The sequence below is a fragment of the Leuresthes tenuis genome, unplaced genomic scaffold, assembly GCF_036924035.1.
Source record: "Leuresthes tenuis unplaced genomic scaffold, fLeuTen1.0.hap1 SCAF_4, whole genome shotgun sequence".
NCBI classification, from domain to species: domain Eukaryota; kingdom Metazoa; phylum Chordata; class Actinopteri; order Atheriniformes; family Atherinopsidae; genus Leuresthes; species Leuresthes tenuis.
Genome location: NW_027325358.1, coordinates 18,528,279 through 18,816,636, shown reverse-complemented (window position 1 = coordinate 18,816,636; position 288,358 = coordinate 18,528,279). Strand labels below are relative to the sequence as shown.

Below are 288,358 nucleotides of genomic sequence, written 5' to 3'. Positions count from 1 at the left end.
AAAAAGAAAATCCATTTCCTAAAAGGATCACTCTGGCAGGCAAATATGTTGACAAAGCACATGAAACAGAAGTTGGACGACAAGTTTTACCTTTGTAGTGCTGAATCAGAGCCCGTTGGACCGTTGAGTCTACCAGACCTTCTGGCAGATCTCTGAGGTACCGTTTGAGCAAGCTGGCCACGGTACACAGATCTGATTCGGAGAGAAGGTCCACATCATCACCACTCTCCAGCCGCTGTTTTAGCGTCTCCACAGCACGAACGTTGCCATTTACCCTGAACAGACCCTCTTGATGCAGTGCTGGAGGACAGGCACAAATACTGCAGTTAATGTGAACTTGTGTGGTACTAGGTGCACAATTGTAGCTTACTTGTGGCTAATTGGACTCTTAGAGTGAATTTATTCTCATTTTTGTGATCAGGGAGGCACATTTTATTAATCCTAAATATCAGACTTGTTATTTAGTAGACTCTATATGTGTATGATAAAGTTTGGGTCAGATTACTTTGAAATGCAGTTGGGTTTTGAATACAAATGATAATTTGTATTGATAATTGAGGGAAAAACATAAATGATGGAGCCCTGAAAACAAGGAGACCACACAGATTTCCTGTGGGTAATGTGTTTTTTCCATATTTCTTTGTTTAAATTGAATTCTAGTGTGGAGTATAAACCACTGCAGTGGCCTTGATGGTTGATTACTGAACTGCCAACAATGTGAAAGGGTGTAGTAGTCGTATGATTCACGCTATTCATCCATAAGCTTTCCAAGGGCTGGCCTAAAGATAAAATAAACTATATCAACTGATTACAGCGGCCATTAGTCACAATAGCCATAAGGACTTTGTTCTACTCTCCTGTATGGACATCTGGTGGTCAAATAGAAGCACTACAGGAAGCATAAAAGTGTGTTAGTGGAGAATAAAGAGAGTTTCCAGCCTACATATCTCTGCTAATTCTTTTAAGTTCATGCTGTGCGGTTTTTCTACCATTAGAGATTGGCCTCCATACATTTATGGATAAAATTAAAATGTGAGTTTCTCAGGGAAACATCTCTGTCTTAGGTGGTTGAAGGGATTTGAGATGACATTTGTTATTGATCGTTAAGAATAAAAATGAATAAAAAATATTACACTTTATTCATCGACTTTCCTTCGCTGTTTTTGTTTTGTTTGCCTTCTGTTTTTTTTTCAGTTACTGGTCTTCATAGTCTCATTGTTGAACATCAATAGAACATTTGCAAGTAATTGAAAATGTGATTATTGTTGGTTGTGTGGTGATGTAATGGAAATAAGTGAAGACTGAAGAGAAAAGCATACAATGCCTTACCTCTAAAACTGAAGCAAGTTTTAAATAGTGCACAAATGTAGTAGTTATGATGTCACGTTAAATCCCCTTAAACCCCTTGCTGCACAATCACATAGATTATTCAAGCCCATAGCTGCTGTGAAAGCAAACAAACAGTGCAAGTCTGTTTCATTCTGTTCTAATATCCTTTTTTTAAAATTGATTTTTGCCTTACCATACTTGCAGAGGTGCTCCACCATCCTCCGCACCACCAGGGGCACTCCATCCTCCATCAGGCCCTGCTCTCGCAGCTCAAACAGGGAGGCTCCAAACAGCTTGGTGTGCTTGGCTGCCACTGTTCTGGATCTCAGGATTGGTATCTGGACCATCTTCTTCATGTCCTCTTTAACCAGCACTGCTGTCTTGTTGTGCTGCAGGGAGAGCAGAGAGCTGATGTCAACCACTGACCATCAGAGCACGGAGGGCAGCTGCGTAGCCAGCATCAGGTTTTTGTTTGGTGATGGTGACTCTGTGGACTAAATCCACACGCACCTCTTACACTCTTGCTGTCATGCTCTTAGAGAACAGTGTGTGCCAAGAGCTGGAGGGAAGGGAGACGGGAGGACAGACTGTGCATGTGTTGCTACCACAAAATTCAGGTTACTAAGCAACACCTTTGGTTAAAGCCAATGTCAGAGAAACATAGACACTCAGAGTATACTACACATATGAATGTATTTTTAGACTGACACATGTTAAGGAGGGGTGAAATACATTCAGCATCAACATTAATATGAATACATTAACAGATCAGTTAGGGGTGGCAAGAGCTGGAAGCGTCATTTGTTCAAAACCTGCATTTGGACATTTAAAACTGAGTTTAAAATGTAATTGTAGATGTTGGTTCATCACTACTTTTTGTGTTTTTAAGTACTGATCCATATTTCAGTTTATTATGCCAATTTTCCACATTAAATTCAAGTCTCTAATGGTTCATTAGATGTTGGAAAGTAAAAGCACATATCCCTGTAAAGTGTAGCAGAGTTGATATGACAATACTCAAAGAACGAGTAATTAAAAAATGCTTTACTTTGTTACATACTAGTAGAAATGTGCTCATATTCTCCTAAGTGTAGAGCACAACCTAAGCTTTGTACTAATTAGCCAGCTATCTTATCTAATAACTTATGAAAGCAAACCATGCCACACGGTCTTTATCTCTGCGTATAGATAACAAAACTGTACCGTCATATTGTCTTCCTCTGAGGGTAAACACACAGCAGAACCGCACAGTTTCTGCACAAACATCATCTTCCTTTGGCATTTGGCATGTTTAGCTGCAGCATAATGTCTCTCTGCTTATTCGGTGCTAGGATCAAGATCGGTAAGATACACAAATGGAGGCAGGTTTCTGTTCCTGCGAGCAGGAGGTAAAGACTTCCTGCACTGCCGAGAACTGCAGATTGGAAATGAGATTGATAGTCATGTTGTAGCCTTAGCTACCAGCACGCCATGTGATATGTCAGTCCAGAGTTCACTTAAAGCAGGTGAAGTGACAAATACAGTAAAATGACTAACTCTGCTCTAATTATGCAGAAGTTTAGTCTATAGAAGATTTGCTGGGCTAAAATGACAGATGCAGGGGATGAAAAGCAGGGCCATTTGATTTATTTGTCTTGTAAGTTCAATTCAATTCAATTCAATTGTATTTATATAGCGCCAGATTACAACAATTGTCATCTCAAGGCACTTAAATAATATAGTCCAATTCAAGCCAATTGGAATTCAATTCATTGTAATCATAATCCGATTCATTCATATAGAGCCAATTCAAAAAGTAATATCCTAGCTAAGGAAACCAACAGATTGCATCGAAACTAAGTGAATGGGTGCAGTTATGTGTCGCAGTCAGGTCAGCTGATTAAAACCCTCCTCAATTATGGTACCGAGCCTTTAATAAGACAGACGGTCTGATACTGCTGATATAACATGAATTTACACTCATGTAAGCGTCTGAGGAGCCTTTACAGGCAGGGTGATACATGCAAACAGGGCTCAGCTGGCATAAATATAATCAACAGCGCCTACCTGGTGAATTTGAAATGGTTATTTAGTACGCTTAAATGTTTAATCTGGCTTCTTTATGCGCTGATGGCTGCTTGTGGTGTAACTGTTTTTAATAAGCAAAACTGGCACAGAGATACTTTCATGAATGCAACAGACTTGCCTTCGAGGCCGAGAAGATTTTTAGTCATAAAGAGAAATCGTCCCAATCTACTTCTCAAGCCTGACTTGCTTTTCTTCTTAAGATGATATATTTTGGTTAAATTATGCTAATATGAACTTTTTAAAAAACCTTTTCAAAGTCACCAGTGTTTTCAATTTTTCTTGTTAACCCTCAGATTTCCTATTAGTACTGTTCATGGTATATTGAACGCACACAGCTCTCCTCTCTCAGTTATAATATTGACAGCACTGCTTTGTGAGTTAAAAATAATGGTAGTAGTCAGGTTTTGTCTAAGTTCACACTTTACAAGAATGTGTGAAAACTGAAAAAGTTTGTGTTTACAGTTCACGGTTTGAAATTTTTAACTACAAGTTCACAGATCTAGTGATCTAGTTCGTGCTCTTTGAATGACCTGAGTTTCCCCCCCCCCGAAATGGTACATAATATTATATTACAAAATCAAACTGGGATAAAGAAAACATCTGTTCAGTGCATAGCCTACTTTATTTGATCAACGCTTCAGTCTCACAATTATCATCACAACCAGTAAAAGTAACTTGAGCAGAGGGTGATAAAAATGTAACTACAGAACAAGCAGCACCTAAATAAAAGGTCATATACCTCACTCTAAAAAAGCAAAGAAACTATGAAAATCAGCTATGTGACTAATTCTGGTGTGGGAGTGTTGCAACGGATAAAATCATACTCTGTGGCAGTGTGTGACACACATGAGGACAGTCCGTGAACCCTCAGCTGTCAGCTCCAAGGCTAAAGCTAAGTTCAACTTACATTACAGAAGCACTCCTCAGGCTTTCTGCTGTTCAGTGTAATTTATTACATCCACAGATTCAGCTGGCAGGCCATACTCTTCCTTTACTTCTTTAAAACTCTCTATTTGAAACCTCCTTTAGTTTAGGTACACCACTTTTGGTCATTTTCAGTCCTGCTGTCCTGCTGCGGGAATGTTGCTGTCCACTTCTATAGATGTCTACACTGTGACTACGCATGTCTGTAATTGTTCTAACACAGTAACATTAGTTGTATAAAGAGTCTTTATGGCTGTGACTGGAGCAGAAATCATTACAAGGTGTGTGGCCTTTGCCAGAGTGTGCACCTCTGGGCTTCTGAGGGCTCATTTCAGCATGAGACAGTCACTGTTGACGTCACTCAATGCCACAAGAGAACGCCTGAGCTCCTTTAACATTCGTCAGTTAAAAAACTGCCACGTTTAGTTAAAAATTCCTGGAAAATGTGAACACCCCTTATGAATGCTCCCATTTGAATGTGTTCATACACAGCCCTGGCTGTTTTTCGTGAACTTTCTGGGTAGCAGATTAGCTTCTCATTGTATTACAGCTGTATTACAGCTTTAAGTTTTAAGGGCAAGGATGCACAGATATATCAGAGTAACTCAGACTATATCCAGCAGGTTGACTGCGATCAGCTGATCAGCAAATAGGATAACATTAACTGATGACTTGTTTTATTTGCGTTACATCATGATGAGGCACTTAAGCACTGACAAGTCTTCTGAGTTGGCAGTAGTTTAGCAGGCTAAAAGTTATTTAATGCGTTCGTATGAAAGAATTTGTTTCTTCAAAGTGTGATGAAGGGTTGAAACACAAAGCATGTTTAATTCTTTCCCTGGCATTAAAAGGAGGGAAAAAGACTAAAACAAATGGTATTAGCTATCAGCCATTAGCCAAATTACTGTCCGTAGCAGCCCAGAATTTCAAAGCCTTTGCATCCAGATCAGAGCTAAGCTGGTCTGATCTAAGTCTGACTGTGATAAGACATAATGAACAGATGCTTACTAAATCCGTCTTTACTATCATCAACACACACATGCACCATAACCTCGCACATGTTGTCTCTGGTTGTATATAGACACGACCTAAAGCAACAGCAACATGTGGTCAGTAGTTGGAATACAGTCACAACAAAAAGCACAAGCGAAATGGTCAACTACATGCAATTTGCGGGATTAATGGGGGAAAAAAAATTTTAAGTGACAAAATTCACTGGTAAACAATATCTGTAGAAAATATGATTGTGATCAAAATAGATACATTAATACTCCAGTTAACACCCACAACGCAAAAGAAGCTCAATTTTCCAACATGTGTAATTGAAAAGCATCTACAGAAACCTCATAGGCTCGTAGAAAACCTTAAATGATAAATGTTTAAATGCTTCCTGAGGTTGGGCGCTGGTGATTCGGTATGTTCAGTGAGAAGTCGATTAATCTCTCATTAAGGTTTGGTCAGCGGTCAGCAGATAAAACTTCTGAGCACTGAGCCCTGAGCTGTAGTATTTAGGCATGAAAGATGCAGCATCCGCTGAAAACACATTCCAGTGTTCAGCTTAGTGTTAGCTTTGACGTTAGCTGTAATGTTATATCCAAATTTGTGAATTGCTTTGGATAAAAGCGTCTGCCAAATGCATAAACATAAACATTTTGTTACTATTTTGGTGCAAAAGTAACTGTCAACAGTATTTATTAAAAAACATTTTTTAAAAACTTCTCATTTCAATCTCATTACAGGTTTTGTGTGACTGTCTAAGCAATGGTTTTGTTGTCACTGGTTTTAAACTTGCTGTTGGGCCAATGTGAACCAAAGCAGCCAGGAACAAGGGATAACTCTTACTCCAAGCACTCAGTTTTCTCTATTGTTTACCAAGACAGTCTGCTGTGAGTCACCCACTCTAATAATGCTCATCCTCTTCTCCCCTCCCCCAGATTTAAGACTTTTTCACACTACAACTTCCGACATTACCAAAGGACTGAGGCTTACGGCAGTTTTCTTGTCTTGTCAAATATTTCAAACATTTCCTCAAACTTATATCTTGTCAGGAAACTGCAATTTTTAACAGCTATGGGACTAATATCTTATTTGGGGAAAAAAAGACTTCCTCATGAAGGGGATGGCAGGTCCCAGCATGTGCCGTCCTGTCTCTACCCTCCACCCCCCTTCAGTCCCTTGTCTAAGCCTCCCATCAGTATGTGGGTGGCCACTGGAGCAACTGGTAGCAAAAGCTCCACAGGCATCTGAAGCGACAGCTGCTAAACTCAAAGAGAACTAGGCTTAAGAATGGATGTTAAAATGTACCTAAAACCAGACTTTTAAATGACTCTTTAACAGTGTTTCCAGTAAGGAAATTTTCATTCAAGTGACCTCATAGTGCGGTTAGATCATTGACAGGAAAAACATGTTGCAAGGAAAACATGAAGCCAACAGTTTGTTTTGTCGAAAAGAAGTTCGACTAAGATTAGTGCAGAGGGATGAGGGAGTTTTTGGCCATATTAGAAGTAGGAAATATGTTTATTATGACAAGATCAGCCATGCATTTGTCGAGCAAAGTTACCTTTATCAAGAAGGAAAGTTTGTTTTACTGCAGGAAAAGGGGATTGCTCTCCCCTTGACATTTTAAAAAGCCACTTGGTCACCATCACAAAAGAGTGTGTAGACTGACAGTGAGCAGCACATTCTCATTACACATTCTTCAGCACTTAATCACTGGTTGAATGGAAAGCCTTAAAGGCGACTCCGACATCGTTGCTTTTACTCACACAGATGGTCATAGCTCCTGCCCCCATTCTTCCACAGCAGAAAAAAAATGCCTGCAGAGGCTAAAAGATGTGGGGGGAAAAACTGCTTCTGTCCTCTTCTCACTCTGTTCCACGACACACTCTTGAACTGTGCCCAGTGGTGGGACTCTCTGTAGTCTTAATGTGTGCCATTTGAAAACTCCAAAACTACAACAAAGATAATCCAGGCAAGGAGAAAGAGCAAAGAAGTGTTGTCACTACCAGCAGACTGTCCTGCCCATGAGCACAGATTATTACTTCTCTCTTCCTCCCTCTTTATTCCCCTCTGTTCTCCTGGGCTGAAACCTGAGCCGAGCTCTCCCATTGGCTTGGTGGACTGGTCATGTGACCAGGGGACTTAAAACCCCAAACTTGAAAATGCCCAGCAGGATTCATCTGCTACCAAATGAGGTTGAAAGGCAGGACAGAGTCTAACAGCACGGAGGCCTGGAAGGCTGATCTGAAGAGAATTGGATTCTGCTTTTTCACTTATGATTTTGTGTTAATCAGAACCTTAAGACTTAATAATCAAGAAAACATCTGAAAAGGTTCGATTTGAACCTTTTCTTATCATCATAAGAGGTTATAAAGGTTATCTTATAACACATTCAGAATCTTATAAAGTCATAATAAAGATGAATAATCTCTTTAAAATTATTTTATTTATAGGAAATTACACAACAGGTTAGAGAAAAAAATTATGGTTTAGTGGTTTACTCAAAGATACATATTCAAAATGTATATTTTTTTCTTACATATTAGGCGATAAACCTGTTCTTTGAATAAAATATAGTCCACAATAAATGCAGTTTTTTATAAAAATTTTGCACAATTTCTTTGTTGATTTGTTAAAGATCTAATGGACTTTTACAGGATGAAAAGCAGCCTAAAATACAACAAAAATGAGCAACAATCCCTGAGAAAATCTTTGTTTTAAGGTTTCAGTTTTAGACGGTTTTGCCACTCTTATACATAAACTTCTTGATGTTGCCATTGATCCAGTCACTGAAGGCAGAGACCCGGGTGAACACTGAAGGTTTCTTGTCTCTGATGCAGCCTTGTTGTCCTAAGCTGACAACACCGTGCACCTCCCAGGCTGCGTTTGTTCCCGCTGCTGTGCAGGCAAAAGGACCCCCTGAGTCACCCTACAGGAGAGCAGGACAAGGAAATCAGCAAAGATTAATCATGTTCTGCACTGCTCAAATCTTGCAGATGCTATAAGTTATTACTGGTGATCTAGAATCAGTAAAGGACAGTCTCCTGTTAAACCTGACAATAATATTTAGAGCTTTTTACAGCACCATCTTTTTAATCATCCCACGTCCCTGCTTGTGTTGGGATGCCCATTAGCAAACAAATAACGTTCCATTGTGCTTTTGACTAATTATGCCCGGAAACTGGGCAGCAACTATTTCGAGTCAAGGCTGAATGACCACAAACAAAACGGTTTGCAGGGTGTTACATAAAAAGGAAGCTCAATCATTAGAGGCCACTGCTGTTATATAACATTTGTAAGCTGAAGAGGCGATAGTACTTAGTGGATGAAATTCATCTACAGCTATTTTCAGTGCAGAATTTATTTTGTTTTTTTTCTAACCTGGCAGGCTGACTTAAGTTCATCCGGGGACTTGAAGCCAGCGCAGATCATGGAGGGCCGGAGGGTGTCCCACCAATATGCAGGCTTACTGCAGGTCTGGAAGTCGATAACAGGGAGGGCTGCCTGGTTAAGCTTTTCAGCCACTTTGGGGAGCAGGTTACCTGAGAGAGCAATGAAAAGTATAATGCTATCATGTAATTCTCCTCATCTTTTCTAACGGAGCCAAGGCCACAGCAAATTGAATAGAAATGTAACCTGCAAAGATTGAATGCAACCTATAAACGTTTTGTATCAATAAATCAAAGACCCCCACTGCTGCTGGGGTCTTATTTTTGTTCTCATGGCAGTATCAGATAGCTCCTTTACAGCAAAGTAAAACGTGTGACTGCTCCAACCTTTCTCATCTCCCCAGCTGGTGACAAAGCACAGTGTCCCCGCAGGCATCAGGGCCCCCGGTTTTGGCAGACATACGGGGCTGATCTCCCTCGTCATACTGACGGGTTTGGTCAAATGCACCAGAGCAATGTCGTTGGTGACGTCATTGTGACCCTGCTCGTAGGCGAACCCCTCATGAAGGACGATCCCATCCACCTTGTAGCACACCTCAGCTGAGGGAACGTCATTGGAGGAGTTCATGTGGTGCTTGCCAAGACACATACGCCAGTAGGATGGTTCATTCAGTGGGCTGCAGAGCAGATGGGAGATAAATGTTTGGAGGATAATAAGGACTTCCTTATGACTCGTTTATGACTTGTTCATTGTTTGAGAGCTGCTGGGGCAGCACAGACAAGATAATTGCCGTGAAATTTTATGAGCATCCTTATTTTTTTCTTCAAATATTTGAACCCTCTCGCTGTGAGGCGACGGTGCTAAACACCACATTAGAGCCCTGCGCGGGACTGTTTTCTTCATCTCGCTCCCGCTGAATTTCTGACCATTACCGGCCGCACTCGCAACGTGTTTGTAACACTCCCGCCCGCATCCGCAAAACTTTGAGAATTTATGCCCGCACTATAATAGAAATGCATTGATGTTGTATCTTCTCTCGTCCCGCAGGAGAAAACACGTAATTGTATAAGCTATTAATAAAGAGATTCATGGACAACTGAGAAACTTCTCCAAATGTCAGACTTGCCTTGCTTTGTCTTTGTGCTGTAAAGACCTTCTTTGAGTTTCCTTTCCACATCATTTATTGACATCCTGTCGCTAGGCTACATCCCGATCCCGCAGTGTTTTTTTGTTTTTTTTTGCCGCCCGCTCCCGCCCTCAGCAAAGTTCACATCGCCCGCTCCCGCGAGATTTGAGTTGAGACCCGGCGGGACCCAATCTCAATGCAGCCCTCTACACCACACCACCGTGCAGCCCGTGTACAGTGCTTTAAGCAACCCTATGTGAACACTGAGAATGTACAACAATGATGTTAACAGTTGTTGTAATTGGCTTTGTTCTTAAACATTATGTATTCATATTCTGTGTTAAATAACCTGTGTTCCTAGTTTGTACTTTTCCACTGCTCATACAACCAGTGTATGTCCTTGAATGGTCCAAGACTTTAAGATGACATAACGGGACAAAACAACTGGGTCAGATAAAGTGTCTCTATTAGGTCACATAGGTCTGGTACATTAGATACACACCTAAAACAACCCTCACACACACACGCACACACACAGGTTGTTTATCACATCCAAAGAACAAGACGAAGATGGTGGTCGGCCTGCTCATGTCCCTAAAAACTGGCCAAATATACTCTGTCGAGTGTAAGTACAACCTCTGTGAGATAAAAGTGAACGTAAATATGAAATGTTTCCGGATATAGGAGCTCGGGCTGATTCCTTGCGGGAGCTCTGTCACAGTCCAGCGCTGCCATACTTTACCTGTGACCAATAATAAATACTTTGTTTAACTTATGATTTCTCCAGCTTGTTCTTGGGCTTCCAATGAAAGAATCGGGCAAACACAGTTAAATAGTGAGATGACACTAAAGAGGGCAAGTGATAAATCCTTCAAACGGCTGCATTGTTATTTCAAATGCATCAGTTTTTATCACATTAAAAACGTGTTTGAATTGAATGTAACACAGGCAGTTGTAATTCTTACGCCATGAAACAGTGAGCAGCAGTTAAGATCCATTCCTCGTGAATCAAAGAGCCTCCACAACGATGCGTATAAGGGGTGGAAAACATTGGTGAAGCCTGGGAAGAGAGGATTTTTTTTAATTCAAAATGAAAACACTTCAATCACTGAAACCAGGAACACAGAAATGCAGGAGTTAATTGTACCTGCATGGAGACTTGCCACGGCCATGAGTGGGGGGTCGCCTCTTCCCCATTAACCACCTTTGGAGTGGCTTTTTTTGGTTTTACTGCTGGGTTTCCACAACTTGTTGGCCAATCTGAGAGAAGAAAGTATATTCGATTAAATATTTTACAATCAGAACAATAACAAAGACACATGCTAAATGTATATATACTAAACCCATTGAGCCTCCTTATAAAACCACATCAGAGTTGCAGGGCTGCTACATATAGATCTTTCTCTGCACTCACTGATGGTGATTTTGTCCCATGGATTTGGAAGAAGGGAAGGTAAAGTTGGGATGACACTGGCATCAGTGGTCCAGTAACCACGGAAGCCTTTCTCTTGATTAGCTCCATTACTAAGAAAGCGAATGACAGCTGTGTTGCTGGGGATGGTGAAGTTTGGTGGTGAGGCAAAGCCACAGAACCGACCTGCAAAACAGACAAAAAGTTACAACTTTCCCCACAGCTGTGAGTAGTAAACTGTACAGGCTAATGTAGAACACAAAGTGGACAGAGAAACATTCGTGGAATGCAAACTAACCTAGTGATGCCATGCTTTCTCCATTAAAGATCTCCACATAGTCCACACAGTTCCCCTGCATGTTAACAGCTTGCAGTTCAAAGTGAGTGAAGGCTATATGGATACTTTTTGATGAGGGAATGCTGATACGCCATGTGCACACAGTCTGGCCTTGGTAGTCATTGGGCCAGTTTGGAGAAGTGATTTCACCCTTTTCACTGCTGAAACTTCCTCCACAAGGAGCTGTAATGGAACAGGTGAAGATGGAAGCAAATAGAAGAGGGAATGCACGAAAATGAGACATTTTCATTTTGTCTTCATTTATTTATTTATTTTTTCCCTGTCTTACCCTCTGAAGGGTCCACTGCTCTCCAGGTGGCAGAGAAGCCTGTGTCCACCACCTTGTCATTGGAGGAGAAGCTGATGCTGAGTGTATTTCCATCACTTACCACATCGGCAGGGGGGGAATGACTGCAGTAGGTGCCTGAAGTAAATGTGAAGAAGTCTTAGCCTGGATTTTTTCCAATGTTTACATGCATGACACATTCATTGTATGCATGTTACATTAAAAGTTGACATAATTTGCCTGTTTTTCCTCAGTCCATCATAATTTCCTGAGGTCCTATTAAAATGTATGTGACACACTTTGATTCAAATAACAGATACAGTACATCAGCTCATTCTTCTTCCATTAATTTACACCTATTGTAGGTCATTTAGTGACCCACTCAGCTTAGCTCTGCCCCTCACTTCCTCAGGGTCTGCATCTTTTCAAATGTATCGCATTTATAAAACTTTTGAACATGTAATTACAGTATTAGGGAACAAATGGTAAATAGCTTGAGAGATTAGATCACACACAGAACTGACAGGAAAATACTTGACTAGCAAATTGTTTTCCTCAGATACAGACATTTCCCTCATCTGCAGTTTGACCATGGACAGCTGGTAGGCTACTGATTCCTCTTTTAGGCACAATGTCAGCACAAGTCATGTGTTAAATGGCTCTAGTTCTTAAAAGACACTGTGCAACATTTAATGGGCACTGGCCAGTTTATAACATCACTGAGAACACACATCCTTCGCTCCATAAACTCTGGACTTCACTGTTGCTCCATTCCTCTGAGTTTAAAGTTAAGTTTTAAGTGGCGAACATTAACTGTTGTGATGATTCATTCAAAGGTACATGGGAATTAGGATTGACAATTAGAAACATTAGAATATTAAACAAAGTATTGGTAGAGAATATGTAGCTCATATCTTTCTTTGCTTAAGTGAGCGATAGAACTTGAGATGAGATGTGGTGTTAATGACAAAGTAAAAAGCAAGAGCAAAGGAGTTTTTAAGGCTGGATAAGATAACCTTGTAGAGTGATGTAGGTTTACTCACCAAATATGAGCGGTTCACTAAATGACACATTTTCAGAGTTTTTTAAGTTTTTAAGTTGGGACTTCAAATACCCAAATAAATGCTCTCAAGCACAGTAAAAAGTTTTTAAGACTAAGACATTAGAGACAAGTGGCACAGCTGCAGGCTCAGACGGATAATGGGACAACTACTCTCCTATAAAATGTTTAAACAATTCAACTACTTTCAAGGCAATCACTTTATCTCTGTCTTATTATGTGTTGAGATTGAACATGTCTGTCTGTCTGTCTATCACATTTATTTGACAGACTTTTACATATTAGATTATAATGTTGTTGAAATTGTATTTTTGTTTTGTGTGGATTCTTTTCCCAAGATATTTTCATTGTTTCCTCTAGTTTAATTTTATTAAACTTATTTTGCCAGACAGGTAACTTTTGAAGAACGACTTTAGAACATACCGAGATTTCCCACTTTGTCTGTGAGGCTGACTTTGTCGTTCATACACATTTGACTCTCCTCCAGGGAGAAGCTGTTGAAATGGAGATGGACCAGTTTGCCTGCAGGCACTCGGATGTTCCACTGGCAGTGGGCTTTGTTGCTGTAGCTGCCAGGATAACCCATAGAGGATATGGTACCTCCTGTGCCAGTCAGGTCCTTTGGCCCTCCACAACCAGATGCTACAAACGAAGGACAGACGGTGAAAACAAGCAATACACTCTGAATTTGTCACATGTTGACTTTGGGAGCAAAGTGTCAGTTTAGGCAGCTGGATGCATACTGTGCTCAGTGTAAATGTCTCTGCGGATGACGTTTGCGATCCAGGGGAGGTAGGCAGAGGAGCGGGTGAACACGGAGGGCTTCTTATCCATAATGCATCCAATTGGGCCAAAGCTGGTTATACCATGAACCTCCCAGGGGCCTCCAGGGGTATCCTGACAAACCAGTGGACCACCTGAATCTCCCTGTCAAAGTCACTCATAGCTATTAAAACACAGTGGCATGAAAAAAAAAGAAGTAATTTCATTGTTTGTCAGCACATTGTAGCACTTCCTGAATTACTTATTTTACCTGACAGACAGACTGTAGCTCATCAGGCAGCGTGTAACCACAGCAGATCATGGAGGGCTTGACCTGGAACCACCAGTAATCCATCCTTTTGCAGGTGGCATATGGCACCACAGGCAGAGCGACCTGGTTGAGGGTCTCTGAAGCTTTAGCATTAAGTGAATCACCTGATAAAGCACACCAAAACAGAAGGTATTTGCACATCAAGTCCAGCAGATGGCATGCAAACTATGCAGCGATTCTTTAGCAGAGTCCTGTTGGGTTACAGGTTTTTTTTTTTTTTTACTATCATATCACTTTAAAGCAGCACCTAAAGTTAAGGACTTCTGTTGACTATATCAGCATAAATATGCAAACGTTAAAAAGTGAAGCAGAAATGACACCTGTCTCATCTCCCCAGCCGGTGGCGTAGCACTTCTTTCCTTCAGGTAGGACCTCCTCCTCAGAGGGAAGGCAGGCATATGATATCTCATCACTGGGTGTCACCTCCTCCTGTAGCCTGAGCAGAGCTATGTCAAATTCCACCGTTGGCACGGTGGGATACTTGAAGCCTTCATGGCGATAGATCCCAGATATGTTGATGCAGCGTTCACTCGGCTCTGTGTAGGTCAGGTTGTGTTTGCCGAGGCACATGCGCCAGCGTTGCAGCTCATCTGCATATCTGGATAGGAAATTAATCAGATGGTATACTCCATGGGGTACGGTAAACACACAGTACATATATCACTGTCAGCAAATCTACAGAGATATGAGAAATACATTTGTTGCAGTGCTAGAATGCATGTTTTACAAAAAAGAAAACGACACTGTAGCCCATTAGCCAAGGTGTTGAGGCACCTCTAACAAGGCACAGCTCTTACACTGTAATAAGCCCAGGGTTAAAGCTCAGACACAGATAACTGCCTACTGAAATTACACAAATAGGCTTCCAGGAAGCTTGAGGAGAACTCTGAAAAAAAAAAAAGGGGTTGGGGGCATTAAAAACCTGAATTACTTCTCTCCAGTTTAGCTTTCTCTGGAACATTTCTAAAATACCATTTTCATTCAGTTAATTACCTTATGAAGCAGTGGGCTGCTGTAAGTACCCAGTTCTTGTGAATTAGAGTTCCACCACAGATATGGGAGAAAGTGGGTTCTGACTGACTAGTTGGCCAGACCTGAATCAAACACACACCAACAAGCAGAGAAGAAAACCAGTTTGTATTTTTTATCCATGCAGTAAGTCATTGGATTAACACGAGATATAGGGACAAAACTGAAAAAAGGAAAAAATAGATTGTGATTCAATGAGGAAATTGTAACTGATCAGGTGACTTCTAAGGTTGTATCCATCGGTGGATTTTCCTACATTTATTAGAGGAGATTCTCACCTGCATGGACACTTGCCAGGGCCAGGAGTGCGGTATGGCTGCCTCTCCGTTTACAATGCGTGACACAACTGCAGGAGGAATGGCTGGTTTCCCACATGCACTGGGCCAATCTACAAGTAGTTTGCTTGTGTATGAATAAAGCCAGAGTACACAGCACAAAACTGCTTCTGACAGATTAACCTCTTTGCTGCAGGACAGTGCTTCTCTATCACTGGGTATAGAAACAATTTTCCAGAAACACAGAGCTGACATTGCTGTTTGTCCCTCTGGGTTTGGTCTCCCTGAGCTATTTGTCTGCAGTAATGTCTTCAGTGCATCTTTATATCTACATGCAAACATAATATCACGACCCTGCTGTCACAACCTGATTTTATGTTGAGCTGTAAATTTATTTTGGTCACCCAAAGAGTAAATTATTCCTGTCACACTCATCTCATATTTTCTCCCTTGGTCACTTTTTACCTCTGTCACCTCACAAATAGTGCAACTCTTTCACTGCTTGGGTTTTAAAAAAAAATCCTACACACAGCTGAGTCCATCTATAAAACACCATTTCAGCAATTGGTTTGGCAGCTGCTTGGGCCACCTGGGGCTCATCCCTGGGTGACGAATGGAAATCAAGTGACAACCAGAAAGGAAGGAAAGTGAAGCACTAGGTCACCTCACTTTGTGATCCCAGCACACCAAATCACCTTGGTTAACTGCACATCTGGGAGATGGGAGGAAGGGAAGGGTGTGAGAGGGAGCATGAATCCGACGAATAGCTGGAAGGTGTGTGTGTGCATCCTCAAAGCTGTTTGAAACTCTTGCCAGTTTTGAAAAAATGACTCTTTTAACCTGAGTACAGTGCATACTGTAATAAAACCGGACAGAGTTGTAAATACATATTTAATGCAATACTTTATGATACATGTCATAGAATAGTATAGACATTTATGGCTGTTTTTTAAAAGTATATTTATGTTGTTTCTAAAGAGATGCTGTTGTACACTGAAACTGGTACATTAAGGGCTGAAGCTAACCACTGTTTTCAGTATCAGTAAGCTGTGTATTAAATGAGACTGTTTCCTCCTAAATATCTCATTTTATCCATCCACCCATTTTCTATACCTACTTAATCCAATTCAGGATCTCAGGGGGGAATGGGGCCTATCTCGGCTACCGTAGGGCAAGAGGTGGGGTACACTGTGGACAGGTCGCCAGTTATCTCAATTTCCTTAAAACCTTAGGCCATATCTTATAATTGACCATTGTGTCCAGACATAAGAAAAAGGATGAAAGCATTCATTTTATGATGATTAGATAATAAAAAGCAGCACACCCTCATGTTTAAAGCCTGGATTATCATTATCCATTTTGCTTTTTTATCTTTATAACTATATAGAAAACTGTTCTCGAATGAAGAGAAGTGTTAAGGGTTTGGGTAGATATGATGGCTTTTTCTCCCTCTATTTTATACAAAGTTGGTGGTTTGGCGCCCGGTGACGACTGGCCCCCTGAACCCTTCTGCCAGCCTCCAGCAAGAGCCCATTGGACAGTGTCACAGCCTTCTGCACCAACTGCAACAGCTGCCAGCACACACCTCTCGCTTAAAATGCTCCTGGAAACCTTCACTAGGTGGCAGCTGTGGCTCTGAGAACAGCTGGTCATTCCATGGTTTAGACATATTGTAGTTTATTTCGTGTGGCTGCGTATTTGAAGTTTAAACTACTTTCTGGTGATGGGTGAGGTGTTGGTTTGTTTATCTTCACACACCTTGGTATATTCTATTGCTCTGAAATATGCCAGGTCGGGAGGTGCTTCTCTTTGATGCATTTTAGTTTGGTTTGGTGTAGTTACTGAGGTGTTTTTGGTTGTTCCTTTCGTAAGTAATTGGTCTTAAATCGGAGTCTTTTATAGTTTGATTATTTATTGATTTGAGTAGCACCTTCCTCCCTAAGTTCCTCTGTTTATGTCCCCTGTTGACTTCCTTTTCCACAGAACACCTCATCTAACTCTACTTTAACATCTCTGCATCTTTTATGTCACCTTCTGCTGTCCCTAGCAGAGCTGAGTCGTGACATAAAATGTTTGCTCAAATTGCTGAGCGACACTTGCAGCAAATGTTGTGGCAGCACAGATACTCAACCTATGGTGATGTTGTCCCAGGGGTTGGGCAGCACAGGTGGCTCAGTGGGAGCAGGCAGACTGGGGTTTGTAGTCCAGTAGGCTCTGAAGCCTTTTCCCTCAGTAAACAAGTCCGTATGAAAACGAATCATCAGCCTGTTGCCTTTTGTCTGGATGGTGCTTGGTAGTTTTGTTCCACAAAATGGACCTAAATGGATTGAAAGAGTAATTTGTAGAATGTAGATAAAAAAATGAATAAGCTCCAGAACTCGCAGGCGCACTCATCTGCACTTTACCAGCATACGTGCCCAGTTTTACTCAGTAAAAATAAGCAGAGTTAATCAAATAATTGCTGATGATTTGATTTCAATGTAGTAAATATTATACTTGAAAAATGTTTTGGGGAAAGTAAAAAGTGTAATAAACCTCCTCACCGTGTTTTTGAATGAGAGCATTAGTGACATTATTGATGTCATACAGCATTATGTTATCATAGCACTTGGATGTTAGGAAATCTTGGGCTTCTAGGTCAAAGTGAGTGAATATCAGTGTAATTTTTTTCTTTATCGGCAAAGCGATGTTCCACATGCACTCGGTGTTAGCCTTGTAGTTCATAGGCCAGTTGTGGGACTTGATAACCCCACTTTCCTCTTTGGAAGAAAAGCCACAACCCTGGATTTCTGAAACATAAAGAAGAAATTAAAGAAACTGTATGAGATGCACGATTTGAGAAATGAAGAGAAGCTGCATTATGCATACAAGAGTGTCTTGAGGAATAGATCCAAAACCTAATCGTGGGAAAAAGTAAAATACAACAACTTGATCAGTCAGATTAGTATTTTGTTCCATTTTGTGAATCGATGTTAGCTCGCTGAAAAGCTGAATTAATAGAAACATTACATCTATTGTAAGTAATGTAAAGAATTCAGATAGTTGTATATTGATTGAGAAACATTACTATTGCTGGTTTAGAATCACTTATAACACGCATGGGGTTTTAATTCTCTTTCTGACCGGATAGTTGTGATGAAGTTTTATTCATCTCTTTCTGCTGAACACTGTACTTTGGGCTGTGGTTTGACAGACCTCACGTTGCTTATATTATGTCATTTCAGCAACATGCGAGTGTGTTCCTGCGTGTGTCTGCTGTACTCCTGTAAGAGTCCTTGGTACCTGCGATATCCTCAGGATACACGGCCTCCCACTTAGCAGAGAATCCTCGGTCTGTGAGGCGGCTGTCAGACTGGAAGGTGACAAATATTGTGTCGCTGGCGCTGACCACCAGCGGGGGAAGGACGAAGCCACAGTGTGTACCTGAGAATGAGGGAGAGAAAGAACAGAAGCAAAAGAGGAAAGTAAATAGAGAGATTAAAGCCAGGAATTGGGAAAGATTGTAGGAGGAACAGTGGAGGATAAGCATTTTTTAACCAGTACAGTATTGGGTGCAAGTACATGTGTGATTGAAGATACTGCATTGACTGAATGCTATATACTAATCCTTCATAGCACGTCTTATTTTATTAGCTCCTATGCTGCCTGATTTATATACTATCTGACTAAATTACATATACATATAAATTACATATACAGTTGCGCTAGTTGAGTATGAGCTGAAACCTCAGTGTGCAATATGCAGGATATCTTGTCATCATGTTGGCGTTTGCTACTTTGTACTCTAGTCATATTCTAGTGACTTTACACTTACACAGGTATTCCATGTGAAGCAGATTATCTGAACAGACGTGTGAACATATTACAGCATTTATTCATCCATAAAGGAGAAAATGGAAAAAAAAAGCTTTTCCCACTGTGGCCACAAGTTATTATGGGCCACAATAAAGTCAAGGCTAATATATCTCAGAATATCAGTCCAATATGTTATTTCTTCTTTATTGATGACAAAGTCCTGCTTTAAAAGATATCTTTTTGGTTTTCAAAACAGACCTTTTAGTGTTTCCTCTTGTTTCTGCTTTTGTACGAGCACACTCAGCTAAAACACTCTCATCGCCTTGCTGTGAATGTACTTGCACCACACTGTTTTAGTCCTTGAGAAGTCAGCAATAGATAAAGCTGTATCAGCCTCACTGCAGCCACTGAAGTGAATAATGAGAGGTAATTTATAGTTTGCTAGGCCCTTTGCAAAGAAGATCCTGATGAACAGTTTCACAGCACAAGGGCAGCACTTTAGCAATACTGTAATAACAGAAGTGTTAACCTAACAAGCTGCACCAAACACAATCCAAGGATGAACATACATAGATGCATATTAGCCTTTAGTTGTTTAGTCAGGAGTCAAACACTAAGTTAAAAGCACACAAATAAGCACAAGATGCAAGGTATTAAACTTAACTTCAAAAATATGTCTCAAACAGGTCAGTGAAGCTGATAAATTGTATTAAATAAGAATGAAGTTATGGCTCACCAAGGATGCTGTAGTTATCTGAGATGATCAGTTTGTCCTCTTTGCATTGTCCAGTCTCTCCAGTGATGGCCAAGTCAGTGATCTGCAGTTTAACCAGGAATCCTTTGGACACAGTTATCTTCCAGGAACAATTTGAATGAGCTGGATATGAATTTGGGAAACCTGGGGACTGGATTACACCTTTTCGCCCCTTAATGATTACCGGACTGCCACTACCTGTGGTGGAAACAATAATTGATCAGATTCACTCAATATATTAATTGTTTTTTAGAAGAATTGAAACCGAATCAAAAGCTGGATTTTTCCCTGTGACCGACAGCCATTTGATCTAGTTTATTGTAATTCTTATTAGTAGCTGATGAGAACCAGCTTACTGTGACACAAAACTGCCCCATGAACAGGTTCAATATAAACTACTATAATTGGCCACTGAAGAAAACCTCTCTGTGTTCCTGCAGTTTAGATACAATGATAAACAGATAGAGCTCAGGGAGATCTCCCCTACTCCTACTCGGAGAGCTGGTGAATCACGTGAATTACACTGTGTTTGTGCACAGGGAACTGCATGTAGAGCAATACAGTCATCAAAGGTGTATCGTCAAACTGATCGAGCAGAATTTATATGATGATATTAGTGTTCATTACACATCAGATTTAACATTTAGCTGATTGCAGTCGGGCAGATAGATGGATAAAATTGCTCTGCAGCTTTCACTAGAGGCTCCTCAGGGTCATTTCATGTCTGCCACCTCCAGTTTTTGATTTGCATCGCATGGTGAAGGTAAATCCATGAAGAAAAACCAAATGTTAAAGCTGAAGGGGGATTGTGCTTAAATTTACAGCCATGGTAGTTAGATTCTAACTGTTTTGTCAGACACTGAGCAAGTTTAAATGTTGCAGGTATGTTGATGAAACATTCTCTCAACTGTCACTGCCATTAATCTGTTTAAGTGTAATGTTAATTTATCATCATCATCTGTTGAATCATACAGTACACGAATCACTTTAAAATAAAAGCTTGAAATCATGCTTTATGTGTTGCTCTTTTTTTAAAAAAAAGACAGTTTCAATCTTTAAACAATGCCAGTAGAGAGAGTGACTCTCTCAAGTGATAAGCACTTTGCATTAAAAGCCACAGGATGCACCTCCATCCAGAAAATTGTGGAAAATGTTAAATTTTGAACCCGATATAATGTGTTTTTTCTAAATTTACCCAAAGTAGTTTTTATGTTTACCAAAGAATTGTCCTGTTACATGTCGGCTGATACTTGGGTCTTTTGTCCTTCTCTGTTCCTGAAATCTCAGCACGTCTCTGCTTTAATAACTGGCAAAAATAAACAGAACGGAAACTGACAAAACCATCTCTTCATATTCCCTGTCTGGAAGTTGGAAGCTTCTTTTTTTCCCTAGACCCGTCTTCGGATGTGTCAATGTGGGATTAAGTTTGAATCCCTCTTCAATCCAACAGAGTCAGTGCACAGAGTTTAAAATACATCTTCATGGAATGGAAAAAACACATATTCTTCATCTCTGCCTTAACAAACAGAGTTTCCACAAAGCCCTGTTTCTGGAACACATTCGTTGTTCCTTTTAAGTAAAACAAAAGTGGAGGAGGAGTGCTGCCAGGTTTGGAGAGCATACTCACCAGAAGTTGTGGAAGGTGGAGGGTTTTGTGTGGTAGGTCTGGGTGTGACTGTGGTACTTGTGGTAGGAATAACAACCGGTGGAAGGCTGGACTTTGTGTAAGTTGCACTGAATCCTTTTGATGTCAGTCCATTGTCAGATTTGAAACGGACCACCATTGTGTTACCACTGGACTCTAGTGGCTTTGGCATTTGTCCTCCACATAATTTACCTAAAAAAAAAGATGAACAGTCTCAGAAGCCTGCACAATAATGGCAACATTCCCAAATTTCTGTTTTGACATTTGTAAATCACCAGTGTTGCTTTCACACAGAAGTCTATGCAGGCAGATTTAAAGTCATTAGCTTTTGAATAGAATCCCTATCCAATGCTTTAAACTTGAAATTAAGCTAATCTTTTATTCATGGAAACATAGCTGTTGATGCTGAACAAAAATCCCAGTATTTTCTTAAGTTCTGTCTCATTCCTTACACAAATCCAGCTTTGAAAAGAGTGTATTATGTATAACACATCTCTCTTCAATGCGTGGGTCAGCTGGAATTAATTTGAAACTAGTGTAACTGCATTCTGGATGTGTGTTATGTGATACTTACCCAGTATCGCAGAGCCAGCCTTGTGGCCATCATACACCTCGACAAAGTCTGCACAGACTACAGGAATGAGGTCAAAGGAGGTAAATGTCAGTCGGACCCTCTCGCCTTCAGGCACTGTGATTCGCCACTGATTAAACAAACGAACACACAACAGTCATTTGTAATGCACCGTGAGACTCTTGTGCGAGTTCCAGTTGATTTTAAGGATGGAAAAAAAACACACGGCGAAAGACTGCAGGCATTATTCATGAAAATACAAAGATCAAATCTGCGATTAATGCAGTGAACAGCTATAGGCGCCATGTTTTTTCTAGTCTTATTGCAACAACTTGAGCTGCGTTTCGACATACTGTAACGCATGAATAATTCCATCACAGTCTGCCTCTGCCCAGACACATGTGATCTGTCAAGCTAAAGCACAGCTGCAAGCAAAGATGCAGATGGTAACACCACACAACCGTGCATACAAGGCCAGCCCGCAAACACTTGCATCATACCTGACTTTGATTTACTGTAGTCAAATGCATTTATTACTGATCAAAACCACAAACGCTGTCAAGATGATTCTGTTGAAATCCAAAGCTAATGGATTTTCTTTGCGATGAAAATCTGAAATCTCTAGTCTTGTCGAGCACTTCATACAAATCAATGGAAACACACTGCATAAAACACTGTGATCTGTGTATTCAGGACGTTTTCCAAGTAATCAGCTGAAGTTAATTTGCACAATCTATAAAACTAAACCCTCTCTAACTCCATCTCACATTGAAAAAGAGCCAACTTAAATAAATTGCTTCAATTTGTGATAATAAATTAAGTTAAATCAAAATGACAAAGTGCCCATTTCAAGTTGAACGAAGCCATGTAAGTGCACTGCATAACAAAATCAGAAAACTATGAATATAAATCAGGATTAAAGTGAAAATGGACTTTTTAAAAAATCTTCTTTTGTGCAAAAAAGGCACAATGTTATATGACCTGTAAAGGTGGTTTGAATCTGGATTCAGATCATCATTCATGATCAGAGGTACAATTCAAACTGCAAACTGCATTAAAAATCAAATCTAATAACCTGTGAGCACTTTGACTGACTGAATTAAATATGTAATAATGTGTTCAGAAAGAGTAAATAACAACTCCCGTTGTACAGTCAAATGTACATTTAAGCATCAAATTTGATGATTAACAATCGAGTTTGACGAGTTTTCTCCATTGTTTCAGATTTATCTTAAAATTGGTGCAGTTTTCTCTGTTTTTAATCTGTCTGCAGTTCTCCACTATGATAAAACAACATTTCCTTTATTGTATTTTCTATTTTGATCATTTCCTGTTTATGCTTTCATAAAAGTATACACTACTTGCATCACTGGTCCTTAAGATGTTTCTGTCCCTTGGGTGGAGTCCACAATTCACAAGGCAACATCAATAAGGTACAAACCTTATCAAGGTCTCCGCATTGATGTAGTAAGTCAGGGTGAAAAAAAAAAGCCTTGAGGTGGATAAAATTGTATGTAATGTGCCCAAAATCAAAGCAGCCTTCATCTTTCTAGTTGACCAAAACGAAAAGTGGCTCGAAGCAATCAGGGCTAATTCGTGGTAATACCAGTTTTATGAATACCTACATGGTTACCCTTTAGGAAGAAATCAGGGGAGGATTTTTTATTTTTATTTTTTTAAAACAAGACACGCATGTAGAGGCAAGTGGAGCCCTGTGAGAGACAGCTGCTACCCCCTCCTGTCCTCACTACAGTTATGAGGTGTGAGACATCCATGTGTACATCACTGCGTTGGTTAGCCACCAGGACATTGGGAAGACGGAGCCTGACACGGTCATGGAAGTGGTGGAACCCAGACAAAGACACTTGTTGTCTTGCTGTTCACTCTGTGTCACCGTATTGGTCTGTACAATGTTTGGGAAGAGTTTCACAGCCACAAAGAAAACAGCCAAGAAACTAAAGTTTGCTGCCACAGGTATTACATGACTGAGCCCTTATGTAACAGATTATGCTGAATAACTTTGTTACAGTCCCATGTTCAGTCTCTTTAGTTTTGTAAAAACAATCTATAACCTTTTACTTGATATTCTTTACATGGTGTTGTGTGTTTGCATGTAGTTTGAGAGAGTAAGGTAATTTAATTATGTCATTAATTTGTTTTGGTGCCTGAAAGTACAGTATCGAGGGTTTAATACAGCTCTCAAAGCAAAGGTCTCGCAACTCTGAAGCAGACGAAGCCAACAGAATGCCGTCCGTATTGGGAATTTTATTGTCACATTTGCAGAATATCTCTGAATATCCCAGACTTCACGGGGCACAGCCTCACAATGACCATAAGTTGTCCGGTTATAAACTGTTGTTTTCACCTTGTCTTGTTGCTTTGTCGATGTCAGCAATTATCTGTAGGTTAGAGGCTCTCATGGCAGACCTTCAGCATCTGTTTAGAATCAGCTTGAACTCAGTGATCTTATATTTGAGTTAGTTGAGTTAATTGGCTCTTCCGTTCATAGTCATTTTTGCATTTCTTGTTTTTTTTTTTTTTTTCTATTTCTGACTGTTGTAGTTTGATTTACTGAGCAGGTAGAAAAGTTACCAATCACTTCAAACTGAAGCCCAGGATGGGGGATTTAAGATCCTCTTCATTGTCGGGCCTGTGTAATCGTTTCATGGCTTAACATTGACAGTGCAATCAAGGGTAATAATGTGCCAGCTGTGCCTCCTGTTATCATGACTTTGAAGTTTTCATTTCAAGATGATCAGTTTAGTCGCCGTGCTTTTCCTTCAATGTAAAGAAGTATGACCTGATACATACAAAGTCATGTATAGCTCATTTGCATACACCTAAAAGTTTATTGTATGCTAGTACAGAATTTTGATGAGCTGCAGCTGCCTTTGAAATTCAGCTTCATACCTGTGGTTATATGATCTTCTTTAATATAAAAATATCCGTTACAGCAACGTCAGTATAAATATTTCTGAACCGTAGTGGACACAAATAATCATTCAAAAAGAAGGTGTGTTGAAGTAAGATGTGTCATCAGTCTGCGTTCGATGTGCCACAACTATACACCCTCAGATGTAGCTGTCACATTTGACCTGTGGTTGTCCATGTGTGTGGCTGTACCTGGTATAACGCTGCATTCATGTAGTTCTGCTTCGGAAAGCCCGGGGTCATCAGATTCCCCTGATCACCGTGGAGGAAACCGCCAGCTCCGGCTATTTCTGGCAGCAGGAACGAAGGACACTTCAGCTGCACTGACAACTGAAGGATACTCAGAGTACAACCCTCCTCCTCCTCCTACCCCGCTCCTGTCAGAGCTGATACAGGTTCCTATAGCTGAAGTAGATTTCCTCTCATAATCTTACCTGATGCGAGCTCTGGAGCCACAGCTCTGTAATGAGCTTTGAATCCTCGGTCGGTTTTTCTTTCATTGGAGATGAAGTTGATCATCAGTAAGTTGGAAAGTATCACCATCGGCTTTGGTTTGATGTAACCACAGTATTTGCCTAAAGAGTCACACAACACATTTAGAATAAAGTTGTAAAAAATTGAATAAGTGTCACAGTTTTTCGGTCTTTTAATGTGCGTCTTGCTCTTCTGCAGATCCACCAGCTGAGTGTGGCCACGGATAGATGGATCCCCTTTGACAACTAGATAGGTACCCGTCTATCTAAAATAGAACAGTTAACATTTTTTGCATGATTTTTTTCCTCCCATAGATAGCAAAAGTATTTACCAATGCTTCCCAATGTGTCCCGCAGAGTCAAGAAGTCTGTTGAACAAAGATCTGAGTCCTCCAAAGCAAACTCCTCAAACCACAGATGAATCACCTGCAGCAGAAACATGCAGAGGCACTTCATCTTTCCGTTTACATCTGAGAAGTTGATGAAAAAAAGAGCGGCTACTGACAGGAAGTGCAGGGGCAAGTCCTCAGTGTGAAAAGTGCTGTATGTTTTTGTGCGAGAGAACGTCTGTCCGTGTCTTTGTTGTGTATGTTTATGTGTGAAAAAAATATATAGCTGCTGAAACAGGGAAAGAAAGCAGCTGCTGAGAGAGGCATGCAAGGACAGCAGCCGTGTTGGCAGAAAGGGAAGGATCGAGGATTTTATTTAGTCCTGTAGGTCTGGGAAGGAAAGCGGAGGAAAATGATGGAGACAAGGCAGCCATCTGTTCTTGCTGCTGCCGCTGCATTCGTGCCAGATGTCCTGTACTGCTTGGCCCGACATTAGACAGCTTCCATAACAGTAACTTGACAAACTCATGATTAAAAATCAGACCAACAGTGTTTGAACTGTTTTGATCTGCACAGTCCTGTAAAGTTCAGAAAAGATCAGATGTTGACATTGATTTTAAAAAAGAAAAATAACTTTGTACAGTACGCATTACAGACCAAAAAAAGATGAAGATGAAAATTGAAAAGCTTGAGTCTTCATTTTTGTATCATTGTCACTTATCAGAGGTGGCATTGCATTCACTCCTTGTTGCATATGGTATATTCAAATACTATCCACTATGGCTGTAAGTGTTACGAAAGAAGCTACTTTTCTCTGACATCAACTGAAGCCTTTATTAAACATTTTTATAGCTCTACATGAAGGATGGGAAACTTCAAAAGGGATTTTATCTAAGAGCAGGGATCCTGATTTCTGTCACCTTGTCAGGGTCCACAGTGATGGTCCATGAGCAGATGTTGCCACTGTCGTAGCTGCTGGGGTAGTTCCCGCTGGTGAAGGTGCCTGACCCCCCAGTCATCTCCTGAGGACCGCCACACCCTGGAAATGAAAGACAGACGTTGTCACTGAGCTATGTTTTTGGAAATCATGACAACATAGTCCCTGTTTGGAGAGTAGCCATATTACTAACTGCAGTAGTACTCTCTCTTTGACGCATCCTCGTTCATTTTTGGATAACAACAAGCCCGTGAGCCTCAGAGCTGACTTAGCAAATGATTTGCTGTGTATTCAGTGACTGCCAGCTCAGGCTTGGGATCCTGAAAAAGCTTCAGTATTTCAATTCATTTCTTACATTAAAGAGATTGTATTCTTGTAACCTGAAAACAAGATTAAGTGAGGGAATCGTAATGTCATCCTCAGGGAGCGATGGATGTTTGTACCAAGCTGCTCCTTTCAGGTGTTAAAATGCTTTTGCCTGGACCAAAATATTGAGCCAACCAACTAGAGACCAACTATGACTAAAAACAATTCAGTGATATTGAATTGTTACTTGACTAACAGAAACATTGCATGAGCTGAATGACAACATATATCATGAAATCCTAATGATTAAAAAGAACCTCATAGTATTTGCTGTAGTATATCAAAATCCACTGATGAGCCTTGATTATACATTTTGCGTCATCCACACCAGCAGCATGCTTTCCCCTGTGGCTGGAGCAGCTTCTATCAGGGAGTCTGGAGTGCAGCTGTGCTTAAATATAACAGAGTGGATAGGTTTTCTTTTAGGCAGAACATTATTATAAACATGGTCACATCTTGAGTAAAACAAGCCGTCTCAATTTTGGGACATGGATACTTTTAATATCTCTTAATTTATTTTCAATGTGACGAAATCCATGTGACAGCAGTCAACAAGTTTGTAACTTTATATAGCTTGTTCTATAAGCAACACACTTGTTTGACAGGTTTGTACCCAAGGGCGCAGATGACCTTTAAGTCTGAAAATTAATCAATTCTACATCTCTCATGCAAATAAACAACGGTCGCACTTCGCACAACCGAAAAGACAAAAGAAGGCATCAGATACGTGTCCACTGCCATTTCAACCTGACTGCACTAGTGTCATCGTAAACTTTGCTGATTTGGAAAATAGAATTTTCTTCGTGAAAAAAAAACAAAAACTAATACAGCAAAGCAAAACGCTACTATAAGTAAAAACAGCCCGACAAATCTCAGTAAAAGTACTTAAGTATGCTGTATTACACCTTCATCTTCATCTTGTTACTAAAGCTGTCAGACAAACGTAGTGGAGTAGAAAGTATTCCAGAAAAGTTGGGAAGTTTTCTAAAGGGCTGCAAAACTCTAAATCTAAAATTTGTAAATTCATTCAAGCCTTTATTTGACAGACAAATAAAGGTAATTGTTTTCAGTGTCCTCACAGACCAACTTAATTGTTTTTAGATAATTAAGAGATCTAGAGTTTGATGCTGGCAACAAACTCAAAAAATTGGGTCACGTCACCCTTCCATTATTAATTGGGAACTGAGAATGCTTATTGTTGCAGGTTTTCTTGTGTGCATTCTTGTTAAACACAAGATTTCTGTGATGATCATTGTTAAATTCTCTTTTCCATGACGCTAAATACATTTTCAATAGAAGACGGTTTGTATAACTTAACAGATCATAGATTTAGGTATATGTTGCATTTCAGAAAATCTCCCAACTTCTGGAAATATAGGTTTACTTCTGGCTGTGTCTATTTTCTTCTGTACAAGACACTGAACCCTGTGTTGCTTCTGATGCATCCATCGATGTGTGTGATAGAGAATAAGCACTGCATAGCTTATAATATTGAGTGTGCTTACTAATGGGTGAATGTGGCCTGTAGTGTAAAGTCCATTGAGCGGTCAACAATACTATGAAAGTACTATACAAGTACAGTCCATGAGCCATTTCCCCATTGTTATTTTTTCTAGTCAAAAATATTGTTGAAATACTTCCTACTGAAAATGTGCAGTAGAGTTCTTTCTTAATGAAAAGACATCTTCTAATTCTTACAACAATAGTAATCATTTGAAGCCCAGGCTCAACATAAGCTTTCAGTGTGGTCTCAGGCACAAAGACCTTAGCCAAAGATCCTGCATGATTTGAAGTGGGGCCACCATGAGTCTGATTGATTCATGGACAGAATATTGATCAGGTTGGCAGTGACATCGAATTACAACATATATCCTAGAGAAAAAAATCAATAAAACAAAACATACACAAAATAAGATAAGCTGTAGAATTGATGTAGCAAAGGACTTAACGGACCTTACCCCCCCCCCCCCCCCCCCCCCCCCCCCATATAAAATACAAAACAGCCATTTAACATGTAAAATGAGCAAAGATATATAACAAGCTAAACTGATTAAGAAAACAACCATGATGAAATATTAAATGACTGAAGAGACAAAGAATACTGTAAAGATCTACTACAATAGACACAAAGCACCCCAAACTGTGGCTACTGTAGCTAAACTGTCGTTTGTGGTTGTTTTGTGTCTCTTTCAGTCTTGAATGAGAGACCGTTTACAAATTTACATCCCAGGGCCCATTTCATTAACTGTTCCGCATATGATTTTTTTTTTCCACAACCTGCAGATGTTTGATTGGACTGACACCTCTGGGATTTGGAGGCCATGTAAACACCTTGCACTCCTTGTTGCATTCATCAGACTTATCTAAAAGTAATTCTTGCACCTTGGCCGGCCACATCTTACACATAGAGACCACTGCTATCAGTAAAGGCTGATAAATATGAAACGGTCTCCTTGATGTGTCACAGCAGCATCCGAATGCTTTCCAAGGATTCCCAGTGGATAACTGCCCAGGGCATCCACTAACTGACACCTACAGACCTACAGCTAAGATTTTATGCCACAGTTGCCCTTCTATGGAGTTGGACCACTTATGATTTCTACTCAGTAAGCATTAGCTGCTCATGACCCTGTTGCTCTTTCCCTTGCTTTGTAAAATGCTAACCTAAACATACCAGAACACACCGCTGCCATCAAAGTCACGATGATCCTTAAGCATTTAAATTTTTCCTACTTCCTACTGCATGAATTTCAAGAGGCGAATGTTTACTTGCTGCCTAATATGTACCACTCCCTGTCGGGTCACATTGTAACAAGATAATCCATGTTTTTCACTCAGTCTGATACTGGTGTTAAAAGTGTAGCTGACTGGGCTATATGTGACTGCCCTTTGAGCTAAATGCTGCTGTCAGCATACTAACATGCTCACATTGTTGACACATGGACAGTTAATGTTTACCATGAAAATCATCCATGATTTAGCTTGTTATCATTTTTAGCATTAGGTTGTTACATCAAACATAAAGTGCTTCTGAAGATTAGGGGAAAGTCAACAGTTCTGCAGGTGTTTGGTCATAAACCAAAACACTGGCCACCTTAAAATGTTCACATGATGGCGACATTGGAGGGAAAAGTAGGGAAACCCTCATGCCATTTGAATTCATCATCTGGTGACCTTGAATGTTATATTTTATGACAGTGTGTTTGGTAGTTGTTGAGTTATTCCAGTGTGGACAAAAGTGGTATAATTTGATTGTTTACTTACTTGATTGTTTGTCCACACTTGGCTAATCAGACTGTCACATCAGTTTTGTGTAATTTCTAATAAATAAATACAGATAAAATGGCAGACATATGGTTAGATGCTTTAAGACTTCAGGTATTGATTTAATAGTCTGCCTCTGTGGCAAAGGCTATCTGTAGGCACCCGTTAAATCAAAAAGTATATGGGGTTGGGCTGGATTAAATTTGCCTTGAAGGCTGGAACTCAAAGCTGGGAATGTGGTCTCACCCAAGAACACAACAATGAGCAAATCCTACTGGGACCACCAATTGTTAACACAGGGGTTAGGGTTAGCTACTATTGGCAATACAAGCTTATGATACTTCACTACACTGTATTTTTCACATATGAACAACACAGTGATGTGTTCACTGATAGAAGTATGGGTACAACTGATTTAAAGAGACACAAACCTAGCATGTTGGAGGTATTTTCCCCCTATTATGTGATCAAAGCTCTGCACGTGTTGCAACTGACCCTAGTATTGTCCTTTTTGGTGAAATTTAACCAAACATTGGAGTGCTCCTGCCTCGACGCCATATTGGAAACATTCTAAGCCAAAATACGAAGCGTGCACATGACGTCATTGCGCAACTGCGTCAGACGTTGGCGGAACCTATAAACAGGATTGTTTAACAGGTGGATTAATGATTCCACGGAATCGAACTACTGGGAGTGGTTGTCGATTCCCATCTCTAATTTTGAGTTTGAAGCTGATGAGGTTCTTCCAACTTTCCCAGTCAAAAATCCTTCTTCTGGGGCGATCCTATTGATTTTCCATCCTGGGAGCTTAGAATTATTGACTTCTGATCTGATCACTTTACCTTTTTTTACTATTCATATGTAGCAACAGGAAGTATAGAGCCAGATCAATTCAATTCAATTCATAGCATATTTTACTGCATCCTGCTTTCAGTTAAGTTTAGCATAAAATACATACATTAAGCCACAAGCAGTACTAATCTGACAGTCTGATCACAAGGAAATCATCCAATCAAGCAGGTTCTGCTGCTGAAACGTCCTTTACGATATTCAAATAGAGGCAGCACACCATCTGAGGACAGCAACTCGCTGCTGTAGAATCAGTGCCGCTGCGTGGTGATTCTGCAGCAGCAGGTGATCCATAAAGTTTTGGCTTGGATATTAGGCTACCATCTGACAGAAACAGCTGGCTACTGCAGAAGTGGTGCACTGTATTGGCAATACAGTAAGAGTGGGATATCACCAGGAGCTATTTGGATCTTGGTATCTCCTACATTATTGGATGTACCACCAGCAAACTCATTCACCTCATTGGCTTATCTCGTTGCATACTTTTGAAAATATGTTTATCTTTTCATACTGATATAATTATATTCTTATGTATTATATTGTATTATATTATATATTTTTCTCTTCTAGGAAGTTTAAACAATGCAGTGTTTCATAATCTGAGGAGGCTCAGCATATGAATTGTTTAAATCAGTTAGTCTAGAATTAAGGCTAAAGATAGCTCTTATACAAGTTATAAATGCAATATATGTAGCAAAACTTTAAAAAGTCAATAAATTCAATAAATGAATGAATTCTTTTGGAATTCTGGTAATTTTAAGTTATAGCCCAGGTTAAAGGATTCCACTGATCACCATGATGACTTTTGCAACATGTGAAGCAATAAGTTTGATTGATGTATACACATAAAAATTATGGTAAGACCTGTGCATAAAAAACAGAACACAATGCATTTTTTTTCAGTATAAACACTCACCTTTTGCATGAGAATAAGAGTCTTTCTTGTCAGTGAAGTAGATGACCACAAGGCCAATACAGACAATGGCCATTGCCACAAAGAGAAACACCAGACATTTTTCCAGGTTGCTCAGACCCTTGGATCGGCGACGACCCTTCTCCACATCCATTTCCCTTTACAGTGGGTGAGTGGTACCAGACTGTGCCTTTTTCAGCAATTCATCAGCTTATTACAAACATCATGATAACCATATCTGAACTTTGATCAGACAGATAAACCCTGAGTTAACTCAGATGTGGTATTGCAGCATCCCAAGCAGGGAGTGGGAAGACTGTAAATCATACAATATCATAGCTGGAGGTTAATGATTGTTAATGCTCCATGTGGCTTAATCAGTGGAACATCTTGGCATCTTTAAAGATAACTGATTTATAATAATAGATAAAAGTCTAACTTTTAATTTGAGGCACAGAAAACCTGGTTGTACAGCTAGCGTGATGACTGAAGAATACTCAGAAATACATTACAAAACATGATTCAGACAACTTCAATGGGATGTAAAATTGACTCGAGCTGAAAATGACTCCAGCAGAACTTTTAGATACAGCTGCAACATAAATGGTACTTTTGACTCCCCATAAAATGAAATTCTTATGTAAAAAACAAAGCGGACATTCAATTATTTGAGTTTTATTAAATAATGTCTTCATATGCATGAGTTTGTCTTGGTCTTTGGAAATCAGACACAGTTCATCACTGCTGTTTAGTACAGCAGATATACTATCTCTTTCATAAACAACTCAGCAGGAAACTTATTGATTGACAATATTTTTAGATTAGCAATTGATGCAGAAGAAATCACTGTCTTGTCCTTAAGTAACTACCTCTAAGAAATTGCAGTTTAACAGTGAACTCACCAAACAAACTGATAGGTTCTACATCATCCTTTAAAGGAGCTTAATTCTCATATAACATGCTTGCAACTATAATACTATTACTTGCATGTTTTGCTGTAATGTTCACCATGATCACACTCTTGGTTAGCTCACATTAGCTAAGTAGCACTAAATGCAAAGGAATGGCTGAGAACGATGGGGAAGTCATTGACAGCAACACTCTAGACAAAGATAACAAAATTTGAACTGATTAGAATAGGGAAGTAAGGACAGTAAAGCTGAACAAATAATTTTTTGAAAAGCGTACTGTAGAAGTGGGTCCCAGATTCTACAACAACTTATTAGCTAATTGATAACTGTCTCTCTTGTTTGTAATTGTCGAGATATTTAAAAAAATAACTCGTTCAGGAAATTTCAGAAAGTCAGCAATAAGGATCTCAAATATCTGTTGTAAATTTCCATTTTTAACCGTCCGATGGCTGTCGGACGTTTCAGTCTAATGCACAAATTGCAATGTCGTCATAGCGTTTAAAGAAAATCTGCATTTTCCAAAGCCTGTAAGTTTTATCGTCAAATTTCAAAACATGCTTAAGGATCATCGTGACTTTGATGGCAGCGGTGTGTTCTGGTATGTTTAGGTTAGCATTTTACAAAGCAAGGGAAAGAGCAACAGGGTCATGAGCAGCTAATGCTTACTGAGTAGAAATCATAACAATCCATTAATCAGAAATGGAAATCCAAAAGTGGATTTCAATCTAGACCAAAGGGCTGGAAAAATCTCTGAAAAGTGGAATCTCTGATGTTTGTCTTGTAAATTATGATCTTATTCAGAAGCACGGTAGTCTGAGGGCACAACCACCCTGTAATCGCCAGGTCTCACTGTATGAAAACAGGAGATTAAAATGATCAGGATACGAAAAAATTACATTTTTTCTTTTTTTATCCAGACAACAATTGAAATCTCATCAAAGTTTCTCTCATAGACTTGACAGATTTCTTTTCTGCACCCCTTCAAATAAAAGAAAGAGCGAGGGGATTAACTTCCTCGGTACAGCAGACACTAAAGTGTGACACAGGCTGTGTATTTGAAGAGAGAGGTAATGAGTTTCACAAGGAGGATCTTCACATTTGAATGAATCTTCATTCAGAGAAGTTCAATTGGGTATTTTCATAATGATCCCCTGGACTCACTTTGGCCATGTAAGAATCTAAAGCACCAATCTGGGCACCAATTATTACATTATCTCTCAAGATGGAGAATTTTAATTCAGTCTTGGAAAAAGCAATGATATAATTAAAGCTGCTTATCTCTCCTTGAAGAGGCTGAGCAGAATGGAAAAGATAACTCTTCAATTTCACTTTCAAAGACAATACATATTGATTCCATAGATGTGTGCCTTTCTGTCTGTCTGTCTGCCTTTCCTCTGTGTTTCACCTTTATCTGTGTTTGTTTGGGATCTTCTTGCTCCGCCATGGGACATGTGATTTATGGGCACATCTGTTAGCCATAATAAAGCTATAATGAAGCCAGCGAAGGTGACCTTTGTGTGTACCGTATGTGTGTATACGTTTTTTTTTTTCACATGCCTTTTTGCACATATGTCCTGTTACAAAGGTTACAAGTGCACACGTTTGTGTGTTGAATGGTAAGCGAGCAATAGTGACATTTAAAATTGCTGGATGCATCCCAAAATACAGACAGAAACACTAAATACATCTGTGACAGGCTGGCATGAAACAGGACAGTGAGTAGCCATAAAATTGTGACAGAGGAGACAAAAGGGCTTTGCTGCAGAAAACTGGAAATCTTTAATGCAAGCACACACTTAGACTGCACTGCAAACAAATGTAGGCCAGATATTCCACTGGGAGCAGAGCGGCCATCATCTTACTACCAGCTATCAGGCTAATACAATATGAGGATGAGAAAGGGAGAGGGAGAGGAACAGAAGAGGATAATTTTGTGGAAAACATTCTGTAGAGGGGAAGCCAGCAGAAGCTTTAATTACCTTACTTTCACTGGCTTAGGATGCTGCATTACGTTTTAATCTGAAGAGAGTAAGGAGTGTCTGGGACAGAGACAAACGGGGAGTGAAAGTTCAAGGAGATGGCACAGCGGCGAAGAAAAGCACAGGGATGAAAACGAAAGTGATCGTTGATGGTGGAAAATACAATGACTGAAAATGGAGATATCCAAACGTAAACTTAAAAAATAAACCACAAATTCTCTGAGTACTTATGGGGCCTGTGCTTTGTAGAAATAAATGTGATCACCAGCTGCCCCTTAATTATCCGTTCCACAATCTCAAAATATGATCTGTAAATATTATTAAAACCCATCCCCATGACAGGGTTGGGTCTAATGTGCCACAACTGAGCTGTGAGTGGATATGTTTTTTCCTTAGGTTGGTCTGGATAATTGCAATGGCTTCTTTCCAAGTACTGTGGCATCCGCAAGAATTCCTATGAGGGTTTTCACATGAACTGAGGAAGCCTGTGTGTTTATGAAGCAAAGTGGGTCACTGCAAGCAGATTTTAAATCCCAATACCACAGCAACTTATCTCTAGGACTTCAATTATAGCACCAAAATAATGCTACTGCTGCTGCTGCCCTCAATTTCTCCGCAACGTCAGGGATGCTGTTACACATGATGGTGTTTACACTTTGAAAAGATGGAAAAATATGGAGGTCAGGGTAAGTAAAATACAGCAAAATAGAGCTGCTCATATTTTGAATAAAATCAACCGACTTTGTACACAACCAGTTTATTCCACATACAGAACAGAAATGCAAAATGATTTTTCTTCTACTAGTGAAGAAACTCTGATAAATATGCAACACAGTTTGTCTTACCTCCTGTCTGCTCAGCCACAGTACTCTTACCATTAGTTTCAGCATGTCAGCATGAGTCGGGGCAGACCCTTGGGCTGTAGCAAGGAGGCTCCTGCTTCCTCTCACGGACCATCAGTCTTTAACTGTAGCTTCTGACACAGCCTGGGATACTCCTTTTTAAGTGGCAAGACTCGAGAGATTATTATTTCCAGCTCATACTGAGTATGAGGGCCTAACTGTTGTTATCGTGTTTCAAAGAAATGCACTTAATCACAATCTAATGTTTTTTTTCAGCGGCACAATGTTACACGTTATGTGTTTGGTCTGTTTCTCACACTGTGATGGACCTGTGACCTGTTCAGACCGTACCCCGTGTCGTTTTGCACTTTAGCCTTAAGTTTTGACAGAAATAATATGCAGTCATTCACTATGGCATTGCTAATATTATCAGATGTCATGGAGCAACTGGAGGTAAGGAGGTAAACTACAGAAACAGTTATTTTAGGGTAACTGAGGCTGGACAAAACAGAAAAAAATGCAAGTAAAACTGCAAATATTTTATATAGAAAACATATTATTACAGCTCTTTCCTCTGAGTGTTCGCCTTTTGCTTCCTGGTCATTTTTGAAAAATATATTTATCTATTTATTGTTTATAGTATTTGAAACGATGTGCCTTTTGACCTTTTTTAAAAAAAAAATGTTTTTTGCCAACATGTCAACACAACCCATGAAAAGGGCAAAGAACAGTGAATGCACATATTAGATGTATAAATCAAGTTTATGTATACAGTAGTTTATTCCACTGTATAATATTCAAAACTATTCAGTTAGCCACACTGATACAGTTTCAATAGTACTGTAATGCTATTTGTTTACTTAGAGTTAACTAATAATTGAATAAATTTGAGTCGTGGGTAATAAAATAGCTTGGGGACCTTCTCAGTGTCAAACATGTGCGTCTTCCTTTATTCTTAGCCTTCCAAGAAAAGATTACAAACACATGGCAACAGTCTTTCCACTAAAACAGTGAGAGGGAATCTTCTGGTGTGAGGCATGTCGCACCGCCTCTGCTGTAAAATAGCTGCAACACAACATAGCTCCCACAGATATGCAACTTGTGTTCCAACATAAGGAAAATTAATCTCATGTTACATAAACACGAACGGATCTCTAGTTTGAGCAATAGATGCTGTTTGATGAGATGTATTTAGACATTTTTCAAAAGTGATTAGATTTTGGTCTGTTTTAAAAAGGTAGCTTGTCAGAGAAGCCTTGAGAGAGGGACATTCAGGCTACATGGTGGTGATCGTAATGATTAACCCAAGAAAGCTGAACCGTTATGTTGTGTTGTATGTAAAATCCTGCAGCCAGAGTTCTGATGAGAACTAACAGGAGAGATCATGTTTCTCCAGTTTTAGCTTCTCTTCATTGGCTCCCTAAATTCACAATAGAATTTAAGATTCTTCTCCTCACATATAAAGCTCTTAATGACCGAGCTCCATCATATCTTAAAGATCTCATTGTAAGGTATTTTCCTAACAGAGCACTTCGCTCCCAAACTGCAGGTTTACTTGTTGTTCCCAGAGTTTCTAAAAGTAGAATGGGAGGCAGAGCCTTCAGTTATCAGGTCCCTCTCCTGTGGAATAAGCTGCCAGTAGATGTCCGGGAAGCAGACACCCTTTCCACTTTCAAGATTAGGCTTAAAACTTTCCTTTTTGATAAAGCTTATAGTTAGGGATGGCTCAGGTAATCCTGAAACATCCCATAGTTAAGCTGCTATAGGCTTAGACTGCTGGGGGACCTCATCTGTCACACCTTTCCTCACTTTGCTCTCTTTTTCCCCCTGTTTAATTTCTCAAATGATTTTATGTGCATGTGACATTATTGTGGTCATTAACTTGTGTTTCCCTGTTCCAACAGGTATCCTTTGAATGGTGTTATGGTGTTTTTTTCCCCCTTCTTTTCCATCTTCTCAAACCCCAGCTGGTCGAGGCGGATGGCCACCCTTCCTGAGTCTGGTTCTGCCAGAGGTTTCTTCCTGTTAAAAGGGAGTCGTTCCTTTCCACAGTTGCCACAGGCACGCTCAGGACGGGAGATTGGACTGAAGACAAGTTTCGGTGCAATCTGTTGGTTTCCTTAGCTAGGATATCATTTTTTAAATTGGCTCTATATGAATAAATTGGATTATGATTACAATGAATTGAATTCCAATTGGCTTGAATTGGACTATATTATTTAAGTGCCTTGAGTTGACAATTGTTGTAATCTGGCGCTATATAAATAAAATTGAATTGAATTTAATTGAATGTGTTCCATCCATTTTTGTTGGTATCAGTTGTATTTAAGGCCTTCAGGTTTATGCTCGTCATGGTTAATAATCGCAGAAACTTGCTGATTTTTGTTGACTGGTGAGTGGTGTGAATCAACAGTTCCTGGTCACATTCAAACCCACAATGTCATGCTGAGTGTCTTTGACCACTAAGTTCACCAAATGCCTCATTCTTAGTTGTTTTTCCTCGACACGTGTGCCTTTGAAATCCCTTGCCAAAGTTCCTTTCCACTGGAATAAATCGTCCCCTGCTCTGACCTCGGCCTATCATAACGACCCAGTGAGTTACGGGCTATTAAAAATTGAAACACGGCTAATTACAGAAAGTGGTGAAGGCATCAGACTTAAGGCTGATGACTGGGACAACAGAAAAGAACAAATCAGATTTGAAAAGTAGAAACTGACCTCAATAGGAAGCAGAGGACGAGGCATGTTAATCTATCCTAGGTTGAATTTGGTGTTTGAGATGACTCCACAGATCCGTAATGTCAGTTTGACAGCCTTCACTCAGCACTTTAACATGAGATCTGTCTTGAACAACACATTTTGTGTGGAAGGAGGCCACTGCTACCACTAGAAAAATTCACAGGCTCTCGATCTAACAGAAATCCAAGCAGGTATATTGAGACAAACATAAGTATAACTTAGTGGCTGCCTGTGTCCTCTGATCTCAGTCTATGAAGAAGAAATAGGCATTGGGATTAGACACTTAAGTCTGCGTTATTTGTTACACGTTGTGACATTTCACAGCACCGCTACAGACACAGAGGACTTTTTCATCCCTGCTATCACGTCCTGACATTAACATGAAGCGACATGCTTGTTAAAACAGCAACAGCAGTCTCCTAGAATCAGTGTTAAACATGTAAAGACAGTACATTCACACTGAAAGGAGGCGTTGTAGCGTATGCGAAGGCTTGTGACAGCAAAGTACTTGAAAAAAATACAACACTTAACAACGAAGAAACATTCCATGATCATAATTCACTCAGATCACCAGTATCACACTGATGTCTCTAAGACTTTTTTCTTTCTTTTTGTCCAGTCCAAATTCTTGCAAGATGAGGGATTGGTGAATCATATGTGTGAATATTCAGCAGTCATTAAGTAGTAGGCATAGTCTAGTGGATAACTACAAGACTAGGATCAGGTAACTGCACTTTAAATGTCAAATTGCACATGCAGTAGCAAAAGCAATTTGGAGTCAGGCAAAACAAAAGCAGCTCATGTCAGCTGACAGAGCAAAAGCATAAAAAAAGAGAGCACAAAAGAGAAATGGGAAAATAAAAGAAACTGAGAGATAACAATGGTAAAGCAATTATGAAAAGCTAAAAGCAAAGCAAAGAAACTGCACAGCAAACAATAATTATAAAAGGCAGAGGCAGTTTGGAACTGAATGAAGCAAATAAAAGGATAGAAATAAGTCAAACAATTTTCAAAAACTACATAAAAAGATATATATCCATATTTATAAATTAATCTTTATATTTCCTCAGTAATCTCTTAGTTTTATCATTTTACAATTTTTTTTTCTCATTCTAAAAATCTAACAACATGATGAAAAAGCTACAGATTTCAAAGATCTGTTTGTTGCCCTTGAATTATATGGTTGATATGGGTATTTTTCTAAAACGAAAAACTTGGTCTTCAGTCTCAGAAACTTTCCCTGACATTCTTTTTATCTTAATCTTTTTACAGGCCTTGCTTCCTCCCTCTACTGTTACTCTACTGTTGTGGGTAATGCTCATCTCACTCCTTCAATAGTAAAAACTCTAATATGTTGTTTCCTTGATTTGACTATCGGTTTGTATAATTCTTTTTTCATTATTGATTAATCTGACCTTTTTTTAAATGCAATTACTAATTATTGCAGAGTCTGTAAGACATGATAAAGTACATCAATGACAATTGATTAATCCATAACTCAAACAGTATTTCACTATCATGTAATACAAACAAGCAGTAAAGCAGCTCCCAAACAAGAGAATACCAGAAAATACTCAAATAAGTCAATCAATCAGATGAATATTCATGTCACATTGCCAATCAACCTCCTGATAACAGTGTGACTGATATTGATAGATTAACAAATTGTTGCAGCTCTAGTGTTACCACAACTTCAATGTTGACATGAACGTTATTTACAAGTTAAAACCTCAAGATTTTAAAGGATAAGCTCCAGTGGACAGGAATGTGATTTAATTGACCCCAGTAACTACAAAGACCTGCACGTACATGCTCCTGGCCTGAAAGATCTGAAGAAAAGTATACAGAGCTCTGTAGAACTGTGGAGTTTGAGATCAGAAATGACAGACGGTGGCGCAAAGAGGAATCTCTAACATTGCTGTGACACCTCAAACCATCAATATTTATATTAGTGGCTACTATCATATGGTCCATTTGACGGATCGTCAGGTATAGCAGCTGTGCTATTTTCTCTCTAAAGGCTTCAAAAATCATAAAATAAAATGCAGTTATGTCACTTTCCTTGTCTGTTAGCATCATAACAATAAGCCAAATCACAACCAACTATACAATTAAACAATAGGTTCAATTCCTGTCCAGTTTTCATTGTCAGTCAGATAGAAGAGCCGTTATGCAGACTGCAGCTTGTGCTCGGAACAGTTTGATTTAGAAGTCGGTTCCTCTTTGGGAATGTAGCCCCATACTGATTGTGAATTTGTTTGCCTTCTACGCTGACTGGATTATTCTTAACTGAGGCCCAGATTAATTTAAGTTTAATTAATGTAAATTACATTAGTCTTTCTTTTATCTAACTTCAATAGCCAGGTTAGTTTGAGAAATGATATGGTATAATTTTTTTAATCTATTTTAACAGCATTTTTCTGTTAGAATTTCACAACATTTTCTGGCATATTGTTAATTTATTACAAAGTGAATAATTTACTATTTATTTTCTATTGATTTTAGTTTAGACAGTAAACTGTCATTGGGTTATAATGTGTAACTCCTTGGGGTTTGCTGTTTTATTGCTGTTTTAAAAGGGCGCATCTGATTTCAAGCAACAGAGTTATAGTGTTTTAAACTCATTTAACGTTTCTTGCTTAAAATCAGAGATGCAGAGGGTCAGTCTACCTTTAATCAGGTTTTCTCAGCAAGTTATTTTGTGCCTCTTAACCTGGCATCTCAAAGGGAGCAGAGTACCATTTTCCACATGCCCACCTATGCTGTAATGGTTCATCACAGGTCCAGAAGCACTCTGCACTCATGCTGTCAGTGGGTGCCGGTACCTGAGAGGGGTACCTGAGAGAAAAATACTGTTTTAATGCTGTTTAAACCATTTTCTACTTTTACTGGTTAGCCAACCACGTACAAGTGAAGCATTAGTAATAAGCTGGAATCTAAGTCAATTATGATATACTGTACAGCAAGATACTGTTGTGAATCTACCAGCCTTATAACAATAGACACGCATGGGAGCTTAATAGTTTTTAACAGAATCTGGTCTGATGCTGTGGACTATGTGAGAAAATGTTCAAGATATTCTGTTGCTTATGACTTTCTCTGTAGATCATTCATGCACGCAAGTTTAGCTGAATTCACTGCACAGACGTAGTCTTTAACTTACTTGAATGGTGATTTGTCAGATGATGCTGTGGTTATGAAATCAGGATCTTATTAGAGCAGAGTGATAGTTTGGAAATGCTTTAAGTGACTAAGAGTTGACACGTAGTCTGAATGAGCTGCTTTTTGCTCACAAATGTTGACAGATTTAGCTGTCTGACAAAAGAAACTGAAAAATATGCAAAAAAGAGAAGGGAATTCAAGTGTATTGGTATAGACTTATACTGTTTGTATATTAAAAAGGGTCAAATTTGGAGCAGGTACAGAGCATCTTGACCCATTTGAATCTAGCTGAGCTGACCTGCCGAGTGATTCAAGCCCCAACTGCAGCATTTTGTTGTGATAGTCCTTCTTTTCATTCAGTCAGACAAAAAATATTTAAATTCATTTTAAAAGTCAGTTTTTGAGCAGACTAACATGACAATTCTCTTGTTTCTATCGTCATGGAAACATGCTGAGAGTAAAAACAAAAAGCGACTGAATCAAATTATAATTTGAAATCTTTGGTGTATGAGACAGGAGCCCTTCAATGTGGATTTTATGGCCTTTTAAAAATGATGCAACCGTCACTGTGTGACTATTTCAATAAATTAAATGACGCTGTTTTCCTCTGTGAAGTCTTTCTGTGTCCAGTAGCATGAAAAATCTGCAGAAATTGTATCTGTGGACATGAATCAATAGATTATGTTTTCATGACTATTTCACATTTTGCTGTGAGACAGAGTTTCGTTCAGGTTATTATTCTGTCCTAAAATGTATTACTGGCAGCACATATTTTACTTCTTGACTTCGGAATGAAAAGTTGAGATTGGCATCTCTAACAGAAAGGCGTGAGGGACATTGGCTCTAATTTATTCATAAAGCCTATAAAAAATTGCCAGTGCACATCGCTTCCCCAATTAACTGGTCCCATGAGCCTTATTTGACTCGTTCAAGTGGTCTGCTTCTGCTTGAGGTCCCACGCGGTAAACACTGATCGTGGGAAAACTGCTTTTAGTTTCCGTGCTGCACACATAAACACCACATTAATACCTGTACCTTTAGTTCAGTTTAAAACAGGATTACAAACTACTCTGCTCTGGATTACAGCTGTTTTAACTGGGTTCACGTTGTCTTTAACCACATTTTTACTGTTTGTTGTTTCCTTTCGGGGTTTTACTATGTTATTTTCAAGTTGGATGATTCTTTTTCATGAACTTAATCAGCCTTTTTGGCTTAAGCTTAAACACAATTACTAGAACAATGACTTTATACCTGCCTAAATTCAAACATCAGAAATGAAGAATGTGTGAAATTCAGCAATAGTTTTTTCTTATTTTAATTAAAAAAACAAAGAGTAACAGAGATTAGACAGCGCATTTACCTGTGCACACAGTCCCTTTTTTTAAACCACGGAAAATGAATTAATGCATGACAAAAAAAAACGGCAATCTTAAACAGCAATAAATAAGTGCCAAAAACACTTTGAAAACTCATACCAAATGCACCAAAAATAATGAGATGCCAGCTTGAATGTTTTTGCACAATGTTCTGACAATAGACGATATGTCTACCTCATGATTAGCTCCTTTCACAATGACAGCCTGGAGTTTAAGTCATACAACAGTCTTTGAAACTAGGATACATGCGTTTTACCATTATTGCCTTTATCATAAACAGTTTTCTCTCTTTTTACAACATATATTTCTAGAAAATAAGTCTTGAAGTGTTCATTTTATGCTTCTCTATTCTACCGTTTCTGATCACAAAAATCACAAATAATTTGACTCTTTATGCTACAACATTCCAATATACTTACTTACAGGGATCGACGTCCCTTTATTGTTTCACTTGGCATTGCAGTCATGATGAGGGGAGGACAAACATTGCGACCTCTAGGAAAAGGGAGGAGTCTGTCATTGGCTACCTCTGTACTGTGCTACTCGAGGACAGAGGAGGGAGGGGGACGTACACAGCAGTTGGGCCGCCTGACATTTTGCAGCATTGACCTGAAAATGTTCTGCTGCCTTCTTTTGTTCTTTTTGCCATGTAGTGGCGAATCAACAGTAGAGATTGACTTTCTGAAGGAGGTCTGGGCTATTAGTTTCCTCTCTTGCTCCTTGATTTTAGTCTGCAAGTGACTCTGAATGGCAAAGCCAAGGGATTCTGGGTCCACAGAAGCCCCGTAGACCTCCCACGTCATCCCTTGTTCATCCCAGACAACATCATGAACACTTTTCCCTTTCGGATTCCCTGACTGGTCATCCTCCTCGTCGTTTCTCTCAGGTTTTATCTTGTGATCAGAATTTGTCTCCTTCACCAAAGCTTTATCTTTAGTTAGATCTGATTTGGCTGCAGCGTTTGCTGTTGTTGTAGGCAGGGCCTGCTTGGCCTTGGCTGTAACAGCAGCCTGTGACGGCGTAGCATTGTTTCTGTCAGCAGTTCCACTCTCGGAAGCACCGGCTGTCCCTGGGGGTGTCCCTGCTTTGAAAGAAGGAGCTGTTTTTTCCACAGATGCCTGAATTACACTTTTATTTTGGGAGTCACTTGCATCCCCTTGATTCTTGTGGTTGCTATGTTCAATGCTGATTTGATAAACTGGTTGAATGTTGCACAGGGCTGATCCTGGTTCTTTAGGCTTGGCTCCCAGCCTGGAGTCAGGCTGTTGGGGCAAAGTTTCTGAATTGAAAGCAACGTTTTGTTTGGGGCACATCTCTGCCTCAACTGTGAATCTCTCTGACATCTGATCAGTGGTGGCAGATAGGGAAGTTGTGTACATCTGATGGAGACCCACACCGTCATTAACCTGATAGACTACAGCCAGGCTCTGCGCCTCATCCCAAGGGGCAGCACCACAGCTCGGTCTCCGAGTTGCAGCAAAGGGCAAAAGACTCGGACTTGTGGCTACAGCCTTACTGGATGTGTTAGCTACAGCCTGTACCTCCATATCATGACACTGCTTGACTGGGGCTGTTGATGGGGATGAGGTCATAGTCGAAGCCTCCCTGTAGAGCTTGTCGCGCTTCTGTCCTGCAAAGACAACTGTGGCAGTGTGGCTGGTGGTCTCAGCCACCTGCCCACATATTGGCATGTTTTGTGTAGCCTGGGGCGAAGTGGAGGAGTCCTGTGAACACACAGGATTATGTTTATCTGAAGAGACTTGTGATCTCTTTACTGATGGAATTTGTTTCTCTGGCTGTGTTGAACACAAATTCTCATTTGTAGGCCTAGCCTCTGCTTCTTTACTTGTAGATGAAGGTTTAGTGGAGGTAAGGGGAGGTAAAGTCTCCACGCTTTGTTTAGATTTTGGTGTAACAGAGCTTGCTGAACAGCTTTGTAAGTGATCAGACTCTTCAGTGTTCTGTGACACAGCAGTATCCATAATTGGAGCTGAAATACTCCCTTTGATATCTTGATGAGATTCAGATGCTGCACTCCTTGATTCACTGACAGTGTTAAGGTTTTTATGTTTATCACCGATCTCTCGTGCAGTGGCTTTGGCTGAGGATTTCAGCTGTGTGTGCTCCTCGTCTGGCCCACTTGGCCCTTTTATTCTGCAGTCATTGCTATGCGTGTCGACCTTCGACGCTGTAACAGCAGTCAACAAACTGGCCTCACACACATCTTTTTCACTTGCCGGGCTTAACATTTTCAAATTGGCATTAGAATCCCTCTGGTCTACTCCTGTCTCACCCACACCTTGGCTCGTTCGTGACAGGTTCGGCAAGGGCTGCTCTCTTCCTGTCACAAGCTCAGACTTTGTCTGGTTTCCATTGCTTGGTAGTGGATTATCAGACACAGTGCTGCTAACTGGTTCACCTCCCTTGGCAGCGGTTTTCTGGGTATGCTGGATGATGTTGGCAGGAGCAGTTGTAGAAGATAGGCTATCCTGTTGGTCAGGAGACGTGGGGGAGGACTTTGGAGAAACCTGAGAGACTTTGAGGTGGGGCTCATTGCCCCAGTTGGCATTGGACTCCTTATTTCCAAGCGAGTCTACCACAGCCAGCTGAGGCACCATCTGGACTGTCACTGTCCTTTTTGGGTTAGTTCCCATGCCGAATTCACGGTTTCTGTCTTTTAATGAAGTCGTAATCCAAAGATGGACACAGATGCACAATCAGCTGCTTTATGCACTCCTTAAGGGAAGAAAGAAGAAATAGGTTAAATTTGTTTTTAATGATTAAACTTATCATAGTATTAATGAGATGAATATGCACAAAACATTCTTTAAAAATCGATGGCCAAGCATCAGAGTAATCGGTTACCTGTATCGGCTTGATGTAAGTGTATGTGTTTATGATGCTTTGATTAAAAACTAACTTATGTCATTGCAATGATCAAATGAATCATTTAAATGATTTGTAGTGATGCTGACTTTATGCATTTAAAATGTTATTCAAATAGACATGGTCTTTGTACAATGATTGATGAATGAATATTCTTATATAAGACTGAAAAAAAATCTACTTTTTTTTCCTGTTGCTTTTTTGCTCGATAAACATTATCAGATATTTTATAAAAAATGTTATCCAGTTGGATCATACTGTAAAAATCTAAATAACACAGGAAAAGCTATGAAAATCCTTAGAGAGGATTGAAAATACTGTGTCACGCAAAATCAAAACAAAGTTTACCAACCTATGAGTAAAATGAGCAAAGTACAGCGCGTCGGCATAAATAAAGCCTGAACGTGCAAGTGATGAGGGATATTTTTGATAAGAAACTGTATTCTTGTCTCCTTTAGTGGTGTTGCATTAAACCCTTAAACGATCTTCATCCAATCCACTCCACCTAGCAGCATATCATTCATTCACACAGTGGTAGAGTATCATTCTTGGTGTTGTAAATATGTAAAATAATCAGTTGTACATTTACTGAAAAAAAGTTGACCGATAAAACCCACTGAGGGGTACGTGTGACTTTAATATTGAGTCAGTTTTGTTCATCACTGTGTTGCATGACAAATGTCAAACTACCCACTTGGCAACATTAGAATTTGCTAGATTTCATTCATCAATATGTAATGTATACCCCCCCTCCTTTTTTTTTTTTTTTTACAAACATATGGTTGTAGAAGATTTTTTTTTAAAGCAGCATTTATTTCTTTTTTACATTTATTCCTGCAAAATGCAGCTCAGTGGAAAGTGCACACTGAAAACAGAACTACTGTTGCTTTGTCCTGTAGCCCTTTCAAAGAAAAAGCAAGATTCAATGTCAAGATGCCTTTAGATCTTCCTGTTCTCAGTAATGAATGTGGTGTAAATTCTAAGCCACGGCCTGCAGTCTCACATATTTTTTCTCTCCGAGGCCTGTTGAAGGACTCAGTCTCTCCTCAACATGTCAAAGCATCTGGCCATTTCTGAAAGTGAGGTGCCATTACTCAGCAGGCCATTGGATGATGATGATCCATTGGAGTCAAACAAAATGAAGTGAGCTGTAGTGAGCTGAAGTGAATGTAATCATACCAAAACAGCGTTTGGGCTTCATTTAAAGAGGATGACGAACCAATGATGACAATTAAAATAATATTAAACTCGTAAACACGTTTTTTTTTCTTTTCTTTTGGTGGTCTGCTTTTCAACAGCAGCATAGTCCATATTGTTCCTTTTTTCAGAGGGAGAGCAACCAATTAAACAGATGTTGTACAGCTGTAGTGTACAGCTGTTGTGAAGCTGTACAGGTCATATATTTGATTATTTTTCGTCACACTTATTCAACAGTGATGATCCGTGAGTTGATGAACACGCATGTTAATAGGACACTTGGTAACCTGTAAGCGTTATTCACAAGTGCGGATGGGATAATTAAATGCTTGGTTACTGGTTTGGGTCATGGGCAGGTTTAGCCCATCTGTATGTACCACTGTGCACCCGCGTGTCTGTCGTGTAAGCGCAAATTTTTATCGAAAGCATATCCTGACTGTCATTTCATATTCGGCATTGGAACGCCTGGTTTGGTTTTTTTTTCTCTGCCTGCAGCGGTTTGGAAATGGCAGAAAGAGGGAAGAGAGTGCATGCACAAAGTAAATTCATGCAAAACGTAGCCTGCGTTCAAGTGATGCACTCAACCTATCCAGGCCAATTAAGATCTATGTCATGCCTGTGGTCTCTTTTCCCAATCAAGTACAAAAAGCACCAGATATGTGCATCTTCGATTTGACCTTGCAGAAGAATGAAACATTTAAAGCACTGAAATCACATTCTGACAAAAAAATAACACGGATGGTTTACCTTGATGTCCCGTGCCGTTGGGTGCCGTTTGCGCGTCAGTGTTTGTGAGATGAGGCAAAACCCTGGAAATGAATATGGAAAATCCAACCCTGTGTCGGTGACACCAGGCCACGCCTTCCACCAGAATATGAGTCTAAGAGATATCGATCCTCCACGACCAAGCGCAAAATTCAAGTCCCCTGATTGACTGACCGTGCGCAATGAGTCACCGCTCACCGACCGATGGATGCTGCCTCTGAACCCTTTGTTGCCGCTGGCTCAAGCTTACGGAAAGAGGACCTTTGATTAAACGGCATGGTTAATACTATCCCAGAGCGACGAGATGGTCCATGCGGGCAGCGAGGTGCTGCAGATGAATGGATGAATGGGAAAGAGGAGGAGAATGGAGGCAGTATTGTGACAGGCGTTCACTGGAGGGTCACTTGCACTTGAAATTGATTACTTTCAGCTCCTGGCTCTGCATCCTAAGAAAAACAATAATTTCACAGGAGAAGGGAGGAGATACTCAGATGTACCCTTTTGTACCTTTCATTGATCAATTTAATATGGAACCTTCTTTCTTTGCGGACGTTTGGAGGGATGCAGGTTCTGTTTCTAAATGACATCATATACTTTTCATTATTACGGCAGTAGACCTTGCGGGGAGGTCTGCTTAATGAATATCTTCATGGGGGCACATACTGAAGGTTAGACTTCTCAAAGATGAGGTTAGGCTGTCTTTCAAGAAATTTCAGACCCGTTCAGAAAAGTTTCATTAAGCAATTTCCATTTTGTTTGAGGTCATATGCTCAAATGATAGATGCTTAATAACGTCAAGGTCTAAGATAAAATAATACTCTGCCCTATAGATGAAAAGCTGCAAATAAGAATGTGATCACAGAGCAAAATAAACCAGCTGTAGAGGAGCAGTAATATGCACTTCCTGCCTTACTACTGACAGATATACTTAAGAAAAAACATGTTCTCCATCACACCGCTGAAAATGTTAGAAAAAAAGGTCTGAATTGCTGTGCTGAACGATGTGGACCAGAAGGCACACACCTGAACAGGATGCCTTATTGTCAATGAGAAAAACTGCAAAGGAGATGCCATGTGATTCACAAACGCTATCAGAATAGAACAGTAGAATCAGGTGAGCATAAAGGTGCTAACTCAGAACAACTTTGCAACGATTTGCAATAACTCTTCCCTTTACTTGGGCTAAAATCATGCTGCACACTTAATTAATTAATTAATTAATTAATGTGAGGGCCAAGGATCCAGGTATTCATTTCAATATGTTGTCCATTGGTTTAAAATAATTATCCATTTATTGAAAAAAAAATATTGTTGTTTGATTTTTATCAGCATATTGCTAAAGTGAAAGGGGCATTGGGTCTCACCATTTTATAAAAGACAATTGCAGATATCCTAATGATTTAAATTGCTCACTTTACCTGAAATATGAATAATAGTTCTTAGGTTTGTATTTGGTTTAAGCTGATTAGAAAAGCTCACAAAATAATGAGGAAATTATTGTCTGAATCACTTTGAGGAGCATTAAAGAATAACTTCTGCTATTTTCTGTTCTCTTATTAGAATCTGAAGCAATTTTTCTTACATAAGACAACCTACTGTATATCTTCAGGCTGTGTTGGTAGAATAAAACAAGCTAAATCAATCCGGTTGCAAAAAATAACTAGCATCTTCAATTCTTTATGTCATTTATACATATAACAAATATTCTATTGAGAAATTTGGTGGCAGATTAATATTAGCAGACTTGGCCTGTCTTCACCAGAGAAAGGAGGTCATGTGTCATATGTACTTAAAAGAACAATCAACACTGTTATATTTTAATTGGCTGCTATGCTCACATCATCAAGGGAAATATTGTAAAGATTAGAAGCTAAAACAGGCAGAACCACTACGCTGTGACACAAGATCAAAGAAGACAAATTGGAGCATTTGTTGAGTTCTTCAGGTATAATAAAAATGCTTGACAAAGGGTTCGACATCATGTCTGTCAGAGGTGTAAGGTAATATTATCATTAAAGGCTACTTCCTGGCTCATCCTCGGCTAATCTCTCAGAATATAATGATAAAGTAAGTGGTTACTGTGGGGATTCAGGTTCCAAATATAGCCTGGGTCGTACACAGGAGTTCCTCTTGGGTTGCAGTAATTGTATGGGATAGACCTCCAGCCTACAAAAGCCCAGAGGGACTGATTAGGTGAAAGGGTAGAGCATGACTTAATTAAAACAGAGTACACCAGTGGTTAGCATCTCAGGATTAGCTGCATACATCACCGATAAAACAGATTGCAGCTGGAGGATGAGGACTTGAGAGCAGAATAACGTGTCGTTACTTGTTTTGTATTGCCACCATTTCAAAAAGTGACTTGACATTAAATGACATAGAATTGAATAAATGCAGGTTTAATACCCAATATTAACAGCATGATATGACCGGTCTATCTTAAATTTGATATAAATTAAATCCAGCACACAGTGTCATGCTGCAAATACAGCATCATCTAGTGGTTAAATTTGGAAAGGCAACAACTTATCTGGGGTTCATTTACTCAATTCTTATGTGGCCAGCAAACAAATTTCAACTAAACTGTATGTAGTTTTGGTTGGCCTGTAATCTGGTAAACTCCCACAATTTATATCTGCCTCACAGCTGCAGTTGAACATATAGGATTGATATTAACTCTATCTACTGATGCAAGGATAATGAAAGTATTGCCCCCTGGGCACAAATGGGTTAAATATACAAGCAGCACACAACGGCCATGAACCACACAAATAATTTGTCATTGACCGATACCTCCAACTGAGTGTGCATCTTCATTTTGCACCATTTCACATGATAATGTGGTAGTTTTATCTGTTTTTATTTTAGTTTCATCCCATTTTTTAAATTTTGTGTCATATTCTGTATACTTCCAATCACCGTTGTTGTTTAGTAGCCTAGTTTTGGCTGTTTTGCTGCAGTGCTATTTATTTTTTATTTTTCACTGTTTTATATCTTAGTGTAACCTTCTCACATTTATTTGATCCTATTCTGTGTGCCTGTTTGTGGCCATTTTGTAGCTTGTCGTTGCTGTTTTGCATCTTGTATTGATCATTTGTGTCTTGTATCATTCTTTCTTGTTCCCCAATTTGGTCTCTATATATCTAATGTGACCAAGTTTTCATCTATCAATGGTGGTCTTCGGTTTTATTGTGGTTGATTTGTATCTAATTTTGGTAATTCTACTGCTCTTTGTAGGCTTTTTTTGTTTGTTCGTTTGTGGTAACTCGGGATATGTTTATGATCGTTTTGCATGTCTCTATTTTCTCTTGTCACTTTACAATTTGAATCTTATTTCGATATTTTACATTGCACTGTGGCCATTTAGTAGCAAAAATGTAGATGTTTTTTTGCCTCTGCTTGTTCTGTGCCATGTCTTCACTCTCAGTATTTAAATGTGTCTCCTCTCAAACTTGCCATTTCTGCATGTTTATGTGGTCGTTTCTTTTAGATTTAGGTTGTTTTGGGTCACAGTCTAGACAGTTTGATCTCTTTATTTTACACATCCTTCTAGCCTCTTATAAGACTACAAAGACTACAACTTGTGTCAAATCTGCCCGTTACTGTACATTGACTGTGAAGCAGCCAGTACAGACAGCAGTGCCTAAACATTAGATGGCGCTGTAACAGCGTGGGTTCAAAACATGGACTGTTGTTTACGTTCAAAGACATCATGTTGTTCAGAATCTCTACTAAACTTAACCTGATTTTCTCGGTGTATGTTCCCATGTTATCAAAGTATACTTTAATCAAATGTTCAAAATAATATCTTTGTAATTAATAAGTCTAAAATTTTCAAAAATCTTTATTTTATGGTGGCTGCCTGGTTTGGGAGTAGCTGGGTTTTGGTCTGAACCTGAATGCATCGGAGCCTGAGCTGTTGTCAAGAGAAACGTTGTTGCTAACCTTTTCCCCACACAGGATAGCTTCAAAGTGGAGGTAAGCATTTTAGTCTGGCACATTTTTTCAGCGATAGAAGCGCGAGATTAACCGCAGCTGCCTTTTTATCATAGATACTATCACTCAATACGTTCACGACGTTGTTTTATCCTAATAAAATCGCTAGCTAGCTAACAGTGAAATGAATAACAACGGCAACCTGTTGTTTGAACTGTCACTCCAGAGTTTTGAAGCTAGTCTATTTAGCCAATTAAAGTCAAGGGGAACTAACCAACAGTTTACTTACATTACTGTGCATTGTTTGCTTAAGTGCTTCTAAACTCGTTGTACATTTGCACTTACACAGAGTGACCACGTCTGAACAGAAGTTAGCATTAGCATTAATGCTAGCCTGCCACCACAGCTGCATTGATTTGGCTTTGGCAGGGTGCAGGCATCTGTGCCCGTTTCACTGAAGGTGGGGTAACGCTGTGATTGCTGGTTGTGTGTTTGTATTCCATCGTGCCCCTTTAGACTCTGACTCGCTCAGACACTCATCGGCGAACACCGTGATTAGGTTTTAATTGCGTCTCAGCTACTTGCAACGGTGGCCATTGTTGCTGTGACTCAAACAGACCAGTGGTGTCAGCAGCACTTGTCCTGCTGCTAACATTACACCAGATCTAACGTTCATGACCCTGTTATACTGTAAGCTTACTAATTTGCATTAGTTTGGTGATAAAACACATTAAGACTCACTTGGAGGAAGACAACATGGGGAAATGTATGTGATATATTATCTATTATGTTTTCATTATCGTAATTATCGGTATTTTTTTGTATTATTTACTTTCCTTTAACTTCAGAAACCATTTGTTTTATTAAATGGCTACTCATGTTAGATCATCTGAATTTATTTTCAGATTTTACTTTTCTGTACGTAGCTTACACCTGCAAAATACAACCTTGTTGCTTCTAAGTGTGCCTTATGAATACATTTGACTTTGACCCGGCTGGTGAAGCTGTGGCGCTGCTGTTTGTGTATGTTGTGCTTCAGTATTGCAGAGCCTTCAATTAAGCTGTAAACGGCAACAGAGCCTAGCATTTGTGATAACCTGTTCTCTGTGATAAGCTATACTCGTTTTTCTCTGTTGACATAGACCCGTGCATGTTTGTCAAAGGCATTGTGTTGACATTTCCAGGAAAGCGCAAAGCGCCTCATTTACCCACATGCTTGTAAATTAGATGTAAAACGATAGGAGTCATTCGCTGGTTCATATTCAACGAAACGGATTGAGGAGAAAATTAGGCGATGTTACATTTGACTGGTTGTTTCCTAAAATATCGGTAAACAGTGTATTTGTTTTCTGCTTGCCTTCCAGAAATGTTTGGGTATATCTGGCAGTATGTCTACACGTCGTTCCTGAGATACTGGCTGAAGTGGCTCATCAGACAGGCAACAGGAAAGTGTGAGCTGCAGAGGATATGCTCCGGATGCAAGCCAGGGGCATCGAGGACAACCAAAGCAGGTGAAGTGTTTCACTTTACCACTATTGTTCTCGGTAAACAGTTACTCCTTTACACTAATCTTACCCATGCTTCCTTTTCTAGAATACTCTCTTCAGTCATCTAAGAACAAGGTAGGAAAATGTTGAAACTGTCAGGTTGGTTTTGTCTCTGATATCGAGGATAAGTCCTGGGTAACTGTTCACTCAGCGACGCTGGTGGATCGGGAACAGCTTTCAGTTGGACCATTTCTCTTATGTTCTTGATACACCCTTTGGAGGACTAATTCATAACCATTTGGGCATAAACCTGCTGATTGACAGCAAGCGACTGATAACTGCAAAGTAACTTTATTAATGATCTTGATCAAGTTATTGCATGGCAAAAAAAGATCAATAATTTGCCGTTACAACAACATTTAGGATTCACTTGCCTTTCTTTGCTTTATTTCAGGAATTAGATTGAGGGATTTTCCTAAATTTGAGGAATTAGAGAATCACATTTGTAATTAATGACCGCTGGGATAGGCTCCAGCCCCCCCCGCGGCCGGACCGACGGATTAAGCGGGTTCAGAAAATGGATGGATGGACATTTGTAATTTAATATCTTGCCACACAAGCAGAATATTTTTTGCTTAATGTAGTTAGTTGTAGATGTGTGAGACTCCTTTGTGCTAACAAACTGCAATGAAACACAAGCGCGGGCAGACAAACTGAAAGGAAATCTAATCATAAGGTGCACTTTTTTAAAAAGAAAATCTAAAAAATGATCGAACTGCAGCCAACTTCAGATTAGAGTGGGCTGTGCTGCTTCACAGACATTGTAAACTGACCTCTTTGTTATCTTTCAGACGGCCGGATGTGTGAACTTAAATATCACATTTTCTGAGCCTAATCAGCCCTTATCTGTCCCCACACTTGCCAAGTTCAGATAAACTTACTCTACATGTCATTTACAATTATAGCTTGATAAGCATTTTGCGATCAAAAGTCCATTCAGTGTTCAGTCCGAGGTGCTGGTTCATCTTGTCCTCTCTGATGAGGTTCATTTTGAAAAACATAGATTTAATAAAAAAAAAAAAAAAAGTCTCTGTCTGTTGATGATCAAGCCAGCGACTGTCTGATGCCTTTCTGCTGAATTGTTTTTCTGTTGCCTCCTACCATGTGTGTTATTCCTCTGCAGGTTTTAAGAGGAGCCTTGGAAACCAGAAAGGATAATTTGGAGCAATGTGTGGATCAAATTATGAAAGAGAAGCACATCAAACCCGAAAAAGATCCCCAGTAAGATTATTTCTCTTACTTTAAAGCTGTTGGTCACCTGCAATATGTTCATCTTTAACTTTGATTTTTGATTAGTCAGTTATTGGTCCTCTCTCCATTTATTTTATTTATTTATTTTTTAAGGTTCAAGGGGAGCCTGCACATCTGTCTGCTGCAGATAACGGGATACAGCAGCTTGTATGTATCTGTAGAAGACTTGAGAAAGGAAGTCTTCAGCTCTGAGGACCCTGAACACGAGGCCATGCTTTTGAAGGTGTGCATTCCTGCTACTGAATCCACACATTGTGTTTTAAAGTTTCTTCATTTAGAAAACCTTGGGCATTTTGGGTTTTCAAAACACTCAAACGCAGACAGTCATATGCAAAAGATCATGAGAGGCTGAATTGTTTGTACTTTCAGCTCTGGGACCTGTTGATGCCAACAGTCAGACTTGAGTCCAGAATAACCAAGCAGTGGGGAGACATTGGATTCCAAGGAGATGACCCCAAGACTGACTTCAGAGGGATGGGCCTGCTGGGTCTAATCAACCTCGTGTGAGTACTTAATGCATAACAGTGAAGCCTTTTATTTATCAACACAAACTCATATGAAAACATCCAGTATGTACATCTTATGAAAAATGTTGGCTTTTATTTTTTTCCACATATTTGGACAGGCAGACATTTGACCTTCTTCAAAATAGTACTTACAGAGATAGGTGGCAGGTCTTTACACAGCTGTACAGCAAATTCCACAAACATTCATACAATACCAATGCTGTACAATTTGATTTCCTTTTGAATATTCTTCCTGATAAAGTGAGCCCACCCCTGGCCTCTATAGGTCACCAGAAACAACTCCTCATTCTGCTTAACTGGCTGCCGTCTGATTACTGACATGTTTGACCAGCCTTCAGTACACAGTTTCTGCAGCTGCATGATCATTATACTCCTTCATTGGTTGTTTAAAGCATAGTCATTGAGCCATATAGTCTCCTTCATTGATTTAGTTTTATGGAATTGTGCCTATAGGTTTATACCTCAGTCATGGTTAAGTACCCTGTATTGTTACCTATCCTTACTTTCTTTACTAACAGAATGTATTGTAATTAAATTGATTTCCTGAGTTTTCATTGTTTAAAAAAACAGAAACAAAGGAAAGCTCTGCAGCTAACACACTCATGGTAAAACAACAGGGCTCACTTGACTCCAGAGGGCCTAAGCTACATATATATCTAGCTTAATCACAAGTGAGCGTGTGTTTTGTTGTTACTGCTGTCTCATCTCTAGAATTAGCTGAACGGGTCGAGGAGTATTTTATGGTGGCCTTTAATGTAACTGCTGTGTTTTTTTTAATTTTTTTATGCTGTCCTCAGCTTTTTCAGTGAAAACTACACAGCAGAGGCTCGTCAGGTGCTGTCTCATGCAAACCATCCGAAACTGGGGTAAGAAACTTCAAGAGTTCGCATTGAAGTTGCGTCAAAGGTTTCATCTCCCTACGATCTCTCTCGGCACGCACTTTATACTCCGTGTGAACTCTATTTATTTCAGGTATTCATACGCCATAGTTGGCATCAACTTGACAGAGATGGCCTACAGCCTGCTGAAGAGTGGTGCTCTGAAAGCACACTTCTACAATACAGTCCAGGGCGCCCCTGAGCTCACACACTTTCATCAGCTATACTGTGAGTTATAGCATCAAACAAAGCATCTTCTGTTCTTCTATGCCTCTTTGTCTCCTCGTGGCATTTTCTACAATGTGTGTGGTTTTCTTCTTCTAGGTTATCTGGCGTATGAGTTTGATAAATTCTGGGTGGCAGAAGAACCAGAGAGCATCATGCAGTTCAATCAGTACAGAGAAAAGTTCCATAACATAGTCAAGACAAATCTGCAGGACCCCGACGTGTCTCTCAGACTGACGACCAGTTCTAATTAACACGTGACCCTTGGCCTCCTCGTCGCATCGATCTGATCGAAGGAAGCAAGACTGTTCAGCAGGAGCAGTGATGAACGTCAACACCATAACAAACAAATGCGTTTTTATTCGGTTTAGTAACTCATGCGTGATGCTCAGTCCACCTTAATACAGTGATAGTGAAGGTTTTCCACATAGAGCACAAGCCTAACTCCCTATACCTCGAAAATAACCATTCCAGTGGGGAAATTGTTTATGACGGAGAAATGAGAGCTGCTGCTGAGGACTGAGGGGGGTGATAATGACTCGCTCAAACTTAATATAAAGAAATGACTTTACCTCTCTGACGCTCCTTTGTGGCGCTCCCTTCTTGTGCTCCAAGCTGTGCATGGTTTAATACGCCTCGACTCATGTCATTAATGTTTTCTTTAATATAAGGGATGTGAAACTCAATATAGTTGTGCCCCCCCCCCCCAGTTTCCATGAATTTGTACGTCTGAAGAGTTTTTATTACTTGTTATTTTTATGCTGTGATATTTACTTGTGATGAAATGGTTCTCACATCTTGCTCAAAGTTATTAAATCAACATTTGATTTGAAATGTTTGTTTTTTTTTGCATGTAAAAAAAAGGGAAAAAGTACACAAACGGACGCAGTATTTGTAAAACAAGTCGCTTATATTTAGGATTTACAGAAACATGTTTTAAACATAATTACGGTTGCAAATGCCATTTTTCAAATGTTCATGTGCATCAGCACTGCTCTGAGCTGCCTGACATGGATAACTGGCTTATTTAGATTTACAGGCTTTAAAGTGCAAATTCAACTTGTATCCAAGTCATTCTCCCCGCACAATGACTGCATTTGGCTCATTGTGATCAGTTATAAATATGGGAGAAACTCTGTGTGTCCTCTTCTACACGTAAAGTTAAACACGATGCTCCGTTTGTGAGGAACAATGGTCTCCTTTGTTGCCACAGGGAAAGAAATTGCTGAAAGCCATAAAGAGAACCGATGTTAAGGTTTTTGTTTTTTTTACAGGGTATTTATAGTCAGACACGAGATTCTCAGTTTGTTGCTTCCATCCTCTTCTTTGTGGCCATCATGGCCCTCTTGATTTGCTCGAATGAGACGAACATCACGACATTCCATGATCCCAATCTCAGAAACGAGGGCACAAATCTACACAAAAGCAGACCAAGAAATCAGGTATAAGATATTCCTAAACGAGCGTTTGAGCTGGGGTCACATGGAAAATCTTACCCTTTGTAGAATGCTGTTGGTCCTTCTTTGGTCATCATGGTCCACGCACAGTTGATGGCGCTCTTGTACTGGCCTGGTGGGGAGTTCATGTATCTTGTTTTCACCACATCTACTGGGGAAGCGATCACCGTCGTAACGAAGCCGGCACCAAATGCAGACACAAAGTGGCACGGCAGGTTGTCTGTTAAGAGAGGAGAGAAAAGAACAGAAACAAAGATGAGTCAGAACAAGGTGCTTCAGCGGGAAATACATGAGCAGATACTACAATCTTGTGAATGGGGCGATATGAAATCATAGTAACTCCAGTATTCACTGTGAGGTGAAATTACATAATGTTCCGTGCTGAGTCGACAGGTTCACTGTTATCAGCTGTCTGATAGGTGGGTTTAGCCCAATCAGCAGCTGTCTCTCTGAGGTGGTGGTGTGCATGAGTGTGTGTCTGCCACACTTACCTGACAGGAGGTTGTGTCTAAGAATGGCCTCCTTGATCAGGTCGTACGTAACCAGCTCTGTGCAGTTGACCAGTGCGTTTCTTGTGATGTTGGGCAGTGTTCCTGGATGACAAATTCATATGGCTCAATATGTTATCGAAAAGGGAGTTCAAGGTCGTGTTCTTTCATGGTGTCTAAGACTCAAACGGCACCTTTCCAGAGCCCACGCAGGCCCTCGGTCTGGAAGATTTGTTTATAGGCTTGCATTGTGCCGTTGTAGCGACGAGCCATGCCATTAAGATTCATCTGGGCTTGGAATCGAACCTTGACCACGTCGGTCGGTTGAGCAAAGGACACTGCCATTGCACCGGTTGTGCAGCCAGCCAGGATCCGTATCAACACATTTGGGTCTGGAGGAACATGTACAGATGTACAATCAGTTTAAACAATCTTATCTTTATACAGACTGCTGCAAAACTGCTGCAATTTTAACACTCAGAGACAGATAAATGTATATTTCAAATCCAGTTTTCTTTCCTTCATCACACTTTGTCTGCATTCAATGATCTGTATCTCATCTACACAATCTATCCTCTTTTGCTCTCCATTTTCCCCTCTTATTTGAGTGGTGGTGAAGCTTTTCCTTATCTGAACTGGCTTTCCAGGAACAGAGTATTTTATGTAAGAGAGATTGTAAAAACCCCTGACAGCTATATCTTATTCTGAGCTATCCAGACATAACTGGCTTGAGCCGACATGCCTCTTTCATCCACATTTTTTTTTTTCTCTGTGACAGTTGGACATTGATATCTATGTGTAACCCATTGCTGTCTGTTTTCTGGACCTCAGCAGTAGCCACTTACTGTCTTTGCCACCAGTGTAGAAGTCTCTGACACTGTCATAGAGGCCTATTCGGATGGAGGCGAAGCACAGCTGTCTCTGCAGTCCAGCCACCAGCCCGTTATACAACGACTTGGGTCCTTCTGTCCGGATCATGGTGCCGATTGTACCGAACACCCCTCTGTAGCGGATGCCTTCCACTGCACTCTTCTCACCCTGAATCTGGGGACAAACATTCAAGGCCAAAACCCATTTGAAATTGTGCTGCCTGCTGCTGCAGAAGGGTCAGTATGCAGAACTGATTCAGAGGTAGCTGAAGGAAACAGTGTTAGAAATCGAGATCGCAATCCCAGTATGATGTCAGATGCATCTCAGCGTACCTGTAGTCTGACTTTGGCCGTGTCCAGTGGAAATGTGATAATATCAGCTACACAGGCTGCTGCCCCAGCGCTCGCCATCTTCACCCCCAGAGGAGGAGGAACATCTGAGGGTTTGAGTCCCACCATGTTTCTTGGCACTGTGCAGAGAGGTGAACACCGACATACAGAGACACACGTGCAATGGAAAATCAGTGTTGGATTCTCTCTCAGAAAACCACTACATAAACATTACCCTCACATACTCGTCATTCATTGTTGTCAGTGAGCCACAGTGAGCTGATAATGATTGAATTGATGACATATAAAACACACTTACATTATTCAGACTAACTCTTGAATGTCCGTCTGTTCCTCAGTTATTTGTTGCGAGGCAGGATTTAAATGGCCAGATAGTAATCCATGAAGGGGCAAGCTGCACAGGAAGGAAAGAAGCATCTTTCGCTCTGTATTTATATATTTTCTGGCTGGCTTCTTTTTTTTTTTTATGACATCCACAGAGAGGCGTTACTGTGTACTTCTGTACACCGGAGTCAAATCAAAGTCCATTGACTGTCAGATAGTCAATGTTCAATTCATCTCCCAGGACTGACACTGTTCAGAAAAACAACCATTTCACTTCCCTATTTGGAGGTAAATCTTCTCATCCAAACTGGTTTCACTTTTACTAATTAACTGTTTTTAGCATTATTTTCTCAACTTCGAATATAATCAACATCATATGCACCTTTGAATAACAGTGCACTAACTAGAACTGTACATCAGATTATCCACATCTTCTCCATCTGTTGGTCTTACTGTAATGAGTAATTTTCTATTACATTAGACCAAGTGTCTTCCATGAAAAACGGTGATAACAGAAGGCATCAGATGATTTCACTGGAGGCTTGTCTGTGCTCTCAGCCAATGACAGCGAGAACAACACTGTGTGGAGCTTAATCACAAACTGTTCTACAGTCTTTATAGCCAAGGCTTCACCACACGTTCACCCTTAAAAGCGAATATATGGTATCATACAATATTTGCTCATTTGTATCTGTGACATTGATCGTGCCCACTTGTTCATTTATATCTGTTCACCTTTCGCTTTTTGTGAAAGTAGAGCTGAAGTGGGACAGCTGTGACGTGAACCGGTGACTGAAGTTCACTGTGAAGCAGATAAGAGCTTTGCATCACACTGTCTTTGGCCTTTCTCAGAAGTCTGACAGTACTTGGGCCTGTTTCATTATATCAAAAGCAGCCTCAAACAGGAATGTGTGGGTAAAAAAGCACGTGGGTCATGAGCTACAGATTCCCCTGATAAATGCAGGATGACTTTGCAAGAACACATATGGTCCAGTGCAACAGCCTGGCATTGGACTCTACCTACATGAAAGGCATTTGTCCAGGTTTTGTTGGATCAGTTTCATTTTGAGGCTGTAGTGTTTTTTTCTTAATACGTTGAGCATATATTCAACTGATGAGCACAATTCCCTCAAAAAATGTCAAATAGACATCCCTCCCCCTCAGTTTTACTCTTGCAGATGGGTTGTGTCAGACTGCATTACATCCCAAAATCTACCACTCTGTGGTTCTGTTTCTGCTCAAAGTATTTCAAGTGCCGTCAACATCTGTATTGCAGAGAGAAATCCTGGAAAGTTGTAATGACGTTTGTAGAGATGATGTAAAAATCAGTTTGAGACGGACAAACTGCATCGAGAGCACCAACCATGTCAGAACAGAAGGTTCTCAGACGTCTTTTTCTATTAGTCTTTCTTCCCTGTTAAAGTTAAATTATAACTCCTGCAGCTCAACACTGATACTATCCTCACACACTCTGACATTTACTTCTTTTATGAAGACCCAAAAGGAGTAGAAACAACATTTAATCTTTTTTGTACAGATTTCTGTACATCATTTCTGATGGCTTAATGATTTATAGCTATGTCGGAGTCTCGTTTTAATCTCCAGGATGATGCACTGTGGTGAGGGCGCTCACTGAGCTGTGATTGGTTAACCTTGGCCACAACCCCAGTGTGTTTGGTCTTTAGAGAAAGTGAGGCGGAGTAAATGTCTGAGGTTTAAGGGGCACCTTGCTGCCGTTGCCGTGGGCAACAGTCCAACAGAGGCATCTCCTCGAGAGCTTCATGCTTTTCCTTCAACATTTTCAAATAACAGCTTTTGAGATACATTTCTATGTAAAGAGGGAAGTTTCATTGATTTATCATTTTTTTATCAAAATTTGTAGATCTCACATTTGGTGTAATTTCTATGTTTGTTTGTTTTTTTTAATTATTCCTTATTTCCACTACTGTTTTCCTTTGTTTTTTTTTTCTCTTAACCTGTTAAGAATATGCTGAATTTGATTTTTTTTTTTTGCTTGAGCCACCTTTACAAGCCAGTTTCTACCAGATTATACCACAAGGGGCCTTGAAACTGCTCAAATAACCATATTTGTTGCAGATTAAGCGAACAAATATTAGAAGCGCTTGTCTTTTACTTTTTGAGCAATTTCATTAGTAAATTAAGAAGAAAAAAACCCAACACTTTTAAAATAGTTTTTTGTATGATTTCTGAGGAACGTTTTCTGATATAATAAAATGCTAAAGTGGACAGGCCTGCAAAGTATATCTCTTATGCTAAATTAAACAATTCCAAGTAGCCTTTTTTTTTTTTTTTTTTTAATCCTAACAATTTTCCTGAAAACTAGATCTGCCCCTCTGACTCTAATATTTGGTAATTCCATGTCACATGGATTCCTGTGAATATGATCAATATCTCCCCAAGGCCACAGCAGTACCCAGAGAAACTGTTTTCATGCAACACAGCCCACTTGCTGCCTCCAGATATGTAATCTGAAACTGTATAACACAGGAGAAAAAAAACACTGATCAACTCTGCAGAGACGCAGTGTACTTCTCTGGACACAAGGTCCTCTAAGACGGACAGAATCAGACATGTTCTATGGTCCGATGAGTCCGTGTTACATCTGCTTTTGAGAATAATTTATGTAGGTTCTTTGTGTGCCAAAGATGAGAGAGAGGCTGTAATGAACAACAGGTGACTTAAAAAAAAAAAAAGACAGCTTCTGTTATGTATGATGGTGCATCTGTATCCGTGGAAGGGGTGATCTGCAGGCACCCCTGATAAGGAGGCATTTATTTGAGTTTCCAAGCTGTATTTTCCTGGGAGGTCTGTGGTGATTTCATCAGGACAAAGTTAGACCTCATTCTGCGCATCTTACAACACAGTAGCTCCATGGACACAGTGCATGTGTGTGTGTGTGTGTGTGTGTGTGATCCGAATCGGACAGAAACGTTGTTGCACCAGAGGATAATTAGAAAACAGCAACCACCACAGACTGTTGAGCAGCTGACATCCCACGTTCAAAAATAATTCCTCCGTGTAAAACAGCAACAGTTTCCTCGGAATCCTCAGTTTTAGGGAAGCCTGGTGTAACACAATAATAAATAAATCTCATCTGCTACTTTTTTGAGTGTGTCGCTGGTATAAAACTTTAGATTTTTATTTCCCAAATACAATGGAGTTGGTAAGGGAAGACGCTGAAAATAATTTCTTTCGGTGTTTAAAAAAAGCTTAAAAAGTTTGAACAGATAATGAAATTACTTCAAATGAAGTACCTTGAGAACGTGTACACCTCAGTTTTGTTAATAACAGATCAACCTAAACCCAAACCAATACACCAGTTGTGCTTCTGTGAAACCACTCACGTTTGGATGGAATGGAGGTAGGTGAGCCGACTTCTCTTCCACCAGGTGGCGGTGACGTACTGTGCGCTCATGATCACACTGTGACTCCATGAATTTGGTGAATAAAAGGCTTGAGGACAACACTGCATCAATGACACTGTGATTTTTAATTAGATGGAGTGATACACTATGCACCAGGATCAAGGGAAGAAACACCTGGACAGTAAAATCCAATGTATTCACATAAAAAAAAAACAAAGAACAAACGTAGAAATATACGAAACATAAATGTTAAAAAAAAAAAATCATTTGGAGTGCGGACATTAAAAGCTTGGTAAAAGGCAAGCAAATGTGTATTAGTGGATCACTTCATGTTGTAAACATAAAGAAAGTGCAGGCTCTGAACAGCATTTTAGTGTAATTTTCTCCTTTTGGCTTCTGAACCAAATCAAACTACTGAGGCATGAATTGTTTTCTTTTGAGAGAACAACATGATCCATATTATTTACCTTGACGTTATTGTATAAATACCTTTTAAACGGATGGCAACGGGAGAAAATGAACTTGAGGGGACCTCAGTTTTGCACCCAGTAGGTCACAGTTACGCGTGAAAAAAAGGATAAGCACATTGTGACACTTTGAATTAAAGTGATCTGTAGCGTTTGCACGACGACACGTTGATTTCAATTTAGCACCGAGTTTCCCCAGCTTTGTTTTGTAGTTGTAGATATGTTCATGAGAAACAAACAAAAAAGTATTAATTAGCAGCAAATGGAATCGTAAAGTAAGGAAGCAACAGATTGACCAGATGTAAAGATAAGCAATCGTATGCACAGTAGACTATCAATATCCCAGTTTGTAACTGCACTGTATCTGTGGACATTTACATCTACATAGCAAGAGTACAGGAGATTAAAAGATTAACACCTATGCTTAATGTCTTATAAAGTACAGCTACTATGTGTACACACTGATTTCATCAGAGCAGATCATAAGTTAATGTCCTGTTCCATCTTCACTGGACAGAATTCACTGATTGCTATAGTAAAAGTCTTTCATTTCTGATAAAATACATTGCTAGAAGCAGTTTTGGTCACATTCTTTCAACTATCATACACTCACATTTTACAATGACCTTCATTCTTCATTCTGGAAAAGACAGCTGACCGATAATCCTTCTCTCCTTTAAAAACAGCTCAAGTCCTTTACCGGAATCTCATCCGGAGAGTGAGATCTCATAGTCACTGGTTGACAGCAGGGTGCGCCCAACTTTACGCACATTCTTTGCGTTAGATATGCGAGCAGCAACCTCCACGGGCTTCTCAAAGTAACGGACCAGAGCCTGCTCAGTGAGGACGGAGGCCAGGAACTGCTCAAAAGTAATGGCCCAGTCTTTGTCTATGCTCGTGCTGTGAGGCAAGCCCCTGTCGTGTTGTCTGCCGCCGTGAGGTCGGCTGCTCCTCTCCCCATTGGAGCAGTCATCGCTGCGCACCAGCACCGTGTCGTCTGCAATGTCCTCGCAGTGCAGCTTTTCATCCAGCTCATGTGAGCCTGCGCTGAGCACAGAGTACGATGACATTGATGTGTCATCTTTGGTTTCATCGTCAGAGATAAGCATGGCGGATGAAGTGCCCGTTTCTTTCGGAGATGAGTCTTCCAGCTTAATGTCTTGCATGGGGGGCAGCGCCTCGCTGCCTTCGCCCCCTTTTCCCTCCTCACCAGGGTGAGGCTTGTTCTCCAGTCCAACAGAGGCAAAGATATCTTCCAAATCCTGACCCTCCTGGGTTGTTTTGAGATCCAAGAAGCCTCTCCGGCACATGCTCGGCTCTGATTTGCCCTCCTGGTTGTGATCCTTTCTGCCTGACGAAGTGAAGAGCTTTCCCACTTCTCCCATTTCCAGCAGCAGACTGGTAACTGTTGCTGTGGCGTGATAGAGCTGTTGTTCTGCAACATCCTCACTGAACATGCTGTAGAGGGTCTTGCAAAGCTCGATGAACTGGCTCTGAAGGACAGAAACACAGAGAATGTTATTCTGTCCGACTCTTACTCTTTACACATATCCACGCAGGAGATTTAAGTCTTACCTGATTCAGCTTTGCAAGATCTTTTGTGTTTTCTCGTTTAGGTTTCGCCTCCTGGCTCCACAGTTTCAAGTAATGACGGTAATCAGGAGTGTTCAGTTTCTTCACTTTAAAATGTACAAAGGACTTTGTTAATAACCATAATATTTCATGAAGCAAGTGAACTCAGAGGAAACAATATCCATGCACCTCCTCAAGCTATTATAATGGAATATACAAAATAAACAGGCTCTGCCAAACATCCATCGTTTGGTAGGGTTCATTTTTCCAACTGTTCAGTCACTACCCATCATCTTTAGTCCATATACAGATAAATAAAGGCTTCTTACCTTTTTCAGTCTTGAATGTAACTCTGACAAAGCCATCGTCTCTCTCGCTTCTGCACTTGGAGTCGTGACCTGAGAGGAGAAGACAGTGGATGTGTTCAGTCACAGACTGTACATTCAGTACCAAGCACTTTGCTGGATCACCTATACATGAAGACGGTGCTATTACTGTGCTCTCACATGCACACTCACACACATTTAGTGTAATGTGGCACATTATAACTACGACACCCTCTGCCCTGACCATCGTAACTGAATGTCATAGGGTAACCAAATTTTAACCTTGACCACAGAACAAATTGGTGTAACTGATCTTTACACTTCTCGGGTTCAGCGTTATGGTTGTCACATTGCCGTCCAACACTGCAGTTAAAAAAACAAAACGAAACAAAACAATGATCTAGTGTATGACTACATCAACATATCCCTATTCAGAATGACAAACTGCGCATTTTATTTATTTTCATAACTTTTTAAAAGGCAGTTTCTCTCCACCTTACATATCCAACATTAGCTGCTCCTGCACGCCCAGTACTAACTTAACCAATGCACACATTTGTAGTCCTACTTGCATTACTGTGTGTGTGCACAATGCAAGCTTCGTGTAGTGTCTGAGGTTCCACGGTCTATACAACCGCATTTCTCCCCTTGCAAATCACAAGACCACAAAATCTGATTTCACTCATGCAAACACCATGATTACAATCTCTAGACCTCATGACTGTAAACAGCGCAGTTTCTCCACATTCAGCCAGCTGACACAGTGCAACACACTGTAAATATGGTGGTGTGTGATTAAAAACTAAAAACACAGAGGGAGGATGGAAGGAGGACTAGTGCTTTGTGATGAGATAATTAACTGCCAGAAACACACTGTGTGAGATGTAACCAGCGAGGTATTTGTTTAAGGTTCCTTTTATGAACATCTTTTTTTTTTTCTACCCCTGGAATCCCAAAATTTTTCTAACTTGTTTCTTTTTCTAATAAGTGGAAATGTTACCATTTCGGGTTACATTCGCTGCAAACATTCAAGGTTTGTATAACAATGCAAATCTGATCCCAACATAAAGACGTTGATCTTACTGATGGATGTTTCTGGAGCAATGTCTTCAAAGAAGTACTGAGTGGCTTCAAAGGCAGAGTCTGGCTCCTCTTGTTCATGAGAGATCTCTGGGAAACACAATTCAAGCTTAACATTTACTTTAGCATATGAAAGTGTCATGTCTGACATCTTATTTTTCATTTTATTCAACTTTTGAAAATTCAGATGTGTTCTAATGTTATCAAAACTTGAACTGTGATAAATAGCCTTTTAAACATGAATGAAAACCGTGTAAAAACAACCTTTCAACCAATATAATCTACTGAAACAACAAATTCTGAAAGTTTAGACCTGCATTTCCAATTGGTTGAGAGTTTAATTGAGATTTAATGAGAGTTTAACCCCAGCAAGGGAAGAAGAAGGCTTCCTGAAATCACTGATGTGCCTCCGAACACACTCACCCGGTAAGACGTGCATCTTGTAGAGGAGCTTCAGCTTCTCAGTGAGGTCCCCATGATACAGAACACCTACAAAACACCTCAAAGCTTTAGATGGTACACAGTGACTACCTGCAAAGGTGAAGCATCAATTTAAATAGGAATAAACACAGCAAAAAAAAAAAAAAAAGAAAAGTTAGCTGTATATTGACCAAAGGTCACAAATACACAACCTTCCCCTGCTTACCCAAGCCACTGATGAACTCGCGGAAGTTGATGAGGGCATCTCCGTTTTCATCAAGAAGTCGGAAGAAGCGTAAAGCCAGCGGGTCTGAGTGGGCTCCGTTGGCCCAGGGGAACAGGAGGCTGAACAGGCCCTTAAACTGCTCAATGTCTATGCGGTACTGCTCTAGGTAGGGCAGGCTGGGGTCGTGACGCTCTGTGGGGTTGCTGCTGCCTCCCCAGTAACAGCTGGTCAGATGCTCTGCCTGAAGAAAGGAACAGTGGGGCATGAAGTGTAAGAGTGAAAGACAAAAATCCCTAAATGTAAGGGTTAAAATACCTGCAGAAGAATGGAACAGAGCGGTCCTATAAAGGTGGATGCAACTAAACTCATAACATAAGTACGGCTACTTTCTGTCAAGTTTATATAGTTCTACAGACACAGAGTGTACAGGTAAAATAATTTCACTTCTATATAATCTGAGTATATAGATTACGTATGCCGTTTGGAATAAATAGTACCGTGGCTTATTTGGAGAAAAACAGCTAAAGCACTAATGCAAAGGCCCCTCTGTCATTAGTTCTATTCTTTGTATACATCTAACATATAACTTACCTTGAAGAGCACATAGAGCTCCTCCAACTCGTCAATACTGAAAGCTGTCTCAGTTACAATAGTTCTGACCTGAAAACAAAAGAGGGGAGACAGTAATGTCAGGTATGGTCATCTGTGCAAAGTAAAGAATGATGTTCAATCTGATTCAAGGCTTAATCTAAATTTGAAGTTTGCGAGTGATTTGAAGTTTCCCATTTACTGTTCTGTTTGACAGAGTTGAGCAACTCTACTCTAGTAACTACACCTTAATGACAACTTGTGCACTTCTACACATCTGCTTAGCTCCGGTGGGTCCTTACCACGTTGCGTTTAGTTGTATCTTCGATGGTTTGAATGACCCTCAGTCTCTGTTTGAAACGCATCTGTTCAATCACATCCGCACGAATTGAGTCAAATTTCTGACACAAAAGCAAAAAGAAACAAAGAGAAATGTAGGTCAGCCTAGACATAATAGTACTCAACTCTCACATCAGAAACAAAACAGATGACTGAAGATGACTGCATGACATTGAGGAGACGGCGGTATCTGTCACGAGGCTTGCTATCTGCCCTGTCAGGCTAAGTGGATCAAAACAAAACACATTTAGCTGCCACTAGACAATTCTATAAATCACTACCATCATATGGAGGCAGAACATACGGTGGTTCTGCGTTTGTGTACGGCATGACATTTTGTTCTTTGAGTCTAATTTCAGTCCCAGACCTCAGAGGCTGAGTTCCTTTAGCCTGCGAGTGAGTTATTAGGGGTCTAGCAGCGAAGCTGCAGAACCCTATTGTTTTAGCTGGTATTCCTATTATTATTGATCTACTTTCCGCTGCAATTGAAGTCTATGGCAGCCCCATTAACGCAATGGTAAAAAGTTGTGAAATTTGGCACATCTAATTAGCACATTCCCATTAGCAAATTCAACAAATTTGGAACCCAAATTCAAAACTCTCTAGCGCCACCAACATGTCAAAGTTTGAAGCACATTCAGCTAAATAACTTTTGACTCGTTGGTCCAAATTTCAAAAACAAGGTATCGTTGGAATCCTTGGATCATGACGAGTTCAACGCACCCTATGACGTCATTTTCCGTCTGACTAGATTTTCCGCCATCTTGGATTTTGTTGAAAACCTTCAAAAGGAAACTTCGTTCACAAATTTTAACCGATTCTCATGAAAATTAGCAGAGAGTATCTTTGGACGAATCCGCACAAAAGTTAGGAAGCGGATTTTTCAATTTCGACTTTGTTCACCCACAATAACCAATCAAAGTTGGCGGCGACTACGCCAAAAAGGACGTGAGGCCATATCTCAGCAACCAATTGGTCTATTGACATCAAACTTATATCACAGACTCATAACTCAATCCCTAACAGGCCCAAGAATTGTGGTTATCTTTGACCTATAGGTGGCGCTATATTTAGCAAAAATGCATTTTTGAGCATATCTTTGGACCCGTTTGTCCAAATTTCACATATGAGGTACCGCTGTAATCCCTGGATATATCCAAGGTCAACCAATCCTATGACGTCATGTGCGCCATCTTTAATTGTCCGCCATTTTGAATTATATCAAAAACCTTCAAAACGCATTACAGGTCACCCAGATTGTCTGATTTCCACGGGACTTGACATATAGAATGTTCAGACTAAGCCTCACATGAGCTTTCAAGTGGTATTTTTTAATTCGCTACCGTTTGCCCGTAGCAGCCAATCAAACTCAGCGATGACGCGCCAAACAGGACGTGAGGCCATATCTCAGCAACCATTTGCTCTTCTGACATCAAACTTATAACACAGACTCATGACCAAGTCTGTAAGAAGCCCAAGAAGTCTGGTGAACGTCCACCCAGTGGGGGCGCTATAAGTACAAAAACTGCATTTTGCTCATAGCTTTGGAGCCGTTGGTTCAAATTGGACAAATGAGGTACCGTTGGAATCCCTGGATGAAGACGAGTTCATTTCAAACACCAAACTTGGTCTATGGACTCATGATGCCTTCCTGAGCAGCCGCAGGCTTACCTGCTATTCTGCTAGACCCCGCCATCGCTGCTTGCAGCTATATTTATATATTATTATGGGATTTATGCACATTCATTGAACATCTGTTTGGAGATACAAAAAAAATGGCCTCACCACATATATTTCTAATAAAGTAAAATCTATTTGTTTAGTCATTCACTGTTTCTAACAAAAATGTTTTCAGTAGGATTTATGAAAATCTACAGAAATACATACTATGGTGAATGCTTACACGTGGGGAGTATTTAGTATTAAGTAGTATTCAAACAGACAAAGGTTTCTAAACATTCAACACAGTTCAAATTTTATACCTCATAGGAGCTGCGGACCAGTTTGAAGATGTCGACCTCCGGGTGTGGTTCTCCGTTATCTGTCAGTAAAGAGTGCAGGTGGGGGATAGGAGGGAGGGTGCTGTCCTTATTGGTCACACTGTCCAGGTACCTGCGATAGAAAAGACATCGTCCCAAAATGATCAGGAAGTCAGCCAGTGATATAAGGGGATCAATAAAACTAAGACTGGTAAGGAAAAAGCACAGAGCAGAAACACTCTGGTTAAGATCCCAAAATAACTTAACAAATTAAATCTTACCTCCCCAGAACAGTCATGGCCTCCCCGTCGTCCTTGCAGCCCAGCAGCTTGTGGATGTTGGCATGCAGGACGGAGAGCGCCAGCTGAAAGATGACTTTGATGCCATCGTAGAAGAAACAGTCCACCACCACCACCGCGCTCTCGAACGGCATGACAGACAGGAAGAGTGTGAGGAACCAGGAGAGTGAAATAGTGGAGATGACCCCGAGGTCCTGCATGCAGTCATACAGCTGGGGAACGTACTCGCGGGCGAGCTCCTCAAACACACCCTGGTCAACAAGGGCTCCTGCAGAGCAGTTACATGAACATTGTGTTTAACTCAAAGAAATCTGAACTCAACATCCAATAACACAAGCGCCTACTAACCTACAACTCTGGTGTTATAATAGTCTGGCAGCATCCTCTCACAGAGGGCCACAAGAAGCCAAAAAGCCTCCTCCTCTTTGGCGTAAAGCAGCAACACAGACGTCACAATATTCATAGCCTGCAGAGTCAAGACAAGGAAAATAAATAAATAAATAATAAAATCAAGTATTGTCAAGGACTGCCAAGCTTCTGCCCGCTCATGTGGAGATAAAAACAAGTGTATGTGCACCTGACAGTATCCAATGTTGGGATTTCTGAACGCGTAGGCGGTGAGGACCCTGCGGAGAGCAGCAATGCCCATCTCGTTCTGGAAGGCCGGGTGCTCAGGCAGAGAGCGGTGCAGGTCCCGCTCAATCTCCTCTGTAGCCAGGTTGTACTTGCCCATTGATTTCTCCACCAGGTCTTCATAGTATCCAGGGTGAGTGGTCATCTCGTTGATCGCCCCTGAGAAAAACAAAAACATGAGATTACGTTGAAGCTGAAAGCTGCTTTTTTGTAAAATGCCTTCGACAAACAACAAAATTGTTGGTATTAGTGATGCGAGCGATAAGATACAAAAAGGTGCCCATAAAGAGTCTTATTGCTCTACATCTAAAATAAGTAATAGGCTTGATTATATCTTGATTATATTTCCATGCAGGAGAATTAAAATACCAAAGAAAAAAAGGTTTTCATTCACTTTGCCACAAACATGCCTTAAGATCGCTGTTCACTTCTAATTTCATCTACATCTGAGTTTTGGTGCAATAACTGGCCCCTTGGGCTATCTGTTCCCAATTTATGATATCACAATGATGCTGTTTACAACAGGGATGTCCAAAGTCGGTCCTCGAGGGCTGCTGTCCTTCAGGTTTTAGAAGTTTCCCTGCTTCAACACACCTGATTCAGATGAAATTAATCTCTTTAAAAGATTGTTAAGTTCTGCACAAGCCTGCAAATGATGCATTGATTGATGCATTTTAATTAGACTCTCACATAGGTTATACGCCTGTTGGCTTAACCTGTTATCTTGGGAACAATGCTTAGAAAAAGTTAATGCAGATCTTTTTCCATCAATGCCAAGATTTTCCGAGCACCAGTCCACTTAATTCACAGCGTTTTTTTCTACCGTATGATCACAGCTCGTTTAAACACTGAGCACAATGAACTCAATGCAGCTGAGAGAACAAGCTGAGTAAACCACAAGTAGGTCGGTTTTGTTTTTAAACTAGCTCCACTCAGGTGAGGATGAGCACAAGCTGCTGCTGGTTGTGTGCAACTTAAAACTGAGCTTGTAAACAGAAACTAGATCATGCGTACACCTGAGTATGTGGCATGTTGAGGCACAGTAAAAGTCAGAAGCCTTCAAACTGCTGGGAGCTGATTTTTTTTTAATTTTAGCTGATGTGGTGAACATGCTAAGAGTTTTGTGATGAAGCACAAAAAAATAATTATAACTTCTGTTGCTCATAAGAAAACAAGTTAAATCTCTTTTTACAAGATTAGTTTTTATTTCCTCCCTGCACAATCACCTCTATGTATCTATGCAAACCAGCTAAGTATGTAACAAGACCTAAAGGCATCACGATGTACATCAACTCACTGTGAATATATATTTTCCACTTTAGTCTGTAGTACAGATATATACTGAAAGGAGTTCAGGTTTCCCTTGAGAAGTAAATGCATTACCCTCTGCCTCTAAAAGTATATATGAGCTGCTGTATGATACTTTGATTCAACAGAATGACAGAATGTTCAAATCTTAGTTTAAAAAGTATAGATACTAAAGATTTTATGAGACTCTAATCACACAATGAAACAGTTTCACATCGAAGCTTTTCATCATTCTAAATGAAGGTTGGCAGGCATAAGTATACGAGTGTTTGGGGAAGTGTTTGCCAACCTGCATTGTTTAAAATCAATGGAAAACCATTAATGTCACCAAATATTTATTTATATATTTCCTTTACAGAAACTTTCCCACAGTAGCTAATAAAATTCTTACCTTGAGTAAACTGAAAAGGATTACACAACATCTGGGTGAAATACGCAACATGTGGTGTTCAGTTCAGGTGAGTGTGTAGCATGAGTGTGAACTATGACTGAATCATTAGTGTGGTGCTCACCAGAGAACAGCAGCCACAGCTCTCCTCTCATGCCCTCAGGAATCCCCTTGAGAACCAGCTCCTTGGTCTTCTCCGTGCGGTACATACACACTCCCTCTCCGTACTCCGTAAAGTGGTTCTTCCACGCCTGCTCCTTCAGGAACTCTTTTGCCTGGGGAAAACAATCGAGAGATAAACAATCACTTGCATAAAGTCTCCTTTCATTTGCATTTCCTGAGCAGTGTAATAGTGTGAAAATGCTAACTATGAAAGGTGAGCGACTTACATTCAAAGATTACAGATGTCCTTTAATGAACAAAGAATGGATCAGAGCAGTGTGAGGTATTACCGTGTCACCAAATGCAATTTAACTCACCAGCTTTGGATTAAACTCCTCAGGTGAACGACGGCGATACATAGTCATGAGGGCTTCTGAAGCTGTGGGCACACTGCTGTCATTCAGATTGAAAGTGCGCTCAACCTCTGAACCCAAACTGTGCTGTGGACTGCTGGAGAGAAGGGACCCATGCTGGGAGTAAACCTGGAAATGCACATCATTAATGTTTATAACTTGGGTATTAAGGTAGCCGTTTGTATAAAGACTCTGTAAAAAGCAGACAGTCCTGAAATTAATGCATTTAATCTCCCTGCTTGAGAAAACTTCAAGCAAATCTAACCTCATCATCTGAGCTGTTAAGGCTGCCATTGAATTCCCTTTCCAGGTAGATCTTGGAGGTGGTCTGCTGCAGGAAGTCAGAGATTCTCTGTACCAGGAAGTCTCGGTCTTTCAGGTTGGCAAACAGAAAGGTCATGCGATTCTTGGTGCTGATAGAGAGCGGGCTGGGCAGCACGTTTGAGCTGTCTGCCTTCTCCACGATGGTCACCTGCAGCACATTAGGAAACATTAACAATCTCAGAGCAATGAAAGGAAAGCGCCTTAGTACCCCAAACTAGATGTTATCACTTGGAACAACCCAGATCTAATTTCTGTCATAAGAAGCTTAAAATAAAATTAGAGACCCAGTCCAGAGATGTCTGTAAGCTGTCTGGTTGATTGATTCAGGATGACAGCTGCATTTTATACGCAAGGGCACCAATAACGACCTTCCTACACACAAGTCAGAAACAAACCTATTCACACATCTTACCCTCAGCGTCTCGCTCGTGACCACTCACCTCACGCAGGGGGATGATGAGGCTACACAGCGTCTCCTCCTTGCTGGTGAAGCAAATGTAGTTGGTGGAAACGAACATCTGTCCAAGGATGTGCATCTTGTTAAAAGGAGTCCACAGAGTGCAGTCTGTGTGTCCATCCAGTTTTTCATCTTTGGGCAGACGGAAGAGCGCCCGGTAACGCTCACTCTTGGCTCTCGCATCCAGATCTCTTGAAAAAAAATGTAATGATGCAAAACTCATATTAGATAACAGATTTGAACATGAAGATATACAGCATAGACGTTTAATTATCTGACGTTATACAACCTGGATGAATTATTTTATTTACATAGTGAAATATTTGTGGTGAAATGTTCAAGAGGAGCCATCAATCACACAGTCCCAGATGTATGCGACACTATGCTGCAGACAAACCAAAACATTTCCTCATACAAGCTACTGAACAAAACGGGGATCTTTAAGTAGTTTTAAGGACTCACAGTGTCCTCGGAGAGTTCAAAATCACAGTGTCCTTTTGTCTCATAACACAGAGGTGTTGTGTTCTTGCAATTAAACCGTAAAACTTGCGTCATCACTTCAGACTTTCACCCTGAATAACTCATGTACTGTGGATTATTGTTCACACTGTTGGCTATTTTTCTTTAATGTTCAGTCATGCACACATTGCAAACAATATTTACTCTTAATGAACATCAGCTCCTACCTCTTTAATGCAGACACCTTCTTGGGCGACTTCTTTTTGAGTTTGGGAAGCGAGCGGTCCTGTTCAAAGCCTTTGTTGTCGAGAAGCTGACGCATGGCGATGTTGGCCAGCTGCTCTGCCAACTTGAAGGTCTCATTGATGTTCAGGAAAACAGAGAAGACATGCTCACTGGCGCGGGTGCTCACCTTAATCACATCAGGCAGTAGGAGGGTGGCACTTTTCTCCAGTTGGGTGATATCTGCCCAGCGCACCACCAGTTTGGCTGAAAATGTGAGAGAATGATACATCAATCATCTGGCGTTTTGGCCCACTTAAGCATACTATCTAAAATATCATCCACTTTTTTGTTTGATCCCTTTGACAAAGAAACAAATTATGTGGAGAACTGTCAAACTAATTTAATTTACTATGTGTAAAATTCAACCAACTCCAAGAATCTCAAAAATCAAAACACTGAAAGAAATACCCAAGCATGGACAGTCAGGAAGAGATAAATAGCTTCGGAGGACTGTCGTAATATTTTAGAAATCCAGACAAAAGCTACCAATATTTTGAGACTCAAAAGTAAAAGTCTGGAAACTTACAATGTTCATATAGTCTGTGTTTGTCCTTGTAAACTATATGAATTACCTGAGCATTACTTCAAGATGAAAGTGTAATCAAAATATTAAGTACTAAAAAATATAGGCCATAAATGTTATGTCTCTGTAAGAGGGCATCTGCTAGATAAATTGCCAGTTTCTACTAAAATGTTTATATTTAAGGGTTAAAGAGTCTTAAGGGTTTCTAATTCCTTTTAACCTAAATTACTTTTAAACTATATTACAGCTTTGACTAAACTAACATGCCTCCATCTGCACACAGCTGATTAACATAAGTAACACTTGGTATGTAACTAAATGACGCAGCATGACATGCATGTACCACAGCAATTTCTTAACCCCTTTTTCTCAACAGACTATATATTTACACACATGCTGTTTACAGCAACACAGAAGGTACCCTTAAAAGAAAGTTAAACAGATGGCAAGTTAAATTGGATGTTTTCACAAAGCTTAGATAACCTAGCATAGGGATCAGTAAGCTACAGTGATGAAGCAATCCCTCCATTTTTCCACTATGGAATCACATAATCCTCCATGTGTCCAATCATCTTCATGCACTTCACCTAACTTTTGCTATCTCTAATTCATACTTACACTTGAACTCATAGCAATATGAGGGCTGCACCGTAGAACACAAAATAAATGTTGATGACGTGGATGTCACAACAATAAGAAGAAGAAGTAAGTGTGTGAGTTAAGAAAAAATAAAAGCGCTCATATGCACCTTCTTTTCCCAGTATATAGGAATAAAAGCAGAGATGGTTGATGCTGAGGTAAAGCCAACCCTGTCGAGGCACCTTCCCCTTCCAGTAACTGCACGAGTAATAGTTGACCAGCTTCTCTTCATCGGGCATCCCGAACAGCTTACGAAACTTAGCGCTAGCCTCCTTGAACTTGTCTGTGTCATCATCTTCTTTGACATCGTGGTTCTTGTTGTACTCTGCGATGATGCCCTGCAACAAAATGAAAAAAGACAGCTTGAGGTAATGAGCTGATGCATTAAAGATTAGGATTGTCAAGGAAGGGCTGGTGTTGGCATATCTGATTGATGTTATCTAACTAAAGATACCTGACTGGTGTTTAAAAATCAAGAGGGCAAATGTCAATTTACCCATTGTTTTATGAGTTATGTAAAAACTCTTCCCTTTATAGGGAACTTAGGAGGCTCTGTCATGTCAGCAGTTTAGCGAAGAAAGAAAGAACCAAGTTTTGATGATGGACCCTGCAAGCCTGGCAACTGTCTGTTTACCAATCAAAATCCACAATAACCACAGCATCTACTCAAACTTTCTTTTTTCACAAGGAACGTTGCATGCCTCTGCATAGACCTTTTCCGTTCTTATTCAACTGAACTGGTCTTTGACATGTGCACACTGTGACAATTTTTTTTTTTCTAATTCTCCCATGCAATTACAGGATGTAAGCTGTATTTTCAGCTAGTTTGTACATCCTCATCTGAAAATTCTATATAAAAAATTCATAGGAAATATTCATTTTTAGTTCCGCTATAAACATTTTTTATAAAAAACGTGCACTTACCTGCACCTTTCCTTTGACAAAAGTGGTAATGTCGTTTTCATTCTCAAAGATGGAGAGAGTCTGCAGCAGGTTGTGTTCCAGCCACTCCCAGTGCTCTGTGATCTCTTTACGGGAGGTTCCTGCAGCGGAGGAAAAAAGGGGGGGGTGTTGAGTGCTCGGGAGAAAGTGACTCCATGACTGTTTCAGAAGTACAGTGGTGGTAGGGTGCCACTGTACCTCATGTAAATTTAAGATATTTTCAAACATCTAAACTGTAGGAAGAAGAGGAGACCCAGAATCACCTTACCTTAAATCTGCAATATTTTTGCTCACTTGTTTTTCAGTGCAGATTTTTAGCACAAAAAAAAGCCTAAAGCATAAAAGACAAATATACTGTATGTGTATTGTTCTAATCTAATGTTTAGCTTGGCAGAGAAAACAAGCAAGTTACAGATATCACCTCGAGCTGAGATATTGCAGCAGACATTTCAAGCCCTAAAGCAGAGCACCGCAGTGAGTTGGGAGATCTTCCTCTAGAATGGAGGAACTGATGACAAAAGTATCACCTCAAGTCATCATCACAAATAAGAATTAAAAGCATACCCTCTGTGTTACCTTTCTGTTTGTTCTGTTTGCTTGTTTTATTTTACAGCAACATTTAGAAGAAAATGTTGTTACCACTGAGCTGTGAGATTAAAACTCATCCTCAGGCCATGGGAGAAACTAAACAGAGCAGTAATGGCTGCCACTGTGGACCATTATCCCTGCATTGAGAGCACATTGACTGCATTAGCTGTATCTGCCAGACTGCTCCACTCTCCTGCCATCACTGGGAGGAGGAATTGATGAGAATGCACTTGGAGCACACTTGATGCTTGATGTAAGTTTTAGAGTGTCAGGGATTATTTTTTTTTATTATTATTGATGAACATGCAATAGTTTCACATCTTCTTAGATAGTTGCATAATTAACTGGTGTTTGTAAATGTGTGGTTTTGGATTATTGGTCAGCTAAAACAAGCAAATTGAGTATGTCGGCTTCATGCAGTCAATAATGCAGTAAATAGCAAAGATATTTGTTAATTAAGTTGACTTTTTTTATTTTCAGGGTAAATTAGTGCAGGTTTACATGCTTTAATGCTCAACAACACATTATCTTTCTCATATCTTACGTTTCTGCAGCACTTTGTCATCCTCCAACTAAATGCTCTGGTTTAGTTCATGTATGTTTAAACAGGAAAAGTGAAGAAAAAGTAAAGAAAGAAAGACTACAAACAAGGTGTTGCAATAAATTGATGAGCTGTGTCTTCTGAATAACGACCTATGGTGTTGACTTTGGACCCTGTAACACCTCAGACATTTTACTTGTAAAGAAAAGCTTTATAACATACTGCAGGAGAGAAAACATCACAGCATAAAATGGCCACTTTAAAAAACTAACACTGAAACTGCTGAGTACTCAGTGCACTTGACTGAAAGGTCAGCAGCTTGATCTTCATTCACAGCTTCTCAAATAGCAAACTGGTATATTTCATGTGGAGTGTCACCTATTTGATTTCCAGCACCCTTCCTTCCCCATATCTGAAATGAATTTGAAGAATCCTCAACTGCAGCATAATGGTAGAATACAGATGACAGAGCAGAAAAGTGTGCTGCTCGTAAGCAATCGGGAGTGTTGCTGCTAATTTGCATGAATTACCATCACAGGCTCTCTATAAAGCACCTTTACTCCCAAAATTAGGAAAGAGCAGTTTAAAGTTGGCAAAGACAAGAACTTGCAGATTTCGCTATTTTGTGAACCAGCTGACGACAAGAGATTGTAATGAAAATACATCAAGTGATTAGCTGAAAAACATTGATTCCTGCACCCACTGCTCTAATCCTGCTCTCTGAAACCACCAGGGCATGATGTAATGCACTCAACATGGTAAAAGGCTGGATGTTAGAGCGTTGTGTCTTGTGTGGAAGCTGGGGGAGGGTTGTGCAGGGGTTAAATTACAGAGGGATCCATACTGGGGTAGCACATACTCGCTGTAATACTAAAAGGTGCAGCACTTGAGGGAGTCAAAGTCAACAAACTGAATTCTGAAAATACTTTCCCTGAATTTTAATGCTTTGCTCTGCATCGTCTACATGTACTTTCTCCGGTGTGGTGCCAAGGGTTAAGATGCACATACCATGAGCAATGATCCAGTACACTAAAGAGTCAGGAGTTTGGTAGAGGATCCTATATGGGGCCATCCGAGCACTGGAATCAAGAACAACATCCAAGGTCCCAACGAGCAAACCTGCGAGAAACAAGGACACTGTTATTAAAGAGAAAAAGCACAGGGAGGAGAGCTGTTGGCTTTAGGCTATCCTATAACTACTGCTCAACAGAGAGACTCCTTGTTTGTCCCAAAACGATAAATAATACTGACTCATGACTAAAAGCTTTTTATAAAGCTGTTGTAAGCAATATTTCCCACCACAGAAAAAGCATGATAAAGTCCAAACATGCTGTAACACACCATTCTGTGATGCCTAAGGGGAAAATGATGAGATCTTGATATTTAAGATTTGAAAAACATCCTCCGGTTTAAGCTCCTCTACATTCTGTGCTTTTGTTTACTTGTCAGGCACATTAGAGCAGTAATCTTCATTTGTGGGGTCTCTTGGCTAGATTTCTATAATTACAACACATAACCATAGTTTTTAAATAAGTCAACCATATAGTAGTCATGAGGTTTATAAATGAGTTCATTATGTATTGATTAACTGACTACCGTTGTAACCCTGTTAGTATGCACCCCCTTGAGTTGTCAGGTTGTATAACATAACTGAGACTGTTATCTATCCTCCTCTGGCTTGGTCTTTTAAGGTTTTAATGCTCCACAAAGTCTAAGTATTCCAGTTGACTTGTGACAACAGATGAACGTTAATACCTTCAAAGTTAACTCGGGGTGGGCTCTTAAAAGCCTGTCATACTGTAAGCTCAACTTACAAACCGAGGAGGTGGGCTTCGCTGCAAACTAAAATGCAGGTTTTCTTGGCCTCTGCTGTGCTGCCTCGGGCCATTTTTTGTGCAAGTACATTTTTTAACAGCTGGAGTATTGTCATTAATCCAACAGGTCACCACCCCCCCGTGATGGAGCATTTTATTTAAAACAGACTGCACAATCAGCAACAGAATCCTGAGTTGGAACGTGCTTGCGCTCATGCACATACGTGCAGAAGCTTATGGACAATACTTTTTCTTGGAACACAATCCTGCCGGTATCCGCACATTGTTCTCATAGAAAAAATTTCTCATAAAGCCAGGAAAGAAGGCCGAAGACTTTTGGTGAAAACTACTGATAGAAAACTTTACTTATCAACAAAAGAACACATTTAACAGCTGTGAGAATTGTTAATTAATGCCTTATAAGGATTTTCATTCGTCTCTATTTGAGATATTACTTTGTTAATGTGTTCATTATGAATATCTTATCAGCAGGACAGATATTTAACCATTTTCTATGGTTAATGAAAGATCTGAGGGCTTCACCAGTGACCCCTGCATTATTGTAAGTTTGACTGTTTACTGTAACTAGTCTCCCTGGTTTGCAGGGATGGTTTGTATGTTCAACTGCAATAAGAGACATGTTATTTTTGTTCTGCAGCTCTTAGCGGCAAACAGTATGAGTCATGCAGAGAGAGAGAAAAGGGGGAGGAGGGGATGGAGGAAAAAAGGGAGGGAAGCTGAAAATCTTTCTTATTTTCAGCATGGTGAGGAAGCACCTCTGTGCAACTTAGGACTCACTAACTCCTCATTTCTAGTTGTTTCATAACAGTAAATTCTTTATTCCAATGAGAGCTTAAGAAAAAAAACAAACAACAAAAAAAATTAAAGGTACATGGGTCTCAATAAATCAGGTTGTGGCTCCTCGACGTCCCTTAAAGTGAGTTTTTTTTAAGTTATGCTTAACTAATGGTGATGTGGTGCTATACCAGATGTTACTGACTGCCTTCAACTCATGTCGCAATGTCCTGATGTATACACAAGTGAATACTACTTGCATCTGAAGGCACTTAACCCTTTTCGCAAGGTTGAGGGTAATATTTTCAAAGGGGTTGACTTGAGTCTTAAACACAACAAAGCTATTGAGAGAAGCTGACACTTGATTTAGTCATTTAAGAAAAACCGACTGATAACTTCCTCTGCCTTAACTGACACTCACACTTTGACCTCACTTTGAAGTGCTGAGAAGTATCTCCTATTCAAAAAAACAAAAAAAAACTTGTGAGAATCTACAGCCTTGTTGACAAGTCTTGTGGTAAAAACATGTGAAAAACAGCTGATTTAGCTGATGGAATGGCTCAGTCTAAGTGTGAACTGAGGTTTAACACAGGAAGCTCAGGTGAGACCACCACTCATTTGCTTGTCAGAGTGCTATAAACCCCAAAACATAAGGAAGTATAGACATTTTTTTGTCAAGTCCCTCCACAGTCTGGTGGTTATGGGAGAGTTCTGGCATCGCCGCAGTCGTTACTTAAAGGTCTCTCCGGTTATGTGCCTGGAGCTTAAAATCAGGTCTCCTCAAACATCCCATGTCTCAGCAGCGATAACTCATCAAAACATGCGGCCACTTGTTAAAACTCCCACCTCTGCCTTTACTGTGGCATTTCTTACCACAATGAATGAGTGGGCCACAGAGACGACACACAATTTCAGAAACAAAGCTGCTGTAATGGTGCACCCTCCTCGTGGCGTCTCTGACTGGAAAAGTTCTCAGAGTGAGCAATCGGCTGCTGAATAGAATGAGCTATAAAATCATGTGACACTTTACTCAGAGACAAGGGCAGAATCAGATGTCCCCATTGTTACAGCAAAACAAATCACATTCTCAGACTCTGATTAGTGTGTTTTCCATGTAGGGGAAGAACAAGAAACAAGACCGTCAGCATTTCAAAGAAAAACAACATTTACATACATCTTTCAGCATTTGCACCCACCAGCACCATTCCTCAGCATTTACAGCTAACATCAAAGACCGGTCTTTAAGGCGCGAGACGACGCCTACAGAACACGTGGATCGCATCAGTCTGACACTTGGTAAATATACAGACTTAATAAGCTGTATTATGAAATGGAGCGTTTTAGTCTGACACATATCATTGTGCAACTGAATGCTCGTAACATCCCTGGTGTCAAGTAATAAGTGAGACGATGGCCTGGAGTTTATTCACCATCTGATGAATAGATGTTTTGTTTGACATTATTCATCCCATAACAACACAATCGTAGAGGCATTTATGAAAAACAAAAAGACTAAAAGAAGCTCCAAGAACTGTGCATCTGCCGTTTCAAACAACATGTTATAAAACACTGGAAGAAGATGAACGTATTCAGTAAAAACTGTTAGAAGTTTCGTGGAAATGACATGCAAAATGGCGTCACATTTGTCACATTTTGCAGACTTACATTTGCAAAAGCAAATTATGACAAACGTTTACAAGAAGCCATCATCAAGGAAAACTCAGGGAGCGTTTGGTTGTGAGGGTATTTTCCCAGGTCCGTAAACATTAGAGCGGGGAATTTTAGTTTGTTTTCATTTATTAATCTCGTGTTTGTGGCTTGGATAAGCGTAACGATAAGGCTCTTATCTGGTCCAATACCTCAAGCGGAATCCTCTGAAAGAGGAGGAAGATGTTATACAGTTATGTTAAATGTGGAACTGAGACGGGGGGGTGTCCAGTCTAAAAATCACAGGTTGAGGTTTCTGGAGGAATTTCCAAACGACGGGCATCCAGTTTCTGTCGTTAAATTACTCAGAACCCTCTCTGAACTGTCAGTTTTCCATGTACTCTGCATAATTCTGCTACTTCCCATCCAGCTGTTGCATTCATGTCTCATTACGCTGTCATCCTCAAGGCAGTGCAATTAGGTGCTGGAGCAATAGGTGTTCAAATTAAACGCGCATTTGCCACTCTCCATAGAACCTCACAGGGCCTCCAACAAGGGAGCACCTGCCCTAATAAGTGGCTGCTTTGAGCCGGGCTCTGTAAAACGCTCCATCCTGGTGCTGATGGTGTTCCCCCCCCCCCCCCCCCATCTCTTGTAAGTGAGGCTTGAGGGCAGCGCCACTGTGCCAGCTGGCACACAAGGCAAGTCAGCAAGCTTTGGTTTTACATAACCATGACATCATCCCTAAAGACCATTTGGCACATATTGCATTGCCAAGCAAGAACTCAGCAGAGACAGGGAGGATGCTGACTGTCTATTCATAGATAGCAAAGGAAGCCTTAACACCAACGTTTTACACCACGTTTGTCACTTACATAGTGTTTTTGGTAGGTATGAATCCATGAACTGGCTTAAGATTTGATGTGAACTGCCTTCCCCCTGCGACAACATCTTACCAGATCTGTGCATCAATGAACACAAAGCATGTTTATAAATGACTGAATCATTTATTGGTTTATTTATCTATTGTTCCATTTCTTTGTCTTTAATCTGGTTTCTCAATCGTGATTTCATATTTGCCTCTGTGACAGTGTCTCCCGTTCTTGCAAGTTCTCCCATGCATGCGTGGGTTCTCTCTAAGTACTCCGGCTTCCTCCCACCATCCAAAAAAAATAAATTATTATTTTAGGCTAATTGGTGATTCTAAATTGAACCTAGAAGTAAGTGTGAATGTGCATCATGTACCCTGCCTCTCACCCAATGACAGCTGGAATAGGCTCTAGGCTCCAGCGTGATATCAGTGCATATTTTTGATAAAATGCATTATCAAAGAAAAGCGCTCTCACCTCTCTAACTCTACCCTCCAACCCTAACCCTACACAACCATTCAGAGAAGTAAGAAGCAGCAGCAGTCACACGCGCTGTGAACCCTCTGGACATCGCTTGCCCTATCCACACTTGTGCTTTATTAGATATAATCTGGACTTTGTGCTTGGGAACTGGGCTCTCACATGCAGCCCTGCTGGGTGATGTCCAACTACTATTTTTAGAGATGATTAAAAAAAAAAAAAAAAAGATAACACTGTCCAACATAAAATAGCGTTTGGTTATGAACATTTCTAAGTTACTTTTACCCTTTGGGATACAGAGCGGAAAAACTATTTTAAACGGAGCTGCTCCAAACATAACCAACGTACTATGGATGCTCATACGAAGGTTGGAGCCTTTACATGGTCGAAGTTGGTCAATTACACGGTGATTGGATTGTTGTATGAAAATAATTCCTCCGTACCGCCCTCTCCTCAGTTGTTTCCTTGGCAGTGAACAGAAACTGAGCTGATTAACCCTGATCCATCCTTGAAGGAGACATCACTTTCCATTTAGTTTAATCAAATACACAATCCCATCCAAAAAGGTTCCAGCTTCAATGTGTCATAGATTGCCTCAAATGTTAACATAAAGACAATCTGCAATATATTTAAAATGATAGAGAGCTATAATCAGGCATATTCTGAATCAAATATTTAGGCAGATTACCACACAGTGACTCTGGAGGATGTGACATTTAATCAGGCTATCACAGCTATCCCAAAACCACTATAAGATAATGGAGAACTTGATTTTAACAGAGATGAACAACTGCGTCTCTCTTCAGTTAAACTTGTGAAAGTAGGACAGGTTGAGATAAACAGCAATCAGCTGAATCCAGGTCAAGATATGATCTAAATTTTAAAAAAATCTTAGAGAAAGTCGGACATCAGGATTTCAAACAGTGAACCTTGGCCACTCATTTCAGTTACCTGTCCCTCCTCCTCTTCATCCTAATGCTGCTGCTTGACCCATTTTGGATGAAGCAAGACCGAGAGAGGAGGAGGAGGAGGGAAGGAGGGAAGGAGGAAAGGAAGAAGGGGAATGATTCAGCATGAACAAGCAAACAGACGGGGTCTCTGGTTGGTGAGCAAACAGATTCACTTTTGTTGAGGCTCCTCGGGCCATTAGTAGCGCCACAAATGAGGACATAGTTTGCACTGTTTGTGCTGCTGTGGCTGAAATCTCATTTTTCTTGCAGGCAGGAATATCAAACATTACTTGATGATAAAGCATTATTTCATCTGTGTGATAGATGCATGGTCACACGTGGATGTGTGCTGCTCTTTGCCCTGTTAGTGTTTGTTTCTAGGATGTCAGCAAACTTGGTCAAACTTTGACAAATCAATTAACAAAGTTATCACTTCTTTGCTGGAGGTGAAAGGCCATCTGGCAGCTGGTGCTCTCATCCATGGGCTTTTCTGAACTCCGACACCAAAACACACTTTGCTTGGTGCACGATGACCTCTGACAATGACCATCGCCTTCACGTCACAACAAATTAAAGAAATAATTGCTTTTTAGTGTAAATTAATCCCGACAGCCTGTATTTAGGACTCACCCGCCAGTCCTCCGCCTCCATCCCCATGGCCTTTCCGTCTCTGGAGGATGAAATATGGGTTCGCTCTCTCGGTGATCCATAACGCGCCCGCCAATAACACATCTTCTGGACTGACCCACATAGTTCTGCTGATTTCTTTAGAGGGTCATTGAACACGGGGCGACTGACGGTGGCCGTCAAACTGGTCCTGCTGGGACTGTCTCTGTGTTCAGAGATGATCGTTATATATCTAGATCTATATATAGATCTAGATATATATCTATATATATATTTTAAAGACGAAGAGGGCCTGGTTATCGCCCCCAACAAATCTAGACCCTCTGATAACGTCTGGTATAAACTAGATGTCCGAGCCGAAGTAGAAACGCGTGCGAGCGTTGCTATAATTAAACGAGCCAGTTACGGATCGGTTTGGTTTGGCCTACAACGCATTTGGTGCATTTAGTCGTACAGTTACTGCACAAGACTCTCGTATGCCTTTAAAAACAAGATATACGTTTGAGGAACCGTCAGCAGCCTGGTTCGGTTTGCTGCAGCACAGAGCTGTGCTGGATCAGTCTTTGTTGTCCATGGTCCGCGGCAGGTGCGATCCGGTCCGTGAACGCTTCTTGGGGTGTCTGTTTAGCAAAGTAACCCAAGATGTAGCCGATTAAAATCAGCAGGGACGGTCTATAGTGTCTTCCAACAGCGACATCCGTCCCTGTGCTAAAGCATAGCGACGACACTTAAACCGAGAGCCGGATAATAAAGCTGCAGTCGTCGTCGTCTCCTCCTCCTCATCAGCTGAAGGGCTGCCGCACGCAAAATAAAGCGCGTCGCATGCGCGACGTCAGAGTGCTGGAGGCGTAGGCGCGCGAGCGAACAGTGAATACATTAGGCTCGTGAAAAACGGAGGTAAACTCAGGATATCTGAGCTCCCTTTATCTTGAGTGTCGTCTCGTCTCGATTTTTTTGCTGTTTGTTTGATGTTTTGATGAATACTGATCGAAGGTCGCGCTGATAATCGACTCTCGCGGAGTCTATGAAAATGCAGCTGGAAGCACGTGCGAGATTGCTTTAAGTACAGATCACACCAGCATCAGGTCAGCTGCAAGGCAATCATAAACGTTTCTATTTACTTATGAAGTTATCTGTCGAGAAATACAAAATCCCACCCTCATGCACATACCGGGTCAGGGCAAAATGTCTTTTCTCGGCCCAGGATCACCCGCCCTGCAGCGACTTCCAACAACAATTTTACCCAAATATGATGAAGATTCCTCCTTTTTCTGTCATATACGTATGATTCAAAAGTCCCAACAACCCTACTATACAGTACATCAAAATATACTATTTGGTTTGTCTCTCTATATAAGTTAGGCCTGGTGCGAGTGGATTTAATGCATTCCACCAAATGTGCACCAAGTTATTGATTCAAACCTTTATCCAGAATGTAGATGCAGTGGAAAATGTAAATAGAAACATTTGGGTTCAGTTTTATTGTTCTTAGTGCCAGTTTGCAAACAAGTAAAGCAAGTCATCTCAGGGCAATTTGCCTTGAGATGGTCACATCAAACTCCCTCTGAGCACAGGCTTGGCGACGTTGGGCTGCAAAATGAATCTTTCCAAAAACCTTTGGAAGAACCAGACCTGTGCAGTCATCTGCTTGCCGAGCTGACAGGACAGGAGGAAAGAAAAGGACAGCAGAAGAAGGAGAGAGAAAAAAAAACCCTCAGCAGAAACTGGTTGGTCAGGCCAGTGGCAGTGGAACAGGAACATGCACCCGTGGAGCCAGACTGACCTGCAGAAAGGTGCGAAACAGGGAGAGACACCGAGCTCATGCAGTAATGGCATAAATATGAATAAAAGAGGGGGAAATGTGGACGGAAGGCGCTCAGTGCATCTTGTTTTTCTCCTGTTTCAAACCTGTGGAAAGATAGCTTACATTAGCTTTAACAAACAGAAAGAAAAAAAAACTTAAAAGTAGAGGACGTGTCTCTACTTTGTTAACCAACAATGGGTTGGTTGGTTGAACAAGATCCTAACCAATCTTGTTTACCCAACACAGTCAGGTACAAGTACCAGAGCCACCTACTGGCTCTTATTATTGCCAGCAGCCTTTGAGTGCCCCTTTCCAAAGGAGCTTGTGCTTTGGGACAGATTCCAATTTCCCCTGGAAGTCCAGCTTTAAGCAAAATTTAAAAATAAATTGAACAAAACAGCGTGATGTATAAAATATAACAGGCGAGAGCAGGAGAAAATGAAAACGAATACCCCAAAACCACAATAACTTTCTGACATCTGTGAGTGGGTTTACTGTTTCCTGTTGTCTGTGGCCTCAAAAACAGGATACAGAACGTGTGGGAGCAGCACTTTATTCACAGGTTGACTTGGGTCTGGTTTCAGGTGGTTGTTTACGAACTTTCCCCTCCTGTAAACCGCGCTGAGTCGACACGCTGCTTTCGGGGCTGACGCTTTCAGGGCTGACGCACCTGATGTGGCTCTCACTGCAAAAGCAGGGGCAGAAATGAGTGATGAACTTTACAGTACCCGACTCTGGTTTTCCCTGAAGACGAAGGTGGGTGGGGACCAACAACAATAACAACAATCCCGGGCATTTTAATACGTAGCGCAGGGAGGTCACACTGGTTTTTCTTACACTCAACTCGTCGTATTGCTCAGCAAACACTGGAGCAAGACATGAAAAATCCCACCGTGAGGCGTCTTCCTTACATTCGAGTGCAGAGCTTAACGGTACATGGAAAGATACAAGACAAGGACTTTGTTCCTAAAGGCAAACATGTAATCGATCACATAAACATAGAAGAATGACTGACATTATGTGTGTGTGTATGTGTGTGTGTGGGTGGGGGTTCCCCCTCCACCATATTCTTTGAAATGCAACCATAAAAAGCTTTCTGCTCATGAAAATAAATAACGACACCATCCCATGTTAGTCTTGCTGCGTTTGTCTCAGACAGTCTGTTCCGCATCTTAGTTCCTGGATCACATCCCCATTCTGTAAATGCAGTTGGTCACTTCTTCCTTTACAAGAAGGGAAGAAAAACCCTGCATGTTTTGTTTTTAAAAATTTTTTTTAGGCCACTGGTTTGTATCATAGTTCACAACATGAAGACGGTGCGTTTGAAGACCTCGACACGTCGGTTTATTTTCTTTCTGTAACAATCATTATGCTGATTAGTAATCGTACACTGAAGATCAGACAAAACTCGAGATGTGACTAAACCGCTGCTGCGGCTAAACAAACAGCCCGTTCATTCAGACATCTTATATAAAACACTTTTACATCCAAATAAATGATTTGGAAGTCTGTTTTTTACATTTACAGGTTTTCGTTTTTAAAAAAAGCACGATTTCTGAAGGCGACATTATCCGAAACAATATGAACTGTATTGCATCAAATAAAATCATACATTTGCAGACTGGAACATGACACTTTACAGTCATCCTTTTGCTTACTCGCCAAAGGACAAATGCTAGAATCGTTTTGACATTTTTACAGGATTCCTATTCATTGACACTACCAAAGAAAGCAAAACCATTAAAACCCCAGTTTTCCATTATTCTTTGGAAATGACCTTCACAGTCTAATGGGAAAACCTAAAATGTTTTTCAGAGTTTCTGACTAAAATGAAAGCTTCCCTTTTTCACCTTGCTGAATGAGTGTACCGCGTGCTGATTTAGTCTCATTTGAACCAAACATCACACACACGCTTGCTGTGCGTTGTCCCTCGTACTGTAGAGACTTCCTCAGAACTTCAGCTTTTTGTTTAAGAAAAATTAAACGGCTGCGTTCATGTCTGTCCAGCAGAGGTCTCCTCCTCATCAACAACAACAGCGTTTGCAAAAGCCCATGTGATCGTTGGACACCTCATTCCCAGACAAGAGGTGTTAATATGTCTCCGACAGCCTGCTCTCTTGTGGGGAAGCCGTTCCACAGCATTTTGGATCCTGGCTGGCTGCAGGGATGCGTCATGAGCCATTTCAAGCATCTCCCGCGAGTTTATTTGATTTCACTCTCGCTCATAGTTTGAGCTGTGCACACCCCCTTTCCAGCGACTTCAAACGCAGCTCCTCTGTAGGTTGCAACGCAGCGAGCGTCTGTGCGCAGGTCAGGCTGAATCAGCTCCCACACCAACTTTTTGGGGTTCAGCTCCTTGTCTGGTACACCTGCGATCGAGGAGGCAGTTTTATGCATTATAATCCTCTCTGTGCTGTAGTCAAGTCTAAACACATGCAGAAGTGATGCTTTTTAAACGAGATAACATGTTCCGATGCGTGTCGTATCGGTGAAACCTTCCCCGAGATCTCAAACATCGTCAGTAAGGCCCAATCCCAATTGCTCCTCTTTGAGCCCATCACTTGGCCCTATCCCTTATTTGAAGACAATCGGATGGCCAGATGACCACCATCCATTAACCCCTATATGAAAAGGGGTAAATTACCACTGCAAAAACTTAGAGTAGGGCCAAGTAATAACATTGCATAACAATGAATATCAAAAACAAAACAAAAAAAGAACACGATCATGAGAACAAGCTGCAGGGATTTGCTCCCACTGAGCCGTAAGAGATCAGAAGACAACGGTGAGGTTTGGCAATAAGGCCTGCTCACAGTGTGAAGCAGAATTCATCTAAAAGGTGTTTGACTGAGTCCTTTGTGGATGTGGATTTGTGCATGATTAACATGTCCAGAGGAAAGGCTGAAGGTCTCTGTCAGTGGAATTATAAGCAACCTATAAACTGTGCAAACTTACAAGAGCACTACATGTGTGCGGGAGGGGTCTGATTAAGCTTTGCTCACATTGTGTGTGCGGGAGGGGTCTGATTAAGCTTTGCTCACATTGTGTGTGCGGGAGGGGTCTGATTAAGCTTTGCTCACATTGTGTGTCAGGTCTATCACAAGAACACTGAAGCATGTCTCACTGTGTGGCGCATGCCTGATGTGCTGCAATGCTATGATGAAAAGAAAAAGCATGTTATCAACACAAGGCACTCTAGTGATCCCTAGTGGTTGACTGGTAGTTGATGCTGACATTTGAACTAATGTTCAGTTTTTTTCAATGTGCCGTAATCAGGGTGCAGTACCTGGGAATCCCTGGAAAGTGATTCTGTCCCCTGGTGCTGCTCCACCTGGAGGGTCGAGGAGCTCCAGCTCGTCCTGTGAGCTGGCGCACATTATCTTCCCCTCGTTTACCACTCCTCCCACCACTGCTGGCTGCACGTTACACAGAACAACTACCGAGCGATTCTGCATCTGTGTGTTGGACAGGGGGTTAAATAGGTTTTAAGAGCCCCTTCTTTCAAGACAACATCAAGCAAATGACATCAAATGTATCAGAAAAATAAATAACCGAGAAGGACAGTTCTAATCAAACGTCTGCACAAGGCAACAATAACTCTCCTTGAGGCATTTTAAGAAAATACAGACTAAACTGGGCTCACTGAAGTTTAGCGTGTGCAGCCGACAGTGTCTGTCGCAGCAAAGCTAGAGGAGACAATCTTAATACCTCAGAGCTCTGACTGTTGCCATGGTAATTCACATCTAAATCAGTATCTGCATGCTATTTTTTCAGCACAGAAACCTTAAACAGCCCGGGAAATAAATAATAATCCCACATTATTCACTCGGGAACTTCATGAATCATTATTACTTATTCTCAGACAGGGACAATTATTCTTTATGTGTCCCAGCTCTAATGCTACCAGCACTGACACAACTAGGACAGAAAGATGGCAAAAATATGTATAGATCAAGCACATGGACACAGTCTATGACCTGGATATTTTTCATACTGATTAACTCAACTACATGAGTCAGTTCTCAGCTTGAATTTTGAGGTTTATGTCATTGTTGAAATTAAATTGTGATCTGATCTTCTTATATTTGGAGCAAAGAAAATATATATAAAAACAAACCGTAGGCAGGTTGTAATAGGCTTTCATCTGAAGCTAAAAAACCCTAAACCACCCCAAACAGACGATACCCTGCCTTGTCATTTCTCTGTATATACTGTTAGCACAAATCAGAGAATCAAATCAGGGAAATAGACGTGGACCGAAAGAGAGAGCAGAGCAGATCAAGGTAGTTTAAACTGAAGTCAGGCAACATGTGTTATTCATGGGATTAAATAATGGATTAACAAACAGCCACTGAAGGCTTGCGAGTGTGTCGCCACTGCAGTGATGAAAGATGGAGGAAACAAACAGCTGTGGCTGATACTGAACTATGAGAAGTGAAAAGCATGTGGTGTTCAGTAATTCACACCTTTCACATTGTTCATAAAGCTCATGCAACGCTCACCACAAGCTTTAACACATCTGGATTCAAAGCTGCAGTCAACACTAACAATGGAAGAGGAGAGAGAGCTCCTCTCATCCCTGTGAATATCTGGGATGGGATATCATATTGGGAAGATGCCATCACACCTCACCTGAGCGAGGGGTACATGCTTAGCCAGTTTGCTGACCACAGTCCTGGGAATAACCTCCCCCAGGTCGATCTGCGCGTAGACGCTGCAAGCGTCCGGGAGCAGCACGGCTGTCACGATACGTCCAACACGCAGGTCCAGGCGAGACACGTCCACTGTGGCGTCTTTTTGGCCGAGGCCTGTCTGCTTCTTTGACGTCTTCTGCCCTGCTGGCATCAAAGTAGGGCGGACAGTGACATATCAGTTGACCAACAATCCCTTTTTTTACAGCAGATTTGCTCTGCGTTTGAAAGTCTGAAAATGGAAAAACTGACATTTCCAGCAATGACAAATCAGTGTAAAGAAGTTTGGCTGAAGCAATGATGGATTAGGAAACAACAGGGCTTAGCTTTGTGAGGCAACCAAAGTCCCACTGAAATTAGTCTGATTAGCTGTTATAGCAAGAGGTTTGGTTCGAGTCTCAGTAACGGGGCCAGATGTAAACACCGCTAATGCTTTGCCAAGGGGGGAGGGGTGCCAATATGAGTGTTGAAGTTGACGTTCATCAGAATTTGCCCAGTTGGGGTCATTCAGGATGTAGGTTAGACTACCATTACATCACTGTATTTTCTTAATGAGTTAATTTAGGGTGGGACGGTGATGTGGTGGTTAGCACTGTCATCTCACAGCAAGATGGCTCTTGCTTCAAATCTCAGCTGGGACCTTTCTGGTCTTTACATGCAAAAAATCATGCATGTTAGGTTAGTTGATAGGTTCTTAATTGACACAAGGAGTGAGAGTGAGCATGAGGTGGTTGTTTGTTTTGGTAGTTTCTGCTGGGTTCCTGTTGTGATGTGTCGGCAACCTGTCCAGGTTGGACCCCGCCTCTGCCAGCTCAGATAGGTTTCAGTATAAAAAAATAACCCTTTTATTTTGTGACTGCATTGAGATGACTGAGTCTTGTCTGGTCTAACCTGGAGCACGACAAATGCTGCAGGAAAAAAACAAAAACAAAACGTGTCAATTGAACTAGTCTGTATTACTTTATAAAGAGACGCCTCTTTACATATAAAAGATGAAATTGGACTAATACTTTCTTTAGTAACTGTTTTACATTTCCCTCTTATTTTTCCAACCAAATACTGGGTTATTATTTAATGTAAAACTTACAGTAGTTGTAGTCAATTACAAACACAACCCCCCCCCCCCCCCCCTTCACTTATCTAAGTTTAATGCCCTATGTTGCCGTGGCCAATATGGCGGACGCATCAACGTACTGCAGCAACAGACAATACGATGCGTCTGCATAGGTGTGTATGTGTGACATTAGAAAAAGGCCAAAATTATTAGGACTCAAATCTCGTCAATGCACCTTTGGGCTTGTCGTTTGATGACACCGGGCCGCGGAAGCCCATGTCGTGTAGCTCCCGGCGGACAGTACTGCAGCTCACATTGGCCCCCGAGGCCGTCTGAAACTCGGTAGCGATTGCTTTGATTGAGGGCAGACACTTTTCCTGCGCTACTTTCTCGAGCAACTGTCGGTGCTCCTCCTTGAGCTTGTGGGGTCGGCCGCTCCGGGGCAGAGCCGTCGTTATCCCTCCGCGTTTCCACCTAAGAATCACGGCGCTCACAGTGGACCGTGGGAGGTTTAACAGGGCAGCAATCTCACGGACAGACTTCTTACACAGGTGACATCCCACGACGTTGCCGCGCTGAAACTCACTGAGCTCCTCGCCGCGACCCATCTTCCCACAACTATCGGCCTGCATTGATGCGTCTCCTTCTCCAATTTTATGGAGCTTTTTTCCCCCTATTTCTTCTTCTGTGACTTCTCTTTTTGCCTTAAATGCCAGTGTAAAAAAACTAACATATATTACTGCCCCCCACAGGATGGAAAACAAATTACAACTGAGGGAGTTCATGAGGATGTTCATTAAACAAAATGATAAACAAATAAGTAAAATAATCCGAAAACCTCTCATCTGTGTAATAATTCCAGTATTAGATATATCTATATATTTGTTTATCAACAAATTAAATATATACAACCCCTTTTTGAAAAAAAGTTGTGACTGTTTGTGACTAAAAATTGAATTCAACAACCAGTAAGATACTTCAGCTTGATATTAAATTGAAAATAGTTAAAAAGAAAAGAATTAACAATTTAAAATGTATTTTTCTTCGTACATTCCTCCAATTTTTCAATTAAATTTAATCACCGCAGTGAGACAGGGGCAAGAAAAAGAAAGAAAAAATTCTCTTTTTTAATAAATTGAAACTTCAATGAAAACTTGTTAACCAGGAACCCATGTGATTGATTTCACATGACAGCTGTAGTAAACGACAGCTGTTCTGCTGTTTTCTGCTGGTCAGCTTCATATTGCTCAGGTACTCTACAGATCAGCTCTTTGAGGTTGTTCTGTATATCTATGATGTGAACTCAAGTGTGTTTAATATGAAACTTAACCTTTGGCCCCAGCAACTTTCCTGTGTGGTAATGTTTGTGCAAAGACACAGATGGGGAGGATTCCACACCAGGAAGAGACAGGCATCACCTTATTTACCACAACGTTTTTTATTTGGAGAGGATTTGGGGGACTCTCTTCCACCAGCCCTGTCCCATGAATTATGAGTAAAGCATTAACGCCCTAATGCCAACTAACCTGAGCAAACAAAGAATCCTTTTAGATGACGATTGGAGAAGCCAGACCAACTGTTGCTTCCTTCTTATTTAGATAATGTAAATCAAAGGTGACATCTGCTTTGAATTTAAAACTGTGTTCAGTGTGTTTTAAGCCTTTGTACAGGTTCTTTAAGGTTTTCAGTGATATCACAATCTGCATTTTGATACATATTTCAAGATCGTACTTGGTATAAAAAGGAAGAAATCATTATTAAGGAAAATTACTAACTTTTCTTTGGAGCCACATTGCCCCCTAGTGGTCTGTAGTATCGAATAGTTAAATCTAAATTAATTCAGCAACTAGGCATTTATATGTTTCTTGATGTTTGTATTCCATGGTTAACACAGGAAAATAACATTGTTTGGTGCTTCATTCATATGTCATAACTTTATAGATATCCTGAATTTGAGAGATATTCAATATCCACAACCGTTATATTTGTTATTTTATGTTGTTTATTTGATGTTTTTTATTTAATGTCCATTTCATGACTTTACCTTCATATCATAACAAGGTATGGTGTTTTCAGAATCTTCTGAACAAATGTGTGTTAAGACAAAATAATGGAGAAACTGAGTTTTCTTCGTTTCATCAAAGCCTTAACACTAGAATTAAAACTTCTACTTTACACGCCCAGGCGAACGCCACAACGGTTTCAGGCATATCATTGGCTGAAAGTGGAGCGTAAGCCTGCGTCAAGCCCCGCCTCCACGAATCAAACTCAGGAAACCTGCGAGACAGATCAGACAGATGAAAAGATGAGAAGGTAATAAGGATAGAAGAAAGATGAAGAAGAAGGAGTATGATGAAAGAAAGAAACAGAAAGAAAGCAGAATTAAGTAATAGAAAGATAGAATGGCTGTGGGAGCTCTGAGGACTCCAAAGACGAAGTTGGTGAGAGGACGATGTTAGTTAAACTAAATCCATCTCATCCCTTACATGTAACTGTCAGGGCCTTCAGCTGTTCGTTCAGTAGAAGACTGCTGCACCTTCAGTGTTGTATAACATACAATCATATATTGAATAAGTGATTTGCATCTTCTGGATATTCATTTGTCACACACCATGTGTGTATGCATCTATATCTACGAACCGTTTGTGTATAGCTTGTATGTAGCTGGTTGGTTTATATATAGAAGTTGGTTTATATATAGAAGACGTAAAACAAACAAGTTAGTAAAAGTCTGATTCAAATTTATTTCAACACACAACCAAAGACATTCAAACACATGCACTGTGTGTGGTACAAGAAAAGGAGTCTCTGCTGGTCACACTTGAGAGTGTTTTCATATAGAAAAATAACAATGTGTTATTTCTGTTGGGTATATAGTTTACAATGTACTGACATCCTCCACCCTACGTACACTTAGTACAGATAAAGTATCACAAAGTTATACAATGTGACAAGTGATTCATGCTGTTTTCAGTTCTATAGCCCTCATTCTTCAAAGCTTGACATAAAAAACACACTTTCATTAAGCTCAGCCTTGCCACCAACTGGATGGTTAAAGTGCAATATAGAAGGGTTAAGACAGCCATACGGAAACACATATAACAACATGACAAAAGGAAACAGGATAGCCCACGTTTATAACAAAGCAGTGCAACTTAAGGCTTTATTTTACAGGTCTAGAATTTCAGGATCATCTAACACTTTCAAAGAATTCTATGGATGGAAAAACAATTAGCAACTATTTCTTGGGAAAATATAGAAGGTGTTTTTATATATTTTTTCATGGTTTATACATTCAGCTTAACCTAACACTTAACTTTAACATGTTAAATTCAACGACATGCAAGCATACAATCAAGCCGTATGTCTAGATAACACATATTGGCTTTTGGTGAACTCTCACAAAAGTATGTAAAATATAGAAGCTGTAACTATATTAAAAAATATTTAGTTTTCCTCTAGTTTTAAACGAGCCTTTTTGATGTGCGGCAGAAAGCTAACAGCTGCCCCCCTTAGGCCAACTCATTGATTCCAGTGAGCACCTTCTTGCCATATAAACTGAAAAAGTGCAATAAAAATACAACCTAATGGAAAAAGCCTTTTTTAAAATTGAGGACATCTGATGCTTTTGGGGTTTTGTTTTTCCTTCACTGCTTTTTGTGCATGTAAAAGGTCTCCAGAGTTACACCACTGCCCCTCGGCTGCCTGACGCTCCTCGTTTCTGGTCCAAAATTGTTTCTCTTAATAATCTTTTACATCTCCTTGAAACATATATGTACAACACCTGCCAAGTGGCTGGTTTTGTCAAACAAAGCCTTTATTGCCTAAACTGCACACATTTGATTTCTTCATATTACGCCTCTCCTTGCATCTTTGCCTCTTGCTTCAGAGCATCATTTTAAACTGACGTCAATAGAATACGATGTGTGACACAGTTGCATCGTCTCAAATAATTTATCTAATTGTTTCTGTCAGATGAGCATTACATCTGGATTGAGGAGTGGGGTGACGAGGAGCCATATTTGACTAAAGAGAGCAGAATGTGCCTTTAAAGAGATAGGATACAGTGACTGCTGAGATGGAGATTCAGAGAGGATTGTTTTGGACAGACATTAAGTACTGTAACCAAGCACAATAGTAGAAAAGTAATGTAAACTTGTAAAGTATAACAATATGGGCTCTTAAAATGAACATGTTCCCAAAAAGTAGCAGCAACAACATACAGAAGATAGTATAGCACTAATTATGTTGCAGGTACTCTCAGGGTCTCTGAGTCTGAAAAATTCATTATTTTACCTCCGACAGAGAGAGTGCGTTGTTACTGAGACAAACCTGACACTTTGATCCCAATTCAATTTGGTCCAGCTATATGACACAGCAAAACAGATGTGCTTTGTTTTCATTTGTCTCTATGCCAACCAGACAAATAGTCCGATGGACCAAATGTTTGGTTTCTGCGTCATATTGAAAAGTAATCTCATGTTTTGTGCTTTCTCGTAATCCAAGTGGGGTGACCAAACATTAGGAGGCTAAAGGTTCAGGTAAGGCAGACTCAAGCATCTGCGTCATTATCAAACTGATAACACTGCCATTCATGATCCATTTTTTCCATGTTTTTCTTGTCTTCTACACAAAGATCGAAAGAAGATAAACTCGACTCAAGAATTAAACTTTTTACCAAGTTGTCATGTAGTATAAGAAAATAAATGCTGGTAAACCCTTTCATAATTTACCCAAACATTTTAGTAATGCTAAAATCACATGCTACATGTTCATGTAGATGTGGTTGTTAAATAGTAATAGTAAAACCCTCTCCTATACTGTTGGCAGTCCATCACAGTGAAACACTGCTGCATTTTTCACTTTATGGACTAATATCACTGGCATGACTTTTCAGCTGTCAAGCCAAAAATATGCATACAGTCACAAAAACGTAAATTAACTTAAAACTTAACCAAATAAAGCTGGTGTGTGTTACATACCAGATTCTTGGGTGGCTGTAAGATTTCTTAGAAACAATGAATAGAACAGAAAACCACCAGCTGAATTCTAGTGATTTACGTGGGCATGGGTCTGTGCTTTTTCACTGATCAGTTCTGCAGGAATGTGAGAAGAAATGGCCCCAATCGAGTGCCAGATTCTGCTGGTCAGGCTGGATGAAACATGACTTTAAAAAAAACATTTAACAGGCTGAGGAACGGGACAAGAAACGGGTGATGAAAAACCAAACAAAAGCACAAAAAGAAAAATGAATAGAAAAATGCGAATTAACAGTGTGCTTCATCATCAGTCTGCTTTCATCCACGCTGGGCTGGCTACAGTTTTTCAGCAACATTCATCAGAGTAGCTTTTCGGTGTAGATTATAAGTGGGGGTAGGAAAAAAAATATCAAGATAGTCAAACCTCAATATTCTTGAAAATATGACAATAACAAGTCTTGTTTTATACGTTTCTGGTCTCAATCATCATCTCGGGGAATTTTTATCTCTTGCTGTTAAAAGCCCCTAACTGCCCCTGTCTATTCCTGGGTTTGGGTCAGTGTGTGTGGGTAGTGTGGAGAACGATAAAACATTCGGTAAGACAATCAAACAACAAGCTGATACTCAATATGAAGCTTTGTGAACCAATATCACATTGTTAGAAAATAAAAAAAGTCAGTTAAAGCCAAATAAAAGTTGATCTGTGATCAGTTAAAGACGGCAGATTGCTCTTAAATCATATAATGTGTGAACACCAGAAAAAAAAAAAAGTATCATATTTGGTTGTTACCAAACGGATGTAAGGGACCAGAGAGTATAGGAGAAGGACTGCAAGGGGATAAAACAGAGGTTAAACCATCTGATTCTCACCAGCGTAACAGACACACATTTATACATTCCTTTGCACGTGCTGGCTGTGATGCACTTTAGATATTTGCATTTTAATGCAAAGATCTTCGTTAAAACTGCCATGTCTGTGAAAACTATCAGGATCGTCGAAAATTAGTCAGCTTAGTGTGGACGAGCTTCACGACTACATTGTACATATTTTCAGTCTGTGACATATTCATTCTATAAAAGATGTGCTCTGGGCATCAAATTTCCCACATGAAACCCTCGCAATGCATAGTTCTCCTTTTTCACCAAACAAAGTCCTTTTTCAAAAGACGCTCACCATTTCACCCTGTGTCTTCCTGTTATTTCTTAGGTTTTATATCATGAAACAGTTGAGTGTTATTCCCGCCTGAGAGGCAGGAAACAAGTGCACATATAAAACAACTATCTTTAAAATACAGCACATAAGCTTGGCACAAAGACTTGTGAATATACAACCCCAATTCCAACCAAGATGGGATGCTGTTAAAATAGTATGAAGATGGGAAAACATTCCTCTCCCAAAAGATCCAGCAGTTCCGAGACGTTTTCAGACTGTTGTTAAAAGAAGAGGGGATGCTACACAAAAGATGGCCACGGACCAACATAAAAAAGTTTTTGCTGCCATCAAATTCAAAATGAGCCAACGTTTTAATGAAATCAGAGAATGTCTCACTTTCAACATTTGATGTTGTGAATAAAATGTTAGTTTTTTTTCAAACCAATATTTTTTCAGATCACCGTATTTTGTTTGACATTTTACACAGCATCCCAACCCAGTTGGAATTGTGGCTGTATTTATAATGGCTGTCGTTACAAGCGTAGGTTTGTCTATAAAGGGGCACACGCTCAGAGAACTCGGTCGTGACAACTGCTATAAGCTGTTGTACTTAGCAGCAGTGTGAACGTGAGCCTTTCATGTGTTGTGCCAGTGTGTGCTGTAGCAATTATCAGCAGTCTCAAGAGGGCAAAGGGTGACATCACTTCAAACTGCTTAAGACAAGCTACGATTGTCAGATGTGAGGATGGAGATGGAACAAGTAGAAGGTTAAAATCCAAGATCCACAAAATTGTAACTGAGGCATTTAGATATATAAACTGAGCGATAACATATCAATGTGTGCTTAGATATTGTAGCTCCTTATTGTGTTGTGACTGCCTGAAATCTCATTTTTAACTTTTCAGGAGATTCCAACACTAAGTCTGAGGACGAGCAATTACTGGTGGGAATTCACACCTGCTGTGCTGGACTTAAAGGAATCTGCGAATATACTCACTGTATGTGCTATGCATTTAACAATCCTATCAGTAAAACCTCTGGATTTGTTGGCAGTGATTTTGTATCGAGAAGTTGAGAAAACCTTTACACATTTTCAAGCTAACTACAGCTGCACCCATGCAATGAGGAGGTCCTGCTGAAACAGCAGGATTGGGTTTGCAATCCCAATCCCTGCTGCAGCCCTCTGTGATGGGCTCCGGCATCTCCACAGTCCCTTTTTGTGCATTTCAGATGCTAGGTTGAGGGCTGTGAAAAGATAACGTGGACAAAAACTGGGCCACCACAGTGTGAGAGCTGTGACAGACGTTCTGGTTGCCATGACTGCTGGGGAATGAGCAAGCAACACGTCTGCAGATGCAGCTACAAATCTGTTTTTAGTCAGTGATGACTGAACTGGGGCTTTTGTGCTGACTTTGGTTGTATTGCTCAGTTTTCCATCTTCCTTGAGGTGACTTACACAAAATTAGCCACAGACATGACTATTCTCTTCGGATGCTCTGCCCTCATCCTTCTACTCCAGGCAGCTTATCTCAGCACCGATTGGCTCTTGACTTGGTCTCGTCACATTCGGGCTCCACGGACACATCTACCTCAGACATGCCTACCTCCACGCTCAGGATGACAGAGGTGTCTGAATCACTGCTGAGTGGAGGCGGATGCTCACCTGTGGGATGAGACGTACAGGTAATTCACTTCTGAACAGGTTACTGTTTGCAATCACATGATTGCATTTGTAGATTCTTCGGTCAAGCTCCTTGAGTTTTGAGTGTTTAATTCTTACTGTCACTGTAAAATTGCAAGAGTCTGCAAGAGACCTGCAGTAAACATTTTTGGCCAATTTGAGGGAGCAGAAACTAAATGTGGACATAACGGACACTTTGAGCTAAAATGGAAAACCTATAATCAAGTCAAGGTTTCATCAAGAGTTACGTTACAAGCACCTGTTAAGTCTAAATCCAACATTTAGACTCTTTTAAATCTATTCTGAAAGAGATTAACATTACTGGCTCTAAGCTGTTAAATGCTGCTTTACTTTCACCAGCAACTTGTGAGCTGTGTATGGCTTTTGGTATCAAGCAGGCAGAACATGCTGTGATTTTAAACATTTCTGAACAGACAACAGCTACAAAAGCTATCTCTGTACAGCTGAGTAATGAGGGGAAGCTCACTATAAAAGTCCACAAAGTATAATAAAGCGACAAATGTAATTCTTTGTAGGTTCATCAATCGCTTTAACTTCCTTCATACTGACACAGTGTGGCAAGTTCTCTTAATGCTTGGGGCATCCTAAGTACATTACAAAGCCTTGCGTGTGTGTGCTTTCTTGTTTTTAGAACAATTTGCATTTCTAAAACAAATACCTGCACAAATCTAAATATGCAAATATAAGTCTGCAGTAAAAAAAAAAGAGAGCTTACAGAACTTAAGGAGCTGCTGCTCCTGGTTGATTACCAGAAAACATGGCCTTCTACGCTTCCAAACTGCAGCTACACAACCCATAATCCTGTCACCGTGTCTCCTTAAGGCAGAAACCTCGTTCAATGTATGGATGTCCACACAAAAGTTTAAACTATTGCCTGAATGTGACTGATAACACTTTTTGGTAAACATTTAGTTGTATAACACAAATTATATTGTGTAGGAGTTAAAGTTAATATTACTGAGTTAAAATCAAAGATAAACGAAGACGGCTTCTTAATATTTTCCTCATCCTCAAAATAAGACCCGAGCTCAACTTCTTTGACGTAGTAAAGTACTTCAGAATCTAAAAGACTAATATTTGCCCATACTTTCACAAACTGCAAGAAGTTGGTGATTGCACGTTAAATATGTGTACGTACTGCTGGCAATGATGTGGCTCTGATCTTCCTGTAGTGCTGCCTCTGCATCCTGATGGAGCTGTTGTACATCTATCTCTCTTCCTGCAGGAGCCAACACCACCAAGCTCTCATTTACAGTAATTTCGCTTGCACCGCTGATTGGATTGGTGTTTGGACCCCCGACAGACGTCTCATAGTCTGGAGGAATCTCATCTGAGCAGTCTGTGTTGAACTGGAAAGCAACAAACACATGCAGGATTGCTGTTGTGTATATATATATATATATAATATATATATTGTGACTTGATATAATTGATGACATAAATTAGTTGCTTGATCAACTTAAAATAAAATAGCAATAACAAATCAAAAGTAGCTTACTGGAATTCCCAGGGCTTTGAGGATGTTCATTTTACACATGGGACACGTTCGGTGATCTTGTAGCCACGGATCTACGCAGTGCTTATGGAAGACATGTCTGACAAAATGACATGAAAGTACATGAATATTTGTTATCCACACAAATGGGTGCTGAAATGTAGTGCTCATGGAAATATCTAAACACTGCTGACTGTGGTGCATGAAATAATGTTTAAGTTGCAGTATCTACAACAACAATCAGGCACACAAATCTCACCTGCATGGCAATATCCTCACAACATCATTGGGTTTATAACATTCAATGCAAACAGCACAGTTGTCAAAGTCCGGTTCAGTTTCCTTAGACACAAACATGACACAAAAAGACAAGATGAATTAAATACCCAATACAACAAGAACAGAATAGTTTAAATAATGTCTTAAAAAGTGGATAGACAGCTTGGGAAATGTAAATATACGGTGATTCCGTGTTAACTCAGTGATGGGTGCTACCTTTTTGTTTTATCAGAGCAGAGTAGAATATCTAACAACGATTAATATGTCAATGGCAATAAAAACCTACTAGCCTTTGCTGAGGACATTTCATTCGCATGACTTCATGGCTCTGGGGTTTATATTATGAAGCAAGCTCAGCATTTCCATGGTATATTTTTGTGAGTTGGCTTATCCAAAAGATACAGAGGTCCACCAAAGACTCTGACTTATGTAAGGCTTAAAATATATATATATATATAATCCAGACCAAAAGCAACATGGCTGTTGAAATGTTGAAAAACAAATATTTATTTTTATGTCCAGGTTTTTTTTCTAAAGTTATTAATATGATTATTTTAAGAAATAAGCTGCATTAGAGAATAGATGCATGCAACCATGTGCTAAGGCTATTTGTTGAAGGCAGTCTGACACTGACTGGTGCTGCTATGACAAAATAACACAACAGCAATTCAATTTTTTTCTTTACTAAAAAAGTTCAATAACTAATGAAGGAATGAAATAGTACATAATGAAGGAAAAAAAATATTTTGAGTACATTTGACCCAAATAGAAAAAATAGATAGATTGACTTGAAACTGACTTGATTTACCTTGTCTCCTTTCTTTATAGTGCGCACTTGAAGCTTACTGATGGCCTTTTTCGCAGCATCCCCCAGACGCCTCTGAAGACAAACAAAAGCATTTTCCTTTAATAGTGACTCGGTGGGTAAATTCAGTAAAAGTCAAAAACAGATATACTTCAGATTATAAATTGTGGAATCAAATATCATAAGTTGCTTTGTTGTTAAAAGTGATGATTCTGTCTGATTCTGCCTGGCCTCTCCCGCTGTGTAAAACCATGAATAACACTAGCACTGAATTCCAGAGAGAGAGAGAAAAAAATCAATAAACCACAATGACAACAAAGAAAAGGCTTATAAAATAAATGTGTATGAAAAATAGAACACTTAAAATACAAAACCAGAGTGTCGGCTATTAATGGTTGTGTAAATGCTGCCAGTCAGCGATGGGACAAAATGTCAGTCATTCATAAAAAGATACAGATTTTATCACAGTTGGGATATTTGTATTTTCATGCATTTTCATGCAAGACACGACACTAAAACGAATAATAAGTTGCCTTTCAGTGGACTTCGGGAATGAGGAATGTGTCTGGGAAACATTTTCATCACTGCAAGATAAGAGCATAGTTCCAGCTCTGCCGCTTTAAACAAACCGGACACGTGTTTTCAGTTAGTAATCAAACATGTCATCATTCCTACTTTGTCTGCTTTACCTTACATGGCTGCTTGGGAAATAAATTTAAAGCAGGACTGATTAGCGCAGCTGAATTGTTAGCTTAACATAAATGAACAAAATTCAAAGTGAAAATGCAAACAAGTGTTGTCACAGCTTCTGCTCTTGTAATTACAGGGGCGGTGATGTATAATCTTTTAGGAAAACATAAGAACATCAGTGGAGACCATTCATAAGAAAGTGATGGCAAAAACAATTATTTGCACAGCTGGCTCAAAGGGCCAGAAAGCAGGGTTGGTTGATGGTTCACTGGGTTGCCATGTTTCTGTTGGACCAGCTGTCAGGCTAATTCTGACCCTCTCTTACAGCCTTACGGGGCTATAACGGAATAGAGGCAGTCATGGGTCAATATTAAGGATGGTAAGAGAGCAGAGCCGCAGTCAGGATCGCTGTCATACCTGGTTGCGGTCCCGTGCATTGGCGTAGCGGAATCTCTGAATGTAGTAGAAGACGAGCCAGGCGAGGGAGATGATCATGAGGACGATGAAGGAGATGGAGACAAACACTACGGACGTTCTGCTCACATACTTCTGTAGGTTTCGGGTTCCTACGGTGATGTGCAGCATGACTGCAATGTTCTGCTCCAGCAGGACCAATATCTCACGACCTTTAGGCTCTGGGATCATGATGGCCACAACGTCGCTTGTATCTACACAACACATGTGGCACAGGAAGCACCTAATTAAGCGTGTAGAAAATTACTGCTGCAGACATCACTGAAGGCACAGACATCACACTATAATATGTGCTTTTGCTTTACAATCTTAAGTTGTTGCAATTTCTTAGCCTTGCTTTTAACTGAAATGTTGCAGAGTAACATGTCAATGTTCCAACCCGTGTAAAAAATAATAAATAAAAAGCTTCTGTTGAACACGGGAGTTGTTAAAACACAGCTGCTCGGACTCAGGTCTGTCCAATAGCGATAAGTAGAGCGGGATATTAACACGGATTTCACATTCCAGTGGTGCAAAGGCCATAGTGAAACTGCAGTGATTACAATTATTTACATGCTCAAAAACATATGAGAACTTGCAGTTACCCTCATAGGATTACGTAACAGTCCAAGATCTTAAGAAAAAAGCCTCTTTTAATCATCCTGTAAACCCAACAGAAGGTTTGTTTGCCTTCTCCATGCTATATACTTATAAAGGATTTCTTTCAGGGATTTAATCAGATTAATAAAAGATTTGGTCTGTCAAATGAAAACAAGTGTACGATGTTACACATTTTCGTGAAGCAATGTAACTAAATTCAATGACGCGCAGACAGATTTATTTTTCTGTTTTACAGTTTATCATATGATACAAGATTTCGTTTGAATCTAACTTTATAAGCTTGATAACGTCTACGTGATGTTCTCCCCCTGTTGAATGTATCCACTTTAAACTTGGTCAGCCAAGGTTTAAGCCATTGATGATGTTTACCAGAAAAAGCTGAGTTTCTGCCTGATGGGGTTGCTCTGGGGGCTTGGTAAATTTCAATGTAATGTCCAGAGAGGAAAAAGTTGTTGTAATTTACAGCTAAGTGCTCATTTCCTCCTAACGAATGCAGCCCTGGTACCGTGCTAGGAATCTTGGACTGGTTGCTTTGAGCTTAGACAGAGCAGATGAACTAAATCCTCTCCATCCGTGTCAAAGATTTCCTGCCAGCAACCATCTGTTGATTTGCTGGTTGTGCACAACGTAGGATTTTATTTTACTGAGTCACCAATAATCCATGTACCTGAAAGTTGTCGAGGAGGAACAATGCAGTCACAGCGTGTCTTTTCTGATCTAATCTGCTGAAGCTGGAGGTCTTCTGGTAAATTAATAAATGAGCTTTTTTTCTTTTCTCACTGATTCGATGTAGGTAGGGCTCAACTAGAAAAAAAAGCCATGTCAGATATTTCCAGGCAGAATCAAGTTTCAGCAACATTTTGATTAAAATATGATGATATTTTATTTATATTCCAGCAATATCAATCAAGTCAAATAAAGAGCAAACAAACTCATATCTGATAAAGCAATCAGTTGAGCTTTTGTATGTCAATCCATTAAAAGAAGTCATACCATTGTCCAAAGCATGACTTCGACTCTTAATTTAGTTATTTCATGTTAGACAAACTACACAAGGTATGAGGATCTCTTAGTAATTGACACAATCCTGCATCCTGAGCTTGTGCTGAGTTAATAAGGGACAAAATGCCAGAGTGACTCACTCCTTTCCAAACACAATAACAGAGCAACAAAGATCTGCTCTCTCTGCCATAACTCAGGTAGATGATTCCAAGAACCAGCTTGAGAACTGTTACATCATTTTCCCCTGCTGCCTGTTTATGGCTGGGGCGGCGAGGAGTCAGGGAGACTCCCTGTGGTGGTCCATTCCATCGATCAGTCTCCATAAACAACAGCCTTCATGCAACCTAACATCCAAAAACACACAACTCAGATCCACAGGGCACTGCAAAGATTATTTTACAGACTACTTTAATTCTGTCACAGAGCTCCCAATGCTGAAAGAAAACATGTTTTTACAAGGCTTTGAATCCAAAAGATATCCTACATATTCAACATGTAGTTGCAATGCTTTACAGATGCTAAAGAAAAACCTGCACAGCTGCTTTTTACATTACAATTTATTACAATTTACATGGCATGTTTGAATTAAAAAACTGCTTGCTATGGTTATTTATCGACAGAAGCAGCTATGAGTTTCTAGCTGTGAAATAAAAAGATTATAGGTATGGCAGAATTGCGCTCATCAGGCTGGAAGTATTCTCACTGTCACCACGAAGAGATATCAGTGTATTTCGTGGCTGCTCATTAAAAACAGATGCTCTCAAAGCAAACACTGCTTCAAACAAGGACACACAAAACTAAAGCTTGTGTTTAGAAGGCAAACAGATGGCAACGGGCTGCTGAAAACTACTTTATTTTCAGACTCTCTGCCCAAACAGATTTTTCCCTATTCCTGTCTCACCAACATGAGCGTTTTGATAAGACAGTATTTGTAAAAAACAACGTATTGACACAATAAATCTCTCCAATATAATCACTTAAATCACAAGGCTTTCAGACAAGGTAAACATATGAATGTTTACTGTTTTGTAAACCTCTTTTTTCACATGTAACCTTAGATACACACTCCCAACCTGCAGATTTATGGTTTTATTAAGCTAAGCCATATGGTGCAGAGTGGAAATCACCACGATGCAGCTGCTGTCTTCGTAAACACAAAACTAAACCACATCAACTCAGGTGAAACATATCACTAATTCAAATCACAAAACGCCTGTGCTCAAACGCTGAGCAGACATTAAAAGAAAAATTGATAAAAACACTTTCAAACAGCAAGCTTGATCATCGTCCAACAGAAGGCATATATTAAGACATATTAGGGCATGTAAGATTATCTAAGCCTCAACTCTTATCTACTTCCTCAGTGACGCAGTCAGAGCAGACAAAAATAGCTCCTTCTAAAAGAGGAGGGCAATGCCTGAGACCGAGGCTGAAATAGTGGGAAGATCTATGTTTTCAGACTAACTCAGCTAAAATGTGGAAGTCAGGTTAATACTGAAGTGGTTCATTTAGTGCTTACCCATCTACTCACGCTATGCATTTACTTCTTTATAAATGTGCTGCACAGTGATTAACCGAGAAACAGATTACAGCAGAATTATCTTGTTTCCTCTTTATTAGAAACCATGTTAGACCATTTATTAGAAACCACCAATTCCACTTGATCACAAAACATAGGTTCCACTGTGGCTTAATCACACATACATTAAGGATACTGATCAATGTAGTAGACCAACAGTTTGGAAAATACATTTATGCATGCTCTTGCCAAGACTGAGATATCATGACTGCTCTCAGCCACATGTCTGTGGACAAGAAAATATGGAGCTGAAGCCCACAGTCTGTTAGTTAACATGTCTGATTTCCTTTAATTAATACATAATAAGCTGTGTTGCTACAGCAGCTGGCTCTGGACATCCTCTCTTTGTCAGTGTGACATTCATTCTAAACATGAACACCAGTTTCTTTTTCTCTGCGCTTTCCTTCCCCCTCACTGCCAGTTGCTGCACCCCCTCCTGGCGTCCTTTCCTGTTTCTTAAAGCCTTTTATATTAACACCAAAATCAGCACACATGTGCAGGTTCTCAGCACACAGGTATACCACTAAGACAACATTCCCATTGCAAGACGCAGAGATGTTGCTCTCAAGAGTTCTGGTATTTTCATTATAATTACGTCATCCGTAAATAAAAAAAAATCAAAGCCCGGCCTCTTAAAGGCAGCAGTAGGTGACGATCTTTGGTAAGCAGGAGTTTTTGAGAGGAAATGTTTATTACTTTTTATAGGGCCTGCACAGAGAGATTGGGGCTGCAAGGTGCCAGTCATCATGCGGATTTGGTGACACTTATCCAGTGAGTCTCTTTTCATTTGCATTTGGTACTCTTGCTCTAGTTTCTTAACCTCCATGTCAGACGCTGCCATCAAAACTTTGTCTGGGCACGCTCAGCAAAAAGCAACAAGTTCAGACGGGCGTAATGTTCAAGCCAAGCCACGGCCTCAGCTAGAATCGATGAATACCAGCGAGAACTGCAGTAACGATTTATGTGGCACTAACTGCTCATCGTAGCCTTTCCCATAGAAGATGTTAGTAGCAATGTGTGACCACAGAGTGTAAAACGGGGCTAAGTGTCTACTTCTATATTTGTGTCATGCCCAGAAGCAGGTCAAGTCTTAAAAATAGTCAGGTGTTTGTTTTTTTTTTCTTTTAATCGCACGCTGCAGGTAAACCAGTATTGAGTAGTTGAGTTTCTGTTTGTTCCTATGTTATTATTTCAATTCTTTTTCTAAAGAACAGAATATGTTAATGGCTGATATGAAGTTTCTTACCACCTACTGCATTTGTGTAAACCCTTCAGAGACTTTGTGCCGAACTGAAACATTTGTTTATGCCGGTAAATGACACCACAATGGATAGTTTGCAATATTTCGCAATTGTTTCACAAATATCACAGAAGGTCTTGGGATAGTTTTTGCCTGAACATCTGTTTCCTTAAAGAACACTCTGTCAATCGGCCTTTGTGCACTGAGCAGCTGTCTGGCATGGGTGTGTTGGTCAGGATGGCCACACCTTTATGAAAAACAGTAACAAGGGGTAGAGCACACTTCTAATGGAAATTTCTTTAAATTGGAAATGAAGACCAACAAAGAAAGCGTTAACTTTGAAAAACAAATACAGTCCAATTCTTTCAGGGATTTCAACATTCCATAGAACAATAAATGGACTGTATCTAACTTGAACGTGTTTTTACTTGATTCATAGCATACAACCAGGAAAAGCAGCCCGATAGTTTGATTTGGAGTCCGTGTTTTCAGGACACCTTCTATAGATAATGTAGGGTATTATCACAGACACCACATTTATGATATGGCAAAATCACGTATTGACAGGCTAGTCCTTTCCGATATTTAGCTGGTTTAGAATGTGGAGTGAAAGCTTGAATGTATCCAGTACTACCCAGGATTATTAATTTGCTGTCAAAGTTAAATATATTTGTGGTCTTAAACAACATGTCTGAGGCACTTTTTATTAAATACAGCCAGGTATATTGTATGTAGTCAACATATACCAATATGTAAGAACAACAGCTTATATTTTCCAGTTCAGCAGACTTAAATCTTCTTCTATAGACTGTCCCCCTTTCAAGTTAGTGGAAATGAGCCCATCTGCTTGGGGAGCCTGTGCATTGATTGCCTTCTACTTTTCCCAGAGAATACATTGATAATATATCTCATTACACTGATGCAGCAGAGCTCTGGGGCCTCTGCAGGCGGATGAAAACCATTAATCGCCCACTGAGATGTCCAGTGCTCGAGGATCAACTAATTAATGACACGTTATTTCCGGCCAGCCTCAGTGAAACTGACAGGACACCTGTAGCAGGGTGCATAACCTGCTGACTTGTGTTGATACTTCATAATTATCATCATCTCTTTCTGGCTTGAATGACTAAGTCTAGAGCTAAATGGCAAAGGAAAACTGTCCATGAAGTTGACAGCTTGACTCTTACCTGAATGGGGCATTGTTATGGTGTCGTTGGCGCTGTTGTATATGACAACTGCAGACGCGTTGTGGTTTGCGACGCCCCGGATTTTCTCTCGGTATGTACAGTTCCCCGCCGCGACCAACGCCACCCAGGCGGTGCTCTGTGGGGCAGGAGGGAACCTAACGTTCGGGTCACACGCCTGTCTGTCCTGCAGGGGGGCCGGGACCAAAACCAGACCTTTGGCTTCTCTCTTGGGCGAGTGTTCGCCATACCGACCGCACTCGGTTTTCTCGGTCTTGACCTCCGAGGTAACAGGGTCCAGATAGGTGATGTTGACAAAAGCGGTGTACCACTCCTCCTTCTCTGCGACCGTGAAGTCCAAGCAGAGCAAGTGCACGAAGCAAAACGACAAGAGCCACGTCGAGAGAGCCAGACTGCGGCAAGCTCCGATGAGGGACGGTGCCATAGTGCGGCTCTTGGTTAGGGATGGATGACGAGCTCTGGGGGTCCACCTAAGCTCGCATCACGTCCCTATATGAAAAGGATGTGAGGTTTAATGTTGCATTGAACAAACATTGAGTCCGGGGCCAAGCTCTCTCGGAAGAACGGCGTGAGGCGTTTGTGCGTAAAAGAGTCCACTGCACACCGTTTGTAGAAGTCTGCACCGTGTTGTTGTCCACTGTCAGCTGTATTCTGTCCTCGCTTGGGACTGGCTCGCTGCTCATCAGCACGTGACCTGGGCGTGGACAAGGTGCCGCTGATGCCCGATACCACGTGGTACAACTGGCGCGTCAAAGGCAATGGGGAAATTGTATATTTATTTATTTATGATAGTTTAGGCAAAATCTGTCCGTTGCATAGTTGCAAAACATAGAATATGATTTAGTCTTGAAATGTCCGATTATTTTGAGTCGATTTACCTTTAAGCTGCGGCTGAAGTGAATCAAAGTCGAAGAAAAATAAATAAATTAAAACTGCATTTTGAATACAGTTATTGTGTAATTTTTGTTCATAACATAGTCCTGCTGTTTAGAACTGTTGAAACCGATAATGGTCGGCATGATTTTGCACAATTGATCCGGTACAAAATCATTTGGTCACTGTAGTAACATAAGCTTTCTCCGCGAATAGATGTTCCACATAACCTCTCAAGATTAAAAAATCTCCACATCTATTTTAGATTTGTCATGCTGTCAGCTCAAATATACAGCTACCATCAGCAAAACAAGTCATTACTTTTGGGAAGTCGCATGTTTGGGAAACTGAGAGCAGATTTCCACTCGCGGAACTGAAAGCTCAGCGTTGAGTTCCAACGAACACATTTACGGACGGACTTGGAAGCAAGCGGGTGTGCTAATCCAACAGGTAAAAACCGTTCAAATCACACAAATGGCTCTTAAATTAATTGACATCCAAGTGTAACGTCAGTGAGTACGTGTCGGGCTTCTAGACAGCTTTGGCGTGATGTGCAAACGGTCCAGCTCCCGTTAAACCAAGCGTGTGTTTTACTTACCGTGTGGCATCTCACTTGGCACTTGTTCGGAAAGCTAGCCAACGTTAGCAGAAACACTTCAAACTTTTCTCTTTCTTTCTTTTTTTAAACTTTTTTGAGTGTTCGTCTTAAGTAAATCGCCACCCGTGTTGTCTACTTTGCGGATTATGCGCGCCGTGATAAACATGATTATCCGGCACGATCACCTCACTGTTCCAGTTGCTCTTGGATGAAGCAGCTGTAGTTTGTTCTTGGTGTTTGCAGGTGAACAGACGGACACGGGGAATTAGAAATGCCCAAAAAGAAAACCGGGGCACGGAAAAAGGCTGAGAGTCGAAAGGAGCGAGAGAAACAGAGTCGAGCTAACCGGGACCATGTCGATGTGGCCAAACACCCATGCAACTTCACCATGGTACGTGGCTGACGCATATAACGATGCCATGTCTGAAGAACTGCATTTCTTACTTGGTCACTTACTTGTGTTTTTTTTTTGTAGGAGTGTGACAAATGCCAGAGGTAAGTACGTGTTACTGCACGTTCTGTTTGACTTTCACAGGTGAAACACGTTGGTTAACTCGTTTCTCCCTCCTAATGGTAGAAAACAGAAGAACAGAGCATTCTGCTACTTCTGTAATTCTGTGCAGAAACTGCCTATTTGTGCTCAGTGTGGTGAGTACCCTGCAGGGATTTTTTTTGCTATATTTGTATGTGGGTTACCGGGTTGGTGTGAATTATTTTTTTTATTCACTTCAAAGTCTTTTGCTTCCTGCTTAGGACAACATCTACACACAGTCATCATAGAACATAGAAAACGTATCAAATGTTGAAATCACGGATGCTGCATCCTTAAAACTAAAGAGGAGAGGGAGCGTCCAGCTTGTTATCAGTTCTCAGTTCAAGAGCCAGCATCTCTGATGGTATAGGAGTGCATTAGTGCTTATGTAAGTCACCACTTGTACACCTGGACAGGAACCGTCAGTGCTGAAAGGTATATACAGGTTTTAGGGCAACATGTGCTCCCATGCAGAAGACTACTTTTCCAGGGAAGGCCTTCTGTATTTCTGCAAGACAATTTTAAACCACATATTATTACAACAGTGTGACAGTGTCATGGTAGAAGAGTCCAAGTGCTTGACTGACCTGCCTGCCGTCCAGACCTTTGAACAACTGAAAAATCTGACACATCGTGACGTGCAAAGCATGATGTTAGAAAGCCCGAGAGTGTTGCTCATCTAGAATCCTCTTATCAGACAAGAATGGGAGAGCGTTCCTCTCCCAAAGGTTCAGCAGCAGGTCTCCTCAGCTCCCAGACGTTCACAGACCGTTGATAAAAGAAGAGGCGATGCTGCACAGTGGTAAACGTGGCCACGTTTACATTTTATGAAATGTCTCACTTTTCGACATTGAATGTTTTCTGTGTTCTATTGTGTATAAAGTAATAATTGATTAGACTTGTAAATCATTGCAAACTGTTTTTCTTCACATTTCATGACTTTTTTTGGAATTTTTTTGGGAATTTGGCTCTAAAAACACTCACTAGTGCATCTGTTTTATGATAGACACATCTTAACAGGTACGGCCGTGTCTTTCTTAGCCCGCTCTTTCCTCTTTTTTAAGTGTACTTTGCCTTTATTTGATCGTGAAAGCAAGAGTCAAGTGGACTACCAGTCTGTTCATACTCTTTATTGATATACGTCATGTGCATTTTTTTTTTTAATCGATGTTAGGCAAAACCAAATGCATGAAGTCTTCAGACTGTGTCATTAAGCATCCGGGGATCCACACCACTGGAATGGCCATGGTGGTGAGTTAATTTAAGCATTTCTTAACCATAAACTTGACTGGCATGAAGAAGACGTTTGTTCAGAGTTAGAGTAGAGTAGATGTAGCTGATGTTAATGCGCAATTATTTTTCTGCCATTCTTTTTCTGACCACAAGGGTGCAGTGTGTGACTTCTGTGAAGCCTGGGTATGTCATGGAAGGAAATGCCTCAGCACTCACGCCTGCGTGTGTCCCCTGACTGATGCAGACTGCATCGAGTGCGAGCGAGCAGTCTGGGATCATGGTGAGGACACCCCCCCCCCCCCCCCCCCAATACTCCTTCCTGTTGTTACCAAATTTATCCGGTCATGTCAGCATAACACTAAAAAGTTACCTCTGGCTGTTTGAATAGGGGGGCGAATTTTCCGGTGTTCTTTCTGTCAAAACTTCTTATGCGAGGATGATCAGTTTGAACACCAGGCCAGCTGCCAAGTTCTTCAGGCGGAAACATTCAAATGTGAGTCATTCACTTTCACCATGCCATTGAGTTGCATGCTTTAGGATGAAAATGATTCTGGAAAGTAATAACCAGTGGGTACGTGTGCAGTGGAGAGAAAGTGAATGTTTACAGTGTTGCTCTTTCTCATGTTGTGTTCAAGGTGTTTCCTGTAATAGATTGGGACAACACTCCTGCCTGCGCTGCAAGGTGAGACTAAATGTATCATCGCCACACAACTGAAACTGTCCAATGTCGGAGCGTTTACTCACATGCTTATTTGTTCTTTGAGCAGTACTGGAATAAAATAGAATAGAGTTTATTTTATTAAATTATAGCCATCTTCTAGCTCAAATCACAAATGGTTAATGCAGCAAAAAAGAATAACCAACGTTCTCCAGCTGATGAGATGGTGTGAAATTTGACCTATTCTTTTACCTTTTGATTTTTGCTTTTAGTTTTCCTCGTGCCGGAAAATATTTCAGTATCACGTTTAATGTTCATGTCGAAGCTGCTTGTCTCGTGCACAATAAGGAAGTTGCTTGTCACTAATCGTATTTCCCCACATCAGCTGAGTGGAATCCCTTTTCAGCACTTTAAGTGATGAGAAACAAACCCATCAGTCCAATTCTGTGAGAACTTATGCTGGACTTTGGCTTTGTGCTCACGTAGCACTTTTTTTTTTTTTTGAGCACCAGTGCTTTTTTAATTAATTTATTCTTTTTTTTTTATGGTAACGTTGTGGTTACAAAGCTCAAACAATAAACTGTTCGCAGTTGACAGCAGAGCACACCCAGAAGCTCTGCAGGGCTAACCGTCTCCCTGAACCCGCTGCTCTGAAAGATGCCATTGGTAATATTATCCCTTGTTTAAAATAACAACACTTAGACCGAGCTCCATCTAATAATAGCACTTGCCCATGACTGTTTATTTACCGAGCTCTCGGCTCTGAGCCTGACAGGTTCCTCCACTGACGGTATGTAGGCAAGTCTTCTGGGTTTGATACTTACGGGGGAAAATGCAACGTGTAACAAATAGTGGACTGACAAAGAGATGGCACAAAACAGCAGTTGCAGTGCAGATGTGCTGTGGAGATAATGTTGCCATAGAAACGCAAAGAAAGGGCGGGGTTAGACCTTTTTGTTTGAGACCTCTGTGCCCTGCCAGTGCTGTTCTACCTTGAGGAAGGTTCATTGGTGGGCATGGTTTGAGTCAGAGTGAACCGATTTCCATCAGTGCTGCTGCTGCTGCTGTGACGGTGACACACAAAGACAGTGAGACAAGCCAACATTTGAACAAAGTTTGCACATTATCTCATCATTCAAACTATAGTTTTAGATGTAATGGAACATATCACTGTGATTTTTACATTTTTTTGGTTCAATTGAAATGATCTTTCGGCTGTGTCCCTGCAGGCTTGTTACTGTGACGACCACGCCAAGAGTAAAGTCTTCAAACAAGAGAAAGGCAAAGCTCCACCGTGTCCAAAGTGCGGCCATGAAACGCAGGAAACCAAAGACCTCAGCATGTCCAGTGAGTGTCACACAAACAAAAGGCTGGATTTTTTGGTTCCTGTAAAGCTGCCGTTTCAAGGAAGCTGCAGCACGCTCGACTTCCTGTTGAATATCTTCAAAAACGAAACGGAAAGAGAGTAAACGCAGAGAAATTCTTGACAAGCAAAGTTATTTCCCGTAAAAAATCTCTTCTGAGAGTTGTTTTGCATGTGTGTCTCGTGATGACATTGGCTGTTGTCTTCCCTTAATTCATTCTTCATCAACGATTTATTTTGTTTTGACAAAGTTTGACTTGAGAACTTGAAATATGAGTCCGACAGAAAGCCCTGCGCAGTCCTTTTAAAGAGCTTTTCTATCGTCCGATGTGGCATATGCAGCTCCCAAAACACGAGGGAGATGGCAGGTTAGGTGTGACGGCATCTACGGAAGGTTTTTTTTTGGCAGTTGGATTGCAGCCAGTATAAGTAACATAGTCCTAGATAAAGGTAGGAGATGGTAACATGTAGACAAAACAATATTCATTGAGTCTATTTTAACTTTTTGCCTTATCTGCTGGTATGGTGATCTCCCAATGCAAAAGAAAAATATCCTGTAAGATCACTGGCATCCAACAACGATCTCCGTCCCAAATATGGGGCAGACAGTTGGTGAGTAAGGCCAGGTCCATTTGATGCCCTATTGGAGGAATTTGTTCCTTTTCCATCTGGTCAGAGATAGAGGCTACCAAGGGCAAAGTGCAATAGTGCAAGTTTTCCTCTTTCCCTGGTGCAATCAACACACTTGACCAATCACTAAATCATTCATGACACTTTAAGCCACACTGGAATATATTTATTATATTTATTTTTTATTTGAATTATTCCATTGTTGTCACATTTTAATGGACCACACACACATTTCTTAGTGCAAGTGTGGCTGAGGTTGGTTAGGTTGTCTGTAAACACTCTTTCTTTCATGTCTCATGTCTGGTTTCAAGTTTCATGTCTGTGTTAAGTCTTGTTTTGTATTTTTGTATCTTGCATTGTTTGTCTTTTTTGTAACCACTGATGCAAACCAAACGTCCCCCTGTGGGAAGGCAAATGTTTGAACTGAACTTGAACTTGAACTTGTGAGTCTTCATACTATTGATGGAGGGGTAAGAGAGTTTTGAAAAAAACTAAAAAAAAAATTAGCGATGTGAGTTGATTCGCTGATTTCTTACTGGATCAGAGCAGTGATGTGGAGCTTTGGAATGGAATTTGTTGTAGTGCACGGGGAAGATGGGCTTAAGCTTCATTATGAGAGGCACAAAGTGATACATGAGGATGTCGATGAAAACTACAATCCATCTGAAACACACTAACATGATTCCTCAGAATGTTTCTCTCTATACCGGTAAACGAAAGCAGAGCTAACGGCGCGCCTGTGTGTTCCCTGCAGCTCGCACCTTGAAGTTTGGACGCCAGGCTGGTGGTGATGATGACGACGACGACTACGATGGAGCTTCAGGCTATGATGCCTACTGGAAGAGCGTAGCAGCTGGAGGAGGAGGTCAGCAAGACAACTACGGAGAGGATGACGACTATGATGAAGATGAGTACGAGGAGGATGATGATGATGATGATGACGAGGAGGACGACGAAGAAGAAGAAGATGAGGAGGAGGAAGAGGAAGAAGAAGAAGTGGCAACGGCTTCAGAATCCCTGGCTAAGGTTAAGTTAGACGAGACTGCTGCCTAAACTGAGACAGAGACCGAAGAGCCAATGGAGCACACGGTGGTGCTGATCCCAGTGGTCCTCAGTGGATGTTCCCTCGTTACAATTTAGGAATTTAACGAAACTTTAATTCTTCTTCTTATTTTTTATTATAAAGTGGGGTTGTGCTTATTGTGCAGTCTGTGTCTTGCCTTCAGTAGACGGTCCGGGTGCTCACAGCTTGGAGAATCAGAAACTGATCCCGATGGGGGAGCCAAGCTAAGAGCTACTCAAAAGGAGGCTATAAGAAGAACAAATTCTCACCACCCAAAACAACTCCAACTTTGGAAGTTTCATAACGGTTAGAGGAAGAGCTATGTTGTGGATGTTTTAAAACACCGCCCTTCTACAGTCACTCTTCTTACCTTTGCATGTACCTTTCAGCTGAGAATGCCTGTTGGGAAACCTTTTGATTCTCCAGACTGAGTGTGCTGACTGCTGCCTACTCCCCTGTCGATAAGATATGACAACTCATTAGTGCTTACTTCCCCCCCCCCGCTTAAAAAAAACCCCAAAACAACCTGAAATATCTCTTCAATAAGGATACACAATGCAAGTTACGTGGAAACTACACAAGAAAGTCGATATTCCGAACTGAGTATTATTGTTTTCCGATATCTTTGAAAAAAATGTTGTCACGCTTTTCTACAAAACCCCTATGATCATCTGTACAGGGGACAAAGCTCAAATAAAATATTAAAGCAGGCTCAGCTAATAGTTTGAACTGAAAGTGAAATAAAGGATGTTTTATAAACTCTTTCTTGACTCCTTTATTTGGCTATTTGATAGATGGGAACCAGAAGAATATCAACGTATCCTTTTAAAAAATAAAAAATAAATAAAATAAATTCCAAATACTTCTGGAAGAATGTGCCAGCTTCTGTTTTGATACATTGAGGTTGACATGACAAAAAGCTTACTGAGGAGAGCTATTTAGACACCTCTAGGTCATCATGCTTTGTTGCTGGTTGGAGGCTTGCTTCCTGGATATTAGAAATGAATTAAACGTTACTGATATATTTAGAATAGATCACACAAGTTTTCAAACTGGGGACTCTCCATGGTCTTACGGCAGTTTTTGGGGAGGTTTAACGGATGGAAGTGAAGAATTACAGTATTCACCTCCCCAGTTTTTTTTTTTTTTCTTCTATGCGTTACAACGTGAAGACATTTATTTACAGTGAGCTGCTGCTCGGGATATAACTCCATCATTACAAAATGAGAAGAACATGCAAAGAGGGCCGTTTTTCACTCGGTAAACTGGGATATGTATCTAACTTTGATCAGAGTTTTATATCCATAAAAGTCTGTTTTCTCACCACTGTCTCACTTATGGAATCCTCCTTAAAAAAAAAAGAGGAGGAGGAGGAGGAGGGGGGGGGGGGGGGGGGGGGGGGGGCATTGCTTTCGCCCGCCAGTTGCGCCGAAAGCCATGCGATCCAATTCAGCCTCAGCAGCTGTTGTGACTGGACAAAGTGACGACTTGAAGGAGGAGTGAACTTGAGCATGACGAGCGCGGGGCGTGTGTGAGTGTGTGCTTTTGCGAAATCTGACCAACTCTCACTCTCGCCTTAAGAGGTATTGATATTGGTTTCAGATCAATGAGAAAAGCCAGCTTCACTGTGGCACGAGATGCAAAAGTGTGATGTCGGCCTGCAGCTCTGTTGGGTAGAAGAGCACCGCTGGCGCTGCACAGATGACAGACTTCATGACCGCGCTTCTGGTGATCCTGTTTCAACTCACATGCGCCAGAGATCAGCGGGCGGTAAGCTGCGTTTCACTGCGTGTGGTGGAGGTGTTCAGCACCGGCATTGTACTGAGAACACATTGAGCTTCCAAGCTATAAAACATAAAAGCCAGGAAACAAAACGATTATCAGAGGTGTGGACTGGGGGGGGGGGGGGTCATTGTGTTCTTTAGGTACGTTATCACCGGGAGCCTTAAGAGAGTAGCTACAGTTTCACTTTCGATTGCACAAGCACTTATCTGGCGCACCAGGCTCCACCGTTTGCCTGGAAGTTGTAAATTATATTGGTTTGGCATTTAAATCGACAGAACGTCTTGTAGCCGCACGACGCATTTTCAGCCCAGTTCTTGTGCAGTCCCGTTGTATCAAAATGACATCAATACCACCTCGAAATGGTGAAAACAAAAAGAAAGCAGCCAGACGGCACTCAAGTAGCATAAAGTGTGAATGTACAAATTATAAATTAACTAATAGATTAGATTAAGTGAAATAATCCTCAACAAGTAGGCTCACATGACAAGTGTTACTTAAAAGCAGAGCAAAGCGTCTAAAAACATTTAACCGAACTTGTTATGAAAATAATAATTGGAACATTCAATTATACATTTAGCTTCATTAAAATAATAGAGGTCTTGTCCGTGAGGGTTAGGAGTTGCACTTGCAAGTATCTTTTATGCAGCAACTCTTACTGCTATTCAAAAGTCTTGAGGCATCCCTCGTTTATCCATAATATGTTCAGGAAAATGGGAATTATGTGCAGTGATTCATTGAAACGTGCAAACGTAAACTGAAATACAGTGTTCAAGGAAAAAACAGAATTTGTACAGCTTTAACAAGCTTGGAAGTCAATATTTTGGAATGAGCACCTTTATCAATAATTTTCTTCTTGAAGGACATTCCAAAGCTTTTCTTTGGATGTCGGCTGCTTTTTCTCTATTAAGATGGTGTCATACTGCTTCAGTAATGTTGAGGTCTGGGCTCTGGGCAGAATTCATCACTCTTTCACCTGTTGCTACTGATTTTCCGACCAGTTCTTGTGCCATTTAGCAGACCTCAGCCTTTTTTTCTGGACTGGACAGTTTCCCTTCCCTAAGAATGACTTTTTGACAGCCATCCATTTCTGATAAGGCATCAGTGAACAGTAGATGGATCAACTGTATGAACAGATGCATTCTGGTATAATCAGATGGTATTCTATGTGTGTCAGCTTTGGTATTTTTCTGTAGATGTAGCTAAAGAAATGCAAACAAATCATGTTTATTTGCAATAAACTGCTGGTAACAAAGTGCCCAAAGATACAATTTATAGGTGTCTTTGCAGGATAACATGATTATAGCAAGTGGATTGATGTGGTCGTGTAATATTACCAAGCACTATCAGATTAAATCATTTAAGTAATAGTCCTTTATTTGTTAGTTCTTGCTGATTTTCCAATTGTTCTTTGTGAATCTTTAATGAATAGAATCCTGCATGGGGCTGCAAAAGTTTGTCCATGTAGAGCTCTAAATGTTAAAACCAAAATTTTGAAATGTACTCTGTAGTGTCAGTGCAGTTGAATTAAGAATAAGAATTCCTTTATTCATCCCACAGTGGAGAAACGTTGATGTTGTAGCAGCAGCAGCAAGAGATAAAAATACTAAAATAGTAAAAAAATTTAAATAATATAAACAATAAACAGTTTAGAACATATATATATATATCTTGTTGATATTATTGCACATAGTTAAACTCTCTCCTACCACCTCCACTGAGTCAAAGGGGCATCCCAGGACAGAGCAGGCATTCTTGATCAGTTTATCAAGTCTGTTACCAACAACTAGCAACAGGATGACATGAGAATATTTGGAAGATTTTGTTAGAAGCCTCGCAGCAGCTTTCTGTACAACCTGATGACATTCCAGTGATTGATTTTTTTGTGAATATAGTGACTATAGAATTCCAATATAAATAAAAGCATCTAGGATCATTTCCATCTCAGAATAGATTAGGATAGCTTGTGTTGTCATCACACAGGGTATCATGACAGCGCTCCTCCTAATAAAATGCAGTTAAGCATTTTTAAGACTATTTCCTGCGCACAAAAAACACATCATTTGTGTAAATAAGTTACATATTCATGACAGTAACACTACCAGAATAGATGAATGTGCTATGTCGTCCATTTAAAAACTTTAGGTAGTACAGACACAATGGTTCCTGCTTCAGTGAAAAGAGCAGATTGTGTGTGCTTTGTTAAGTGAAGGTTCAAACAAATCCACAAATGACTCTTAAAAGTTATTCATACATTTACAAAACAGACAAAAAACTCCTAACTTTTGTTGAAATTGGCTGCGTACGTCAATCTTGGCCTGAGCCTGGGTATTGTTGCTGATCATGTCTGTTCCTGTGCGACCACAGCGTTTGAATTCGAAAAGCCGTTATGTGATGCAGTCATGTCAGCTTGGACCAGAATCTCAAAGGACCGTTTACCCCCATGACGCGGAGAACTGAGGCTGCTTATAGGATAAAGAGAGGCTCCACCCAGAAAAAGCACTCTTCGGTGTATATCGTCTGCAGATGTCAATTATTGTTACCATGAAAACATGGCTCTTGATTCAGAGTTAGTGTGGATAGATGACACTTTTACCACTCCACCACTGATGAGAACTGCAAAGTTTAACAAAGAGTAAACAGACAGGTTTGAAAACTTCGGTGTCCAGGTCAATTTAAGTGCCAACTCTCTACGAGAAAAGAAAAATGAAAATGTGAACAGTTTCGGAGATGATGGGTATTATTGACCGAGGAGGAAAGGCGTCATTTCTTAGAGTGGGCTGTTCTCATTGCACAGTAAGATAAAAAATATTTCGTCATCAGGGAATCTGCTGCCTCAAAAATAAAAAGGTGCTCAGACAAAACCTTCCAGCTTGATATTTTGGTACAAACCAATCAACAGCAAATAGCTGCAAAAGCACAACGTTTGCCAACTACAGGATGAGATTTATTTATTTTTTTAAGGAGAAAAAAGCTTTTAGTGTTGCTGAAATTAGAAAAAAAACAGTAAATACCACAAAACTCATGCTTGTGAATGTATTCCGAGTCAAACAGATTCAGCAGAAGAAAGTAAAACTGGTGAAGTGATGACTTGAAACTATAATTTGGATGTGAAAATTCTTTTTAATGATAGTATTTTTATGTTTTCTGTGCATGTTTGTTTACATGTTGATCCTTTCAAGATTGAAATTAACAAGGAAGCATTAGAGTGATCCTGGCTTCATTTAACAGTTTTCCCACTCAACTTTTCAAGAAACCCTTGAAGACCCAGCTCTTCAGAGAGCATCTCCTACCCTAGCACTTACCCTGTACTTCCCTACCCCCTCCACTGCACTTTCTCTTTCGGTACTTGCCTCTTTGCCTGCACTCTATCTCTACACTGTCACCTCTGACAGAGTCTCACTAGTGGTTTCCTTCTACGTAGCTTATTGTTAGCTTTGGTGTTAGCAGTAAGGTTATATCCTAATTTGTAAGTCGTTTTGGATGAAAGCGTCTGCATAAACATAAACTTTTTCCACAAGAACGCGAACTGCGATTTGCTAACATTTCCTTGTACTATTTGTAGAAAGATGCCCAGTTCCAGTTGACCTGTAACCTGTGCCGAGACAGCCACAAAACTCAGGCGTATCTTTGTTTCTTAATTCTGAGGTAGGCATAAAGTGTGAAACTTTTTCAAAATTCAATATTGATTATCAGACAAAAGAATAACAAAATGATTCTATACCAGTAATGAAAGTTTAAAAATACATTGATCAATGGACTACATGTAGTGCAACTACTACTCAATTACACATACTTTTCTTTATTTTTTCATATGGTGGAAGATGATTCTGTATGAAACAACATGATAGAGAATTCCCAAATATTTAAATTTCTAAAAATAGGCAGATCAACCACTTGCAGCTTAGAAATGTACAAGTGTACAACCTAAAAAATGTTAATAGAAAGTAAGAGAACAAGTAATATATGAAGATCAATGTTATTACAACTTTTTGGGCAGTAGAATTTAAAAAAGAAAAAGATTGATTGTTGGATAGGCTCCAGACTCCTGCAACCCTGAAAAGCATGCAGGACTATAGATAGATGGATCTTTTCACAGTGTGCTTTAATCCATTTTTTGGATTAAAAGACACCAAACAGAGCCTTATGGACGAAGTAAATATCCGTCCCAAGCACAATTCCATGTATTCAGCATTTCAAAGTTGCCTTTCCGGACCCCTCGACCTGATGAATAGATTACTGTTGGTGAAAATCTGACCCACCAGTTGTAAAAGTGGCTACAACTTTAATAATTTCTTCAGAGCTCTAATATTTGGGTTTTTTTCTATCATACAAATTCAACTTTAACCAGAATAAAAACGTGAAACGAATGACAAAGAAAGACTTACTCAGAATACACCCAAGTGAGCAAAATATTGTGATGCATGAACGTTTTTGTTGATCTTTTTGAAATATGGAAGAAAACAGTGTTACAGTTATTCTGCTGCAACCAACAACTCTTAGTCATCCCTGATGATGTGAACGGCTTGTTAGTACTTCCTCGCATGCATCAGTTTGTGCCTCAGGTGCATGCCTATGAACGGCTGATTCACCATAAGTCCTACACATGAATAGACTCGTGTCGCAGTTGTCTGCTTTTACAACAACTATTGAAAGAACAAGATTCTTACAATTAAAGTGGTTATTGTGTCTCCACTCTCTTAAAGCCTCTTGAGTATATGCACACATGCTTCTCATGAGACTGAAATTGAAGATCTAAAGCAATGTTTGGAGGAGCTGAAGGGCCACATTGAGGTGAGAGAAGGTATCAAATACATTTAGGTTATGATTGCCCTCTAGCACTCAGTCACCCCATGAATTTGCTGATTTCCTTTTCTTTTTATGATTAAACATTCAAGGTCTAGCTAAATCTATTTTAGGGTAATAACTACATGTAAAGAAGTATTCCACAGAGCAGCATTTCTTCTTTTTTTCAGATCAAATCAAGATTAAAATTTGGAGAAAACCAAAAATAAACACACACATTTATATAACATCATTTCAATACATTTTTTTCATAATCTTAAATCTCAATGTTTTTGTTTTTAACTTCTTTTCAGAAGTCTACTGCTATGCTGTATGCTCCATCAGTCAATGACAACAAAGTAAGTTGCACAAGTTTATTTTCAGCTGGTAACAAACGATAACAATCACAGGACACGATGAGTCACTGATGTTAATTTGAAACAAACTTAAAGAATGAGGTTAGTGGGACAGAAGGTTTTCTTGTTGACAATGAATCCCATGAAAAGGCTAAAACCAACAATCCACATAAAACTGTTCAAACACAGTTTAATTACACTTTCAGTCACTTCATTACCTAAAATCCAATCAAAGTCGGTGCCTCTTGGGAAGAGAGTGTGCCTCTGGAAAAACAGAGGAGGACAAAGAAAGCCGCCTGGAACCTTGGCTCCTTCTGTGATGTTTCCCTGCTAGTTGAGTTTACCTTGACTGCCAGCTGGTGGAAATACTCAAAGAGAGTGATAAATTCTCCCCATTAATCTCAAGCTGAGGCTCTGGAGAAGTCTGATGACTGGGTCCTGTCTGGACCAGGTCATTCTGTCTTGATTTGAGTTGAACTGAGGCTTGGATCCAAATGCACGACAACTGGAAAGAGGGGAAGACTGAGGTGAAATTGAAAGTGCTACTGGAGCAGAACAAGTAAAAAAAAAAAAACAGAAAGTAGGAAACAGAAAGAGGAAGAACTTACTGACTGAAAAACCGACAGAACATGACAAAAACAATGACTGAGAACAGAGCAGCAAGTTCAGTGCAGCAAGCCCCAAACAAGGGGTGTCCTCATATACCAGTATTGATTAAAATTGTGGTATTAAAAGAATAAGATATTGACATAATTTCCCCTAGATACTGTACATCTTTGGTCAAAATGCTGGGCGCTATGGAAAGGACTCTCTGATTGTCACAAGTCTTTATACGAAAGGTCCTGTACTAATAAGATTACCTTTGCTCAGACAGCAACAGGTCTCTCTATTCCTGGAACTCCATTTTTCTTTAGGAAAAGGGGCTTTGATGTAAGATTTCTTCTCCTGTTTGACTGGCAGCAGTCATCCCAGAAAACTGGTCATCAAAAACACCAAATGTAAATAGCAGACCTTGTCACAACGTCAGTGTGAAGTGCTTTGAGAGGGCTTGTCATTTTGTTGTCATTTTGTTGGTTGTGGTCTTTTTATGAGTTGCATTTGCTGTTAGGGAAAATAATACAACTCGGATTTATTGTAGATCGAAAATGTCTCACTAAGAAAAATGTAGATATTTTCAATTTATCCTGCAACCCTAAATTGAAAGCTGAAGGTTAAAAAGGAAGTGATTTGTTTTCAGGTTTGTGCCTTTTAGTCATTATCAATACCTGTGTGATGTGCTTAATGATGTAACAGAAACATTCCCCTTGTTAAAGAACTAAATATGTACCCATATTAGCTCATAATGGATGGTGTCTATCTCTGTAGGAAAACTGTAATCATATGGCACTTAAATGTTACATGCTGGAGTTAATGATGGTCGTTGAAGAGGAACAGATCACATATAAAACAAACTGCATCAATACTTTTAATAGTACGCTGCGACCTGAGGTAAGTCTTTCCAGCATTGATTTGTATTTTCGCGTCTTGTAATGAATTATCTTTTATGTTTTCATGAAATATCTCTGTCTTCTTTTGGATTTTAGGTTGGCTGTCCACCATGCGAAACATATTCTCTTCAAAATATTACAATATTCATGAACCGACTAACAAGGTTTTTGGAAAAAATTAATACTGAAATGATTCATGAAACGTAATACAATGTAAATAGTGTAAGAATGCAATTTGTACATATTTGTAAAGAATTGTTTGTTTTTATTTAGTACGTATCACATTGTAACCATGACAACCTATAACAAACCATGCCATCCTTAAAAGTACAAGTTAAGTGTTCTTTATCATTTTATACTTCAGACAGACTGCAGGAAATGTGATGTTTTGTACAACAGTTTTACTGTATGTATGTGATGTATAATATTAAAGGGGAACTCCGGTATTTTTAAACCTAGACCTTATTTCTGGCATGAAATATGTTCATCTACTCTCTGAGAGCAGTTTGGTGAAAGTCGGCGTCCTTCGGAAGATATTTAGATTCCTCGAGATCCATATAACGGATTGAACGGGGTTAGACGATGCAGCCTCTAAATAAAGCATTATCTGTCTTTATTTCACCAATACTTTAGGAAAAACGCGTACTATTCCACTGTTAGTTCATAGCTGCGATGTTGTTGTTACTGTCGGCTATCGGGGGGCTTATAGAGGGCTTTTTACACACTTGTCTACTGGGATGACGTCATCGACACCCGCCACTGCAGCACAGATAATGCCTTATTTAGAGGCTGTATTGTCTCTGCCTTGTTCTCTCACGTTATATGGATATGCGTGGATCTCGAGTAATCAAAATATCTTCTGAAGGACGCCGACTTTCACCAAACTGATAAACGTATTTCATGCCAGAAATAAGGTCTAGATTTAAAAATACCGGAGTTCGCCTTGAAGTGTTCTGCTACTATTAACACTACTGAATGTAATATTTGTTGAACAATGTATTCCTAATTAACTCCAGTACCATCATTATCTATGCTACTCACTCCAGTGAATAATACATCACCTCTACAGTTTTATTTGATTTCCTCTGAGTTGTTTGTGAATGGTCTTCTGCAGATACACACAAGAAAACGACTAATTGGATGAACTCAATTTAATTGAGGGCAGGTTTTCCATCCAACAAATATATGTACCGTATTTTCCGCACTATAAGGCTTACCTGATTATAAATCGCACCCTCAATTATGGGGTCCATTTCTGTACTTAACCCATACATAAGGCGCACCTGATTATAAGGCGTACGTCTTACCTAATGTTCTCTCATTGGTTTATCGCCGCCAGCACACGTAGTGTATGTATTACATCCCTGTGTCAGCGGGAAATGGTCCAACAGTAAAGGACAACATCGGTGGTTTTTACACTTATAAACTGCACATCGGTCTGCATCACCCATCTCAGACTGCAGAACAGGCACTCACTGGGACATGGGCAAAAGCATTAATGATGACACGATTCAGTCGCTATGTACAAGCTCGATACAATCTTCGCCCCATTCAGAGTGCATGGCTGGGATCTGCCTTACCCTGGATTCACTCTGAACGCAAAGCGAGCGGCGGAAGTGGCCAGTTGCCATTCTTTTCCAATGTACGAGAGCAAAAAGGCGCGGCAAAAGTGAACGTGGCGGAGAGCAGCGCGAAGGGAGAGCGGTGAGTGATGCAGAGGAAGGCTTAATGCCCCGATGAATGCTCGGCGCTCCCCGTGGTAAATTTAAAATGCCGGTATCTGTCACAGATTTTGGAATCCGATGCGCCTTATGTACTTATATTATATATACGGATATATGGATTATATTTGTGAAAATTGAAGGCTTTTAGGAAAATACGGTAGTTGAACTGAAACCATACAAATTCATGCAATGTAATGTAGTGGAGTTAGTCCAACCAGTTTTTATTTAATTACTTTAAATGAAAATAATCACATATGATAAAAGCAAATGATTTATGTTTAAGTTAAATTAAGAATGTAATTCAGTGGCGACGTGGTCCCCGGCAGACAGCCAGACCTCCATCGACCCGGACGCCCCTCCAGAGCGGCGAGGGGAAACGAGGTCCGGGCTCCCACTGGCGAAGGGCAGTGGTGCATTCGCCCAGGTTCCTACTGGCGAAGGCGAGGACAGGTGTGAGCTCGCCTGGACTTCCACTGGCAACGGCGAGGCCAGGCGTGAGTTCGCCCGGACTTCCACTGGCGACGGTGAGGGCAAACACGACCCCAACCAACCCACCCCCGGCGACGCCTACAGCCCCCCCCCTCCTCTTAAGGAACGACTCCCAGACGTTCCCAATTCAGGGTGGGAGGGAGGGGCTCTGAACGCCGGAGCAGGCTTGGTTGCGGCCGTGGCAACAGGCCTGGTCGCAGCAACAGGCTCGGTCGTGGCTGCAGCCATTTGCAGGAAGGGAGGACCCAAATGCTGACTTCTCAAATCAAAAAGGTTTATTCCAAAAAGACAAGGAGCAAAATCAAAAAGCGTGGCTGATCCGGATTATTAAAAATACTTAAACTGTGGGTTGGCAAAACAAGACTATGATGAATGACAAACAAGACTATGAAAAACAAGACTGTGATTTAACAAGACTATGAATTACTGTGGCTATGAATGAACAAGATTATGGTCAACAAGACTATGAGGCAAAACCACTTTAAATACAGGCGCTAGAATAGCTTAAAAGAGCAAATGTTTTATAACTTCATAACAGCATTGTTCAAAGGCATCCTAGGCCACTAGCAGAAGCAGAAGTCTTGTATTTCAGATAATAAAACACAAATCCACATTAGACAAAAGGCTATGCACAAGAGGAGCAAAAACACAAGTTTAGCCATCACAGCTCTTTATTTCACCGATACTTTAAGACGAATGAATCAATGAAAGTGTACTATTCCACTGTTAGTTCATAGCTGCAATGTTATTGTTATAGGTGGCTATCGGGGGGCTTATAGAGGGCTTTCTACACAAATAAGGCATGTTGTGAGCTTCATGAGCTTCTTGAGCGTCGTGAGCTTCGAAAGTTGAGAGAGGCTCAACTTTATACAAATGAGCAGCAAAGTGACAGTTGATCTGAATTCCGAAGGCAGAAAAAAGGCGGAAAAGGGCAGAGAGGAAAACCATGGAGGAGAAACTTATTATTGCAGGAACCGATGAATAGATGGATTATTATATATGCCTGCTATTTGAAAGCCCCGCCCCTTTGGCTGCTTCGGCTTCTCTGGTCACTTCGGCAGCAGAGGCGGCGGGTTGTGAGCGCAAGTAATCTAAATCTTCCGAAGGACGCCGACTTTCGCCAAACTGTTCTCGGTGAATAGATAAACGTATTTCATGCCAGAAATAAGGTCTAGGTTTAAATACCAGTTCCCCTTTAAGAGGGGCTTGAATCAGTTTTTTGAGTGGAAGTACAGATGATTTTGAGATTTAGTTTAGATTTTGACACTTTGACTGCACTGAATTAAAACATTGAAGCTAGTGTTACAGGTACCAGTGAGTGTACACTTATTTTTCCAGCAGATGTTAGACCAGTGTTCCAATCCAACTCAGGGTCGCTGGGGCCTGGGGCCAGCTGTCACACTCACTCCTAGGGACAATTTAGAGTCACCAATTAACCTAACATGCATCGCTGCCAAGGGTAATTAACTACTCAGAACATCTTTAGGTAAGCACTGGAAAAGTTATTGAAATATAAAAGCTCAATAAAACTTATTCCCATGCTCTTCAATTGTGTAAATCTTTTAAAGAGATTCAGAGGAAGACGATCATAGAATAGACTATTACATCCGTCTGGAATCAAACGTGTTTCCATAAAAATCTAACGATGGTATTTGGGACTTCACAGTATTATTGAAATGCATTCCAATCTGCGGCAGAAGATTTACAAATGAACTCTGAACAGAAAAAAAGACTGCTCCTCAATCTTGTGGGTAGACAAATGTGTCTACGTCTGTCTCTGACTGTGCACGCTCTATTTTGCTATGATTACATAAACACTATTCGGGGGGAGAAGCAGGAAATTGAAGCAATGGAACAATTAAAGTCACATTTGTAAATAAAGAAAGCACAGTTCCAGATCTTTGCTCAGATTAGGGTTTAAATTCAGGAGCCATTGCAGCTAAAATGTGAAACATAGAGAAGACATGATATTTAAGATTTTACATTACAAGGCTGGATGCAATATGGAGGACACTCTCTTAGTGAAGTTCAAAGAAACACTCACTCTTGAGAATAATGTACATCAATGATGCTGATAGTAACTTGTTAATCATATGGATGGGATATGCAGATGACTGAATTGAGCAGGCTTTTTGGATGTTATGTTATATAGAGTTTTTTTTGGCAATGATTTTGTGTTGACCCAAGAATCCATCATGTGAACACTATCAGTCATCAGACAAGTAGCAGGAAGGAAAAAGATGAACGGCCAAATGACTGGTCAGGAAAACTTTTCGTATTGCATGGGGGGCTCCAGCAAAGTCCAACAACTAAGGATCTACCACAGTAGTAAGGACTAAATGTAGTTTAGATAGTGTACAAGAACATCTATGTCTGCTGATTAGAAGTCCCCAAGTCTTCCTAGAGAACATCACTGAAACTGTCTAAAATAAAATCAAAGTTAATATCCTGTGGATCTCAAGCTCCTGACAGAGAAGAAGTTGCTGGACAATCAGTCAGACCGTAGAGGAAGACAAGCAGCAGAAGAAAGCAGGTGTTATATCTCGCCCTCCCCTCAGGTCAAGACTCTGAGTGTCATCCTCAACAGCACCCTCTCCAATGGCTCCCACATCAATAAGGGGCAACACTGAAGCACTGTGCCACCCAGCTGTCACCAGTGTTCTCAGACATCTTTAACTGGTTCATCTCTGAATGTCGTGTGCCACCTTGTCTCAAGACATCCATCATCGTCCCAGTTCCAAAGAAGGACAGGATAACGTGCCTGAATGACTACAGACCTGTCGCCGTGACATCTGCGGTCATGAAGAGCTTTGAGAAGCTCATCCTGTCCTTCCTCAAACCAATCACGGACCTCCTCCTGAACCCTTTACAGTTTGCCTACAGAGCAAATCGTTCTGTTGACGACGCCATGAACCTCAGCTTTCACCACATACTCAGGCACCTGGACCAGCCGAGCTCCTACGTCAGGGCCCTGTTCGTGGACTACAGCTCAGCCTTCAATACCATCCTCCCAGACCGTCTGCACACCAAACTGCTAGAGCTACATGTACCCAGCCCTATCTGTGAGTGGATCACTGACTTCCTCACCAACAGGAAGCTACAAGTGTGGGCTGGCAGCCACCTGTCGGCCCCCCACATCATCAACACCGGTGCTCCACAAGGTTGTGTCCGCTCCCCCTACCTGTTCTCTCTGTACACCAATGACTGCCTCTTCAGCTACTCATCCATCAAGCTGGTCAAGTTTGCGGATCCTCATCAGTCCTGGGCCTCATCAAGGATGCCGATGAGACAGGATACAGGGACACAGTGTCACAGCTGGCAGCGTGGTGTACACGCAACAACCTGGAGCTCAACACCAACAAGACGGTGGAGACGATCATGGACTTCCAGAGACACCCACCCTTCCACCCCCCACTTCTCATCAACAGCTCCGCAGTTCAGGTGGTGAGGTCTGTGAAGCTCTTGGGCACCACCATCACCAGCGACCTTAAGTGGGAGACACACTCCTCCAAGTTCATCAAGCGGGCGCACCAGAGGATGTTCTTCCTCAGACTGCTCTGCAAGATGAATGTCTCCCCCAAGGTTTGCTCCCACTTCTACAGAGCCACCATTGAGAATGTCCTCACCTCCTCCATCACTGTGTGGTACCCTGCATCCTCTGCCCTCACCAAGAACAGACTGGAGCGCATGGGCCTAGAACAGGAGCCTGTGTGTGTTCTGCATGATGGCAGATCCCAGCTGAGGTCCACGAGAATAGTGGGGGACCCAGCTCACTCCCTGTTCATTCCCCTCCCATCAGGTCGCAGGTTCGGGTCCATCAGAACCAAAACCACCAGGCACTTGAACAGTTTTTTTCCCCCAGGCCACCACCCTCTTAAACAAGGACATCTCAGCCCCCGAGCCCTGCCACTTTCACAGACACTTAAAGATCACTTAATTATAACATTCATTCCTGCCATCCTGTATATACTCCTGGTCAACTAACTGTATTTTCATTCTGAAAATACCATTCATTCAAATTGTACATATTGTATTTAACATATTTTTATTGTTATTTCTAATTTGTTATTTTATTGCTATGTGGCGCTGTTACCAGGTCAAATTCCTGTGTACATTGTACATTTGGTGAAATAAAGCGATTTCTGATTCTGATTTCTGAATAACATCACTCGGTCTGCCTATTTCCATCTTCGTAACATCAATCGTCTCTGTCCTTCTTTTACTACTCCTTCCACTGCTGTTCTTGTTCACAGTCTGGTCCCCTCCCGTTTAGATTATTGTAATTTTCTTTTTTTTGGTCTTTCACATAAAACCCTTCAAAAATTACAACTGGTCCAAAACTCAGCCTATAAAATATTCCTCCTTATATTCAAAACTGTCCACAACCTCGCCCCTCTTTATCTTTCTGACTTCCATCACATTGGTACACCCGTCCGCACCCTCATATCCTCTTCCTCCATCCATCGTCCCCTGGGATGGATGGACGCTTCAGCACGGTTGCAAGTTATTTACAAGTTTTAGAGCAACATATTCTCCCAGCCAGATAACGTCCCAGAGGTCCAGCATCAGATTCCCAGATGTTTACAGTCTATCATAAACATGATTACTGAAGAGATTGTTACACAGTGAGGAACATGGCCCTGTCCCAACTTTTCTGAAAAGGGTTTCTGCCATCAAATTCAACATGAGCTAATATTTTCCATCAGTGAATAGTAAAATGTCCAATGTCCAACATTTGATACATTTCCAATGTTCTATTGTGAAATGACTTTTGCAAATTATTGTTTAAAAAAAAAACAGTTTTCTACTTTTTCAAAAAAATGCAACTGCACTAGGGGCTAAAGCAACATTTAGATCAGATGTGGAAAGATTTTCCAAAGGGGTCCCTGAGGTCAGATGAGACCTTGGGACAGTGACCCCCCAGGCTGAGAGAGGCTGCAAAAGATTGCAAATATATCTTCAAATTCCCAGGATTCTAATAGAGAACCAGAAAAGACACAGGCACATATGCATACTTAAATGTACACGTCCCCTGAGAGGAAGATTTTTCAATACTTCTTTGTACATTGACATACGCCTATATACAGATGACTTAATGTTTTTATTGCACACTGTAAAGACTAACTTAAACAATATTTCCTCAAATGGAGGCCTTTAGTTACTTTAACAGCTCAGGGCACATGGCTTTCATTAGGAGCAAGCTTTATTTCAAATTGTCATCGCTATCTGCATGACTTGCCACGTTCTTCTACCATGCCTTAAATTCAAAAGCATATGTGAGCAAAGCAGATTTGGACACTATGAATATGAATATGCCTATTCTCTATTTACTTATATTTCACCATGTTTATTGTGTTAAATTGAACAAAACCAATAAAAAAACATTTGAATTTAAATGTACACTTCTTACAAATGACCAAGAGTTTTTACACATTAGTCTCTGTACGATCACCAGAATCAGAATCATACATCTCTTTCATTTCAAATAGACATTCATAAATGTAAAATTTAAGAAATAATTTTATACATGAATTCAAAGCCAAAAATATAAAACCATTATGAAATACAAAAATAAATCAAAAAGTTGTTTTCAGAAATCATGTTTCCAATGTTCAGCTTCCACGTGTACTTCTTTGATCTGACTGGGTTGTATTGTGAGAAATGAAAATATCATAAAACTTTAAAACGCTGCTACATTAGAGTCAGGCAACAGTTTGGACATGAATATGACAAACCATAATAAAACATAGATGCATTACTAGTGAACAACAGAAGTACATATATTCATGGACACAAGGTCCGAGTTTTCTCTTTGAATGTGGCTGTTTATTTTGGAATTATCAGTACATCAAGACATTACATTTTTTTCCAATTCACAGAGAAAAGCAGTGTTTATACCATAAAAATTGGCTTCATCCATTTGCCTATTTTTGACAATGGGAACATTGTAGCAGAAAACCTTTACAACTGTCTTGAAATAATTTGGTCCCTGACACACACACAAACGTGCACACTCTCACAAATCAATTGAAAAACAATCTGCAATTTGCGGATTCCTCATGCATACAAATGCACGTTAAACTGCCTGAGGTCTTTGGAAGATCATTGACATACACACACACACACACACACACTAATTATCTACAGCTTTGCTTTGTCCTCACAGTAGCACTGTGTATTACCGCCTGACATAAAAAAATAAATGGAAAAGTAGAAAGTGCGTTTGCCTAAAAGTAAAGCTTCTTTGGCAAATTCAAAGTCTTTCAATACAAGCCTATACATGTACCCTCCTCACATAAAAACGCTTCAACAAAGGCCATACAGCAAATGTTTTGTCATGAACAATAAAACATTTCACATATTCTATTGATAAGCCTTTATATTTATTTATTTCGTGGATATCACAGAATGAATCGTTACACAACAACATGAACGTGCTTAGGAGTCAACTTTGCCGTAAGTCCCCTCCGGTGGTCGGTAGCACTTAGGGAAGGCCATCAGCTGCAACACGTTGAAGGCGTATTTCCTGCACCTAATATTCTTTTGAACGTTCTCAATCCGACATCCTTCTCTGATGATCAAACAAAGAGGAAGTAGAAAAATGAGGGAAAAAAGAAAAGGAGAACGAAAAATAAATAAATAAACACGAGGAAGGTTTAAAATGATGGCACAATTGATAACATTGGGTGAGGACCTTTAAAGCAGTCAAACAAAAAAGGTTTGCTCTTGTTGAATTTGCTTTATTGTTATATTACTTCTTAAAAAAATATGTCTCATTTGGGTCCATCTGTTTTTAGGGGATCTGGACATTTTGTATAGACAAATTTTAATGCTTACAAAATAAGTATCGCTAGGCTCATTTACTCAGCTTTAAGAGTTTCAACACTCCAACAAGTCATGCCTGCGAAGCTTTTAGTCATAATAAATCCAATTTTTCTGTTTGAAAGCAGAATGTAGAGTGGATGTATTACTTTGAAGAAAGGATGCTGAATTTTACCTTATATTTAAATTATTTTTGCAATATCGGACCCCTTTGTATCACGTGTCTTTAATATACATGCTGTTCTTTCCAAATTTAGCGTGGGTGTCTTTATTGTAAGTTTGAGTGTCTTTGTCTCTAGTAGAGACGCTACTGCCAATCTCCTTGTAGAACTTAATGATTGAAAAATCTGTGGGCAAGACAGAAGAAGTGGGAGCCTTGCAGTTATTTGGTGCTGTATGATTTTGGGTGTGAATGGTTAGTGAACATGACACCATGCGTTGCATATAGCCTAAGGTCAATGTATAGATACTCACTAATACCAGGTGAAGCTGCAGATGACATATGAAACAGTGGCCAGAGGGTTGGCAAATAGTAGTTACCTGATCCTCCAACCTGCAATACGTACCTTTTGTGTTATTGTAACTCAGCATCTATAAAAATGTACCTTTGCAACCTTTTAACACGTTGATGGTCAGTGCTCCCTTTATGTGACAGGAATTGTATATACTTGTACAAATGAGGTCATAATAAATGTTTTTGAGGTTAATGGAAAAGCTTCTCAGTTGGTCAGAATTTCCAGTTAACCAAACAAGCCAGAGGGTAGAGCCTTAGTAGAGTATGCTTCTGACAATTCCATATCTAAGGTAAATCCCTGAATCTTAGGTGACTTACCAAGCCCTACGGATCCTTCTGTTGTATGTTGTATGTGATATTTCCCAGGAAGAAGTAGGGAAGGAGATAGGCCGTAGATACCTTGGGGAACTGAAGGCTTTTTGAAGTAGTGGGAAGGCAGTCTTCTTAACCCTGGAACACTAATGTCAGGTGATTTTCACTCATGCGATTGTGGTTATATGATTTTCACTGTGTTGCTGCTGTCTGAGTTGCATGGGTCTTTGGGTAGCTTGAAGCTACTCACTGACATCATCAAAGGTAAGTGTGTTTCCCTGCTCCCAAACCCTTTTTCTGGTACCTTTTTTGTTTTATGAGGAGTTGTATAGCTAGAAATGAAATACATTTGCAATGTATTGTTGTGTTTCAATATATTTTGATGAGAAGTATTTTTTGGAGCATATATCATATTGAGTAACAAAGCCCAATGTTAGGGATGGTGTTACAAAATGTATATTAATGTTTCAGTGTTAAACTAAAGGTCCAAGAAACCTAACACTGATAGTGAGCCCCTTTTTGTGCCAAAACTGAAACAAGATTAAGTTAATAAGCTTGAGAACAAAATCAAAGATTAGTCTAAGCCACTTTAACAATTAAAGTGTCAAACAATCGAGTCAAACATTTCAGACAGACAATGATTGTTATGAAAAGACGCAGTGCTTAAGGGCAAGTAGCAGTAAAACTAAAGATCTTGGGAAAATTACTGGCATGCAAAGAGCCAAGTTCTGTTTCAGGTGTGGACAAGACAATTGCATTGCTATTTGCTGTCCAAATCTACCAAATCCTGCACTTGTTCACAAGAAGAATGCAGAATTGATAGCAAACCAAGAGAAGTTCCGGGCTCATCAAACCTTTTTCTTTTAAACTTGTAGAGATGATTATACACAGATTACACTCCAAAGATATTATGCTGGTATTCTAGCACATAACCTACACCCAAAAGAGTGAGGACCATACATATGCTGTTAGGTTGCATGGGATGTACTGTGTTATAGGGAATGTAGGCTGTGGGAGCATGGTTGAAATACAAGTTTTGGCCTCGAGCCATATGAACACCACATGTTGCCTGGTAGCTTATTTGTTGAAGCTGAAAAAAAAATCCATTGATGCCCAGTTGTGTGTGGCCCAGCTGGCCACAACACTGGAACCTGACCAGCGTACTCCATGTCAAAAGACTGGTTTGAGAACCTCAAGTTTAATCTAAATGACTCAATGATTCCAGTTGAATAGAAAGAACACATTGCTAAGCTCAAGTCTATTCCTGAAATCTTTGCCCTGGATGTTCTGACCTGTGGGCACACTAAGCCTATCTACTTACCACCTCAACATTAAAAACAGAACAGGGTGTCCCAACTAGTGATGTGTCAGTCACGAACGAGCCGGTTCAAAGAGCGGCTCTTTTAAGTGAACGATGGGAGCCGGCACGCCGATGGATGTCTTAGACGTGAGCTCTGCTTTGTGTAGCAAAGTGGTTCTTCAAACAAGTTAGAGAGTTTTAAGGGATTTTACAACTGTAAATGCAATTGGCTACAACACTTTATTGAAATTTAAGTGATAAATGTGTTCAAATACAAATCACAAGTCAAAACAGCGCTAAATTTGGCTGAATTCTAAAAAGTATAAGTGGTAAAATAGAGAGCTGTTGGGGAGCTGAAAGAACCAGCTCTTCTTGGGGAGCTGAAAGAGCCAGCTCTTCTTGGTGAGCTGAGCCAAATGATCCGGCTCACTAAAAAGAGCCGAAATTCACATCACTAGTCCCAACAGCGAAGCAGATGGGTTATCTTGCCGAACGTCAGGCTCCATTTTGGGAGTATGGCGCTTTTTTAAAGAGAAAAACAGGGTTGATGACACAAAAAGGTGTCTTCTGAATCCAGGTGATGAGGTGGAACATGAAGTGTTCTCTGCCTTGTGTCAGTGCCAGTCTTTTGACCATTAAAAGTGAACATGACTCAGATCTAGAGCAGCCTATATCTGATGAGTCTCTGGCTCTTTCAACTGTTTCTGATGTGTTTGGTGAAAACACCACGCCATCTGTGGCAATACTTGATTGGTACAAAGCTCAGAGAGAAGGCTCATCTATCTCTAGTGTTATCACTTTCCTTGAGAGAGCTCAAAAACCCAGTTTCAAAGAGACAAACCTACATCTTACCCACACATGGCTGGAGGAGGAAAGCAGTTCCACAGAAAGCTTCTCCTTTAGTCAATATCTCAACAACTTACCCACTTGTGCTTGTCTGCCTTGACTTTTTGTCACTCAGACCAGATCATCATGACACCAGAAACATATTAGTTGCGACTGACCACATCGCTGTGGCAGTGCCAACTAGATACCAAACAGCAAGAAACATTGCAAAGGTTCTTTGAGAGAATTTCATTGTCCACTACGTATTCAACAGTCATCTACTTCGTGACCAGGGTAGAGACTTTGAATCTAAAACTATCAGGTAACGATAACAGAAGCTGACAAAAATCGTAGTTGCCCGTACCACCCTCATGGAAGCCCAGTGAAATGATTTACGAGTGAAGCAATTTTAGATTTGCTGGGTACCTGGCCAATCAATTTGGTTCTGGGAATACCACTTGAAAAGGCAAACCACAAGACCTGCTCAGAGTACGTCAAATCTCTAGGTCAAAGTCTGCAAGAAAGTTACTCTGTTAAATTAATAGAAAACGGTAAAGAAGAGCAAAGCTATCCAGGAGATTGTCTTGGTGAGGAATGTGAATGTTAGAGGGAAACTGGTAGATGGGAACAGAAAATCCATACTGTGGTAAAAAGAGTCAGAGACAGCCCTGTCAATGTAGTAAAATCTCCTTTTACCATGTTGGTTCTTATCTGTAGAAGAGATAACTGAACACAGTTCTAAATCTTACTTGCCAAAAAGAATTAAACTAAGAGGCAAATATTCTAGTGCAGCACAAAATGATGAGGAAGATGAGCAAGATCAGATTAGTGAAGAGGACGAACTGTGTCCTAATATGGTGGAGCCAGAGATAATCACACATTTATACAAAGTGACAGTCTGTCACACCTCTGGCTCCCAAAAGTGATTTAGGCCCTGGAACTGCTATTGCTGAACCACAAGAGTCTACACACATTTGTGAGATGCCAAACATACAACACCACCTACACTTCCCTCTAGTTCAGAGGATGGTGGAGTGACTCCACATCCTTCATCACCCTGTACATCTATAGATCATGTTGTCATATGACATTCCACCTGAACTAGCACGTTCCTTGCCTGCTGAGGATTGCACAGTCACTGTTACAAGCTGCATAATAGCCTCAAGTCAATGTATAGTGACTGACTAATACCAGAAAAAGCTGCAAGTTGCATGCACAAAGAAAGCTTTACCTCTATTTAAATAACCACCAAGTGAACAGAGCCGGTATTGTTATTGCCAATACCTTATTGTACTTAATTCTGAAGACACACCAAAAATGGGCAGGAATGATATAATCTATGATGCAGTCTTCACAAGAAAGAAAGAGACATCTTAAGGTCTACATATGTTTTTTCATGTGACACGAGATTGTGTTAATTTGTTTCAAATTAATCTGACTTGTGACAGTAGCAGCAGAGCGACACAGCTCAGGTGTCAAAGATTTGTCTACTGTGGCAGAGAAAGTGCAACAGCATAGGGTAGTACATACAAATAATCTCAGACACATTCATAAATATCACAACATATACAGAGCATTAAAATTAACTTTCAATGTGTGAACCATACACTACAGGCATTCTCATACGTGACTTGTTGAAGTTGGCAATGTGCCTGAAGAAAACTTGTCTGTGATCAACATCACGTATGCATTTGATTTTTTTTAACTTGCGCATGTTCTTATATTGCAGTCCGTTGAACTTTCTCAGCCACAGCAGGACTGTGAAAATCCAGCAGCTGTTGGATGTTGTTATGTCATAAGAGATAGAGAGAGAAAAGGAAAATTACAGGAATTGACATGTTGATTCTGTTTTCTGTTTCAAATGCAACATCAGCAGTTTTTTGGAACGTGACAAGTTAAACAGGAAGCAGAAATGTCTGTATTTTTCATATTATCAACAGCACACCAGCAAAATAAAAAGATCTTATAAAACACTAGCCTTACATGTTATTAGTTATATGTTACATGTTAAGTCACTCAATGTTTATGCATTTCTCAAGGTGACATAATCAGTCATCAGCACGAACATAGTGACTGTAGCTTAGTTTAGCTCCGTCCTATTCACTTAGTCCTCATATAGTATGTTTTTCACTAGGTGTGGGTGAGCTGGATATTGGGGGCTACAGAGAGGGTTAGTAAGTGGGCCAACACTGTTTATCTATGGTGCTGACAGTAAGAAAAATACTGAATAATACCTGGCTTATAAAACATATATAAGGTATATTGTGAACTCAGCTAGAGTGAACTTTATGAAGGTCTAACATAGTCCCGTAATAAAGATTAACTGCCTGAAAAAAAACTTCCAATAAATGAGGAAAGATTAAATCTTTTACTGCTGATTCTTTTACTTAAAAATATCAGGTTGCAGTCAGCTTTCCCTAATCCTCCGGTACAGGGTAGGGGGTAAGGATTACCACCATATATGAATCCATCCATCCATTTTCTATACCCTCTTTATCCAATTTAGGGTTACAGGAGTGAGAGGGCTTTGTACACATTGGACGGGTACCAGTCCATCAAAGGACAGCACAGAGACAAATGAGACAAACAACCATACACACTCACTCCTAGGGACAATTTAGAGTCACCAATTAACACGCATACACAGGGAGAAAATGTAAACTCCACACAGAAAGGCCCCTGCTGGGATTTGAACCAGGAGCCCTCTTGCTGTGAGGTGACAGTGTTAACCGCCACAGCACCATGTGGCCCTAGATATCAATCCACTTCTGCTAATAACACAAAAAGTCAGTTAATCAATAAGATCCACCACTCATAAAAGATCAGCCAGCAGACACAGGAAAAAGGAGGGAATAGAGATGGCATTGTCAGCAGTTTATTGATATTTTGCAAGCAGAAAAACAAGACTTAAAATGAGCCACACAACTAGCAAGTGGGAGCTAACGAGCAGCAGGGCAATGGGATAAAAGTGTCGTGACGTTGGTTTGTTCTCTGTCACGGCGCCAGCCTCAGGGTCCTCCCAATGCCCAATGTCTCCCTGGGTCAGCTGACTGCAGGGGCACCCGTCAGAGTGAAACAGAATGAACAGAGACAGATAAAAAGACTGAAGTGTTAGTACAGAACAGATGCCGTCTGAGCGGACTTTCTAGCACCGATTGTTGAAGCGCCTTCGAAGCCAGAATGCCCACTTAGACATAGAGCCATTTGTACAGACTGAATGCTTCTTAAACCAGCAACAGATAAGCAGGCAGTGATGGATGGAGCAGAAATGGGAGAAACATCAACAACACCAAGAACGGCACCATGAGCCACATGATGGGATTAGACTGGGGGATGAATGAAAGTGCATGCAGTTTTAAATATAAGTAGATTGACCATTCTTGGTAGCTCTCATTCAGTAGTACTAATTTAATTTATTTTTAAAATTTTAAAAACAATTGTAGTCACATTTTGACTTGTGTCTATGGATGCAGAACTAATATTTCTTTTTACAGAAGAAGAGAATCAACACCTTGACCAGAGCTGACATTTGTTAATTTCTCTGTTAGAGATCAGACTCTCAAGTAAGAAACTCATCACAGTTTTGGGCTCTTAAAGCTACATGCCTCGGGGCTTTAGTCAGGTAGATCACACATGATATACCCTGCTGACAGGACGAACAGAGCTAAACAGTGTACGTAATAAATCTTTATGACTTCTTTCACATAGAAACGGATAACAGACTCATAACAGAGTCATTTTGCTGTCGCAATTGTTTCAAAACAAGTTAAAACAAACAACGCCATTGAACAAACATAACTATTTCATAAAATATGTTCTATAATCTAGCCTGTCTAACTGCCCGCATAAAAACCTTACACATTTATATTTCGAACAAAAAGTTCAAACAGATGATCGAACATAAGCTGAAGCATCTGAACAAGACACAGGTCAAAATGTTAGCCTGTTAAGTCCAAAGTGAATATCAATCTTTCTGTTGCTAAGCTTGTGTGACTGTTTGACCTCCCCCTGAGCTTAACAAATTCACTGACTCACCAGGTATAGAAATGATTTACTAAAATGATGACATTAGTCAACGTGGCGCTCTCAACTGACCAGGTATGACCTGACAAACTCAGCAGACACATCTTTTATCATGACAAATACACTGATGTTACCAAGCATTTTTCTTACTTTTGACTATATAAACAGAATTGGTAATGTTAATCGTAAAGTCTCAATGAAACAAAATTCACTGTGTAAGTGTTCTTATCTGATATATCTCAAGCTACACATGATCTATATGCCAGTATTTTTTCTGCCCAAGAAATAACTCAACGAATGCTTTGTAGGAATTTTTCGAGACATTTCAGTGTTGAGAAAATGCTGAGGACCCATCCTGCACTCAGGGGCTTCACTCACTAATTTTACATTCAATGAAATTCTTGCAGAATGGAGGGTGGTGCCCGGGCCCGTGAAGCTGATCAATATCAAAGGGATATTTAAAATTTCCAAAACTATACCTATCATTTCTTACTCTAGTAAAAGGGTATCTTTCATCGTACCTTTACAGACGTGTTGATAAAAAAATAAAACTATTTGCCACCAAATGTATACCTCCATGAACGCTAGCCATTTTTTTTTGTCATGTAAATTGGAAGTTTGTCGCATGGGGCTGATTTCTTGCTGGCAGTAGATGGCACTACAATGACAATTCAGTACTGACATGCAGATATGTTGAGGCCAGAACTTGAATATGAGAAATTCTTAATCCAACTTGGAGTCGCAAGGGCGCTGGAGCCAATACCAGCTTTCATTGGGCAAGAGGCAGTCCATTACAGGGCCACATAGACACAAAGTAGACAAACAACCAGCCACGCTCACACGCACTCCTAGGAACAATGTCTAGTTACCAATTAACCTGACATGCGTGTTTTTGGGCAGTGGGATGAAGCCGGAGTACCCAAGCAGAAAAGCCCCAGCCAGGATTTGAACAAGGAACCCTCTTGCTGTGACGTGACGGTGCTAACCACCACACCGCCGTGCAGAATATATTTTTAAATTACCGATTGACATTTTGAGTTATGATTTCTGAGTAAAACTCTGGGATGTCAGAGGGCATATTTTGCAATATGCAAGCAAACATGCCTTTTGCACCTTATAGACCAAGCTGACAATCGGAATGTTGGAACATTGGGAATGTCAGTGAGCCTGTGTCATTCTTGTCATCTTGAACTTGTATTTTCACATAGTCAGACTCTGTCAACGTTTTCTTTTTCTTTTTCAATCTTAGGGCTGTCAGTGAGAGACTTCAGTCTAATTGGCTGTTCAGCGTAGCGAATAACTGCCCGAGAAGAAAGGTGGCAGTGATGACAGAGAGCATATGGCTAACTTATCCCATAATATCTTTTCATTTGTCATCTTCATTTCTACAAAACAAGGAACCCTTTTCTCAACAATGTGGTCGTGAGGGGTGAAGAGACTGAAGACGAGCTGACTGTTATGATTCAAGAGAAACCAGATCTGTGTGGGAATATTGGCAACCGACTAATGTGTAAAAACATGTAAAATAGTCATGTTTTGTGTTAAAATTCTAATACAAAGATGGCATTACATGGCCTCGGTACGCAGTATCACCCTACTTTTGTACAATATATGGAGTGTTATGTGTCTGTTTTAGTGAGTTGCCACTTTTGTCTCAGTGACCAGTGAAAGTGGATCGCAATGCTGCAAGTGCATCCCTCTCACATAATTTGTATAACACTTAATTGCATTCATTAGCAAATATGTTGCAATTTAACTGATAAATTGTGGGTCACTAATTCAAAATCCTTTTCCTTCAGATCCTTCCGAACTTTTTAGAGAACTTAAATAATGAAATGTACTGAAGCAAATGTATATGTTACAGAAAAAATTGCCTGCATTTTTTTGGCAGGTAAGAAATATGCCCGGAGAGATGATTTTTATCGTCATTTTAATCGGTTAATCAAAGTACAACTTTTTCTGACAAGGGTTGCAGTTTTTGTTGGATGTTTAAAAAATGACAATGTTTAGTATAACTTGCGATCAGCACACCTAACAGCAAATCCCCTCATTAGCTATGTTGAATTTGTGGCCAGTAATTCTAGCCTGCAGTAACTGCACGTATTTCGTGCCTTTCGGTCTCATTTTGTCAGGTTATCTAACTTTTCTGACACAGCCGCCATCAGCAGGCCTGTACATGTCAATACCACCGGCATTTTACATGTGCACTTCAGATTTCCTTACAAAGGCTGAAAGTTTGGCCTTATCAGATCAAGGCAGATGTTTACCCCGCTGGCATGCACAAACATTAAAGGCAGAGTAGCGTTTGAATGTGTGAGGGATGGTGCTGATGGTGGAAGAAGCACATCTCATGGTGATAAGCTGAGAGGAGGGGCCGACAGAATTTTCTTGATGTGTGTAATGGATGGTGTGGGTGCTTGCTATCACTTTCAACAGATACTTGTTGCAACACATTTATCTCAGGTTTATAATGTTGAGCCAGATGATAATCTTGGTTTTATAAGCTGAGCTTTTCAGTGAAAGTAAACATTGTTTTTTCCCCAATCAACACTCTGATAACTGTAAAGAACCCGCAGAGCCACCTGTTTTTTTTTTTTCACTTAAAAACAATGAACAGAATAACAAAAGTCTTTTTTTGAGTGGGAGGAGGTTAGTATATTCAGGCAACTGAAAAAACAACAACTAGGTGCCTGGAAAAACATGTTGCACCTTAATAAAATTGTTTTTAATATTTATGAGAACAATTTACATTGAAGAGATTAGATTTTATCTCAGCAAATAAAACCAAAATGATCTTTTTCGCATCTTATAAACCAAAATGCATTTCAATTCAGTATATTTAGAACTAGCTGGTAAAATAAGTTGCACCTGTTGATGTTTAAAAACATCTTCAATTACTATCTTACCTCCTCATACAGTCCAGAGCACGAACGAAGAAGTCCTTGCTGAGCTGGTGTTCATCCCGCAGGAGGGCACACTGCTCTAATGTGACAGACATGGATGTTCGGTCTTTGGCACTTTTACAGCTAGTAAACCTGATACCATTTAACCTTCGGCAGATCTGGTGGGAAGGGGACACAAAATGACATGCATCATTAATGTCAAGGTTTATGTTTTGATTATTGTTATGTTTCAGGTTCTGTCACGTTTTATGTTGATCTTCAGGTTTTGCCACATTTTTTCCCATGTCACTTATTCTCACTCAAGTCACCTGTTTCTGTTCACAGCTGCACGTCATCATTAATCACCTTCCCACAGTATTTAGTGTCCAGGTTCAGTCTCACTCATTGCGAAATCCTCACTTCACGTTCCTTTCCATGATTGAAGTCACGTTTCACCTCATAGTCACAGTATTGTTAATCTCGTCTGTAGTTCATAGTCTTGTTTATTTATTATACCATAGCCTTGTTTTGTTTTGCCATAGTTTTTAGTATTTTTGGATATCCGGCTCAGCCGCGTTTTCTGTTTTGACCTTGCTTTTGGAATAAACCTCAGTTACCTTTTTATGAAGTCTGCATCTGAGTCGTCCCTTCCTGCATCAAACCTGACAATTAATTCAAACAGTTTCAATTCAAAAGCGATTCATCTTTAAAGGAGACATGGAGTTCATGGACTTCAGAGGCAAGTAAAACAACTATAAATGACAAACATTAAAAAGTTAGTTTATACATTTTAGAAAAAATGCTGTACAATTAGGTTTACAGGAACCTGTTATTCAGTTCCATACTTAAACACAGACCCTTTTAGTTAGATCAAGTTTAGACAATAATAAAAAGTACTCTTTAAGGCTACATGGGTATATGTTGTCAGGGCCGTGGTGTGGAAGGGAGGACCCAGATGCAGACTTAAGCAAAACTTGATTTATTACAAAAAGCTTTACATTTATAAAGTTTCCCTTGGCAAAGCAAATCTGTTTGGCATAAAAGGTATTCAGATTACATTTCTGCTGCCGTAATGCTGGACAGGACAAGGGAAAAAAAAAAAAAAAACGTGACAGAGGCTGCCACCTGTGCAGACCTCTGCCCAAAAACCTCCTCCAGGGCTGCCTGAATGTTCCTCTCGGCCTCCTCCAAAATGTGCTACACGTCCGTAAATGTGGTGAAAAATGAGGAATTCGCTGGACGCCTTCATCCATCGAAGAGGGTTGGTTCCCTTCCCCTGGCAGGAATGAAGGGCACCGACCAGCTCCAAAAACTCCATTAGCTCTGCTGGGTCCATGCTGGCAGAATCCTTCTGTCAGGGCCATGGTGTGGAAGGGAGGACCCAGATGCAGACTTAAGCAAAACTTGTTTTATTATAAAAACAAAGAACAAAAGGCAAGAACAAAAAGTGCAGCTGAGCTGGATATCAATAATTCTTAACTGTGAAAAATAACAAGACAAAGCAAGACTATGACTATGAAATAAGACGAGACTATGAGAACTAAAAGGCAAAACCTGACCTGACAAAATGTGAGCAAACGTGATTTGAACCACGGAAGGTGAGGATTCTGCAATGAGACTGGGGGAAACCTAGAAACTAAATACTAAGGGAGGTGATTGGTGATGGAGCGCAGCTGTGTACAAAAACAGGTGACTTGAGTGAACCCAATGTGACAGGGGAAAAAACATGACCAGAAATGAACCTAAAACTTGTGATGCGACATATGTAGAGTATTGTGAGTTAGTTTGTCTTCCACTTTAGCCTATCATACTGAAATGTCTGATGGCAAATACATATGAATACAGAAATATTTGGATCATTCATGAAACTGATATCAGATTATAAAGCCTTATTACTTTGATTTTTTTTTATTTAAACATTTCCCCACATGCTAAGTTGATTGTTTACGTGCTATAAATCAAATTCAACGCAATGAAAAGCAACTGATTTAAATCCTATATCTAACTGAAAATATCAAAATGGCAACCTATCAAATGTCTAAACTGGGAAATTTGGCCAGCAACACTTTACAAACAGTTGGGAGAGGTATGTTTACTTAGGCCTCCGTCGGTTGAGCTCGACCATAGGTAGTACGGCCTCGTTGTCAGCTTGGGTACATGATGCTGTCATTGCAGTAAACAGTGTTAGCTGTAACTGAGCAATCCAATTCAAGAATGGCCGTCTCTGCCGCATCTGGTGCAGGTACAGGTGGTCACGGGGTGACCTCACAAGAGTGTGCCTTTCGTCTGGCTCTCTTTTCTTCAGCCAAGGCCTGGCTTCTTTCCTCTCCTTGAGTTGTCTCTGGAGCACACTGTGCCACCTGCTACAGTCAGCTGCTAAGCCCTCCTAGTTCTCTGTCTTGATGTCCAGAGGTCTCAGGTCGCACCTACAGGCATCTTTATATTTCACCCGAGGGAGCCAACATGCCTCTTGCCAAAGGCAAGCTCACCATAGAGGATGTCTTTTGGCATGTCTCCATCTTCCATTCGGCGCACATGATCTAGCTAGCGCAGCCTGCGTTGTCTGAGCAACGTGTACAAAGTGGGGAGGCACGTTAAATCAGTGTGTTACAACACTGTAAAAGTTTGGCAGTTTCTGTCTTTGTCTAGGATTTCTTGGTCAACTACTGTTCTGAACATCAGAATGTGATCGGCGAGGGGTGAGAACGAGTTACACTGACCTGCTGTGAGATGTGCTGCCACTTGTTTTTTACAGGCCCAGTTCTTTAAAAAAGATATTGCTGAAATAATTTTTGTTTTCCAACATGTGCTGTAGTGTCATTTATATGTTGACACAGCACCATGTTGAAATTGATTCAAATCCCTGACTTCTGTTCGCTCATATTTTACACACCATGCCAACATCTTAGGAAATGGGCACATAAGAATATAACATTGTAAACATCATACCAACATAACGGTGCCATGTTTATTCATTATTCAAAATATAAGTAAAACAAAAACACTTAATTAATCTCGTGCCTTTTGAGCCTATCACTTTTAAAATATTTTTTTGCTTTTATTCTCACTGATATTTTTCCTTTGGCTGACTTCAAAGAACCACACAAGTATTCATTGTGCCCATTGTCCATGTACAAATGGCAATAAAGTATTTTGATCCTCGCACACCGGGCCTTTATACAGGTCTAGTAAACTTTTAAAAGACATCTGTATAAATAAGGCTAAAACATGTGAGAAGAACAAAGGCAAAAGGAAAGTTTGTCAGACTGCAGAAACAGTCATCAGTCATCAGTTTCATGGGGGAAAAAGAGATGGCTTTGCAAACGAGGTATTCATGGCAGGCTGAAGCCTGTAATTTTGCACTTCAACCAATAAAAACTTTTTAGTTTGTAAAAAGGATTGCAGGAAAAGGATTAAACGCTCTCAAACAGAAATTATATATAACGATATGATAACAATCAGAATCAAGATAGCTTTTTTGTGTCATCTCATAAAATCAATGAGTCATGCACAGACAGCTTTTATTTGTTTGACACAGTGCCTCCATTTAAACCAGCAGAATACATCCAGTGTAGCAAGATCAGATTCACATATTTGCAATGCAAGAGATAATGAGCGATAACTCACAGTTCCAGCAATCCATAGTATTTCGACATTCTTCCTCTTCTTCGTGACTACATTTTGGCCCAGGGTTTCAAGTAATTCCTTTATGTCAGCCTGTGTCTGAAAACACGGTAGACCTGTTTGTGGAAAAACAAAAGACACCTTCAGGAACCATTTCTGTTTCTTATTTTAAACGGGCGGGGAAAGTTTGTAGCTCGGGTGTGGATGCATGTTAATGAGAAAAAAAACAAAAACAAATGCAATGAAATATTTACCAAAATTAAACTCTGTTCCTAACATATGACCATGCCTTAGCTGATTGTAACAACTAACAGGCTAGATTTGAAAATAAAATAATTTGACAATTCAGTACTGAATTAATAATAATCCTAAAAATAATAATGAGTTTTATAGTAATGTTTTATGCGCCTCTTTGTAACCACATGTTAACGTGACTTTGATGTAACAGAGAGTATTTGTCTCTGCAAAGAAAAAAAAAGGGAAAAACAAACAAAAACATACTGCACACTTACATTCTAGCGGCACCTTTTCACTGAGTAATTTATAATAGGCTTCTAACATCTCAAAGTTCTTCTGGTTTATTCTTTCTTGTAGAGAGATATCTCCAAACCTGTGAGGATTACATGAAATTGAGGGCGGTTACAGAGGAATAATATAAAAGTACTCGCTTTTTTATTGGCAGTTATCAAACTTTCATACAGTATAAGAACAATGTAGACAAGTAATGGCTGAATTCAGAGAAACACTCCAAATCCCCAACATGAATTCATATAGACTTAATATCCTTTGAAGGAATGTGAGTATGCAAAAATAATGAATAATTTCAGTTGTAGATATAAATGCACTTTCTTCTAGATGACAGTATAAACTGTGAAACCTTTTTTGTTAAACACTGAAACATTAAGCATGCTCAGACACACAATGTCTGTCTTTAATAAAGTGGAAGTTCTATAGAGTGACCTAAACGTGTCTGTAGTACCTCTCTGCTATAGTCTGTTGTTCATTGATGCCCACGTTAAACAGCACTGGAAATACTCGCAGTGGTTTGCCCTCCTTGATTTCCTCTGGCAGGGTCTGGAAAATCAGTTGTGGTAATGGCACTTCTACAGTGAAGTGGTCTCTAAATCCAAGGAGAAAAAAAAGCCATTTAATAGAAATCCAATATGTTCTGCAGCTGTGTAGAATATGATATATTCAGGAAGTATTGGAATTTGATTCCTGACACAGGTGTGAGTTGGTTTTGAGAAGAGAGAGTAAATATGTTTGTGCGTGAGAGACAGGGAGTTTAACTGGTACTGTAAGGTTGTCTGACAGACTGACAGGGTAGTTGGAGGATGTACAATGCACATAGTAACCAGTTCAAAGGAAGTGGGTTCATCTGAGGTCCTACAAGTGAACCTTTGCTTTGCAACAAGCTGGAGGATACCCATGATCAAAGTGGCTTCAGTACTTCAGATGTTGTGCTAAACTGCTCTGGCATTGTCAAGCTAAGAAATCAATTATTTCACATGTGGCGCAAAGTTCACTGAATTCAAAAGTCAAATATACTTCCTTATTACCAGCTGTGCAGAACAGCTATGTGTTGTCACATGACTTTTTCCCACTTTCCTGGTTGCGCAAGCTATTCTTGTTGTGTTCTTGTGGTGTCACATGGTATTGGTTGTAGCTTGTGTTATGGTTTTATAAACCAGGTGGTAGCGCACATGTTGCCTTGCTAGTTTATCAGACTTTATCAGACTTTGTGCTGTGTTACTGGAGCTGAGAAGCTCATTCACTTGGCTAGCAACACCTTCCAAAAAGCTGGGAGAGGTATGTTTACTTAGGCCTCCGTCGGTCTCCGAGATGACCTGCAATCAAAACTTAAGAGCCCTGTTTATTACTGAGGTGGCTTTGCTCTTTTTTCATTGTTAATTCTTGCAAGGCTATAGATATTTCACTGACATCATCAATCTAAACATAGTCAAGATGTTCTACAAGAACACACTGAAATTTCAATGGACTGCTTGTTGTTGACTAAATCTGGTATTTAATTTGTAAATCCTATCACAAAAAAACAATATTCTGACTCACCACAAAGTGGTGATCAGTTGACAGGTCTGCTCCTATCTTCATCCGACTGTCCAAGACATACGGCCGCAGGTCTGATGACACGACTACAAAGTCGATCATCAATCTTTGGCCTAAGGTGGCCTGGTACCAGGTACACTTATTAACCACCTTATGCTCGAACATGGTTTTTGTAACAGACAATCCATGGCTAGCACAGCATTGAAGTCCCCCAGAAGAACAATAGGATCCCTAGGTGACACCCCTCCACGACGCCACCCAGAGACTCAAAGAAGGCTGGGTAATGGAAAGTATGCCATGAGACACTACCAGGGGCTAATGCCTTCAACAATCCAGCTCTCAGAATCGTGGGGATACTCAAATCCCTCCACCACGTTAAGGTGGCGATTCTACGCATGGTAAGACCTATATTTCAATTGTTGAAACCAGCTGCTCAACTTTAAGGAAAGAAAAAAACAAAACACGCTTTGGCTTGACTGTATTGAATCAAACCAGTCGAAATTAGAGTATCCTTGCATAAACATGTCAGCATGATTCACTGACAGAACAATGCATTCTTGCAACATGATCCGAGAGCAAACTGGCATTTTAAGTGTGTGGCTCACCACCTATGAAGTTATCGTTTCTGTTGGTGAAGAAATTTAAAAAGTAGAATGGGAGGACAAATGTCCAATTCAATTGCTGGGCTTTTCCCAGAAGATGACATCTGGTGAGTCAAACAGGGGAACTCCCAGACTGAAAGTGTATCAACTGAACATTGTGTCACCTTCCCACAATTAGCACCAATTTACATTTCTTTTCTTGGAGAGCCTCTTAAAAACTGAAGTTACTGATCAAACTGTTTCAAGAAAAATGCTAAAAATGCAGGAGATAATAACTCACCGTCGGCCACACACTAACGGCTGGAGCTCACTACGATCATCTGCCCTGGCCTCAGTGATCTTGAACACAACTTTCTGCAGGTCTGTAATTCCAACTTCCATGTCCTCCAGCATTCCGATTTCTTCGCCTTAAACAGGTAAACAATACAAGATCAGGTGCGTTTTCAGTTCTGCTCGTCACATGTTGTCTTTTTATTCACTGCAGCACAAAACGAGCAGTAGCACACGATAATTGGTCTACTCATAACTGACAAGGGCTTTCTATTATTTCAGCCTCTATTCTATTTATTTATCTAATAAACACTCATCCTCTAAAGGCACTTCATAATGATCTGAATGACACATAAAAAGACAAGTGTTTGTAATACCAGCATTTTGCCAAAAACAACACTGCTCTAATACCTCGTTGCAGCTGTACATGTAACATTTTCAAGCCTTATCACTCATCAGCCTCTGAATTCAAATCAAACATCTACTAGAGTTGTTCTTTCTTGGAAGTAAATGGAAATAAACTTTTATCATCAGTGGAGATTTTGAGATCACCATTTGTGATTAACTTACTGTATGTGCTGAGCAGGCTCTCAAATTGGGCCACCAGGCCAACTTGGTGGAGCTGCCTCAGGAAGGCTTTGTCCTGGATTCCTGCATACAACCTCATGACAAAACCACAGGCCAAGGCTGCTAACTGTTGAGACACAAAAATGTAAAACAGGTTTGTTTGATGACAGAACAAACAGAACATAATGTACAAACAAATATAGGCAAAAGAGAAAAACTTTCACTTCAGATGAGCAAAAATAAGTATTGGAAATATTTAATATCCTTTAGAGGTTCTCTTTATTAGATCAGTGCAGCCACCTACCGCCTGAGTGAAGACTACATCTCTCCTCTGCTGGAGGAGGAAGCCTTGTGGTATGCTGCAGGCTGCCTCCTGCAGGAGGACAAAAGTCATGGCTCTCTTTGCCTTCTCCATCACCTCCATCACACACTCCTTTAACCTGGTCACCAGCGGACACAACTGCTCCCTCCAGTCACCTGTAGAGAACGATGGTTGGGGACACTTCTTAGCAAAAGCAAACTATCTATGTGGGAAGGGAAAATGCTTTGCACCACCTCCAAAGTGACAGTGATCTGAAAAATACAAACTACACGGGGTGAGAGTTAGCAATACCATCATTATGGAGAGGCCCAAAGGTAGTTCAGACTTGCTCTTTACAAAGATGTGATGGAAAGCAGCCAGGAATGCACGAAAGTAAGGATGTCTTGTATTTTGTCATCTCCAGCCTGATCAAATGGTGAAACTGATTGGTGTGACATGTGTAGACGTGTGGTTCTTTCACAATAGCAGAGTATAAATTTGAAATGATCTAACAAGGTTTATTACACAATGGGCAACCGTGCACAACAGAACTGAGCTGTGGCATAGAATATCTCCAACCAAAGGCAACAGATTTCTCAACATAAACTATGTGCGCTGCAATCCCCAGACAGCAGCAGGGCTTTAAAGAGGAAAACGTTTTTTATACAGTCACCAACAGTTGCAGATGACAGATAAGCTTTAAGGGTTTTCAACATTAAAACTTAGCTTTCAGTGTGGTTAAAGGTAAAGTTTTAAGAAACCTTTAAGGTTAGGTTTTGAAGCCCACTTATACAAATTAAGGTTAGAGATCGGTTGTTTACAGTATCATTTTCACCAAGCTGTCAATGAAACGACTGAGCCAGGAGCAACAAAGACAAATAATTTTAAAAAAAGAACACGAACTTAACATACATCAAACACATCAACATAACCAAGTCATTGGGTTTTGATGTTACCTTTTTTTTTTCAAACTTTCTGGCTCTGTTAGGACAGTTTTAATCATCTTGTGTTCAATGCTTTTGTAAAGTTGCTGTTATGTGTTAATTAAGTAATTGTCTTTATTGATTGATTCGTGATGTAAGAATTTGGAAACAGTTATGCTGTATAGCCTGTGTGCATATCCCTCCCGTCTAAACCGGTCTCCAAAAAGAGGTCTACACAGCAACCATCAGGGGGCAGTGTTGGACAAAGTATTGCTCGGCATAAGTTTTTTTAAACATGCACTCTGTTCAACCTCCACATATTGAAAAGTTCTCAGATAGCAAGAGCAAATCAGTGTGGACAAACACACATGCACAGTAGGATTCCCAGAGTGAGCAGCTGCACAGAAATCCTTGCCTTGTCAGACAAATCATGTCTTTTCTCGTTCAGCAAATACTGCCTCTGCAGTATTTGAGAAGAAAGGTAAGGGGGGGCAGAACTCCAGCTGTCACGTCTTCACCAACACACCTGTCCAAACATCTAAATCCACACAACGTGTTGATGTCCACAAGCAGATACAGCATCAGTCATTATTCCATCTGTGTTTTTATTAGGCAAGCAGATGACCAGTATCTCTGAGGCTGTTCAGCATCTTAATAAAGATGCTCTGTAGGGTTGAGCTTATCTTTCAGACTGAACACTGGATGGATGGCCTTCTCAGCTCACATCGACAATGAGACACACATACTGCGGACACAAACAGGCACCAAATGATAAAAATGCAACACTTCCACAGATGTCGGAGAGCGACAGAAACACAGACAAACAGAAAGCCTCTCCTTGTTGCCTGGTCTGACTAAAGGCGCTGCTCTGTGTGCCAGATGGCAGCTGCTACAGCCTGGACTCTAAACACAAGCTTCAAGCAGGATTTTATTGGATGTAAGGTAAGACTGGGAAGCTTGTGGTCAACAGTGAATGGCTCTGGATTTCAAACACACTTTTCATCCTCTTCTCTGGCAACATCTTTTAAGTTTTTCATTTTATAATGTTTGAACTCAGTTCCTGCTGAAAGTGTCACTATTTCCAAAGCAGGCAGACGATTCTTTGAAAAACATGAGTTTCTTGTTGTAGTTACCTCCGACAGTGAAAATGAATTTACTTTGTTGGGAAAAAATTCTTAGACTAAACGAACTGCAGCTTTGTGACAGTAACATGAGTACCCCGTCTCAAGAAACCTGGGATGCATCACTACTAACGAGCACATTGAAGTTCTTTTTTACCCTTCAGAATTTCTAGATTTCTACCTAAATAATGAAATATTTAAATAACCTAAAAGTTGATCATTTTAAACAAATTAGACAAGAATAATGAAATCCATCCAATATTACATGTTCCTGAGTGGTAAATCTAGAAGCATGTCAACATAACACTAGAGAACACAAATTATTGTGCCCCTCAAACCAGGACAAGCACACTCAGATTATGCAAATAATGCGACGTTACAAATTTCTGCATCTTTTTGTATAAACAGTAAAATGTAAATGTAGAATTAATACAGTGGAATTCCAAGTCAAGCTGCTCTCATTCTCATTTCTTTTGTCAGATGACTAAACGCGTCAGAAATTGTGAACATCAGCTTATTAACGTGCCAACTTCACTACAGTCGCTCTGCTCTAATGAATTCCTAAGGTCATAACCATAGTGTTATCTGTGCACAATTCAGCCATATTGACATATACAATGGTTTCCCACAGAAAAAAAAATGAAGCAGTAAAATGTCTTGAATGTTTTCTCTCACAGACCACAGCGTTGTGAGATCAGGCATACTTCAGTCAACAACTCGATTCTGCTCCCATGCATGTATACTGTTACAAGGATCGTGGCCCAAATAAAAGGTCAGGTCTAGCTGTAATTCGATTCAACTGTGCAGGTAACTGTGCTGTATGTAAACCTCTAGAAAGAGCTCATTTGAAGGTGAAATCAGGGCCAGCTCTGTCTCCCACACGGATTGATGTCCATAGGTCCGCCATCAGAGGAGCACTGAATGGCACTGATAAGCATGGTAAGGCTGCGAGGACAATGCTACTGATCTCCAAAAAGAACATTTCTGCCTGTCTGCAGTTTTCTAAAGATCATGTGGACAAAGAAAAGGGCTACAAGAAAAATGCTTCTTGGGCAGATGAGACCAAAACAGAACTTTTCAATTTAAATGAGAAGCATCAGACAACATGGTTTTCTAGTATAAGAATGTCTTCTCATCACTGAAGCATGGTGTTGGTAGTGTCATAGTTCGGTGCTGTTGTGCAGCATATAAAATGGGATGGTTTGGAATCATTAAAGAAGTAACTCATTCTTAATTATACTATATTATTATATTATTAAGTTGACTGGAAAGGAAAGTGTCATAACATCTGTATGTGAAATAAATCCCACCAGAAACCTAAGTACACATGTTCTACCAAATAATTGTCATAGAAGAATAAAGTTAATGTTTAAGAACTGCCTTGTCAAAGTCCTGACCTTAATCCAACAGAAACAGGTTTAAAGGAATCCTGTTCTGCACAATTCAGTGGACTGAAATATTTTTAAACTGGTGTGCAGGACTGAAATATAGAGGACTGCATCTGCCATAATTAGAAAAAAACACAAAAATATAATAATGTGTTGTGCCACCTGGTTTAATATTCTATAATCTATCTATGTATATAACACAGATGGATTAGTTTGGTGAACAGGCAACCATAGAGGGATCTAGGTTTATCTATGTTAGGTCTTTACCCAAAAAATAAGGAATGTAAATATACTTGATTCATCAAAGGAATTGGGTTGCTTTTTAGTCTTTGCAGCTGAGGAAAACTGGACAATAATGACAAATGAAAGTAAAATCAGCAAATCACAGGTTTGTATGGTTAATGGATACAGTAATACGTGTAGAGTTAAGAGTAGCAGTGGTGCAGATGGTCTAGGACTGGTCTGGGCTCTAAAACTTTCATTCAACCACTTTAGGGGCTTATTTATTTTCTAAGATCAGTATGAATTATTATGTTCTTCTCCAGTTGCACAGAGAATCTGCAGTTTAAGAAATATATGCATGCTCGGGCCCAGCCAACATCCCTGTTATTACTATTATGTAGCCAGAAAAGGTTTATCTTTCTCTAATACAACTAATATGTTGGCTTAAGAACTTTAACTTTTAAAAAGTAATTTACCAGGATTGTGTGAGGTGATGACATCAGCTAGCTGCTGCTCAGGAACTGGCTCCTGTTTGCTGTTGTCCTCGTCTTGGAGTTTATCCACCATGGCGATCACACAGTTGAGGCATTTGGCCACATTAGCCCACACCCTGTCCTGAAAGAGATAAACCCACAACCAGTCAGGCCAGCTCAGCCTAACTGATAAGATCTGTGTCTCTCTTACTCTCTCTTTTTAAGGCAGTGAGATAGAGAGAACCTGAAAATGAATGAATAATTGAGAAATAAAGCCAAAAGCTATATTGCTGTCTTTCTGACAACTGTCTTTATATCAAAAAGATCAAAAGGATACTGCTGTATGGGTTACTCTTAAAGTTTCTTCCTTCTTTTCGTGAGCTCCAACTGTTCACTGATGAATAGACGCTCCTATTTCTGTGTGTGTGTTTAAGGGCATTGTGTGTTTTGGTGTTTGTCAGTAAAAAAAATAAATAAATAAATCTTGAACCTGTTATAATGGTAAGGAATGTTTTGAGTGATAGTTCCGCATTGGTGTGCAGAAAACACGATGAACTCCTGCAGCCAGTGTGACAGATGCTGTCTTCACACAAAAACAAACGATCACACCCTCACATGAAAAGAAGCAGGCTGGCTTTGGTCCAACAACAATGATACCACATAATAATCCTCTGCAGTAGGTCTGTCAGGATAAAATATGGAAAATCCTTTGATAAATGACTAATGTTGGGCATTCAATGTAATTTCACAGGTAAATTAAATGATTTGCCAAAACAATGGCGGATGAGTGAAATAGCACAAGCATGTTTCTCTGTGTGTGCTCTGCTGTGAGGAACAGTTGTAAAACTGTCGCTCAAATCATACTTTAAAATCTTAAAGATTTCAGACTGAATGATACTGTATGAGTTTTTGTATGAGCTGTACAACATGCAAAATCTTCCTCTGAAATTTCATTAAGAGAAGAAAGCGGCATGAAAAAAGCACCTAAGTACTTCATGACCCATTAAAGTAACCAGACGTACCCATTCCTCCTCATCATACTCTTTATGATGCGGTATGGAGTCTTGGTGTTTCGATGGCACAGGCCCAGCTTCTCCTCTTGTTGCTGTTTGCAGTCCTTCCACATTATTACACACCACTGTGCTCTCAGTTGCTGATGTGGCTGGACTATGGCCTGGAAGTCCCTGGACTGGACTCTGATTCTGGTCACTGTCCTGGCTGATGTGGCCTTGATGATGGCCCTGCACCGGGGTTTGCCTCTGGCTTTTGGAGACGTACCCTGGCCGTGCTGCATGGAGTGCCAGCAGAGCACTCTTGACCAATTCATCCTTTAGTGTGTGAACAAATTGTTCCGTCTGTAACAGAACAAGCGAGGTATAGATTTAAAGAGAGACAAGACGGTTAAAATTGGATAAGACAACAGGTAAAAAATTAAGTGCTGAAAAAGCAAAAAAGACAGAGTAAGTGTGCGAGATAGAGAAGGGCTGTTGCATTGTCAAAGCAGAATGGGTCGAAGACACGACAGGAAACTATTTACAGAGGAAGCGAAAAGTAACAAGGAAAATGAACACTTTCCTTGAGCGTAAAGAAGCTGCTCTGCCTTACTGCAGCCCAGCCAGTGAGGAGAATAACACCAACAAACAACAAACAATTCAATTACCTCTCTCACAGTCTGCCTCTCTGAGGAGCCCAGCCCCTTTGATCTCAAAACAGCACCTACTGTAAGTTTATGATGATCCCCGTACCAATACGCCTTATGCATGCTGCTGCTACTGTGTAACAAATGATAAGGGCCCTCAAGAGTAATTGAGTTACCACTGCAATAAGCAATTCTATCACCACAGAGAATGAAGTAAAACAAAACACATAAATTGCTCCACGAAAAGAGACTTGTGAGGTCAACATACCTACATTTACCATACAAACACTGGTTTCCCGCACTGACCCCTCTGATGTGGACTGAGCTTATTGAGACAGCAAGAAATAGTTGAAAACTGCTCTGTTGGTGCAGAAGTAGGTAACTGTGGTGAAGAATTCCTGGTACTTTGTGCAGAGGTTGTATAGAAGTGACTCCAAGCTTTATTTGGCTTTTACACATTTTTAATAAAAGCAATATACAGTTATGACTCTCTGTAAATGGGTGCAAAATGACCTGTTAGTGTTTTACGAAAGCAGTCAATTTCACTTTTTCGACTCAGTCGTTTGCATGATTATCTGTTATTTTTTATTAGAAAAGAGATTTAATTGCCTCTGGTCCGTGACCTCTTCTCCATCGAACCAAAGACATGAACATACTTCCCTTATATTCTTTTTAGCTGTATTGTAAGCCAATCAGGGGCACTGGAAATTAGAATTTACTTTACTCATCCAATCATTAGTGTTTTGTTTAAGTTATCAGATCACCCTTCAATCGAACCTCAGTGCATTTATGAGTACATAACTGCCCATCCCTATTGATCGTCATGCTGTTTATAACTTCTGTGCCTTGTTTTCTGTAAGCTGAAAGCAGCAGTTTTTAAACAAGACAAGCAAGTAACAAACTTTGGGTTTTGACCCCCCTAAAGACATAATTTACATAGTTGAATGCTATTTTTAATAAGACAAATAGTTTATTCCATTTGCTTCAATGCCTCCTAATTTTTTTGTTTTTGTTTAAACAAGTATTACAATACATTGAAGTTTAAAATGATATTAGGTAATAACAATATCACACATACACACACACACACATTTATATTCTGTAAATACACGAGTGTATACATTAGTGTGGATACAGCAACACTGACATTTCTTAAGGAAAGCTGTCATTTCCACTTATCTGACTTTGCATTTGAGTGATTATCCGTAATTCATGTAAAGAAAAAGAAAACAGGATTTAACAAGTGATGTTATGTTACTGAGTGACAGAAAATCTTCTCATCTCGGACATTGCAGATTCTTTTTTTCATTGCTCTCATAAGAAAAGATTACAACCATCAACTGTCTTCCCTGCATTATATGAATAATGGACATGGTGACTTAACCAGACTAGCTGAATTAAACACACACATGGAAATCCTGTGGAAAGCCTTCAGTTTCAGTAATTTCAACTTAGCCAGTGTTGTGGCAAAACCATAGGGAGCTCTACAGTGGATGCAGGGGATTACTAAAAATACAACATGACAATTGGTTTTCCATACATTATTTAGTTTTTTTTTCCATCTCATGGTGTGTACTAATTGGTTTAATCTTTGTTGTCACTTTTTCCCAAACTGACACCATTGTGGCTCTCACCTGCAACTTGACTGGATACATTTGTGGATTGACAAGCTAGGAAATTAGTACTAAAATCCAAGCTGTGTTGAAGCTTTAAGTTCACCGAGCTGAGTCTAAAATCCACTAAACTACACATAACTGCTCCTGTCAATGATTGATTTTGATTTGACAATACATGTACTGGACATCTCTAGTTGTCAGGGTCAATGGATTTTGTTTCTTTTTTTGTCTCTACTCTTGTTTTGTTTCTTAAATATTTTCTATATCAGATTTCACATTTTAGCTTTTTTCCATTTTATCTTGAAATTATTTGGTTCTTGTTTATTCTGTTTTGTTTCCTCCCGCCTGGTTTCAAAGCAGGTCTCAGTCACAGATAATCATACACCTCCATCACTTCCCACCATATATAGCTATATATATATATATATATCCTCAGCATCCATTATCAGGTTAGCAGTTAGTCTTCCTTCATGCCAAATCTTGCCATGTTCTGCCATGATCATCTTTACATTTTGGATTTCTGTCTTTTGTACACGTTGGTACAGAAATGCTTCTTGTTATTTTTTTCACCTCCCTGCCTCCCACCTGTGAAGCTCATTTGTGTCTTCTCCTCTCACACTATTACACCACTCCACAGCTGTCTATCTGATCCCCAAACACCAGTGTATAAACTCTGTTTAAGTCCCATCTCCTTTCCTGTTTTGTCAATGAGCTGAAAACAAAAATGCGATCTAATCAAACTCATCCAATACTTCTGGCACTATGACCAAATCACAAATCAGACTCATTACAGTTTAGACTCATTACAACAAGACTGTAGCTATAAAAGAGTCTATTGTGAGCAGTAATTTTCTTGTGATGGGAGCTACAGTCTGTTTCAGGCATTAATAAAAACACATTTACTCATTCATCTGGTTTAACTGTTCTGCCCTTAATTTAAAAAGAAAAAGTATGAAGGCGTTTTGCCAAAGTGAACGAGCCATTTGAACAGAGAAACATGGACTATACTTAAAATACCATTACATGTAAATCATAACCTTTTTAATTGGCTTGCACGGAGCCTAATGAGTTCCATTACAGTAAGTCAATGAAGTGACAACTAAAATCTATAGATAGGATGACGTGTAATTATCTGAGAAGAGGCATTTCTGCTGGAAGACATCTTTGTGCATCACAATTTTGAAGCACAAAAATATCCAAATGATTAACTGAAAAGTGCAACACTTGATGCAGTAACCCAAACATTCAGCTGCAATTTGAGATTTAAAATGTAAATTCATTCAAACTGAACTCTGCCCATCTGACCTCAATGTTAATTTGCAATCTATGAGACCACGCATTATTCACTTTTTGAAATGAGTTAACAAAGTCAAACACTGTATTTGAAATCAGCCTCATTTGCATTTCTTGACACAGGGTCAGATAATTCATATAATTTTGACTTTCCTATATATGCAACCCTAAAAAGCTTTGTGGATGTAAGATAACGTTACACAGCAAGCAAATCGATTAACTTAGCAATCACTGAGTCACGTTCCCAGAAAGAAAAGGTTTTACTTTACTTTGATTAGTGCAAAGTGAAGTGCGACAACATTTCAGAGATGAACTGCAAGATCCATGTAGATAACGTATTCAAAATAAAATGTTGATGGAAGACAAAAAAGAAAATCATTGCAGCTTTTATGAAGCAACTCTTTTATAGGCAAAACTACTCCTGTGAGTAATTCTTCAACAGCCGTTATAAAAGATCTGAAATGCTCAAAATCGCTTGAGAGAAATTGTGTTGGTTGCCTTTCTTCAGTATGCACCGCATCCGCCGATGTGATCTTCACTGCACAGGAGTTCAAGCCTGAAAATGCCTCTCTGCACTACAGCTGTGAAAAGAAGATATGCTTGATCAAAAAAGAGTGTTGGTCTCTATTCATCCTGAATAGTTTTCCCCTGAAGGATGAGCAGATTTTGGCTGTTAAGAATAGAACTTTTTCACGATTTCCACCTTCACTTGATAGATGGAGAGAGGCTCAGTGGATGAAAGCTGGTCAGGTTCCAGCAACACTTGGCAGTGAGGACACTCACTATTTGCGTTTACGACCCCTAAACACAATATAATCTAATATAATCATGGATAGGTGATCAAACTCACACCTTTTTTTTTTCAGGTTAACGTTGAAGTGAGGAAAGATTACTTTTCCAAGGACACAGCTGGAGGGTGGACGGAGGCGTTGCAGTTGCCATTTCACTATGATTATCATCAGAGGGAAATTATAATTATCATCATCAACAGACTCATCATCATATAAAGAGAGAAACTTCACATCTGCCATGTCCAGAGCTAATCAGAAAGTACCCAGCCAAAGCATTAGAGAAAGATACTGTATTCGGCCTGGAGACAGGTAGTTTGTAGTATGAGGGGAAAAAGTCATGGGACAGAGCGAGGAAACAGAAGATTGACAGTTGATTTTTACTGTGGGGTTCACATCTTGAACAGATTCTCTAAAGGTGTTACTCCCTCTAACTATTAAACTTAATATAATATTTTTGTGGCCTAAAGGTAGAGAGTGCTTTAGGAAAAGATAATGAGATGTCATAGAAGAAAATTGTACCTAATCTGCAATTAAACAAATTTACAGCAACTTTGATGATAAAATACTCAAATATTGTGTCGAAGGCAACAGTGGAAGAATATAATTTGCAGCAGGAGATGCAGGGAAAGTCAGATCTCTACTGTCATTGATGTCCTGCCTTTAGACTCCTGCTGTTAAATGACCATAAGGGGGCTCTGTGCTACAAAAAGTTATATTTAGCCCGTAGACGGTTTAAAAAAGATGGGCTTATCCACTGAGAATTCCCTAACTGTTTTGTTGACTTTTGAAGCCTCAAGTGAGAGAAGCATGAAGTAAAACTGACCTTGTTTATATCCTCTCTGACCCGAAACCAACATCCTGCTGTATCAATATTTAGGATGATTTTTTCGCAGAAATGGAACATAATCTTCATTACTATGGTTTCATAAGTTTTGAATCATATGAAGAATGAATTACTGAATTCATGACCTGTGCTGCCACCTTTTTATAGCAGCCTCGAATGGACAAACCAAATATTTGCTTTAGTGAGGACCTTTTGCATTCTTGGCAACAAACATAGCTTCTCTTAGATGCTTGGAACAGTGGTAATCTATGTGTGAGGGGGTATTCAATTGGTTTCTCTTTGCAGTTACATGGCTGGATGTCTTTAAACTCACATCATTTTTAAAAAAAAGAAAACTTAAAAATACTGAGAACACGAACGTCCAAAAAAATAACAATAAATGAGAACAAGTAGGTTGATTTTCTTATAGACTTCTATACAAGATCAATTTTATTCGAATGGCCAGCAGTTTGCTCACGCTGGTCATTCATTTGTCACACTCTGAAGCTGCGTCAAAGTTTTACAGAAAATCTGTTTCAAAGTCCAGTGCGTAGGAAGTAGTGACATCTGGCTGCACAGATCAAAAATTGCAATCAATTGCAATCAAGTGAACACTCTCCAACCTAAGGTGGCAGGGGAAGGTCTGCTCTAGAGCTAGTATCTGGATTGTCTCTACTGGGCTCATAGCAACGTGCATAAGTAACTGTGTTTTTAGATATGAACTGCTTTTTCTAAAGCAATGAAAACAAAACAATTCTCACATATTTTCATGTTATCCACTTTATTTCTGCCAATAAACTGTGGTGTAATCCATTGAAACTTTAAATGAAACCGAACAGAGGGCACGACAGTTACCCTTTTTATTTAGCCATGTGTCTAGTGTTGATGCTAAAATCAGCCAACCATCTCCTGGAAAAAGATTCATATTCTTCCAATCTATCTTTTTGCAAAAATGGATTTACTACAAAATGGTGAATTTGTACTTCTAGTCTTGCAGAAAACTGTATTTGTGGTTTCTAAAACATAAACACTTTACATGTCTATACAAGTACGCAACTGCAAGTCTCTGCAAACTGATGAGTGCGAGTGTCTTTAAAAACATGAATATGCATTGCTCATGATCTGAGAGTTGAAGAGGAGGACATCACTTGAGCCTCAGCTTTTGACAAATAGACACACGTCCGCTCTTCTATCTCTCTCACACACAAACACAGCTTGATATCTTAATCAGAGAGCAGCTCTGCTTGTGCTGACCAGGCCAGGGGTTTACTTGGCCAATGTGTGCGTGTCTAATCAAGGATGAGAGGAAGTGGTGACAGAGCGAATGTACCAATTAAGCAGGCTGATTGGGCTCTATTCCACTGTGGCAAAAACAATCTCTCCCACAACAGATTGCAATCTGACAGCACCAGATGTAATTCATTAATTATACTGATAAAAACGCCGCAACTCCATAAACCTCCATGCTGCTATACGTGTTTGTTAGTTTGGCATTTTTATGATGAGTTATGGATTTTCCTCGAGGTTGTCTGTTTAGTGTGTGCATGTGTCTGTGAGGCTGTCTCAAAGCAACTAAAGGATTTAAAGTTATTTTGAAAATTGTGCAGCTTTTGTTTGCAATGAGCAAAGCAATGGGTAGAAACGAGCGTTGCCGGTACAATGCTCAATTTAAAGTAGGTGTGGTAAGCCTGTGTTGGTGTTGTAAGTGTTGCCAACTTCAGCTACACAACAAAAAGAATTGTTTATGTCTTTGGAAGAAAAAGTCCTGAGAATAGATAATTAGATCTAGACCTAAATAAACTCATATCCACAAGTAGTGATACATTTATAGGGCTGTCCTGTGTCCTGCATGGACATACCATCGATATTTGATGGTATGCCCATGCTTACAGTATTGCAGAGGCTTCAGGGGAAGGGGAAAGAATGAAGGAAGAGTTGAATTGCAATTGAAGATAGATGAAATGAATGTCAGTGCTTCCTCACCTTGTCAGAGAGGCTTTTGAGCGCATCCCTCAGTCCAGGGGAGGAGTGCTCATGGGCAGCCTGGAGGAGCTGGTCAGCTAAACTTGTGATGAGGGGCTGTAGGAGACTCATGGTGCTGAGTACCTCCTGAGCTTTGGCTGTGTGCTCTGGGGAGTAGTAGATACACTGGTAGGCAGTGCTGAAGCTATAGTGGGCAGAAAAAAAAAATCTATTAAGATTTGAAAAAAAATCAAAATGCAGCAGGATGTTCACGGATTGACAACAGTATATCTGTTTAAAGAAGACATATGAAAGAGACAAAATTTAAATTCAAAAGAAAGTCGCACACACTTGCTTGTGATGACATTTAAACCTCACAGGACAGAAGCTCATCCCACATTTATAACAAAAATGGGTTGAAATCAAATGTTATTACCACATTTGATGTTCTGGGTCTGTCCTGGTTACAGCGCTTCATGTACAGATCCTCAAACAAGAATGGTTGTAGTTCAAACTGAATAGTGTTATGCGATGCACTGCTTATAGATACAGTACTGTGTGATGAGTCTTAAGTCAGCCCTCATTTCCTGTTTTGCTTCCGAGTAGCCAGACTTTCTTTGCAATTAAAAGTGGTCTTAAGCAGTAGTTCTCCAGGCTTTCTGGAAATCTTTTGAACTTTTTCTCTGCACATTGGCTGCTTTCCCCTCACTTGCAGTCCAGTTCTTGTACATGACCATTTTTAGAGGAATATGTTTGTTTACCCACTTAACACTGACCTATGAATCATTCAGGCATTAAAAAAGGCACCTAACTAAAGGGCTGAACCAGTATTGTGTCTACATATAACAGACAACTTGCAGCAAACTGCAGCTTTAAGCACTTTGCTACAAGAAGCATGTCGCCAAGACACACAATGGATCGAATTTTTTTGTTGCATCTACAAAAATAATGCCAAAATTAACAATGATCTTAAGTTATCTTAAGACAGGCATAAAAAATAATTTTGCACCAACAATGTGATTCCCAAATAGCTCTTAGGTGAAAACTTCAAACTAGGAAAAAAAAAAAAAACTGGACAAGAGCAGGACAAAAGACAAAGCGGTGAGCCTAACAAAGCTACCTACAGCAGAAAAACTTAATCTGAAAGTGATGTCCCTAAGAAAAAGTAAGAAATCCAGCACATCCTAACACAGGGACCTGGGAGATGCATCTGACCCTTCAGTCGATCCATTTACTGTTCACTGGAGCCTCATCAGAAATGGTCTCCATGGAGAGTGGCTGTCAAAAAGTCATTCTTTAGGAAGGGAAACAGGGAGAAAAGATGAGGGTATGGCAAACTTGACTGAAAATCAGTGGCAACAGTTATTATGGAGCGATTGATCAAAAATATTGAAGCAGTGTGGGATCATCTTGACAGAGAACGGAACAAAAGGCAGCCAACATCCAAAGAAAAGCTTTGAAATGTCCATCAAGAAGCCTGGAGAACTATACCTGAGGAGAACTTGAAGAAATTACAAGAAAGCTTGTCTATCTCCCTTTTTACCTTATACACTGAATTTCAATCTATACTTGCACATTTCAATAGCTTAGCTTGCCCAATTTTCTGTTTTCCTGGAAATACATTGAAATGAGGGGAGGCTCAACACTTCTGCACAATATGTTGTTATTACGTCTGATCAAAATGTTCATTACTGTTGCTAAGGCGCCATATATCTTAATAATTTGCTTTGCATCGTGTTTGTTAGTTTATAACCGCATTGATACCAAGTAATCCAGCTCAGTGGTCATATAATATCTTGCAAAGGCAGAAAAGCCTGACTCTGATTAGGAATATATCACATGAATCATGGATTTGACTGGTCACTGTCTCGGGTTAAGGTTAGAAATGGCAAACAGCTGATTATGTTGCATACACACATTATGATGCAGTTTACTGAATCCCTTTCATAATGTGTTGCTGAAATGCCTCCAGGGTACACAGCCTGAACTGTCAAACTGGACTTGAAATCCAATGTCAACTCATTTTCGGTTTATGAATAAATAATTCCTTTTAAATTTCTAGGGAGCCATTTAGTTGCAGATAAAAACTGCTTTTGTCAGCTCTTATTTTCAGGTCAAAATCACTCCAATCAAACATTCTCCTCAGGTGAAGTTCCTGTGACTTTCAGTGAGTTTCCATCTATTGACTTCCTGCCATGACTTTGGAACGATGGAGTCATTTGTAACCCTCCAAGCTAGTTTAAAGTCAGATCTGCAAGCTTTAATTCAGGCCAGACCCCAGAACTGCGTCTTAAGTGACTTAAGAGAAAGACGGCGACGCATAGAGAGAACTGGCATCATATATTAATATCAGTAGCTCTGCTGATATTTTGCAGCAAGGGAAAAAGGGACTTCTTTGGAGGTCCCTCTATGTGGAACAGCACTACCTGATGTGTCAATATGTATAAAATCTCAAAGCCTTAAGAAATTAGCCGCAGTGGAAGCTAGCCACAAACTATGTCTTTTGCTGGCTAATTTTAAAATCTTGGCCTTGTCATTACAGCTAATGAGCCCCCTGGAGGACTACCACCCACAAGCTCAAAGCTAATCAAAGGAATCACTAAGTGAAAGTGAGACACAGGGCAAACAGTGTGAAGTACATGGAACACTGCCATTTCTACAAGTTAACTTCCTCTTCAACTGCTCTTTACAGGGGTTAGATTTCCACAGTAGGATTGAATCCTCTGTTGCTATAAAGTGCTGCTAAGTTACTTTAACCTTTCATCTGTTGTGAGCTTACGTTTGTCTTATAAAATTATACAGAACTATAGATAGAAAAATATCTCACAGAGCTACAACAATAAAGCTACTCCCAAAGAGGCAAAGGAGAATGATTCTGGAGGAAGACAACTGAGTTAGCAACTCATTCAATAACAGCTCTGTTGACTCACAAGTACAAATCCAATCCTATTACAGAAACTATGGAGGCAATAATGAATGCTGGAACCATCCACCTGATGCTGGAGGACAAAATTGATTCCCTTCTCAGCTGGCTATGGCATGGAACTTTAATTGCCTCATCATTATTGTTCTCAGGCCAAACGGGCCTACAAAGATGGCAACGCATGTAAAGGTAAAACAGCACAAATCTGTGAACACAGATTTGATGACAGGCCAAAAGGGGGTGCACATGAGGATCTGATTATTATTTCAACCCTAAAGTATGTTTAAAAAAAAAAATGAAGCCAAGTACAGCAACCCTCTAACAGGCACAACGTTGCAAAGCTAATTTTTAAAAAAGGCTTTTAGGGCATGAGCGGCCTTTTATTTGACAGTGGATGGAGAGGAAAGGGGAGCAGAGTGATCAGGGGAAGACATGCAGCAAATGGCCTCAGACTGGGACTCAAACTAGGGCCAGCTGCATTGTGGAACTACAGCCTATGTAAGTGGGGTGCCCACTTTTCAGTTGAGCTATATGGTGCCCCTACTTTTGTGAAGCCCATAGTACTTATCTTTTGGTGAGGATGTGACAGAGAGGTGGTGATCAAACCCTGCATAAACGTTTGTTTGCGGTGTCATTGGATTGCAGTAGATAAAAATTTCTCCAGACTATTTAGATGTAAAGTTGTAAAGTAACCATAACTGATTCACAGAACACCTGAACTCAACATGAATCCTTCCATTTTACTTCAAAGAGCTCCAATAAAGATATGCCATTTACTGAATGCATTTCTTCTAAGTTAAATGGTTTGGGTTTTCCATTTCAACAGGCCATTTAGAATGTTTTGTCCCTCGTATGTTTGTGCTTATATCAACTGTAATAATCACACTCAATGAGACTTGAAAAGGAAAGGATGAGGTTGACTGCTTCTTATAACAGTATTAGAGGATGTGCTGGGAATGTTATATATTGCACCTTTGTTTCCAGCCTCTGTATATAATATAAGAAAATGAATGTGTTAACTTAAATTCTTAACCTGAGTGTTAGCCAGTAGTCATTATGTTAACTTAATGCTTTCAGGAAAATGTATTAGCATGTCAACAGACTCAGTTTGGATTTCTATTTAAAGTGCATATAGCCCAAAAGACTCATTCCTTCAGACTATAAAATTGATTTACAGTTATAGACATATAAACAGGGGATGCATGTTAAATTCCTTTCGAACTCGAACCTGTTACTCTCCCCTGCTTTTGGGGGTGTCATTCATAGGTCCTGTTTGTAATCCTACATGCACTAAATGCAGAACTACAGTATCATAGGAAGGACTTAAGCAGTCATACTGCTTATAAAGCAATGCGTTTGTGTTGACGGGAACAAATCTTACTCCGATGGCTATTGGCATCCTGCAAGTCTCTGTTGTTGCCCCAATTTTATTCACACTTCATATCACAATTTTCCACAAATATGCCAAAAAGTCTATGCTTCAATATAGACAAGAAGCACAGGAATATTCATACGGGCAGAAAAAAAATTGACAAGAGGCATTACATTTGCGTTGTGTAATTAAATCATGTCTCTTATCAAAGAAAAAAAATTACAACAGTAATTACAATGATAGTTGAAGCTCCTCACATGCAAACACTGCCTTCACCACCACTCAACAAAACTGTGGTTAGCAGCAAAGGTATGAAATGACAATAAAGAGTAAAAAAAATAGGATGAATATTGACAATAATTTTCTTTACAGTAGAAAGCTTTTTGGCAGTAAAAGGCCAAAGATTTTAAGCAGAACTTGCAACTTTTCTCCTGGACTGGTAAGTATACAGCTTGTAATATTAATGTTGAGGGATGCAGCTTATGATGTGGCTGTTAACTATCCTCACAATGTGTCCCAATATACTGTCCCAATATGTTTACTAAGATGTTTTGCTAAAACCTGAGCTTATCTAATCATTTCAACTGTATATGTGTAGTGGTAGCTGTGTTATCATGACTGCCCTGCATAATATCAGCAGTAAGATATTGTTAATTGTTAATCAGCTATTTTATTGTCATTCAGATGATTCTTTTGTTACAATAAAAAGAGCCGGTTCTGAATAGACAGGCAACAGATCTGATTAAGAGGAGTTTTTTCCTCTTGCTGTTACTCGGTTGACTAAATAAAACAATAGATCTGTGAGAACGTGTAAACCTAATGCAATCCTGCATTAAACTACATGTACATGATAATTTAGAATGAAGAACTACAAACGATGCTAATACGCAATGAAATGACAAATCAAATTAAATTTACAAACAAATTACTACAAAAGACAAATTAAAACAAGTGAATCTTGAACAGGAATGAAAAAACACACGTTGCCTGGTAAAACTCTGCCCCTTGTGGTGATAATTTTGAAGGCCAATGCTACAACCACCCCGCCACCCCCCCAATAGCTGCCATAATAACAGAAATTGGCGATGGAGATTCAAGCTGTCTGGCTGGAAATCTTTAATCTTTACATCTGCAGTAAAGCTAAGCATTTTAATATGGGAGTCTATGGGAAATTGGCTGTGGGGCAGTTGCCTGTCAAGGAGCTCCATTTTTTAGCACTTCTCTGTTGGTCTCAACCCCAGAAGTTGAGGACTGAGGTTGAATGAGTTCGAGAAGAGCTGGCCTCTATTTGCACCTGCAGCTTTCTCCATCGCCGGTGAGATAATATTAGCTTCCTCTCCCGCAAAGCTCCTGCAGACTCCATATTATCACGATGTAGAGTGATGCTTTCAGAGAGAATTGTTGCTCGACTCCAGCACTGATAATGTATGATAATGGATTCATTTTAATCCCACCTCTCTCTGCTCAGGGTGTGCTGCGCGCCTCCAGTCATTAAAATGCCAAAGGTGTGCTGCCACTCCCCCAGCACAGTATGCACAGTCCACTTGACACACTTTGCAGCAGCACTTTGATTCATTCATGATATTATCACCATTCATCATTTTAGGACTCAAGTTTCATAAAAGAACAAGAATGAGTAAAGGATTAAAACAAGAGTGAAACAACACAATATCAACAAAAGGACAAAATTAAGGATAAAATAAAACAACTACCTGATTGCCAGAACCAGTAATGTGTTCAGGGGTGAACATCTTTCTTGGTTTTTCTAAATGAGCAATAGGTATGGCTTGTAATAGTAATGAGAGGGAGTAAAACACCATGCCCAGCGGCCTAATTAAGTGAGAATATCTGGCACATGGCTAATTAATTGTGGAGAGGAAATTAATGAAGAGTGTGTGGATTGCTGGTGACAGACAGCAGGAGTAAAATACAGTTACGTCAGCAGAGAGCCCTGCAGCACTTCAAATGACCGCTAAAACCTCCTTCGTCATTTTTTATTTTACACTCTAATCATTCATATACTAGGCCACTGCTACGAGGACAAAAATATACAGGTTGTTTTAGACGTATACTGAAAGATCTGATCTCAAACCAGATTATCTTAACTGCCAATCCCCATCAGATCATGAATCCCTCACTGGGCCCTGATTTCAAACCCGTTCTCAGAAAAACTGCCAAAGCTTTCCTCAATGATTCAGATATATACAGACCCTGATCTGTGACCGAATAATCCTCAAGGCGACTGCCAGCATCTCTCTCCATCATCCACAGAACCTAGAGAAGGTTTACTCCAGAGCAGGCAAAGAACTAACAAGCTGCTGTCCCAGGCCCTGCCAATGGTCTGCCCCTCACTCCCTAATACGCATACATAGAGTATTCCTGGGAGAAGGTTATTTTGTTGGACAACATGCTGGTAGTCACACTAAATCTGAACATCAACCCCACGAGACTCTATTAGGTTTGTGTGATGTGGTTTCAGCCACTCTCTTTGCCCCAGAAAAGTGTCATTTGGCAGTTCTGCTTGACTAGGAGGCCCGGCAAAATGGCAGTGCTTCTTCTCTCTCTGTTACAGAGAGCAGGATTCATAGACACATTGAAAGGAGCACATCCGAAACAGTTTCTGCACAAAGTAACTACAAATATCTGAAAATATACATTTCTCCTCCTGTACATGAAACACATGCAGACATACAGATTAGGAAAAACAGCAATGTTTAGGTTTCATAAAATCCGTCTCTAAAAAAGTGTGCGTTGCACCATGAAAAATGAGGAAATCCACAGTTAGGTCTATAGGGTTAAAATAAAAAAAATGGAAAAAAACCTGGGGACTTTTAGAACAGACATTTAATTGGGAGTGCATTAACTAATGAAAGATGAATGCTTTCGCCATGTGTGTACGCGTGCTGGGTTTTTAAGGTATTCAGAGTGTAGCTATCGATTAAACTCTTTACTTGCTCATCCTAAAAGACAAACCACATCGCATATTCTACCTAATGTCAAGTTTGTCCAAAGCAGGTTTTTAATGGCTATGTAGAGAACTCCCCACCCTCTCCTCATGTCCCGGGAACAAAGACGAATAGCTCTTTTATTGCCCTCCTGGTAACACCTCTATGCTCAGGTTTTCCTTTTTTTCCCCACTCTCAATCCTTTTCCATTTTTACTTTGATGAATTAATATCACATAGAACAGCCAAGTCTCACATCCTGCCGATTGTTCTCTTTTTAATCAGATGTGATTACAAAAGGCTGCCTCTGAAAGGCGAGGAGCTACACTGAGAGAAGTATAATGAGCGTCTGCACATGAATCTTTGCTCTGCTGTAATAGGCTTGACTTAAAGTGCAGTAAAGGCTCTCACCTGGACACATGTACAAAGCATCACACTGACACACACAGATAATCTGATGGGATACCTTTTGGCTCAATAAGTAGTCAGATGTTTGTAACACACTTCATTCAAGCAAATTAAACCATGAAACGCAGAATGTCCTGTATTTGAAGTAAATTGGCAACACCATTAAAATGGCAAATTACGAGGTCTCAGTAAAATCAGAGAGTCTGAGTTTGTTACTTTTTGTGACTGTCAAGCGACTACATTCCAGGTCAAACATGAACTGTACAAGGCTCAGCGCAGGCTGCAGTCAGTTAGCCAGGCGGAAAATTGGAAAGTTCAAGCTACAGTGAGTCATTAACTAAGTCAAATATGAAACAAAAAGCTCTGTCTCCTTGGAGAGTTCCTTCTGAAGTCTAATCTCTTACTCAAAGTAAATGATTTCACTTCAGTGGATTCTCAAAAATATGCTAACCTTATCATTGTTCAAGCTAACAGATAAAATTGACCACCTTCAGCAAATTCACATGTTCGCTTTAGCGTAAAAAAGCCCTTTCTTTATTTTTCATTATCAGCACAAGCCCTCAAATATTTTCCCATAATTTTTTTTTCCCATTTTATTCTATACCTCACCCCACTCCGTCAAGCTTCTTCCCCACTTTCCTGAGCTGCAAACTCTGTAACTAATTAGATCTGGCATGGTCTGTAATGACTTTGCACTCTATGGGGAACTATGAGGGGGAAAAAAAATAACCTTTCACTTTCTCTGGTATCACTCAAAATGACCACACACTGAACTCCAGTGACATATAAGCATCATCACCCACAGGGCATGGACAGATAAATTTACAGGATAGCTAATCTCAGGTTTGAGAAAGTCATGGGTGCCAAAAAGTGCATTTTCAGTCACTGGATATAGAACAGGCCATCGTCTCCTTTTATCCAGCTAATCTCTTTGATTGTGCATGGAGCTAGCGGTGATGGTCAGTGGGACATATGAGACAAATGTTTCTCATCAAGTCATCAAGCACAGTGTTTCTCCGCAGCCGCAGTCCAAAATGGACACAATTAAACCTAAAACTCAAACTGGAAGACTGAATGTCAATGAGAACAACTATCAGTAATTATCTTTAATTAAAAAAGCTGGTCTAAGCAAAGCCCATTTCTTTTTTCTTTTTCCAGACTATGTTTTCAGGATAAGGGCTAGTTGGGAAGAAGAAATTGTGACTGACTGGTTACTACAGAGCTTGCAGAATCAACTATCTAACAATGAGTGGTTATGGATTGTATTAACAATGCGATTACTGCTCATTAACTCAGCTTAGAGAATTGTTAAAACTTCTGAGTTCAACAGTGTATTCCAGCTGGCAGCTGGGGAAATGCTACCAGATCTGTGGCTTTTCAAAGTGACGTGAACAGAGAAGTTAGGAAGGCAGTTGAAAATGCTTGCCGGGGAAGAGAACAGGTGCAAAGGAACTTCTGACTCAACAAACCTTTTCCATCATGCCTGTTGCCTCCAGTCAAATGAAGCTGTCAGAGGCAGTGGCGCTCCAGACTAATTTCAACATGGTTTGGCAGTAAGTAACTGTGTCAGACCTGGCAAATCAAGTCCATGGGCCAGGGACAAATTTGTCTGTCACTATTAATTATGAAGTTAAATTATTTTGTCAATGCAAGCCTGTTTCCTCGGCATGTGTCCTCTATTAAATCACCCATGTTTTCTGTGAATACATGCGATTATGGTGGGAATGTTTGTCTTGTACCTCTTTTTCTCTGCTTCATATCTGCTAAGGAGACGCTGCAGACCGCCGCACTTGAAGCCTTGGAAGTGGGCTGCTGGAGCACCGACAGTGACAATGTCGTAGAATGCATCTATAAAGAGGGAAAAAACATACATCTTATCAGCTTTTAGCATTTAAAATACTGCAACAGCTCCTGGGATACTCGAAGCTAGAGAAAGATGTGATTCTAGAAAGTAAATATCCCCATAAAACTAAGATTTTCGCTGATAATTAACTGAATCTAAAGTCAAAATAGTGCAAAGCTATACACAGAAATGCCACTAAAAAGTGTTATACCAATAATAGATGATATAGGACACAACAATTGATTTGAAAGAAACGTTGTTCATGAAAAAAAAGGAAATTACATTATTTCTGGACTGAACTGGTAATTGCTGTTTTCCACACCTCTCTCCCTGTACACAGTTTGGTGTGAATGTAGTGCTCGTCCCATGTTAAACCAGAAGGACAACCAATGTCGCAGGGCTTCACTCTAATTTGCACATTGGCCACAAAAGTAAATAAACCTTTCACCAACTGCTATGTGGGCACAGAGGTGCTTAGAACAGGCCTTGTTTTGAATGATTAATGGATAAAGTTGACAATTAAATTAGAAAAACATGGAGGCAGGAAAGGGTGTGTTTGTGAGTGTGTGTGTGCGGCATTACAAGGGTTGCCAGGTCACTAAGGCAGGCCCCTGAGAAAGCAGTAATCTGCAGTTCGGACTGTAGCAAAACACTGCTGAAGAATGGCTGAAAATAGAAATTAATGACTCAACAGTTCCAAGTCTTGCCACGGAGAAGTAAATGACAAGACCACAACAGAAGTTGGATCTTTGCTACAACAGTACCCACTGTTTCTTCACTTAATTATCCCTGTGTCGGGTTGTAAGACAGTCTGACTGCCACACGTCTGGCCCCTGGAGTCTGCAGGTACCCAGGTTCCCTTAATTGGTCCTCCCACAGAGGAAGCACACAGAAAAACAATGGTGGGTTGCAAGCACAATGACCAATTTGAGCTTGATTTACCTGGTCTTCCACTCATACCATCTTTTTCTCAAAAAATTCACAGCAGAAGACAGTGTGGAAGAACTGAGAGGAGAATTGCTTTCTTGAAGAAGAAATTGATTGTCACAGTTGAAAGGAGTGTTTAAGAACTGCACTGATCCAATGATGTGATCAAGAATAGGGGAATGGAAACCATAAAGAAAAAAAAAACCTCCCATCATTAAACAAAAAAGTTTCTGATGAACAGTGCTTTAAATTGTCGCTTTGACAAGATGATACATTTTAGGCTGAAAATATTTCATAGCTGTAGTTTTGGAGACAGAGGAAAACCACTCGCTGTAAAACTATCTATTTCTGTTCAGCGGCTCAAGTACTGTTTTTCTTTTCTCGGTGGATGATCAATAGACTAAATGAAAATGAATGGTTTAGAGTCCCTGAACAGATTGCACAGCAAAACGGGGGGAAAAGCATCTCTTTATAAAATCAAATGTGACAGTGGAGCAATTGATATCGCTTTGAAACTGAAACTCAGCTAGAATGACGACCAGATTCCGATGTTTATTATGCATGGCTGATTGCATTCATTGGTGAGTTTTCTTTTAAAGAAGGAAAAATTAGGGGGAACTCATTAAGGTTGTCATTGAATTAAAACAGGAGGGTAACCCGTCACTCGGAAATAACGGGTTTCTTTGTAGCAATACTCCCTCATTGGCTGCTGTCTGTTTGTGGAGGTTTTCATTTGCACCTAACCATCAGTTCTAGTCATTAACCATCTGTCACACACATTTACAGTTTATTGGAACAGCTAATGAAAGCAGAAGATCATATAACTAAATACAACCTAGTCTAAAATCCTGTTGATACACAATGTGTGCATTTTGTTTACTTGTCACTTTTTTCCAACACTGCAGATTTCTTAATTAACCTTGTGAAGACAGTGGAGACAGGATGGACCTGGCAGGAGTGGAGTGTGAACACACATCACGCATCAGTTTAAGCACCACTGCCTGAAAGGGAGTTAAAGAGTGAATTGGGCCCACAGAGGGTAATTATCAGTGTCTATCAATCGACAAACTTCTTCAAGGTTTGTTTTAGTTTCCCACTTTTCCCACCTTGACAGAACAAGAAAGTTGTGGAACTGTACGATGAGTTGATTTGACTTAATTTATTTGTCATCCCTGAGGTCCTCACTGAACGAATGACATTTAATCCCAGTGTTTGCCTGTCTTCAACTTTCCATCAATGTTTAGTTGAAATGGAGCCCGCTCACAGATTGTGAGGCAGCAGTTAGCCGCCTAATAGATCAAGACAGTTCCAGGCCAATGACAACCTGCTGGAGGGCAGCAACGGAGGAGACAGCCTAGTCATTCACTCTGGAAAAACGCAAAGGGCTTAATTAGCGTTTCGCCTGCTTTTTTAGGCCAAGTTAATTCTCACCTTTCAACCTGGGTGATGACCTAGAAACAGCCTGTCTGAGCCTCTGAGTATTTCTGACAGATGGAGAAGTCAAGCACACATAGACAAAAGGAGACGACAAACACAGCAGCTTATGGAATACACACACAGACAAGGACAGACAGATCAAACAGGCTGTCCCCACCAAATCAAGTTGCCCTCAAGCATGTGTCGAAGATTTTCTGAAATCGATACATGCAATAATGATATAAAAATACCTGTTTTTTTGGGGCATGTCACCCTCATTCTCTGTGTGTGCAAGTTTATTGGTATGAACTCCAGAGACTTCTGAGCTTTGCAGCAGCTGGGCTTGAATGAACAACCTGAACAAAGAAAAACAAAACTTTATGTCATATTGTCACAAAACATGGCTTTGTTGATGCCAAGAATAACAAACATTCCTTTGAAAGCCCTCTATATCATGGACAGATAAATACTGTGTGCTGAGGTTACATTACATGACTGTTTTAGATGGCTTTTCTTTTTAGCATTTAAGTTGCTTAGAGAAACTGTGACAGCCAGAGTCAGAGAACACAGTAAATTGAGTTTGAAATAAATATTTTAACACAAAGGAAAAATAATACATCACAAATAAGGTGTCATTTCAATTAGAAGTTGTAAAAGCAGATGCAGTGCAGATTCAGCTACAGCGTTTTTGTTTTGGGCATGTTTACTTCTGCATATAATGGTATAGTAAAGTATAGTGAATTGCTATTAGTATAATATAGGATAGTATGGATCGTGTTACCAGATATCAGTTAATGACTCCATCAATTAGAGATCAGCAAGGTCAAAAAGCTTTTGATCAAGTGTTAATAGCATCCTCTAATGAGAAGCTTAGTAGCTTCTAACAGACTCAAAATGGCCAAGTAAAATGTTCTGCAAAAAATTGATTCCTTGATGTTAAAAAGCAAGTTAATCTAAAAATCTAAATCTAACACAGCATGCTGAATGTTCAAATCTCCGACATGTAAATAGGGTTGACGAACCCTAGCTGCCAGCTTTAAGAGAGGCACGCCACTTTGACGCTACCTTCAAATCCCTTTATAAAGTTCCTCTATGAGAAAGCCTTTAGCAATGTCTGAAATGTTTATCATACATTTTTATAATTGTGTTTTTGTGAACATCCATCCGACTCTAATTCACCTTATCCCTTCTTGTAAAGCGCTTGTTAAGAAAAGAGCTATACAAATAATACTTTATTATCATCATTATTACAAGACATGGGTTTAAAAGAAAGCAACAGAGGCAGCTTCAGATGTGTTGTGATGTTTGCCCTTCAAGGTGATTTACTTAAAACCATGGCATTCAGGGCAGGCACAGATAATCTGAGGGGGAACAAACATTCTTATATGAAAAAGTGTCATAATCTAGTTTGGCATTAAAACTTTTAATTAGACCCTTTTGGAAGACAGAATACTTTAATTTCCCTGTTGAGTTACAAAAGTTATTCTGACGCAGAAGTTTGATCATTTTCAGCTCATTTGCGACATCGATCCCAAATGTAATGTGACGACTACTATAAAGGAATAACACAAAAATGTGTCATTTTGTGAAAATATTAACTTTTTTCATGTTAAATTAAATGAATCAATTAGATTAATGTGAGATATCTTCTATGTTTAGAGGACACTGATAGGCGGCTTTGTAGAGCGGTCCGAACAGAATCACCTGAGGCTGAATGTCAACAAGACCAGAGAGATGGTGATCGACTTCAGGAGGAAGAAGATGCTTGCACAGCCACTACGGATCAGGGGGGAAGTGGTGGAGGAGGTGGAGAACTACAGATACCTGGGATAGGTGATCGACAACAGACTGGACTGGAAATCTAATACTGAGGCTGTGTACAAGAAGGGGATGAGCAGACTATTTCCTGTGGAAGCTGAGATCCTTCAACGTGTGCAGCAAGATGTTGGAGATCTTTTACCAGTCCGCTGTTGCCAGCGCCATTTTCTATGCTGCTGTGTGTTGGGGCAGCAGCAGCATCAGAGTCAGCGACACTAACAGACTTGATAAAATCATCAAGAAGGCTGGCTCTGCACTTGGTCTCAGGCTGGAGTCTTTTGAGACTGTGGTGGAAAGGAGAACGCTGAATAAACTGTTATCCATCATGGACAATGGCCAGCACCCTCTCCATCACACAACAGACAGACAGCGGAGTACCTTCTCTCACAGGCTGCTCCAGCTCTGCTGTCGAAGGGACAGACACAGGAAATCTTTCCTGCCACATCCCATCACATTGTACAATAACAGCTAAGACTCTGAAGAACACTGCTTATTCATACATTTTATATTGCTATTTTTAACATGTCTAGGGTGTCCTTTTTTATTCGATTTAATGCTGCTGCACTATAATTTCCCGACTTGGGATTCATTCATTTAGTCAGTCAGTCAGTCAGTCAGTCAGTCAGTCAGTCAGTCAGTCAGTCAGTCAGTCAGTCAGTCAGTCAGTCAGTCAGTCAGTCAGTCAGTCAGTCAGTCTATAGGATGTAGCTCATCATTATACCCAAACTTTTCATTCTGTCTGCCTTTGCGGATGTGGAAAACACATCATCACATTCCTTTGAAACAAGGGAAGTATTTTTCTCCCCAGGAAAGAATGAACACTTTCCCACACAGTCCTTTCTATCTGTCAACATTAAAGCGTAAAAAAAAAAAAATTCTTATTACTACTTTGAAATGCATATTATCTGTGAATATAACAATGGGATTTATTTTTTGCTTAATTCTCCGAAAGACTTTGATTTCTTTTCTACATTTATGCCTTTCTTATTAACACAACCAAGTCTTGAATGATTAAATTAAAGTTTTTCAAATAGAGCAATATTTGCGTTAATTGTCTTTATGTCAGTAATTACTGGGTTATTTAACATCTCTGATATGTGTCTGAGTGGTGGTACATTACAGGTGACACACAGTGTTCTTGCACTCTGTCTTAAATTGTATGTTAATTGCAACATAATGACTAAAATGACACTTTCCAGCTCTCATTTGACAAGTGCCATAAATCTCTTTGATGAGAGCTAAACTATGCTGCGTGAAGTCTCCGTGCTCTTGTTCATTAATTACTTTTGAGGTGGCATGCCAGTATCCACCAATCAGAGCCGCAGCACCAAAGAAGGTCTGTGTTGTCAAGGAATCTAAACGAGAAAGCCTGTTACCTGTAGCAGATTTTTAACATCCTTTGGCAGCAATGGATAGTGTATCAAGGAGAAATAACTTAGCAGTTTGGTCTAAGTATTCATAGAAATAAACTGCTATGAACTAAAAAAGATTTAGACCCTGAAATGGATGGGGGAAAAAGGAAGATAAGAATTATATTCAAACAACAAATCCTTGAATCAGCTCAGATTTCAGTTGAGAAATCAGTACAGTGGAGATGGAAGGGATCGAGTGCTTTAGTTTAAAAATATTGAATCTCTATCTCTTTTATAGAGTCTGTGACCCTGAATCTCTTGCCTATCTAACCCTTACATGTTAGAAAAACAGAGCACAGCACACAGATTGGTAACGCTGGACAGTGTGGGTTGTGATAGGTCTGGAATGGGTGTGGATGACAAGCTTGATATGGAAAATATTGTCCCACAAGCCATGATGCCAGATAACTGCCTTGGCCACATCACAGAAGCTTCCTTTCATTTTCCGAAAATTAAGATAAGGAAAGTACATGAAAGGGCTTTCCCAGTTTGGTATCAGAAGTTAGGATCTTGTTGATCTCATATAGCTTTGTGCCCAAACCAGGTCCTTACCATGCTCACAATGCAGAAAAGACAGGACCTACAAGTTAAGAATTTTGTTTAATATTTTTGCTGTGGTATCTGTGAGGAAACTTACTTAGTGCCAAAAATTAATATAACATATCAGCATGGCTTGCATTTCTACAGGCTAATAATATCGATCAGGTTCTCTACAGCTCACTAATACTTGCTCATTCCCGTAACTGCCTTGAGTGCTGCTAAGACTACTTTTGATATCTGATATGTTGATATCTGGCTGTAAACAAAAGTATTGGGTAAAATTTTCATTTTGAAGGGATGAAGAGGTTGTATGAAATGGAAAGAGTAGAAATAGTCATCAAAATGCATGGTGTTAACTAGAAAAACTTATTAGATGACCAGAGTTAGTAGGCTTTAAAATGTGGAGCACTTGAAGCTGTTGAAATATGATAAAAACTATAAGGCAACGTCAGAGCCATGTCACTAACTGGTTATTAAAATCTCTTAGCCTTGTATACCGTTATTAAAATGTTATCTACTAGATAAGGTTTAACTGGTCTCCTCTGTGTTTCTAAAAGGTAACATTAAATCAGTGGCTACATTGTCATCCTTGCTCAGTAGGGTCGCACTGTCAGCTGTGCAGCTCTGAGAACCGGGCTAATCGAACTTGTAACCGTTGTGGGTTAGATGAATTAGTCAAATCAGATCCCCATCTGTTTGCACAGGTGGGCAGGCTATGTGACAGAGGGGCCTGATGCCAGCATTACTGACCATCATCCAGCCTCTATCTCTTTTTTAATCTTTAATTCTTTGCTCCTCGTCACATCTTCGTACTTCTTTTAGATGACAGTAAATGTTCTCTGCTTTCAGAAACCTCTGCCTAAGTGTCAGTGGAGAAGCTGAATAAATAAAAAAAAAAACAAGACAATAAACAGCTGCTTGTAAGTGACATCAATCAGGTCAATGTAAGTATGTTCGAGTATGTGAAGGGTTTGATCATTAAAGTGTCATGGTGCTGAGAGCACAGCAGGCAATTGTAACTTGTGTTAGACACAAAAGAGATTGAACACATGCTGTGCGTGCAGTGGAATCAGTTTTAGAGGAGTGTGAACTGGACAAGTGAGTCATGTCTGAAAGCAACTTTTTTTCTTCTTTTTTTTTAAAATAAACAATTTATATTCTACTTTTTGGTCATTATTATTCCAAAACCTGCACACAACAGGTCAACAGTCTGAAATGAATTAAATTAAATAACAATTAAATAGAATGTTGCATAATGTTGTAGTACATAAATTCATTTTCACTAGAGATTAAGTCAGAATTGTTAGTCATAAGCATAGCATAGCGTAGCAGGTGGTTATGCTGAAGAATCCCTTCACTAAAAACTATTTGTTGTTTCAACACCACCGCTATCGAGAGTCTAGATTGAAGAGCCGAGAGGGTAACTCCAGGGGCTCATGACCCATTCCCTGTACAGAGCTAGCCTTCTTTATCAGTTTAAGTTTCTGAGTCTCTTGCTCTAATGCTGCTGCTTCACTAGATGGCTGCAAAGCAGATGGCAATCTCCACCATAGATATATTGAAGATATACAATGTCTTGGTACAGACATTGAATGACCTAAGATTCCTCAAGAAGTACAGTCTATTCTGTCTATTAGTGTTGCATTTCCAGTTTAGTTTGTCCAAGTGTACTCCCAGGTATCAGTAGTTGTCCACCACCTCTTCACCTTGAATTGAGACAGTGTATGGCTTATTTGTGGTCCTCCTAAAACCCATAATAACAATATAAGTTGACTGTTTCCAAACCATGCCACAAAGTGATTGACTAGTCTTGTTCATCACTGATACATCAAACAACTGCTGAGTCATTTCTGGAGATGACAGGATTCTGAGTTGTACTGGAAGTCTGAGGTGTAGAGAGAGAGGAGAAACAGTTAGAGTACAGTCCCCTGTGGTGCTCCTGTGCTGCTGTCCACTCTCTCCAACAAACAACCATTCAGTCAAAAAAAATATGGTCTATTTGTGAGGTAGTCAATAATTCAGACACATGCAGGGGCATTCATCTGTATTTTTCTGGAGCTTCTCACATAACATAGAAAGCTGAATTGCCTTGAAAGCATAGCAGAAAACATAGAACATGATCCTCACTGTGCTGCCTTCTTTGTCTGGATGAAAGAGGGTTAAATCAGGCAACACAGTGAGGAACATGTTCTTTGATTTATCCAGTTCTAAATGGACTGTACTAATGTAGCGCTTCTAGTTTAGCTGACTACTCAAAGCACTTTGACACTACAAGTCACATTCACTCATACACACACTCATACAGCCCTTCTTAGTCTATACAGTGTTACAGGCTACATAGGGATTTTTTAAATCTATCACACACATTCCCACACTGGTGGATGCAAACGAAGCAACAAAGGGTTCAGTCACTTGCCCAAGGTCATTTCAACATGTGGTTCGGGAACACTAGGAATCAAGCTACGGACCTTCCAATTGACAGACAACGGTTCTTCCTCCTAAGTGCTGTATCGTATACATAATACAGATAATGCTGAGAATATGTCCAATATGTCCAATTGTACTGCACTCGCAATTACAAAACTAAACTTAATTGTCAGCCACACAGACATACATGATTCTGCTTGAAACAGCAGTGAAGCATTGAAAGTCCAACACTCCACTTATGGGATGACGGACATTTTTTCTGCATAGAGATGCAACACTATTAGAGGTCGAACAAACACCATGCTAAACGATTATATCTGTGCGTTTCATTTGTGACTGATAAACAACGACAGAAGGGATGTATAATTCATTGACGGAATATACTTATTATGACATCTATGTTTGTTAAGGTAAAGTGGACAAAAAGAAATTAGGGAGAAAGGTGGACTTCTATCTCTAGAGCTCTTTTCCCATTGACAAAAAAAAGAACAAAATTCTAAAAAAAACAAAACACAAAAGCTGCCAAATGAAATGCTCCGACCTCTGATTTGTTGTAGCGCATGACAATCCCCCTCACCCAGTACTGACCTTCAATTACAGATGCATAAGAGTTCATCTATTTAATTTAAATGCACCAATAATCCTATTTAAGGACAGCAGTCCTCAGGGCCCAGAGCAAACCCAGAAAACCAATTACATTAATTAAAAATGTGGAAGATGCCAAGTCTATCTTGTTGGAGCACTTTACATTTCCCATCTTTCTCTCAGTTTTGTCTTTTACAAAGCCAGAAATAATCACTATAACCTAAAAAAAAGCATGTCTTTAAGCTGACATTGTATAATAAAATGGAGTAGGTAAATATCTACTTTGTGACTTGAAGTTCTGAATATGTATGTGTAATAGGACAAGCAATGGCAGAGAGACCTACTGAGTATGTCTTACTTAACTTTATTTCTTATGAATGATGCTCAGTCCCCATATTTGTCATCATTTATTTATTCTGGTAATTACATTTTCACTCCCTGTCTACACTGTCTTTGTACACCTACTCAACCTCCTTCACAATCTGTCCCTTTTAGTTTCTGCTTCCAGTCTTTTTAAATCTTATAAGTTATCAAAAGTTAGCCGCTTGCCCTCTCAGTTTGTTTAACGACGTCTATCACCCTGTTATTTTAACACCGGACTGAATTAGAGAGGGAGGGTGTACTGCACAATCTGAGCCACACAAGGGACTTGTCGGGAACTATAATGACCAATGCCACATTCTTCTTTCCCTTTGCCCTCATAACCCTCCTCCTCAGAGCTCATGCAACACAGAGGCATAGCCATTTATATTTCTTATCAGCTGGGAAGAGCAAAAAGTAAGAGAGACAAATATCTCATTAAGGGGACAAGAGCGGATCTGTGTAAAATTAATCACCAGCCATAATGTTGCATAAGTGCATGGCAAGCTAAAATATGCATAGAATACCATGAGGCTACAACTGAGATGGAAAGCAACAAATGCACATTGACTGGTCAGTTCATGAAGTTTTGTGACTCATAATAACATTTTAATTTGTAATAATCTAACGAGTTTAGTGGAGCAGAGAGGAGGTTGATGTAGACCTAACATCTGCCATTTTTTAAAAAAGCAAATGAGACCGTGTCTTTGAGGGATGGAATATATAAATAGGGACAACTCCTACAAACACAGAGAATATGGACCATTGCTGTTTTTACGTATAGTGTACACATTCACCTTGCCTTAAAATGCATAAGAATAAACACAGATTTTTCCAAATGAACCTCAAACACCTCATCATCACTGGTGTTCTGAGGTATTATCACTTGTTCAGTGTTTCTTTTTGAATGTGAGGGTATGAGAAACAGCCTAATTACTTCCTGCATTCAATTTACAGCTAGTTGGGTGGATTAATTCAATTATGTAAAACATTTGAAAAAAAGTGTACAACAAATATTTGCATACTGCATGCTTGTAAATTAGATGCAAAACTTTTTTCCCCCTAAAATTTTCAAATGCAACTGATTTGTATTAGTTTTTATGTGCACTGCTCCCATTTGCTTTAACTAGGCACAGAGGAGCATGAGAGGTACACAGGTTTCAATTGCCCATGACAAAACCTGTGTTGCCATGGCAGCTCTCTGACAGCAACTTCATACTAAGGTTGTCATTAACACAAATCATCCTAGATCAGTCCTTCCGTTTAAAGTTATCATTTTCTTTGGACTCTTTTTTTGTCTAACTGAAAACGCTTGGGGATATTTTAAGCTATACCTGTTTCATAAAATAATAAACAAGGGAACTGGTTGGACCAGGTTACAAAGATTATATATCTCAATCTTTCAGTCATTCTTGTGGCTTACAACAGAAGGGGACTAGATTCCCCTCATTTTCAGTCCAGTCCATGTGCTCGAATACTGACCTATAAGCATAATAAAGACGCTTAAACCAAAAGGATGAACAAGTATTGTGTTTACACATAAAACAACTTAGCAAAGAAGCAATTTCAAATCATGTTTTTAGGCAGGCCTATCGCAGAGAAAAATATTGTTCCAATTTCTTTAGGTGAATCTAAGACAAATGCCAAATTTGCCAAAGTCTGAAAGAGATTAAATAGTATTTTTGATCAAACAAGGTGATTCCAAAACAGCTGTTACTTGGTATCTCTGTTTCATAAACATCTCTCAGCATGGCGGTGGAGGAGAAAAGAAGAAGTGGCATGTTTAAAAAAAAAATATCGACAGCAGATGGAGAGTATCTGAAAGTGATGTCCTTAGGAAAGAGGAAAAAAATCCAGCAAAGATCTGACACAGCACCTGAGAGATCCATCTAGACCTTCAGTCTTATTACAAATTAGAAGTCATTCTTATGGAAAAGAAACAAAAAAAATGCTGAGGTATGTCAAATGACAGAAGAACGAGACTGAAAATCTGGGGCAACAGGTCTTATGAAGGGATGGATCCTTCTCAGAGCCCAGACCTCAAATGTTATTGAAGCAGTGTGGGATCATCTTGACAAAGAATGGAAGAAAAAGCACAAAGTATTCAAAGAAAAGCTTTGGAATTTCTTCCAAAAAGCCTGGGGAACTATACGTGAAGAAAGCTTGTCTAAAAAGGGTTCAGATTGTGTTGAAGAATAAAGGTGCTCATACCAAATAATGACATTCAAGCTTGTTAAAACTGAACAAACAGTTTATGTTTGCACGTGTTACATTATTTTCCATTTTTCTGAAAATATACAAAGAAATTATGTAGGGGTGACTCTTTTTCACAGTACTGTATTTGAGCAAAAATATACAAGGTAAGAAAACAAGGACACAGCAAATATACTGGGCTTTGAGTGTATGTTTAAATACGATGCAAAGGTAATAAGGATATGCCTTCATACCAGTGATCTTGTCCAGTTCAGCCAAAGTCTCCTGGTAGGAACTGATGATTCCTCCGTATCGTGTCATCACCTCCTTCCTTAAGTTGTCCCAATGAGGAGAAAGCTCTCCTAACTCCTTCAGATCCTGCATCCTATAGATAAACAAAGACCTAAGATGGTGAATGGATTCTAATGGATATAAACTGATAATCACAATAAATTCCACAAACAAATTCAGACATAATATAAACCAGGTTAAGAGAGATAAGTAATACAGCATTGCAACTGTGTTGCATCAAATTCACACTTTTCAACTCATTTCAAATCATCAGCATTTTCCCGTTAAAGCACAAAAAATGATTAACAATCAGAAAAAAGATCCAACAGTGCTTATAATGAATCAGTTACACATGCATGGACTGTATCTCAAACATGCCGTGGCGTGCCAGATAAACACAGTCGTGAATTTCAGGTTGTGGTGCCCACTTATCCCCTCTGGCATGTCAAATTCCTCCCCAGCTTTTTAAAATTCTTTATGCCATTACAGGCCGCATATAGCAAACATTTTCTCTCTACCAGGTGTCAGTGGAGCTTGTCTGTGTTTCAGCTAGCTGTGTCTGCAACCTCATGCCAAACATTCCCTTTGCTTCCCCTGTTGAAAATAATCATAGGTGTGCATGAGTGTGTGCATGTGTGCCTTCATTTGTGGATGAAGAGGCTGATTTCCAACTAGGAAGCACTGCTTCTTTCATCCTTTCATCATTTGCATATGAAAGGCAACATCAGATGGACAGATATCATTCAGCCCTCCAGCACCCTCTGAAAAGTAAATTGCAGTGATATTATAGAAACTAGAGATTTAATGTACTATTCAGAATAGCAATTACACAGTCACATGCATTACACTGATGAGAGCCAGATAAGCATTTAGTGATTACATCTCATACATGATGTATACAGAATGTGTTCAAAGGACAGCCAGCGTGTATAAATGTTTGTTGGTTAAACTTATTGTTATTACCAGGTATAATTACTTGAATGCATAATGTAGTAGATATACCTTTGTTGCACACAGTATTAGGTAGATTATTCAGTAGTATCTTCAGTAGATTACATCTTTCCTTTTTCTATAAAAATTAATTATTTTTAGATATTTAGATTACTTTGAAGTACAAAGCAGCGTGGGATAAAAATTGTGCCAGAGGGAGCTTTGTGAAAAAAATAAATGTCTTCATCTAATGGTTGAAGAAACCCACAATGTTTTAAAGGAAAAAGACACAAAATGTCCACACATCTATCAGTTAGTTTAATCTGATTACTCCAAAGGTTTGCAGGCAACCTGCCTGCTGCAGCTGAACAATGAAAGAAGCTATTTATTAGCTGTTGTGAGTTTTTTGCAAATGAGAACACAGACCAGTAAGAAGTAAGGTGTTGCTTGTGCGTACACAACAAAGAAAGTCTGAGGTCACTCAATTTGTGCCCAACTAATACAAACTAATGGTCTGTAAACAAAAAGTAGATCACATATGAAACAGTTTCTTCCCATCTAAAAAAAAAAGCTCAAAACAAAGTTTAGTTAAGGAACAGGTCTGGTACATGCTGGGCGACTCAATCTGAAGGTGGTTATAAGTAAATTGTGCTTATTTCATCGGAGGATTGACAAGTTCCACTCAAAGTAAGTATATTTCAGACTACTATGATGAAAAAATCATTCCCTACACTTTGAGGTAAAAGAAACAAGCAACTTAGAGTAAAAGAAAAAAAAAACAAGCTGTGGTGTCAAGGTGACAGCATGTCTGTTTCTCAGCAAGCAGGGTCTGGATAAAGCTACATCACAGTTCTCCATAATTTCAATCAAACTTATTGTTCCTGGAATATCCACTTATAGCTTGTAGTAGTCCCTGATACCATAAAAGGACCATTTCAAACAATAGTGAGGATTATGTTCTTAAACTGTCCAATTTGAATAGCATGCTCCATGGCACCAGAGAGTTAGAATGATTTCAACAATATGAATTTAGTCTACACCTCTTAGACATCGCCACTTGTGGGTCAAATCTCTCAACTGTCACTTGAGCGATAGGTTATTTTATGTCTGGAGAGGATGTAAGGCTACATGATCCTGAAGTAAACAACATAAAATGGATAAAATAGGTGATCATATCTGCTTATTAAATAAGGCTGATAAAGCAATGGGATGGTGTGTTATCAATTCCTTAATCAGCGTGCCATTCTTTAAAAGAACAGGTGTGATAGAATTGGGAATGAATAGGTTGTTTGGTGGTGGGTTTAGCCACTGGTAAAACATCTAACAGACAGCACACAATGTGAAGGTAACACTGGATAACATACACCATGCTAAAAGTATTCTTTACAAGCTTTTGATAACAACATGTAGAGAGAACTGAACCCATTTCATCTGCTGGTTATAGGTTTGTGAAGTGTGTTGTCAATGCATTCCTATTTGGGCCACCTTTTAGGGCGTGTTGTTGGCAATTGAACTGGAAGAGCTTTTGACTCTTTTGTGAATACGTCCTCCTCAACTGCTTTAACAAAAAGCGTTTGAAATGATACAGCAGATCATACAGCCATTTCTACTTCTCAAACAAGAATATTCATTTATGCTTTCCCATGTATCTACACTGTCACCTGATCTGCTTCTGCTTAGAAACGTAACAACGCATTACAGTAATGCAAACAACAACTATATTATGTTTACACAACATATTTGCTTACAAAAACTGAATGCTTCTATGAAACACAGAGTCAAGGTAATAAGTAAGTTTCAATTGTCAGCTTTTAAGTCTCAGGACATAATAACAATGAAAAAAGATTAATGTCATGTATCTGGTACATACCAAGTCTTAAAACTGGGTAAATACAACCTTAGCCGTTAACCTATTACACAGTTTAATGATCTGTATAACGAAAACTAAGCCAAAATGTAGAAGTATAGTATAGAAAACTAAGTATACCCCACTATTTGAAGAACCATTTTTAGCAGTAATAACTATAAGTAATGCTTTTCTCTATGATGTTATCAGCCTCTCACATTTTTGAGGATACATTCTGGACCACTCTTGCTATGGTTCATTGAGTTTGCAGGCATTTGTTTAAGCACAGGTTTCTTATGGTCCCACTACAGCATTAAAAAAAAGATCTGTCAGCCATTCTGTTGCAGATTTGTTACTGTTCCTAGGATTGTTATCCTGTTCCACGAGCCAGTTCCAGCTAAGCTTTAGCTGTCAGACAGGTGGCCTCACATTTCACTTTGGAATAATTGGGTACAGAGAGGGATTAATAGACTCAGTGACAGCAATGTGTCCAGGTCCTGTGGCTGCAAAACAAGTCCGAACCCCCCCGCGACTTTGCTTGACAGTTGGTATAAGGTGTTTGTTCTGATATGCTGTGTTTGGATTTCACCAAATGTGGTTCTGTCCATTATGATATAAAAATCTCCACTTTGGTTTTGTCTGTCTTCAGGACATTGTTCCAGAAGTGCTTTGTCAGATGCAACTTTGCAAACACATTCTATGCTGTCATGTTATTTTAGAGAGAAAAGACTTTCTCCTGTAACTCTTCCAAATCAGTTACACTTTTCAGATTTTTCCTGACTGTACTATCATGGAATTTAACAATTAACTAACTGAGAGACAAAGGCTAACTGAGGCCTGTGGAGTCTGACATGTAGCTCTGGGCTTTTTTGCATGGTGTGACTTTGCAGTAAACTTGATGGAATGTCCATCCCTGGGAAGGGTGACGGCTATCTTGAATGTTTTGCAAACCGCCAAAACTTCTTTTATAGAGGTGCTTACACCTGATCAATTAATGACATATATTTGTTTAGCAGCACCTGGCTGCTACTAACCCTCTTCCAATGATCCAATGAAAGCATTATTGGTGGAACTGGTATTTCACTCCTGCATCCTTGTTTTTGTTCAGTAAACAATGAGCAGAAGGTTTCTCTTTATCATGTCCCGATATTTAAAACATAAGAATTGAAAGAATTATTGTGACTGTAAATGCAAAATGTTACATGGTATGATTGCATCAAGATTGTTCACAACACAATAATCTGTATTCTGCCTATGTGCGGTCTTGTCATTATCAAAACTCTGCCAGTCAGTGTATAGACTCAGTCAGCATAATGGTTGTACACATTATCTCCAACATCTTCACTCATTTCTGCACTCATTAGGAGACTGATGCTCCTAATGAACTCACAGCACTGAAGTTATAGCCAATGATTTCTGTTTTCAGATGCCAATAAACTCAACACATTGTAATACAAACTTGCTGCAAACAAGCATTCAGTTGTGGACCACTACAGGCACACCTCCAGGCTCACAACAGCGTAGCTCCGGTACAGGCTTTGCATTAATCTGGTGGAGAAGCTTAAACAAGTTTAAGTGCAAAGAAAAAAATAGATGAATATAGAAAATAAATGGACACAAAACAGTATCCTAAAAAAACATCTCCAATAGTGATTTACTCTAGATTAATTTCAAGATATGTGATAATTAACTGAGTTAATCATTTATTTTGACTGAAACATGACACAGCTATCAGAGAGTCAAATAAAGGACAAAAATCAACACAGAACAAGTGGAAACAAAGTCAAATGTCAAAATGTCACCCAATGATCTTAACACACAAACCCTGTTACTTGTTAATTAACATGATAAGAAGAGAGATATGCTTCCCCCCAATAATGAGACAGCAGACAGCTGTTAATGAATGAGGTTTAATCTACTGTACACCCACACACTTTACTACACGTTCATTATCTTCCCAGACACATGGACACACACTCACACAAACATTTGCAGTAGCATCACTGGAGCGGTGAAGAAAAATCAGCTACCTCTATGTTCACACAGGTAGATCAGAGCACGAGTTTAGACATCAAAGCTAACAAACAGAAGGAAAAAATATCCAAGAGTGGTTGAGCAGCCTAAGCCACCCACCATCCACAGAATCATTAAAAACCCTAAGCTAGCACCACTATGAGCTCAGCTAACAGAATTAAGGCTAAATGAAGAGGCAATACAGAAAAAGGCAACATTTAAAGAAGATTTTAGGAGAGCTGCTTAAGCAATCAAGCCAGAGATAAAATACACATGCACATAAATAAACAACAAATGGCATGATTTGGAGCCTGATGCATGTTTCTAAGATGTCTTAGACAGGTAAGACAATTAATAAATAGTAATCAAATATAGGCTGAATTTGTTAAAATGAAATCATCAGTTTGTGGAGCAGTTCTCCTTGTATTTACACAGACCGTGGGGCTAGAGTTACAGATTGAGGACGTGGTGCTGGCAGGTGAATGGATCCATCTGTGCGACAAGTGAACTGATGATAAAGCTCGTCCTGTGAATCGCAAAATAATTACTTTGTGTCTGTTTCTACGTGTATGTCTGCGATGAAGGGAGTCACTTCATTTGTTTGGATGTTCCAGCATTTGAATGTGTCCTTGAAAGCGTGAGTGTGAAACTTTCAGTACATGTCTTGACTACAAATTAGAATCCCCTCCTACTTCCCAGTTTATCAGATTCTCTGATTGTATCTTTTTACGCCTACTATTTGTAATAGACGACAAACAAGTGTGTAAAGGTATATGTAACTTCTTTTGTGTGTTTTTCAGTAGAGGGGTTGCCAGGTAGAACAGGTCAGTTGCAGAATGACCTGTCTTGACAAATACTTCTAAAGTCTATGGGAACAGGCTCATTGATTGGCTTTGGAAATGTACACTTGAAGACTCAAGAAGCATTATTTCCCTGCCACTGACACCTCATACCAACAACATTTTTATTTATTTATTTAACTTTAATATTCAATCTATTGTTTTCCAGCATGTGTTTTACACACATAAGAATATGACCTCGCCATTTAACCCATCTGACACTGGAAACAGTAAGAAATTCATGTGCACACACACACTGTAAGCTGTGAACATACAGAGCAGCTGCAGGTGAAGCTCCTGGGCAGCAACTGTGTGGTCAGATGCCTTACTCAAGGGCACTTCAACCACGCACAGTAATAGAGCACGACAGCACTGGTCATTCACCCTGGCCTGCATTTTTTTCGTTTGGTCCCCCTTTTGTGGTCTTAAGAAGCAATTGTGTTCATTGCATTTGTCAAGCTGTGGGAAAATTGTCAAGTGATCACAGCATCTAAACACTTTATACTAGCACTTGAGGTGTGCTGGACTCATCACCTAAATAGTAGGTGTCACTACTGAGAAAATGACGACATTTTCCACGAGTTTCCACGCCACTGACAGAATAGTACTTGAAAGAGGTTGTAGATGCACAAACCTAAAAACACAGCTAGATCTTGTGCTTTTTGCATGGTTTGTAATAATTTTACTTTCTTGGGTTTTGATGGGTTAATCAGAGGCCTATAGAGACAAACGTGCTCTGACTTTGCCTTGAACTCTTTCTGCTTTTAAAATGCAACATATACGGTGCCTGAAAGATTACAAAAATCAGGAGGTACAAAACAGGTCAAAATAACTTCAAAGCGCCTGCCATAGAAGCTATTGGGACAGCAATTGTGGCTCATGCCACCATTCATCAGGTTGAGAATAGCAAGCGTAAACTTTGATTTAATGTTGTTTTTACATGATCAAACACACATATTGATAGAATCTTTGGACAGACTTTTAGTACAGCACTGTCTGTATGGCCTGTTTTCAGCTTGATTGGCTCTGAAAAACCCAGCTTTTTTAACCTGTCAAGTAAACACAACATGTCTGCACAATAGACAGCCATGCACACTCGCATGCAAGAATGCCTTCAGAGTGAAAGATTTTCAATGAGATTTAGGAAGACGGCACACCAACATTTACTGAAGTTGCTGAGCTCAGGGCTACAAGAGGGGGTATAGTTTTCTTTCTTTCAACAACCACATGTTTACTGATCATAGCCTCATAGAGACTCTCGGAAAAAAAAAGCAAATGATTGATTAAAGCTGTCTGTAAAGCTGCTGGCAGCTCACTTTCAGTCTCTTGCTGTGTGAGCTGATATCAGCGGTTCAGCTTAAAATAATAAACCAACCTAATTATCTCAGAACAAACATTTTGGACTTGGAAGACAGCTAGAAGTAAAAAAGTGCAATGCCATCACATCATTCTGTTGTAGCGTCTAAGTCTGGCTCATGGGAGGTGGTGGTCGTTACTGATGAAATTCGACTTCTGTGAGTACTGTAGGCTATTACTGGCATTGGGAAAGATTTTATTCACACTTGTTTTAGCAGGTTTATCCACATAAAATAGATCAATCAATTTAAAAAATAACATCTACATGCTAATTTTGATGCAAAAAGAATATTTTACCAATCAGCTATAAAAAAAGTAAAGGTCTGACTAAGAAAATTATGGAATTATAAGTACTGGACGACAAGTAATTTTTTTGTTGTTGAAGAAAAAGGTTTTGGAAATTTTAATACATGGCTTGAGTTCAAAGGATGTAGTACATATATATATATATATATATATAGATATATACACACACATGTATACACACACACACGTATATTCATACAAATAGCAGTTCTATATTTTGAGACATGTAAAAATTAGAAAAAGGTTAAAAACCTAGAATATTATGCACAAAGGAAAATATATTATAATTCCTTTCACTTGTATTTTATGTTTATTAATTTTTAGTTAATGTATATTTAGTATGATATTAATAAGCAATCTTAAAAGGCTTTAGGTTGTTACCATAAGTGAATCTAGTGGTATAAGTAGAAATGAACTCATTTAACGTTAAATCTCTGGATTAGCTTACCTGCTCATGCCCTCCTGAATGTAGAGTGAGAGCAGCTGTTTGGGGATGCTGAATGACAAAGTGCACTCTTCCATTTGTTCCCGCACAAGCATCCACTTGCTGTCCACTGTTTGAAATCTGTACACCTTGCACACTGGGTTCCTGAACACTGTGAGCAAAGGACAAACGGATGGGAGAGAAGTTTGTTGAACCATCAGACACACCAGAAAACACATCACACTCTTGTCAAAGAAATTCTCAAGATAATTTTTCTAAAGATTTACAAAGGTGAAAAGGAATATCTAAACCAACTCTGACAGCTGCCTACCTCAAGGACACCACAGAACAGCAATAAAGTCTTCAAAAGTCACACAGGGTATGAAGCTCAAATTAAATTCTATAATCAATACCTATGTGTGCCACAGATAAGGCGTTTCTCATCTTCCAAGCATTCTCTCTCTCTTTCTACTTCAGTGTCAGCCCAGCACACAAGAATGCAGACCAAACTACATAAACCTTGTCCTGTTAATCTTTGCCTTATTATTTCCGCCATTTCCATTTTAATTGCTTATTTATTGTGCAACAGAAAGGCACAGTTTGTGGGATAATTTTCATGAAACTTTGGTTGTTAACCCCACTACTCCGCTTTTCCATTTGGACTGATTTACATTCGGTTCTGTTTTCTTCATTTTTGCAGAGAGCATCTAATAGCAGCAATCGAGGAGCAGGAAATGACAAACAACTCTAATGCTCTTATCTGCATGCTTGCAGCAGAGGGCAAAAAAGCAGCAAGACTTCTACTTTCGACTTATTTTCCTTTGCAAGGCTGCAGTCTGATAGGAGTCAATCAAAAATTCGGAACTGAGGCACCGGAGGTAAAATGCTGGAAATCTTGCTCAGGATGGTCAAATATGCGTGGCAGGAAAATATTTAGCTTTAATTTAAAAGTGGAAACCATACAGCAATGTGACATGGTTCTGTCATAGTGTTAATCCTGCTGCACCGTCTCTTCTTCAGTGTGTAAGTCAAGTAAATCCAGTGTTTCTCCTCAGTTCACACGGGTTTAAGAAGGCACACCACAGTTCTTATACAGGAAAAGTATTAACTGAGGAAGCAATGGCAAGTATAACTTGGGTGACCATTTAAAATCTAAACAAAACATGGCCTGGCAAAATATAAAAAAATATTAGAACAAGAAAACAAAGTTTATTTTATTAACTTTCATTTAAAAAAACTTGTTTTTGTTATCTTTTTTTTTTTAAATCAGCAATATATTCAATGAAAAGACAAATGAAAAGATAAATTGATCCTATTGATAAGGCTGTGTACTCAAAGCTTTCCAATTTCCAATGTGTAATATCACTTTATTAGGAGGACCACTACAGTTATCAAACTAATTTCAAAGTTCCTCAAGCTGTGCTCCCTGTAAGAGGAATATAGGACAGGACAGCGCTCACTTTTACGATGCATTTACAAGGTATGGCAAAGCAGGGCAAAAAAAGGAATGAACCAAGCTGCTTCTGCTCCTAAAACTCAGGCAAAACAGGTATGTTTGCATGACCACTCATCTGTGTATACTTGAAACGACGTTACATTTTGACAGACACTCAAAATCCAGTGAGTAAATTTGTCACAGCATAATTTGTGTGATTAAAAATCCATATACATAGAGACAGTAAATATCCTCCTACAGACAGTAATTGTAAACCAAATATTTTAATGATCCTTTTTCTTTTCATTCTCATCATTCAGCTGAGAACGATGTTGGAATTAATGATGATTAGGGTAAAGACTAGCCCCAGAATGACCCCTGAAAAGACTCAATTGTATTTAAAGGAGATTTATTGTTAGCACGGGGATTAGAGAAAGCGAATAGGATGACAAAAATAAATGGAGAGCGAGAGACGAGTGCAGAGAAAGGAGAGAAAACACAACTTTAATCAAAGGAGAGACAGTTGCTGACTTCCATCTCTGTCAGTGAAGTGGATTAACCCCTGAACTACCCCCCTGCACCCACACTAATCTGACCACCAATCAGACGCTTTAGTTTCCCCTCCTCACACCTCTTAAGAAAATGACTTCCAAGGATGGGCTTAGTGGGCTTCTCCTCCTCCCTGTTGACTGCACACTCATTTAGAAAGGTAATAAAAGCAGAAAAGTAAATTGTATTACTCAGTCTGATGTTATGTGTGTGTGTGTGCGTGGTGGGGGGGGGTTACGTACACCTACACCTGCAGACATGGCGGCAGTTCAGTAGTTAATCACAGTAAAAACTGTAAGTGACAATAACACCATGACAACAGGCATGCATATGCTGGGGAGCTTGGGGGGGGGGGGGGAGTGGGTGGGGGTGGAATCCATATTAGAGAGAAAATGGTTTAATCAGAAAAAGGTAACTTAATTCCCAATTATTGTCTGAACAAGAACTGTTGAATTTGAACACAGCAGAGATTGTGACCTTTCAAAGCATTCCCTTCTCTGTCAAATCTCTTCTTTTTCTTCTTTTTAAAGCTGGGATTGGACTTGTGTTGCCACAAAATTTGTCTCACACTGCTTTCATGGATCTCTTGCTCATCTTCATTTAGTCTAGAAAGAGCCAAGTTAGTTAACCTCAGATACCTCTCACTGTTTTTCCAATCTATCTTAAAGTATGAAGACTATTGTGTTAGTATATCAAAACAGAAAAAAAAAGAAAATTCCTTAATCAAATAGCACACTTCAGAGATGCTTCAAATCCTCTTTATGGAAAGTTGTGCAAGGGCAGTTTAATGTAAATTAGATGGAGGACATGGAACTTTTACTCAAAGATATTTTGGGTTGTTAACTACCACTATGCAGCAGTGTTCAAATAGTCAAGTGAATTATAGTATTCAAGCTGTCTTAAAAAAATGAAAAAAATAAAGGTGGATATAGTGAAACTATACGGAAGTAGGGGGAAATTAGAGAGCATTTCTGACAGATATATTATTGGGCAATGAATGGTAAGATTACAGGTATCCTGGGTGTGAGTCATACCTGGTCCAGACAGGGGGTTATCTTCTCTGTTGGTGCAGGAGTGGTGCGCTGACTCACAAACCAAGGGACACTGAGGACGAAAGAAGGCAAGAAAGAGACATCAACATATTTATCCTCCAAATAGAGCAGATGAACTTTGTTAATGACCATCACTCATGACGGCATCCTGATATTAACACTTTATTTGACAAAACTGGGAAGAAGAAGTTTGCTCAGAAGCAATCTATTGAATAAGCTGAATTTAGCTGCTTCTCATAGTTAAACAGAATTAATTCGATTCAAGTTGTTGCCACTAACATGATATATGTGTGTATACAAATATATACATGTATTTTATAACAGCATTTTCAAATAACTACAGCTTTGATGTATGACAATTTACATGTAGAGATTAATATGTCATGAACTGCCTTTCTGTTTGCACTCTGTTTTAACTCAGTTTTTAGTACAGCTTTGTAATATGTAGCCATTTCATTTCACTGAAACACACAGTCGTGTGGTGTTTGGCACTGTTGGCTCCCAGTGAGATGGTTCCTGATTTGAATCTTATTTCTGGCATGAAATAAGTTAATTTACTCACCGAGAACAGTTTGGATTCCATATTTAGATTACTCGAGATCCATATAATGGAGCGAACGGGGGCATAAGGCATTATCTGTCTTTATTTCACCAATACTTTAAGACGAATGAATGAATAAATGAATGAATGAATGTGTATTATTGTACTGTTAGCTCATAGCTGCAATGTTGTTGTTATTGGCGGCTATCGGGGGCTCTACACACTCTACATGCCTTATTTAGAGGCTGCATCGTCTAAGCCCCATTCACTTCGTTATATGGATCTCGAGGAATATAAATATCTTCTAAAGGACGCTGACTTTCACCAAACTGCTCTCGGTGAGTAGATGAACATATTTCATGCCATAAATAAGATTTAAAAATACCGGAGTTCCCCTTTAAGTTAATTGGTGACTATAAGTTGACTTCAGGAGTGATTGTGGGTTGCACATTGCACATTACAACTATTTTGTTAAAGACTAGACTCACAAGGAACCACAAAGAGCAAGCAGCTGCTGATGTGCTGCTCCCCTTTCAGTTCACATCTTCAAAGTAAGATGCACCTCATCCTTTACCACACTTAGTGAGGCCACAGTGGGCATGAGTTAGAGGAAAACCCTTGCTGTGACTTCACGGACTAGGGGATGGATTTTTAATCTGTTACCCCCACTGCCATGTCAGTCATTATCAACTCATCATGTTACTGTTTCCTGCTCTACTAGCAAATTTCAAATTACTGTCAACTAACAGATAGCAATGTACAGTATGCAGCACATGAATAATAACCTCACCTTTCTCACTTAATAAAGATGGGGAAGCATGCAGTTTTAATCTCTCAGTTAAATTGTGTTACTAGGCAACAGACCTGTTATTTTTAAACATAGTTATTGCCTTATTTCTGGGAAGGAAATTCTATGAAGAAGAACAAGCCCCCTTATACTTCATATACTACCCAGTTAGTATTTTTTTATTTGTACTTCAAATGAATTTTGAAAAACGTAATGACAAACCTGTTTCCCCTTCTTTTCTGTTAATGTTGTGATAGATATGTTACGCATTGAATAAAGACCGACGGCTGAATGTTTGCAAAGCCCCCCATTCTCTAGATCACTATGAGGCCTCAGTGAAGTTCTCTGTTCTCACATGAAACAGATACAGTTAAACCCTAAGAAGAACTGCAGCACATTTAATATTCACCCAACAATTAAAAAAAAACAAAAAAAAACAAGCTGAGCAGTGAATGCATTTAATGTTTAACTGACTAAAATTACACGTTTGATTAGCAAATATTGGAATCTCTACATAAGCTGGAAACATCTGAAAAGGTCTTAAATATGTTTTTGTGGTTGGCACTCTGGGTGATACATATACAGTAAAATACGCATGAACAAAAGATAAATTAACTAAACTACTATTGTGTTTGTGTTGATGAATAAAAGCTCTAAAGTAAAATGGGGAAAAACAAGCAGTTGTGTAAATATTCACAAATGAAAATCTAAACCTGATTTTAACCATAAAGGTGAAACAATGACACACAGACCTTGGCTCAATATAAATATACCGTCAGATGCTAGATTGCCTGATCTATATTTCAAGTTTGGTTCACAGAGGTCTTGTGCCCACATATCCTTTTTTTTGTCTTTTTTTAAATCAAATTTAGTGATGAGCGAGTGTGTGGGGTACCTGCAGAAAAAGGCGCTGCATCGAGCATCTAATTTTAAAGCAATTGGATGGCTCCTCTGAGCTTTTTATGGTGAAAATCTGAACTTTTCAGAAAGGACTGGTGTTGTGATTGTCACTTATTTTAAGTTAACCAGCCATTTTGACGGGAACTGTCATCTTGGTAACCAGAAAGATGACAGAGAGCCAGAAGCAGATCAACCTGACAATAAATGTTGCTTCTACCGCTGTACCACATGCAAGCTTCCTGTAAGCTGCAAATTCTTATTTTTTTGTCTAAAAAAAACATACATGACATGTGCCCCAAATTGGTAGTAAATTACAAATCAGTAGTTCTAGGTCTATGTTGTAGTTGTAGTGTTTGTGTTGCGAGACTGATATATTTAGAAATCTGTTTCTCTACATTTACTTTGATCATTTTATTTAACTGCAATTCAGAAACAATGTTTAGTCATTTATTTACATCTTTTATGAACCAGAGAAAAATATTCTGAATATCGAGCCTGTGGCAGCTATTATTGTCGTCTGATTTTACATGAACTATTGCACCCCGTCCAGGCATATTGGGGTAAATCACATTTTATTGCACCCACCTGATGCCAAATAGTATTGTTCTTGGACACAGTGGAGCAAACAGATACAACATTAATTCCTTGCACTTAAGCTCTTGTGTTTTTGACAATTAAAAGCTTAAAACAAAAGGCTTATAAAAACAATTATTTTTATAGTATCTAGATATTGTAAATATTTATTGTAGCATCTTAGCAGCTTATTTCAGTAAATATATAGCTTACTTAGCATTCAAAGGCAGTATAAAGCTAAGCTCTAGCTGTACACTCTACATCTCCTGGAACACAGATGTGCACATGTTAAATAGCTGAATATGCTCGGGCTTTTAGTTTGCCTCTTGATGCATTTAGATTGGGTTTCCTCATCAAAGTGATACTGACAATGAACAATCTCCCTAGCTTTCTGTATGTCAGTTCTATCGCGTCTGATGAATCACTTAACACAGCTAGACATCCGAATCTGTCCCCCGAAAAAGGTATTAATAACTGCTAAGGACAACCCATCACCCCTTGTTGTTTAGAAACTGATCTTGAATACAGAAGACACCAACCAACCCCCGCACTCACACATAAAATCCAAAGCAAAGAATATCCATTGATCAGAACAAGCAGAAGCAACATTTGGCATTTGAAAAGTGCAGCGAGTAAGGCTCTTGATAATGAAAAGTTTTACAAATGAGCCAGGAGCCACAGCTGTGAAAGGAGTCCTATTGTAATTGCAGGCAGAGGTCAGCGTGAGGTCGATGGCTCTTTGATGGCTAAAATATGTAAAGAGATCAGATCAAAGGTGACTGAAGTCTCTTTCTTGTTTCCACAGAGTTAGTGGGATATTCATGAGCAGCAGCCACCCAAGCAATGACAGGGAATGATCAAACAAGTGCCACTCACCCCACCACAGACACCCAAACACACAAGTATGTCGGTTCAGGCAGCAAGACGTGCATACGATGCAGGTTGCTCGAACAAGAACTTCATCTCAAGTGAATGCCAAAGTTTCCTGATATTTTTCATATCCCTTTCCTCTTTCTTCTGCTCATCCTCTACAACAGAGACAACTCACAGAAGGGGAAATATGCTGTGACAACATACACACGCACACACACACACACACACACAAAGACAAGCCAACACATTCATCAAGAAGACATGGGCAGATTGTCAGTGACACTCTGAAGCCTAGCAGGGACCCTCCCTGCACCAACTACAGGGGTGGGCAAAACTCAAAGCCAGTCAGCCGTGTAGAAGCCCTTGGTCAATTATATAAGACAGTGATTCACGCATATACGTACACGCACAAGCAGATACACATAATTACACACACGCAGTACAACAGCTTCCTGACAGCAGGAAAGCACTACAAGTCTCTATGCAGTGCAACACTGATGTAGAAGACAATCAAAATGGTCTTCTTCTCAGATCAGAAACAACATGAAAACTCAACCTCTACTATTTAATATCTACTGACTATACAGCACACATGCACTTGAGAATACTCTTTCCATTAAGAACGTAAAGAAAACTAAGTTAAATAGGAGTACATACAACTTCATTTCTGGTGTAGCGGCATCCCATTTGGATAACTCAATCTTCAGTTTACTGTCAAACTCTGAGGAAGAATACTCTCTCTTCCTCTTCCTCTGCAGTGATTGTGTGAGTCACAACTGAAGCGCGGTTAGTAGTGTGCACTGAATGAGATTAGAGTAGAGACGCAGGCTTGTGGATGCAGAAAAGCAACATTCAGGATTTCTTTTTCATCAAATGAATAAGAGTTTAAGGAATGGCTGCAAATGCTGAATGGGCATCAGCTTGATTTATTTACCTCCTCAAATTGTTTTAGTGTTGGTGGAGAGTCGACACAAATGTATTCTAGATGCGGACATTACACATACACACATCCTGCAAATCCTCATTAGGGTTCACTAAAGTTGATCTAATCTCATTGGAGGAAATGAGCTGTGCTAGTCTAATCCCGGCATAAGCACGAGGCATCTGGTGCACAGACACTCGCACTGTTCATCGCCACGCTGCTATTTACATTCTGTGAGGGTGTGTTGGTGGTGATGTGGTCGACGTCGACCTCCTCCATCTCCCCCATCTTCAGATGACTCACCACCACAGTTCCAGCTGTATACACACCATCAGATGACCTAAGGGGAGACAGGAGGAGAGGAAATAGATCAATTCGGTGTACTTTATATCATCAAGAAAATGTCTGCTCAGGCAAATTATCTTTTCCTCTCGTTGCAACCCTGGAATTGGTTTGGCAATAGTAATCTTTATGTCGAGCCCCCCCCCCCCCCCCAGAAATCTTCAACCCTAATGAGCTTACATTCAGCCTTAAACAGGTTGTAAAATTAGAATGCTTCTTGATTTCAAAAGCTATATCAGGACATGGATACTTGCACTGTGACAAAGTCCTCTCCTGACAGTTGCAGAAGAGTCTGCATGCAGAATAAGGCTGAACAGTCTCCACTGGAAAGTTGACAGGGGTGATGGAGAGAATAATGTCTAACTGTTCAAATGGCAGTCTAATAAACCACACTATGTCTCCCAATGGAGACAAAATTGATACTATACTTCTCAAATAAGAAAGCCTGACTGACCACTTTCTCGATCATGGGGCTGTGATTAAGGAGCTGATAGAAAATCTATAGCATTGGCAGCAGGACAGACACTTTAAAATGAAGAGAAATGGTCCCTTGACATGGCGGGAACAAGTCTGATCACCTTAAAATACCCATCCCTAATGTGCTCAGTTCCACTCCAGCTGAAGAAAATATTGGATGTTGTGTGCAAGCCAACAGTCTGTGGGGGAGGAGGGGGAGTGACACACCACTGCCTGAGGAGGAGAAAATGTAAGGATGGTGATGGAAGCAGAAAGGATGCTTTCAAGGCCGATCTATCTCGGTGAGATACAAGGAAGAAAATTTTAAACTCACACAAGGGAACAGAGGAGAGGAAAGGAAGCAACATGAGTGAATACAGGGAGGGGAAGTAGGCGCACAAGGAGGGACACAGAGGGAAAACTGTCTGCAGTGGGATGCTGGGGGCTTCAGTCAGTGCTTAATGTCTTACAGCAGTCTCCAAGCAGAGAAAATAACATTGGCTGCTTTATAAATCTAATCATTGTCCCTTGCCAGACACCTGTCTCGGCGTTTACTCCTCTGCTCCTCTTCTTGTTTCCTCCCATTCCTCATTATGCTCCACCCCCACCTACCTCCACCCTTCTCCACCCTCACTGCGCAACAGAGAACTAAAGCACAGAGAGAGAAAGTCACCCTGACTTTGAACAAACAGTATGCACTGACAGAGGCCCACGCATAATCGAGGAAATGGAGATTAACATGCATCACATTCAGTGACAGTCCTCCCAAGGCAAACCACAGGGGTTACAGTGGCCCTCTATTCTTTAGATTACTCTGCCACAATCCACTAATGAAACTCTCCATTCAAACAGACCAGATAATTAACTTATAATATGTCTTTGAGAGATATCAACATAAACTCAGCACCAGCTCAAACACAATCTTTATATATTACTGCCTGTGAGGAGAAGCACACTTAAGGGGGTTGAGATGATTTGATTTAGCTCTGTCCCTGTTCGGCGGTTTACAGTACAAACTTAAAAAATAATGACAGAGACTTCCTAACAGAACGCCTGGTCTGCTGTAACAATCTGTTTTTTCAAATATAAAGTTTTACCTCAAAATAAACTTTAAAGGATTTGAGCAGTATTTTACAAAGAAGGCCATCTCACACATTGCCTCCTCTTAAACCGCCTCTTTCCGTCTGTTAGAGCTGGCATGGAGACAAATCTGCAGATTGTTCTTTGCCTCAAAGCTCATCTTTTTCTTTTAAATCTAATTGGCACAGGATCTGTTTTATGACAACACTTAATCCGGTGGCTTTGTTCAAGTGACAAAAATAACGTGCTTAAAATGTGCTTTGAATTTGGCTAGTTTGAAAAATAATTAGTTAGAAAGTGGCTCAATATTAACATTTAACACTTATTTTGTTTTGACAGCTTCATCCAAAATGTATACATATGTTAACATTGGTAATATACAGGAACATATAGCACAATTTGTTTCAAACAAGCCGTTCGTTCCGAGAGGCTTTGATGTGTGCACATTAACAACATGGATTTACGTTATTTTGGCCTCAATTTACACTGAAATACTATGGGAGATGGTTACAGAAAAATGGAAAATAATGCACAAGTAATACCCAAAATAACATGTTATCATTAAGATGGAACTGGTTTTGCTTCTCACAATAATTCAATACATTATTTTTCACAGTTGACAGAGCTGTATCCCACTTACTGCTCCTGAAAACGTGTGTGTAACAGTACCCCAGCTGAATGTAATTTTCCTGGTAATCGCTGAATGTTCTGGCTGTTGTGAAAACATCAGTAATGCACCGACTCACAACACATATTTTTATCACCTCAACACCAGTAAGATTTAACAAAGTAAGCTGACAAGCCTTGCGAGGATGTTGAAGGCAGGTTCTCAGACAAATGGGCGATACCTCAAAGCACCTAATTTGGCAACAAAAAAATAACTTTTCTAGTTTAATGTGAGCAAATACGTCCATTTCAGTCGCTCCGCTCGATCTGTCTGCATGGTGGCATTTAGCAGGAACCTGAACACCATAATGTGTTTTGTGTTTTCCCCTTTAACATAATTACTGTTATTGTTTCTCTGTTATTAGAAATCATGTCATTACAAAGGCTATTGTTTGCCTCCTTTGTGGTTAGATGACAGATAGTGAGGGCAGTTATATTTTGCTGTGTTTTTTTGGAGGCTGAAATGGGCAGTTTCATTCAACTGACTTGTACTGCAAATTGGTGCCCTGTGCAAGAATTTGAGACACAGCACATACTGTAATTCAACATGGATGTGCTGTCTTTTTCTGTAAGAACAAACTGATACTTTTGTTATGCTGATATTTTTTTTTCCTCTGTCACTGCTCTGAGCAAAGTGGAAATGACAAAACTCTTAAAAGTCTTTCGATAAAATCGAGGTTGTCGTTTTGAAACCTTTTACACTTTAAGCGTAAATGGAATGAAGGCAAGAAGCTACGTATGAAACGTATCTATGACTAAGCATTTTTTCACTCTAAAAGAACTAAAAGAATAAAAGCAATGAAACGCCAAGGTAAGGACAATTACATCCTTCATTTTCAAATGTCTAAATTTAGCAGCCCATGGGCGGGACGAGTTCATCAAAGAACTTCAAAGCAACATTACTATTTCTGTGATTGTCAGATGGTTTTCTCTGTGGAGAGTCACACAAAGGAAAACACCTGACAGCCATAGAAATTAAGCAAAACACCACAGGCTACACCCCTCGCTTCTGCTGCAACGAAAAGATACTAAAAATATCCAGCAGGAACAATGGGAAATATATGCTGTTTTTTGTTGTTGACTTTGTCTATAGAAAACAGAGTCTGTCAGGACACATTAAAGCTACATACTGCCAGTAGGATGGGAGTGGTTAGAATAAATAAACAGCCAGTATTCTTCACAGGCAGCAAGAGTACAAAAGCCTTGAAGAGTAGCAGCGTAACTATGGATGGGATTCTTGACCTATATAAAGCTGGACGGGTGCGCTAAATATAGCACTGGCTAGTTTTCACTGAGGACAGATGTTAGGACATGGGACAGAACTATTGGGGAATGGCTTTCAAAGTGATCTTATTGGTCATGATTTTCAATGGGGAGGAATGACACTATCATTTGACTCAGCAGTAATTTCACATGTCGCAATAAGAGAAGTGACTCAATCAATAATATCACACTGCATGCATTGTTCATAGAGCTGGGCAGAATCACCAGGGGACATCGCACAGAGCACGCTCTGATTCTGACTTGTCTGGGCCACTTGAAGTATATTCCCAAAGAAAAAAGTGCCCTGGTTTCCACTTGATAAAGTAGACTTCCAAAAGCCAAATATAGTCGCTCTAAATCTAAAATGAATGCAACACACTGCATGTATCCAGTTTTGTAAAAAATTTGTTTTGCTCTAAAGATAAGTACATTTTATGGGAATGCTCTAGACGTTTTATGCTTGAAAGGTTGAGCAAGCATCCAATTTTCAATCAAAACAAGCTGATGTAACAGGAATACACCAGAATGATCAATGAGACCATTATGTAAATGAATGCAGTGTTAAGAAAATATGTTTTTTTTCTGCTGAAATACGTCTGTGGTAAGCAGAATAGGAACTACTGTCAGCACATGATGCATACTTGAACACAATTTGTGAGGTTTAATGCTTCCTATTTGCTCGAGCTATACCTCCTCTCTTCCTCTCTTACACACACACACACACTCACACACACAGTATTCTTGCATGACAAAAACTGTCTTCACGCTACATTTGCCTTTATGTTAGTCCTGAAACACTGTCAGAAACCGTCTGGGATAAGCAATTCACAGAGGAAGCAAGGTGGAAGACGTATCTGGAATGAGTGCCATTTCATCAACCAATTACATTGATCCAGACTGTGGCTCGAGGATAGAATATGCAACTGATGGCCACAGAGGGACAAAGCCCATACTGCACATTTCATAGACTTTTAAGTGAGTCAGATGGAGAAAATTCGATGCGAAAGCTGGAAGTGTAGCAAAAGAGTACATAAAAAAGACATTGTTCTACAGAACACAGGGTATTGTAGAGAATATATCTGGGGTCTTGATATCTTTGAACAGCAAATAAAAAAATGAAAAAAAACACTGAAATATTGTACGGCAAACATAAAGAAAATATGGTTTTGGTTATGAGATAGTAAAGATCAATAGTGATGGTATGTTTCCATAAATTACAGCTCTAAGCTGCACCTTTATTAAGTCAAGTTCCAAATATCTTTATAGAAGTAATGCGGACAGATCTGGTGCTTGGAAGTGCTTTAGGTGCATCAGAGTTTTCATAATCCACAGCTTTGTAACATTTCTATAGAAACCTTGAAAACACTACAAGCGTGAGTTTTGTTATGGCTTTACAATATTATCATGGGTCAGTGTTCGAGCCAAACCAACTGTAAAAAGGTCAGTTTGATTAAAAGAAACAATAAGCTGCATTGGTTGTCCCACTAGCAGTCAGTTCAGCTCCTTCTATTCTAAATCTCAGTTGACCAAATATTCATCTTTGAAATTTATGACCACCACTCAGAATAATGTATCTTTAATATCCATAAAGAGACCACATGGGACATGATTTAGCGCTCCGCAATCATCCTTTATTGTACGTAATTTTAACTGTATGGCAATATTTTAAAGTATTCCTGGGACAATTAACTGTCAGCTTCGCTGTAATTGTAGCTGTGATGTTAATTAATATTCATTAATTAATATCATCCTCACTGAATATAACACAGACTAGATTCTGTTTCAGTGTGAAAGTGTGTATGTAACACTTTTCCTTTATAACTGAAAGTCATTTGACACAGATGCTCCTGTACTTGCCAAAATACTATCACACACATACACACACGCAGACTGACACCAAAGCCCAACAGTATGAGTCAGCAAAAAATTAAGAGCACATGCCATACTGGCTGTTATCACCTTTAAAATAAAGGATCAGCTCAAGTTTTTTCTTTCAAATCAATATCAATATGTACGATAAAAAGTACTGGAGGCCAAAATCCTGTAAATACCAGTTACACTTAGAAATAACAATCATTATGTAATTATGATGGGGGACAGTAAACAGTCCTTGTTCCCTGAAAAAATGTATTACTCTGAACCAAATACGGGACTATTTTTTAAAATCTTTTTAGTGTGGAATTTCCTTTTTGTGCTACCATGGCCAGTTGCTTTCTTACAAGGCTGCAGCAGAGGGACAATAATAACACAAGGGTATTTTTTGGCCCATGAACACTGTTGGAAGATTTGCACAGAACGGGGACTGTGGACTTTGTTCCCCATCATTTACACTGAAATTGCCTCATGAAAAGACCATGAAGCAACTAATAAGTTTTTCAAAGGATTCAAATACATACTCTGAGTTGTTATGTGCCAGATAATTAAAGCTGGATTTAAGCGGAGATGAACTGGGTATGAACAAGAATCGAGTGTTAATCCCCTCACACAGAAACACACATTTTGTTTTCATGATGAGCTGTGTGCTCTTAACACTCCGGATTACAACAGTACTTATTACTACGTTACAACAATTGGATCTAAAGCCATTTTGTATATGAGCAGTGACACAATGAAGATCTGAGAGATCAAAAGAAGGATGTGGTGTTCATGTTCTTGGCTGGATCTATTCAGCTGTGTGCATACATTTCTGAGGATTTAGATGGTTGGCATACATTCAGAGAAAAGCTAAGTGCAGATCAATGACAATTAGATGAGTGCAGGTGGAGAAGACTGTTGAGTGGGAGAGGGCAGGTGGAGCAGTGACAGAATGTGTTCTGCATGTTCAGATGGTGACCTTCATTGCCACTAACTTAATAAACACTACATGATCAACTTCCATGTGATAAAGGGTCAACCCAAGCTAACAGCCTGAAATCTAAACCAAAAACAAAAAAAACAACAACAGAGAAATCCTAGAAATCATTCTCACAGATTCCGAAAAAGTGAGAACAAACTAACATACTGTAGATTCTTTCATATACAATGACTTAGGAAAAGCGAGAGAAAACTAAAGATTCATTATTATTTTTCAACAAACAGAAAAGAGATGACTAAACATACTCATTTTGTCTCCCAAACTACTGCTCTTTGACCTTTAACTGCACTTGACACAGAAGCCAAGAAGAAGCCTCTAGATCATCAGCAATGCAACACCATTTTGTTGAGGGGTGTGCTCCAGTGCTGATCTGCTGTTCACAAGCAAAATCTCATGTTTGAATTTCAGCACTGGTTTCGATAAAAAATAATAAGAATGGAATAAGTGTATATTATCTATCTATAGAAAGACTTACGAATGTCAAATCATAACAATTGGTGTCATGGTTTTGGCTTCCTGTCTTACTGAAGTTTAGTCTTTTTTAAATTTTGTCTGTCTGGTTTCTTAGTTTAACTTCTCTCCCAGTGTCTTTTCTTGTCTTTGTCTTTCTCAGTTTGCTTGTATTAAGGTTGAGTGTCTCTTACTTTCTTTCTCATTGTAGAAATTTCTGTCCCTGTAATTCCTTCATAAGTATGCTTCCCCTCTGTGATTACCTACCTCACCATTAGCACTGGTGTCACCTCTGTCTTGTTCCCTTATTCAGTCTTAGTGTATATCGTGTTGCACCGTCTCTCCCTTGTCAGCTTGTTTGTTCTTCCCAGCCTGTTTCCCGAGCCTATGTGATCCAGCCTGTTGCTTGCTAGTGTTTGTTGTAGATCTTGTGCTTTTTATTCAATATGTTGGATTTTCTCCTCTTATCCCTGGGTTATTAGCTGGAATTTATTTGGACTGTAATTCCCTAATGAGCAGCTGCTTTTTGTTTGGTTTGTAGGTTTAATTGAAATTAAATTCTTGCCTTGTCTGCTTTTCTCTATGTCCTACATTTGGGTCCTTCTTTTTGCTCTCACATAGAACAGTTTGAATAAAAATACAAGAAATGCACGTCTGGTTTATGTCTGGCACACATGCCCTGAGCAGCAATGATGCCGACTTGTACAATGGCCTCGAAGTTTGCTTCCAGTGTTGTTTTCCACATTTGGATAGACTACTTGATTAAGGTGATCAATAGCTTATGACTAGGGTGATAGTTCTATTGTGCATTGTTGCTTTAGTCTCCTCTTGTGTAAGTCGTATGCCCTTCTGAGCTTAGTGTGCCCGCTTAATTTAGCTGCTCTGATTTTTAAGAGGACCTTCTGCCAAAGATAGGTTAATTATTAGCTCGTAGTTCAAAGGTTTGTGCACTTGTGGGTACAAAATCACAATGGTCCTGCCCTCTGTTAGCTTGTGAGTGTTTGTTGTAAGTCACTCGCTCATCTGGCATTCAAATAGAGTGACCTGAGCTACTTCAGCCAATATGAAAGGGGCTGGATAGCGTAGTGGTATGATTGCCACCTTTCATGTGGGAGAGCTGGGTTCAAATCCCCTGCATGAAAGGTACTGTCTCCAGGCAAGACCCCCTTACCCTACATGCCTACCTGTAAGTCGATTTGGATAAAAGCGTCTGCTAAATGCATAAACATGAATGGAACATAAACATGAATCTTCTTCTGGGAGGTTCCTGTTATCCATTCATGGGTCAGTCAGCCACAAGTCATCTGTATTGTGTGATGAATCTCTCTTCCAGTATTGCTCAGTCTCAAACTCTTGGTGAGTCTGTCTTTCTGGAGCTGTTAGTTGTTAGTTGGGGTGTGCACCTTAAATTAACAAGCCTTTTAATCTATTTAATCTACCTCTGCTTTCCTGGTCTTTCACTTGACCCAAGTAGCAAGACTTGTAACTCTTCTCCAGAGTCTTGCTTACAGACAGCCCACTGCATTTTTTATCCATCAAGAACGGGGTTCTCATCACGTCCCTCTGTACCTCTTATAGGACTAAAATCTTCCTGTCTTTCTAATATTAACATAAAAACCAGCCCAGCTCTGTCCAAAAGCAACTAATCTTGTGCAAGTGCATCTAAAGCTCGCAAATGAACACATAATAATGTTTTATATTCATTGTTTAATGTGTAAAAGTAACAGGTTGTGGGTTTTATGTAATTATGTGCTGTATGACAATTCTATTACTCAGTGTAATGGTTTCCTGGTTTCCAGTTTATCACAATTATAGTTCTCTGGCTGCTGAATGAAGTAATCATAATTAGTGTAAATATGGTATTGATTTTCTCATAATTACCTGATGGAAACAAGCAATTTTTCCCAAATATCAATCCCTAGATTTCAGTACACACACTGGCCTCTTTCTCTACAAAGATTTCTACATTGCACCCATCATGGAGAGGTTGGGACTGTCCGGTAACTCTCAGTTGTGTCAACAAAGCCTTTGTACGTAAACATATCTTTAGTCATGAAACTATGGCGTTTTATGCGCTTGATCCATGGTTTCTATATTACCTGCAAAGTAACTTGATCACTGACATTTTTGACAGGGATGTGGTTAAGTTAAGCTACTACATTGTTCTCAGTCGGAGATTAAGAGCAAGTTATGTCTTCAGTTTTAACTTTTGCTGAGTCTAGTGAGATCAGCAGAGGCAATTTATCTGATGTTACTCAGCTCTACACTTGGAGTGGTATTCCCAAGACGTAGAAGCCTTCAAAAGCATATGTGTTTATATGTAAAATATGTGGTGCTCCTTTAAGAGTCTAAAAACATTGCATGTCTAAACCTGCAAACTCTAATGTACTCTGCTTACTCACTAAATATTTGTAATGTGCTGCTAAAAACTGATGAATGATGTAGCTTTATCCAGTTTAAATTTCACCTCATGTCTAATTTAGACCAATTCCTGACATCATGCATTTAACCCCTTCCTTGCCATCTTTTTGTTCTTCCTATTCCTCTTCACCCCTAAGTGATTGGACAACAGCGTGTTAAAACACTCTTGTGTCAAATACCAAATAGTACCTTTCACACTGCTAAATAGCTCAAGTAATACATGTGATAAACTTATTTAGTGCTGATGACCTTGGTGATACATTTTAAGACATGAAAGCCCTGTACTCTACAGCTAGGAGACAAATCCCTTGTTTTCTGCGGCATTGGATAGTTTCTTGGTACATCATTACACAACTCTGACCTGGAAATCTGCAAGAGGAGTATACCAGGGGAGAAAGCAATAACAAACCTTTCTATATGCTTTTATACAGGTTTAATTAAGGGCTTAAATAGGATTTAAATGCAAACAATGTTGTGCGTATACTGTGTGTGTTAGAGTAGGGGAAAAAAAGTGTGCATGTGAGGAACAGGATAGCACATGGACTGTGAGAACTAACCTGATAGTGGTGATTGCAGTGGCTTTTTGACATGGGCAGGCAGCAATTGATAGGATATCTGTGCTCCAATGAGTGTTGCTGTAAAGGGAATTCAGGGGTGTCGTTGGCTTTGTCTCAGCACTGTGTCTTAGGTGGGCAAATGCAGAGCAAATTTTCCATCATGCAGGCAAACACACAAAGAATGACCACTGGGAATGAGTGAGGGAGCGAACAACTAGATGGATACAAAACATTCAGAGGTAGAGTAATATATTAGCTCTCTCTAAGCATAGAAATAAATCAAGACAGGCATCATAGGAGCTGAGTGCATTTGTGAAGCATGTCAAAGAGTACAGAAGCACAGTGGCATGTCTTTGTATTTTTCTACTACAGTCTTTACCAATGTTATGCCTTTGAAACTATTGTATGTTACTGAAGTGGTAATCAACACCAGCACCCTGAAGATTTCATGCTTCCTTCACTGGCTCCATTTTAGCTTTAAGAGTGATTTAAATATGTAATTTTAGTCAAACAATGTAATGATACTTAGTACCTGAGAAGAGTGTCAGCTCTAAAATGTTGATAATGATTGAGCCATTCAAGTCTTCACTCTACAACTGTCTAAAGCTCAAAATATTACTATATATATATATTTTACCATGAAAACAATGGGGAACACACTTTCTGATGTTAAAATCAACACTAGTGAAGTTTGTGAACCTTACAACTATGTTTTAAAGTACACCAACCGTTGTTATGCACATCTCCAGGGCTGAAACTGTTCTGGAGCATCCGGCGGCTGAAATACTGCAGTTCAACTTTTGTTTCCAGCCTGGCATGACACCTTTTTGCTTTACATTAACACATAACACACCAGTGAGAAGGTAGCAACACACTTCTGCCATAATTAACAAAGTAAAAAAAAAGAAAAGAAGACATCGTCGCAAGTACAAATAAAGTTGTTGGGGAAAAAAAGAAACTGGTAATCAAATAAAGTTGCTTAACAAAACCTAAGAAGTTTGTTTTTACGACAGTGGGGGTACATCCCACAACTCTAGGGGAAATTAAAGAGCACATGAAAGTTACAACAGGACAAATGGCTCAAACGCATAGAAAAATCTGTAGTTATGAAAATATATGTGTTTCTGTGTGACTGAGCAACCCCAATCCAATGTCACATTTGAAGTTGTTCAGGTGTACTGGCTGCTTCACGTAATCATTTTTATCAACACACTGCCTCATTAAGCTAAAAAAAAACAAACAAACAAAGTTGTGAGCCGACAAAGGAAATTTGCTTAAAGCAGGTCAAGAAATATCTGAAAACTGTTGAGCTCATATGTCAACAGATTAAACCTCTAAGGTCACTGGAGAAAAAAACGCCTTTGGATTTTGTTTAATTTTTTTATATTTTTATCAAGCCTGTTGTGAAAGTGGTCTACTCTACCTGATCCAACCTGTACCAAGAAAGCTGTCTTGGCTGTACTTAGTCTGCTCCCATATCCCTGTCAGCATTTGTATGATATTGTATTATATTGTAATATATTGTATTATATATACAGCAGTACAGTATTTTACAAAATCCAATCCCGCATTAGTATGCTTACACCTGCTGACATGGACAAACTGCTACCTAACTGCAAATGTTCAAATGCAAGTATACAAATACCGTATTTCATGGCGATTTAACTAGTTTAAATGTAAACATAATTTCCCTCTTGGCTATTGTGCCATGCCAAGTATGATTTAACATACTTTACAGCCATAGCTTCTTTATTTCCGATAGCTCGATGGACACTGGCCCACCAGGCATATGTGGATATACTTAAAAGCATCTAATCAAATTGCACGGAACATTTACCAGTGCACAGCTCACAAAACTCAAGTTTAAAAATGCTATAAAAGTAAAATTTACAGTCACACATTGACACAAAATATGTGCAGTGTGCAGACTAAGATGATAATGACAAGGTGAGTCTGAGGTTAACTCTCCCCAAGCGATTTCAAGTCACTTTGATAAAACACGATAAGAAAGGTTAGCCACAACTCTGCTATAAGTCTTAGCATTGCAGAACAGGTCATGGCAGGCACCATTGAGCTCTTTTCGAATTCCCAGTAAATGAAAGGGATTTAAGAGCTGGTCTGACCTTGGTCATAGGTGGACAAAGCAGGTAGGATTCTACATGTAGGCCCCTTCCCAGGGTAGTAAAAAACACTGGATTCTGCTTCTGCAAAGCATTAATGTCTCCCTGTAATATATAACCGCAGTTTAACATGGAGCAGTATAACAATGTCAGTTAAAGCAAGCACAAGTATGAGTATATACAGCAATAATAACAGCTGCCTTTTTGCTTTTGTGCACATAAAAGAGATGGGCAGAAAAGCTACAAATTTGTTTGTTTCTTTATTATGGAGTTATCAGTGTTTCTCAAATGATATACATAACAGGGTGGGTCACTGGGGTACATCAGGCGACCCATCCACATATTTGTTTTGTTTTCTCAAACCAGCCAATATTGTTAAAGTCATCTTACCCTGTACAGCAGCACGCAGCCGTAATGCAAAGACGCACTGAATCAGTACAAAATCACGTGACGAGTCAGGGCTTGTTGGGTGACACTGTTGCCACCTGAACATTTTTGTTGCAACATCTTGCATCATATTAAGCCCCCTTTTTTAAAGAAAGCACTTAGCAGAAAATACCTGTCCAAGCTGCAGGCAGCTTCCATTATCTGTAAATTGTAAAAGTCCAGTCCAAAAACGGGGTTTAGTGCGGTAACGCATTCGGGTAAGGCATACATTCAAGTTTAGTTTGTCTTTGTCCTATCAGATTTAACCATCAAGCAGTTTTAGAGAAGAGGACAAGATGGAGCAAATGAAGGAGGAACTCATTACCTCCCCAGTTCCCAGCAGGACTTTTGGCTATTCGGACAGCATTTTCATTTAGGAAACGATGCTTTGATGTTGAATTTATTTTTCTTTTTGATTAGCAGTCGCCATGCCATTTAAAATGTTCACTGCCACCATGATGATGTGAAAAGAACAGTACATAGACCGGAGTACAACTAGCCAGATTTTCAGCGTGCCCGCCAGTTGTAGTCTGTGACAGCTTTTGTGTCAAACAACATCATCTGAAGGGAGTAATGCATTTCTGGTTTGCTATGTCAGTCTGCAATGTGGACTTTTGTAACAATGTGGCACCTGTATGTTAGCTTAGTTAGGAGCAACTCAATGCAATGCCCCTATTACAGGCCAAGAAACCAAATATTTAATTATTCAGAGCCATGAATGCCCTTAAATGTATAATGAATTGCCATACTGAGGGTAATACTAAACAGCACAGCACACAAGGTATCATGCATGACCTATCCTTGATACACATTGAAGAAGGAACAAAAGGAGAGAATGCATAGATTCTCTGTTCACTGCCCCAAGCACGGTGCTTGAATGATGGAAAACCACAACGTAATCTCAGGGCAAAAATGATGTACAAATCCACAAACCTGTGAAACAACAGCTCATTATCATCCTCTCATCTCTTAGTCAACAACTTGGAATAAGCTGTGCCTCTGGCATGCCTCAGCACGACATGGAGATGAATTTATCAAAACTCTTAACACAACATCTTGTTTCCCATTTGCTTGGCCAGCTTTGTGGAAAGAGATGAACCATAGGAAAAAACTGATGAATGGTTGACCTGGACTTATAGATCTTACTGCAACTCTATTACCTTGTTTATTATGAATGTCACATTAACAGCTCTATTGGAATTGAAATGACTCCTGGCAGATAATTAAGTTACCTAGGCAATGGAGTTTTTATCTTTCACAATTTTTCTCTTCGCATTGCATTTTGATGACACAGAAAAGACGTTTTGATATTCTAGCTACGAGGCGTAGTGCCTCGCAGCTTTTGCAGAAGACCAGTGAAGAAAAAAACAAGTTTTACATGCTGACAACATACATGCATTTATTTTAGCCCAACTTTGAGTCTACTCTCCCTATTTAACATGTGGTGTATGTGGTTGTACGTATTCATAATGTTATGCAGTATATTATGTATGTGTGGCAACTTTGCACATATACTCATGTAAAGCGTGCCTCCTGTGCACTTGTGTGCATGTGATATGAGTAAACTCATTTCACTTGCATTAAATGCATTGTATTGGTTGATTCCACACACACAGACACACACACAAAATCCTGCTTCCAACAGTCCTCTCCATGTGCAGACTACAGATAAAACATTTCCCCTTAGCCATATGTTCACATCATGGCCTTAAGTGTCTTTTAGACTCTTCTAAGTTCTTCCCTACATGTGTTGCTCTATTCATTGTTTCAGTGATAAAACTAAGCAGCTATAAATAAGGACATTTTTATGGTTAATAAATATCCCCCTCAATTCATTTACTTTTTTTCAGACTAAAAATTCTTATGGTTAAAACTGAGAATCACTTTGCTACAAAGTGAAAATGATGGCACAAACGTGGCTGTTACACAAGAGAAGAAAAAGGAATCATCCCACACATTAATGTAATTAGCTGGTGATTTGTTAATACTTTCACATAAATGACCAAGAACTTCATTCATAAGAGTGAGTGTTCATTTTACAACAAGGACATGTCTTTACGTAATTTTATCACAGGAGAAGAGTCTGACTGTGTGAGGAGATTAGTGTCCCCACAGCATGATAAAGTCCCACGCACTTAACTACACCAGTGGACACGGCTGCATCCACAATTTTTCTCCAGTTTAACTGGATCAGATAGTTGATCTTTAGTCTTTTAGGTCATGCTCAGATAAAATCCGTCACAGGGGATATTGTGTAAGGGGGAGAGTTTGCTGTCTCTGGATAAGTATAAGAATTGGAGCAGGGGGATACTAAGAACTCTGGGATGGTAAAAATGATATTATCATGATAGGGGGCTAAACTGTTGGTGGGTAGGGTAAGGAAAAGGCTCAATCCAGTGGGAATGGATGAATAAGCCAAGCAACCAGGCAGCAGAAGCACTGGTCTGTGATAATGAAGTCTTGCCATGGTAAATCTCTGATACACACACACACACACACACACACACACACACATACAGACAGGCACACACACTAACACAAGCATACAAATTCATATCAAAATCAAATCTCACACTGAGCTGTAGAACTGGGTCAAAGAGTGCTTCTCCTACTGAGCACATAAAGTTTTAGAGATAACAAGAAGTGCAAAAGGGGAACTACAGTGTGAGTGTGAGATGGAAAAGGGATCAGTGCAAAGGACACAACGGGGATAAAATTGCAAAATGAAAGCTGGAAAAAACTGAAAACTGTCATTGGTTTGCCTAACACAAGCTTATATTATATTTTCTCTTGATACAAATAAGTTTATGTTTCTTCATATGGGGTGTGCACATTTTTCATGTCAGAATCGATCAAAACTACACACTGCTGTGATGAGGTGAAAGAGTTTTAGCTTCTTCTTTGATAAAAAACAGTCTTTCTCTTTATGTGTAAAAACAACATGCAATAAGGAGAGACCTGCAGTGTCCCCCTATAAACCATTCCAGATTTAGAGCGTGCATGCAGGCTGCACGGTGGTGTAGCGGTTAGCACCGTTCCCTTGCAGCATGAGGGTCCCTGGTTGCTGGCTGTTTGCATGTTCTCCCCGTGTATACATGGGTTCGTTCCAGATACTCTGTCTTCCTCACACCGTTCGAGAACATGCACGTCAGGTTAATTGGTGAATGTGAGCATGGATAGTTGTTTGTCTCGTGTAGCCCTGTGATGGACTAGCAACCTGTCCAGGGTGTACCCCGCCTCTTGACCCGTCACAGCTGGAATAGGCTCCAGCCCCCACCTGCGACCTGCGAGTTGGATTAAGCGGGTATAGAAAATGGATGGATGGATGGATGCTCTATGAGCCCAAACTGGAAAGAGAAACAAAACAAATCAAACTAACAGAGCTGGCTGATGGAAAACAAAAATTGCAAACCAATGGATTTCTCAACTGAGCTAGAAATAAAAACAAAACAAAAAATCCAATAACAGTGACCATTCATGAATGAACTGAGTGTAAACAGCTCACTATTCAAAATCACTGGTTGAATTGCTACACTGAGTCCAAATATAATGGCCATTAACTATGGTACCTGTGTGTGAGCAATGTCACAACGGGATCCAAGTCTGTATAACAAGCAGCTGAGGGGATTTACCACAACATCTTTGCAGGCCTTGGGGCAAAAGCAGCACTGAGATAACTCCTCATAAGCCTAGCCATAAGACTGCATTTCAATAATTTGAAATGTGGGCAGTGCTGTTATTTCTTTAATAACATGACATGGTGGAGTCCTCTGAACGTTAACCTGTCAGTATTAGTAACAGTCTCTGCGTCTCTCCATTAAAGTGACTGCAGCAGTTCACACTTACTATCATGTTGAAAATTATGCATATATGTTACAAGGTGAAATCCAGTCAGACTGCCTTTGCAAAATGTTACGGATAAGCACCAGGAGGATAATTCATGTAGGACACTGACATGTTCATGTGCCACCAGATTAATGGAAGGCAGTGCAGGTGTGAAAGGGGCTTAACTAAAAAAAAATCACATAGTACTGAGGTAAAAGCCTCTGTTCATGTTTTGTAAAATCATGAATTTATCAGTCACAAATGATACGAAAACATGACAGCATCAAAGATTTGTAGTTACTCTGATCTCTTCGGAACATTTGAGCAACTTTCAGTCATCGATGGTCAGCTCCACTCTCACCTCTCTTGAAGAGTGAGTGTCCAACAACAGCAGGGATTTTATTACAAAGCCATGTATTTCTCTTGGGAGTCAGCAGTGTCAAAACAGAAAAACAACTCAAGTATATGTATAACACAATATTGGACTTTTTTTTTCATTTTGAAATTGTAAGGTTTTACATGCATTTTTTTATTTTGACATTATTTTACATACTAATTCTCTATGCAATCCTGTTTACATCATAGAAGGTGTTTTATCTTTTTCTAAGCTGTGAGTTTTGGACAAAAATATTCTATCTCCAAAACAGATCTCTTACTTGGTTCAATACGCTTCTATTAGTTAGCTAATCAGCACTTAAATTAAAACAAAAGAGTAATCAGAGTAAGTTTCTCTTTACCAGGATTAAGGTGCACATGCAGCATCACTCTTTCCTCAGACCAAACCTATGCAGGTATCACTGTCTCTTGATGGAGGATGTCAGGAGGTATTGTGTTTTATTTGGAGTAGTTAAGTGCCAGAGCTGGGACTTCAAGAGGTAGGAGGTCTATGGGGAAAATACAGTAACTATAGCTAGATCTAAATTGATATAGAAAAAAATAAATTAATTAATGCTGTGAGTGAAGACATTAAATCACTAAGACATGATCACCCTGTCCTGCAGGACTCCTCTATACTAGCTTCACTGCTACCAGACATCTCTGACAAAAAATTTAATTTGACCTCACAGACCATGGGATTCTCTGGTCTATCTTGGTTTATTGCCTTTGGATCTGAAGTAATGGACTTGAGCACCGCGATTGCAAATAATGCTGACAAATACTGACTGACCAAGGCAGTGGTTGACAAGGGACCTCCGTGTTCTTCAAAGTAAAACTATGTTTCAGCTGTTTAAAAAGACATTTTGAGCGACTGCTAAAGAGAAATAAGTGAGAGTACAAGATAGAAATGGACTCTAAAGAGAGAAGTCTGCACTTGAAACCTTTGTTGAAAAGGAGCAGAGAAGATTAAGAAATTGTTGGAGTTAAATAAAAAAAGAAAGCCAAACAAAACTATGTTTATTAAACTCAGACATCATTAAAATTCTTAGTCCATGGACCGCTGTACAAGGTTGCTGGTTTAGGACTGCACACTCATTGCACTTTCCTACTTTCCCCTCATACTTATGATTTCTTTCTTTTTGACTCTTTTCTGCTCTCAACTCAAAATGGTTAGAATTAATGTGCATGGTTTGGTCTACAGGGAGCATACTACCAAATTCATGATAAGACATTTACAAAAATCTACAGGCTTATCGGTTGCACATTTTACTATTCATAGTTCACAGTTGCTATTTTGTTACATAAACATTGCCACACAGAGAGCAACACCTCAGGAATATACTGATATTAGATAATCTACAACTATGGACTATGTTATGGGCATTTGAAAAAAAGCTTCTGCACATTTTCTTGTGAGACAGGGCTGCTTGACTTCTCCCGAAAACCCCATTTACAAATCTGACAGGATTTTGAAAACCTTAATTTGGAATACATTTCAAAACATTTATACTCTATTCAGAGTTGTAATCTCAATAAGCAGGCAGATACTTTCATTCTGTCGATCTATTACCACCTTTACTGCAGCCTTGAAAAAGAAGTGTTTTTCATTCAAACACATTGAACCCTTTTTGTGGTTGATCACAAAACTTGAGCTGGATTTGACTGCTGTGCCAGTATCACTAGGCCGCTTTACATCAGATATTGGCTCTATAATCAATCCAAGTGTTTTAAACTTAAAAAAAAGATTTTTAATTCCTCATCTAACATTTTAGTGGTGGCATTCGCCTCCATGTTTTATACAGATGTGTGCCTGTGATGCATTTGTTTGTGTCTGGAGCACCTCTGTGTGCTTTTTGGTTGAGTGGGAGCTGGAGGAAGGTAAGATTTCCTCATTATCATTTCAATGGCCTCTGGTGCCTACAGAAAAGACAGATCTTCATCCAAGAGTCCCACTCATTCATCACGACACTGTCAGGAACCTTCAAATAAGTGACCCAAATCAAACTGGTCGTGTCTCTCAGGAAACAAAAACAATCCGTGACAAACATCCTAACCAGCCTCACATGAAAGTGAGTATGAGGAATGAAAGAGCAGCAGAAACGCAACAAATCTGTGGGAATATGGAATGAGCTTTTAGCCGGACAGCCCTCTAGCAGGGTAAACTACACTTAGGACGCAAAGTTAAAAGGAAAATCACTTAAACACTAAGGCGTTGTTCAAATATTAATTTCCTTAGCAGCAAAGTAAATCAAGAGCTCATGAGGAAAAGTTAGTCAATGTCATATTGGTTTGGAGATTCACTGAACAGAATCAATCCTTGCCTCATGGAGATGAAGCAATTCCATATCCCCCCCACTCAAATTAACTGACTTTCTGCAACAACTGGCTGAGTGGGGATTAGAACACTATATTAAAATGAAGCATCTGTTTCTACCAAATGAATTGCCTTCCTGCACATGCCACTGCTACAGCATCTGCGCTGCTTGGCCAGCAGAACTAATGTGTACTGTGAGTCATAGACTCTTCCACAGGTCAAACAGCCAAGAATGAATCATACAGTACAAACTCATGTAAAGCTGCTCATCATTAAAATGCCTTCTAACTGGATGAACCAACAAACAAACAGCATATCAAATTCAGAAGTCTCTCTTGGTGTGTCTGTATGTGTTATACATGCTTCACTGTCAGTGTAACACAATCAGACTCCAACAACACACAGACGAGCTATAATAACCGATGCCTCAAACTGCCTGTTGTGCTACTACTTCATCTTTTGGAGGTATTGGCCGTAGAGATCTCTGTTTCCTTCCGAATATAACTGAACTTGATATCACTCTGCTTTTGGTGCTCAAAGTGCCACAAAAGTATTTGAGCCTTTACTAAAAAAAAACTAAAATATCAGCTGACCGTACAATCTCTATACACAGATGAAGATGTCTGCAAAGTAGAAACTAAAGCAACTGGTAACTTGGATCCATACTGTACCCAGAGCAGGCAGTTAGTGTTGCTCTTGCCAAAAGTTCCAGTTAACATAATTTAAAGCTGAGTGTTTTTGTAGCAGGGAATGTAGTTTAATAATGCATCTACGATAATGTAGGGACTTTATTGACTGCTCCTATAAGCATGAATGATCACTAAGACTACACTAATTATCAAAAATAAATTAGAAATGGTCTGTATAACCGAACAGCTAAATATCCATTTAGGAAATAACTAATCTCTAAATAACTGTTTTATTGTTGGTATAATTTTTCTACTGTGCAATTACATTTATTTTAGAAAAAACGGTTTTGAATGAAAGATCAGTAGCTCTGGACAGATGTTAGAGGATAAGTGTGATGGATTTCATATTTATACTCACACTTTTCTCTGGGCAGTGATACATGTACAACTTGTATCAAAGAAAGAAAATACTGTCTGCACTAAATTAGTCCTAATATGGATTTTTTTTGAGTAATTAGAACATTATTTCTGGACAGAATAATTGCTGTTAAGTTTTTTAAATGTATATTTGTTTCATTTGACAGCTAGTTTCACTGTACCTGAAAGAAGGCAGACTCTAAGGCTAACATCTCCAATACCTTGCAGCTTACATCAAATGGGGAATTAATTGCATTTATACCGAGCCTTTTTAGTCTTGTTGACAACTCAAAGTGCTTTGAGAGCAAAGCTACTTTCACCCTTACACCTTGACAATCCCTTATTTAATTTTACACACACATTGTTCACATTCCTCTTTGATAAACATTTTGAACATCTTTCCCAAGGACACTGACATAAAGACTACAGAGGCCTTGAATCATCAAACCACCTACCCTTTAATTATTTGGCATATTATCCTCCTGTGCAACAGCTGCCTCCATAAGTCCATAGATGAATACAAAACACCACAGGCAAGGAGACCACCACATTAAAGTATGTGTATTTGACAAATTCAAAATGATTTGAGTGCAAACATCTGTTAACTATTAAGACCTCTGTTTGGAACCCTGGTACTTCGCTAAATAATCAGGCATGCAGAGTTTCATATGGACAGGTTGAGAAAGTCATTATAACATTGATAAAGACACGTAGAATAGATTGAGCCATCTCTTAATACAATTGTTGATTCAAGAAAACCTTTACACTTAAAAAGAGAAATTGCAGCAAAGCTGTAAGTACCATGAGACTTCATGCTCTATTCAAGAATAGAACAACAAAACTAAATGGCAATATTGTACCACAGTGGAGTGTGACTACAGGGGGGCAGAATAGCATGAACAAAATCTGCACTGTAATGTGCAAATACACAGAGGAAGGAGGCTGCAATCTCTTTTTTCACTGCAGCTCAGACAGTCAATTGGGCTACATACAATTATACCCAATGACTTGGGATCACCTACAGGAAATGAAAAGCCTAACAAAAGAAAGCAGAAAAAGAGGGAAACAGAGAAAGTTTTGCCAAAGAAAATATTGCCAAAGGGGCTGTAATATTTTCAGACATAACTATGACTTCAATCCAAGACAGACATAGTTTTTCTTAACAGTTTGCAGTTGGAGATAAAATATTCTGTCTGAGAAATCGCATGCCATGCAATGTATGTACAGGAAGAGAGAAAGTATTGTGGAAATTTTGTTCTGTTTCAACAGATTTTAAAATGGTGCCTCCATGGAACAAAGAAACAAAGCTGAAATGTGGATCAGTTTGACTGCCACACACAGTAGCATACAGAAAATCAATGCCTTTGTCTAATTAATCCCAATGTAAAGGATCTTATCCAAAGTCCCAAAGTTAATCGTTCTGTATTTCACTTTTCTCAGCAAAGGTAGTATGGTTCATCACTCAAGACCACCATATTTGATCATTTCACCAGTTACGGAGCTATGTTTGTTTCAAGAATGCAGCATATCATCAAATGGCCTGTGAATGATTCTCTGGTTCAGTCAGAAATATTCTCTGAACAGTGACAGATTTTTTTAAAGGTAGAAATCTGGAGACAAAATCAGAATTCATACTGTGCACAGTGACTATTTGAGACGCTAGCTGTTTAATCCCTACTTTTATTTCTTCCCAAACCTCAAATTGATCCTGGTGGTCAGGCCAGTGCTTTGCATGGTAGATTGCAGCAAACAGCGTGTGTGAATGAAAGGCAAGCGCTAAAGAATTTGGGGCAGACCAAAAAAAAGTTACATTAAGGCCCACACAGATAAATTCATCTAAGCTCCATGAAAAATCAAGACAGAATGAAACATGCTGTACCTTGAAATGATGTAAAGCTGTAAAAGTTCCAATCCAAGAATGAATAATCCTCTAAAAACTGATCTATAATTCCCAAAAACTGAACATAGTCAAAGTTCTGCCATGACTTTGGATTGGGTACGACTCTGCATCTTTTCTTCATTCTGTGAATAAGGAGCTGAGAACATACTCATCTGTCTCCACCTTTATCTCTGCCCAACAACAGATGGCACTTTCTAAAACTGTTTAAGTGGTGTCAGTGGTCACATCATGCTTTTTTTAGTTCTTCTCTTTCCGTCAGTGTGTCCTAAAGCTTTTAATGTGATAGATCTGCAAAGTCAAAAGCCTAAAGCCCACGACAGAGAGTAATTGTCACTCAAAGAAAATGCTTCCGTTCTGCTTAAACAGCTCGCTCGCAGTCCAGGTCGTTCTTTTTTTTATTCGATGACATCACCATGAAACACATTTGCATTATACATGCCTAGTGGCTGTGCAAAGTACATGAACTCCCTAAATTATTTCATACATCTATTGGTTGATTATTCAAATTAAACAGTTATGTGAATAATCTTCTATGGTGGACAACTTGGGCTACATATGTTAAGCAAATTATAATGAAATGTACATAAAAGATAAAAATGTGTCCTTGTATTGGCCCATCTCTCAGAAACAACATGGGGATTTTATTTTCAGCCCTTCTGTTTAAAATCCTTTCAGAAAAAAACCCACTTATTCCCTCACCAATTTTCAACAAAAAAATAGAGTGCACATCAGAGTACTGTATTCCCACATGCTAACTCTACATCCCTGAAACAAACAACTCTGGTGCTACTGCACCATTCCTGTTGTTGCAACATCTGTGGATAGATTTATTTTCCCAACTCAGCGTCATATCCATGTTGATCTGTCTGTTCTTGATCTTTGAAGTCTGAGGTCTAAATTCTGTTTAGCCGCAAGACGCACAGAGAACCATGAGAATGACAAAGAAACACTTAACTTACCTCAGACTCAAAGTCAGTCGTTCATCTTTAGCCCTCAACAGATCCCCTACTGAAAATGTGGCACTACCCAGGAAGCTGCTCTGTAGAGACAGAACCAAGAAGAAAGAAGCTGGTCAAATGACGTTTTTCATTGGCAAATAAACAGTTAAATGACAATAAAAAGAGGCAACAGCTTTCTTTTTGGCTGTATTATAGAATTGTTAGGAACAGTTCAGCCATGGGTCAGAAATCAGTCCGATCATTATAATAAAAAAGGACTGATTGTGTTGACAGAGAGCACGGAAACATACTATTCACTCTCCTTTGCTATGTTTTTCTGTCTATTGTAATTCTGTCTCCCCTTTCTTTGAGCTCTGACAACATGTATTTGCTGGAGGCATGATATGAACAAGGGGTGTCAGCGCACGAGAACTGGGTCATGGAGAAAGAAATGAGGGACCATCCCATCAATAACGCAGAGAGATGATCCACATTTGTGGGAAAAAAATGCATGTCCTCACTCCCTCATGGGCATGCCTTAATACATGCAAATATACTCACACACATACAGACATCTCCTGCACCTGCAAGAAACCCCATCAACATGCTAACTTGTGCTACAGCAGGGAAAGGCTACCGCCGTGCCAAGGACACAGACTGCTGCAAACAACACTGTAACACAATGTGAGGTAATTAACTTCATGTGGAAAGGTGAGTGCATGTATTTCATCCTACTGGGGAGAAGATTGTAATTAGAGTATCTTCAGCGTGTTCACAAGGCTAACATCCGACGGTACAATTTCTAACTCCTTTTATCTGCCAAAATGAAGTGTCTTCATTCGTGGCTTTTGTGACATTGTTGCTGATGGTTCATTGAACGGTAAAATGACAATACAAAATGAGCCACTTTCTGCTTTACCCCTCTTCGATATTCTACACTGCTGTCAAAAGCTCCACTTTGCTTCCGAGGATGAAAACATAATTGTGTTTGTTTTTCTAATGACTATAAATTAGTTTCAGGTACCGTAAGCGAACATACAAAGCTTGCATGCTTCATCTTACAGAGAAGAGAATTCAAATTACAAGAGCCAGTGATAATGGGATGCAACGGTCAAATAAGCTCGATACATTTTATACAACAAACACTTTATTGTTTAAAGACTTTATTAACACATCTGGCTTCTTTGACAACTGGGGCTACAGTTAATATTTATGATTTTTTTCAATAAAGCTTCTGTCTGACTAAAACATCTTGAAATTACTTAAAAGCTTGCCTGAATTGCTCACAGCATAAAAAAGGCATCTTAACACGCCTCGCTTCAACAATTAGTTGAAAAACATGTAACAAAAGGCATCTGTTGCAACTGATGAACCTGCCCACCTGTCCAGTATTCATGGTTGTAAATTGTAAGATGGTAACACATAACCAAGGCAGGTTATAGGGCAGCATTAACGTTACGTAATGGGAATCGTGAAAGAAGAATATGAAAAGTTGTAAGCTTCAACATGTGGAATTTTGTAACATTGAGGCCGAATCATTCCTGGGTAGGAAGCTATGGATTAACAAAAAGGAGTGAAGTAGTGACGTACACTAACTGCTGAAAACATTGCATAGGACAAGTCTTGAACCAGTTATCACACACTTATCACTTAACATCACAAAGGTCTGTAATTAGGCCCTTCCATCATCATCATCTCAAGTATTTGTTGCCAAGTAAACACTAACAAGATGTGGAAAGTGGATGCCATCAATAGGAAAATGTCGGAAGACGTAGAACTTTGGCAAGCTCATCATTCGGAACAGAGTAAGGAAACATAGTAACAATAACATTTCTGAGCCTTTATTGTGAAATGGAAATGTTTTGCACCATGGACCAAGGCAGCGATTTCATGATCTGTCATGACATCAGGTTGACATATGGATGTGGTGTGAAAAACATCAGAAAGGACATTAAAACCCTGAGAAAGAGTTTGGGTCATAAGGTTACTGTGGTCAAGTGAGCATGACCCCCCCCCCCCCCCAGCAAAGCCCACAGATTTAATTCAGTTCATGTTGATTCCATTTATATAGCACCAATTCAGAGCAAAAAGCCTTCTCAGGACATATTTTAAAAAAAGGGGAAACCAAACAACTCAGCAATACCCTCTTGTGTAAAAAACAATGGTCACATGACTGAGACGTTTCCTGCTAAAAGTCAGTAATGACAGACATTTTAGCTTTGAGGGATTCGATGTCATCACAGGCTAGACTATGTTGAAATATTGTTCACAGCTAATGCCTTTATCAAATTTAACTTATAACTAATCAAAAAAGATTGAAGTCAAGTTTTAGTGAAAAAAACATCAACACAATCACAGCAACAATCTCTTGCTCTCACACAGAAGCCTGCCTCTGAGATGGAAAAAAAGAGTTGGATTAACTTATTTACTTGACTTATTTTTGTTTGTTTTTACCCTTTTCTTAACCTATTCAACTATTCTGCACACTTTTACATATGACTTTCTCACTCCTCCTAATGCTGCACTGCCTTTTCTCTCCCTCCCCTTTTTTGGTCTCTCTGCAGTCTCCTGTATCAGATTTTCAAAAGGGCATCCTGTCCGCTGCCCTTTCTCTAAATCATTTCCTCCTCGGCATTTTCTTGCTACCCCATACAAATCCCCTAATGCTGGCAGTAAAATGTTGCCCCAGATGCATTTTCTTGCTCTGATCCACCATGCTCCATTCACAAGAAAGCAAACGGAGGCAAGCACGATTGTAAAAAAAAAAAAAAAGAGAGAGAGAGCGGAAAAAAAGGGACATAACATAAGGTCAATGCTAAGAAAAAGAAGATGAATACTGTTACATAATATGAGACATAAGTTAAACATCAATAAAATGGCTCAAATTGACTAAAACACACAAAGCTAAGCATCAGTTACAGGTTCTTGCAGCAGAGTGAAATGTCCTCATGAATTAAACAGACTCAGGATCCCCAACAGGCACCACTTAATATGCACAACGTCTGATTCTTCAGTGCTGACGTATGACAGCCAATACCAGTTTGCCCTGATAACCCAAAGCACAAGGCACAAAAGGCCATTACACACCATGGAGGAGCATTATATCCCCATGTAGCCATTACTCGCAAGCTAGTACGGAACGTCTGGTAAATGGTCTCAGAAATCCATTGCTTAGCATCTTTTTATGGCCCCTCACGTTGAAGGCTTTAAAAGTAATGAAGCTCTGGAGACTATCTTCTTACGCAAGATCAAAGTAGCAATACCACATAAAATGAGAGAAAGATGGGGGCAAGAGGAGGAGTAGAGTGAGAAAAGAAGACAAATGATGCTCTTCCAGGATCATGGGGGATTGATTATGATGGTCTCCCTCTGTTCCTATCTTATATGCTCTGGCTCTCCTCTTCCTTTTTTTCCGTCTTTCCGCCTGCTCTCACTCATTCCCAAGACTGCTTTTATTGGTCCTGCAGGTTGAGAGCTCGAAAGAAACTTTCAAGAAACTCCTTTCCTGTAGTTTTCAGACAGTTTTGAGCAATGGTTTCCACAACCTGACACAAAAAAGCTCTCAAAACACATGGAAAACATCAATAACATTCAAAAAACGACAGACTGCACATCTGCAGGCAATCCCGAGCACTCGTCTGTGGACCCTTGAAGGCCACGGTGTCTGCTCATCACTTGGCAGCAGTAAACGGTCCAATTTGAGCTGTAGATCTATTGATTTTCTCCATGCTTAGGGTGGCAGAGTGACACACGCACAGACACACACAATCATTTGCTCTCTGTCTCACACTCACAAACTACTGAGAATATGTGAAGAAGAGAACATTCATTGACATGCTGCACCAACATTGACATTCAGCACTCCCTCAATAATATGCATTCTGGGTATTATTAACATCAATGATATTAACAGATCTATACCACAGAGGCCAGTCGTGTCTACATGATTGCAGTTCTCCCTCACTTTAAATATGGCTCTACTAAACGGCTTAATTAAGTCAGAGATATCATGACAATGCACTCAATGCACAAATTATAGCAATATTGAGCACAAAATGAGAAAGTGTGGCATTAGTCACACAAAACATAGACAGTAGATCTTTCTATATCTCTGACACACACACATGAAAGTCCACTTACAGTTTTGTCTCAGAATCCAATCGAGTAAGTCCGTGAGTGAGGATCTACAGAGTTGAGGAAGGTCTGACAGAAAAACACCGAAAGAGGAAAAAGTGATGATATGTCTTCCTTCTTCCTCCTAATGAGCTCCAGTTCGGTCCTCTCATATATCTTCCCGCAGTCCTCGATTAGAGTAACTCCATACATGTGTCTTGTTCGCTCTTTAAAGAGCAGCAGGCGCACTGACTGATTCAGGCATTGTAAATACTCAGACACATAAAACACAGACAGACACGCACAAGCACACAAACATACACACTGCAGCCTACGCTGTGACTGAGAAGTGGCTAGAGTGAGCTGCTGGCACTGCTGCTGCTGTTGCTGCTGTGGCTGGCGTGACGGTAAGCAAGACCAGTAAGAAAGAGAGGAGGAGGAGGAGGGAGTCACAAGTGAGGAGGGAGGGAGCCGACAAATACAAGCAGCCGAGGCGGAGGGGAAGAACAACACAGAAGAGGAAGAAGCAGAGAGGAAGGAAGACAGACAATTAATGGGTAAAGAACTGATATAGCAACAAAGAAAAGGGGAGTGGGATATAAAAGAATTCAAAGATAGACTTGTGTGTCACAACTTGGCTGCAGCCAGTGACTCAGACAACTGACAGGAAATAGAAACACTTGCTATGGCCACTTGAGTTAACACGAATTCCAACCACACGATGCAGAGTAAGTGTGTAGGTGTCTGTGTTTGCATACAGATAAATACTTCAGAACACAAAATAACATACTGAAGGATCACACAGGAGGCTTTGTGAGTGATTCACACATCTATAAATTTAGTATCAGATATTCACTGACACATTCAGCTACTACTGACAGACAGGAAAATGAAGAATACCCAACAAGGCATTTTCAGACACAGAGATAAATAACAAACAATGCTACTTACACCAAGCTTAGGTTTTAACAATCTGTATTCGAACCTTGGATTAAGCAGGGTTTAATTTACCCCTGCTGCCACAGGGAATGACTTATTTTCTAAAACAAAGGACCTGCTTTACACTGGCCCTTATCACCCTGAGCAGGTACACAACCAAACACAATGAGACACAAATGCAATCACTTGAGCCTACATGCATGCGCATACCCACCAGGGCACTTAACATTTGGAAGCACATAGTTTGCAACAAATACACTGATTACAGGAGGTCATGATGCCTATATGTTACCTTTTCTCAATATGAGGTCAGTTCTGCCTTTATAAGTATGAGGATTGATGACCTGGGTCATAAACTGATGCACAAGCGCATACCTGCCAAAAGATTATCTGAGATGAATTCCCAGTCGGCTAACAAATTACTCTGACTATGTAACAGTATTTATGTCCTCTAGTGCTTCTGCCAAATACATTCACACATTTTCAGTTAGTTACTGCCCATTTTTTGTCAGTGATTACTAATATGTTTTGTGGCTTTTCTATTCTGCTGCCTCACCCTAACTTTCAGCTTACAATAGGAATAAGTTTCAGGCTCGCAGGAATAGAGATGTACTGCATGCATGAAGAATCCTTGATCAAAGCTCCTTCAAAATATGAATCAAGCACACTGCAATGAGGCATATTTAATGCAGAACTTTGAAGTCTGAAATGTTTGACATATCTCCAAACATTAAAAATGTGAGGTCCTGAAAAGCACATTGAAACTAGTAGGGATTGGTTTTAGAATTCATCATGAGAGCACAAACCACCTACTGTGGTGAGAGCGTGCAAAGCTTCTGGCTGTCAAATGTAAAGCCTGCAAACCACATTCCTTTATTACCACTTTCCCCTTTTAGCATCATCTAAGCAGCATTCATAGCTTAATAGCTTAACGCAACCATATGTTCAACTCATATCTTTCATTGACCTTACATGAATCTGTAGGCAGTGGATGTGGTAGTCTGTGTAAAGGTCTGTGTAGCTGAAGCAACAAGGGATCTCAGACAACCGATCACCCTGAACTTGAATGACCACAGACTAAAGCATAGGTTTGTGTCTTAGCTAAGTGAGCTGACTCTCTCATTCTTAACTGTTATCCAAATGAGTTGTCCTTGACTTCTTTTCATGTTTGTCTACCTTGACCTCAGTCCCTTGTTTTGATATATTGAAGAGAAAAAAGGAGACTTTGCTTTCCTCATCTTTGTCTTCATTGCACTGCAAAAAGCTTATAAAGATCATATAAACTGATACAACTGCAACAACACTAAGACGTCTTATTGGTGAATAACCTTGATCATTACAGACAAGCTCGCACACACACACACACACAACAGCAGCAGCCTCACTCTCCCGTACAAACTCAACACACCAATAAAATTGCTCAAAACCAGCTCAAGGAACACTTTAAAGAGCCTGAGGCATTGTTCCAGCCTCCAAACTCTGCAGTTCCCAATCTGCTTGAAAATTCATGAGATGCGCAGGAATAAGCCCAATCCACGAAGGCTTCCCTCCACTTTCCAGAGGACAAAATGGATCCACTGCCAACATATTTTTACGAGACACCACTGGACACCCCAGAGGGCTAGTGTCCATGACCTGAGGGGTCTGAAGTCTTTTGGTGGGGCACATAAAGTGAGATTACATACTTTTAGGCAGGTGACTTAACGTTATGGCTGATACGTTTGTACTCTCACAGTTGTTGAGTCTGATAGCCATTACAGTTCAATAGAAATAATTTAATGCTTAAATTTTTTAAACAAAGATTTTTTAAAAAGACTGTGTTTCACATGTAAAAAGAAAAAAAATCACACCCACACAGCTATGAGTCATGAAAAAAGGATAATATCACAATCAGTGTACTTTTGAATTTAAGCCAAGACGAGTACTGCCCACAACTTTTGAGGTTATGGTGTATGTTGGTATGGTTGACTTAATCAGTTACTGCATGATTTTCTATGGTCCCAGTCGCACCTGTTTTTGGAAAAAAAAAAAAAAAAAACGCAGCCTCTGTGCACATCTTTTATGCTACTCATGTTGCTCCTAAGGCACTGTGTGTGTGGGTGTGTGTGTGTGTGTGCGTGTACTTGCATTCTCCAAGAAGTGAGCGATGGACTGAGCTGAATCTAACAATACTGATTTGTGCTTAAGATAGAAAATACTTTGATGTCTTCTCTTAGGCCTTTTTTTTTACCGTTACATGCCGTATAAATTGTTTATGCTATTTCTTACTTTCATGAATAACTTTTGGACGTAATCAAAGGAACCAAATGCATCGACTGTATATCAAGTCTGTCTTGTTGTGTAAACATTAAACTGAAAAAGAGGAGGCAAGTGCCTTCTGGATCTGGCTTTCATAAAAAATAAAAAATAAATAAAAATAAAAACTTTAATCTTTCTCAGCTGTAGTAAGATCATTTAGTGTAAAATTGTGGAAGTGGGCTCTTAATTGGCATAGCTTTTCATGACTTCACTTGTGTGCTCTCATAATTCAGTGATAATTTTTATCTGACTGCGGAGTCAGACAAAAGCAAATTACCATGACAACATGGACTAAAGAAAAAATCCATTCAAAGGCTATAAGTGAAGTAGAGTACAAGGACCAGCGAAAAAAAAAAAAAAAGCAAACGTGCCCATGCATTATAATTAAGAACTTGATCGATAGCTTCATATCATAGTGATGCTGAAAAGGAACCTCAATGGTATAGTTATACCAGTACTAAAAGCAGTGGCGGTTTAATTAGCCAGCTGTTTGAGAACAACAGCTTGCTATGATGAAATATAAGCAATTAGCCAAACAAAATCCTTTTACCATCTTCTTATTCCCACATTTTTGAGGGCTAAAGAGGTTCTATTGAATGAAATCAGCAGTTTGCACACAATCAGTTGTGAGCTATTTTTGTGAAGTGAATAATAAACTTCAACAAACTAGGAACTGGGAAATTTACTTTTCATTTTGATGATCATATCAAAATTCTTGTAAGGTAACAAAATAGAATTTACCATATTCACACATCTTCCAAACTCTGTGACTTCAAGTAGTGAAACAAAACTTAAACTTATTGTCATTTTTCTTGAAAATAAGCTGAAAGTGGAAGTTTTGTGATAAAGAATCCTCTGAAAGTGAGGCTTCCATTAAGTACCAACTGAGGCCTATTTTTTTCAATATGAAATGTAAATACTCACTGACAGCTGGCAACTGAAAGACCCCTTTTTACTCCAAGGAAAACTCCTCTAATAATTTCGTCTACAGCAGTTACTAAGTGAGAAATACAAGGTCATGTATGAGAAATGTTGCCCAACTGTGGTATCCCACGAAAAGGTATACTACAAGTGTCTTGAGAATCTGCGACTCCTGTCACTGACGAAGTAATGAAATTGCAAAGCAGGCTCAACATTCATACCCACACATGCACATTCTTCAGCTTGTCAATGCTTGCCCCCTCACAAAAATCTCTTCCTACCTCTCTATTAGTCTTTCTTATTTTCCTGCTCTTGTGTACTTCATCAGGTTCAGACTTTTTGGTGCTCTGCCAACTGTAAGGAGACCCAGGTTTTCTGACAGAAGCACCAAGGGAGGTACTACACAGGGCTTAGTGAATGATAAAGATGTGCTTAAGCATCATTAAATAGAAGATCAGATTTCAGTGTTTACGTATATTTGTCTCGCAGGCAAAAGCTGCAGACTGCTATTAGTACACTGAAGGAAAACTACCAATGGCTTTCCCCACACTATCTGCTTGAATCCATAAACTTTCATAGCAAATCCCACTGCAGACTAGGTGATAAAAAGCAAGGCTTCCTCCACTCAGTCTGTAAACATGACTTGGTAGCAGGTCCAAAGACTGTACTATCTCAGTCAAATGCCCCTGCTCACACGTAAGTATTGCATTTGAATTAAAGCACAACAAACTTGCGGCCACTTTGACATTATGTCTTATGCCAGCAGATGAGGCAGATCCATATGATGATGATGCATACAATTTGCAAGTGTTTTTGTTAGCTACTCACTGCAAGCTGCTATCAGCTAGAGCTGATGGAGACTGTGGTTAAGAACTTCCCCCTCCTCTGACTCTGCAGTTCAACATGAGGCCCACAAATGCAGCAATGTAAACTCGATGCACACAGAGGTGTCAGGGATGTGGGGATATTTACTTATCAGCCAAAAAACATATTGCTAAACTCTACTTCCTGTTTGTTGCATCACCTTGGTTGTGATATTAACCCAACATTTTTGGTGTTTAACATAAGGGAAGTATTCCTAAAACAACAGCTCCTACAGTATAATACAGGGTATTCATCACTAAGTCCCTTACCTGTAGCAGTGGACAGCTAACAGGGAATATGCAGATTACAATTCCCTGCCCTTATATAACATCAAGAATCTGCTAACCCACCCCGAGCCCACAAGTTACAAAAAGCTGGATCTTCACCAAACTCTCTTTCACAGACACTCACATGCACAGGCACACAGTAATGGTGCTGTAATATGCTAGCTCATGCCTGAAGTAGTTGATGGCTCTCTTCTTTAGAGAGCAGGGCTATAGGGGTTGTAAAAGTAAACAGCTCGGATCAAACCAACTCTTAGCTCCCTTTGAAGAGTGGGAGACAATTACAGAGATCATTGGTGCAGCCCAGGGGTGGTTAACAGCCAAGACAGGCAGAAAGACAGAGATTGATGCCCCAGAAGATCGAGCGAGTCTGATCCTCAGCGACTTCAGTTAAATCCAACATTCGGTGCATACTCACTGAACATACAGGTAGGCACATTATGAGCTGCAACCCAAGGCTACAACATACAATCTGCGCCTGGGAGCATTTTTTCTCAGTGTGCAGGAGTCATACACAAATTGTGTAGATATCCCTGAAATAAATAGCACATTGGGGCACATGAGAGCTTTGTGTGGGTGGACAGTTCTTGCAATATTTTACTAATAGACTGGCACTGCTTTCATATTACTCTCACATTTTCTGTAGATATGCACTGTGTGGTATAAGATGATAATGAGAGCCTTATGTGAGATCTGTGCTTCAGTGTGTGTGTAAGTGAGTGTACAATTTTTGTCTGATATGTCACTATTTTAATTTGTGAAACTTGCAGGCTACTTCTGGTCATGTCTGATAGTGTTGCCAACTAATTCATTATCCTGATGAAAAAAAAAAGCGAATAAGAACATTTTAGATAGTAAATGTATTTATCTATGTATTTTGTAATACATTTTCTCTTCTCTATACTATTTCTTTGTTGTTGCTTTTCCTTAAAGGTTGCTTTGTTTTCTGTTTTATTTTTGTCTTTCATCAAATGTAATGCATCCAGAAAGGTTGTCGTGTTTTCTATCTTGCAGTGTTTTCTAATTGCTTTGTGAAATGTTGCTTTTTTTAGTGTACATTTTCTAGAATGATTTTTTAATTAATTTTTTTGTAGTTATTGTGCTTTCTAAAATGTTTCGTTGCTATATTTAATGGAAGGCTAAATGTTTTGTAGCACAGATGTGTAGTTTTGTCCGTTGTCATTATTTGCACATCCAACGTATTCTCATGGGTATAAATAGCACGTTGCTTTCGGCAGTTTTTGCATCTTTTTTATGCATTTCAAACTTCTGGAGTGTCATTTTATGCTGTTCAAACAATATGTCAAATGTTTAGAGTTAGCAGACAGTATGGTGCAGGGTCTTTTCCTATCACCTTCAACATTACTGTGCGAACCATGAAATGCTTAGGGTTAGGGCAAAAGCACTGGGCAGGACGTCATTTCCTAGAAATATGTAGCTTAAATGCAAAACATGTTGTAGTAACATGTCAAATGGCTTGACGTGCAATAACTACACCTTCTCATGAGAACAGACTGGGTCAGGGTGATTGTAAGTAGGAATTTTAGAAAGAGCTCCCCATGCCTTTCGTTTTCAGCTGAATGACAAACCTGCAATTTTTGATGACTCGCACCACTTTTACCTAACAAAAAAAAAAGTGGGGAGAAAAGTGCAATAGCCCATAGATATTTCTGCTTCAAAGTCCTATTACTTGTCTAAATGACATATTTGTCAGTAAAGGAGAAACAAGACCAACAGGAGCCTTTTGAACTAAATATACAGCTTATGTGGAAGTAGAATTTCTCCTTGGTGGCTTTGAGATAACACATAAATAGATCCAGAAAGGAGATTTTGTGTTGTGTACTTTCCTGAATAGTGATAAGATCAAAACAAATATATTTGTATTTCCTGTGGAGGGAGAAATTTCTTCCCACCCTCTTTGGTTGTGCAGAAAGAAAGCAGTGTTGGCCGATTTCTGATTATCATATAATTCTATCAGCGCAAACAGAACAAAACAGCAGAGCAAAAAAAAATCGCTCTGCTCAACATTCATTTACTTTTTTAGTTCTCTGGGGTGAAGGATGGTGGAGAAAATCAAATTGTCATTTCTTCCTCATTGACAAACTTAAAAGGCAACAGCTGAATAGGAGGTGCTCCACAATAACGATTGTAAACTGTGATGAGTCAAGAGGTAAGCTATGAACCACTATCATAAAGTGCTGAATTATATCTATATTAATTGAACAATGCATTTGTTTTAATTGTACTCACCCAGCGTGAAATCACACAAGCACATACACACAGTTACAAATACTGTGCAAGACTCAGGCCTGGCTGGCAAGCTCATCAGTGGCTCAGTTACCCATGGAAAATAGCTGTCTTTACACAAACACACATAGCCAAAAAGCATCAGCACTTTCCACCAGTGTCTCTCTCAAAGGAAACCATTACACTGCAGAAACCCACGGGAAGGCAGGCAGAAGGGGATTTTCTCAAGCACTTTTCTCTCCCCTAACTCTCAAAAAAAGAGGAAAAATACCTTAACTTTCAGTAAGCCACTTTTCCCAGAGGGGGAAAAAAATGATTATAGTCAGCCAAGCGTCTAATTCACCCGTGACCTAGTAATTTATTTAGCTGATAATCTGCTTTTGCAGGTGACACTAACAATCACCAATAAAATAGTAGGAGAGGTGACAGAGGGTTACAGGAGGTCTGGGTAGGCCTGATTGGCGAAGACGATATTTGATTAAATTCTCAAATGAATAATGCATTCTGAAATCGATCCAGACAAATCCCACCTTGAGAAGATTGGTGTAGGATTATACGGAGGGAAGGTTTGGGAGAGGTTATGACGAAGACAAGGTTTCTTTAAAAAGGTGTGTTTCAGCATCAAATGCTTACCTGGTGCTATGAGCACGTCAGCTGCATACAGAAAGAGCGTTCTGTGAGCTGCACGCACAGTAATACATGTAGTTCATAATCTATTATATATTTGGCTTTGAGAAACACCAAGCACACACAGTTTGATCTTCCTCATTCATTTCTTTTTCAAACATAACTGTTTCTGATATTTAGCTGAAGTTTCCATGTTAGAAGTCAGCAAAATCTTCCAAATGTAAATACTATAATGTTATCATTATTTACAAGAACTGAATTAAGCAAAAATACTCAAAGACTTATCAGATTACTACTGAGAGCAACCTTAGAGAATTGATGCTTATGTAAGGTGTGTAATAAAAACAAACCTAAACAGTTGAATAACAGCAGTAAAAAAAAGAAGGTGCTGTTTTTGTGCTGGCTAAACAAGCCACTTGTTTTAATTTGCCTCAGTGGTTTATTTTTCATGCTGGGAGACAGATTTTACAATCTTTGGTGAAACTATTTGAAAGAATGGGCAAGAACTTTCAAAAGGTTGTAGTAAGTGATTGGAGGAAGGATCTTGAACAGAATTCTTCAAATCCACCTCTAGCTGCCAGTTAAGGCTCACAAGTCTCATGCACTGAACATTTAAATCATGCTATTCCCACGTTTCACATGGTCTCATGCCCCACATCTTTTTTTTTAACAACAGATTTAACTGCTTTAGAGACCCCATCAGAGGGTTTTTAAAAAAAAAAGAAAAAAAAGAGTGACATTTAGTAGTGGGTTTGTTTCTCTCCCACTGTAAGAACACCTCTCCTCGCCTCTACTGTGCTGCTCCATCAAAGGCAGCACCACCTGTGTGAGCTGTTTGCACATTTGCAGTGTTGTCCATGTGACAAGTTGGGTGGACTGTATGAGAAAATCCCTGAGACATATTGTCTGGGAGATAATTGTAAATCTAAACACAACTGAAATAACTGCATATATGTTGCCTTTGAATTACGTGGACGGTGATTTTATAAGATGACGCTGCAGTTATAAAATGTTTTTTTTGCAGTGATAGTGGGCTGACACATCGTCTTTCTGAACCCCATGTCAGTCAAAACTACAGACCAGTTTTGCATTCTGAACACCATCTGCTAAGAGATGAGAGAGAGAAGTTTTACTTGGAATCCAGCTGTATTAATTTACGGTATATATGAGCAGAGAGAGTAGGAGACAAGCAAAAAAAAATGTAAAGGATGGCAAAGAGCAGAATGCAAATGGGACACGCCAACCCTCTCCTAACCAACTCACTTTCACACTAAGCTGAAGGCAAAAGTAGAGAGCCCTGCTGTCAGTATAGGAATGCTAATTGGTCCCAACTTGTGTGTGTGTGTGTGTGTTTTGGCCACTAATGACACTAATGAATAATGGGCAGACTGGGAAAAAATAAGCCTGAATTTCAATTTGTAATTGTGATGTTAAGAATCTATCTCCATTATGAGATAAATCCCAAACTGCACATGCACCATTATAATTAAATTTGTTAAAAGTAATTTTAAAGTGCAATAATGTGAGAATTTTAAGTCATTATCCACTTTTGAAGGGTACTCCGTAGGTACGACATGTCTCCTCTGTTGATTCAGACTGTCCCTGGCTCTTTATGAAATTGGTGACTGACTCTGTAACGGTGAGATAAGGACTCTGTGAGGACCACAGCATCTTTTCACTCCTCATTCTTCTTGTCTCTGAAAACAGTTCCTCATGACTAACTACATGTTCATCATCATGTAGCAGAATGTATTTGGGATCATTCACACTTCCTGACGTATGGGCTTTGGCACACGAATCAAACACTTTTACAATCATTTAAAAGCATGGCAGTTTGAATAACTGTAATAAATTTCCCTCTCTGTATATCAACAAGTACAATTAATTAATTGGTACTAAACTCTATGGCACCAGTACATTTTCTTCTGATGTTTTTGCATCAACCACTGACTAGGACTCATGGTAACTTGTGGTTTTATGCTGGAAAAAAGAGGGTGTCTCCTCGTGACAACAGCAAAACACATCTGCTCAGCAGCTTTTTATGAGCAATTAACATCTCTGCTTGGATTTAGTTGGTTGCTTTTAATAAGTGTGCACTATTCCAACAACTGTTTACACGGATGACTCCATACACTCCAACAATAAAATCTAAAGCACACTTAATTTTGAACAACTGTAAATATTTATTGGCACAGTGAGTCACTTTATTGAAGTGCATTTCAACACAGCAGGAAAACACAGCAATCATCTGGTGTCCCACTTGTAAATACAGAAAACAGGATTTGAAGTTTTGCTTGTCAAAAAAAAAATAAAAAATAGAATTACTGTCAGAAAAAAATTCAGAGAAAAGTAAGAGCCTTTTGTTTTCACACATCCCTCCAGTGTGACACGTCTCGCTGCTCCATAAGGCTTTTAAGATGCAAGACATATGTAGTTTTTAACTTGATACGGCAGAGTGAGTGTTGCGTTGTCAATAAAAACGCTTTAGTGTGTTTAAACTTCACATTCTCTTGGTCAGGGACCATTTAGTCCCCCCTCAGCTGTCATATGTAGGACTACAATACTTTCACTTGTACTGAAGTTAACAGGATTTTGCTTCTTAATAAGAAATGGTACAGAGCAGTGCTTTCAAAACTGGGCAATAATTCCCTATGCAGGGAGAGTCAATGCTGAAAAGGGTTTTAATTCATTACTATGTCAAAGTTATCTATCTTATGAAAAGCAAATCCCATTCAGGCTTTGGAACTGTGCCATTAAGTTTAGAATCTGAATTCATAACATTAAAAGCTGCCATGGTTTCTGTAATGATAAGGCTAATTTGCAGGCTGTCTACAAGCAAGATGGATTTTACCACTCATATGCCAAAGCATCACCAAATATCATATGGTCCAAAGAAAACTTGTTCCTCTATCTTCCTCTGATCACAGAAACCTTCACACAAAATAAGATGTATATAAGGAGAATTTATAAAAGAACATTTCAGAAGATACAGTGATGGCTGATGGCTATTGGGTAGATTAAGGTAAGGTACTTACCAGGTTTGAAAGGCTACTTTAAGTTCATTGGAATCTATAAAATGAACTCGCTGCTGTCCAGTATGGAAAGTAAAACTAAATGGACAGCATAAGTCACTGCCAGTTGGAACTGGCATCATGTAAGGCTAAAGTTTCACTATGAACTATATTTTCTTCCCTTCCACACATCAGTCTTTCTGTTGAAAGCAAATACATTCTCACATGACACAAGTGGCACATACAGGCACCTTTGGCACTCCAAGTTTGTGCTTTTTCTCTAAATTCTACCTTTTCTCAACAGGTTTCAGGTATTTGAATATTTCTATGAGGTGAAGGTACCTCTCATTCACTTTCTTTGCAGAGTTACTGCAAAAATGTTTGTCGTCTTTACTACACTGACATGCTATGTTAACACAGATGGTGTTAACAGCTGTATTTCATTTGAAGGAAGAGACTTCTCACGATCAATCTACACGAGTGTGAATATTGGCTCATACTTGCGCTATACACCTGCAAATCTCACACTCAGCACATTTTACATTCATATCTGTTTTTCTGCAGTTAAGTTGGGTATCTACAGTGATTCCGAAATAAGCTCTGAGCACTTCCCTCAGGGGTATGACGTACAACTCAGTTCAAGGCCTCCTGTGTAGACAAAGAAAAATAAAAAAGCAAGTCCCAAAGATTTGGATGCTGCTCTACTTAGATGCTGCTCACACTACACCTTAAATGCAGACATGATTTTAGTCTGAAGCAACGTCCCTGAACCTGAACTCAACACAATACATCTGCACAACATTTAAAGAGCAACGCCTCTCTCTTGTCTTATTTTCACAGATATCCTGCTCATGGGAAAATCTCTTCACCCCAGCTCGGAAGAGCTTCTCAGTGCTTCTAACAGATCCGACATATGCTGCTGTGGCACATGATGTAAAGCAGGGTGTCCATTAATCACTCAACTGGTGGTCCACCCCAAGCTATTCCCAGCTGTGGGTTTTTATCAACATCACTGTGGGTAAATGAAAGGCCAGTTGAAAGGTGCTTTGTGCACTGAGTTAAAGTGTTAAATAAGTGCAGTCGATAATACTAGGGTTGTGCTGGGGAGCTTTCTCTTGTGAAGGTTACTATATGCAGACACAACTGATTTGAGTGACAAAAAAAAACAAACAATAAAACTGCTAGTTCAGGCCAAAATTAATGGTACCCCTGAATTTTGAATGCAGAAGTTTTAATATCCTTATAAACAAATGTATGAAAAGAACCAATTTTGTGTCATCAAACTATCACATTAAAACATTATCATAACAACAACAAAAGACTTTCGGAAGATAAAATAACCAAAAATTACAAATACAAATCTTCAGTCTACACTAGCAACAGTTATTTCTCCCCTTCATTAATATTTGGCTATAATGAAAACCCCTCAAGCTTTACTTTATCTATCTCGAGACTTCTGTCTGCAACTGTCTGCTGGTAATTTCTGACACTCTCCCACCACCATGTTTTAAATGTCCTTGCATGTTTTTGCCTTAATGTTGTGCCAAACTTTAGTCTTGCCTTTTAGTGCCTTTCTTGAAGTGGTGGTGTCTTCCGTGACCTTTGCATATGTAGCTTAACTAGGTCATGTGTGCAGTCTTAGACCGCTGAAACCACAGTTCCACATTACTCTAGGTCAGTCTGAAGCTCTTTAGATTGTATCCATGGTGTTATTTCCACTCTCTGCACCAACCTTCGCAGACTTCACAGGTTGAGTTTCTTTACAGTGCCCGGAAACAGCTTTACAGTTTTATGACTGTTATGCTGGTGAATGTGATACTTTATAATATTTTTACAAACTATTGAAACATGTATTTCAGTGTCTGGTAATTGTCTTGTAGCCTTTAGGATTGCTCTACATTTTGATAGTATCTCATTTGATCCTACCAGACAGCTCTTCTGTCATCAACAATGAGATGGAATTATCAGCCATGTGAGAGGTGTGAGAAGACTGAAAGGTGTGTGAACAATGAAAATAAAACAATGAGGATTTCTACTTTGTTTCTCAAACTAAGCTCAAATTCTGTGCTTACAGTTCCTGGGATGGATATAATTCGGAATTACTGAAAGGAAATTAGAATGAAATGAAAGATTCAAGAACTCATGCTACGTGCCACAATATTGTATAAGTTCACTCAAGAGGACATAGCATTCATTTTGAAGGAAAAAAAGTCATGCATTGATAAGGCAGGACAAACTGTTGAGTATTGCTGCACTGAGACAACACTACTTGCAACCATCTATGACAGAGGTGCACCTCCATACAAAATATTGGAGAATTTAAGAGATGTACAGCTTCCACACAGCAGGAATGACAGAAATAAAGTAGGCACGGAAAAAGAATCTCTACTTTCAACTAAATTTGTATTGCAGTCTTGAACAGTGGTACTTTTCAGCACTTATGACATTGGCTGACATTGCCACAATAATGATGATGGAAGAAAAGTGGCCATCAGACAAGCGACGGTCCTTATCTGAGAACTGTTACTTTCGTAGGTTATCACTGCTGAGCTGTCCACCCAATCACTACCAAGACCTTTCTTGGATATCTCTGAGATTGGTTCTCGTAAAAGTGCGTTTTTGTGTGCTTATGTGTGTTTGTGTCTGTTCCCTCAAGCTCTTTCTCTCACTGTCTGCTCTGTTTCGCTGTCTGCTCTCATTTCTCTCCCCCTCTCTTTTTCTGGCAGTAAACTCTTGCACTTACAGAAAATTCCCACCACAGTGACACTTATCCAGCTAAAACCAAGTGGCTATGCCAAAAATATGTCAACTCACCGTCTTTTACATGCCATGATTATTGACAGGACAAGATTAACCGAGGCTGGGATTCTCCATAGTTCAGCAGCTTATAATTGGAGTGACAATTCACCACGCAATAGTGGCTGTTCAAACTGCCTCCTGAGATGTAGCTAATATCTGCCAGTCAGACCATCCTCAAATCAGGTGGCAGAATGACACAAATTGCGAGGGGTACAATAAGACACAACATGAATATTTTGAAAAGGTTTGGTTCTCTAAATGTTCTGAATTTTAGTGTTTGAATTTATGTTGGATTTAGAAGCAAACAAACAAAAAACATTGCAGAATAACATCCATGAAATGATTCTAATGACGGGTTCTGATAAATGTGGTGTTGGAGTTGGCCAAGAACTCAGACTTTATTTTTAGCTCAACACTCTCTCTCAAAGCTTAAGATTCAAAATATGTGACGAACCGCAGATTGATTTCACAATAAGAGAAAAAAGCTGCAATAACCATGCAGTTAAGCCAAACTCTCTGCTCAAACAGAATAGTAAAAGGGTAACAGATATGTAACAGTAACATGTAATAAGAAATACTCATACTTCATAAAATGTGACTATAGCTGGTGATACAAAAGTTGTGGCGTGGCTTTTGCTGTAGTATTATCCATGTAACACATCAGTGTTTTGCTGGGGAATGTTTGATGTTACTTGACTCATCTAAGTAGTGTTTTGTGAACTATGGTTGACCCAGTTTAAGTAATAAATAACTCACATATCAAAGTCAGAGGGGCTGGGCAAAAGTTAATGAGCATAAAAACTGAAGAAGCATTTAAGTTTAAGCTTAGATGCATATTTTAACAGCAGCTAAAAACTCTGGCATGAGTGAGAAAACGGTCCATTTGTATTTCAATTACAGCTTTATTTCCAAAAATTAGCTTTGTAGAAATGTCTCAACTTGAATAAATTCTATAATTTGGTTGTTTACTTCTGTGATGCAGGATCATTTTATTGTTACTGACATTTCAGCTGAAAAACCCAGTGCAAATGACAATGGATTTCACGCAGTTAACAGAAACTAACTTAGCTGGGTGTGTGCCTATTCCTCCTTCTAACACATTCAGTAAAAGAAAGGGATACTCACATTAGCACAGGACTGTAATTACCTCCCCATCAGCGTTTTCCTTTTGCTTCAAGTACACATTTGAAAACTGTTTTTCTGCTTGAAAATACAAACACTTGCCTACAACAGAACAGAAGTATATGGCATATATGGCACCAGATATGTTGAAAAACATTTTTTACAGACCATTTATCCAAAACATGTCTGATTGATTCTCGGAGAACCCACTCATTATATAAATATATATATAAATGTCGAAAAGTGTTTTTACCACCAGGCGAATGTAAAGAAATTCACATTTGAAATGGAAAATACAGTCCAAGCAGGTGACCCATTGAACAGAATCCAACAATGCCTCATTCTTTCCATGCTTTGGGCATCCTCTAATACAATCTCTGTCCAATTTTCTCTGTGTGTGTTTGTGTGAGGCAAACAGACAAGCAGTTTGAGATGGAGCTTTGATCGGTTCTTCCTCCATTGTCCTAGGAATCAATGATACCTTGTGTTGTGCTTAAAGTGCAGACAGTGTGTATGTGTGTGTCTGTGTCTGTTTATCAGAGCTCTTGTGATGGCAAGGGGAAGAAACGGCCATTTCAAAGTTGAAAAAAAAAAACTCTGCTTGTGTATCATATGTTTTGAGTCTTATGGCTGCTTTACGGAAATGATCAGGCATATTCCATTTTCCTGTTTACTAGAGTTTTATTTGTCACACTATGGCGCACACAGCAGAAACAAATCAAAATGTTTCACCAAGGTCAGTAAAAGGAGTGCAAACTGAATTAATTTCAGAGTGAAGAGAAAAGGGAGCATAAATGAGACTCTGATCAGAGGGAAAATCTCTTCCAGAGGCAGCTGTCCTATCTTTTTATACTACTGTAACACTCATTAAAAGGTTCGCACTGGCAACAGACCACATGTCTGTCATTAGCAGTCTGTCTTTGAGACTCCTCACAGAAGTAAATGAGTACAAATGCGATCCATCCATCACACAAAAAACATCTTATTTGCTTTTAACTCAAGGCTCTCCAAATCCTGCAGCACATCTCTAAGATGAGCCTTGCTCAGATTTTTTCATGAACTTTGAAGATAATGAGTGCATACTGAGATTCAGTGCAAGAGCCCTAAATTGTTCTTCATCTTCCACTCCAAGCCCCAGAATAGGTAAAAGGTGTTTTAGAGTTGCAAGTTAATGGGGAAAGAAAAATCAATTTAGTTCTTGGTACCATGTGTAAATGAATTCTGCATGTTGCACCATTACTGCAAGGGATGTTTTTCTCATCTTTCATTTAAACAATGTTAGACACAAATGTAGCTCATTAGTCATACTTGAATGATCTTCATTCTGTCATTCTGCTTAAATATTTAGCTAAGTGCGTGATAAAATTGCCTTAAATAAGGAGATCTCAGTAAAATATAATTATTTTGTGTCAAAAAGGATATTTCTATAGTCATTGCGCAGAATGCAAGCATGCAAGTTACTGCCTCTGGGAGCCATTTAAAGTGGAGATGCAGTTAGGACGTCACTGACAAAGTGAGACTGGCCTGTCACCATTTGACAGTAAGGCTTGAGGGTGCGATCACTTACACCTGAGAGATATCTAACCGGGTCGAACTCCCTCACGCACCTCCGGTCTCTCACTTATCAGTCTTTCAGGCCTGTCTATGTTCTCAAATATTCATGAGCATGCAGCCAGTGTCATCTTAGAAAATCTAAATGGGAAGCTGGAGGCAAAAGGAAATCATCCTACCATGAAAGCCTGCGGTACTCTGCAAGTGTTTAAGCAGTCATCTATAAACCTCATACTATCAACTTCCTCCTCAAAAATTCTCTCCAACCCTTTTTCTTTCATGGCTCTTAAGGTAGATATAGTGATAGATAACACTGCATATCATATGGGAAATGTGCTTGTTCTTTTTATTCTTTTTTTATTCATTTATTTAGTTTCTACCATATGTGCTATTCTGCTTTCCACTGCAGTAAATCTGCTTGTGGCACAACATCTGCTTCCCAAAGCTGAAAGTGATATGTAAAACTTTTGACAGCTTATTTGTGAAACACACAGACACAAACACAGCAAATAGCTCTCATGCTCACTCCTTACAGCGAGAAAAAAGGCAACATTAAATGACTAAGTCTTGACTGAGTGATTTCCAATCTGCCATTTAAAGCCACTGGGGGCTGATGCATTGTGCCAGCTCATGTTCAGGATCATGTCTGTGTCACTTCAAGAGTCTCTAATGAGACCCAGACATGCACTCTGTGGCCACAGGAGCTAAGAAAATAAAAAAAAAAATAAAAAAAAACAACCACAAGACATGATCCTTGGTGCCAGAGAAAAATAAGAAAGGCTGATCCTCTGTTGCAGGGGCACTACACCAGAGAATTTGTTCTCGTAACTAGTACAGTTTTATCTTATAGGTTTGCAGGATGTTGTAAGACAGCACATCATTCAAAGTCTTTTTTTAAAAACACAGGAGATAATGAGTAGATGAGTGGTAGAGTATGAAAGTGAGCCCAAAAGGACCTATCCTGGGAGGCCGATGGTTCATCCTTGAGCAAGAACTCTGAAGGCTAAGCTAGAGTGAAATGTTGTGTTGTGTCAGCAATATTCTCCACAGACTGACAGGCACTATTCAGAAATGTAACTCACAACAAGAAGTGAAGGACACATGAAAGACAGACACAGGAAAGAACCAAGTCTGACATAGTTAATTCTATCAAATCTACTATTCAGCGCCTGGACTCAAAACCTGCCTGTTTTTTTGTTACAAAACAGGTTTGAATTTCAGTGGTAAGAATTGGCAACACCTGAATCTTTATACCCAGACATCAGCTTGCCAGGCCAAGTGTTTATGAAATCCCTGGTGGCAGCAAACAAAACAACAAAAGAGATACTCAGAGGAAGGAGGTGGGAAATAAATGTGGAGTTTATACAGTCCTGGGCTCACTTGGGTGTTGTTCAACATGAATATTCAGCACACACCTATCGAATAAAACTGTTGTATGCCATTTCAAGCATATTTCATAGGGGATTGTGTTTCAAGGCTCAATTCAAATAGGCAAACTATTCAGACGGACACACAAGCCACTGCATTTACCTGCATTTTAACCACATGATGAAATTAGCATTAAACTTATTTTAAAATCTTTTTTTCCATCTGCAATGTAAGATTCATGTAAGAATAGAGCTTTGACTTTTTAAAAAAAAAAAAAAAACATGGGATGGTCAAAGGTAGCGCAGGCACAAGTCCTCAAAACAGCCCAACATTTTATGATATTTCTATTGATTTAGTTCAAACTAAACACGACTACTGCGATTCAACCTATAGGTCAAAAAGGTGTAGACTAAAACGCACTCTACATATGATGCTCTAATGCTCTGATATGAATATCAAAATGTGTATGTATTATAAAGAAAAAAAGGTCCAGTATTACTGATATAAGGGAAGATGACCCCCCCGTAAATGACTCTACTGGCACTAGGCTTTGTTTTTCATGAAACATAATTAAAAGCTGGAAGTCATATATGATTCTGTTTGCATACATATGGTGCATACACAAAAGCCAGTACAGTATATGCTGCAGAAATGGCAACAGTCTGGATGTTGACTGTGTGAATGTATGGCTCTCCATAATTCCATTTTCGCAAGTGAAAATATCATTTCAATTATTCCAAGGAAACAATGTTTTGAAAATTGCCTTTAAGAAAAATGAGAAACAAGAAATGCAGTGGAGCTCAGGATGAATCTTACTATTGCTTCATGTACTCCAAATAATTTTACATTATGCACCGTACGTACACACACCCACACAAGGATTAGAGCACTATTCTGGAGTTGAGAGAACACAGAAGCTTATCTGCTTCTTTTTCTACAGTTTGTATGTTGTTGTATACGAAAACTAAAGCAGCAAATTAGGAGACAGTACTTACACTGTATGGCGTGTGCATAACTAAACCTGACATCTTGGCCTCTATTCATTATTAAAATCACATTAAATTTGCACTTAGATGTGCACTTACATGTGTAGATGTGAAAAATGGGCAACGCGAGGACACAAAACTCATCATGCATTGAAAAGTTGGCTATTGGTTCCCAGGGCAGGAAATTTGAAGTTGTCTCCATAAGTGGGAACACATGACATTGGTGCAAGTAGATTTGTTTCAAGTAACCAAAGTAACCAAAGTAGCACTTAACAGCCAAACACAAAGAAGGACAGATGAAAGTACAGATTGTGTCTGTGCTACTGTTGGCTTTGTGCCAGTACAAAATCAGAAGCCTTTGTGTTTTCAGATACTAAGTAGTGCTATAATAGAGTCCTAAGTCATCATAAAGCTGATGCATAATTCATAGTAAGTTATGCAAAATTAAGATCATGGCATGCTGGGTTGAATTAGCTACTTGATTAACAAAACAAAAATATAAACATGTACCCACAATGAAGAGATGCTTATAAAGTCTGTTTTAAATGTTAAAATCAGAGGCTCTGGCCCATTCAGGACTCCATTTCTGGCTCTCCTCCTAGTTCACATGGATGTGCCAGCTGGTTTTCCCAAGGGAGGGGCTGGAGTGCTCAGATGCTCATCACCGCCTGCATAACCTTCTCCTTCAAAGCTACAGGCAGAATTTGGGGGCTGAGACTCACTTAAATGAATGATTACTAGGACAGTGCTCAGTCCAGAGCACAACATGTTTGACCTCTGAATCACTAAGATAACTTTAAACATAATGAGATTTTGAAGTACTGTAGATCACATGTTTCAATATCAACCCCTGTAGAGTTTTAAAAAAAACAGCAAGGGGGGGGGGGGACTGCTTAGCTGTGAGCTATGAACACATCTTTATAATAGTCTTTCTCACTCAGTGAATATTTTTAACACTTAAATATACAGCGCAAAAAAAGGACAGCAAAACAACAACTGTTTACTCACTGATTCCTGGCTCTTGTCCTTTGCATCATACACAGTTAGCTTGACTAGCGTCTCTGGGCTAGCAGGATACTCTGAAGGGAAGGTCACCCCTGTCAGAAATAGCGGGTCTTTGTTTGCCTGTCAGAGAGAGGAACAACGCAGAAAAAGGGTGAGACAGAGTATGAATGTTTGTGTGTGTACACGTGTGATTGTGAATACCCTCATGCACATTTGTTTTGCAGCACACATGTTCATGAAAAAGTAGAAAGCCGAAGGGAGAAAGAGGGAGGAAGACATGGGAGGCCGAATGAGCCAGCAGCTGGGCTCAGTCTGTCCCCTTCCTCCCTGCAGGCGTTTTCAACCCGTGCTACTCTCCTTTCCTGCTGCCTCTCCTGGGCACAAGAAAGGAGGAGATATGGCTCTTCCTGGTGGGTTTACCTGGAGCTCTGGCATAAACAAAGTCTCCCAACAGACGCTGCAGGACGGGGGCAGCAAATGTTGATGGGTAAACTGGCACAATGACAGGTTGGTAATGGGATTAAAACAGGTAAAGCAGCCAGTAATGGAATTTCAGACATACCAGAGGGCTGCATAGCATTAGCTAGTATTTGATCACAACCTCACTACACTGCAACACCCTGTCACCACCTCTGACTTTGATAAGGCCTACTTTGCCACAGCTTTAGGGAAGCTGTGACTACAGAGTGAAACAAATGCCCTGTTTAGCTGTACTGGTGATTATTTTAGACAATACACCAATAAACATTACTTGTCTCAACATGTTTTGGTATTACTTGTGGCATGAGGATACGACTGGTTTCAGAAATTTCTTGAATCACAGGCTTATTGATTGATATGAGGCATTTGTCTTTCATATACTTGTTTTAACAAAATCATAATAGCCTGATAAAGTGTGAAAAAGTTAACAAAATAAAGTAGGATGGTTTGTTTCTTTCAATGCATAATGCACTCATTTGTTTACACCTGGATTTAGATTTGTGGTATTCAAATATAATTTTAAGATTTGTAGAATGTAAATGTTGACAAGCAGGACTGTACAGTTTTAATTGGCAAAATTTAGCAGGTGAAGTGGAGGTAGCGGTAGCTTTTACTCTATTTAGTTTTTCACTTAGTATTTGTTTTGATTCATTGTTTACCTCCACTTGAACTCGCTGTTTGATTTGATTTAGATTTAGGACTTGAACAACTGGGTTAGATTTAGGTATAAAAAGTTACTTGGTTAGGGTTGGGAAAATGTTACAACTTACTCACACCACGTCAACAACATGTTAGAAACGTTCAAACTTAACAAGTGACAAGTTTCTCATTTTAAAAAACAAAAAAAAACAAAACACGATAATAGAGCACAGACTAAATAAATCATTCACTAAAATACAGTCCTTTGAATGTCATTCTTAATGACAATTTTCCACGAGAGCAGGCTGGGTATCCACAGTCCTACAAGTACCATTTATATCAATTTATACATCGTTATTTTATTTAAATGTTATCTGAGAAAAGTATAATGCACCCAAAAGCTATTGCTTTTTTTCCCCAAATGTACAAATAAATGATTGCACCAAGAGCTGTGGGTCTTTCCTTATAGGGCTTAAGAACTGTTTGGGCACTTGGTGTTGTCTGTTTGTACCAGTTCAAAGAAATTTACACTGTTTACACTGGGGACTTCCTCTTCCTTCACTTAGCCATGATGGGTGTCTCCAGAATGCAACCCCTTGGGACCATGTTGGGACAGAGTGGGGAGTGGAAATGAGATTGCCCTAGACTCGCAGACAGGCTTGAATATGTAGTCACACCCATGAGTAAAACAAAAAAGAAGAAAGAAAGAAAAAAACCTCAGTATTTAAACTAAGTCTGGGCAGTATAGCTGACGTAAATATACTGTAAACCTCCCCGATGAGGCAAATGAATGAAAAAACCCACATGAAATTTTAGACTGTGATCATGAGATTGCAAACATTATAATGATTTAATTTTTTTAAGCCTTAATTCTGGTTTACTGGAATGACCTGAAACATTAAAAGGCACATGTTTTAAGTAAGGCTGCTCAAAACAAGCTCATATACTTTAGCTTCAAATCAAAAATGTTTGTCATGTATTTAATTTCATTAACAACTGAATATTCATCGTGGAAGTTGACAGCATATAAAAGGGAATGGGACAGAATGGAGTAACTGGATAACAAAGCTCCCTCAGCAGTGCTTTTATCATGAACCAACCTCATCTAAAATTCAACTGATATAAATCAATGTGCAGGTGTTTTCTGAAATCAGCACAGACTGCCAATGATGGAATAATTTAGCAAGAATGAAAATGACATAAATCAAGCTTTGTGGCTTTCAGTGTCACCATATCTCAAACCAGCTGAAGAACTATGGAAGGTCTTGGGCTGACATGTTTAAAGGAAAATTAAAGGATAACCTTTGGAAGACTTGTGTCACACCAGGCTGCATTCTACTCATTTTGATAGTTTGTGGTGGCCTGACACTACATATCAGTCGACTTCTCATTCACTGTCGAAGCAAATCTGAAGTCATTTTTTGAAAAGCTGCCAAAATAAATGTGAATTGGACACATTTCCATGACTGGTGGCGATATAAGCTACATTGTGAGTGATTGTGATTCAGTAAAAGAAGTGGATGTCCTAACCAGAAACAAACCCACAAGAGGAAAAAAACTGAGCTTTTCTTAAGGAACATCTTCAGTCTGGGTTGATGATGGTCACTCACATGTTTGCCGGCTTCGACTTTTTAAAAAATTTTTTTTTACTGCTGTCATTTATCTTTTGTTATTGTCATCTTCTAAATTAATGTAATTAAAAATGGAAAATGAAAATCTGGCTTTTCACACTTCATGGTGTGAAGGCTATTTTTCATTTATGTCATCTGCCAGTAGCTGAGCCTTACACAACGAAAAGATGTTTAAGAGCGCTGAGAGCCAAAGCACAAATCTTCCCCTCACACAGCAGCTTACCTAATTCACATAGACACAGAATTCGCTGTTCAACTGCAGATACACATTTAAATGTAACACATTGCACCACTAACCCTACTGATTATTGAAAATCTTCCAAGGGCCGACAGAGGGGGAAATAAAACAAGTCTACCACCTCTGATTTCAGCCTCTCTACACACAGTAATACTAGTGTTGAAGTGCGTTGCCATTTTCGTGGCCAGCCATGAAGCTGTGTGGTTTGTGTGCTCTAACATCACACAGCCTGATTCCGCACAGCGGGTGCGGACACAGTGGAACCAATGCACCGCTTTGAGCTCAGTGCAAATCAGGATATTATCAGCACTGTACACACAAAAAAAAGGACAGACAGAGCCATTATACTCAAGAATGTGCAGGTACACACACACATCCCTCACTGGCACACTGAATAGGCCTCATTCAGACTTACCAACATGCTTGGCAGCCTCAGCCACGGCTGAATCTTCTTAGTCCTGCTGATGGGCTGAGATGAGCTAAAGTGGTAAGCCTGTCTCCATTTACACTGAGGAGTCAACCAGTCTGTCATACAAGTGGTCAACATATGCTATGGGACACAGCTGCCCCTCTCTTGTCTTTTTGTCCATTTGGGTTGCAAACCTCAGTGGGACGGCCAATTTAGGCCATTAAGAGGGCGTGTGTGTTTGTGTGTGATTAGAAGAAGAAGGAGTAGTGAGTCTGCCGACACTGGGGTTTTTTCTCCCTCTCTTGACCACTCATAATTATATACACAGAGAGAGTGGACTTTTTGGACTCAGTCCAGATGCAGGGCTCTTTGCTAGGCAAGTGTAATCAAAGGCTGTTTTATTCATTGGCTTTACATGACGTCAAATCCCCATCAAGTATCACCACTCCTGGAGCCATTACCAATGTTTGGAAATGACACTTCCAACAGAAACGTATTAGGGGTTGGCAGAAAATGCAGCGTTTTCTATCCCACTTTCTAATTTCTTGTGTCATGATTAAAAAAATTTGAGAAAATATCCACACAAAATACAAAAATGACCCTTTATTTATTTTATTTTTTACACTGAACACAAAATAAGAGATGCCGGAGAGCATTTTTGTGTTGACGGCTTCATATGCAATTTGTTCAAGATATTACTTATTCCACTTGGAGGACTTCAGACTTTTTTGCCAAGCTCTACGTGGTCCTTTGTGATTTATCAACAGTAGAATATGATACAGCATCCTCACTGATACTTATACTTGCTTTGGGGAGATAAAGAATCTGCCTAATCACGCACTAACATTATTTACATGTTGTTTACACTTAGTTAAATAAGAAGCTGATAAATTTCCCCAGGGTCGTACCAATGACCTGGCCTCTTTTGAGTGTTTTCTCTTCCTTTAATTATGTTCTAGCCCTTTGAGTCATTTAAATAATAAACTGGATGATTATTAAATTATTACAACCAGATTATGCAAGTTGTGAACATTCTATATCCTAATTTGCAGGAAAAGAAAAGGAGGCACTTGACTGCAGTGAACTCCTAAATTTTTGCATTAATTCCAATCCTTTGAAGTACACATTCAAGAGACATTTTAAAATGAACACCAGTCTTCTGAGATCTCCACGTACAGTGATCTCTAGTTATCTCTATCACAGGCGGCTCTTCTGACAGGATCATAACTTTCACAAGTTGAGGTTGAAGGAGATTGGCCAGATTAGTTTAAGCTGAAAGGCCACTCTTTAGAACTATGGTCTTTTAATGGCAAAAGTTGACTGTTATCTAGTGGTTATATCCAGCAATGCTCATGGATTGTTAACATGGACCAGGAAATCTAAAGAATATGTTTTTTTTGTTGTATCCACCCACAAAGAAGTGAAGTTCTTATGTAAACTAGAGGCGGCAGCTGGTACTAGCATAGTGTTGCTAAGGAAGTGTTCACTGACTAGATACAGGTTGTTTTTTTTTCCACACTGAAAGATTATTACACAAGGTAATCAATTATTTTATTGTCTCTGAAGTTAAAAAACAAATATATGCTTAATAATGTCATCTTAATTTGTCATATTTATTCAAATACTGCACAAATGACAGCTGGAGAGATCATTGGGTGCAACAAAACAGCTGTTATTGTCAGATGCAAAATTAGCTAATGCTTTCTGGTTCTTTTTCTTTGATCTGAATCTTGGGATTCATAGAAAAAGCAAGAGGGAGATCCATGGAGCAGCTGCCAGGTTTCCTGAATTTATCTTTTGAATTAAACCTCTATACCACATGTAAAGGATTCCCGATAATAAATGGATCCTATGAACATTGTCCAGCAGAGTCAACAGCAGCTGTTGAGTGCAGGCATGCTGGGAATGTGACAACATGTTAAACACAAGTGGCAGTTGGGCTGTCTTCAGACACCCCCACCACAGAGGGGCTCCTCAGGACACACACACCCTGTCATACATGCACAGGTCTGTCTCTGACCACATAGGTTAGCAAGACTCTGCTGCTGTGCATGTGAATACAGTTCATAAAGAGACCTTTCAAGTTCACAAGTCAGTCTGTTCTCCTAAATTCATTCAGAGTGGAGTTCAGAGACAAGTAGATTATTTAATATTGCAGTTTTAAACATGACACTGTTATTGGTTTTCTGACTGACCCGATTTCTGTGTGAAACGTTATAGATTCTGGTTCATGTAATAGGATGGTTGTTCCTTTTTAATAAAAATGAATAGATACTGAAGGATACTGTGCAGACTAATAAAACAAATTTACGTCACAGCAGATTCCTCAAACTATCTTAGATTCTCTTGTTAGGTTGCAGATCCCACTTTTGTAACAGACTTATGAAATCAAACTGAATGATTACATACCCTGTTTTTGCGAAGACGAAAGCAGTCCATGATCCTGTTCCATATCCTGAATATTGAGGCATGTAATGAAAACTCCAGCGGCACTCAGTATGTCTGCAGAGCTGGCTGAGCCAGCATACAGTATCCTACCACATCCTGTGTTTCCACACACACACACACACACACGCACACACACACATACACTGCTGTTCCCTTGACTGAGGGGAAAAGCAGTTGAAATCAGTCTTTGAAAGAAATGGTTATGCTAATTAAGTTTTACTGGATTAGTAGGAAAAAAAGTCTCCCTTGTATGCGTCTGGAAACTTTGCCCTCATATTAGGAAAGAGAAAAAAAAATGTGTGTGTGTGTGTCTGTAGGTCTATGTCCATGTGTTTAAGTGGGTGTTACTTAGCAGGACAGTGGGCAGCTGTCGCTGTCCAAAAAACACTTGTGTGGCTGTTGCCTTAGCAACAACACTGAAGACTTTAAAAGATATTAAAGTGCAAAATACGCTCTTACTGCAATCTCAACACAGTCAAACTCACAAACACACACTGTGCACATATACATTCCCTAATTGAGAGGTGGACAGCAGTTCATGTGGACATCTGGACTTTAACTGTCACAGAAAATAAAAGGTTAATGCTCACTGTCTGTTCCACATGGATGAGTCAGATGGGGAAAAAAAGAGCCAGCAAGCAAAGATGGAGAGAAAACCAACTAGGACCCAGTGACCCAGGAACACCGCAAAACAACAAACATCAAAAGGTCGCCGAGAGGCAGGGCACATATGTGTGTATATATGTGCGTGATATTGCTTACCTCTACTATCTCTGTGCAGGCATGAGACACAAGCTGCTGCTTGTGGGGATCTATGACAGCCACCTGGACCACAGCATTGGGCTTCCTGTCTCTGCCTGAGGCCACCAGATCATTACAGGCTACACAGAGGAAGAGATGGAGGAAGGGAGAGCCGAGAGGTAGAAGAGAGAATGGAGAAAAGACGGGAAATGAGAGGAGAGAAGGGAGGAAGAAGAGGGTGAAAGATGAGAGGGGAAATAATCCTTCAGGACACTTACGTAAATGACACAAATCACATGACTCTGGGTCACAAACAGAGGGCATGAAAATAGTATCAAGGTAAATAAACAGTATGAACAAAAAAGAAAAATGCCCTACATACTGTAGTTTATTATCATTTCCTGTCAGACAAGGATCTGCATCACCAGGAGTTAAATTTACTGTGTGCACTGAGGCTTCAACTCCAAATCACAAAGGTTTAAAGAAATAAATAAAAAATGTGTACACTCCGATATGGAATTTTGCTGCCTAAGCAGTTGATTAAGATGGCAGTCAAGCAACTAGAGCTCCTCATGGCAGTGCGATATCCGTTTTTCCAGCGCTTTCATTTCTCACATCAAAAGCAATGTGTCACTCATATTCCAAGGAGAGCCAGCCCCAGTCCTCATCACGACCATAATCACTTAATCATGACCTAAAAGCAGACTTCGCTGATGTCACAACTGCTATGCTTAAGCCTGTGAGTACAAGAGGGCTCAAAATTGTGTATTTAAGGAGGGAATAGCACACACCAATATGATGGTGCACAACACATTAACTTAAGCTGCGTCTCCAGCATGTGTTTCACAGCTGCACTGTGAACAAGAGTTCTTCTTTGGTATATAATCACTTTCAGTTTGCGACATTAATTTTTTTAAAACTACCAAAAGTCAGGAAAGCCACAATCTTATTCTTAATGTAAGAAATATGAACATTTGACTGAAAATACAAACTGCTCTATAAGCATGTAATAAATAGCCAAAATAGCCAGGTGATGTCACTTAACTTGCAAGCGGCTTTACTTCCTGTGACATCCATGTTTTATTTGTGAACACGTTTTTTTTTTTGTTTGACACCTTATTATGTTTATGCATCACCATTTTAAGAATAAAAGAAACATGAGCAGCTCTTGTAGCAAAAAATCAATACTAATCTAGATAAAAAACGAGTATCTAGTTAGATAGTCATTTACAACAATATAAATGCTAACGGTGCTTTTTTCATATCCTTCAGTGGACACAAGCTTATAGTGAAAACACACGCACAACTCGAACCTCGCCGACGGTGACGACTTGCAGTGCATTTTAAGATCATTCTTTGACACTGTGCAACAAGGAAGTGAACTAGTGCAACTTAGAAATAAGCCCCAAGTTTATGGTAATTGTTTTTCTTCCATCAGGAGAGAACAAGAATCTGTCTGTGTACACTTCTATCCTCTATGTGTGAGAGAGCCTGCCTCACTGTCATCTTGGTAGGGACAATTAAAACTGTGCAGATATCTATCTACCTGTCTGTTCAGCAAACAGCTTGTCACTCCAGCTTTTGGTTCATTTTTCAAAAGAAACCTCGAGACCTGAGACATGACAGTCCCAAATAAATGATGAGGACACAATCCTCAATCCAACACAAAACAGACGTGTCAATTAAAAGGTAAAAGTACAGCAAAGAAAGGAACGCTGTGTACATTATGGTGGTAGTCCAACATTTGCAGGTATAATGAGTTCTGGTTCGACCACAAACTTGCATAAACTCTGCAATAACAGATGTGCTGAACTGCAACAAATCAGCCTGCAGAAGAGGCCTAAATGACAATAAAAATCAGTACATCGAGTCACATTGTAAAGGAAGAGCTGCCATTCACCAAGACTCACATTTACTTATTCAAAGAGAAAAATAAAGAGATAACAAAATATCAGACATTCAGAAATGACACAGTGTACACCAAATGTGTACACCAAACAGACTTAAGTCAACATGCAACTGACATAATAAATTCATTCTATCTTTATATCATCGCTAAAAAATGTAATGCCGTCTAAAGTGGCATTCTATTTTGTCCTGGTGGTCCTATTTTTTTTTTACAACTTTAAAAAGTTAATCTGAATATTTCATACTTCCTAATTTGTCCTTTTTCCCATTGTGGTATAGAAAATATGATTGAGTACTGATTATTTTCATTGTATCGGGTTTGAAATTCTTGAATCATGACAACCCTTTAGGATATTACAGCCTTTAGCCAAAATCAAGTTTTAAGTAAGGAACACATTAAGGGGACACTTGAAGAAACTTCGGGACACATGAATTGGAGAAGTCTGGATCAATTCAGCAACTTTTTCATTGAAAAATGACTGTTCCTGAGCTACAGCCACCTCCAGCAAAGTCTCTTGTGACTCTTGCATTGATGAGACCTCAATATAATCTCTTTTGTACGGTCCGATTTTTATGTCTGTACTAAAGTTAAACTGAAATTAAACAACAAAGTACCATCTTTACTCAAATCTTTCAGTACGTCTGCTTCACACGAAAGACCAAAACCAACATTCAGTCTGCTACACATATGGCTCTGAATGTATGCATTAAACAGCATTTACATACATTGCAGTGGCACCGTTTTGCTTAGAAACTTCCTGTGATGCATCCAAAAGCTGCATCTTATCTGTCCATCTCAATACTAGCATGTAAACAGGCACTGAAACCATCACTAAAATGTCAACCTTGCTATTCTTTTTTCAAGTGGTTTATGTCACTCTTTCATGTGTTAAGTGAGATGTGGAAAACGATTAGTGCTCTTTTTCAGTAAGCAACTGATCATTGCACACTCTGCCCTTCATTTGATACTTACACTGCACAGTATACGGTTCATTTCATAAAAACAACTTCATACATGGATGGCAAATGATGCATTTTCAAACAGCACAGGAAAGCTGATGGTGCTGTCGGACCTTAGTTTTGGCTATTTTAAGAACTTTTATACAAACAAAGGCAGCGTTTAATGAGTATTTTAGAAGTGAGGAGTCAGGCAATCACAATCACCTTGAATCAGAGAAGGAGAAAATGTCTACTATGAAAAATCATGGTCTTCAATTAAATTTTATAAGCTGCTTTAAGGTGTCTATTCTGAACAAGACCATATACGTGTCCAAGGACTAAGCATAGCGCATAACTGATATTTACCATACGAACTAAGTTAAGCATTGAGAATAAAACAAAACTTAAAGCCTACAAATCAAACACTATTCAATATGTACCTTTTGCCTCAACCCTTTAACACCTTAGGCCCCCTGTGAACAAATGTATCTTCAAACAAAAGCAGTGTTGAAAACAGCCTCCTAAAAGCTGATGAGTTTTTCTAAAAAGCCTGACAGAATTATCAATGTTGACATGAGTCATTATTTTAAAGCCTCTGAAGCTCATAAAAAACAAAATCTAAAAACGATTTCACGAGGACGTGTGGATGTGTGGACGTATGGGACGTGAAAGTGTGTGTGGTAATGATTGGGCCTGGATCTGGGACTTGCTGTCGCCTGGCCTGCCTGTGCTTCTCCCGATGGGGGGGCGGCGTTGCCTCTCCCCGCTGCTCGCAACTTCACCCACCTGTGGGCACGTCTTGACTCCCAGGGCACTTGGCCAGGGGCGCTGGGGCAGGCGCTGACCCACTGCGTGGCTGTCTGGGGCGCTTGGCCCTCCCGGGTATTGGGTGGGGCCTCTGCCGGGGGGTTTGGGGGCGCTCGGGCTCCTGGGGCCCGGGTCCGGTGCACGGCCCATGTCTGGGCGGCTGGGGCCTGGCGGGGTCGGTGGGCTGTTGCCCCTGGCTCCCGGAGGGCCTCTGCCCTATGCTTATGGGGGCTCTGTCCGGGGGCTTCCTCTGCAGTCTTCTGGGTGGATGCGTGGTTGTCCCTGCGGTCGGCTTCCTGGGTTCTGTGCTCTGTGGGGGCTGCTGGTGGCCTGGGTCATGTGGCCCTCTCTGCCTGCTTGTGATTGCTGGGGGGGGGGCTGTGGATTGTGGCCGTGCACACTTATACACTCATAACTAAGCACGGTTATCATATAGGTCCTGTGCCATGGGTGTTGCATGTTCTCACTCACACACACACACACACACACACACACACATTCATTAGTCCACTAGCATGCACGCTAAGCAGTTGATGTATTATCATGTCATCTCAGGTCATCTATATCCACAGTTGTGTTGTATGTGATTGCTGCTACTTGTGCTTGTTTTTGTTTGTTTGTGTGTTTGTTTGTTCTCTGCTTATAATATAATAATATAATAATATTATAATAACTTTCAGGTGCTCCTGGTGGCGCTAAGGCTGGATTCCTCTCAGAGGCAATGGATTGTTGTCTGTTTTGTTTTTTACAGGTGTAGCAGCTGGTTGTCTGGTTTTTGTTTCTATTTTTGTTCTGTTTCCTCTTCTTTCCTCTTCTTCTTTCCTTGTCCCCCGGTCCGGTTCAGTTCTATTACACGTTATATATTGTAAACAAAAATAAATAAATGGGCATCAAGGGGAGCTTTACATTTATAAAACTTCCCTTGGCAAAGCAAATCTGTTTGGCATAAAAGGTATTCAGACTACAAGTCTGCTGCCATAATGCTGAACAGGACAAGGGGAAAAAAAAAACATTTCACGATTTCACAGCTTAAGCCTCCAGCAGTCATTGCTGTCCTATTATCGTAATAGTCAAATAGTCACAGAAAGCATTTTATAAATATATACATACACATATATAACTATATACACACACATATATATATATATATTAAAATGTATGAGACAGACTTTGGTCAAAATATCCCTTGGCCTAAGTCTTTTTTAAGTGTGGGAAGTGAGCAATTTCACACTCCACCACGTTGTCTGCCCACTCTTCTCGAGGTCATGAACAACAGTGTCTCCCTACAATGGCAACTGGTGAGCGAAGCGAGAGAGAAAGAAGGTTTACCAAACAGAACAGAACCGTCTTTGACAGATTGAATCAGAACCTGAACAAGAAGGAGTTCCCAGAAAACTTTGACCATCAAGGCTCTAACAGGACCTTGTTGAACAATTAGTTTTTGTACGTTCATACACTAACTGAGAACACACTGTTATTTTGGCTGCCACTGCATGGGGCGTGTTTCAGTACATTACGCGTTATGAAAACATAGAGCTGTGCTGTGCAATTCAATTCAATAAACGCAAATATGAAGAAGCTATTCCTTAGTTATCAGTACCACCAAGCAAAGTTTACTCATCAAAAAGAACCAAACAGATGTATGCAGCTTACCTCATATTTCTGACATTTATAAATGCATTGAAACACTTTGTACATAGTTAAGTGATCAAATAATTGTACTTTTAGGCCTCCATCTTTATCAAAAACATGCTAATAAACTGTACGTGCAATGTTAACATATACAGCAGAAACTGACCAGAAGGCAAAAGTAATATCGCGTATAATTGTTGCAATGGCCTCGTAATACACCTTATGGACATATCTGCGGGTTGTCTCAATTACAGAACGTAACTGTTCAACTTGGAAATATTATTACAATAAAGAATGTCGTAATAACCATGTTAATCATTCAGAAAGTCACAGTAATGACTCCCCGGAAGTTTGAACAGCAGCTTAGAGTTAACTCCTAAACAGCAAAGAACTCATAAATTTTTTTTTAAAAAAGCCAAATTATTTCCCAAATTGTTTTCCTTGTCCAAAGTGTGGCCACGGAGAGCTGGAACTGATTCCTTTGTGAGGCAAAATTTCTTCGTGAGTAGTGTTGAACTGGCTCAAACTGGTAAAACAGCCCGATATAAAGTGGTTGCTGCACACACGCACCGTCTTTTGCCAACTCTTCCCGGAACATTGTCATCACATATAAAGCTTATCTGTCGGACTCTTGTATTCTCTGAAGCTGGGGGTTGATGTAAGATGCAGGCAATTCAGTCTAGTTGACTACAAAAGTTTTCCATGCAAAGCTGGCTGCATTATTCTTGCAGGTTGGATGCGACTGGGTGGAGGTCAAGGTTGCCACTGAACATTCAAACAGAATAGTGAATGCAATGTTTTCAGGCCTACAGGGCACAAAACAAAGTGCCAAGATTGTATTTTATGGGAGTTTTGTTAAGTTGTTAGTAACTTAAGTCAAACCCAATTTGTCTTCTAAAGAACAGAAAACTAGATTTTTTCAAAATACGTCCACTTTATTACATATGTTATTGATCAAGAAGCTGTGCCCTGCAGATAACATTAAAAAATACAGCAAACAGAAAGCAGATATCCAGATACACCCAGATGTAGTACAGATTTGTTTGGGCAAAGTGCTAAATTCCTCATTCACTTTGAACAATGAACAAAACCCTAACTCTGAACAAAATAAACAAAATAAAATTACCTGAGATTCACTAAATGCTATATAGAGGTTTTTAAAAATAGCCAAATGTACCAAAGGTCAGACTCTGAAACATCTGCTCATCATCTACTACATTCAAACCATGTGACATCAATTTGAAAACTGCCTTTTGATTAGACTAAATTACATTTGCCAATTCCTTTGGTTTGTCTCATCGTGAGAGTCACGAGGATTCAAAAGTTCAACATCTCATTCTGTGATGTTTAACTGAAAAGTGTTTTACGACTAACATTTTTGAGCTGAAACACTTTATATATGAATATTTCCTGAGGAACGGTAGCAGTCGGTCAGTAGGGTTCCCACTTCAGCAGGGAGCAAAGCGTGAATCTGAAACTTGGTCAAAATAAACAGCAAGCACCCATTACATGGCAAAGCCAAGACAGGCATTTCTGTGCTGTTGCAGCTTTTTCCAACAGCATACAAGTTAACCTGACACTCATTTAGATACTGTACATTAATATATAATATGGGTTCATGTTTTTTTTAAATGGGCAGTTTTCAAAAATAGATTTGTTCTTCTTCATTATTAACCCATAAAATGAACAGACATGATGTTATAAATAAATCCTTGAATGAGCTGCTGCAAATCTAGTAAATCTTAGGAATTAACAGGTATATGAATGAAGAAGTTTAAGAGGCTAAAAATTGTTTTAAAAATGGAAAAAACATCTACTTCTAAAATACAAAGGGTACATGTGGGTTTGCTCTGTAATAGCTTGTGTAAACAGATTGATGAGCAGAATATCAGATGCATGGTGAAGGAAAGCACATTCACGACTCCCTCGCAGCTCAACTTGCTATCAGAGATATAATCACTCATGTTTACCTGTCACAAGCAAAACTTCGGAGGATTCATCACCCTGGTGAGGCTCAAAAACAAAAAGGAACGTTTCCGTGTGCAAAAACACACCAAAATTAACCAGAGGGACTCTTGAGGAAAGTTCCCACAGACTGATGTAACAAAAATACACTTTCATCAAAATGATAGAAAGAAGACAGAGAAAAAGAAAAAAAAAGCACAATCCCAAACACAACACCACAGAGGTTTAAATACACCAGCTCTGTTGTGGCTTGGGCATGTCCTGCACAGAATTGCTGGTGACACTTCATTTGAACTTCACAATTCAGATGCTAGATCTTGAAAATAAAACAAATGCAAATCACCTGGTTTAAATAAGATGTTTCCCCTAAAGTTATTTATAAATCCTTTTCATTCACTGGTCCCACCTTATCTTTTAAAAAAAGACCTTGTTAACCTTTAAGGCCTAGAGCCTTAAGATGTTAAACTTTTAATATGAAAGCAGAAATCCGCCCCTGTGAGGTTGTGAAGATTATTTTATAAAAATAATAGAAATAATCAAAGAACAAAAAATTTGTAACATGTCTTACAGGAAGTTTTAAGCCTTTTCAAGCCTGCCTCAAATTATAGTGTTTTAACTGATCTTAAAATGGATTTACTTATGTTACCTCTTCATTCCATTCAGTGCTCAACTATGTCAAAGCCAAAACACTTCTGGGAGTGTTCTGCTAATATAAAAGCATCTAAGTGTTATATATATTTCATTTACTAACGATAAGTTATCAGAGCTAGTACTTAAAGCCTGATTGGCAGCAATAGTGGCCTATTTTGAGTTGTCTTACAAGCTTGGCACATGTTCCCCTGGAAGTTTCTCCCAGGGTTCAGGTTCAGTCTCATACCATCACTCCAGGACTTCCAGAATTTTTCTGGAGCCACTCCTGAGCTTTCTTAGTGGTATGCCTGGTATTATTGTTTTTCTGTAATCCATACCTTCTCAAACCTGGGGAACATCCTTAACACTCGGGACCATTTCTTTTTCTGCCAGGAATGTTCTGTATTGCTCTGTATCCATCTTACTCGTCATTCTGACAACTGTAGAGTATGAAGGTGCCACAATCAAGTCTAAAACTAGAGATTGTAGTCATCATGTGAGGCTGATTACTTGGTTTCTTCCATACTAGCCTTATGTAATCATGGCTATATAGCTCAATCATGCATTGAATGAGTTCCCAGGAGTTTGAGGTGGCTCTTTCAATGAAGAGCGAAATCAGCCTGGTCAATCTACCATAAAGACAGGATTAGTTTAATACTGCACTGTCTTCGCAAAGGGACTCATTCGTAACGTCCATTTTCTTGCTGGTTACCTGTATGATCAAGGGAATTTGTCCCCGATTGCTCAGTTTGGCTTAACAACTAGATTTAGGAAGTCTTGGTTGATCCAAACATCTTCCATTTTATAATAATGAAGACGACTGTGATTTTGGGCTCTTTCAGTGTAGCAGAAATGATTCATATCCTTCCATAGGCATGTGCATCAAAACAATCCTGTCGCAGAGGTCTGTAAACAATTCTCTTGACCTCACATTATGGTTTTCAAAAAAATCTGACATACAGTTTATCATCTTCTGTGTGCTTCATTAATCCTATCAGTTGATTTGATTTATTTACGAGTTAACTCCAGTCTCAGGGGCGAGCAGAAGGCCCCTGAGTTAAATTCCTCCTGTCAAATCAAAACAGAAGGGGGTCTGAGTACTCATTTAAATGGGATATTTCTGTCCCTCCATCAATTTGTTTTTGCTTTGTTATTGCGGAGTACCACGTGAAAATAGATCAATCAAAATGGATCTAATGACTCAGAATGTGACAAAATTAGAAAATGTGAAAAAGTCTGAACACTTTTAGTCAGTACTGTGCGTAATGTGGAGATGTTCAGAGCAGGTTTTTGATAATTCATTCAATTACACTTAAGTGGAATATTACTTATGCTGTGTAAAAGTTTTGATTTGAAGGGGTTTATTTCTATTTATGTGATCAGTGAGCTCTAGCTCTGGTCCCAAAGCCAATCATATATTCAAGAATCCTCTTCCCAATGCTCTTTTCAGCAACTTGATAGTTATCTTAAGATCTGATTACTACTACAATATTTTCTCTAAATTTCTTTCCTTAAGGAAAAGGGAGACCAGCAGTGCTGAGTCTTTTTGAGGAGAGATGAAACAAAGCCTGCTGCCTGGCTATATCTAAATAACTGACAGCTGAATAACAGATCTTGATCTTAAAGTTCCCCAAGACATTAATCTCTCTATGTGCCAAAAGAAAAAACCCATTTGAGTTTAAGGCAATTCAAACTTGGAATTCTGAAATACAAGTGAGAATGGAGTGTCAGATTTTTTTAATGTCAGCTGAAAATCATCTGGGTTTTGTTCCAAAACCCACAAAGATAGCATTTAGCATATATAGTGATTTTGCTGCATATTTCTTGTTCTGTTCGTTCACATCTGCAAATAATCTGATGGCTGAAAATTGTTTTATTCAACTGCACTTCTAAATCTGACTGCCAATACATGACTGGAATATGCCCCATAAAGACAGAGAGAATTTTCCTTAAAATGGTCAATTAAATGAAAAAACTAATAAATAATTTCAATTCAACAATAAAATAAGCTGTTCAGTTTTAAGTACAGATTTAGCCATAGTCTAACTTTGATAATTACATTAGCTTAAGACACAGACAATGAATAAAACAGATTAAAAAGTTAAATAGAAAACAATCAAAGACAAAAGACTGTGGAAATGATATCTTATCCCTTGTTGGTGGAAAAACAGCCATTCCGTGGCTCGAAAAACAAACTTAAATCATTTGAAATATTAAACAGATTACATTATACTCTATGTTACACATTCCAACACAGTCGAGAAATGTGCAGATGCAGTTTACACATGTCATGGGACAAAATCAAAGAACTATGAACAAACATCATTTTCAGTGGGGTATGACTTTTACCAGCACATAAAAATTATTCTTCTGCCACTGTTTGTGGAAACAAAAGAACAAAACGGTTAAGACCTGGATTTGCACAAAATAACATCTCTGAGAATAAATTACTGAAGCGTTGAATATATTACATTATAAAATGCAGCTTTCATATTATGAAATAACAAGACTGAATGTAATGAAACTTGGGCACCAGTGGACCAGTAGTGTGTGACGACCAGAATAACATAATCATTTCAAACTAATTTAAAATCACTTAAAATTGTGAGAAATATTTTTTTCTGTTAGAAATATTGACTGTGGTCTTAGCTGTATATTTCATCGTGGATCCGAATGGGCTTCATTATGTGTATGCATGATGTACAACAGCTAGTACTAAAAAGTTGAAAAGCTGCGTAAAATGTAAATAAAAACAGAATGCAATGATTTGCAGATCTCATAAACCTCCATTTCATTCATAATAGAACCTAGAAAACATATCAAATGTTCAAAGTGAGGCATTTTGCAATTCTATGAAAAATATTAGCTCATTTTGAGTTTGATGGCCACAACATGTCCACTTTTCCTCCACTTTTAAAAACAGTTTGTAAACAAGTGAAACTAAAGAAACCAGTTGCTGGACCTTTGGGAAAGGGAATTTGTCCCTGTCTTGAATCTGATATAAGATTCTAGCTGCTCAGCAGTCCTGGATCTTCTTTGTTGTATTTAATGTGTCATGATGCTCCAAATGTTTTCGATTGGTGAAATGTCTGGACTATAGGCAAGCCAGTCTAACTCAAAGATTCCTCTACTTTGAAGCCATGATGTTGTCACTGATGCAGTATAAAGTTTAGCATTGTCTTGCTGAGATATGGAAGGCATCTCCTGAAAAACACGCCATCTGGATCGGAGTATATGTTGCTCTAAAAGATGTATGTAACTTTCAGTATTAATGAAGCCTTCCAAGATGTTCAAGTTGCAAGTTCCATCGGCACAAATGCACCCCCATACCATCAGAGATGCAGGTTTTTGAGTGCCGATAACAAGCTGGACAGTCCCTCTCCTCTTTAGCCCAGAGGACACAGCCTTGAATTCAAAAAGGAATTCTACATTTTGATTCATCTGACCACAGAATACTTCTCCACTTTGACTCAGTCTATTTTAAATGAGCTTTGGTTCAGAGAAGACAGCGGTGTTTCTGGATCATGTTCACATGTGGCGTCTTCTTTGCATGACTGAGCTTGAACCTGCATTTGTGGATGGCACAGTGAACTTTGTTCACAGACAATGATTTCTGGTTGTGTTCTTGAGCCCACGCAGTGATTTCCAGGACAGACCCATGTCTGTTTTTAATGCACTGCTGCCTGAGGGCCCGGAAATAATGAGCATCTAATATGGATTTTCAGCCGTGTCCCTTGAGCACAGATTCTCTAAATCTACTTCTAAGAGACTCTGCCTCTCTAAGGTGCTCTTTTTTTATACCCAATCATGTCACTGACCTTAATCCAATAAACCTAATTAGTTGCATCAGGTTCCTCTAGCTGTTTCTTGTTAGTACCACTTAGTTTTCTTTCATGAAGTAATAAGATGTCTCACAGCAGAAAATATTAGTATGAGATTCACAAATCATTGGATTCTAGGCTTATTTACATTTTAAAAAGTTTACTAACTTTCTTTGTACTTGGAGTTTTGGTCAATGTTAACTGATTTGTATTAAATTCCTTCTTTCAAATATTAGTTATGTTTTGTGCTTTTGTATATTGTGGATATTTTCGATTGTTTTTTTGTGTTATTTGTGTTGATATGTGTTTATATGAATTTAAAAATAAGGGATGTAGCAAAGCCGTTTCCACATGTCAAGAAAGCAATGGACATAATATCTCATAGCACAGAAGAACTCAAGCATGTATCATCTCCTATGAGGTATTCCACTTCCATATTCTCCCCATCTCTTTTCAAGATGTGCCAGCTCTTTTGAAAGTGTCAAATTTCCTTATGCAGGAGGAAAGCTTTGGAAATTTGCATGCAGAAAAAAACAAATAGAGAAAAAAAAATTAAATATATGTCTATAAAAATATTTCCATACCCTATATACAAATGCATACAACATCATGCATTAACTGTGGTTTGGTCTTCACTTTCTGAAAGGCTTGTTGCATGTACAACCTGTAGATGGCTTGTCATGCACACTTTAAAACGTGTGCATGACAAGCCAGGTGGATAACAAGTAACCACGCCCAGTTTGATGACTGAAAAGCAAAGAGGTGCCCAACCATGCATCATCGGACTGGCTCACTGACAGCGAACTGATGCTTGGACTGACCCTGCAGGTCAGCACTATTATGACCGTGGACGGGGGTGACAGGAAAGGGAAACAGAGAGTGTGACAGAGAGAGAGAACAGGAGAATCCCTTGGAGATACATTTAGAGTTTAGAGGAAGGAAGAGTGAAAGGGGAGATAATGGCGGGAGGGGGCGGGGGGGTGGCTCATTAAAATGTCAGAGATTCAAATAATGGATTAAATAGCAGGAAAAAGAGTGAGCAAATCTGGAGCACCTTCAGTAAATTATATTTGCAGACTTTTGGCCATTTATTGTTGAATTGCCTGCCTTAGCTTTGGTAAAAATTAATTCAACAATGACGTGACTTGCAGTTTTAGTCAAGTGACTCAACTGCAGTATACTGGGACTAATTCCTAAATTACCATAACAATTGAGCAATTGGAGTAATAATGTTTGCCCATCCTTGGAGGCTTCAATTACGATGCTGTGTTTATTCTGTGTGATTGGAATACATTTAGGTCTTTCAAGATGAATTTACTGGAGATGAGTTTTAATGTAGTAGGCCTCTGTGACCCCACAATGAATCTGAATTCCATTTAATCTGGAGGGGAGCCCTGGGAGTTGCCATATGAGACAAATATATGCTCATCTCCAGAGGACGGCTTTTTCATCATGATAATTATTTTGACGCTTCAATTAATTTGACAACATTATTTGTATGTGCCACTGCTTTGCACACCTGTTTGCCAGTGGGAAAAACAGAGGGAGAGTAAGGGCTGCCGTGCAGTGATGTCCTTCACCTGCCGCACAGTGCAGCTCATCACTCAAATAAAAAAGATGGAATACTGATCCAAAAAAACGCTTCATGTCTGCAGTTTCTTATTTGATTTGTGAAGGGATTATTCATGATTAAAATTTGCCAAGCTGGCAGTCAAAGTACATGTGAACTTTAGGATATTTTGTCCAGAAAATATAATTTAGAATGAAAATTTTAGTTTGAATAACTATGTGAATGTATTTTTTGTTCCAAGGCTTTGCCTTGAATCACTTGAACTCAAATACCATTGTTGAGGAGTATAATGAATTATAATGAGAGAAGAAAAAGCCAAGCTCATTTGTTGGAAAAGAACAAAGGCATTGCTGAAATGAAAAGCTTTTGTTTTTTTGTGCAGTTAATCATGGCTCAGGACTGATGTGAATATGTCACAAACGCCACTTACACCAAAACTCAGAGAAAAGAAGTAGAAAGAAAAGGTCAAACAAGTGTATTCAAAATAATATGTTTCTGTAAAAGTTATGGAATCCTTGGAATAGTTGTATAAATGTGCATAACTGCATATGTACCCAGATACCATTTTTGAGCTTTAATTTCATTTTCTATGCAAGTAACAGTGATGTATACTTGTGTAAATGTAACGTTTCTGTAAGGAAAGACTTGAGAGCTGTTCAGTATACAACCAACTGAGTTATTTGAGTCATACTGCTCCTCTAGCCAAGGTCTTTGTTAGTGTTTTCATTAGATAAGTGTTTGTTTAATCAAAATCTACTTTTCTTTGAGTACATGCCTGCTGAATTGGGCCCCTTCCGCTAAACAAGCATACATCTCAGACACACAAACCATATATTCTATTAAATATATTTCTATCAAATATTTCATAATTTAATTTCACCACAAATATAAAGTTTTCTTTTTTGAGAAAAAAACGCCTCTGCCATGAGACTAGGCAGGAACTCAATGTGATCAACTAAAGGAGTGACCCTTTGATGATTGCAGTCATTAGCAAAGTTTTCTTCCAATCAAAAAACATGTTCCTCCGCAGCCATACTGTATAATTAAATGCTAATTGGTGGCTTTAGTGCCACTCCACCACACACACAAACTGATATGTGAAAACAGTTAAAGTATATTACACAAATATTTCCTCTCTGTCGAATATGGAACAGATGCAGCTCATTCACGCTTATGAACCAGAGTTTCAACAGCTACTAAAAAAGCAAGAGCACTATGTCCCTCCTCAAATCACTGACTGCCTTGGCTTCTCGATCACAGCAGAATACATGAACGTTGTCTTTTAATTAAAATCTATGAATCACAGAACAACCTTGCCCCACTATGTGTGTTTATGATGCTTAAAAGTTACTTCTAACTCAGATCAACCACCGCGGGTCAGTTGAAAATCAGGTTACGCTATTATGATGAGTTTAAAATACAAGCGCAAGGCCATTTGACTCAATCTACTTAATAAGATTTATGCTCCTTTTTCCAGATGGCACAAATCTACAAAGAATCTTGTCAGATAAATAAATAATAGATAATTGGGTCCACCTAAACATTGTCATTACATAAACGACTAACGGCACTTTAAAAACTGTCAACTTTATTGTGCTCAATACCATGGAGCAGGCTTTTGCTCTTTGGTTCCACCTAGAGTTGTGGGATGTAACATCACATCACTAAAAACTAAACCCCTTGCCAGTGTGCAGCCATACACATGAATGTTGTTATGTTGAAGAGGCCACAAAGAATTCATCAAGTAAAATGCGGAGCGGGGCTGGAAACCAAAGTCGTGAACTGTGATATCTCAGCTCCAGGGAAGTTCAACAAAAAACAATTCTATGTACTGCAAAATTAATCAGAGACAATTATCTGGAGTGTTGTTTCGGTTTTTTAATTTTAATTTTTTTTTTTACAGCATCTGAACCAATGGAACAGGAAATATTCTGCTGCTGGTTAAAGTGTTTTATTTTGTTGACCTGAAGCCTCCTCTCTCTATCTGAGAAACAGACTCAGCAGTGAACCCAGTTGAGTTAATGAAAACCTATACTTGCAAAAATTGTAAAATAATCCAGTAACAGTTATTTAACATGTAACACCTGTAGTCCATTTACGTGTCCATGTTAGTTTAGCATGACCTGACCTGACAACATGTTTTGGAAGTCGACTCAAACTTCATATCTCATGAGAGGTACTCTACAATCTTATATGAATATCCAAATCTGCACAATCTGACTGAAGCAGTGAAGATGATTAACCAAAGTATGAACTTTGTCTGGATGAACCGTCTTAACAGATTGAAGTAGTTAAACATACTGTTCATTTATATATATGTTCAAAAACTGCTACTGCTACACTCTAATACTTAACATTTTGTTGTACATGGACGATATTTTTACTTGAATCTTATTTGTATTTACAATCTTAAAGGTTGAAATTGTACATTTTGTTTATACTACTAGTTAATAGTAGGTGCTTTGTGCTTTTATGTCTATTTCACTCGGGTATTAATGCTGCTACTGTAAAGTAATTTCCCAGTTTGGGATGAATAAAGTACTTCTATTATATTCTATTCTATTTTATTCTATTCTATTCAAAGCCATTTATGTGATATCACATCTTTGAATAAGGACCCAAATTACATATCTGTTGTTCATGTTGCTTTTTCAATAGTTAGTATTATTTACCTTTCATCATTTTCCATTTTCTTTGCATTCGATTAGACTTTTGACTAATCAAAACATTTCACATCCTTACGGAGATTAAAAGTAAATATTTCAAAGTGAGACAATCAATAAACGTTAGAAATAAAACATACATCACATTTTGCCACGAGGCCGACAGATACAGTATAGGTTAGATGAATGTTCTAGACATTGGGCACTTAATCAACTGAACTGTCAGCAGTATTTTTTACCATGACTGATCACTTAATTTCAAGCACTTTTCGTATTCGAGCGCAAATTTTCAGTCTAATTTGAACAGAAAGAAGATAATCTAGAAACCAAAGAGGTATAAACATTTTATTTGTTGTGTCTGAATGCTCAATTTGTGTGACCATTGTAATACATGAACAGTTGTTTTTTAAATTTAGCTGCTATATTGAGAGCGATTTAATATGTCTATATGCAGTTTTTCCTCTACTCATAATGGACAATAACGATCAGTAAGAATAACCAGTTGTGGTTCTAATACTTAAGTGACCCTTATGAGGACTTGTCTTTGATGAAATGATCATATTTTCCTCTTACAGAAGCATCAAAGAAATAAGATCTATTCATATCCTTTGAATAACTGTATTCATTCATCCTATCATCTGTTGTGAACAGAATAGAAGAAGGGCCTCTGTTGCAGTTGTGTGAAAGGTGTAGTTTTTGATGTGATTGGTGTAGAATGTCAAAAGCGACAGGAATAATATTTAGATTTGGATGATCACTTTAGAAAACATAACCTGAACCGCAATGAATCATCTAGAAATAGAATTCCAACATCTTAGTTGCATGAAAAATGAATAGGGCTCTCTCAAAAAGTTCAAAAGGTACCCTGTCACTATTCTGCCTCAAGCTTTCAATGTGAGGTGCCTCTGTAGTTCTTTCTAAACATACCTGGAGTGCAAGAGTCAGAACTGAAAAAAGAATAAATATGTATGCAGATCTGCCAATAATTCTGACCGACTTTTGCAGGCATGTAACCTTGACTTTGTGTTATATTTGTGTAATATTAATATTGTGAGTTATTTCTAAGCATGAAGGCTGATAGCCCATTGCTGTTTCTGGCCCAGACTGATTTGACAGAACTGAAAGTGTAACACTGCCAACAGGCTTGTCTGTGTTTCATCCGATATTTCATGTGATATATAAGAAAGCGGGATGACCCGATTTTCAGTTAAAAGAACTTACCGAGGCTGAACTCCACCTGATGCAGATTTGGTGTAAGAATCACACCTGTAAAACAGAGAAAACAAGAAAGAGAGTGGAGTTGAAGTCTAGAACTTGAACTGTTGAAGTCATGATTATCAGTTATTTAGATTTTGTCAGACAAGAGTGAAAATTTTATTTTTTTCCCCAGAACCACTTGACATGAAATATGAAAATAATTGTTTTTTTTTATTCCATCTTCAAATTATTAACAAAACTGAATATGTTTATAAATGACTTGCTGGATGAATTGACATGCCTGTTCCTTCTTCCTGTTTTCCTCTTTCGAGCGGCCTGTCGTTTTACTGCTGTCCTTCCTCCCTGTGATCTGTATGTGTGCGAGTATGTGTGTAAATCAAGGCGTAATGCTCTGGTCTCCCCCTCTCCACCTGCACACCCGAGAGGCATCATTTATCAAACCCCTACAGGATATACACTCAAGCTCTGCCGTTCACTCCTCTACAGACTGCCGGCTCCACTACTCGGTGCTACAATATGGCTGAAAAGTCCAAGTCAGTTACTCAGTTACTGTCCTTGTGTTGTTTAAATTCTTGGTCCTTTGTATGTGCTCAGAGTCCTGCGTCTCCACATACTTCATCTCCTGCCAGCCTTGTCCAGCCGCATATGATCAGCTACTCCTCATCCCAACCGGCCTGCCCCACTCTCGTTCTCTTCATATCCAGTCACATCCTGCACTCTGAACTCCTGCCTTTTCTGTGGAGTCCAGCTCAGGCAGCTTGCCGCAACCTGATGGCTAAATGCTGCTTATCCCACAATGCTCACTTAGAAGCCAGAATCCCTCAGCATTAACACAACTGAATCATTACAAGTCAATACAAGTGTTCCTTTAAATCCTATAAATTAATAGGGCTAATCATAGACCCTGCATATAAAGTAGACTGGGAAGCTGAAACACAGTTGAGTTGGAAACTGTTTTAATTTATAAAAATGAGCCTTGTAGAGTATATCGTGTCTTAACTGTACTACGAGCATTACTGGCTCCCCAAACTGCTCATTCAGATTATGCAAAAACACTGCAAACATTGTCAGAGTTAGAAAAAAGTTTCCAGGGAGTCATTGTCCTTGAGGGCTCACAGCAAAATGACAAGCAGAGGTGTGACTGTTTCTATCATCCGTCACCAGACTCTCTCTCATTCATCACTTTCCAAGTCCAGACAACCATTCAAACACCAAACAGATGAAACACCTGCAGGACAGTGCAACGCATACAGAGAGCCTAAACCACTAAATGGTCTTTTGCTCTTCCTCGAGTGCCTGGATACAACTGGCCTCTGTAAGGCTCATCAACTCCACTAATGGCCCACAGATACTTGATGGTTACTGAGTATGGGAGCCACACAGGTAATCACCCCAGGTGATGGATATTTTTATAAGAATGGGGATCCTTTACAAAGAGCAAAAATTATTTGCTTGTTTTACAGTCACTATTATCTCTTAGCTTCAAGTGTCAAGTTAGGTCAGTTGGTTTGTAAGGCCTTTCATCCCATTGATTTTCATCATGGTGGGCTGTAAGGGCTTGGTGTGCATCTTTGAGCCTCTGGATTTCCAGAGGTAAATTAAAAACTACAAGAATTGCATGAATATAATGTTTATTATGGATGATACTACAGCACTTTTTTTCCTGTTAATTGAAATGCTTTTTGCTTATTGAGAGTCACGTGCCCAGTCAGGCACGGCAAGTTAAAAAAAGGAAAAACGTTCAATTCATTTATTATATGTTGACATTCTTGTATATAAAACCTCATATTGACAGTATTTTCTCAAGTGATATTTAGTTGTCAGTCGCCATGCTTGTCAGAACAAGCTACATTTGAAGAAACTGGCTTACGCAAACTTTGCACAATATCTGTTATGCATACAAGTACGGTAAACATCTAATCAATCAAGTACACAAATAACTGAAGAGCATGAACAAGTAAAGAACACAGTCATTTACACAAACAGGCCTATTCCATATGTAAATAAATATTCTATGTCACGATCTGGTTTTCACATCACTCTCATCATCCCACTCCTCAGGGGTCATGTCTCCTTCCTTGTTAAGAGCATATGAAACTTTAATAAGCCAGGATGTCACGTTGTGTGGTGGCAACAGAGAGCCCTTTAGCTAGGTGGGCTGAGATGCAACCAGCTGTTGGAACCTGCCTCTGGAGCCATATCATCATTAGGGACTGTCACCTGGACAGCCCAGTTACTTTGCAGGACCCCATCTGTGCTACACATCAACTTATCTTGAGTGGCAGAGAGCAGCAGCAAATGCCTGTCATTGCAGAAATTATTAAAGATAAGAAGCAAGGCTAAGTCTCGGTCTGATGCAGGTTGGGGACACTGATTGTGAGACATGTGGTAAAGTGGATCTTGACAGAGAGGGAAGAGAAGGAGTGGAATTTACAGCTGTCTGCATTTGAAAACACAGCTTTTAGGCAGATTGTCAAGCACTTATGAAAGGACCTTGCCAGATGCTTGGGTTATAAAACAGTCAAAACGGTTTATGTTGCATCTTTGACAAACAAAGAGTGACTTACTAACATCTAGGTGTTCAACATAGCTCCAGAAGCAGTCATATGTTTACGTGACTTCAACATCCAGTTACTAAGATGACGGACAAATTGTACATGTGCAGCATTTGTTACAAATCAATTGTTTCCAAAATGCTGAATAAAATCTGAAGTAAGACATAATGTAATGATTTGTAAATATTTGAGTTTAACACTGCAGTACTGTGAAAAGTCTAGCCCCTCCTCTTTTTTCTTTACTAACTAGTTTGGTGTCTTTTTTGAGGGGTGCTAGTACACATGACAGGGATAACGTTCACATGTATGAAAGCAACATTAATGCTGATATAAAATAACAGTATAAGGGAATGTTACCATTCAAAAGAAAAGAAAAGACCTGTCTTATTTCAGCAAGACCATGTCAACCCCACATGTTGAAGTGTATAACCTTTGTAAAAGAGTCCAGGGCCTGGCCGCTGTCTGGATCTGTCCTGTGACCTGCTGAAAATACTTTGACAAAAGAGGCTCTGAGTTGTTGAGCAGCCACATAAGGATCTGAATATATTTCACAGCAACTGCTTGAGATGTTATTAAAAGAAACGGTGCAGCATCACCAAAATTTGAAATGAGCATATGCTACTTTAAAACTGAATGTTGAGTTTCAACTAAGTATAGAGTTCTGCTTATTTGCATATCATTGCATTGTCCTTTTATTTACAAATCACACAGCATGACCCCCTTTTTTCTTTTTACCTCAGACACTAAGCACATTGCATGTCATTAACCTCTTTCGGCAAGAATCAGTCTGACACACAACATAGTGTCATCACAACAATTAAACACTATATGGAGAGAGGTAAACCACCTGTACTGTCCATCTCAATCATATCTCATTTGAGTGTATGATGCTCTCAGCTCCAATGTAGATAAATATGTTGAGAAAAGTGGCCCAGGTGTGGTATTTATAATCGATATCCGCTTGCATTATGAATATGGTAATGAGCTCAGCAAGGCGGCAGGCAGCACATGCAGATGTAACTCTCAGAGGAGCCCAAAGCAAATGAGGTGTACCCGGTTGCTATACTGCAGTTTCATCTGGCTCCAGAAATAACACCACAGCCCCACTGTACCGCCAATCTATCAGCCCCATGTCTGCGGGTGGTATCTGTGGGGGGAAAAGGCATGCTGAATGGAGCAGAGAGGATAATTTATAAGGATGTGAGCAGAGAAGGTGATTTCTCTGGAATGACAAAGTTAATTAATGTACAGGGGCTCAAATTGTCCATCTTATAGATGATCATTTAACCCTCTTCTCTTCTCTTATATGCTTTGCTTCCTAACCCACTGTACAGTATGGTAACCATTCACAAGCACATAGCTGACACTCTGAATCGTAGGTGTGGGGCAGTAGGAGGTGTGGGGCTGTCGATTTTACAGGTGATTGCTGCACATACCTGACTGCACCAAGAATAATTGTGAGAAAACTCCAAAACACTGACTTCCACGGCTCAAGATAATCAAACAATTTTCGAAGAAGAGCTTCAATAAACCGCCATGCAGCGAGTAAAGTACACAGTCCTAATCATTTCTGATTATACTCCTCATGAATAGATATTACGTACAAAACCCCCACCTAAGAACTAATATTGATTATATTTTGAACGCTATCTTCTTTCAGATTTTGAGGTGATATAAATCATTTACTTATGTGGCTGGTACACCGTGGGCTTTGATGTCTCAGGGATATAAATAGTATTCTCTAAATAAACCATTCAAACTCAGGCAACAGCTCTACTCCTCTACACTAGATATGCACACAGATACACACACATTAACTGCACGGTTCCAAACTACTTTTGTCCAACCTTAAACTTCCTCTCGTTCCTGTGCTTAAAATTCCCACACAGCACCTGCACAAACTTTCTGATGATTCAGTCATCAGCCAAGCAAACATACCTCTAACTCGATTGATGTTTGCACGGACAGGCATCCCATTAGGACAAGTGGTACTGAATGAGAGAGTGAGTTATCCTCACATTACTGCTGTGGGAGATTGAGAGGGGACAGATGGTTTTGTTGCCAGCGTTTAATGAAGTGTTGTGAATCAGTTGGAGGTGCCGAGGAGGTCTTGACTGTCACTCCAATGAAAGATGTAGCGTGGAGGGTTAACAAGGGCACAGAGGGAGACAGTTGGCTTCACAATATTACTGTCATGTAAAGCGCTGGGCAATTAAAACTTCATCAATTTTAGGTTGCAGCTGTCAATAATAACTCCTCCTTTGGCATAACAAGTTTTTAAAAAGCCAATTCAGCCCCAACTCGGGCACAGAGCGGCACCCAGTTTAGTTCCATTCTAGTCTCCTTTCAACAATGTGGAGATAAACAGTTTCACCTGCAACAGATAATGCAGGGTTGTCAACCTGTCGTCCGTGCCCTACATGATGATTATGTGCTTTAGCCTTCCCTTTTGTCTTCCAGGATGCTAAAGGAAAACAGAACTCAAGTACAATGAGGTGTTCCTCGTTAGTGTTTCACTCCCACACTTGTCATGTCAGCTGTAGCAATGTCTCTTCACATACTAGTCTCTAGAGTGAAATGTTGGTGTTCACATGTCTAGAAGCCACAGATATTAGAAGTCTGTATGCCTCACTTGTAAAATAATTTGTTACATAGTATGATGTATGGGGTACAGTATAATTCAGACCAAATGCATTTTTAAACCGAAAACATTCAACATTCATCAGCATCTCAACATTCATTGTTCGATTCAATGCGTTTCAATGCAACCTGTAAATGTTTTTTTGATACTTCATAGTAGGGTTGTCATAAAAAAATAGATACCAATAGATGCTAAAATTCAGTATCCAGTTAGATAGTCATTTGCCACAGCATTGAAACCAATGGCACCGTCTTCATCTCCATTAGCTTACAACTTCAAACAGGACCCCTGCAGACAGACACACAGCTTCTCCATTCATGCAGCTGAATACAAGAACTCTCGTTGACCTTCTACTGAGCTGTTGCTATCGTAGCAGAAAACTAACTAGAGATAGCTTTTATTCTTCTAAGAACTCCAGACTCTGACTGCTTATTCCTCAAGTTTTTTTCTCTCTTTCATTCTTTTTCAATGACATTACACATCATACGTGCACAGGTATGTTTTGTGTAAATGAGAGACCAGATGTCCCGCAGTTCATAAGGTTAAGAAAAAAAAAGGATACTGCAAAGAGGCACTGTGTATTTCATTTATTACTACTAATTACTGGGCTGTGTCAACATCTCTTTGAGCCTCCAGCTGATCCAAAATGCTGCTGCGAGAGCTCTGATGAGAACGAGCAGGAACAATATCTTCTCCAGTTTTAGCTTCTCTTCTTTGGCTTCATGTTAAATCCAGAATAGAATTTAAATTCTTTCCCCACATAAGAAACCTGAGCACCTTTCCTCACTCTGCTGTCTCTCCAAGGACAAATGACATTATTGTTGTCATTAACTGGTGTTTCTCTGATTTCTCTCACAGCAGGTATCCCTGGCCTGGCATTATGGTGCTTGTTGTCCCTTTTTTCCTGTCCTCTCAAACGCCAACCAGTCAAGGCAGATGGCCTCCCTTCCTGGTTCTGGGTCTGCCTGTTAAAATCAAGTTTTTTTCTCCACTGTCACCACTTGCATGCTCAAGACAGGGCATTGAATCTGAGAGAGGTTTGATGCAGTCAGCTGGAGGGGCATGACATGCAGACTTCTGCCCATTTCTTCTTCATTTAAAAAAAAAATCTAATGATTTCCAGCTGATAGATTTGAATGTGCATTGTAAGAGTTCTCAGCATCAGACTATTATTTGTTTTTCCATGGTGAGCAACGATGATGGACATATACACTGCTTTTGCTGCATGACCTGAGCAGGGAATCTGGCGGTGGGCTATCTGATATAGTATTTAAAATGTGTGCAGACTCTGTTAACCCATCTCCAGTCTGGTGTGTGCCAGCGTGGTAATGGTGTGTTTTACTTTGGCATTGACACGATAAGGTTGTGTTGAATTTGTTTCATCGTACATTTAAATCGCTTCAGGGATCTGTGTACCAATACAATTACATCTTTAATATTAAAATGAACAATTTTGTATGAATTTATCATTGTATCCCTAATAGATATGCATAATCTCAATGTTTCCAACCATGGTTGGTGCACAACTGGTTATGCATGGCTACAAAAATAGTGTAGCTATTATTAAATGAATATACAGTAGAAAATAAAAATTTTGTCCACATGCAAGAAATAGGAGCTACAGAGCATTCTCTCTGTAGGGTAAGTTATTATAAGTAAAAAAACCACTTCTGCAATGATTTTTTCTTTTTCTCCAAGGTTTTCAAATGCACACAAAACTCCTAGACTTGAGATCAACTGTAGATGTAGTGTACTCATATTTGTTGTATGTCACATCTTGAAATGCTGAAATAATACAAATCTGTGGATTCGTAAATGGTTACAAGATGGTGTTTTAAACTGACACCTTGTTTTGCAGGGTTGATTGATTTCAAAGAGTGCCGTGTGTGGCTCTATACTATGCATCCGTGCATGCATGCAATGGTCCTATGCACACAGGTTTCGATTTCTCCTTCAAATTTGTGTTTTTGCATATGTGCAGATGTGGATGTCGGCCTCCACAGCCTTACATCTGAGTAGCTGTATGCAAAGGAGACAAGGTTTCATGACTTATATTTCCCCCTCCACACTTAGTGCAACTCCATTTGCTTATTCCCAGTGACAACATGAAGGTTTTGATCTTGAATGTCAGTGCAAACGCTTAGTGTCTCTGCATGCAGGGTCTGTCCTTTTAGGAGGCAAAGGTATTAAATTTGAAGAGGAGGCTTTGTGAATTTACTGATATGGATAATCTCTTTAGCATTCTCTTGTTGTAATGAGCAGTATGACTAGTCAGTCCCTGGCAGTGCTTTTTAATGGTATTTCATTGGGATTTAATGGAATAGGACTGCAGTAAAAGTGCAAAGATTCACATGCACAGATAAACCACCATGTACACACAAGCACAAACATAATAATGTATATAAAAATATTTTTTCAAGGTTGTCTTTGCGCCTACATCAATTTCTCTGATGCCCAAAACAAGATGAGGCAGACTTTTGTAACATAATTAGCTACATGAGTGGTTTTGTAGACACAACTGAGAGCTAAGAAACAATTAGTGATTAAAATCCATCCACTGAATGACCACTTAATTGAAAACTGCAGCAAGGCAGGCCAGTAAGTTTAGAATTGATCCTCCAGCATAACTTGTGGGAACATTTGATTTATGAGGTATCGACATGATATTGCTAAAACATTAGAGCTCCTGAGTCCAGAGACAAGTAAGAGATTTTGGGTTGGCTCTTGATATTTGAAAATTTCACTTTTTTTTTTTTTTTCAACAATGATCTGGAAACCCTATCTGTTAATATCATATTGCTCAGAGTCATTTTGTAACAACTATAACAATAACACATGAGTTCTCCAGATACTACACTGAACTTAGTAGTTTGGTTATGGATGTCATATATAAAAGATTATTTTCTTCTCAGACTTTTGCTAAAACCCACCCTCTGCTTTCAATATGTGAAACATTCACTTGCTCTGTATATGTATAAGCAAAAGAGACAGCACCTCTGCAAATACTAGAAGAAAAAGAAAAGGCACCATCTGAACGAGTGTTTACAGAAACTGTAGGACACTGAAGACAATAAATCTTAAAACAAAAAAGGAGTTAGGGAGTTACACTGCAGCAGGAAGGACTAAGGAGACAGCTTAAGAACCAGACAGACAACACAGTGCAGGCAGCTCACCGGCAGCACTCAGTCCTTCAGGGTTGGCGCTCAGCTCCTTCATGTCAACCACGCAGTGTCCCAAGTGCTGGATGCCATCCTCCATCTGTCCAGCTTGCCCCTCAATTCTCCCTCCTGCTCTTCCTCCTCCTCGGAACACCACAGTCCAATCCAGTTCTCCGTGTCTCAAGCAGCCTGCCAGGCAGCAAGGCTGTCACAAAGATAGCAATCCGCTTGCTTCGCTTTTTTGCTGCCTCACAGCGCGCTCTCTCTCAGCATTAAAGATGCCTTTTGGAAACTAATACAGAGAAGAGGGACCGGCGAGGGACCTGGAGCAGCAGTAAGAAGGGGGAGGGAGGTGAGCATGAGAGAGACGGGAGGGGAGGAGTGATGAGGGAGTGAGGCTCAGAATGAAAGAGAAAGCAGGACAGAATTGATGTTATGTGCGATACACAGCCCTATCCATCAATCTTGGGCTGACAGTGGGGCACCTAGTGCAGCCTGCACAGCGCATCACAGCCAGAAAGATACAACTCTGCCCTTCTCCCCCCCTCCTCCTTTTTTCTTCTTACTGTGCAGCCGCAGCTGCATCCAGACATGGCAGCAGGGGTCCCTCTGATTTCTGACATCCATCTCCCTCCCCTTCTCAAGCATCTGACTGCTGAGCTTCAAGCAGTGAAACCAGCATCAGGCAGCATGTTCTTGGAAGTTAGATGGTAGATGAGGGCTGAGGAGGATTCACGGAGCAGGTTAAGCTGAGTATAACCCATATGAGAAACTTCATCAAAGTGTTACATCAACAGGTTAAACAGAGAAAGTAGTTTTAGCTTTTAGTCATACAAAATCGGTAGTCATGTTTAAATAGCAGATTCACGAGAAGAGCTATGCGGCTTTTTTAGTCTCAGTTTATTACTTATCTATTTTGCGCAATTTCCAATACAGTTTTGAAGAAAAGTTTTGTTGACATCTTTTTTTATTTCAGAAATATATAAAAATATATTTTATTATGTTTTTTTACTATATATATATTATATTTTTTATTTTTTCAATAAAAATAATATATCTAATCAGCATTTTCACACCAACACAGGCCACAATCGTTACAGTGCCATGTGGGGTTCATGTGCTTCCTTCAGGCAGCAGGTCCAGGTTAGAGTTGGTGCCAAAAAAACTAAATGAAGATAAATTGGTCCCTGCAGGAGCAATAAGACAGAAGACGAATCCACTCTGCACAAAGAGGTTTCTTCTTCACTTTTTACCACCCTTTCCACCATTATTCCTTCATCCCTCTATGGGCACATTTTCCACCCCTTTACTCCCAAAGAGCATCGAGATGAATGTTATCTTGTTCGGTTTTAATGAAAATCTGGCAGTTCACACATACACATAAACAGCTTCACATTTGTGCAGAGAGTCAAACAGATTTGTGGAGTGATCCATTAACATTCTAATACATTTCTTTTTAAGGCGACATGTGTTGTCTTATTAAAGCCTGACTGATAGAGGAGGCAGGAGAAAATCAATAGACAATGCACTAAGAGATGGTGAATGGTACACCGAGGAGAAAAGAGGAAAATAAACATGCCCTTTTTAGCTATTCGGCCCCAAAGCACAGAGAATAGATCCTCACATTTACCCATTCCAATAGTGCTTCAGGCCCATTAGAATTTAACATATACTCCCTCACAGTATTAACCGAAGAGAGCCAATAGCTTGATTGATGCTGGAGTTTGGGATGAATCTTGCCTGTGCTAGGAGCACACAGTTTAGTGAAGTGACGCTGCAGTGGGAGAAATCCATTTTCGATGGTCCAAGTGTACAATACAGCCAAAATGTGCAGGGAAGATAATTGAAGAGGCTCTCAATTAAACCAGACCCTTAAATCCCAACACATGGCATAATGCATTAACTGGTTTACACTTGCTCTTGCAGCTTGTTCTATCCTACTTTTAACATCTATTGTGCATTGATGTTTTATTTGTGGTAACAGAAAACAGCACCCTGACTGTGGCAACCAAAGAAACAATAACAGCATGAAAGTATTCCCTTTCTCGACAGCCACCCCTGCTGGGTGCCCTTTCTTTGATTTTTAACAAGAGAAAGAAGCCCATTGTGTGACAGCAGACAAAAACACTAAGAATCAGTTGCAATCTACTAGCTTTCTCAGTGTAAAGCTAGCAGTATCAACAAATGGTAAAATATACAGGGCTATGAAAAGAGCTTGGAGTTCTTTCAAGGGGTAAATGTTAAATGATGAAAGTGCTGTTCCCGGAGGCTGCAGACATCTCCGTTGCTATGTGCAAGTTCTTATTGACAATACAGACTAGTAAAGATCTTCATAAAAGTAGTATTACACTGTCAGGACTAAAGAAAACAAACAAACAAACAAAACTAATATGAAGTAAAACTAAAACAGATGAATGGGAAAGGGACTAAATTATACTTTTACACATCTTTTTAAATGTCCAACTGAAAATAATAGTGACTACATTACAGATACACTGAACGTGATTAGGTTGCTGTCATTTTTCTTTTTCTTTTAAATTTCACAGAAATCAAAAAAGAAAAAAAATAATACATCCAAAGCAACCAAAAACCTGTTTAAACACATTTACATGTGAGGATCAATATACACAAGCCTTCAATATGTCTAAATATTAAAGATTAAATTAACTATTTTTGTATGTGTTTACAGTCAAGTGAAAAACAAAGTACATTCTCTTTTAGTTCAAAGCATTCATGTAAAAAAAAAGGACATCATTTAAAAAAAAAACCTGCGGTTAATTCAACCTCAGATGAACAACAACACATGACCTATGACACTATGTCTTTATCTATTCAACAAAATCTAAAATACGGAAGCAGGATGTGAAAAACTAAGTACACCCCATGACACAACAGCTTTAGTAGCAATAACTTGAAGTTATTCTTTTCTGTATGAAGCGATCAGTCTCTCACATTGTGGAGGAAATTTGGATCACTCTTATTGACATGCTGAGAAAAAAAAGAATAAATAAACAAAATCTAAATATTGTACTTTCATTTAATTTCACTCTTCATCGAAAGCTGAGACAATCACAGTCTGGCTGTGTAACTTAGGAATTGTGTAATTATCAAAAATAAGAATAGATCATATTTAAGTCCAATAATCACACCATAACACAAGCTGTACATACACGCAGGTGCAAAATGGTGACAATGTAGCAGGGTGCAAAACAGCTGAACACACAAAACCAACTCAATTCCATCTGAGTTCACAAAGTATGAGCACACGAGACAAGCACCCGCGATCGCAGAGACGTAAATAGATTGTTAACTGACAGCTTGTGATTAGTGGTCCCACAGCAGGCAGAACCTTTCATGCATTTTGGGACTACATAGCCCACCCCATTTCAGCAAAAGACGTGATTAGTCAAATGAACAATCAATTCGAATAGATTTCTCATTACATTACTACGTGTTGCCTTCTGTAATTCTACAGAGGGCCCACCAGTCACAGAGCTCAACAAATTCCAATATTTTTAAAGCAACACAGAGCATAGAAAATTCTGAGAAAATGACAAACTGGCTTCTTCAATGAGTCGGATCCATGACGGTTCGTCTCAGTCGACAGCTCACTTTAGGTCCCACCGCGCATTTCAATCAGTTTGAGTTCTGGACTTCTGTACTGGATCAATGCAACACATTGGTGGGGGTCACTGTCCTGTTTCATGACCCAATCTCAGCCAAGCTTCAGCTGTCAGACAGATGGCCTCATATTTGACTCGAGAATATTTTGATATACAGAGTTCATGGTTGACTCTATGGCTGCAAAAAATACCCAAATCATCAGCCCTCCACCACCTCCTGAAAGTTGGCTCCTGAATGCAGCAAGGGTGGACTTAGTTTTGGACACAGTGCCTCTGCGTTTTGGATAAGTTTTGTTAAATACTCTATGAAACTGTGTAATACGTCACACGTAGTTGTACACCTGAGGTTGTATTTAGCTTATTCTAAAACCTAAAGATTTTCTATCATGTTTTTTTTTGTGTAAAACCTAAGAGTAGAAAGGGGGTGTCGTGTCTTTTTCACATGGCTGTAAACTGTCTCTGTAAAGCAGATGCTCTTTGCTCCGTATCACATAAAATACTAATTCTGCCCATACATTGTCTTTTTTTCAGCTGCGCCGTCTTGTCTGCAGGGACCACAATAAAAGTCTGTAACAATCCAGAATCAAATTCTTCACACTTGGAGATCAAATTGACATCCATCCCCTCAGCCTTGCCTCATCACTCCTCCTACTTTCAAAGCATCTCAAGAGAACAAGCTATTGATTTCTCATCATGTGTTGTCATGTCAGGTTATATCGTTCTCTTTCATAGGACTGCAACTGACGTCCCAGTTGTTGACTTTCAATATGTGACTTCTCAGAAACCGATTATGGATCTCCTGACCTTGCTTTACTATGGATGTGTTGGACAACATTAAAACAATCTGTTGACTACTTTAAAGTTTTTTGGGGATGGAAATAAGAGGCTGCAAAACAGTAACACTGTGCTTTTAGTGCATTTGGCATCTTCAGATGCGCCTCATATTTCCAAATAAAATGTTCAAACACAACTTGATAAACTTTTTGATAAACAAGAAAACTGGGATGAAACAAACAATTAGGAGAGCTGTATGGAAATTAATATGATGCTAGCAGTTAGGATTTAATAGGTGGAGATACCTCCTACTGTCCAGTCCAACAATAGGTACAGCTGCCATCAGCTGTGTCTTTCCAAGCCATGTGGCCAAAATTAGCTAAAATTATGGTAACATTTCTGCAAAAAAGGCATAAATTGATGAAAATGGCAAGATATGTTAATAGTAATAAATTACATGCAACTTTGATACTCACTGCAGAAATAACTGTCAATTTAAATGCAAAACATGTATGACCTGACATAATTTGACATTTTTTAGGGTACCAAAACCTGAATACTGGTTAAATGAATGCTTATCCTGTTTTATGCTGTATCAGTTTATACAAAGCGGCACTTAGCCCAGTTTGTTTGGAAGAGCCAAGCTCCTAAATCGAGGTGAAAGGCAGTTCACTTTTTGTCTAAAATCAATGTAAAAGAGTGGACTGAGGTGCTGTGAATCCGAAGTTCAGCAAAGTCTCTGCAGTGGTCACTTGGTGTTTCAAAATGCAACAGTCTGACCCCATGTCACAAGATATATCTCTAAAAATTACACAGAGAGCATGAAAATATGTACCAAAGAATTCACTTTCACACAGATATTCACACATAAAAATTCAATGAAATTCTCAGTTATGTGTTTCAGGCTACGCAATTACTCAGTTAGAAAAGTCCCAGCTAGCTCAGTCTGGGACAGTGGCTGAAACTGATTACATCATTAGCTTTACCTGCGGCATTCAAAAAAATAAATCCATTGTCATAAATTACTCAGAAATGTTTGCTATACTTTGTATAGCAATGAAAAGAACATACTTGTAACATATGGAAATGCTTAACTTGTCAGGGTAGTTAACACGAGGTGACTGAACAATGAATTTAGGCTAAATACAAAAATCAATAAACTAGGGCTTTTTATTTAGTCCCACTCTGATCAAAATCATGTTTGTAATCTCGTGTACATGTTTTCATGTTTTACAAGACAAGAAAAACCAGCCATCAGTGCTATGGCCAAGTTTTTATGCTTTGAATGTGCCCAACAATAACTACAGTGTAATTTAATCATCACAGATTGCATTTGTATCTATCGTCATGCACAGGGACACGCATTGATCAGTCAAAGCAAACATTTCTTTTAAAACGCCTTTCAGGGTAAAGATGTTCACAGACTACAAATAAGAATGTTTATGTGTGGACTGAAAAACTGGGGTTTTTGGCAAGCCACATCAGAATGTGCATGGCTGTCTCCTTGGTTTACTGTCACAAATATGTGCCGATCATCCCTTTGCTGACATGAAAACTGCAGACTAAGCAGAGGTAGCGCTGGTGCTAACCTTGCTAACAAGACTTTTCAAGCAATTGCATGAAAATGTACGGTAACAAGCCGGTGCTTTTTCATTTTTCTATTTATTTTCTTATTTGGAAGAAGAAAAAAAAAACATTTTTAAGGAGAAGCTATGAGCTATAAGTAGAAATTAGCACAAGCTGGGTAGAGAAGGTACTTGGTGAATTTTGCTATAAGGAAGTTTCTTGCTCAACCATGAAAAAGAGTTTTGCAAATGTGTTTTAGACCTTTAGAGTCCAGCTAATACTAAAGTTAATGCTAATTGTTTGATTGCATCCATTGATATTCTGTACACCTGATCTGGAAGTTATTTGTTGCTGGTGATTCTTGTGTTCTTCAACTCTTTCCTTCATGTTTACATATTGTATGAGTTGGAGCTGATAAGATTAGCATCTCGTTTACATGTAGCTGATGTAACCGATTCCTCTTATTTGTAATAAAAGAAAGCTCTACCCCAGGACCTGTCATCTTAAAAATAGCAATTTGGGATTTCCAAACTGAATGTTGAGCTCATAATAGGTAAGAATTGTGGAATAGATTTTATTAAGACAGAAGTCAATAAGCGATCACATCAGTAATAGGGCTTTTAGAAGACGGAAACAGCCGTCATCTTTAGAGAAGGTTTCTTGCTGTACTGTCAGATAGTCTGGTCATTTTGACAGCAAAAGCACTAATTTGAAGGAAGAGAGAACAAGTTTATCAGTGGCTTGCAGACATAGGACCTGACAGAAAAATGGTGTGCTGCACTATGACTCTTTCAATAATTTTAACAAATTTCTCCTGAGAATTTAACAAATTTGCCGGCTTTATAAGAATTTCCACAAAGGATTGGCTCACTTTTTTTTTTATTCCCTGAAGTATGTCAAAAGAGTTATGGGCTGCTTGAATAATTTTTCCTGCTCATACCACTTAGGAAGGAATCTCTTCCGTCTGCAAGTTGAGCGACATTTGTGGTGGACAGTTCAATCTTCAGTCTGTGCATAAATACATATATTTCAAGAGAATGAGACATTTTAGGTGCACCTCAAACTGAACCAATCAAATCTGTATCAAACAAAATTACTGTATGCCAGGATGGATTCCATTTTCCTCTCTAATGACAAAGTTTTTTCTTTTTTAAAGAAGCGGAATGGGAACAGAAACAGCTTTAACTTCAGAGTGAATACGTTCACACCTTCCTTTAAGTTGCAAGGTTTATTCACTTGAACTTTACTCTTTACTTGTCAGGGGCTGCACGGTGGTGTGGTGGTTAGCACTGTTTCCTCACAGCGAGAGGGTTCCAGGTTTAACTCCCCGGCTGGGGCCTTTCTGTGTGGAGTTTGCATGTTCTCCCTGTGTATGCGTGGGTTCTCTCCAGGTACTCTGGCTTCCTCCCACCGTCCAAAAAACATACATGTTAGGTTAATTGGTGACTCTAAAATTGTCCTTAGGAGCGAGTGTGAGCGTGTGTGGTTGTTTGTCTCGTTTGTATCTGTGTGGTCCTGTGATGGACAGGCGACCTGTCCAGCCTCTCTACCCCGCCTCTCACCCGATGACCGCTGGGATAGGCTCTAGCGCCCCTGCGAACCAACCGACAGATTAAGCGGGTATAGAAAATGGATGGATGGATGTATCTGTCATTTGTAAAATTTCATATGTGGATAATACAAAGCTGGAAATCCTTTTCATTAGCCTCACAAAAAAAAAACAAAAAAAAACACTCCATACATAAATGCCCATCTAGGTCTCTGGTGTGTTAACCAAAATATTCAGTTATGTGGACTTGAAGGGCCCGCTCACTATCCAAGACGCACTGAGATAAGATACTAAGATACACTGAACTTAGATGTTAATCCAGTTGAGCAGTGAAAATGTTTTTCTAAACAAAAGACTTGGCTCTGACACAAAGGGAAAACACATAACTTTGAGCTGAGACACAAGGTGTTACTTATAATTTTATTCAGGTGTTATAAATGAAGTTTGATAATAAATAAAAGCAAAATATGAAATATTAACCCAAGCGGGGAAATGTGACTAAAAGAATTTGCTTTGGCTTGTGAATATTTCTGTGTAAATACTTTCTTTGATAAATAAATTGAAGACCTTTGATATCGTATTTAGACCCTTGTTGACTCTGCCATGAGAGCAAGAATCACTCATTAATGAAGTGGAATGATGTAATAACGCTGGCTGTTTTATGTATCCCCATAGTTATGCTGCTTGCATCGCCACTAACCAATCTGGGAACCTATTGGCTCACTAATTAAGACCCTAGGGACAACAGCCAACATTTTGGGGC

At 39.6% G+C, this 288,358-nt stretch overlaps 12 protein-coding genes across 21 annotated transcripts in view; 4 read left to right on the top strand and 8 right to left on the bottom strand.

The window, feature by feature from the left end:
* Positions 1-7,343, bottom strand: part of fam13a (family with sequence similarity 13 member A) — a 49,937-nt gene extending 42,594 nt beyond the window's left edge. For 2 of the 4 annotated variants that reach the window (XM_072384930.1, XM_072384929.1), the window contains exons 1-3: positions 7,086-7,340; positions 1,523-1,718; positions 91-300 (exon numbers count right to left, since the gene is read on the bottom strand). In XM_072384930.1, coding sequence (XP_072241031.1) covers positions 91-300; positions 1,523-1,718; positions 7,086-7,112 — 433 coding nt within the window. In that variant the 5' untranslated portion in view covers positions 7,113-7,340. Of the gene's footprint in view, positions 1-90; positions 301-1,522; positions 1,719-7,085 lie in introns of all 4 variants that reach the window. The other 2 variants (XM_072384928.1, XM_072384931.1) reach the window with 2 other exon arrangements.
* Positions 1-48,510, top strand: part of herc3 (HECT and RLD domain containing E3 ubiquitin protein ligase 3) — a 117,917-nt gene extending 69,407 nt beyond the window's left edge. The window contains exon 27 of the transcript XR_011915384.1: positions 48,494-48,510. The gene's annotated coding sequence lies outside the window, so the exon portion shown is untranslated. The remainder of the gene's footprint in view (positions 1-48,493) is intronic.
* LOC140304892 (ovochymase-2) lies at positions 7,243-32,307 on the bottom strand. The gene is made up of 27 exons (XM_072383697.1): positions 32,157-32,307; positions 26,745-26,863; positions 25,828-25,921; positions 25,457-25,597; positions 25,215-25,312; positions 22,095-22,221; positions 21,503-21,712; positions 19,858-20,073; positions 18,609-18,749; positions 17,870-18,115; positions 17,458-17,643; positions 15,330-15,439; positions 15,016-15,116; positions 14,343-14,620; positions 13,963-14,126; positions 13,673-13,856; positions 13,353-13,571; positions 11,873-12,007; positions 11,545-11,766; positions 11,250-11,432; positions 10,983-11,095; positions 10,801-10,895; positions 9,096-9,385; positions 8,701-8,861; positions 8,098-8,248; positions 7,540-7,604; positions 7,243-7,440 (listed from the first exon to the last, which is right to left on the bottom strand). Exons 1-27 carry the CDS (start codon positions 32,305-32,307, stop codon positions 7,243-7,245), a joined length of 4,398 nt encoding a protein of 1,465 aa, XP_072239798.1.
* Positions 43,130-48,366, bottom strand: gprin3b (GPRIN family member 3b). Its single transcript, XM_072383828.1, has 2 exons — positions 47,993-48,366; positions 43,130-45,898 (listed from the first exon to the last, which is right to left on the bottom strand). Exon 2 carries the CDS (start codon positions 45,814-45,816, stop codon positions 43,702-43,704), a length of 2,115 nt encoding a protein of 704 aa, XP_072239929.1. The 5' UTR covers positions 45,817-45,898; positions 47,993-48,366; the 3' UTR covers positions 43,130-43,701.
* A 3,380-nt stretch (positions 48,511-51,890) lies between the features above and the next one.
* elmod2 (ELMO/CED-12 domain containing 2) lies at positions 51,891-57,208 on the top strand. The gene is made up of 9 exons (XM_072384927.1): positions 51,891-51,988; positions 53,311-53,457; positions 53,540-53,568; positions 54,617-54,714; positions 54,838-54,967; positions 55,114-55,247; positions 56,069-56,137; positions 56,244-56,377; positions 56,474-57,208. The coding sequence occupies exons 2-9, from the start codon at positions 53,313-53,315 to the stop codon at positions 56,626-56,628; spliced, it is 894 nt and encodes a 297-aa protein (XP_072241028.1). The 5' UTR covers positions 51,891-51,988; positions 53,311-53,312; the 3' UTR covers positions 56,629-57,208.
* A 57-nt stretch (positions 57,209-57,265) lies between these two features.
* ucp1 (uncoupling protein 1) lies at positions 57,266-59,956 on the bottom strand. Its single transcript, XM_072384926.1, has 7 exons — positions 59,838-59,956; positions 59,522-59,658; positions 59,165-59,363; positions 58,514-58,711; positions 58,323-58,424; positions 57,871-58,051; positions 57,266-57,789 (listed from the first exon to the last, which is right to left on the bottom strand). The coding sequence occupies exons 2-7, from the start codon at positions 59,645-59,647 to the stop codon at positions 57,675-57,677; spliced, it is 921 nt and encodes a 306-aa protein (XP_072241027.1). The 5' UTR covers positions 59,648-59,658; positions 59,838-59,956; the 3' UTR covers positions 57,266-57,674.
* A 3,399-nt stretch (positions 59,957-63,355) lies between these two features.
* Positions 63,356-86,124, bottom strand: tbc1d9 (TBC1 domain family, member 9 (with GRAM domain)). Of its 2 annotated transcripts, XM_072384924.1 has the most exons (21): positions 85,333-86,124; positions 79,156-79,266; positions 77,001-77,119; positions 76,186-76,414; positions 74,857-75,118; positions 74,154-74,361; positions 73,655-73,861; positions 73,354-73,518; positions 72,999-73,149; positions 71,123-71,337; positions 70,894-71,011; positions 70,528-70,813; positions 70,250-70,379; positions 68,231-68,329; positions 67,932-68,000; positions 67,341-67,581; positions 67,118-67,183; positions 66,698-66,784; positions 65,618-65,686; positions 65,292-65,395; positions 63,356-65,209 (listed from the first exon to the last, which is right to left on the bottom strand). In XM_072384924.1, the coding sequence occupies exons 1-21, from the start codon at positions 85,451-85,453 to the stop codon at positions 64,424-64,426; spliced, it is 3,843 nt and encodes a 1,280-aa protein (XP_072241025.1). In that variant the 5' UTR covers positions 85,454-86,124; the 3' UTR covers positions 63,356-64,423. The 2 variants fall into 2 exon arrangements, with proteins under 2 accessions (XP_072241025.1, XP_072241026.1); XM_072384925.1 differs by lacking the exon at positions 79,156-79,266.
* A 1,546-nt stretch (positions 86,125-87,670) lies between these two features.
* On the bottom strand, positions 87,671-93,569 carry LOC140305890 (aminoacyl tRNA synthase complex-interacting multifunctional protein 1-like). Of its 2 annotated transcripts, none has more exons than XM_072384922.1 (4): positions 93,114-93,569; positions 91,766-91,971; positions 90,420-90,588; positions 87,671-89,502 (listed from the first exon to the last, which is right to left on the bottom strand). In XM_072384922.1, exons 1-4 carry the CDS (start codon positions 93,508-93,510, stop codon positions 89,336-89,338), a joined length of 939 nt encoding a protein of 312 aa, XP_072241023.1. In that variant the 5' UTR covers positions 93,511-93,569; the 3' UTR covers positions 87,671-89,335. The 2 variants fall into 2 exon arrangements, with proteins under 2 accessions (XP_072241023.1, XP_072241024.1); XM_072384923.1 differs by having other exon boundaries at positions 91,766-91,968; positions 93,114-93,568.
* Positions 93,570-95,598: 2,029 nt separating this feature from the next.
* rnf150a (ring finger protein 150a) lies at positions 95,599-110,775 on the bottom strand. Its single transcript, XM_072384919.1, has 7 exons — positions 110,064-110,775; positions 104,399-104,649; positions 103,295-103,366; positions 102,467-102,549; positions 102,211-102,307; positions 101,851-102,061; positions 95,599-100,673 (listed from the first exon to the last, which is right to left on the bottom strand). The coding sequence occupies exons 1-7, from the start codon at positions 110,503-110,505 to the stop codon at positions 100,540-100,542; spliced, it is 1,290 nt and encodes a 429-aa protein (XP_072241020.1). The 5' UTR covers positions 110,506-110,775; the 3' UTR covers positions 95,599-100,539.
* Positions 110,776-111,333: 558 nt separating this feature from the next.
* On the top strand, positions 111,334-117,790 carry znf330 (zinc finger protein 330). Of its 2 annotated transcripts, none has more exons than XM_072384920.1 (10): positions 111,334-111,404; positions 111,796-111,943; positions 112,028-112,047; positions 112,130-112,200; positions 113,259-113,335; positions 113,471-113,597; positions 113,706-113,810; positions 113,953-113,999; positions 115,205-115,322; positions 116,723-117,790. In XM_072384920.1, the coding sequence occupies exons 2-10, from the start codon at positions 111,824-111,826 to the stop codon at positions 117,019-117,021; spliced, it is 984 nt and encodes a 327-aa protein (XP_072241021.1). In that variant the 5' UTR covers positions 111,334-111,404; positions 111,796-111,823; the 3' UTR covers positions 117,022-117,790. The 2 variants fall into 2 exon arrangements, with proteins under 2 accessions (XP_072241021.1, XP_072241022.1); XM_072384921.1 differs by having other exon boundaries at positions 111,346-111,404; positions 111,776-111,943.
* A 763-nt stretch (positions 117,791-118,553) lies between these two features.
* Positions 118,554-126,490, top strand: il15 (interleukin 15). Its single transcript, XM_072384918.1, has 6 exons — positions 118,554-118,801; positions 122,379-122,461; positions 123,520-123,607; positions 123,913-123,957; positions 125,320-125,442; positions 125,538-126,490. The coding sequence occupies exons 1-6, from the start codon at positions 118,733-118,735 to the stop codon at positions 125,646-125,648; spliced, it is 519 nt and encodes a 172-aa protein (XP_072241019.1). The 5' UTR covers positions 118,554-118,732; the 3' UTR covers positions 125,649-126,490.
* Positions 126,491-132,779: 6,289 nt separating this feature from the next.
* On the bottom strand, positions 132,780-280,367 carry inpp4b (inositol polyphosphate-4-phosphatase type II B). 4 transcript variants are annotated; one of them, XM_072384911.1, is made up of 22 exons: positions 280,099-280,359; positions 271,733-271,777; positions 254,598-254,716; positions 247,994-248,110; positions 223,877-223,956; positions 201,048-201,159; positions 196,206-196,275; positions 193,212-193,359; positions 185,437-185,567; positions 176,099-176,203; positions 173,401-173,509; positions 164,036-164,219; positions 156,913-157,245; positions 155,894-156,032; positions 151,767-151,939; positions 151,466-151,589; positions 150,906-151,032; positions 148,936-149,076; positions 148,469-148,566; positions 147,960-148,072; positions 144,357-144,511; positions 132,780-134,225 (listed from the first exon to the last, which is right to left on the bottom strand). In XM_072384911.1, the coding sequence occupies exons 1-22, from the start codon at positions 280,181-280,183 to the stop codon at positions 134,093-134,095; spliced, it is 2,841 nt and encodes a 946-aa protein (XP_072241012.1). In that variant the 5' UTR covers positions 280,184-280,359; the 3' UTR covers positions 132,780-134,092. The 4 variants fall into 4 exon arrangements, with proteins under 4 accessions (XP_072241012.1, XP_072241011.1, XP_072241013.1 ...); XM_072384910.1 differs by lacking the exon at positions 132,780-134,225 and adding an exon at positions 139,480-140,477 and having other exon boundaries at positions 280,099-280,367; XM_072384912.1 differs by lacking the exons at positions 132,780-134,225; positions 254,598-254,716; positions 271,733-271,777; positions 280,099-280,359 and adding exons at positions 139,482-140,477; positions 251,394-251,603.
* Positions 280,368-288,358: the final 7,991 nt, after the last annotated feature.

Excerpts from the sequence above, each read along its gene's own strand:
- LOC140304892 (XM_072383697.1), bottom strand. The coding sequence starts at position 32,307 with ATGGATGTGGAGAAGGGTCGTCGCCGATCCAAGGGTCTGAGCAACCTG. Across the intron at positions 25,922-26,744 it reads TCACTGTGGACCCTGACAAG|GTGATTCATCTGTGGTTTGA; the intron begins GTGACAGAAATC and ends TTTCTGCTGCAG. Across the intron at positions 18,116-18,608 it reads GTATCCTGAGGATATCGCAG|AAATCCAGGGTTGTGGCTTT; the intron begins GTACCAAGGACT and ends TTTATGTTTCAG.
- gprin3b (XM_072383828.1), bottom strand. The coding sequence starts at position 45,816 with ATGGGAACTAACCCAAAAAGGACAGTGACAGTCCAGATGGTGCCTCAG.
- elmod2 (XM_072384927.1), top strand. The coding sequence starts at position 53,313 with ATGTTTGGGTATATCTGGCAGTATGTCTACACGTCGTTCCTGAGATAC. Across the intron at positions 53,569-54,616 it reads TTCAGTCATCTAAGAACAAG|GTTTTAAGAGGAGCCTTGGA; the intron begins GTAGGAAAATGT and ends ATTCCTCTGCAG. Across the intron at positions 54,715-54,837 it reads AAACCCGAAAAAGATCCCCA|GTTCAAGGGGAGCCTGCACA; the intron begins GTAAGATTATTT and ends TTATTTTTTAAG.
- ucp1 (XM_072384926.1), bottom strand. The coding sequence starts at position 59,647 with ATGGTGGGACTCAAACCCTCAGATGTTCCTCCTCCTCTGGGGGTGAAG. Across the intron at positions 58,712-59,164 it reads CTACACTGGTGGCAAAGACA|ACCCAAATGTGTTGATACGG; the intron begins GTAAGTGGCTAC and ends ATGTTCCTCCAG. Across the intron at positions 57,790-57,870 it reads CCAACAGCATTCTACAAAGG|ATTTGTGCCCTCGTTTCTGA; the intron begins GTAAGATTTTCC and ends GCTTTTGTGTAG.
- tbc1d9 (XM_072384924.1), bottom strand. The coding sequence starts at position 85,453 with ATGTGGGTCAGTCCAGAAGATGTGTTATTGGCGGGCGCGTTATGGATC. Across the intron at positions 76,415-77,000 it reads TTGTCAAAGGAAAGGTGCAG|GGCATCATCGCAGAGTACAA; the intron begins GTAAGTGCACGT and ends ATTTTGTTGCAG. Across the intron at positions 68,001-68,230 it reads ATACAACTAAACGCAACGTG|GTCAGAACTATTGTAACTGA; the intron begins GTAAGGACCCAC and ends TTTTGTTTTCAG.
- LOC140305890 (XM_072384922.1), bottom strand. The coding sequence starts at position 93,510 with ATGCAGGCCGATAGTTGTGGGAAGATGGGTCGCGGCGAGGAGCTCAGT. Across the intron at positions 91,972-93,113 it reads ATCAAACGACAAGCCCAAAG|CAGGGCAGAAGACGTCAAAG; the intron begins GTGCATTGACGA and ends CTTTGATGCCAG. Across the intron at positions 89,503-90,419 it reads CACTTTCCAGGGATTCCCAG|GTGTACCAGACAAGGAGCTG; the intron begins GTACTGCACCCT and ends CCTCGATCGCAG.
- rnf150a (XM_072384919.1), bottom strand. The coding sequence starts at position 110,505 with ATGGCACCGTCCCTCATCGGAGCTTGCCGCAGTCTGGCTCTCTCGACG. Across the intron at positions 102,550-103,294 it reads CTATAAAGAAAGGAGACAAG|GAAACTGAACCGGACTTTGA; the intron begins GTAAATCAAGTC and ends TTTGTGTCTAAG. Across the intron at positions 102,308-102,466 it reads GTGAGGATATTGCCATGCAG|ACATGTCTTCCATAAGCACT; the intron begins GTGAGATTTGTG and ends TCATTTTGTCAG.
- znf330 (XM_072384920.1), top strand. The coding sequence starts at position 111,824 with ATGCCCAAAAAGAAAACCGGGGCACGGAAAAAGGCTGAGAGTCGAAAG. Across the intron at positions 112,048-112,129 it reads GAGTGTGACAAATGCCAGAG|AAAACAGAAGAACAGAGCAT; the intron begins GTAAGTACGTGT and ends TCCTAATGGTAG. Across the intron at positions 115,323-116,722 it reads CAAAGACCTCAGCATGTCCA|CTCGCACCTTGAAGTTTGGA; the intron begins GTGAGTGTCACA and ends TGTTCCCTGCAG.
- il15 (XM_072384918.1), top strand. The coding sequence starts at position 118,733 with ATGACAGACTTCATGACCGCGCTTCTGGTGATCCTGTTTCAACTCACA. Across the intron at positions 118,802-122,378 it reads GCGCCAGAGATCAGCGGGCG|AAAGATGCCCAGTTCCAGTT; the intron begins GTAAGCTGCGTT and ends TACTATTTGTAG. Across the intron at positions 125,443-125,537 it reads ATAGTACGCTGCGACCTGAG|GTTGGCTGTCCACCATGCGA; the intron begins GTAAGTCTTTCC and ends TTTGGATTTTAG.
- inpp4b (XM_072384910.1), bottom strand. The coding sequence starts at position 280,183 with ATGGAGGATGGCATCCAGCACTTGGGACACTGCGTGGTTGACATGAAG. Across the intron at positions 164,220-173,400 it reads TATGAAGCAGAGAAAAAGAG|CTTCAGCACTGCCTACCAGT; the intron begins GTACAAGACAAA and ends TGCCCACTATAG. Across the intron at positions 151,590-151,766 it reads ATGTAGTCTTCACTCAGGCG|TTAGCAGCCTTGGCCTGTGG; the intron begins GTAGGTGGCTGC and ends GTGTCTCAACAG.